Source organism: Nuphar pumila, chromosome 3, assembly GCF_984573655.1.
Source record: "Nuphar pumila chromosome 3, dmNupPumi1.hap1.1, whole genome shotgun sequence".
Lineage (NCBI taxonomy): Eukaryota > Viridiplantae > Streptophyta > Magnoliopsida > Nymphaeales > Nymphaeaceae > Nuphar > Nuphar pumila.
The window spans coordinates 116191982-116480339 of NC_143251.1; the positions used below are offsets into that span (position 1 = coordinate 116191982).

The 288358-nt window shown below is 38.9% G+C and overlaps 6 protein-coding genes, 1 long non-coding RNA gene and 1 pseudogene across 11 annotated transcripts; 4 read left to right on the top strand and 4 right to left on the bottom strand.

Moving 5' to 3' along the window:
• Positions 1-2478: 2478 nt before the first annotated feature.
• LOC149843396 (phospholipase A1-Igamma3, chloroplastic pseudogene) lies at positions 2479-3966 on the top strand (annotated as a pseudogene).
• Positions 3967-6216: 2250 nt separating this feature from the next.
• LOC149843397 (tRNA-uridine aminocarboxypropyltransferase A-like) lies at positions 6217-26073 on the bottom strand. 4 transcript variants are annotated; one of them, XM_090001814.1, is made up of 3 exons: positions 25974-26073; positions 25124-25876; positions 6217-6738 (listed from the first exon to the last, which is right to left on the bottom strand). In XM_090001814.1, the coding sequence occupies exons 2-3, from the start codon at positions 25470-25472 to the stop codon at positions 6293-6295; spliced, it is 795 nt and encodes a 264-aa protein (XP_089857940.1). In that variant the 5' UTR covers positions 25473-25876; positions 25974-26073; the 3' UTR covers positions 6217-6292. The 4 variants fall into 4 exon arrangements, with proteins under 4 accessions (XP_089857940.1, XP_089857941.1, XP_089857942.1 ...); XM_090001815.1 differs by having other exon boundaries at positions 25124-25814; positions 25974-26066; XM_090001816.1 differs by having other exon boundaries at positions 6217-6483; positions 6566-6738; positions 25124-26055.
• A 38754-nt stretch (positions 26074-64827) lies between these two features.
• AGL15 (AGAMOUS-like 15) lies at positions 64828-162439 on the top strand. Its single transcript, XM_090000904.1, has 8 exons — positions 64828-65210; positions 74878-74950; positions 76974-76976; positions 102098-102156; positions 102246-102345; positions 102481-102522; positions 162106-162147; positions 162266-162439. Exons 1-8 carry the CDS (start codon positions 65029-65031, stop codon positions 162437-162439), a joined length of 675 nt encoding a protein of 224 aa, XP_089857030.1. The 5' UTR covers positions 64828-65028.
• Positions 162440-166953: 4514 nt separating this feature from the next.
• On the bottom strand, positions 166954-167655 carry LOC149843399 (uncharacterized). The gene has a single exon (XM_090000905.1). It carries the CDS (start codon positions 167653-167655, stop codon positions 166954-166956), a length of 702 nt encoding a protein of 233 aa, XP_089857031.1.
• A 38476-nt stretch (positions 167656-206131) lies between these two features.
• Positions 206132-207662, top strand: LOC149843400 (uncharacterized). The gene is made up of 2 exons (XM_090001818.1): positions 206132-206393; positions 207471-207662. Exons 1-2 carry the CDS (start codon positions 206172-206174, stop codon positions 207555-207557), a joined length of 309 nt encoding a protein of 102 aa, XP_089857944.1. The 5' UTR covers positions 206132-206171; the 3' UTR covers positions 207558-207662.
• A 19004-nt stretch (positions 207663-226666) lies between these two features.
• Positions 226667-249136, top strand: LOC149843401 (E3 ubiquitin-protein ligase KEG-like). 2 transcript variants are annotated; one of them, XM_089999765.1, is made up of 16 exons: positions 226667-227790; positions 231016-231384; positions 231464-231694; positions 232425-232550; positions 232653-232989; positions 233108-233265; positions 233939-234096; positions 234363-234484; positions 234634-234768; positions 238711-238835; positions 239929-240033; positions 240158-240391; positions 246325-246658; positions 246763-246951; positions 247100-247405; positions 247481-249136. In XM_089999765.1, exons 1-16 carry the CDS (start codon positions 227096-227098, stop codon positions 248720-248722), a joined length of 4866 nt encoding a protein of 1621 aa, XP_089855891.1. In that variant the 5' UTR covers positions 226667-227095; the 3' UTR covers positions 248723-249136. The 2 variants fall into 2 exon arrangements, with proteins under 2 accessions (XP_089855891.1, XP_089855892.1); XM_089999766.1 differs by having other exon boundaries at positions 233111-233265.
• Positions 249137-249978: 842 nt separating this feature from the next.
• LOC149843402 (uncharacterized) lies at positions 249979-252419 on the bottom strand. The gene is made up of 2 exons (XR_016430870.1): positions 250568-252419; positions 249979-250442 (listed from the first exon to the last, which is right to left on the bottom strand). It is a non-coding gene; the product is annotated as an uncharacterized LOC149843402 (long non-coding RNA).
• Positions 252420-264839: 12420 nt separating this feature from the next.
• On the bottom strand, positions 264840-285681 carry LOC149843403 (nuclear cap-binding protein subunit 2-like). Its single transcript, XM_089999764.1, has 9 exons — positions 285554-285681; positions 284438-284502; positions 276786-277009; positions 275044-275182; positions 274931-274964; positions 269616-269726; positions 269185-269238; positions 265567-265649; positions 264840-265121 (listed from the first exon to the last, which is right to left on the bottom strand). Exons 2-9 carry the CDS (start codon positions 284453-284455, stop codon positions 265053-265055), a joined length of 732 nt encoding a protein of 243 aa, XP_089855890.1. The 5' UTR covers positions 284456-284502; positions 285554-285681; the 3' UTR covers positions 264840-265052.
• Between the last annotated feature and the right edge of the window lie 2677 nt (positions 285682-288358).

A 288358-nucleotide genomic window follows, 5' to 3' on the forward strand; every position in this document is an offset into this window, starting at 1 on the left:
CATTCAACTTGATGAGTTGTGGAGCCTGATTTAGAGTTTTTTTCCTTACAGGAGGGGGGTTCAGGGGCTCTCCCCCGACGCGGGTCCCGCTGCACCGTCAGCGAGCAGGGATCCAGGGGGGGCGCCCTTGGCGGGGGGCAGCGCCCCCCGGACCAATTTTTTTTGAGGCCTTGTATAATTTTTTTATTTTCTTTTCCTCTTTTAACTATCGAAAAAGAGCAATAAAGTGTTTTGTTTAATCATGGGGCTCATGTTTCTTTCGATTGTTTCTTGCTCGAGGTTTTCGTAACACCCCTTCCCACGATTTTTCTATTTTTCTTTTTCTGTTTCTTTCCCACGATTTTTTCAATGACTCTCTTACAACAATTTTTAGTGTTATCGGGTCTCCAACGAGCCCCACAACGATTTATAGTGTTGTCTGGTCTTCCAACAATAATTTGTAGTATTGTCGGGCCTTCCTAGAGCGATTTGTAGTGTTTTCTGGTCTCCAACGAGACCCACAACGATTTATAGTGTTATTCGGTCTTCCAACAACGATTTATAGTATTGTCGGGCCTTTCTACAGCGATTTGTAGTGTTTTCGGGTCTCCAACAAACCCCACAATGATTTATAGTGTTATCCAGTCTTTCAGCAGTGATTTGTAGTATTGTCGAGCTTTTCTACAGCGATTTGTAGTGTTTTTGGGTCTCCAACGAGCCCCACAGCGATTTATACCCCTTCCCATGATTTTTCTATTTTTCTTTTTCTGTTTCTTTCCCACGATTTTTTCAATGACTCCTCTACAACGATTTTTAGTAGAGGAGTCATTAAAAATTGTTGTATAAATCACTGTGGGGCTCGATGGAGACCCAAAAATACTACAAATTCTTATAGGAAAGTCTGACAATACTACAAATCGATGTTAAAAGACCGGATAACACTATAAATCGTTGTGGGGCTTGTTGGAGACTTGAAAACACTACAAATCGTTGTAGGAAGGCTCGACAATACTACAAATTGTTGTTGGAAGGCCGGATAACACTATAAATCGTTGTGGGGCTCATTGGAGACCCGAAAATACTACAAATCGTTGTAGAAAGGCCCGACAATACTACAAATCGTTGTTGGAAGACCGAACAACACTATAAATTGTTGTGGGGCTCGTTGGAGACTAGACAACACTAAAAATTATTGTAGGAGAGTCATTGAAAAAAAGCGTGGGAAAGAAATAGAAAAATTGTGGGACCCACGTCGGGGGAGAGCCCCCGGACCCCCTCCTGTAAGGGCAAAAACTATGAATCAGGCTCCACAACTTATCAAGTTGAATGATGCTATAGTCACTGTGCAAGTCAGTCGATGCTTGATGGAGCAATGTAGGATCATCTGCTGGATGTGCACAGAAGTAGAAAGAGAAGGGAGAGAGAGTGAGAGGGTTGATGTTTATGGCCTTCTCTAAGGAGAACTTTTTGCCTCCCTTGATTTCTTCTCTAGAGAGAGAGAGGGTTTTACAGTGTTTTACGGAGAAGGAAGAAGAAGATGATGATGATGAAAAGTTCAAACATACATTTTTTATGGCTCAGGCTCGTTTCGCCGGATGACCATCAGATCGCCGGCTCACCATCATTTCGTCGGATCACCATTGGATCGTCAGCTAAGGTTCATTTCGCTGTGTAGACTTTGAAGAGTCAACATCATCCTCGACTTTCTGGATGAAGGACATGTTTGTCCTTTTTTTGAACCATTTGTTTTTTTTTTTGAATGAAGGACATTTTTGTTATTTTCTCAAACCATCATTTTATGGCAAGAAAGGGTACTTAAGTCTTTGCAACCGCACTAGACTCCAATGTTGAGTGATGTCAACATACACGGGAATACGAGCCCCATTTGCTTATATACGTGGTGCTTTTTTGGGACCACCGAACACAAGACGTTGGATTCAGTTAGTCATCGGGGGCGAACATACACCACCCTCTTACAAATGACAAACCCATATCATACTCTCTTTTACTTTTTAGCTTGTTTTCTATTATTTTCTTTTCTGTGTAATTTACTAAAAACCATCCAACTTATGAGCCATTCACAAGGAGCTGCCAACAATTTTCAAATGTCTGATTTACCTCAATGTCATTTCAAATACCTACCTAAAAAGCAAAATGGGGTTCTTGTCTTTTTATAAGAAAATACTCAATTAACGCAATTTCATTAAACAGAGCAACTTGTGCTTCTTTGACATGTGATGGAAAAGTAGGCACCTGAATATAATAACAAAAATATTTGGCCTTCTCTATAAATAACGGATGATGTATAGGTCGTAGCTCTCTTGTGAATTATTATTTTCCGGGTAGATTACATATAGCTAGGTGACTAATATATGACAAATATTAAAAAATAAACGCTTCATGAGTGGTAATGTTGAATTACTTTCGGCTCTCTCTCTCTCTCTCTCTCTCTCTCTCTCTCTCTCTTCTTCCAGTGTTAAGTATCCACAAGGTGGCACCATGGCTTGTATTTTGAGCTTCTCACCATACCACATCAATCCCTCCATGAATCCCACATCCCACCTCAATCTCAGGTCCTCAAGTTCCTACTGCCGCAACCAACTCCCTGGAACCTCAAAATTAACATCCTTTTCACGGATTCATGCAACACTGTTGCCGCAGAAAGAGTGGGGGCAGCTCATAGCTGAAGCTGAACACCAACATGTCAGCAAGGAACCACAGACGACAACCGACACACAAAGACTATCAGATACATGGAGACAAGTCCATGGCCAGAAAAACTGGGAAGGACTCTTAGACCCACTGCACCCTCACCTCCGGGCCGAGATCATCCGCTATGGTGAGTTTGCTCAGGCCTGCTATGACGCCTTTGATTACGACACCTACTCCAAACACTGTGGTACCTGCAAATATGATGCACAGAGTTTCTTCCAAAGGCTAGAAATGCACCACAGAGGCTATGAGGTGAGCAGGTACCTCTATGCCACCTACAACAAGAACCTTGAGGCACTCTTCAGGATGTCAAACATCCAAAAGGCATGGAGTGCACACTCAAACTGGATAGGCTACATTGCCACATGCACAGATGAAGAAGAAGTAAGAAGGCTGGGCAGAAGGGACATCCTTATTGCATGGAGAGGCACTGTAACACAACTAGAATGGATGGAAGACCTCATGAACATGCAAACACCAACAGGGTTCACCAGAGACCATAACATCAAGACCCACTCCGGGTTTCTTGATGTCTATGTGCAGAAAGCCACTCATCTCTGCAACTTCTGCGAGTTCTCGGCGCGGGAACAGGTTCTAGCAGAGGTTAAGCGTCTGCTAGAGCAGTATGGCAGTGAGGAGATTGAGAACAGCATAACAATCACTGGACACAGTCTTGGTGCAGCTCTGGCTGTGATAAGTGCATATGACATAGCTGAGATGAAGGCCAACGTTATGGGAGATGGAAGAAGAATACCGATCACTGTTTTTTCATTCTCCGGGCCTAAAGTAGGGAACTCGAGATTCAAGGAGAGGTGTCAAGAGCTAGGATTGAAGGTGTTGAGGGTCATCAATGTGCATGATAAGGTCCCCACGGTGCCATGGAGTTTCAACCATGTAGGGGTTGAGCTTTCTCTGGACCACAAGGTATCCCCATTCCTCAAGGCCACCAATGACTTGGGGTGCCACCATAACTTGGAAGCACTGCTGCACCTTGTTGATGGGCACCAGGGGAAGGACAACAAGAGGTTTCATTTGGTGAACAGGAGAGACATTGCGCTTGTTAACAAGTGCTGTGACTTCTTGAAGGAAGAGTACTCCATTCCTCCTTGCTGGAGACAGGAGCAGAACAAAGGGTTGGTGAGGAATGTTGAGGGAAGGTTGGTCATGCCTGATAAGCAAAGGTTCCATGCTGCTTTCACTGAGGACACCGCTCTCTACCTGCAGCAGGTTCTGGAGATGGCTAAATTGTCTGTTGAAGATCCACAAACTGCTTGAATCAGAATGCTTGTTAGAAGTATTGCTTGTGCAAGTGTTTACCTTCTTAATGAAAAAAACTATGTTTCTTGCATTATTGTCTAGTATTCGGCTATCATCAAGTGCTTGATGGCACACCCTTCACACGCACACTACATAAATTCGGTTCCACTCATCCCCTATGTCATCCCCCATCGTCATATCCCTCAAATCTTATTGATGCATGTAGTTTCGGTCAAATACGACCTTATAGATGGCTCCAGCATGGTCGATTTATTAGGGATCAACCTTGGATTGCATTTATTTGACTATATATATATATATATATATATATATATATATATATATATATATATATATATATATATATGTGTGTGTGTGTGTGTGTGTGTGTGTGTGATTTTCACAAGTTGGACACCGGCATGGTGTTGATTGGAGTTCGATTTTATCAAAAACAACCTGTACCGATGAAATCCCAAGGAAGGGTATGATGATAGGTATGACTTTGAGGATGAGTAGAACCCAATTGTGTGTGCACACACATCGATTAATCCAATTATAAGCCCTTGAAATTAATGGCAGCAGCATTCAATTGACTGCAATAACCAAAACACCCTTGAAAGCAACAGCATCTTTGGAAATATATAATTATCTTTTAAGTAAAAAGTTACTTTTGTTTTAAATTAAAATTACTAAAATAGTATTTGGGTCTTTTCCAAGCTTTTTATTCCTTCAAAGGAAAAGACAAACATAACTCAAATAAGCATATGTTTTTATAAGTTCGAGTGTTTTGTACATTTCAACTAATTGAAAATTGTTAATATTTTATACGTATGATTTAAAGTAAGACTCTCTCTCTCTCTCAATATATATATATATATATATGTGTGTGTGTGTGTGTGCGCGCGCGAGAGAGAGAGAGAGAGAGAGCCGATGGAGAGCTCCTAATGATCGAATAAACAATGATCTTATTATGACTCCAATTTTTGAGAGATACGAAAGTACAAGCTTCTCGGGTGGCTTGTGCAACAGGATAACTAGCACAAAAAATCATCTACGCATTAAATGATGTGTTTTGATGATCCCTACTGTATTTCTCACTATTTTAATATTTATTATCAATTTGATCGTGGCTCCCCCAATAGATATTGTTGTATTCTTGTTCTCCATTTTATGAAAATAATATTAATATTTGTGGTAATTAATGGCATCAAAGGCTATGATAAAAGAAAATAAGCAACAGTTTTTTACTCTCCTTACCCAAGTGATTGTCAAGTTATCTCAGTTCAGTTCGTGATGTCGTTTCAGTAATTAACTAAGATAAAACAATTGATTGAAGAACTTTTCGCGACTATGATTGCTTAACGACTAATGAGTTTAACCCACCCGAGCAAGGCACTCTCGGGTGAGGGGACCGAGCGACGGAGTGCTATGCAAGCCTCACTCAGAGACAGTCGAGCGTAGGCAGTGGAGTGGCATAGGATACCACGTCTGTGTCAAGCATTTTTTTGTGTGACGTGCTTTTGTTGCCTAGCTTGCCTGCCTTCCTCGATCGATTGACTCACTCCCATCCATAACATCTTAGCTTAATCTTGGCTCGTTGATCTTGATTCCTTGATAATACAGAGTAGTCACACAAAAAGGAGGCCTCGATCAGGCTAGCAGTCGAGGGAAAAGAGTGAACGAAGCAACAGGACAACTTCGTCTTTTTCTAATGGCCTCCACAAGATCAAGGACTCATGTAAGTGTTGCTAAATCATAAAATGTGGAAAAAATGTATATCGGTATTAATGTGTAAATGTAGAAAATGCATGAAGGTCAATTACAATTAAACTGATGCTCATTAAAATGCAAACTTGCATTGTTTTAGTGTTCCCTTCAAGTGAACTATGATATAACTTGAACATACATTATCAAAGTTGTCAGAGTAAATCATTACATGCCTAAAATGACCATGTAACACAGTGAACAGAATTGGTAAAGCCCCACAATACCACTGTTACATTAGTAAGTTAGAGCAAACCATTTCATGTTTAAAAAATCATGTCACATGAATATTTCATTTGTACAATGATTAACAAAATCTTAGCACCCAAAAACGTCGGATGCTACTCTGTTACATTCAATTGCAGCATTTTGTTCCCTTCAACTCTACCAATATACAATTGCAGAGAAAATGAGCTATTTTCAATCATGGCCATACAGTTCAAAACCGTTCATCATTCAATCACAAACAAAGTTGGAAAGGGAAAGAAAAGAAAAATAGAATGCAACAGAATCATAAGAAGGTTTTATAAAGCACATGATGTTGATAAGAATGGAGCAACAAGGATAGTTCAGTAGACCATTAATCTGACAACAAGCACGAGTTCTTGCCCTTCTTTAGCAACCGCAGCCGAGGCTTCATTGGCTTCAAATTGCAAGCCTGGAAAGCAACCATTGCTCGGAGAATGGACAAGAGCCTCTGCTCAATCTCAACCCCATCAGGTTCGAGAACTCTCAATGATCGAGCTACTGCTTCCATCGTGGTCATACAGCCTGAGAAAGGCTCCTTCCTTAGGATCAGATCAGAGTCATAGATACTACTACCCTCCAATTTTGTATTGAATCGAAGGGATACCTGATGCGAGAATTTCGATAGAAATGGCAGGCTTGCTCTTACCATCTCCTTGGCATGCTTCCATGTTGCATCGAAGACTATCAGATACAGAGGTTCACGGTAGCGCAAATCAACAGCTGTGTTGGAGGAGAATTCAGCAGAAGCCCAATCCCCTAAATTGCATGAATTCTCACCTGGGGATGGCAAAGAGGTTACAAAAATGCATCATAAGTAGCAATCCAAGCACAAATTTCATCATCATCAGGGTCTAAAGGTGAAATGGGTGCATGACAGTTCTCCCAAATTATGAATCCCTACCTGCAGGGAGGAAAAGGGCTCATAGGAAATCATCAGATAGAATTCAAAGCAAAAAACAAAAGGTTAAAGGAAAACCAAAGAATTTCAAAGAAACTCACTTCTCCCAAAGTAAGAGTTCGTATCTAAAATCGAGAATAAATGGGGTTATTTGAAATCCCCAGAAAATGAGAAATTGATCCCTTAACAGCGTCTATGGACAGAATCTAGAACATGTAATGAAATATGCGGAAAAGAAATGTATGTCCTACAATGGACATTCACACATAGAAATCAAAGAACAAGTCCAAAAGAGGACATACACAAAAGCCAAAAATGGCTAGAAAGCATAAAATCTTATAAATGCACTAAAGGGCTTGTAGAAACCACACTTTACAAAAGGGGAGACCCCACTTATTTATAGGCAAGAGAGGAGTGAGGGAGAGTTAGAGAAAAGCAAGAGAGAGGGACCATTGGGAGTCCCAACAAGGAGTCGTTGGGCTCCCAACAGTCACAATTGTGACCGTTGGGGGCCCAACGACTCCTTGTTGGGTCCCCCAATGGCTGTGCATTAAATGCACAAAAAGAAAAATAAAAAAGACAAAAAAGAAATGGAAAAAATAGAAAAGGAAAAAGGAAAAAAGTAGGAAAAGAAAAAGACTAAAATGCCCCTATTGGACGAGTTACAGAATTACCCCTTATCGGGCAGAATATATTTATATATATATATTACATATATATTTTAACACCCTCCCTCAAGCTTTACGGGGATACAACGAAAAGCTTGTTGAGAAGAAACATGAAACAAGGAGCAGCAAGAGCTTTGGTGAAGAAGTCCGCCAACTGGTACTCGGATGTAACGTAGGGCAGTGTAATGGTTCCTTTTAGGTATTCATCTCGAACATAGTGGCAATCCATCTCAATATGTTTAGTACGCTCATGGAAGGTGTGGTTGCTTGCAATATAGATAGCACTCTTGTTATCGCAACACATCTTCGAAGGAATTGAGATGATGATGCCCATATCACAGAGGAGACTTCTAAGCCACACAAGCTCCATGGTTGTAGTGGCCATTGCACGATATTCCGCTTCAGTTGAGGACAATGATACTTTATGCTGCTTCTTGCATCTCCAAGAAATCATAGAGTCACCTAAGAAAACACAAAAACCAGTGGTTGAGACTCTATCATTGGGATTTCCTCCCCAATCAACATCTGTATAAGCAATTAAATCAAGTGATGATGAAGAGGAAAGAAAAACTCCCTTAGTTATGGTGTTTTTAATATATCTGACAATCCTTAAGACTGCACTCATGTGCACAGTTGTAGGTGCATGTTGAAATTGACTGACAGAATGAACTGTATGAGCTATGTCTGGCCGAGTGATGGATAAGTATGTCAGAGACCCAACGAGTTGACGGTAGGGAGTAGGATTCTCGAGAAGTGTCCCATCTTCCAGCCTTAGCTTTGCATTGATAACCTCAGGGGTTTCTGTCTTTTTATCATCCGAAATTCCAGACTTGGCACAAATGTCAGCAGCAAGTTTCATCTGAGAGAGAATATACCCTCGGGGTGAATATGCAACTTCAATACCTAGAAAATATCTTAAGAAACCAATGTCAGACATGTCAAAATTTTCTTTTAAAATTTTCTTAATATCATGGATTCCTTGCTCATCATTTCCAGTGATGATCATATCATCAACATATAGTAGTAAAATAACTACAGAGGACCCTGCATTTTTCACAAATAACGCAGTGTCAGTATAACATGAACGAAAATTTAAGTTAGTCATTACATTGCTAAATCTGTCATGCCAAGCTTTTGGAGCTTGTTTTAACCCATATAGTGCCTTTTTTAGTTTAAGAACTTTGTTTTCACCAATAGATACTCTTGGTGGAGGATCCATATAGACCTCTTCACTTAGTTCGCCATTAAGAAATGCGTTCTTAACATCCAATTGATAGATAGGCCATTTTTTAATGGATGCAACCGCAATAAGAGTCCTAACACTAGTCATTCTAGCTACGGGAGCAAAGGTTTCCTCATAGTCTATTCCGTACTCTTGAGCATATCCTTTAGCTACCAACCTAGCTTTATACTGTTCTAATGACCCATCACTTTTAGTTTTAATTTTGAAGACCCATCTACATCTGATAGACTTCTTTCCAGTGGGTAATGAAGTTATTTCCCAAGTTTTAGCCTTTTCAAGGGCACTAAGTTCTAGTTTCATGGCTTCAACCCATTGAGGAATGTTTTTGGCTTCATTATAGTGTGATGGTTCATGATAAGAGTGTAATGCAATTAGACATGCCCTATACTTAGGTGTTAGGGATTCATAGGAAACAAACCTATTAGGAGGATTGGAGATTCGACTAGATCTCCTTAAAGAGGTTTCTTCTATGTTGGAACTTTGAGAATATTTTTCTAAAGCACTTATGGGAATTTCTTGACCACGCCTAGTATAAGTTTGAATTGACCTATTTTCAACATCATTACTTCCATTTTCATCATTACTAAGAGGAGTATCCTCTAAATCATTAAGAACATCCTCTACGTGAGGAGTCACATCTTCTTGAGAGAGAAGATCAAATAAGAAAGCATATTCGCTTTCATCAATATCTTTATTTTTCTCAAAACCATTCTCATTTTCTAAAAAGTAACATCTTTGGATACATATAGTTTGTTGCTTTTGGGATCGAAGCACCTAAAACCTTTTTGATTTTCTCCGTATCCTAAGAACACACATTCGATAGCTTTGGGAGATAATTTATCTCTTTTATGTGTAAGGACAAAACACTTACACCCAAAAATTCTTAATCTATTAAAATCGGGTGTTCTTTCAAAAAGTTTTTCATATGGAGATATATTTTGAAGGGATGAGGATATCATTCTATTTATCAAATAAGTGGAGGTTAAGGCGGCTTCGGCCAAATAGCATTTTGGAATTTCTTTGGAAATGAGAAGAGTCCTAGTGGTTTCCAAAATGTGTCTATGCTTTCTTTCGGCTAGACCGTTTTGTTGGGGAGTCCTAGGACATGACCTTTGATGACAAATTCCATTGGTTTCCAAATATTCTTGAAATTCATTTGATAGATATTCTCCACCGAAATCGGATCGAAGAATGGAGATATTAGTTGAAAATTGATTTTTGAGAATCATATGAAATTTTTTAAAAAAAGTTAAAAACTTCGGATTTTAAATTGAGAAAATAGATCCACACATATCGAGTGAAATCATCAATGAAAGTAACATAATATGAGTATCCTCCTTTTGATATGACCGGAGAAGGACCCCAAACATCCGAATGAATTAATTCAAAGGGTCTTTTTGACACAAATGTTCTTTTTGGAAAGGGGGTGGATTTCATTTTTCCAAAAATACAACTCTTGCAAACAAAATGTTTCTCATTACAAAATTTCTTTCCAAAAGGAAAGGAGTACATTTTTGAGAAGCTTGGATGTCCAAGTCTTTGATGCCAAGTTTCTATATTTTTATCTTGGACATGATTACAAAAAGAGTTTGTGGGAAGTTTCAAATTAGTCATGTAGTAGAGATCTCCCCTCCTATGGCCTTGCCCAATCCGCTTCCCGGACTGGAGATCCTGTATAAAGCAATCCTTGGTTGAGAAGGAGATTTCACATCCATGATCACATATTTGAGAGACAGATAAAAGATTTAAATTAAGTTGAGGTACTACTCTTACATTTGGCACAAAAAAATCTTTTGAAAAATCTAAGGTTCCAAAGCTTTTAACTTGTAAAGAGGTACCATCGGCGGTGGAGACAAAAGAATTTTTGGAGTTGCTATATACATTGGATAGTCCATTTTCAATAGGGGTCATATGAAAAGATGCTCCAGAGTCAAGAATCCAAGAAGGCGTACCTGGAGAAGAAGAAGAGGCAATGGTGGCTCCCGAAGTTGACGGCGATTTGAGTAGAATTTGAAGTGCTTCGGATAGTTGAGCAAGGGAGAAGGACTCTTTCCCTTTCATTGGCTCCTCCTTCTTTTGGGGAATTTCTTCAATAGTAGCAACTTTACTTTTTGGAGGCTCATTTATCTTTGGACAATTAGGTCTTATATGGCCCGGTTCTTGACAATGATGGCAAATAGCTTTCCTATAATTGCCATTATAGTTATTTTGCCTCCCAAAGTGTGGAGGCTTATATGCTTTCATATGATTGTCGGGTCTAGACACGGCAAGAACTTCATCTCCTCCCTTAATCATGCCAAGACGAGTTTCTTCTTGGCATATTTCGGCTATAGCATCTTCCAATGGAAGCGGTTTTGATCTATGGAGAAGGGAGGACCTTACTTGTTCATATTCGGGCCTAAGCCCATGTAAAAATTGGAAAAAGTGTTCTTTCTCCATTTGTTCTCTTCTCATTTCAACATCTTCACTTGATACCCATTTGGGTTCAAGAAGGGATAGCTCATCCCATAAAGGTCCAAGAGTGCTATAGTAATCTCTTATACTCATTTCACCTTGCTTAATGGTACGAATTTTTTCTTGGATAAAGAATTGACGAGCAAGGTCTTTTTGGGTATACATACCTTTCATAAAGAACCATGCTTCATTTGCTAAGCGGAATTTGGCAATGTTGGCGCAAATCTTTAGCTTCACGTTGTTCATGAACCATGCAAGAATTTTTGCATGCTTACTGTCCCAATCTTCTACCTTGGATTGGTGATCTTCAATAGCCTTTATGCGAGCACTTCCTTCTAGAGCCTTTTCTTGATCACCATCTATTTTTGTAAGTTGAAGTTGAGGTTCCTTAATGGTGCCCATCACATATCCCCAAAGCTTTTTACCTTTGAGGTTGTTTTCCATGGCGGCGGCCCACATCATGTAGTTCGTACCGTTAAGCTTGAAGAAGAGATCAATCTTTTGTTCTCCTTCCATTATATAATCAAGAATGGAGGACAAACAAAGAGAGAGAGAAAACTAGACAACTAGCTATATGAAACAAGAGTACAACCAAGGCTTTGATACCATGTAATGAAATATGCGGAAAAGAAATGAATGTCCTACAATGGACATTCACACATAGAAATCAAAGAACAAGTCCAAAAGAGGACATACACAAAAGCCAAAAATGGCTAGAAAGCATAAAATCTTATAAATGCACTAAAGGGCTTGTAGAAGCCACACTTTACAAAGGGAGAGACCCCACTTATTTATAGGCAAGAGAGGAGTGAGGGAGAGTTAGAGAAAAGCAAGAGAGAGGGACCATTGGGAGTCCCAACAAGGAGTCGTTGGGCTCCCAACGGTCACAATTGTGACCATTGGGGGCCCAACGACTCTTTGTTGGGCCCCCAATGGCTGTGCATTAAATGCACAAAAAGAAAAAGAAAAAAGACAAAAAAGAAATGGAAAAAATAGAAAAGGAAAAAAGTAGGAAAAGAAAAAGACTAAAATGCCCCTATTGGGCGAGTTACAGAATTACCCCTTATCGGGCAGAATATATTTATATATATATAGATATATATATATATAAATATATATTACATATATATTTTAACAGAACAAACCCGATTCCCAAAATTCACTCCAATTCCCTCGAAGTCAAGAACCCACACTGTGCATGAAGAGAAACAGGATGTCATAACTCATGAAAAAATGAAGGCAAAAATCGAATTAAACGAAAAACATTGTGAAGAAAAAGAGAACCCAAGTTGAAAATAAATCAATGATGATCTAACATGTTTGCAACACCCTGTGAAACCCGGATTTTCTCAGCTTCTTGTGATTGAAAATCATAATAAAAGCACTCGCTCAAGCTTAGTGAAACATGAGAAAGTGCAAGTGGTGATTGTGATTCTCACTTGAGACTGCTTCACCCTTGAATCCTGTGAAAGCTGGTCACTATTAGGAAAGGTACAAGGAGGCAGTAAAACAGAAAAGTGGTATAGTAACTATAAAATGTAAATGCAAATTTCTGTATATTAGGATTGTGTAATCCGTTATGGATTGGAATCCCTTCCTTAGAATTAGCTGAAATCAAGGGACGGTAACTGTAAACCTTTTTGTATTTGTATTCTTTTCTATTTAGAGTGAAGGTAACAAAGAATTCAACTCTTCTTTATATCTATTGTTCTCTCTACTGTGATTTCTTATGGTATCAGAGCACCATACCTGAGAAGAAATTCATGGCTATTGATCCTCCTCATTCCCCGACATACAACTCGCATTCGTCTTCACTCAATAGAACCAATGAGGCAAATGAAACCTCTACAAACCCATATTATATTCACCATTCAGACAGTCCGAGAATCTCTCTTGTCGCAGACACTCACTGGCGACAACTTTTCGACGTCAAAACGAGCAATGATAATGGCCTTAAACTCCAAGAACAAGCTGGTGTTCATTGATGGTTCCATTCTGAAACCTACTAAGCTGCCAAAACTTGTAGTTGTGTGCTAAAGATGCAATAGCATAGCATTATCATGGATCTTAAATTCCATCCAAAGATTTGGCCAATAGTGTTATGTACGCAAGTTCAGCAATAGAAGTCTAGAACAAGTTCAGCGACAGATTCTCACAATCTAACACTTATCGTATCTTACCAAATTCAGCAAGAAATCATAAACCTCAAGCAAATGCAATCATCCGTGACGACCTACTTTACGAAGCTAAAGAGACTTTGGGACTAGCTGGCCTCATGTCACCTTGCCTACGTGCACTTTGTTAAGAATTGTGTAAAATACTGTATTACTAGTTGTGTGTTGCCCCTTTACCTTTAGTATTCTTTTGTACATTATATTATAACCAGGGGTAGTTTTGTCCTATACAATTTTCTTTTCTTTTGTCTTTGGATCTTTTGAATGATAATAAGTCAATTCTAAAGCAAGCTCATCCTTTTTTAGCTTCCTTATCAAGTATCAACCATATTTTTCATCATTTTTTCAATCCTTTCATGATTTCACTTTTCATTTTCACAAGACCATTATAAAAAAGTTGTGGATTTAAATACTCATTGACGACATATAAGTCACTTATCAAGTTGACCTCTTATCTACCATCAATGATGTCCCATATTCGTAGATACTTATCTAATCGACATTTATAAAAACTTTTTATTTCTTCTTTAACACGATTTATGCCTTCATACAAGTAACCCATGGTAGAATCATCCCCATCTACTATCCTCAAAAGTTTTATAATTGGTTTTGTTGTTGTTACAATTTTTCTTCTGTTTTCCCAAAACTCCTCTCCACATCTTTGACTTCTCTTCCTTAACCTTTTCTAAATTTCTCCATTAAGAAGAAGCAACCAAAAACCTCAGTTTATCTTTCATTTTCAATATAGATCACAAACATAAAAAATTAGTAGCAAAATGAGTAGCCCCAGGCCTTTGTATCTCTCTATCATTTGTAGAATTTCTTATAAGTTGCAAAATTGATTATGATTTGTATATGAAACTTGTAATCCTTTTTGCATCTAATAATGTATGAGAGAAATTAGGAAAAGCATTAAATCAATACAGTGTGCAGTACAAGATGATATAAAAATATGAGGGTATCTTACCTCAACTTTGGCTCTTGCTTTCAAGTAATTTGAGCCATTATCTATCACAAATTCAACTACTTTATCTTATCCAATTTCTTCAATAGTAATTGATATATACTCCTCAATATATTCACCAGTTTTTTGCCTTTTAACACATTTAGATTTCAAAAATATTGTGCCTTTAGGGCATAAAGCCAAAATATTTGTGTGAACGATTTTTCTTATATGTCCATATATCATACATTAAAGTGCATCATGATATCGACCATGACTTTGTAAATGTTACAACTTGTTCTTTTAGGTTTTGAAGTCATTGCGTTATAATTGTTTCACTACTTTGAGAAGTATAACCAAGTCCATAATATGCAATGACATTAACCATCTCCTTAAATGCATCATCTCTAACTAACTTAAAAAGCAAATTGTTCATGACAATACATTTCGCTACACACATATCTGCATGTTCTTTCTTCCTTCCTTATAAAAGCATTTATAGTGTTTCGTTGATCCATACCTATAGTTGGAGAAGTAGAAGAAATTACTATAGAAGTAGAATCTGAGCCGCTTTCAGTAGGAGACAAATAACTTATGAGATTTGATTTTTTCCCTGATAGCTTGGACTCTAATTCATGAATTGAAGCTAGTGCTAGATGTTTCACATCTGATGTTACGCGCCCAGATGCAACAATAGCCTTATTTGGTATGCCCACAAGATAATACTTAAATCATATTATTCTCACATTAAAGTAGCATGGTTCCATAATGCATCTTTAGGTCTTCCCATCTTTTTTCCTACATAGAATGGCAAAAGTAAAATAAATGATATGAATAAATATAAAACTGACCATAGGCTGAATTAAGGAGGGGCACCCAAATGGCTCAAAATTAAGTGTCTAATGATGGATTCAATAATATTAAATTAAAATAACAATGTTGCAGAAAATTCACAATGGGGCATGCTCTGTTTCTGAACTAATTTCTTTTTTACAAACTGATGATGGTGATGGTTGTTGTAAATGGGTTTCGTCAGTGCACGTCTCCTAGTGCTCAAAATCCTCTAATGAAACCACTATCTGCAATTGAGTAAGTTTAGTGACACATTGCCACTTCTTGTTAGTGTTTTGTTGTTATCATTACTTGATTCTATTCCTTTGATATGATTTCAATCCTTGCCCCTTTAAATTTGTAGCATTGTACTGAACAGAGGCCAGTTTTATGTAACCTATTCTACCTATCTTTAGAACACTATCTTAGTCAAATTTGATGAATTAATATAGATCTGATCGTATTACACTTACTAAACCTTTTTTATAAATTCCATATGGTTCTATCTTGTCAACCTTTTGAGTTATTTCATTAGCTTGATCAAAATGCATTTGTATAATCATTTTAAGCATTATGTTTTCATGTGGTGTTTTACCTACTTGTTAGTGAAAGTGTCACATGGAGAAGGTTGTTCTGCTTAATTCTTTTTTGGTTGAACTGTAACGAGCCCTAAACCGATGCCAGGTTGTAAAAACAATCTAAGCAAAAAGTTGTCCCATTTTTTCGACTAATTGAGTAAACAATAAAGGATTAAAGAGATCTTTTGAAGAATGAAGATTGAGTAAATAATTTTTTTATTTTTTTCCCCAACAAGATGTTGGAGATTAAGGCTTCCTCTGTATTCCTCTACTTGAATCCATCATTAAAACACATCAAAACACAACAAATATTTAGCAGAATGCATCAAAACAGAACATTTTGCATGCACTAATTAGTGAAAATTTGCTAAATGCATCGGCGGAAACCCGAAATCATTGAAGTTGGTGGTCGAAATCCTGCTCTCTGGAAAACCCCCTTTTGCAGGACTCTGCGGCAAACAAAAAAAAACATGGATGAGTCCCCTTTTGCAGGACTGAAACCCCTCTCCCTCAGTCTCTCACTCACCGTCGTTGAGTCACCCGTCGTCGGAACAGGTGACTGACTGAATCAGGGAAGAGTATATAATGTGCGAACAAAACAGTAGAGAATCCCACGGAATAGCATTTTTATAGATAACCAAAGAGAAAGTTTGGATACACCAGTAGAATTATGTGACAAAAGCATAAGTCCATATCTATAACTTCGGCTGCCACTTTTGTTCGAAACAAAGAGACCTGCACCAGTGTCATGATTTTCTTAGAGAGAAAGCTTACAAGTTTAATATGCATATGACAAGGTAAGGCATTAGAGGCCCCAAGTTGTAAGCCTTATAAACAAATAATTAAATAATTAGGAAACCATAAAACCCTAGAAATAATAGGTACAAACAAGACAGCTTTGAGAGGCAAGAATTTAGAATTGCAATAAGATTGATACTTTAAGAAGAAGACACAACTAACTACTGGGGGTCTGGACGCAACATCATGATAGAGTAACAAAATATAATTCAAGGGATCTTGTTTCCTGTTATTAAGATAATAATGGGGCTTCTGTAAGAAATTGAAAAATACGCTACAACAAATGTCTCTCAACAAGTTCTCACAAATACACCATAAGAACCACAAAGGTTCACAAAGAGAACTTAAGAATACACACAACCCGAAACGGGTATAAAAATGAAAAATAAATAATTTTATTGATTTGAGATAAAAACCCAAAACAAGAGTAAGTCTTTACAAGGGGAATAGCCCCATATTTATAGAGAGGTAAAGAGAAGCCTTAAGAGAGTTGTTGGACTCTCCAACGGCTCTAATAGAGCTGTTGGGGAGTCCAACAGCTCTTTTTGGATTTACCTTTTTGACTTGGTCAAAAAGGTACCTTTTTTACTAGTCAAAAAGGTAAAGGCCAAATCAGTCCAATGATGGACTGGTTTGGCTAATTCTAGTTGTATTTTAACTAGAATTAATTAAACGAAAAATCCTAACTAGAAAAGAGATAAAACATTACATGTCTATGAGATTACATATGAGATATTATATGAAAATACATATTTTAACACTCCCCCTCAAACTTACGGTTGGATAACCGAAAGTTTGCCTAAGAGAAAGTGAAACCTAGGAGCAGCGAGAGGCTTGGTGAAGAAATCGGCTAGCTGATATTCTGAAGCAACATAGGGAAGATTGATGGTGTCACGCAAAAATTCCTCTCGAACATAATGGCAATCCATTTCTATATGCTTGGTGCGTTCATGAAATGTCTGATTGCTTGCAATATAGATAGAGCTCTTGTTGTCACAACACAGATTTGATGCTTTTGGACTTTCAACTCCCATATCGGAAAGTAGACGTCGAAGCCAGACTAATTCCATAGTAGTTGTAGCCATTGCCCTATATTTAGCTTCAGTTGAGAGAGAGACCTTTTGTTGCTTCTTACATCGCCAAGACACCAAGGATTCTCCCAAAAAGACACAAAAACTTGTAGTTGAGTGGTGGTCATTTGGATCACCACCCCAATCTGCATCAGTATAAGCAAGCAATTCTAAGTTAGAGGAAGCGGATAAAAATAATCCTCGAGAAATAGAATTTTTGATATATCTAATAATACGCAAAACTGTTCCCATATGAACAGAAGTTGGAGCATGTTGAAATTGACTGGCTGTATGGACCGCATGTGTAATGTCAGGTCTTATGATAGATAGATACGATAGAGCCCCAACAAGTTGCCTATACAGAGTCGGATTCTCGAGTGGCTCTCTATCATCAATCTTCATTTTGACATTCACAATCTCAGGAGTATCAACATGTCTTTCATCTGAAATACCTGACCTGACAACAATATCTAATGCAAACTTAGATTGAGTTAGCAAGTAACCTCTAGGTGAGTAGGCAACTTCTATACCAAGAAAATATTTCAAAAAACCCAAATCACTCATTTCAAAATGTGTTTTGAGAAAATTGTTAATATCATAAACTTCATGTTTATCACTTCCAGTGATGATCATGTCGTCAACATAGAGTAGAAGGATGATAATACCTGCATCAGAATTCTTAACAAACAAAGTTGTGTCAGTAAGACAAAATCGAAAACCGAAATCAAGCATAACCTTACTAAACTTATCATACCAAGCTTTTGTAGCTTGCTTGAGACCATATAAAGCCTTGTTTAGGCGAAGTGTTTTCCCTTTAGGTATATTCATTCCTGGTGGTGGGTCCATGTATACTTCTTCAGCTAAAGTTCCATTTAGAAAAGCATTTTTAACATCCATTTGAAAGATATGTCATCCCTTTATTGATGCAAGAGCTATTAGGATTCTAACAGTGGTCATTCTAGCTACTGGGGCAAAGGTCTCTTCAGAGTCTATTCCATATTCTTGGGAATAGCCTTTTGCCACCAACCGGGCCTTGAATCTTTCAAGAGTGTCATCACTCTTGGTTTTCAACTTGTACACCCAGCGACAACCAATAGATTTCTTGTTGTTTGGAAGATGGTCTTGAATGGTCCAAGTATTTGCTTTTTCTAAGGCTTCTAATTCGACTTTCATAGCCTTGACCCATTTTGGTTGATCCTTGGTTATATCGTAACTGGGAGGTTCTTCATAGGAATGAATTAGAGCAATAAAGGCTTGATGTTTTGGTGAAAAAGACTGATATGACACAAACTTTGCAGGAACCCTCGAGATCCTAGTGGACTTTCTAGATGAAGAGGCAGATTCATGTTCCCTTGTGTATTTATCCAGGGCACACTGTCTTTCTAAATTTCCTCGTCTAGAGTATTGAATACAATCTTGACTATTTCTATGAGGATCAGGATCAATCACATCCAACTGATCATCTAGATCAATTTCTATTTCACTATCCTTTGGAACTAGATCCAACAAGAAGAAATACTCATCTATTTCAGTAGAATTTTTGTTTTCAAAAAAACTTTCATTTTCTAGAAAGGATACATTCCTTGAAACGTATAACTTGTTGTTTTTAGGGTCAAAACATCTATATCTTTTTTTATTATTTGCATATCCTAAAAAAGTACAGGGTATAGCACGGGGAGAGAATTTATCATTCTTATCTGTAAAAACAAAGCACTTGCACCCAAACACCCTCAGTCTAGAATAATCAGGTTTTTGTTTATAAAGCTTTTCAGTAGGAGAAATATTCTTTATTGAGGATGAGGGCATCCTATTAATAAGATACACAGCAGTCAAAATAGCTTCGGCCTAAAAAACTTTAGGAACTTGATGTGTGATAAGTAATGTTCTAGTTGTTTCTATAATGTGTCTGTGTTTTCTCTCAGCTAACCCATTTTGTTGAGGGGTATAGGGACAAGATTTTTTATGTGAAATTCCATGTGAGTTCAAATATTCTTTAAATTCAGTTGATAAAAATTCTTCCCCTGAATCAGTGCAAAATATTGAAATATCATTCTTAAATTGATTTTTGATCATATTATGAAATATTTGAAAAAAAGAGAACACTTCAAATTTGTGTTTGAGAAAGTAAATCCAGGTATATCGTGTAAAGTCATCCACGAAAATTACACAGTATAAAAACCCACCTTTTGACGTAACTGGTGCAGGACCCCAAACATCAGAATGAATTAATTCAAGTAGTCGAGTGGAGACAAAAGTTCTTTCTTGAAATGCTAGTCGTTTCATTTTTCCAAGAATACATTTTTCACAAGTGAAAGTTTCAAAATTACAAATTTTTTCCATGTTTGGAAAGTACTGAAGCTTGGATATACAAGGGTGACCAAATCTTTGGTGTAAAAGATCCAAGTCTACTTTTTGAACATTGCAGCATAATGTTTTCTTGGGTAATTCCAAAAAATCCATGTAATATAAGCCTCCTTCTCTATGGCCTTCCCCAATCAGCTTCCCTGACTGGTGATCCTGTACTTGACAATCATGAGAAGAGAATGAAACATTACACCCATGATCAGTTAATTGAGAAACATATAAGAGATTTAGATTAAGTTTGGGGATATATCTAATCTTTGGAACACAAAATCCTTTTGAGTTTTGAGAGTTATTTTCGAAATTTCCTATTCCTTTTATCTCAAGGGATGTTCCATTCGCAGTAAAAACACTCGATCCACTTGAGTCATAACAATGCGACAATAATTTTAAATTTGGTGTCATGTGAAAAGAAGCACCAGAGTCAAGAAGCCATAGGGGCTTACCTGGATCGGAGGTGCCAACAGAAGAGATCGCAACTCCAGTTGAAGGAGAAGTTCCTTTAATAAGAGGTTGTAGAGCCTCCACCAGCTGAGACAGGGACATGTTTCCAATGGATGTCTCATTTGATTCTTTTGATTCAACAACAGCTACCTTCTTCTCATAAGATTTTTTCAACTTTGGACAGTAAGTTTTAACATGTCCGGGTTCATGACAGTAATAACAAATAACTTTTCTCCTTTCAAAATCGCCTCATTGCCTTTCATTGTTTATTCTCCCAATATGTGGAGGTTTGTATGTGCGAATGTGATTACGTGGTCTAGATACAGCTAAAATTGTATCATCATCGCTTTTGTCGACTCGTTTCTTGAGTCTATTTTCTTCCATACTTAGCTCTTCAATGGTATCTTCAATAGAGGGAACATTTCCCCAATGTAGAAGAGCGGACTTGGTTGATTCAAATTCGGGTCTCAACCCATTTATAAATTGAAAAAAATGTTTTGCATTTACTTGATTTTGGCGAAGCTCAATATCTTGTGGACAATGCCACTTTGGTTTAAGAAGAGCCAACTCTTCCCATAGTTCGGATAAGCTATTGTAGTATTCTCTAATACTTCTCTCCTCTTGAACCATATTCTGAACCTTTTCTTGTAAGTTACATATATGAGCAATATCTTTAAGAGAATACATTCTCTTAAGATATTCCCACGCATCATTAGCATGTTCAAATTTTGCGAGACTTGAACACTTCTTTATGTCTACACTAGAAATTAGCCAAGACATGATCTTGGTGTGACCCATTCTCCATTCTTTCCATTCCTTTTTATATGTGGAGATGGCCTTAGTTTTTTCCACCTCCGAAAGAGGTATTTCTCTTCCACCTTCTTCTTTAGTGAGCGTTAGTTTAGGTTCCTTATCGGTTCCATCAACTAAGCCCCATAGACCCTTTCCCCAAATAAGATGCTTCATGATTGAAGCCCATGTTACATAGTTTGAATCGTTGAGTTTTATGGACTTAATGGTGACATTATCATTGTCATCCATTTTACAAGCTTGGGAATGAGAGGGGAAGAAGAAAAGCAAGTGGGAAGAGGAATATTTTAACCACAAAGATTGAAAATAAGTAGCCTTCCACGCCCTTCAAGGCTACACACGAGCACTCCTTCAAAGAGACTTCACTTTCTTAAAGAGTAGTTGCATGGCACGCTTCCCAATACACATCCACCAACCTTGCTCTGATACCATGTAAGAAAGTGAAAAATACGCTACAACAAATGTCTCTCAACAAGTTCTCACAAATACACCATAAGAACCATAAAGGTTCACAAAGAGAACTTAAGAATACACACAACCCGAAACGGGTATAAAAATGAAAAATAAACAATTTTATTGATTTGAGATAAAAACCCAAAACAAAAGTAAGTCTTTACAAGGGGAATAGCCCCATATTTATAGAGAGGTAGAGAGAAGCCTTAAGAGAGTTGTTGGACTCTCCAACGGCTCTAATAGAGCTATTGGGGAGTCCAACAGCTCTTTTTGGATTTACCTTTTTGACTTGGTCAAAAAGGTACCTTTTGACTAGTCAAAAAGGTAAAGGCCAAATCAGTCCAATGATGGACTGGTTTGGCTAATTCTAGTTGTATTTTAACTAGAATTAATTAAACGAAAAATCCTAACTAGAAAGGAGATAAAACATTACATGTCTATGAGATTACATATTTTAACAGCTTCACCACACTGTACACATTATACAGGGAAGAACAAACAATAGGGTCGATATATGTACAACTGTAGTGACTGAGGAATCCATTGTAGAAGCAAAAGAGGAAGGTCTCACATGGGACCAACCACCAGCCATCCTAATATGACACCAACATGACAAACAGTTACCAATTTACAAATTTTACAACCATTGATTTCAGAGTTCTGAACAATGGAGTCAAGAAAAGCAAGTCCGTTTGATCCCAAAAGAATATAAACCAATTAAACTAGCATTGACAGGTTCCAGTTTTCACTCAGGCTTCTGCATAATCCAACAAAATAGAAGATTCCCTACCTGCCTCCTTCCCCCACCCAAAACTCGGTAACAAAACTGCCACGAACGAATTCGTTGTTGAGTCACTGTCATCGGAACCAGTGACTGAGGGAAGAGGTTGAGAGAGACGAAAATGAGGAGGAGAAGGGAAGAGGGAGAGAGAGAGATGCACCGATTTTCGGCTGTCCGCTAGCAGTCGCTGGTTGCAGTCGCCCCTCACAGAGAACTCAGAGACGGTAAGTTGGTAACTAGGGTTTCAAACATTCAAGCGTTTTTTGTGTTTTGAAAGAACCATGAAAAAAAAAAACATAAAAAGTGTGACAAAAATATCAACGATATATCACGAGATTTAGTAAATCTCCCGATATTATCGCGAGAAATTGTAAAAAAAAATCCCGCGAGATTTAGTTGTTTAAGGCTTTTACAATTTTTCTAGCATTTTTTTCGCGAGATTTTCGTAAATATCGCTATATTTGACACCATGATGTTACCTTCTCTCCCTTTAGTTGTGCAAGATCAGTTATCAGGGAAGAAGATTGGGATTGGTCATAGAAATGGAGACTTACTACTTGGATTGGCTTGATACAAGCAAGCAGAAGAGGTCTGAGTTCGGATTGGGAGCTTCAATTATAGATGAGCATGTTTTGTGGCACTAGAGATCGGGTCATATTTTCATCTCTAGGTTGCAAAAGTTGGTGTCTTCAAGAAACATTGGTGGGTCTCAGTTAGTGGTGTCCAATCATGTTAGAGATTGTGAGAGTTGTAGGCTAGAAAAGGGTCATGCATTGCCATTTGGGTCTAGTGATAAGGAATCTAAAAGTCTATTTGATCTTGTATATTCTGATGTATGGGGTCCTTCGTCGGTCTTGTCAAAAGGAAGATCATCATATTTTATTACTTTCATAGATGATTGTACAAGATTTACTTGATTATATTTTTATAAAAAATAGAAGTGAACTTTTTGAAATCTTTAAGAGTTTTTGTGTTATGATTGAGAATCAATTTGCAACTAAATTAAGTCACTTATAACTAACTCTAGTGGTAGATATGTCAGTTGTGTATTTGAGTTCTTTTATGAGACAGATATAGATCATCAAAAATCTTGTCCCTACACTATTGTGCAAAATGGAGTGGTTGAAATAAAGAATACACACATCTTAGATACAGCAACAGCTCTTCTCTTTGGAGGTAAAGTGCCCAAAGTGTCTTAGTATATGCTTAAAGGTATATCTCCATTTCAAAAATTGTACGAAGATCCCCAAATTATGACATGATGAAAATATTTGGATGTATATGTTTTATTGATCTACCTGATAGATATAGAGATAAATTGTCTCCTCAAATTGTTAAGTGTTGCTTTATTGGTTTTGCTAATGGTCAAAATGGCTAAAAATATTATGAACTTATTGGAAAGACGGTGTGGGTATCTCGCTATGTCTTTCGTAAGGGTATGCTATATTACAGCCAAAGTGGAGAAAAGACAAGAGATGAGTCCTATTTGTACTTCTTGGGGTTGTTTGGTGAAAGAGAGGGTGTAAATGAAATGGTAGAGATTCAAGTGGAACACGTTCAGCCAAGAGATAGTCGGTTTGAACAAACCTATGACCCCCCAACAACTAGTTGGGCTGCCCCCACTCTCTCTCTCTCTTTGTGGTTATAAATAGGGGTTTTCCCCTTTGCATTCACATATGCTTTCTAAGCATTTTATGAAGTGAATAACATATATTTTTATATTCTCTTGTTTGGCTCTTTGTATCAGTTGTATGCACTTTGGTGCTTGTGTATTGGCTTTGCCTTTTGTATTCCCTTAGTGGACTTGTATTTGTGCTTAAGCACATTGTTTTTGTATTTCAGCTTGTTTCATTTCAGGGACCTGCTAAGGTACACAACCGGATCCTATGAAGCCAGCCGAACAGGATCAGACTAAGGTTGCTCCATATCCAAGCGAATCTTCTAGAGAAGATGACAAGGTCATAACCATAGCACATTGACAGGAACCAAGTCAAGGAGAATTGCCTAGTGTAGCTAATCTTCCTCCTAAAGTTAAGGATGTAGATAAAGAAAGAAGAGGTGTTGAGATCCTTCAAAAATGTTAAACAGTTATCTAATTGTAACGTCTTTGATATAAAGGAACCTTCTCCTCTCATATGCATGTGAGAGAGAAGAGAAAGACTGGGAACCGTGGATGTAGGTCAAGAAGACCGGTTAATTTTTGTGTCTTGCTTTTCTTTCTTGTGAGATCTTGTTTATATAGTAACTGTAAAATGTAAATGTAAATTTCTGTACAACATGATTGTGCAATCCCTTATGGATTGGAATCCCTTCCTTAGAATTATCTGAAATCAATGGAATGTAACTGTAAACCTTTTTGTATTTGTATTCTTTTCTATCCACGGTGAAGGTAACAGATAATTCAATTCTTCTTCACAAATGCTATTGTTCTCTCCACCGTGATTTATTTATCAGTCACAAGACTGAACTCTGCGACCAACAATCACAGGTTCTGGGTTCCCACCTGTGATAGTTCATCTCACTTGTGACCAAAGCAAACGCCAAGTGAGAATTTGAACGAAACACATCACGATAAGACAAAAAGGCAAACTCGATTAAGATCATAATGAGAGGATTCAAAAGAAACCCAATTCCCCAAATGGGTAGAATGGCTTACCTGGGAAGAGGAGGAGGGCGGGAGGCTTACGACCAGGCAGGGAGCTATAGAGGGAGTCGAGAAGGGGGGAGGAGCCGGGGCGTAGGAGGCGGCCCACGAGTGAGTGGGAATTTCGGAGGCACCTGATGAGGACAGGAACGGTGGAGAGCCTGTGCCGCGCCTCGTGGGGGTGCTGGAGGATGAAGACGGTGGTCGATGTGTCGATGGGCGCCGCCGGCAGGTGCCCGCAGAGGCAGACACTCGCCGGCCTCCCACAGCCGGCGCAGCTCTCTCTGCGCCTCGTCTTATCCTCCTCGTCCGCCGCCTCTTCTTCTTCTTCCTCCTTCCTGTCGTTCTCTCTCTCCTCCATTCGGTCTGGTTTAGAGGAGAGACGATGTGGAGGGAGAGCCGCGTTTATTACCTCGGTGGCTTGTAAACGGGTCGGATTAGGGTGAAAAAATATCAGTACCGAATCGTCGAAATACAGAATCGACCATCATTGGCTGCCTTCATCCCAGAGATCCAGGTTGCACCTGTTAGCTAATGGGATGCCGAACTTATGAATTCGATCTCGAGTTAAAAGTCTGTTTTAGAACCCCAAATTCAATATCCAAGAAGCTCCAGGAAGGTGGTTCTTCGGCTATATATGTTGCCTCCAATCTTGCATAGTAAATTTGGAAAGCATATCTTCTCATAGTTGCTTGCGAGAAACCTGAGTAGAGTCTATGTTATGCCAACTGAGGACATCAACTGGTCTGAAGATAGAAGGAGGCTCTAGGGGAACCCAATGCGAGAGCAAGTTGCGAATATCATTTTGGGAGCGATATAAAGAAGTCGCTTCAAATACTGAGAGGTGTAAATCGAAAAATACCTGCCAATATTGTTCGGGAGAGATGGTTTCAACACACATGCTCTTCTTCCGAAGGTATTTGCTGCTCACAAAACATGCCCATCCCAACTTAGCTGAAATGCATTGGATCCCCAATAAAGCCAGGTTCGCTCGATTAATGTCCTTGATTCTACGAAGTCCTATTCCTCCTTCCGGAAGATTTGGCTCCACTTGATGAGGAGCATATTTGGAATAGGGCCCACTCCAGACCATAGGAAATGGCTACATATCTTTTGCTGGCCTTTGATGATAGAATTGGAAATCTTGAAGGACAAGAGCCAATGAAGTGGTACACTATAAAGGACGTGTTTGATGAGGCAGAACGGGCTAGAGAATAATGGCAAGCCAAGGTATTTGAAAGGTAGGGAGCCATAACTCCATCCCAACAATGCTTGGAGTTGCTCTTTCTCTCTTTGGGCCGCATTGAGAGAAATGAAAAGGGACTTGGATGGGTTAATTTTCATCCCTGCATGACGCTCAAACTCCAGCAAAATCTCTTTGAAATGGCTAAGAGAGCATCAGTTAGCCTTAAAAAAATAAAAATAAAGCATCATCAGCAAACATGAGACAAGATAGGTTCCCAGCATTAAGGGATTTGCACTACTTAGTACGTGGATATTGTTCAAGGCATTCCATCACCACAAGGAAGAGGTAAGGAGAGATAAGGCCTCCCTGCCGAATCCCACAAGAGCTAACAAAATTGTCTCCCGGAGTGTAACATCTCGATCTGGGACCTCAGGAGTTTGAGTTTGATTGACATTACTTTCCAAAGGAAAGAGTTCAAAGTTTACACAGAAAAAACTTAGCTAAAAAAAATATCTTTTTCTTTTATTACCATCATCACATTTTTTCTTACAAAGTTCATCATTCATGATAAAGGCAAATACATTTTATTCAATGACAAAGAAATGAAATATATCAAATGCTCTGCTTTAAAAGAAAAAGTTGCTCACGTCCTGATTGATCCCAGATCGAGATCTGTAGTGGGATCTAAGCCAATAGTCCTAGTTTAGTTTTCGACAAACCACACAAGTTGGTATATTTCAATTTCTCTCATTAACTTTCTCAAACACTCTCTCACATAATTATTACTAAGTCGGTTATACCAGTCATAGCCGTCTATGGGCGTAGCAACCTCATAGAACACCCAATTCTACATGTTGGTCAGAAATGAACCATATACTCTCAGTGGTCTCCGGATCACTAGGCATTGCAGTGAACTACCACGGGAACCCCACCGGTAGCTAGCCGGGGGTCAAGCTCTCAATCTCGGTATGATTCATGTTACATCCTAACCATGATGGTTGTCAATCATCCCTAGTCCTCGAGAGTCTCAACCCGGTGTGAATGAAACTGTAATTCATAACTATGTTCAACCCATTGAACCATATTCTCAAACTCGTCATGCACTCCTTCTCTCACGAGTGATATTGTGAAATCTTCATAATGAATCGCATTCTTAAACTCATGAAGACTTTAGGACTCACACATCTCTCACTAAGCACGCAAAGATGTAGGGTCTCTACATCGTTAAATCACCGGCGGCCCACTCTTCATGGTAACTGCACTCTGGCCGCGAACCAGGTAGCCCTTGCCACAGGCTGCCACTTTCGAGATTTAAGGAGTTATGCATGTTGATCTCAACATATTTATTCATACAACATGAATAGACTATATGGGACACTAATCTAACATACTCTCATTACCATGCATAATATTAATGAACATTTAGACATGCAATCACAAATACAATATCTTTCAGTCATGCAGAACACGCCACAACTAACATGGATATCACAACCACATGTATAAAATTAACTCATAATGTTAAGCATGGTCATTTTTTTATGCATGTCATGGTATTACTCGAAAGTTATCATGTTACTCAAATTAATACACAAAATCACAATAACATGCAACGTAAAATGTTTATTCACTTCTAAAATTACTTATAATATCTCTTACCTTGAAGGTGATTCATGTGTTTTCCCTCAAATTGAGCCTCACAAAGCTCTAATAGTATGATCTGGTTACACAATATTCTCATATTAATGCACAAAACTTTACATATTATTACTAAATTATCAAAATACTCTTTCTTGAATTTATTCATGAATCCTCAATTTTTTTGTTGCCAATTTGACTGAATTTCATAGACTAGTAGATTCCTTTCTAAGATACGAGTCCAACGCATCAAACCTCACTCGATTCCAAGTTTACGGTGCAAAGATATGCTCATTTTACCAAAATGGATCTTAGGTATCCAAAGAATATTTAGGTCATTTTGGATTTGGACCGTTCTAGAATTTCCTGATTCAGATCCATCTATGATCTGGATCCAGGACCGATCATCTAGGTTCAGATCCGCTACTCACCCGGATTCAAGACTGTCAGTATAGATCCAGACTTGTCTGACTGGATCCAGACTTGTCTGACTGGATCCAGACTTGCCTGACTCGATCCAGGACAGTCTGACTGGATCCAGAACAGTCTGACTGGATCTAGACCTGGGACTGATCCAATCTGATCCACAAGGGGACAGGTTCAGATCAAGTTGGATCTGAACCAAGAACCCTGATCCAGTCAGACCAAACTGATTCAGTCAGACCGAATTTGGTTCGAACTGGTTCAGCTCAGACCTGGTTTGGTTCAAACCGATTCGGCTCAGTCCCGGTTCGGTCTCAGACATGGTTCGGCTCAGACCTGGTTTGGTATGAATTGACCTTCAAAAATTGGTTCGACCAGAACCGGTTCCTATTTATTTTATTTTTTTTCTTCATGACCCGAACTCGGGTTCTGGTCTGCTCAGACCCAACTCGACTCGGTCGGGTCTGGGTCGGACCCAGATCAAACCCAATCCCACCTTTTTTTTTAACCTTCCTCGGTCTAGGCGTGACCCAGACCGACCCGGTTCAGTCTGGGTCACACCCAGACTGGTCTTAATAAATGGGTCAAAAGGGGCAAAGCCCCTTTCATTCACAGAGAGGGGCAGCGGCCACCGGCCGGCCCCTGCTCTGTACCCACCGTGTCCGGGCTAGCTGCCGGCGCCGACCGACTCACCCTGCTACAGGGTATCGGCATCGGTCTGTCGATCGACCCTCTCTCTCTCTCTCTCTCTCTCTCTCTCTCTCTCTCTCTCTCTCTCTCTCTCTCTCTCATATATCTTTTTATTTTTATTTTCTGACAGATGCTCGTCGGCAGCCATGGCTGCCGATTTGCGTTGCTCAGCGGGAAAGGAAACGAAGAAGAAGGGAATGGGGAGGACTCACCTGTTGTCGGCGTCGGATTCTGATACCCACCCCTATGCCCCTTTTCTCATCTTGCACAATCTCTCTCCCACTCTCTTTCTCTCTACGCTCTCCCCCTGCTCAAATATGGGGCAGGGGGGGGGCACAGTGAGGGCTATTTATAGCCTTAATGGTGGGGAGAGGGTAACCCTCCCCCCCCCCCCCCTTATCGCAGATCGGGGAAAGGGGGTTTCCCGATTCCCCCCTCCCCCCCCCCCCCCCCCTTTTATGTTTATCCCCTCCGGTGACTTCGTCGGAGGGGGTTTACTTGGAAAAATTTATGAAAATTGCTCACAAATGTTAGATTCACGCTCGCAAGTAGCCCCCTTATTAATGTGATGACTTCATCTAACCAATACCAGAGATAGCTTTTTATTTCTTAGTTTTTGTACCTTTATATCCAAAATCTCTATGGGCTTTTCTCTCATGCTTAAGTCATCTTGTATATCCAATACAGACTCAACTGTATCCAATAAGTGGGAGGGATCCGGCACATACTTTCGCAACATGGAAACATGAAACGCGTAGTGAATTCGAGATAAAGAGGGAGGGAGGGCTAAACGGTATGCCGTCTAACCAATTCTCGCGAGTAACTCGAAGGGTTTAATATATCTTGAATTCAATTTTTCCCTTTGGCCAAAATGCATCACTCCCTTAAATGGAGGTATCTTCAAAAATACATGTTCACCTTGCTCAAATTTTAACTCATGTCGTCTTTGATCTGCACAACTCTTTTGTCGACTTTGCACTATGAGAAGATGCTCTCGAAGGAATCTCACCTGGTCTGCCATCCGTTGCACCATCTTGGGCCCTAACAATCTTCTTTCTCCAACTTCATCTTAACACAAGGGAGTTCGATATCGTCGACCATACAGTGCCTCAAATGGAGTCATGTTTATACTTGCTTGAAAGTTGTTGTAGACAAACTCCACTAATGGTAAAATATTATTCCACGAGTCGCTATACTCCAAACTACATGCCCGGAGCATGTCCTCCAGGGTATGAATGGTTCGCTCTGACTACCCATCTGACTGAGGGTGAAAGGTTGTGCTCATTTTTAACTGTGTCCCCATTGCTTCTTGAAAACTTTACGAGAATCGCGATGTGAATTTGGAGACTCTATCTGAAACGATTGAATCAAGTACTCCATGGAGTCTGGCGATCTCTCTGATAAATAATTGAGCCAATTGGTCACAAGATTGAGTTGTCTTACAGACCAAAAAGTGAGCTAACTTAGTTAGCCTATCAATAATCACTCGCACTGAATTCATCCTCTTTTTCGTCATTGAAAGCCCTAAAACGAATTCCATCGAGATATTCATCCATTTTCACTCAGGTATGGGGAGTGGTTGCAGAAGACTACCTTGTCGTTGTTGCTCAATCTTCACCAACTGACATACTAGACACTTGATAACAAACTGAGCAATGTCTCTCTTCGTACCACTCCACAAAAATGTATCTTTCAGATCTCGATACATTTTAGTGTTGCCAGGATGGATGGCATATCTAGAGTGGTGTGCATCCTCCAACAATTGATTTCTAAGCTGGTCGTTCTTAGAAATGCACACTCTCTGACGAAGTCTAAGGAGTCCTTAACCATCAACTTTGAATTCTGACTCCTCATTTCCGAAATCTTCTTTCTTATTTGGGCCAATTCTGGGTCTAAGGGTTGCTTTTCTCTAATTTGCTCCCACAATTCTGATCTCATGGTGGTTTGCACGAATAGCAATCAACCTGGTAAGCATTGAGTTTTTGCCTTTTGATAAGTCATCAAGGAAAACAACTCTCAATCTGCGAGTCTGGTCAGTGCTCCTGTCTTTCGGCTAATGGCGTCATCGACTACATTCGCCTTTCTTAGATGATATTTTAGCTCGAAATCATAATCTTTTAGAAATTTCAACCATCTTATTTGCCCCAAGTTCAAATCTCTCTGCGAAAATAAATACTTAAGGCGTTGATGGTCGGTAAAGACCTCAACTTGCTCGTCATAGAAGTAGTGCCTCAAAATCTTAAGGGTGAATATCACCGCTGCTAGCTCCAAATCATGCGTTGCATAATTGATTTCATGTGTTTTGAGTTGGCGAGATGCATATGCTATCACCTTACCATGTTGTATCAGAACGCAACTTAATCTCTTGTGAGAGGCATCGCTATAAATAGTGAAACCTCCGAATCTAGAAAGTAAGACCAACACTAGAGCAGTGGTCAAACGTTTTTTTATCTCCTGAAAACACTGCTCACATTTATCGTTTCATTCAAACTTTACATCCTTGTTCGTGAGTTTTGTCATAGGAGCCGCCAACAAAGAAAATCCTTCCACAAAACGTCGGTAGTACCCAGCCAATCTCAAGAAACTACGAATCTCGATAGGATTCTTGGGTCTAGACCAATTGGTGATTGCTTTAATCTTCGTCCGGTCTACCATAATTCCATCTTTAAAAATAATATGTCCAAGAAAGGACACTTGTTCTAACCAAAAAGTACACTTAGAGAATTTGGCATAAAATTGGTGTTCTCTTAATGTCTGGAGAACTATTCTTAGATGTTTTTCATATTGCTTCCTTGTGGTGAAATATATGAGGATGTCATCGACAAATACCACCACGAACTTATCTAAATAGGGTCTGAAAATCCTATTCATCATATCCATGAAGGTTGTTTGTGTATTAGTCAGACAAAAAGGCATGACCAAAAATTCATAATGGCCATATCTTGATCTGAATGTCATCTTAGTCACATCTTCTTTCTTGATCCTCAGTTGATGATAACCCGATCTCAAATCCAACTTCGAGAAGCACGCAACTCCTTGCAGTTGATCGAATAAATCATCAATTCTCAATAATGAATATTTATTATTGATGGTTATTGCATTCAGTTGTCGATAGTCTATACACATGCGCAGTGATTCGTCTTTCTTCTTAACAAACAGGATTGGAGCACCCCAAGAAAATACTGACGGTCGAATAAAACCTTTCTCTAATAATTCATGTAGTTGCTCCTTGAGCTCCTTAAGTTCTGCAGGTCATATCCGATAGGGAGTCTTCGAAATGGGCATTGTTTCCGAAACTAAATCATTTTGGAATTCAATCTCACGATCAGGAGGGAGGCCTGGTAGATCTTCCGAAAAAATATCAGCATACTCACGAACTATGTCTACATCTGATATTATGAGATCTTTTCTCTCTTCAGTTTTCATGTAGGCCAGAAATCCCATGCATCCCTTTTTAATATATTTATTGGCCTTTAGACAAGATATGATAGCTGACTTGGGTAACTTCCTAATACCCTAATATGTGAAAGTGAAGGCATGGGGTATTTGAAAGCTGACACACTTTCTTTTGCAATAGATAGTGGCATGATGGTCCGACAACTAATCCATGCCCAGAACAACGTTTATATCTTTGAAGTCGAGTTGCAACAAGTTCACAGGCAACTCACAATTTTCTATTTTCACGATACAATTATCATATACTATGTCCACAACAGTGGACTCACCTATAGGTATTTTTATTAAGTAAGAAACACTCAATCGGGAAGGTGCAATGGGTAACCGCTTCCTAAGAGTTAAAATAGTGAAACCGTGTAGCTATAGAGTCAAATAATTCATATGCTACATTGAATTAATCACGTGATAAGCTCATTATTTGATTCATTTATACTTGTATAAAATTCTATCACATGTTAGTGATTACGACACTCATTTACTCAAAATGTCTTATTTTATTTCATTAATCATCCAAGTACACATAAATAAAATATTACTAAGCAAACAAGAAGAACACAAAGCAAAACAATGGATAATCGAACTAGACTAAATAAAGCTAAGTATTCCTAAATTCGTCGTCATGTTACTCTTTGATCTATCCGAAGCTTGGATCTCTCCTTGAACTCCTTTGCGTTGGTTGAAGATGGGTCAAAGGAGGAGCATTCAAGTCGTATTGGGGTAAAGCAAAAGTGTAGGTAGGTTAAGTAGGATCAACCATGGGATCTTCAAGCATAGAAAGGATACTCATATTATATAAGAGTGAATTGGGAGTGTAGGTAGGTGAGACTGGATCAACAGTGGGATCTTCATTCTCGCCTCTCTCTCACAAATTTCTTGAGGTTGCTCATCCCTTAACTAGTCTTGGGATACTTTCATTCGCTTATGTAGCAAGTCATACTATATCTACAACCTAAATTATTGCTCTCTCGGTTTCTTCAGCAAGAAATTTCTCGGTCGGATTTAAAACTCTTTGATTGGTTGTACTCATGGCAGCCGCCTAGATGGCTCAAAACATATATTGTTCATTTGCACTAGTCATATGAGACCCTCTTCGAAACGCAAAGTTTGCGCTACGGAATGCTCTCCTTATAACTCTTCCTCGAGCTGCCATCCAATCTCTCATCATTTGGCCACATACTAATCGAGATCTTTGACGGTGGCACTGGTGAGTCCTACGTTTGTAGGGATGTGACTATTTTTTCTTACAAAGTCCATCATTCATGACAAAGAATGGCAAATACATTTTATTCAATGACAAGGAAATGAAATATATCAAATGCTCTGTTGTAGAAGAAAAAGTTGCTCACGTCTTGATTGGTCTAATGCTTGCAACCTACAGTTGTAATTAAACATGTGATGACCCAGTAAGAAATAATTATAAGCAAATAAACTATTAACTTATAACTATAGTTGTCTCTAAGCCCCTAGTCTTAGTTTAGTTTTTGACACACCACACAAGTTTGTATATTTTAATTTCTCTCATTAACTTTCTCAAACACTCTCTTACACAACTATCACTAAGTTGGTTATACCGGTCATAGACGTCCATGGGCATAGCAACTCCGTAGAACACTCAAATTTTACATGTTGGCTAGACAAAGAACCATACACTCCTAGTGGTCCTCGGATCACCAGATACTGCAGTGAACCACCACGGGGACCCCATCGGTAGCTAGCTGAGGCGTCAAGCTCTTAATCTCGGTATAATTCATGCTACATCCTAACCATGATGGTTGTCAATCATCCCTGATCCTCCAAAGTCCCAACCCGGTGTGAGTGAAACCCTAAGTCATAACTATGTTCAACCCATTGAACCATATTCTCAAACTTGTCATACACTCATTCTCTCACGAGTGATGTTGTGAACTCTTCACAACGAATCTCATTCTTAAATCTCATGATGACTTTAGGACTCACACCTCTCTCACTAAGCACGCAAAGATGTAGGGTCTCTACATCGCTAAATCACCGACAGCCCACTCTTCGTGGAGGTTGCACTCTGGTCGTGAACCAGGTAGCCCTTGTCACAGGTCGTCACTTCCTGGATTTAAGGGGTTATGCATGCTGATCTCAACATATCTATTCATACAACATGAATAGACTATATGAGACTCCAATCTAACATACTCTCATCGCCATGCATAATATTAATGAACATTTAGACATGCAATCACAAATACAAACTCTTTCAGTTATGCAGGGCACGCCACAACTAACATGGATATCACAATCACATGTATAAAATCAACTCATAATGTCAAGCATGGTCATTTTTTTATGCATGTCATGGTATTACTCGAAAGCTATCATCCTACTTATATTAATACACAAAATCACAATAACATGCAACCTAAAATGTTTATTCACTTCTAAAATTACATATAGTATCCCTTACCTTGAAGGCGAATATTGTGTTTTTCCTCAAATTGAGCCTCACGAAGCTCTAATAGCATGATCTGGTTACACAATATTCTCATATTAATGCACAAAACTTCACACATTATTACTAAATTATCAAAATACCCTTTCTTGAATTTATTCATGAACCCCAATTTTTGTGTCACCAATTTAACTGAATTTCATGAACTAGTAGATTCTTTTCTATAATACGAGTCCAACGCACCAACACTACAAGAAAAATGTCAAGTAGCGACGGACGCTATCTGTCGCTAATCCGTCGCCAATTCCATCACTAACGTGTTTAACTACAGATTAGCAACGGATAGCGTTTGTCGTATAATTGTAGTCGCTAAATCCCGACGAACTTTATCTGTCGTGAGGTCGTCGCTAATTAGCGACGGATTTGCGATGGCTTATTTTCGTCACAAATCCGTTGCTAAGTAGCGACGGACTTGCAACAGAGTATATCCAGATAAATTTTGTCGCTAACTTTTCATCAAGAAGTTAGAGACGGAGTTGCGACGGAATATAATCCATCGCAAAACATATCATCGCTGAAAATTAGCGACGGATAATATCCGTCGCTAATCCATCGCAAAATTAAAAAAAAAATTAAAAGCGCCTCGAGGCATGCGCCTCATATGCCTTAAGGCGCGCGCCTCGTGCGCCGCAGCTGCATGATCGTTGAACTTGTTTGACATTCACCAATGTTCTTTTTGAGTCATTCCATATGCAGATATAGATGTGGCTTTACAACTGAAAATGTATTTGGTCAAACCAAGAGTATTTACTGAAAAGTTCCAGTACTAAAGCTTTTTCCTTTCTACAGGATTTGAATCAAGTGTAAATTTTTGGGAATAAAAAGTCCAGTCCATGGAACCACTCACAGATTCAACAAGATAACCAAAGGTTATATGCATAAGAACCAAATCTGGAGAACTCTAACAATATAACAACAAACAGACAAGAAAAGAATGAGAAACATGTAGTTGCAAGTTACAAAACCATTTAAGGTGAACAAAAGAGGAACTACGAACATAACTTTCTGAAGCACATAAAGTACAAAAATAAAAAAATATTAACCCAGTGACAGTGAATAATGCTACTCCATGATGGTAAGACAACATACCAAGAATCATGACCGTACTTGAAACCAAGACCCAGAAAAAATAAAAAATAAAATATAACATTATTAAAAGATAAGATATTAATAGAAAAATGAAACAATGAACTATCAACTAACTTTATATTGAACAAACTATTGTTTATCAGATGCAAGTGGAAAAATACCATACCGTTGACAGCTCCAACTCAAATGTGAAACCAAAAACATCATAGACATACTTTATAAAATCCAAGACAAACCTGACTTCATCTTTTATCTGAAAAAGATCAATACATGACAACACATAATAAAAACATTAGCAAAGAGTCCAGAGAATATCTCATTTGGGATTAAAAATGAATGCCACTACAATCATTTTGCAGAGGTAAAACAGTAACATCGCTCAAAAATATAAAAGTACAATAAGCTCATGATTAAACAAGTTATCAGGGATTTTTTCATGGCATGTTAACAAAATATTCTAATAGTATACATGATACTGACAACTATTTCTGAACATTTTGTGACAAGGTCTAGTAACAACCAATATAAGGGTAAACCATTGCCTCTCAGGCCTCCCCGACTGATTCTACTATGGAGTCCAACACAATCAGTTCCACAAGAAGAAAGGTCACACTTAGCTTTCTCATCCTAGAAGACTTGTGTATGAGATGAAGCATGAAACCTGCACTCACCTAGCAAATAGTTCAGTTACTACTAAATGCATTCAACAGTCTAACATAACCAATTTCAGTTCAAAACCAAACCAACTATTTGAAGCTATGGAATTTCAGGATAAGATTCATCCAAACAACTGGAAGTTTGTTGATGACAAGTGATCAGGTCATGACATGCTAGTCGGTTCTTAATCAACTAAAAGCATAAAAAGAATTGTTCTACATATATTGAGCTTGTACAAAATGAGGTTCCCATAATAACACAATGGTTATTATAAAGAACCAAAATTTTCATGCATCCTGATCCATGCAAGGTAAAATTTTGTCGGTTATCTAGGAACAAGAGTAGATAATATTCCAGTTTGTGAGTTCCAAGAATAAAAGAAGTTAGAAAACAGAACATTATTTCTAACCTCCAACTTGTCATCCCTTAAGGACTTCTTAGGCTATAAATCAGAATATTGTAGGTTCTAATTACTTTGGCTATTTATGTTTCACATAATCTTGTAGATGGAATCGTGAAGAAATTACAAACAACAGAAATAGACAGTGAATACAAAATTTATTAACCGTCCATATGCTAAATATTATGATACAACAAATGCATAGAAAAAGATGGATACAGTAAGCCAAAAAAGTTTTCAGAATCAAATACACAATAAGTAATATACTAATAGTATGACCGAAATTTTGTGCACCTCATGATCTTTTGCTTGCCCTTCTATTTAAAAAACCCGCCACTGTGATGATTGTCTCTGTATTCAGAAAACAGTTGTCGGCGACTGCCCGCCGACTGTAACAGATTATCTCTGTATTCAGAAAACAGTCGTCAGCGACTGCCACCATAGAGCGACAGCGTTTTCTGGCATCACATCCATGAAAAACCTCTGTCGTTGGGCTATGGGGTTCTTCGTCGGCGGAGTCGCCTTGGGGCGACAATCACCAGTACGCGGCGATGGTCGTCATGGGGCGACAAACATCCCCAGCGGCAGATTAGATCTATAAAAAAATAGAGGATTGATGTATTACATGTGGTCGTCGGGCTGCAGGGAGGTTCTGCCAGCACCAGGATCACCGCAGGATGAGTCGTTGGTGGGAGGTGTGACTGTCGGATTGCCAGCGACAGAAAATTGGGAAAGGGTTTTGAAAACCCCCTTTTTCCCTTTTCTGGTTCCCATGGTCGTCGGGTTGTGGTTCCGACCGGTGGTTTCTCGTCGGGAAGACAAAAATGTCGTGGATGACGGTGGCCTTGCCAGCGCCACTGGCTGCCCTGCGGCATTGTCGTTTTACCGACAGCTCTGGCGACAGACATTAAAAAGAAAGAAAGAAGTAAAACGAGCCCCTTACCTGTCGTCGGGGTGTTGTCGAAGATGCATCGCCGGGGGGAAAGTGACCGTCGTCGGCTGGTCCCGACGTCGGTCGCCGTACGATGACGTGGGTCGACCTGGAGGAGGAGGGAGGCGAAGCGCCTTAAGGAGGAGGCGTGAGTAACGAGAGAGAGAGAAAGAGAGACAGAGGGAGGGAGAATTTAGTGCCCTAATTTGGTAACTTTAATCGAAAATTAGCGAGAGAAATATTCCATCTCAAATCCGTCGCTAATTAGCGATAGTTTTAGTGAGAGAAATATTCTGTCGCTAAATCTGTCGCTAAGTTGCTACAGTTTTTGCGACGAAAATTTTTTATCGCCAATCTGTCGATAATTAGCGACGAAATTTGTATTGTCGCTAATTTCAAAAATATTTCAAAGATTGGCGACGGATAAAGTTCTCTTTCTAATTTCGTCGCTAATTTGCGACGAAAAAAATCCATCGCAAATGTCTGTCGCTAATCAGGGTTTTTCTTGTAGTGCAAATCTCATTCGATTCCGAGTTCGGTGTGCAAAGATATGCCTATTTTACCAAAATGGATCTCGGGTATCCAAAGGATATTTAGGTCATTTCGAATTTAGACCATTCTAGAATTTCTTGATCCAGATCCATCTATGATCTGGATCCATGACCAATCATCTGGGTCCAGATCCGCTACTCACCCGGATCCAAAACTGTTAGTCTAGATCTAGACCTGCCTGCCTGGATTCGGACCTGTCTAACTGGATTTGGACTTGCCTAACTGGATCCAGACTTGCCTGACTGGATCCAGACCTGTTTGACTGGATCCAGGACAGTCTGACTCAATCCAGGACAATCTGACTGGATCCAGGTCAGTTTGACTGGATCTAGACCCGAGACTGATCTAGAATGGGTCAGGTTTAGATCATGTTGGATCTGAACCAAGAACCCTGATCCAGTCAGATCGAACTGATTCAGTCAGACCCAGTTTGATTCAAACTGGTTTGGCTCAGACCCGGTTTGGTTCAAACCAATTCAGCTCATACCCGATTCAGTTTTAGACACGGTTCGGCTCAAACCTGGTTTGGTCTGAACTGACCTTCATAAACCAGTTCGACCAGAACCAGTTCCTATTTATTTTTTTCTTCATGACCCAGACTCGGGTTCTGGTCTGGTCAGACCCAATCCGACTCGGTTGGGTCTGGTTCGGACCCAGACCGAACCCATTCCCCCTTTTTTTTGTTTTTTTGAACCTTCCTCAGTCTGGGCGTGACCCACACCGAGCCCGGTCTCAATAAATGGGTCGAAAGGGGCAAAGGCCCTTTCATTCACAGAGAGGGGCAGCGGCCACCAGCCGGCCCCTGCTCTGTACCCACCGGGTCCGGGCCGGCTGCCGCGACCGACCCACCCTGCTACAGGTGATCGGCACCTGCGTCAGTCTGTCGGCCGACCCCCCCCCCCCTCTCTCTGTAATATCTTTTTATTTTTTTCTGACAGATGCTCGTCGGCCGCCAGGGCTACCGGTTTGCGTTCCTAAGCCGAAAAGGAAACGAGGAAGAAGGGAATGGAGAGGACTCACATGCTGCCGGATTCCAGTACGCACCCCTGCACCCCTTCTCTCCTCTTGCTCAATCTCTCTCTCACTCTCTTTCTCTCTGTGCTCTCCTCCTGCCCGAATGTGGGGGAGGGCGCACCGTGAGGGCTATTTATAGCCCTCACAGTGGGGTGAGGATAACCCTCCCCCCTGCCGATCGTGGGGGATAAGGTTTATCCTCTCCCCCCTCGTCGCAGATCGGGGAAAGGGGGTTCCCCGATTTTTGGGGAACTGCCTCCCCCCCCCCCCTCCCCCTTTTTTTTTATGTTTATCCCCTTCGGTGACTTCGCCGAAGGGGGTTTACACGGAGAGTCATTAACGAGGACCACAAAGCTTGCCAAAGATACGCACAACATGATTTTTTGATCCCAGTGTGTATGAAACCAATGATGGAGGCCATTTTCTAAGAACCCCCAATCAACCCGGTCATAAGTTCTTATCATGTCAAGTTTCAGACATACCGAAGGAACATTATGGGTGGCAATAGAATCAAGCATTTCATGGGCAAGTAAAATGCTGTCTTGAATGGTGCGGCCTTGTAGGAAGGCACCCTGGTTGTGAGAGACAATTCGGGTAAGGATAGAGTGCATTCGGTTAACCAAGACCTTCAAGATGATTTTATAAATGACATTGCAAAGGGTTATAAGTCGAAATTTGGTAAAAGAAGCTGCATGCGAGGTTGAATAACCTTGCAGCACCCAAAATGAATGATAGAAACATGCTGGCAACCCATCAGGTCCCGAAGTTTTATCACTATCCTTTTGATACAGAGCCACCCTAACCTCCTCTTCAGACACAGGTTGGCGTAGTGCACGATTCTCAGAGTCAATGACCTTAGATCCAGGTGCAAGATTAAAGACCGTACCTCTTGAGAGCAAGTTACGAAAGAGTTCTTTCTCAACATGTTGCATATGTTCAAGGCTCAAGCGAACGAAGAGTCTCTCCTTCGTAAATCGATGGAGTGAATAGTATTGTGGACCCTCTTACCACGAAGACACACATGAAAAAAGGCTGAGATAACCAGAAAATCCGAGACTTTTGCCTCCAGTAAGAATCCTCTTCCTTTAAAGCCATCGTGAGCTCACGCCGCATATCATTGATATCAATGCATTCTCTGATGATGTGCACCTTTTGTTCAACGTTCCCAACAAAAAATCTGTTCCAGATTCTAAGTTGGTATTGAATCTCATGCAATTTATGCAACACACATTCCATGGGACAGCTCCTTTGAGTGAATCTGCTAGCATCTGTTGATAATCGCCCAACATTGGGGTGGAGAAGCCACATCTTGAAAAAACGATAAGGTTTGACACCGGAGGGATAGGAATGGAGGATGGAGTAGAGGATTGGGGAGTGATCAGAATTGGCACGCAGAAGAACTTTGAAGAAGTGATTTGTACCCATCTGTTCAATCCAAGCTTGGTTAATAAAACCCCAAACTAGTTTAAAAAAATGAGTTCCAATCCCTTTTCTATGGTTAGACCATGTGAATTTTTTATGTGGGTCTGCAATCTCAATGAACCCCCTTACTAAATGAATTCATTAAAGTGAACACACGAGTTGTACCAGTTTTGTACAGACTGCAATTCTCTAGGATCAATGAGGGTTGTGGCTGTTGTAAGTAGAGGTTGCAATCGGGTCGGGTTGGCAGGTTGGGTCGGCGGGTCAGCATACTTCAACACGAACCCAACCCGTTTATTAAATGGGTCGGCTGTGGCAAACACGAACCCGACCCATTTATTAAATGGGTAACCCGACACGACACGGTTAACCTGTTTAATAAACGGGTCAGGTCGGGTAAACAGGTTGGCGGGTTAGCGGGTGGGTCATCTCCCATATTTCTTCATGAATCCTGTTCGTGATGAGGCAAACAACACAACCAACTAAAATCAAAACCCAAAAAACCCTTTTTCACACGAACCAAAGATCTCCCAAGAACCCTAATTTTCCCGCACACGAATTGAATGCTAACAAGTAACAACACAAAAATCCCAACACTCTGCCACCAAAGCGCCCTCACAAGAAGAAGAAAAATAAAACAACAACAAATAAAATTCACCGTTCTCAGCTGGTGTGAAAGGCCAAGACCTCAAAAACACCAAAGAATCATGAAGAATAAAGAGGGAAAGAATCATGAATCGACAACGAAGACTCACCGCTACTATCCGAAGGGCTGTAGTCCATTGTCGTCGCCTTCGTCTAGCTCCTCTGAAACATGAAAACCCTAGAAATCAATCCAAACGCCTTGGGAGTTGGGACGAGCTTCTCAGAGATCAAGAACTCCTCATACTCTCACTTTCTCCTTCCAATCAAAGGAATTTCACGACTCGGGCTGAAGAGAGAGGTCCTCAAAATGTGAAATACTGTAGCAGTGGAGAAGCGAATGACAGGATCTTGGACGCGCTTTAGGGCAACGAAAGAGATTTGAGCGGTGGAATGGAGAAGCAAATTTGAGGCGAAAAAGAGAAGAGGAGAAGGGTAAACGAGTTGGCGGGTCGGGTAAACGGTTTGGCGGGATGGGTAAACGGGTTGACCTGCTCGCCTAACCCGTTTATTAAATGGATCAGCCGGGTTGGCATACCCCTAACACGAACCCGACCCGTTTAATAAACGGGTTAGGCGGGTTGACCCATTTACGACACGAACCCGTTTAAGCCAAACTCGAACCCGGCTAAGACGCGGGTTGGCGGGTCGTGTCAGATTTTGCCACCCCTAGATGTAAGTAAGAGTTGCATCAGAAGGAAGGAAAGGGCCTCTCGGCGCTTCTGAGGTTTAGGAGGCACTTAGACACCAAAAGCTAATTTTTCTTTGTTTTTAGATGAAAAAGTTTCTTGAATATAATTGATGACTTTTCTGACCAAAATGCTATTGGCACATGAAAAAGGATTACAACTGGTAGCTTATTTATAATGTATATTAGTTCATATGATTGTTGCTTAACTTTAGTTTACCATTGAAACATTGATTTACTCACTTAAATATTATTTTTGATAAATTTAGCAAGTTTTTATAATAAATTAATTATCATTAGTTGTATTTTCATATAGCTTATTGGTGGCAAAAGTATAGAATGGGTTGCAAAGCGCTAAAACATATAGCAAATTGCATTTTTTAGTCATGACCCTTGATTTTTTCATAATAAATACCAATTTGTTGTTTTTTGACATTTTTCTTATTTTGTTTGGTTAAAATCATGACCCTTGATTTTTTTTAGACGACTTACATGGTGCCTGATTTTTCTAGGAAACAGCCTACACGACACCTGATTTTTTTAGGTGACAACTTAGACATGTGGTTTAACCAAGATACCTATTTTTTCAGGGTTTAACCAAAAAGGTAAAATTGTCTAAGAAAAAAATAAACTGCCTAGATTTGTCATATTTTGAGTTGTGGATTGGACATGGTTGTCATATTTTTTTTTTCTCTCAGTCAAAAAACAAAATGTTACCAAAACTCAATGGCATCTACGCCTTTGTCTGCTTTGCTCTTTTTCCCATAAGAACCATGCCTTTGGTTTTCTACCTTGATGTATTTGTAACGCCTACAAATATTACAGTATTTTCATTATTTACTTTATTAGACCATAAATACATTGACAAGATGTTGCTATTTTGGACTTAAATAGCAATTAAAAGAAAATATTTCAAAAAGTATTCTTACCAAAAAAAACCTATTTTCATAGAGGCCCACAACTCTCATGTGAGGCTTAGGTCTCATATGGAGGCTTGATTCTTTGGGAAAGAGGCAGGGGGCTAGTCCACTTCCCATTGAGAGACCTAAGCGATAAAGGCATAGGGGTTTTAACACCCCATGAAATGGCCTTTATAACAAAGATGAGACAATAACAAGACACTTTGTCACATTATATCATGTTAACAAAAAGTTACTTGCTATTTTCATTACAACTTAAAGAATAATTACACAGGACTTGGCTCAACATAGTCCATGATAAGAGTAAGTTGACTCAACCAAGTTTTGATAGATTAGGTCGGGCCAATGTCAAGACATAGCCGAATTTGGTTCTAAACTGTGTCATATTAATTTCTTGACTCGGTTAGGGGTTGATAAGAGACAACTCAATCGAGTCATGAGTTGACTCACTGAGTTTGCCAACTACATTTACAACTTTAGATCAAACAAAAAATATGAAAAATTATCATACTGTACAATAAATATGACGTGTTTTTAGAAATGCCCTATAATTTTTGTTATTCTTCCGATGTCCAAAAATCACAAATATCTGACATCGTTAGGACCCTTTTACCTTTTCATACTGTGAATTTATGCCTTATTGTGATATGATTATACCGCCCATTGCCTAGTTCTAACTCTCACTTATATCCAAAATCACAGGTTTTTTATGCAGAACTTCAAACATCACGAACTCGCATAAATTTATTTATGATTTTTTTTGTGAAACTGAAACCACCAAAATCACAAATATCCTACTATTTTGCATATATTTTACTTTGCATAAAAATATTTGCAAAACTCTACTTACTATGAATACACTAAATTCACAAATATCATATTTTTTGCATATAATTCATGAAATCACAAATATATATATATATATATATATATATATATATATATATATATATATATATATATATATATATATATATGAAACTCCACTTATCATTTACTACTGAATTCACAAATATCCTATTTTTTCGCATATGCTTCTCAAAATCGCATAAATTTATGTGTGAAACTGCACTTACCACCAAATTCACAAATATCTTACTTATTTGCATATACGACACAATCTCGCATAACATATTTTGTGAATCATCTTATATCGCAAATATCAAGCTTAACTATTTGTGAAAGTAAGGCACATATGCGATATTGCTTATTTGTTGCAAAATACTTTCTCGAATCATATATAAATCAGCCATAGTCCCCAACCTATATTTTCACATAATTTAGGGTTTTTTTGTCTTTTGGCCCCAATGGCTTCCTTTCTGGCAACTATTTTTTGTCAAATATTTATGACAACTATTCAGTGGAGGCATTTCATTGATATTGAACCATCAACAATGTATTTTTTTGATAAATACAGTGTGCCCTTTTGTTTAACGATTGAATCAAACATTGTTCTATTTTGTTTAACAGTTGAATAAAACAGTGTTCACTTCTTTTTTTTTACTGGAAATGTAACGACCCCAACTCATACCTTTGAAAAATGCGGATTTTTTTTCTAAGAGTTGCGGAAAACTTCCCAGAGACCTGGGGTCCCTACAATTCCAATTTCAGTTGGATAACCACACACCACAAACCAACTTACATTTTATCATTCATAACCAATCAACTGAACTCTTTTATTAATGAATCAATAAGAGTCATATTTAATGTCAAAAGTGAAATATCAAATTGCAGGAAATAAGAAGAACTAAAAGAAAACACAAGCATAGTCACTCTGTCCGTAAGTGAAGCCGTCTGAAGTAAACGTGACCCTCGTATCCCCTCAGAAGCGAGTCGATTTCACTGATCGTCTGTGTCTGAGAAAAACCAATAAAATGAGAGGGCCAGAAATCCGAAGAATTCTGTATACAGGTTTCCCTAATGAATCAAATAAGAAAAAGAACATAAATAAGATCCATGTAATAATTTGAGGAATACAGTTATAATCAATTTATAAGACAATTAATCATTCATACAGAATTAAACTAAACATTGAGTATGAGGGAACACGCAATAAGTAACATTGATCATAATTTACTCAATAGGGCAATTAAATGCAAAAAGATCAACATTATGCAATGATCAACATAAAACAACCAAGTGAATAGGTAAACATGCATGAACTAATGCATAGCAAGAATATGCATGATTTATGTGTGATGCATGAACCCTTATTATCTTTCATTTAAGCTCCCCCTCTTTCCATATGCATGTCCTATTAAATGCACATAATCTTTAAATTCCTCTTTTTAATTTATCATTGCCCGCGGATACACCAAACGGGTACAGTCCCCGAGGTCAAGTAGGGTTCCCGGGGTAGCTTAACACACAATTTGTATTTTATTATCGGGTTCCACACTTAGCCCTCGACCGATATCAGGAAACATCACCATCCATTGGAACCTTGGAAAACAACATCCAAAGTCGGGGACACCAGGGAAAACAGCATCCACTGGCGCCTCTTTCTTGGTATACCAAAACAAACTCACAGTTGTGACTAACACACCACACCCGGGTAAAGTGGCGCATTCTCCCTAAAACCGTGGCCAGGAGAAGAACCTCAATATCGGGTTCAGGGGCAACAAAACGCACACGGAGTTTTTGTATCCTCACGGTTTCCCCTAAACCGCAATATCCAAGATTCCCACGCTAAAGCAGGGACATCAAGAAGAAAGTGAATTGCATTATTCTTTATTTTCTTTTATATGGTTATTAATTCATTCCTTTTACCTTTGCAAATTTACATGCGAAATTAATAACATAAGCTTGCACATCAGCATGCTAAGCTTTTCACGGGACCACAGCCCGTGACAACATAGAACAATGCGGTAAAACAACAATATCACATTTGATTTGTTGCAATGCATCAAAATAATTAAAACGGAGAACAACTAGTTCTCGAGGCTCACCCAGCCCCTGATGATCCAATTTGATCATCACTGCATTCATAAGCAAAGAATCATAAAGAGTATGCCACTTATGCATTCTTTTCACATGTTTTTCAATGCGCATTCATGTATGCAAGTTGTGCATGAAACAATAATTTCATAGGCATAAGCATAAATTCACACACCCACATTAAATGCATGTTTTCATGACATGCACATACACGTGTCCAATGCAAGAGTTCATTCATGAATCAATCCAATTAAAACATACGAACAACCATGCCATTTTGACCCTGCAAAAGCATCTAAATTCCATATGTGTATATGCACAAGTACACTCACTTACAACAATAATTTCGAACAAGGATTATTTATCAAGTTTAAGCACATAAGGAAACATCACCCTGAATAAGCATAACACAACCAATAGGCATGTGGAACATACATAACACCAGTAGAGGTATACATAGTCAAAACATGAGACTTTCCATTCGTAAGATATATTGAAAGACAACTTACCTGCCCACAACTAGGGTCTGGAAATTTAGAACACAGACTATGAGTCAAATTATGGAATTAAAATAACATCAAGTTTATATAAGATTTTTCTTGAAATTGGCTATTCAAGCTTTGCCGATTTAATTGACTAGGGTTCAACCCAGTTTCATTATCCAGAGACATGTGGTCAACCCAGCATAATGGTCCGTGAAAAAGTCAATCCAACTAAATAATGAATAGCATCTTAGTTTGCACGAGTACCAATCAGACTAAATGCATGACATGATTTATAACAATCTGCAGCTTAACTGCCAATAGATAATAAACGCTCAACAATATTACTATGATGTTGGCTGAACCCAGCATTATATGATGTTGTAGCTTAGAAAACCTTTTAAACTAATAATTCTACAGACAGCTAAAAGAAATAAAAAGACCTCAAGATGCAAACCTGCAGCTATAACACCAGGCCAACCAACTAATCAGAATCATCAGATGCACATGCAGTTCATAGTTGTAATTCAGCAGAAAACAATTTTTTTACCAAGTAAAATTTTGTTTTGAAAGGTTTACCTGATTTTCTACATGTAATAGTATCAGTCACGTATATTTACTTAAACAAAATTCACACCAGTCCATCTACATATATCTTACAGAAATGGGTTTCACGATCACATGAAGAATCGGTAGACGCTGCCAGATTAAACATACTAACTCTGACTTTTTCATTGATAAACTTCTAATGACAATAGGGTGTAAATATGTGTATATTCTTTCCACTCACCGGACTGTGAGACATCACCAAAACTGGTAATGAATGGGTCCAATTCATACTAATGGATTATGATATATGTATAAGTACACCCCCCCCCACACACACACACACACACACACACACACACACACACACACATATATATATATATATGTTCCAAACAGACCAATGTATTTCGTACATGGTCTGTTCCAGGTGTGTTGTACAAGACCAGATTTATACCGGTACATACACTTATGGTAAATCATATCTATGCATACATAAGGCTCTTATGCATCTACGTGTGTTGTGAACATAGGCCAGAACAGAATGTGTGTTTCAAAACAACAAAAATGTGCACATAAATTTTTCTCTATCTACATGCATAAAAGGTCATTTAACTCGAGTTTATATGCATCCCTACTATCCATAGCAAGGATCCTCCACAGAAGGACGTGAATATCATGGTGTAAGCATACAATAACTTTTTTTCTTTTTTTTCCATGACATGTATTTTGTTTAGCACAAAAGAGAAATATATACCCGATTTTATTCCCTTTTTCATAGACCTCCATGGAGGTGCTACATGGAATTCAATCTACATTCCATTTCTCATTTGAATTCAAGAGAGAGCTCGTACCTTTTTAAGTTTTTCCGGCGATCGGAGGGTGGGAACGCAAAGCAGGGCCGGCTGGTGATGCTCCTCTCACTGCCTGTACAAAGGAAGCTCGCTGGAGGTCGGCGATGGTGGATGTGGGTTGCCGCAGCTCGCCGACGACCTCCTCTCACCCAACTCGACAGAGAGAGAGATAGAGGGAGAGAGAGATCGAGGGAGGGAGATGGGGGACTGAGTGGAGAGAGAGAGAAACGAGGGAAGAGGGTGAGACCCCCTCTTCCACCTCCCTTTTATCGCTGAACCCCCCCCCCCCTTCTTGCCGAGATGGGTGGGGATCGGTTACGCCAGCCGACCCCCCCCCTTCCTTCCTTTCCCCCTTTAGAAACCGCAGGAATCGTGCCCTATGCACGATTCTTGCTCTTTCCCTCTTTTAAAACAACTGCAGCCCGATATAGAGTTTTAAACACCCTATCGGGTTACGGATCTGGGTCGGGTCCGACCCGGGTCCAAGAGCTTCTTGCTTTAAATTAAATTTAAATTATTTTTTCTTTTAACGAGAGGGTCGGGTCTGCGACCTGCGGCTCAGGATCCAACCCGACCGGACCCTTGCCTCCCACTTGGTATGGATCCACGGATTGGATCCAAATGGATCCAATCGTGGATCCCCTAAAAATACTCATATAATATATATTTTTATATATATTTAATCAGATATACGAATATATAGGGTATTTTACCTATATCCATATGGATCCTATCTGGGTATTGGATCCGAAATGTGGATCCCAAGCCCATTTATACATTATATACGTAGTTATCTCTTGAATAATTCGCCTAATTAAAAATTTTGCACTTATGTAAGTACATATAGGTTTTACGAAATAAATATATATATAAAGACCCCTTTATGGGTCCCGGATCCGCGACTTGGATCCCAGGCCCAAATCACTTAAGTTTTTAAAAAATTATGGTTATTACATCCCTACCCCCTTAAAAGAATTTTGTCCGCGAAATTAGAACGGCTACAAGAGTGTGGGTAGTACGGAAATCAAGTGTATCATAAGTCTAATGATAACCAAGATGATACCTTCGATCAAAACAGTCCCATCCTTCTGCGTAGAGGTCGTAACAGCATAAACTCTCCCGTTGGTCTTTCGTTGGCCTTGTTGTTGCTTAGGTCTCTGTTGTTGGTGTTGTAGTTGTTGGTGCTGCTGTCCTCCCTGAGCTGCTGGCGGGTTTGGACAGTAGGGAGCGATGTGCCCAGGTTGTTGGCACCGGCAGCAAACTCCCTTGAACATCAGACAAAAACCCTGAGGATGACTTTCATTACACCTACGACACATTGATTGGGCTTTCCCCTGCTGTTGCCTCTGCTGAGGTTGTCCCTGATGCGCACCCTGCTAACGTCCCTTCTGGTTTCGCTGCCTCTTGCCGACCTGAGTCTTTTCGCCTATCGTCGGGTCCTTCCTCTTTCCGCCCGAAGCATTCCCTCCATTCGTGCCTCCCTTTTGTGATACATTCCTAGACCTCTCCCAGTCCTTGGTCAGAACCGTGGCTGACTCGATCGCATCGGCCAAGGTAGGAGGCCGACCTGACAGTACGCGAGCTCGTAATCCATCCTTTAGTCCGTGCACGAACTTTGACGCCCTTGCCTTCTCATTTTTGAAGAGGTTCGGACAGTACCTCTCCAGGTTCCGAAACTTGGTAGTGTAATCTACCAGTATCATGGTTCCCTGAGTCAAATAAAGGAACTTTTGTTGCATCTGTTCCTCAGCGTATGTGGGGAAATACGTGTCTGGAAACTCTTCCCTGAACGTCTCCCAGAGGATCTCGTCCCAATCAGCGAACTTCACCCTTCGCAGGGTGTCCCACCACTTCTTGACATCGCCCTTCAGACGGTACGTGCCAAAAGATGTCTTTCTGTCGTCAGGAACAGACAAGATGTCGAACGCCCGTTCCAACTCCTCAACCCAGTTCTCCGCTGCTTCTGGGTTTGCCTCTCCTGAAAAGGAAGGCGGGTCCAACTTCAGGAACCTTTCGAAAGAAATTCCACCCGCGTTTGGAATAATATTGACAGGAGGGTCACGAGTTGCTGCCTGCGTGACTGCTTGTACAGCTGCCTGTGCAGCCTGTGCCGCTTGGGCCGTTTGTGCAGCCTATGCCGCCTGAAGGTTCTGGGCCGCTTGCAGCGCCTGCGCTGTTTGTGTCGCCTGAGCCGTCATGGTCTCTGTCAAGGTATGAATGACTTTTATCATGAAATCTCTTTGCTCCTGCCAGTTCGTGGGAGTAGCAGTAGAAGACGAAGCACCTCTGCGGGTATAATGCGACATCTACATCGTACATCCCTTCTACAAATTAGACTCCTACTGATCCTACCCCCTTAGGGTTGACCACGAATAATAGTTGTTCATGAAATCACACCAAGACTTATTAAATTCATACCAATAGAATATTAAACTATAATTGCAATCAATCATACAAAGTTCACATACTTTAAGTAAAAGTATTAAATAACCTTACCAGTGAAGAGGACTGCTCTGGAGGGCGAGGCACTACTTGCAGACGCTTCTGGACAGGGCTCACATACCAAAATTAAAAATTTAACACACAAAAAATGATAAAAGTGTAAGTCTTTGTGGTGGCTCTGATACCAGACCTGTAACGACCCCAACTCATACCTTTGAAAAATGCGGAATTTTTTTTTTCTAAGAGTTGCTGAAAACTTCCCAGAAACCAGGGGTCCCTACAGTTCCAATTTCAGTTGGATAACCACACACCACAAACCAACTTACATTTATCATTCATAACCAATCAACTAAACTCTTTTATTAATGAATCAATAAGAGTCATATTCAATGTCAAAAGTGAAATATCAAATTGCAGGAAATAAGAAGAACTAAAAGAAAACACAAGTAGAGTCACTCTGTCCGTAAGTGAAGCCGTCTGAAGTAAACGTGACCCTCGTATCCCCTCAGAAGCGAGTCGATTTCACTGATCGTCTGTGTCTGGGAAAAACCAATAAAATGAGAGGGTCAGAAATCCGAAGAATTCTGCATACAGGTTTCCCTAATGAATCAAATAAGAAAAAGAACATAAATAAGAAAAGGAACAGAAGGACGTGAATATCATGGTGTAAGCATACAATAACTTTTTTTTTCTCTTTTTTTTTCCATGAAATGTATTTTGTTTAGCACAAAAGAGAAATATATACCCGTATTTATTCCCTTTTTCATAGACCTCCATAGAAGTGCTATATGGAATTCAATCTACATTCCATTTCTCATTTGATTTCAAGAGAGAGCCTGTACCTTTTTAAGTTTTTTCGGCGATCGGAGGCTGGGAACGCAAAGCAGGGCCGACTGGTGATGCTCCTCTCACTGCCGTGACAAAGGAAGCTCGCTGGAGGTCGGCGATGGTGGATGTGGGCTGCCGCAGCTCGCCGGCGACCTCTTCTCACCCAACTTGACAGAGAGAGAGAGATAGAGGGAGAGAGAGATCAAGGGAGAGAGATGGGGGACTGAGTGGAGAGAGAGAAATGAGGGAGACGAGGGAAGAGGGTGAGACCCCCTCTTCCACCTCCCTTTTATCGTCGACCCCCCCCCCCCCCCCTTCTTGCCGAGATGGGTGGGGATCGGTTACGCCAGCCGACCCCCCCCCTCCTTCCTTCCTTTCCCCCTTTAGAAACCGCAGGAATCGTGCCCTAGGCACGATTCTTACTTTTTCCTTCTTTTAAAACAACTGCAGCTCGATATAGGGTTTTAAAAACCCTATCGGGTTACGGATCCGGGTCGGGTCCGACCCGGGTCCAAGAGCTTCTTGCTTTAAATTAAATTTAATTTTTTTTTCTTTTAACGAGAGGGCCGGGTCTGCGACCTGCGGCTCAGGATCCAACCCGACCAGACCCTTGCCTCCCACTTGGTATGGATCCACGGATTGGATCCAAATGGATCCAATCATGGATTTCCTAAAAATACTCATATAATATATATTTATATATATATATAATCAGGTATACGAATATATAGGGTATTTTACCTATATCCATATGGATCCTATCTGGGTATTGGATCCGAAATGTGGATCCCAAGCCCATTTATACATTATATACATAGTTATCTCTTGAATAATTCGCCTAATTAAAAATTTTGCACTTATGTAAGTACATATAGGTTTTACGAAATAAATATATATATAAAGACCCCTTTATGGGTCCCGGATCCGCGACTTGAATCCCAGGCCCAAATCACTTAAGTTTTTAAAAAATCGTGGTTATTACAGGAAATGAAATAATTTTGTTATTATTTATGGTAAGCACAATGTTCCTTTCTTTTTTAAATGTTTTTTGAAACGCAAATAGTTTGTTTGTAAGTGTGCAATGCTTGTTCAATATTCCCTCTATTTTTATTGTAGAAAATTTTGAATCTATTTATTAATACAATATGACCAATAAGAAGAAGAGTGTGTCGAAGGGAACCACACACACAACATCTGAAATTTTGCAAGCTTAAAAACAAAAGTCAACGAAGAACTATGAACTGAGTTGTCCTGGTAATTTGGAAGCACGACTTAGTATACATAAGTGGATAGAAAAGGAGCCACATCCATTGCCAAAAAAGTGGTTGTCCGACATTTTTCACAAAAAATGCACATTCAATAATCACATACAGCTGGGTTTAAGCAATGAGCTGGAAAAAAAAACTTAAATTATTGTACAGTGAACATCTGCGAATTTCAAAGTGGCACATATCTAAGGCAGAATGTGTAGAAAAAGTTGAGTAGTTTTTAGGCATAATCTTTTCTCCCATCTTAAAAGCATTTAAGAAGGGGGAAGGTGACCCATTGGATGACTATGAAGTTGTTGCTAACCTAAATGTCTGGATAAATAAAGCTAGAGATCCGGCCACCTGTAGTGGCAATGATGAGAGGGCAAAAGGGGTACCTAACCAATGGGTTGAGGTTAATGTGGACCCTCCTTAGGAAGTAGATGTAAGTGAGGGTCATGCGAATAGGTTGGATGCAAACATTGTTTAGAGGTCCGATGCTGCTCTCTATGCGTAGGAGAAAGTGCATACTCCGACAAAGAGGCTGCAGTAAGGAAGAAGGCCTAGTGCTCGTGGACATGTATCTTCTTCATTTGTTATTTTGTAATAATCATTGATTAAATTGAAATTGCTATTATATATGAATGCAATTGATTAGATTGCTATGTATGTGTAAAACATGTAAAAATTCATTGCAATTGACTGATTTCATTGATTAAATTGAGATATATATTAGTGCTATACATTAATGCAATTGATTAGCTTGTCATGTAAGTGTACAACATGTAAAAATCCATTGTAATTGATTAATTATATATATATATATATATATATATATATATATATATATATATATATATATATATATATATATATATATATATTGCTACTATATATGAATGCAATGCATTTGATTAGTTTGTCATGTATGTGTGCAACATATAGAAATTCATTGCAATTGAATGATTTTATTGATTATATATATATATATATATATATATATATATATATATATATATATTGCTACTATATATGAATGCAATACATTTGATTAGTTTGTCATGTATGTGTGCAACATATAGAAATTCATTGCAATTGAATGATTTTATTGATTATATATATATATATTGCTACTATACATGAATGCAATTGATTAGTTTGTCATGTATGCGTGAAACATATAGAAATTCATTGCAATTAACTTATTTCATTGGTTATATATATATATATATATATATATATATATATATTCATGAATGCAATGAAATTGATTAATTTGTGATGTATGTGTGCAATATATAGAAATTTATTGCAATTGATTGATTTCATTGATTAAATTGATATATATATATATATCGGAATCAAAAGAAATGTTGGATCAAATGCATTTTCACAAATTCTTGAATATCGCACCATGAAACATCAATCACCCCCTCTTAGAGGCCATTATGCAATTTTAGGATCTAACAACTAATATATTTCAGATTGAAGATCTTGAGATGACCATTACGTTGGAGGATGTGGCATGACTCACCCGACTGAAGTTCCATGGGGAGCTAGTTAGTGGACAACAGTGAGAAAATTTTAAGCACTTGTATGATAATTATTTGCAAGCAAATGATAATGCGTTCGAAGCCGATAAGATCAAGTTTTCATGGCTTAGGTGCTACTATGACCCTAATAAGGTGAGGGGGACAGAGGCGAAACTACCGTGTGTTGGAGGGAAGGACGGTAGTAGGGTGGACAAGATGGTCAGATCATCCTTGTTATACTTTTTTGCCTTATGCTTATTCATTGAGATTGGTGGAAAGTCAGTTCATGCATCGTGCATTGAACTATTGGACCTGTATCGCGTCAATTAGTACGCATGAAGAGCAGCGGCACTTGCACACCTGGATGCAAGTTTGAGTAGCATAAGGAGTGAAAGAAAAAACTTTATCAGAATATTGGTGTTGTTGGAGATATTTAATCCTTCATTGTACCTAAACGTTTGATTTATAGTTATTTCTATAATTACATACTGTGTTTTGATACATATTATGTTATTGATCCTTGTTATTCATTGTTATGCAAGTTTGGATATGGGAGTATATATCCATTGAAATGACCCAAATGTGTGGTGTTTCCCATGAATTTTCACGTACCGCAATGTAGAGAGTCATGCAACAAAGAGGTCTATGATCAAAGATTGGTGGGTCCTCGCATGTTACGTGTCGACTGTGCTACATCGCTTTGCTGGATGATTAAGGCAAACATAAGTACTGTTGTTGATATTTCATATATTTTTTTAATAAATACATGTTTGTAGAACTAACCATAAAGGAAATATAGGTAAATTGGTGCCCATATTAAGGCTCATTGGAGGAGAAGGAGAATGCTGATATCGTTGTGGGGGCAAAGGACATCGTCAGGAAGGACATTTGGATGCACAACATAAATAAAGTTGAACGTCAAATGGCCAGCCGAGTCATTCGGCAATTTGAGTTTATTCATCAACCAACCAGTCACCCTCTCGCAGTTAGCAAATTTCTATCTCATGCCACGAAAGATCGGATGAAGGATTACCCTATGGTCTTCCTCTCCGAACTTCAAGATTTGTGCGAGAGTAGCAAAGGAATCGACTTGTCGTCCATGGAACATGCCAACAATGATGATTTTGTAGCCACTGCCTTTTAGGGGGATAAAAAAGTTAGAGAGAAACACAAAAAGATTGTAAGTGGATTAGAGAAAGAGTTGGCTATTACACTTGAAGAAATCTGCATGATGAAGAATATGGTACGTACTTAACATGATATGATACGTACTCAAGCTAGCCTTTTGGATAACACAAATAAGGTGATCGAGGAGCTATGATTGTGGCAATCACAACATCCTCAACCATAATAATTTGGTTTATTATTTTTTAGTATATATTCAAAGATCAATATTTTAACTTATTGATTTGTATATAATGTCATTTGAATGTTTTTATGAATGAATGTTTATATAAAGTTGTTTGTTTTGTCATTCATTTATATATAAGGTCATTGATTGAATGTTTAAATGATTTGAATATAAAACTGAAATCATTGTTGAATGTTTAAATGATTTGAATATAAAACTAAAACCATTATTGAATGTTTAAATGATTTCAATGTTTAAACAGAAAGCATTGTTGAATGTTTAAATGATTTGAATGTTCAAATTGTAAGCACTATTAAATGATTTGTATATAACATCATTGTTTATATTTTATATGTTTTTCAATCCATTTGAATGTTTAAATGATTTGAATGTCTATTTGCTTATATTCATTGCTATTTGGGAAAATCTACTTTAAAAACTAGAACCACTAAAATTGTAAATATTGTATAAATTCACTTAAACATATGTCCACTTAAATTGAAACCACTAAAATTGCATATATCAGACTTTTTCACATATTAATTTATAAATTTGCAAAAAAATATTTGCAAAAATCCTATTGATTCGCACAAATCCGACAATTTTGCAACAATCCTATTATTTTGCATAACGGCTAGCACAACTAAAATCACAAATAACCAATTCATTTGCGAAACAGAAGAAAATTCACAAAGCAGTAAGATTTTTGCAAATATGTTTATTCACAATTGTGAATTATATGCAAAACTATGAGATTTAAGTGGTTTTAGTTTAAGTGGAGTTTCACAAATATTTTTATGCGAAATGTTGAAATATATGCAAAATAGTAGGATATTTGTGATTTTGGTGGTTTCACTTTCACCAAAAATTTGCAAATAAATTTATGTGAGTTCGTGAGGTTTGAGTTTTCACATAAAAAAACCTACGATTCTGGATTTAAGTGAAAATTAGAACTAGTTGAGAGGCGGTACAATTTTATCGCAATAAGGCTTCAATTCACAGTTGTGAAGGGTAAAAGGGTCCTCACAGTGTCAAATATTTGCAATTTTGGACATCGGGAGAAATATAAAAAATTGTAGGGTGTTCAGAGAATCAGGTCAAATTATTTGTACAGTACGATCAATCTTCGTAAAAAATACTTGTAACTATTTTTTTAAGTGCTAATGATGCTTATAAAATAAAATTTCCTATGATCTACTAATTTCTCAATGAGCTTAATGGACTATGGTTTTGACCAAGACTATCAAAGCATTGAACAATTTATATGAGAATTGAGCTAACAAAGGTTGCTAGAATTGGTATTTGAATCAAATGGATTTTAAAAAAAAAGCATGAATCAACCTACATTGAACTGGTCTTTTAAAAAACAAATTTTTTTTCTAAATGTCAAGAAAAAATATATAGGCCAGTTCATACTCAATTCTGGTTGACTAATTTTGGCCTGATTCAGATGAATTAGCCCAAATCGGCCAATTTTACAAGGAGTTTGGATTGACCCTTGCATCGAGAAAAAGGGGACAATCTGATTCGAACCAGCCTAAATGATTTTGATAACATTGGGCTAATTGACATGTTAAACTTTGTTTATGCAAAAGACTACATTAGGTTCAACATAGTTTTCCAACGAGGGCATGTCACCATGTGTAGGGACGTTGCAAGTTCGAATCCCAATTGTATGGTTTTATAACTGGTAGGGGTTTGCCTAACTTGGACAACTTTTTCTATCAAAAAAAAAAACTCAAGTGTTGTTCAAGTCCTACTCGCTGCAACAAAAGTCATTTGTCCAACGTGTTTTAGCCTACTCTGTCCGATCACCCAACTCTCTCTCATAAAAAACTGCAACCCGCATCCACTTTCTCTCTTTTTTTTTTTGAAAAGAATGCTAGGGTTACCCCAAATTTATACTAAAGAATAAAAAAAGTTACAAAAGATCTCCTGCATATGATAGCCAATCTGGTGGCTTATCTTTCCATAATAAATTATTACACGACCTAACAAAATAAAGAACACAGCTCATGGCCAGCAACAACCCCTTAACCAAAACACCATCACAAACGAGAGCATTTGCCAAAACCTGCGCAGGGGCTGATGTATGAGGACCTTCTGCTGAATGAATTGCCCCCAACGTTTATTATTTGAAATGACACACACATGCACTCCTTGTTGAATGAACATTAACAAAGGCAAACATTCTCCTTCAACGAAAACAGAAATTTGAGGGTCTCTTCCTCCCTTCAAGAATAAAACTTTGTATCTAGAGTAAACAACATATGAGAGAAGATCATAGCCTCTAAAGGAGCACGAAGCAAATCTGACCGCCAAAGAGTTGAAATCGTCTAACAAAAAAATATCAGCTATACATATAGCTCCTCTGTTATGTGCAAGACACCCAAACGAGATCAACAATTGCCGAATTACCTGACAACACTCTCTCATGATAGGATGTGTTCCTCAATCTCCATATATTCCAATGGACTATGTGGAATGCAATATCCCAACACGGTTTGAGCCACGAAGGATGATGTGAAGACGTCAGCTACCATTTCAAATCCAGAAAAAATGAGTGTGAGAGACTTTTTTTCTCAAATATTTTGCACAAAAAATTCTAAATCAATTAGACAATGGGACATGAAAACAACATATGAGATTAAGTCGCTTCATTCTTAAAACAGAGGGGACATCTATTAGGCAACTAAACACCAAAACCCTTCAATCTTTCTTGAATAAGAAGTCTACCATGACCAACCAAATATGCAACCTAGGCATCCCTGAGAGGGATTTTCTTGGGCCACACAAACCCATACCAATCATGTGTAGAGGCATCCTCTCAAACTGCATCCCAAATTTCTTTACGATTAACTTCTGCAACACATTTAGAATCATTCCACCAAAGGTTGTTTGAACCATGAGAGAGTTAGAACCTAGTCAGATTGGGCCACATGCTTTCAAGACCTGAGAAAGGAACATGATGCTCTACACAAAGATCCAGGTCTTTCTTGATGCTAATATTTTTTATGTTCCTGTGTCTTTCACTCAGAGGGAGGAAAGGTAGAAGCAGTGGCCCCATCCAAGGATCGGTCTAAATCTGTGTGTAACAGTCCCATCAGCCACCACACATGACATCAATGGTTCAATGTTTTTCCATCCCCAGAATATTCTCTTCCATGCTTCAGAACTAGAATTCATTAGCTCCCCAAAAACTTGTATTGTGGAGATATTTGCAACGCATAAATTCAACCCATACAGAGTCTCCAAAGAACACATCAATAGCAAGCTTAGCCAAATACGCAAAGTTCAACTCCAGCCACCAAATGAGGCGTTCTCCCAGAGTATGAATCTTGCCATAAAAAAATCTGAACAAAGTCTCCAACTCTTTCTTTGGAACCTTTAAAGACAAAATCCAAAATACAGGGATATAGGTGAGTGTATTTTGAATGAGAAGCAATCTGCATGCATACGACAACAATTTTGCTTTTCAAGCTTCCAACTTTTGTAGATTTTTCATAATAAGAGGCTGAACACAAAAAGGTAACCCCAAATATTTTAACAATAAACTGCTCACCTTCCAACTGGTCAGCTGAGAAACCCGAGCAATCACACTTTGGTGTTCACATTAAAGGGCATAATAACAATTTTCTCATTACTTATTTTCATGCATGTAGCATATTTGAACTCAAAAAAATATTCATAACCTTTTGCACCTAGTCCTTCATTGGATTGCAGAAAAGCAACACATCAACTACAAAAAAGAGATGAGAGATATTCTGATCAAGATAGGAAACTTAAGCCGCCTCTAACATATTATTAGATTTAACAAATTTCAACATCTTAGAGAGTTTTTCCATCATAAATTGAAATATATAAGGAGGCAACAGATCCCCTTGCCTCAGCCTGTGATAGCCCAAAAAAAATTCCACTAGAGCGCCATTCACCAAAACCTGAAATGATGTTGTGGAAGAACAAAGCATAACTCTTGCAATCTAAGTTGGGTGGAACCCCAATCGAACAAGAGAACTCTCCAAGATTTTTCATGACACTCTGTCATAAGCCTTAACAAGATTCAACTTTAGACAAAATGCAAGAATGTTCTTCTTATCGTAAGAATCAATTAACTCATGCACAAACAATATATTGTCACACCCATCACATTTATTTGAAGAGGAGGGGGCTGCATCATTCAAACATCGGTTTTGGTGGTCCTGTGTTCATGACGAGAATCCATGAATTTCTGTTGAAAATTGTTGTTTTAAAACATGAATTTTTTGTTCGGCCCTGTTTGGGGTCGACTCTTGAAGATCACTAATTGACTCCCTCATGAATGTGCATTTTGTTTTATCTAGGGTTGACACCTCATTTTATTAATTTTGACCTATGTTTTGGGGACATAAGGTCGACTCTTGAATTCAGAGAGGACTCCTACAGTGCCAAGGTCAACCTTTGTTTCTTAAGGGTTGACCCCTACAAATGGGGAGTCAACTCTTAAACATAAAGAGTCGACTCCTGACTTACCCAAATGTGGTTTCTTGGTGTATGGAGTTTGTATGGGTTGTTAAGACTGGGATTCGATGAAACTAGTCCAAAACAGTTGTGTATGGATTTGTGGTACTAGTATTCTTTGATTTTGAGCAATTTTTATGCAGTGGAGCACTAACTTGATTTCGGTTGGTCCAAGAGGGACCCAATTCATGCATAGATACATATTTTTATTGTATGTTATGTATTGTATTGGGATGTGAAGTCCCATTATTTTTAGTTGTGAGTATTATAAGGATGGTAATACCAATGAGAAGAAAGAGATATGTATACCTAAAGTTGGAATTTTGAGGTGATGACCCTAGATGTATCTTGTTTGGGTGTTGATCTAAGGTATCAAGAAGGTGCATAAAAAGGTTATGTGATTTATAAGAAACTTTAATTAAAAACATCTACACTATATGTTATCACGAAGGATGACATGAGCTCGCCGATGTTTGTGGCTTGAGCCAGCTTGTAAGATGTGAATAAGCACACACTAACCTTGTTAGAGATTTTTTGGGACAATTGAGTGAGCTCCTGTTATTTGGATATAAGAGATCTGTCCCTCATCACGAGGCATAGGGGTCATTGGACTCCGATACTCGAGGCGAAAGTGAAACTGCTGTAGTATGCCTAGTGATGCCTAGACTCTGGGTCTCAAGGAGTTCGATGCCTTAAGGAAGGGTCTCCAACTCTGGTGCAAGTATCACGCTGACTATCTAGGGTTTTATAAATGAAATGGATGAATAAACACCCCTTACATGGCCCATTGATGCTCATAGTATTGAGGAAGTGATGCTTTCTTTGTTGTAAACAAGAACGCGACAAAAATTGTATATGAGCATGGCATGTAATACAAAAGCAACTAAATAAAGAGATTAATAAAATACTCATGCAATTTAGGTAAGCATAGTGATCCATGCCTAAGGGTCGACCCTTGAGTTGGGTAGGTTGATTCATCTTTGTTTCTGTTTGGTGGTCTTGTTGGGCCGAGATTCGACTCCTGAGTTGAGAGAGTCCACTCTTCTTCTAGTTTTGTGTTAAGTTCTATTATGAGGGTCGACCTCTGGTTCAACAGAGTCGACTCCTCTAATGTTTTTTTCCCAGTGTGAGTTTATCTGAAGGTCGACACTTGATGAGTTAAGGGTTTACTCTTATTGTTTAAGAAATAAATTTTTGGCCTAGTAGTGTTTCAACTCATTTGATCTCATGCTACTATCTTGTGATGCTCGTGTTGAGTCACTATGAAACGTGTGTTGTCTCACCCTTCAATTGATATTATTTTCAGGTACCCAGCAGTAGGCGAATGTGGCAGCGAAGGATGCATGGACATTCATGACAGTGGACCTGAGATTGCTTCTATAGTTTTTGGGAACTTTGTACATAGATGTATATAACGATAAATATTTTGTATAAGATAAACTTTGTGAAATGAATGGCTCTTATGTTTTGCAAAAGTGTTCAAATTGTTATGTGATTTTGGATCCCGGTTTCAAAACTTGCATTTAAAAAGTGATTTTAAAATAAGAACAATCTTCCGTTGTGTTTTTGAAAAAGAGAAATTAACAAAAATTTCATGTTAAATATTCGATAATCGGTACCGGTGTCACACTCAAAATACTCACTTTCAGTGCATGAGTGTTTTGAAACATGGGAGTCGTCAATGAGTAAATGGTTTATGGTATTATGCTTCTTCCTACCCTTGGCACAAGCCATGAAAAAGTTTGTGTTCCTGTCGCCCTCTCGAAGTCAAAGGATACTAGATTTCTGCCTCCATTGTGATTCTTTTAGCACAAGATCTCTCTCAAGCTCTCTCTTGAGATTAATTTTTTGTCTCGATGTCCTCATGAGAAGGAGATGCACAATTCATGAAGCAATGCACATTAAGGAGCTGGTTCCGCAAAGCTTGAATTTTATCTTCTAGAACCCTAGACTTCTTCTAGACCAGTAACTTTGATCTTACATCATCCATCTTTTTGAAGATACTAATCATCGGACAACCAAATTGCCTTGTCCTCAAATAATCAGAGATAATTTTTCAAGACTCCAGTTATGACAACCACGACTCAAAATTTTTGGAAGGGCACTTCACACTCTTACAATTGACATAGAGTCAAATATAAGCAATGAGTGATCAACAACCCATCTCGGAAAAACCTTCAACCAGCTACCCATGCCAACATCATCAAACCACTAATAGTTTACGAAGCATCTATCTAATCTGTCACTGCCTTTTTTATTATTCGTCCGCATGTATCTTGCCCAAGGACCGCCTATTTCGAACAGGCCTCCAACTGAAAGGAAGTCATGAAAGTTTGAAGCACAATAAAATAATTTAAGGGAGCTCTGTCTTTTCCAAATCATTGAGCACACAATTAAAATCTCCGCCAAACATTCACAAATTTGGCTATGGTTCCATCATAGCAAGCAAAGCTCTGAAGTGCATAGCATGGTTCCCAAAATGGTACCAACACTAGTGTGATCTTGAACCACTTGTAATTGCAACGATCAAGAATTGAACAACTGATTATTCCATCATTGATATGAAAATTCGAGCAATCCACCAGTCCTTGATCCCAAAAATACATGATATACATTCTGTTTAACTCACATAAAGCATCATGAATGACTTTAAACTCCTCATACTTATATTTCAAATATGCAAAACACTTAAAAAAAGGCATTGGCTCGATAATGAAAAATATTTCATGATGGTAATTTTGAATAAATGATTGAAGTTCCCTGTGCGGTTGGGGTTTGACAAAACTCCTGATGTTCCATGAAAAGATCTTCATGGAGCACCTGTAGACTTACCACTGGTGCCTCCACGAGGCCGAAGAGTGATGTGACTCACTTCAATAGACTTACCTGACATGCCTTAGAATCAAAAGACACCTCACCATGGGATATGAAATTGTCTCCTCGGGTATCCTCTTGGGCACCCGCTCCAACAAAATCAGTCCCTACCTGTCGGGTGGGACACCTTGAGCAGCCAACTCAATTTCTCACTAGGGGTTGACAATGAAGTCTAAATTCAATACATCAGTACCATCCTTCGGTACATCAGACTGCACCTCCTCATGGTGGACATTAATTATCCACAGTATCATCCTCAGATAAAATTTCAAACCGGTTAGGGGAACCAGTCCTGTGACATTATCCACTTTCTCCTGGATTTGAAAAAAAAGTTGCAAGGCTTGTGACACAAAACCTAGTCACCCCCAACCACAAAAATCATGAGTGTACACCCTCTTGATTCTATCCATCATTCCTAAGGTCAACTTCTATCAAGTCATCAACTTTACCAAGCAATGTTATCTTGGTGCTAGTCTTTGTTCATGTCCATGAGTCATTGAGCCCACATAACCAACTCAGCTCAAGTCTAGTATTTGACCATTGGCTAAGCCTAAAAAACCTTTTTATTTATTACATAGAAAAACTGCACTAGAGATCAGAGACCTTGACACGATGGTTGCCGGTCGAGTGACGTACAACTCTGTGGGTGACTCCCTCGACCTCCAAGAAGCCTTTTGCTTAGCCTGTCAAAAGTGGGTGCCATGGTGACTCCGACTTTGGGTAGGGGAGACCTCCCTATCTAGGAGCTAGAGACCATGTGGACCACCTAGGGATGTCAATGGGTTGGGTGTAATTCAAAACCTGACTGAATCCAATTAGTTGGGTTTATAAGCCAAATTTGGATCCGATTAATAATTAGATTTGGGTCCGTTATTGTGTTTTGCATTTTAATATGACTAAAACCCGATCAGATTAAGTGCATCGAGTTTTAAACATGGTTTTAAAACCCGGTGACTCGTACTTGGCTGGTCCTTGAGTGACTCGGTGACTCTGCCGGGTCATGTTAAGTTTATATTTTATATAATATATATATACCATATATATTTTATAGTATGTTAATATATTATATATAATATGCATTATATGATATTTTTTATAATATTATTAATGCAAGTATAGATATATATATACCCATGACTCGGCCAAGTTTTGTACATGGACGAGTTGTATTGGTTTTTGACCCAGTACTTGAACGATCGGGGCTGAGTCAACCGAGTCACCGGGTTGACTCGATGAGTTTTCAAACTATGGCTTTAAGCTAGTCGAATCTGGATTCAATTTTATCTAATTTCATCTGACATCAAATCTGAATCCAAACCCGGTTAAGCCATATCCGATTAAGTGAGACTCAATAATTCCCATACCCGATCCGTTTACATCCATAGGACCACCTCTTGGCTCTTGCGGTCTACTAAGGCCTCAAGAACGATGGGATCAGGTGACATGATGGTGATTTTCAATATCCACCGCCCATCTTGGTGGATCAAGGGCTGGCTATCAAATCTCTTATTTAAAAGAATTTTAAGGGATTTGGCGTCCAGTGCAAAACAATTGAATAATGGTGATTTTCAATATCATTTGATCGAAAACCTCAAAGACTACGCAAGAAGGACACAAAAAAAAAGAATAGTGGGGAGAGTCAAACTGCTATATTTGGGGGGTTCCCTCTAAAATCGGTTCAAAAATTCGATAGCGGAATTGCCCTCTGCCGCGGGTCTCGTGGGGAGTGTAGCAGAGAGGTAGCTAATCGACCACCTCTCTCGCTCCAAATATAGTGAAGAAAATCCACCTCCCCACCTGCCGCCTTCCAAATTTGGAGGTGCAGCCCCAAATCCCACCTTGCGTTTCCCAGCGCCCCACCCTCCAAAAGTGACATCCCACTCTCCCCTCTTCACCGATACGTCGAAATGACGCATACCCACATTGCCATATTCAGAGATTTGCCTGTTTTGGGGGTACCCACCTGCCAATGCCTCCTCCTTGTTACCCCAATGTGGCATAGTGCAATAAATATGCGACGTTATTGGAACCAATGCTCCTTTTTCTCCTTTTGATATAGCCTTTTCTCTTTAAGAATTGTGTGGGTTTATGGTTTTCTGGTGGGTCTGTGAAGAAGGGTTGGGGAGAAGGAGAGGGAGAGATGGGGAGGGGGAAGATTGAGATCAAGAAGATTGAGAACGTCGCTGCCAGGCAGGTCACTTTCTCGAAGCGCAGGGTGGGGATGCTGAAGAAGGCCAGGGAGCTGTCCATCTTGTGTGATGCGGAGATCGCTGTCATCGTCTTCTCGACCACCGGGAAACTATTTGAGTTCGCTAGCCATTGGTACCGTATAATCATCTATCCCTTTTAGTATTTGTGCATGTCCGACTTGCTTTGATCTGCCCATGTGGTTTTGTTGATGAGAAAGTGATGAAGACGGTGACTCCGTCTAGAAATGTTTGTTCATTTATCATGGTGATGTCCAATTGAACGAAGCTGTATGGAAATCGGGTGGACAAATTTTATATTCAGCATAGCACTGTAAATATGAATTTGATTTCTAGTAATTCATGATTAAGTGGCATATGATTTTAGTATTGGTGATGCTGATGCATGGAAATTCTTGAAGGCTATATTTACAAGTTTAATGATGCGTGTGTCTGCATTGTACTGTGCTTTTCTAGTTTGAGATTCTTACTAGCTGTGATTTGTTGATGATATGCGCTTGTTGTCAATGTACACCATGTTAATAGTTACTAATTTCCCGTCTTTTTTTTTGCAAACAGAAAGGGGTTTATGATCTGGTTATAGTTTAAAACTTGATTCTATTTAAGTGTTTGCGGGTCCTGAATTTCTGGCGGTGGCATATTTGTGTGTCTCTTTGTTTATAAGAATGCACACATTGATTGTAAACATTTATTTCATGAAATTTCCAATCTGAAAGCATCTTTCAGCCACAAATATATCACCACTTTTTTTCCCCACCTATCTTTGATTTTGTTTTGTTTTTCCTAATCTAATGCCTATATCTTAAATAGTGATATGTATTATTCTATAGATATACAGCTCTGTTCTTCATTTTGTTTAACTTTTGATGAAACCAGCAGAAATAAAAAAGTTCAAATTGAAAAAGGTAAAAAACTCTGAACAATTAAGTTTTTTGGTTGCCAAAAGCTTCTATCTATGTTGGGAATTTTGCTTCTTTAGGAAGCCACTTCCAAAGTTGGAGACTAAGCACTTCTGAAACTCAATTCCCTTATCATAGGAAGCACACGTCCAAGGCCATCAGATTTTGAATATGAAAATTGAGTTTTCACAAAAAAAAAATATATTCACATGATTGGTGGGTTGTGATTCTTGTAATAACACTACCATAGTTGACCTATTTTAGTTAGGTTAAAAAGTAAACCTTAAATAACTATATATTCACTTTTGTTTCTTACATCACTTTTTGATTAAGGGTGGACACAGGGCGGCCCAACATGGAGCCCCTAAAGGCCTGACTGACCTAAATTCATTTTCAGCCTGTTGAAAACCCGACCCAAGAATTATCAGGTCAGCCATTAGGCTCGGGTTATTTTGGTCGGCCTGCGACTCGCTAATAATTATCATGTCATCTGGAAGGAATTCATATTTATCATACCAATGGATTGAACAAAAACGCCTTCACATGCATTAAAAAGTTGGTTTTCATCCTTTATTATCTGACAGCCACCAGCCAACTGTCACTTATCACCTTCTAAAAAGTTGAAACCGTTTCATGAAGAATTGAAACATTGTATTTAAAATCTGGAGCTCATGCAACTTTATTTTTTTGAAAATTGTAGTGAACATTGAGTTTAAATTTGGCAGCGCATAAAACTTAGCCATGTTTTTTTTAGCATATTTTGTTTAAACATGGAGTGTATGAAGCCTCGACTCAGGCCGACACTGGTAGCCGAGCCCGACCTGGTAGTTTATTGGGTTGGGCTTGTCCTGACTGTTATTGGCCTGTGTCTATAGATGATGACCCGAGCCCAGACCATAATGGCCTGGATACCTGCAACCCGATAGGTACCAGGCCTGACGCCCACTCCTATTCTTGATTCTGCTTCCCTCTTTGGCAATTTTGCATAGGACTATCCACTAATTAATGATAATTAATGTAATAAGTATGCCAAATTGATAAAACAACTATGTGTCAAAAAATGAACTTGTGTTGCCAGTATAAGATCTCCATTGTTCATCTATGTCACACGGACTCTTCTAACAGGGCACCACACCCGCGTCGCACCCGCACTTAGGCGGGTGCGACACTTGGACACAACTTCCTTTGTGTTAGGTGAAGTCAACCACACTGAGGTCCATTTATCCAAAAGTAGATTCAGTTAACCCTAATAAAGATTCAAGTCCATTTTTTATCTATAATATATATATATATATATATATATATATATATATATATATATATATATATATACATAAATGCACACAAATACACATAGTGTTAACTTAAAACTGTTAAAAATTATATATATATATATCCCCACACCCCCACACCCAAGTTTTTTTAATGTGTTGCATCCGTACCCGCACTTGCATCCGCATCCGCACCCGCACCTATGTGACATAGTTGTTCATCTATATTGCCATCAAATACCCTGCAAAAACTGAACTTGGCAAACCTGATAAGGAAAAGGGTAGCTTCAATGATATCTTCATTTACCATGGACTAACTTAACTAATGATATCTAGCATCAACTAGGGATGGCAGTGGATCGGGGCGGAGGCGGGGGACAAGGTCTCCACCCCCGCCCGTCTCAAAATTCTACCCTCCATCCCCGCACGGGTTTTGATTTTAACCTCCATCCCCGTTTCATGTCCTCCATCCCTGGTCCAAATGGGGCAAGGCGGGGCGGGGCCCTGTTTCTCCTCGGTCCACTGCCATCGCTAAAGGTATTTTAGTTATTTTACTAATGGTAATGGGGGATGGGGCGGGGGAAAGCGTAAGTCCATCCCCGCTTCTATCCCTGCACGGGTTTTGATTTTAACCTCCACCCAACCTCATGTCCTCTATCTCCGGTCCAAATGGGGCGAGGCGGGGCCCCATTTTCAACCCGGTCCACTGCCATCCCTAGCAACAACTCAAAGAGCAATGAATTCTAGTAAGTGTATGCATTGCCTTAACGTTTTAGGTCCCATTTAGATGTCACTGAAAACCAGCTGTTTAACCTAGTTTTCAGTGCAAACCAAGTTTAGCAGCTCAAACCATGTTTTGTATCCATTTTGGATTTAACTGAACATGGTTTCCATTACCAGATTTTAATGAGAACTTAGTTTGTGAAAAGCCAGCCTCACCCAACTTTTTCACTTTCAAAAAACTGGTTTATCGGGGCTGGCCTCTCACCCCCATACATTGCACATTCTCCCTCTCTACCCCTTTCCCACACACCACTCGTCATTTCAAGAAAACTCATGTCTGTCATACTGCCTCATTCCCTGGTTCAAAGTTCAGACTATGGAACCTGTTGTTGTTTGGGCTGCATTATACTTTTGGGTTGAAAAAGATTCATCTGCTGCTACCAAATTGAAAAACCATCACGTCGGAAGATGTAACTCTCCTTGGATACACACCTTCTTCTTTCTTTCCCAGAGTTCACCTTCTTTAATGCACTTTCTGTTACCAATACCAGGCCTCCAGGAACCTAGTGAGTAATGACCTGCAACCATGGCCTAGTGAGTCCTACAAAAAATGATGAATAGCTTCATAGTCTTATAGATCCTAAACATCCTTTCCTGTTACTGACCAGCTTTCACCAGTCTTCAAATCTTTCAGTCGAACCTAAGAACTTCCCAGTAACAACTCTTTAAGATTCCAAAGGTGCAAGTTTAACATTTTTGCATCATCGTAAGACTGGTGCATTCTTTAATCTTATAATGTCCATCTGTGAAGCATGGACTTTGTCTAAATCACTCGAGTCAGATTGAAACAACTCTTTTCTGTGACCTGAGCTTGATGTATCTTATTATGTGATTGGCTGATGATCAGGTTGGTGTTGCCACATGCTATTTGTTGTTCCACGTTTTGAGTTTTTGACATCAGTTTAAGTTTGACTCAGAGACACTTTTACTGAGTAATATTTCCTTTCTGGTTTTCAGGCATGTATATTTCTTCATAGTTCATATACAATGCATACTGCCTTCAGTGGTGTCCAGTTTAATTTTATTTGATGCAGTCTATAATCTAAAGTACTACTTTATGTGAAGTTCATATCTAAAGGGCATCCAGGTCTTGTTGTTTTGAAAAATAAAGGTATAGAACTTCATTACTGTTTCATTAAATCAAACAATAACTAGTTACTGTGCTTTAGCAGTCAATAAGCCTCCAGATCTAAGTGAGCTAGATTTTACATGGAAGAAGCTGCAATAGGTGATACCTTCTCTATTTTCATTCAAATTTTCTGTCATTCTGAGGTTTTAAAACTAATATAATATATTTCTAAGAACAGTGTTAGACACCTATTTACAAGCTGTGTTATATGTAATGAGATATTGCAGAAATATAAAGAGTGCATACAAGCACTTACAACAATGAATAAAAGAGACAATATCACAAGTCCACAAAGGGACAATACAAGCACAAGCCTTTAAGAAGGCAACAATATAAAAAACCTCTTATTGAGAAGAGAGAAAGCTCTTAAGAATGAAAATACACAAGGGGTTCACCCCTATTTATACAAGAGGGAGAGGAGGAAAAAGGAGGGCCAAAAGGCCTCAAAAGAAGAGCCAAAAGGGGGCTCCAATGGAGTCGTTGGGAGCCCCCCAACGGTCACATTTGTGACCGTTGGGGGCTCCAACGACTCTATGGTTGGAACCCCTCTTTGGTTCTAAAAAATACAAAAATAAAAGCTAAAAAATAAATAAAGAAATTTACATTTAAACAAAATAGTTGTTTTCTAAAACAACTATGTAAAATTACAAAAATACCCCTATCGGGTATTGATGTAATATATATGAGGTACATTTTAACACCCCCCTCAAACTTTACGGGGAAAAGACAGAAAGTTTGCCAAGAAGAAACATGAAGCGGGGAGCCGGAAGAGCTTTAGTGAAGAAGTCCGCCAACTGATATTCTGAAGTGACATATGGTAGAGCAATAGTTCCTCGTAAGAATTCGTCACGAACATAGTGGAAGTCCATTTCGATATGCTTTGTACGCTCATGGAAGGTGTGATTGCTCGCAATGTAGATGACACTCTTGTTGTCGCAACATAATTTTGAGGCTTTAGTAATATCAACCCCCATGTCTTTAAGCAGACTGTGAAGCCATACAAGTTCCATTGTCGTGGTTGCCATAGCCCGATACTCAGCTTCAGTGGATGATAGTGAAACTTTCTGCTGCTTCTTGCATCGCCAGACAATCAAAGAGTCTCCTAAAAAGACACAAAAACCAGTAGTTGAGACTCGATCATTGGGATTACCTCTCCAATCGACATCAGTATAAGCAAGAAGATTCAAGGAAGAAAAGGAGGATAGAAAAAGCCCTTTATTGATGGTATTCTGAATGTAGCGGATGATTCGGAGAACAACACTCATATGCACAGTTGTAGGAGCATGCTGAAATTGGCTAACAGAGTGAACCACATGGGTGATATCTGGCCTGGTGATGGTTAAATAGGTAAGAGACCCAATGAGTTGTCTGTAAGGCGTGGGGTCTTTCAGAAGGACCCCATCCTCCAATCGTAATTTGGCATTAATAACCTCGGGAGTCTCTACTTTCTTGTCATCAGAAATCCCAGACTTAGAACAGATATCTGCAGCAAGCTTCATCTGTGACAAAATATATCCTCGAGAAGAATATGCAACTTCAATTCCAAGAAAATATCTAAGAAAACCTAAATCAGACATATCAAAATTATTTTTTAACATATTTTTAACATCAATAATACTATTTTGATCATTCCCATTGATAATCATGTCATCAACATAAAGTAACAATATTACGATACTAGCGCCTGCATTTTTAACAAAAAAAGCAATGTCAGTATAACAAGAATGAAATCCTAACTTTACCATGATATCACTGAAACGATCATACCAAGCCTTAGGAGCTTGTTTAAGACCATACAGTGCCTTTAAAAGCCGAAGTGTTTGACCTTGCTTAATATTAATTCCGGGTGGCGGATCCATGTAAACTTCTTCACTTAAACTTCCATTTAAAAAAGCATTTTTTACGTCAAGTTGATAAATAGGCCATTTTTTGGTTGATGCGACAACTATTAAGGTCCTGACACTGGTCATTCTAGCTACGGGAGCGAATGTTTCTTCATAATCAATGCCATATTCTTGGGAGTATCCTTTAGCGACTAATCTAGCTTTATATCGTTCTAAAGAGCCATCGCTTTTAGTTTTAACTTTGAAGACCCAGCAACAACCAATAGGTTTTTTGTGTGAGGGTAAATTAACTATTTCCCAAGTATTGACCTTTTTTAAAGCATTTAGTTCAACTTGCATTGCTTCAACCCAATGTGGTATATATTTAGCTTGATTATAGTGAGCCAGTTCAAAATAAGAATGTAGGAATATTAAACACGCCCGATAGTTGGGGGTTAAGGAATCATAGGATACAAACCTATTTGGGGGTATTGATATTCTAGAAGAATGTCTAACTTGTGGTTCCTCAATGGATTCAGAAATTTGAGAGTATTTTTCGAGGGCACTAATAGGATTTTCTTGATTTCTTCTTGAGTAAACATTTATATTGGTATCACTATCATGAACATTTATATTTGAATCACTATCATTTGAGGGTGTTATGTCAAGAGGGGATACCTCACGTGTATCGTCTATGTTTTCAAGAAAATCTTCTTGTATGTCATCAATAAGATCATATAAAAATATATAATCAATTTCATTTGTTTCTTCTATTTTATCAAAACCGTTCTCTTCTTCTAGAAATGTTACATCTTTTGAAACATATAGTTTATCATTCTTAAAATCATAACATCTATACCCTTTTTTATTTTCACCATATCCTAGAAAAACACATTCAATTGCTTTTGGAGATAACTTATGTCTTTTATGTAATAGGATAAAACATTTGCAACCAAAAATACGAAGATGATTGAAATCGGGTGAAAATTTAAAGAGTTTTTCATAGGGAGAAGCATTTTTTAGCTTAAAAGAGGGCATTCTATTGATTAGATAAGTTGAGGTTAGAACGGCTTCGGCCCAAAACTTCTTTGGAATATTCCTAGAAACAAGTAATGTTCTAGCGGTTTCTATAATGTGCCTATGTTTTCTTTCCGCTAGGCCATTTTGTTGGGGAGTCCTAGGACATGACTTTTGATGGCAAATGCCATTTTGGGTTAAATAGTTTTGGAATTCGTGAGATAAGTATTCACCACCGGAATCGGATCTTAAAATAGATATGTTATTTTGAAATTGATTTTGAACCTTTTTATGAAAATCTTTAAAGAAAGTAAATACTTTCGATTTATGACTAAGAAAATAAATCTAAACATACCAAGTAAAGTCATCAATAAACGTAACATAATATGAATAGCCCCCTTTAGACATAACCGGAGAAGGCCCCCAAACATCCGAATGCACCAATTCAAAAGGTCTTGATGAAAGAAAAGTTTTAGTTGGAAATGGAATAGACTTCATTTTTCCAAAAATGCAATCTTTGCAATTAATTTCTTTTTCCTTACAAAATTTGTTTCCAAAAGGAAAGAGATACATTTTGGAATAACTTGGATGACCAAGTCTTTTATGCCAAGTTTCCATGGTTTTTTCTTGGACATAAGAAAAAAAATAATTTGTAGGGAGATCGAGATGGTCCATATAATAGAGGTCTTCTTTTCTATGGCCTTGCCCAATCCGCTTCCCGGACCGGAGATCCTGCACAAAGCAACCATTAGATGAGAAAGATATTTCACATCCATGGTCGGCAATTTGAGAAACCGAAAATAGGTTTAAATTTAGTTTGGGAGCAACTCTTACTTTTGGAACACAAAAATTTTGAGAATCTTTAAAAGAGCCAATACTTGAAATTTTTAAAAAGGTTCCATCGGCCGTAGAGACACAAGAGTCATTTGAATTGGTGCAAACATCAATAAGTGCATTTTCATGAGGGGTCATATGAAAAGAAGCTCCGGAGTCAAGGATCCAAGAATACGTACCGGGTGATGATGTGGAGGCAATAGCCGCACCCGATGTGGAGGAAGAAACTTTTAGTATTTGTTGGAGAGCCATAGATATTTGTCCAAGAGTTTCTTTGATGTCATTGTTCTTGCCTTCATCTTCTTTGGTGGTGGTTTCTTTAAGAGAGGCCACCTTAGGCTTGAAGGTTCCAATAAGCTTTGGACAAGCGGGTTTAATGTGACCCGACTCATTGCAATAATGACAAACAATCATTTTTCTTCCTCCATTGTAGTTTCCTTGTTTCCCAAAATGAGGAGGCTTATAGGTTCTAACATTGTTACCCAGTTTTGATACGGCAAGGACTTCATCAACATGCTTACTCATGCCAAGCCTTGTCTCCTCTTGAGTGATTTCGGCAATAGCATCCTCAATAGGAGGAAAAATAGATCTATGGAGAAGTGAGGATCTCACTTGCTCAAATTCGGGATGTAGCCCAAAAAAGGAATTGAAACAATCGCTCTTGTTCCATTTGTTTTTGCCTTAAATCAATATCTTCCATAGAAACCCATTTTGGCTCCAAAAGAGCCAATTCATCCCATAGTGGGTTTAGGGCACTATAATAGTCTTGAATGCTAGAATCACCTTGCTTGGTGGTTTTAATCTTTTCTTGCAAGAAGTATGCTCTCGCAAGATCCTTTTGGGTATACATACCCTTCATAAAGGACCAAGCCTCATTGGCTCTACGAAATTTAGCTATATTAGCACATACCTTAAGCTCAACATTGTTCATAAACCACTCAAGGATTTTTGCGTGATTGCTTTCCCAATCTTTCACTTTTTTTTTGATGATTTTCAATGGCCTTGAGGCGAGCATCTCCTTCAAGATCCTTTTCTTGACCTTCTTCGTCCTTTGTGAGCATAAGCTTAGGTTCCGGAACGGTACCCATTACAAAACCCCAAAGCTTCTTTCCTTTGAGATTATTTTCCATTGCCGATGCCCACATCATATAATTCTTTCCATTGAGCTTGAAAGATAGGTCAATCTTTGCCTCCATGATGTTGCCACAAAGTGAGAAGATATCCACTAAATATGAGATACACGAACCACACCTTTCCTTCAAGAATCGAGTGGCTCTGATACCATGTAATGAGATATTGCGGAAATATAAAGAGTGCATACAAACACTTACAACAATGAATAAAAGAGACAATATCACAAGTCCACAAAGGGACAATACAAGCACAAGCCTTTAAGAAGACAACAATATAAAAAACCTCTTATTGAGAAGAGAGAAAGCTCTTAAGAATGAAAATACACAAGGGGTTCACCCCTATTTATACAAGAGGGAGAGGAGGAAAAAGGAGGGCCAAAAGGCCTCAAAAGAAGAGCCAAAAGGGGGCTCCCATGGAGTTGTTGGGAGCCCCCAACGGTCACATTTGTGACCGTTGGGGGCTCCAACGACTCTATGGTTGGAGCCCCTCTTTGGTTCTAAAAAATACAAAAATAAAAGCTAAAAAATAAATAAAGAAATTTACATTTAAACAAAATAGTTGTTTTCTAAAACAACTATGTAAAATTACAAAAATACCCCTATCGGGTATTGATGTAATATATATATATATATATATATATATATATATATATATATATATATATGAGGTACATTTTAACATTATATGCACTGGTTTAATGGAAAGCTTTTAGTGGGTGAGCAGTTTGCAATTCAATAATCTGAAAGGTCAGATATTTAATGTTGTAGTGGAGCCACAACTTGTGCTATTAAGTTGCACGCTAGTTATGCTTATGAAATGTGAAGCAATGAGAATCAACTGGAAAGTTTTTGAACTTGTTAAGCCTAAATTTTTCTTTTCCTTTCTTTTGAAGCATGAAAAGGACTATTGCCAGATACAACGAAGCTGTTCAACATTTGGGCCCTTTCCCTGATATTGAAACCGAGGTAATTGCTGCATATTAATTTCCTTTTGATAATTTTCAGTTAGCAATATGGAATCATGGGCTATATTGGTGATGGTTATTGACTTATTTGTAGTCATATTTTCATTAACTGAATACAACATTTGATATCTGCATACCGTACTTTCATTGGATTTTGCATTATTTTGTTTATTTAAAAATATGTTCTGAAGGGTGAATTCTCAGATTCTTTCCTCATCTATGACATTTTGTTCTTCTAAGTGCTGTAAATTTGTTAGTTGCTATGTCACATAGGTGCAGGTTCGGATGTAGGTGTGGGTACAGGTGCGGATGCGACAATGCGGCACTTTAAAAAAACTTGGGTGCGGGGAGTGTATATATATATATATGTATATAATTTTTTTTAACAGTTTTAAGTTAACACTACGTGTATTTGTGTGCATTTATGTATTTATATATATAATATAGATAAAAATGAACTTGATTAGGGTTAACTGAATATACTTTTGGATAGAAATGGACCTTAGTGTGGTTGACTTCAGCTAACACAAAGGAAGTTGTGTTCAAGTGTCGCACCCGCTTGGGTGCGGGTGCGGTGCCCTGTTAGAAGAGTTCGTGTGACATAGGTTAGGTGGAAAAGATTTATAGCACTTATAGCAATTTTTTAGAATGATCCTCTTAAATGTGAAATATACAAGCCATCAATACTGTGGAAAACACATCTTTTCTTTCGCTGCAACAAGAATCACTATGTTGACACTGTTGCAGCGTAGTTTGCTGATATTTTTGGTATGAATGACAAAAAGATGTCGACTATAAAGAACATGTTGGAGGTCTGATATCCCTTCTAGGTTATAATGAAATCAAGGAACCTCCACACACCTCAAGCAAGAGGCATAATCACACACAAGTAGTTCCAAGAACAAGCGCCACTTATGGGCCAATAAAGGACACACAAAAAGGTAAAAAATATAATCTTTGTTGAGGATCAAATGCACACAAAATGCATACCTACTGCGAAAATGTCTTCAAAGATACTATGTGCACAAAAGCTCTAAGTTCTCAACGTGTGATGTGTGCACAAAGACACAAGAAGAACACTTGGAACAAATGTGCACAAAGGCACAACACATACAAGAGATTACAAATGCACAAAGGCATAAAATAATATAGAATCTTGATTGTAATGGAGAGAGCTTTTACCAAAAAAGCTTAAGAAATACAAAGGGGATGAACCCCTATTTATACAAGTAGGAGGCCTTGGAGGGGCTCCACTCATAGACGTTGGAGGGACAATTGTGACTTTTGGAGGGAATGAAAAAAATCAAAAGCAAAAAAAAAATTACAATCATATTAAAAAAGTGAATATGCGTAAAAAGTGAAATAACAGTTTTACCCTTATCGGGTATTACAAATATATATATATCTATATTTATATGTATATATATATATATATATTCTATATATATATATGTATCTCTCTCTATATAGTTAACATTTTACATCGCCCCTCAAACTTACGATGTGATGACCGAAAGTTTGCCCAAAAGAAAATTAAATCTATGAAAACATAGTGCTTAAGAAGTCAGCTGATGTGACATAAGGGAGTTCAATTACTTTCTTTGGGTATTCTTCTCTAATATAGTGGCAGTTCATCTTGCTATGCTTCATGCGCTCATGAAATGTGTGATTTTTGGCAATATATATTGCACTTTTATTGTCACAGCACAACTTTGTTGGTGTAACGACCACAACTCATACCCCTGAAAAGTGCAATTTTTTTAAATCAATTACAGAAAGTTTCCCAGAAACCCATGGCCTTTACAGTTCTATTTCACATCCACAAAACCATAAGGGATCTTACACCCTATATTTCAAACCAAACCCAAACTGAATCAACTTTATTAATTCAAAAATCCAATAGTCTGAGACAAGTGCAAAATAAAAGAATCAGAGTAAGCAAATGAGTAAGTGAAGGAGTAGAGCCACGTTGTTCTTAAGTGATCTATTCAGCAGTCGCAATGCACTCGTAGCTCTCCCAGAAGCGAGTCCCATCACTGTGTTAAAACATATGTAATAATACCATAATACCCGATAGGGGTATTATGGTCATTTCACAAAGTACCCCATAGGGGTACTTATTTTGTTTCTCTTATTTTACTGTTTTTTATTTTTCTTTTTATTTTTTAATATGTATTTTTTGGATACCGAAAAGGGCCCCCACAATGGAGTCGTTGGGGCCCCCAACGGTCACATATGTGACCGTTGGGGGCTCCCAACGACTCTATTGGGAGCCCCTTTGGTCTCTTTTTCTTATAAATAGGGAGAACCCCCCATGTATGTTGTATTGCTCTTGAGAGCTCCTCTTCAATAATAGTGATATTAGTTTTCATGTGTGTAGCCTTTTTATAAGGCCCTTTGTATATCCCTTAGTGGATTTCCTCTCTTGTGCTTGTTGCACTTGTCCGTGTGGGACATAGTGAATGCTTTAGCATTCTTGGCTTCTTCCGCTTATTTTATTACATGGTATCAGAGCCATACGATCTTCTAAAGGTAAAATCTTGTCTCTCTCTACTTCTTTTCTTTCTCACATCTTCATTGTGTAGCAATGGAAGTCAAGATCGATCTATCATTCAAACTCAATGGAAAAAATTACATGATGTGGGCATCCGCAATGGAGAATAATTTCAAAGGCAAGAAGCTTTGGGGTTATGTAATGGGAACCGTTCCGGAACCCCAACTTAAGCTCACAAAGATGGAAGGAGATCAAGAGAAAGCACTTGAAGGCGATGCTCGTCTCAAGGCCATTGAAGATTATAATCATCAAATGGAAGATTGGGAGAGCAACCATGCAAAAATCCTAGCATGGTTTATGAATAATGTCGAACTCAAGGTATGTGCAAATATTGCAAAATTCCGCCGGGAAATGAAGCTTGGTTTTTTATGAAGGGTATGTTTACCCAAAAGGATCTTGCAAGAGCTTATTTCTTGCAAGAAAAAGTAAGAACCACAAAACAAGGTGACATGAGCATACAAGATTACTATAGTGCTCTAAATCCTTTGTGGGATGAATTGGCTCTTTTAGAGCCTAAATGGGTATCTATGGAGGATGTGGTTCTAAGACAAAAACAAATGGAACAAGATAGATTGTTTCAATTTTTATTTGGGCTTCGTCCCGAATTTGAACAAGTGAGATCCTCACTTCTCCATAGATCCACGTTTCCTCCCTTAGAAGAGGCTATTGCCGAGATTACTCAAGAAGAGACTAGGCATAGCATGGGTAAAAGCATAAAGGAAGTTCTTGCCGTATCTAAACCCGGCAATCATATTAAAACATACAAACCACCTCATTTTGGTAAGCAAGGGAGTGGTGGAAGAAAAATGATTATATGTCACCATTGTTATGAGCCGGGACATATTAAACCCGTTTGCCCAAAGCTAAATGGGGCATTCAAGCCAAAGGTGGCTTCCGTTGAAGAATCCACCACCAAAGAAGATGACGGCAAGAACGGGGATCTCAAAGATACTCTTGGACAAATCTCCTTGGCTCTTCAACAAATTCTAAAGGTCACTTCTTCCACCTCCGGTGCCGCCATTGCCTCATCATCACCTCCCGGTACGTACTCTTGGATTTTAGATTCTGGAGCCTCTTTTCACATGACTCATGAAAATGCATTAACCAATGTGCACGCCAATTCTAAATTATCTTGTGTCTCTACCGCCGATGGAACTTTTCTCAAAATAAATGGTATTGGAACTCTTGATTCTAAAAATATTCAAAATTTTCTTGTTCCAAAAGTTAGAATAATTCCTAAATTAAATCTTAACCTCTTTTCCGTTTCTCAAATAGCCGACCATGGATGTGAAATATCTTTCTCATCCCAAGGATGCTTTGTGCAGGATCTCCGGTCCGGGAAGCGGATTGGGCAAGGCCATAGGAAGGGAGACCCTTATTTTATGGATAACTTAACACTTCCAAATACCTCATTTTGTACTTATGTCCAAGACAAAAATATTGAAACTTGGCATAAAAGACTTGGACATCCAAGTTACTCTAAAATGTATCTTTTTCCTTTTGGAAACAAGTTTTGTAAAGAAAAAGATATCAATTGCAAAGATTGCATTTTTGGAAAAATGAAATCTACTCCTTTTCCTATTAGAACTTTTGTGACAACAAGACCTTTTGAATTGGTGCATTCCGATGTATGGGGGCCATCTCCGGTTTTATCCAAAGGTGGTTATTCGTATTATGTTACGTTTATTGATGATTATACTAGATACGTATGGATTTATTTTCTTAATGCTAAATCAGAAGTTTTTAACTTCTTCAAAGAATTTCATGCAAAAGTTCAAAATCAATTTCAAAGTCAAATATCCATTCTTAGATCCGATTCGGGTGGAGAGTACTTATCAAATGATTTTCAATCATATCTAAAACAACATGGCATTTGTCATCAAAAATCTTGCCCAAGGACTCCTCAACAAAACGGTCTAGCGGAGAGAAAACATAGACATATTTTAGAAACCACTAGATCCTTACTCATTTCTAAAAATATTCCTAAAAATTTTTGGGCCGAAGCCGTGTTGACCTCCACCTATTTAATCAATAGGATGCCATCTTCAAAATTGAATAATATCTCTCCTTATAAAAAACTTTTCAATATGACTCCCGACTACAATCGTCTTCGTATTTTCGGGTGTAAATGCTTTGTTCTTTTGCATAAAAGAGATAAATTGTCACCTAAAGCAATAGAATGCGTATTTTTAGGATATGGCGAAAATCAAAAGGGCTATAGATGCTTTGACTATAAGAACAATAAATTATTTGTTTCCAAAGATGTGACGTTTTTAGAAGATGAAAATGGATTTGAAATTTTGGAAAAACCAAATGAAATTGATTATATGTTTATCAATGATCTTTTAGAAGACTCAAATGATGATCTTTTGAGTCATCCGGAATCTTTAGAAAATACTCATGATAATGATGTATCACCAACTAATGGTGACAATCTCCAAGTATACACTCGGCGTGAGGAAGCACAATCTATTAGTGCTTTAGAAAAATTCTTGCGGCTTAATGAACCCCTAGAAGAAACCTCTCTTAGGCGTTCTTCTAGAGAATCCATTCCACCAAATAGGTTTGTCTCATATGAAACTCTCTCACCTAAATATAGAGCTTGTCTAATTGCCTTGCATTCTTACTATGAACCTTCCCACTATAATCAAGCAAAAAATATTCCTCATTGGGTTGAAGCAATGAAAGTTGAACTAGATGCTTTAAATAAGGCTAAAAGTTGGGAAATAGTTCATTTTCCTCCAAATAAAAAAGCTATAGGATGTCGATGGGTCTACAAAGTCAAAACAAAAAGTGATGGTTCCCTAGAACGTTATAAAGCTAGATTAGTTGCTAAGGGATATTCACAAGAATATGGCATCGATTATGAGGAGACTTTTGCCCCCGTGGCTCGCATGACAAGTGTTAGAACTCTAATAGCAGTAGCATCATCTAAGAAATGGCCTATATTTCAATTAGATGTTAAAAATGCCTTTCTTAATGGTCAGTTGAATGAAGAAGTATATATGGACCCTCCGCCGGGAATTAATGTTAACCAAGGTCAAACTCTTCGGTTATTAAAAGCTTTATATGGTCTTAAACAAGCCCCTAAGGCTTGGTATGATAGATTTAGTGCTATCATGTTAAAATTGGGATTTCGTTCATGTTATACTGACACTGCTCTCTTTGTTAAACGTGCAGGTAATAGTATCATCATCCTTCTGCTTTATGTTGATGATATGATCATCACTAGCAATGATGAAAGTGGTATTCTTAATGTTAAAAATATGTTAAAACATAATTTTGATATGTCTGATCTGGGTTTTTTCAGCTACTTTCTTGGTATAGAAGTAGCATACTCTCCTCGAGGGTATATACTGTCACAGATGAAGCTTGCTGCAGACATATGTTCCAAATCTGGGATTTCAGATGACAAAAAGGTGGAGACTCCCGAGGTTATCAATGCTAAACTACGACTGGAGGATGGAGTTCTGCTGGATGATCCTACGCCCTACAGGCAACTCATAGGCTCCCTCACCTATCTGACTATCACCAGGCCGGATATTGCTCATGCTGTGCACTCTGCAAGTCAATTTCAGCATGCTCCTACATCTGTGCATATAAGTGCTGTGCTCCGGATCATTCGATACATAAAAAATACTTTGACTAAAGGGCTATTCCTATCCTCAATCTCTTCCTTAGACTTACTGGCTTATACTGATGCTGACTGGGGAGGAAACCCAAATGATCGAATCTCAACTACTGGCTTTTGTGTTTTTCTAGGAGATTCGCTAATTGCTTGGAGGTGCAAGAAACAACAGAAAGTCTCGTTGTCTTCTACTGAAGCAGAATACAGGGCTATGACAACCACTACAATGGAGCTTGTGTGGCTTCGAAGTCTTCTTCAAGATATGGGAGTCGAAATTACCGGTGCTTCGAAGCTTTGTTGCGACAACAAAAGTGCCATCTATATTGCCAGCAACCACACCTTTCATGAAAGGACTAAACATATTGAGATGGACTGTCATTATGTACGTGATGAATATCTTCGTGGGACAGTTACACTGCCATATGTCACTTCAGAATATCAACTTGCAGATTTCTTTACCAAAGCCCTGCCTGCTCCTCGCTTCTTGTTCCTTCTTGGCAAACTTTCGGTCATTCCCCCGTAAAGTTTGAGGGGGGTGTTAAAACATATGTAATAATACCATAATACCCGATAGGGGTATTATGGTCATTTCACAAAGTACCCCATAGGGGTACTTATTTTGTTTCTCTTATTTTACTGTTTTTTATTTTTCTTTTTATTTTTTAATATGTATTTTTTGGATACCAAAAAGGGGCCCCACAGTGGAGTCGTTGGGGCCCCCAACAGTCACATATGTGACCGTTGGGGGCTCCCAACGACTCTATTGGGAGCCCTTTTGGTCTCCTTTTCTTATAAATAGGGGGAACCCCCCATGTATGTTGTATTGCTCTTGAGAGCTCCTCTTCAATAATAGTGATATTATTTTTCATGTGTGTAGCCTTTTTATAAGGCCCTTTGTATATCCCTTAGTGGATTTCCTCTCTTGTGCTTGTTGCACTTGTCCGTGTGGGACATAGTGAATGCTTTAGCATTCTTGGCTTCTTCCGCTTATTTCATTACACACTGGGCGTCAGAGACTGTAAGATATAAAAATATGGGCGTCAGAACTAAAGTTTTTGCGTACTAATCCCTCTAATGAAACAAATAAGCATAAAGAATATAGATAAGATTCATACAATAATTTAAAGAGATATTACTAGAATAATTACATAATATCAAGTAAGCAGTAAGAATATTTATCATGCAACAAGTTGCAATATCATGCAATTAATCTTACAGGACAAATTAAAGAAACAAGTAAATATGCATGATCTAATGCATAACAAAAAAATGCATGAATTCAATGCCTATGCATGATCAATTCATTATCTTTAATCAAGTCTTCTTTCATATGCATGTCCCTATTAGGATGCACACACATTTAAGTTTTACTTTTTATTATTATCATGACTTGCAGATACTCAAGACGAGTAAGAATTTTCGAGGTCAAGTAGGGTTCCTAGGGTAACTTAGCACACAAGTAGTATTTTATTACTGGGTTTCAAACTTAGCCTTCGACCGAAATAGCCTTCGGAACATTAGACCACCCATCTAATGTCGGGACAAAAGTACAAATTTTCTTGGTATACCAAAATAACAACTGTATCTACACACCACTCCCAGGCAAAGTGGCAGAAACTCTCTAAAACCGTAGCTAGGAGAGAGAACTTTGATATCAGATTCGGGGGCAACAATAATGCACACAGAGTTTTTGTATCTTTTTGGTTTCCCCAAAACCACAACGTCAAGAGTCTCATACTCCCGACGAGACATTTTAGAATGTATATTACACTGTTATTTATCTTTAAGTTATTATTAATAGTTGTTTCATTAATTTGCAATTTAGCATGCAAAATTAATATCACAAATTCGCATTTCCAAATGTGAGGCTCATCACGAGACTCTAGCCCGTGGAAAAATGCAGAACAATGCAATATAGAGAAAAATGTTAAATGCGATTTTTGTGATGTATAAAAACAAGTAAAGGAGCAATCCAAGCTCAGGTCTCACCAGGCCCGCGATGATCCATTGAATGCAAAAAAATCGTAACAATCATGCTATAAATGCAATGATGTCGGCATGCTCTCAACATGCACACTCATATATGTCGAATGACAATGTGCATGCATTAAACATCCATATGCATATGTTCACAACCTTCATGTGCATGTTCTTATGTGTAGTCATTCACATATATGCTTCCATTCATGAGAGCTAAATTTTAAAAATGAAAACATGCATATATCCGCAAACCATACATCATCTCATGTACACATATGTACTTGAAGCAAGCTGCATATGACACAATGTTTAAGAGTGCCACGCCACTTAAAGCACATGAAACTCATTCATGCATAGAATGATTCAAAACCCTTAAACAAGCCATAACATGAACATAGTCTATATACATCTATTCTTGGAACTAGGCCAACACCATGGAAATAGAATACATTCATTTTTTTTGTAATATGAACAGGCCAGCTGTGGAAATAGAATACATTCACCTGGCAGTCAGCCACCCGCTCAACACTAACAAAAAAAAACTTCAGTATATATTTTTTTTGAATAAACCCCTGCCCACCAGGTCTGGCTCGGTTCTGCCAGCCTGGTAGACCCAGCTGGTGACACTAATAGTGAGTCACAGTCTGGCTCTAATTTGCTGGACTGTTGACTCGCTGACCCACTCATTTTTTTCCAGCTTGGCAGCATACAGACTGAGCAAACTCAAATGCCTGATTTAAAATTTGTGTTGAGCACCAAGTGTATGGCTCATATACACATGTATACATATAAACCCCTCTTTCATTTTCAGGGCTCAAGCATTTACTTACAGTGGTTCAGATTCATGTTTCCAATTAGGTGAGCATATGCAAACCAATCTAACCTACAATATAGGCATGCATATACGGATTTCAATAGATGAAATCTGTATACTTATGCATATACCGATTTCTTCATTGGAGAAGCATGAATAACAAACTCTTTTCAGATGTATAATATGCATACACATATTCATACCATGATCATGCAACTGTTTAAGAAAAATACATGTTGAAAACAGAAACACATTGCATGCATTCCACGATTCTATATGGATATTGACCTATCATAAACAAGCACCCTATGTGCTCTTTAGATCATGAATAAAAATCTGTTTCAACAAAGAAAAACATGTACAAAAATTTTTATGTGAGGGAAGATTGAAAGGATCATAAGTACATCCATGAAAATCGATATCCACCAAAAGGGACCTCTAAATAAGCTCATCTACTACCAATAACAATTCTATTTTAGTATGTACATAATTTTATTTCATGAAAGAATGAAAATAATCAAGAATACAACCATGGAGGAAGATCCATGCATCTTCCTTCATGTATTTTGCGAAAACATAGACAGAGACACTTTTTCATGGATTTCCATCAAATTATTGCATGAAAATCCAATCTATATCAATTTATCACTTATTTAAGAGAGAAAACCCATACCTTGAATAAACAATGAAAAAAAAATAAGGGTGGAGGTTGAAAAACGTGGGTGGAGGGCTGGAGCTAACCTCCTCCTCCTCTTTTTCCTCCTTCCTCTCTTTTCCTTCTCTCTTTGTTTCTTTCTGTTTTTTTTTTCCTTCCTTCTTTTTTTTTACTTTAAATAGCCAAGAGGGGGTGACGCCTCCCCCCCCCCCCCCTTCTCCAGCCCTCTTTAGATGGGTTGGGGAGGGAGAGTTTCCTCCTACGAGGACTCTCTCTCACCTTCCTTTTTTTCCAAAATTTCCAAAACTCTTATTTTTGACTTTTTCAAAGTTTCCAAATTTTTGTTTTTAGGAGTCTTTCTAAACTCTCTTTAGCCATCTAGGCATGTACAAGGACTCTTTTAAGAAGTCCAAAATCACTCATAATAAAAATTCAGAATTGGTAAAAATTAATTAATTAATTAATTATTTAATAATTAATTATTTAATAATTAATTAAATATTTTTGAAATTTCAAAGTTAGTTTAATTACTTTAGGAGTCTTCTTAACTCTAGCTAACTTTAATTTAAAGCTTTAAACTGAATTTAAAGCTAGATATTCATTGGACATGGATTTGGATTTGGATCTGTATCCAATCCAAAACAAAATTGGATTATGATCTGGATCAAATTCAGATTAATATGGGTCTTGGATAAGGCCAAATCCATATTAATTCGGATTATAAGCATTGGATCCAATCCGATCCAACTCCGGATCCAATTTGACAAATTGTTCTTTTTAAAAAAAATTCAATTTTCGGGCCAACCAGAATTCGAATTCATAAACGAAAAATACCATTGCGCTCAGAATTCCGAGACGCATTCAACGATATATAGCTTGAATATAAATTCCGAATTTCGCCCGAAAATAACCCGAATTTTGCTCGAATTTAAAAGTCAAAAATTAAACTTTTTCTCACATTTAAAGTGGCTCGTTTAGACCTAGTTGATGAGACTTGGTCCAAGCCTAGACTCAAAAGCATCGATCTAATATTGAGGTTCAAACGATTTTTCTCCCAGACTTAGCCAAATTTTCAAAAAATCTGAAAATGACTAAGTATGAAAATACACGATATTACGGTAGGTCCTTGAACACGAACACCCATATCTTTCAGCAACCGCCGAATCTAAACAATTTTCATGGTTGTAGTTGCCATAACTCGGTACTCAGCCTCAGTAGAAGACAAAGACACTTTCTGTTGTTTCTTATATCTCCAAGAAACCAATGATTCACCTAGAAAGACACAAAAACCAATGGTGGGGTGCCAATTATTTGGGTCACCTCCCTAATCAGAGTCAATATAAAAAATTAAATTTAATTCAAAAGATAAAGATAGAAATACTTTCTTATTTATGGTCCCCTCTACATATCTGATAATTCAAAGAATGACACTCATATGAACGGTCGTAAGGGTGTGCTGAAATTGACTTGCAACATGTACTGCATGAGCGATATATGGCTTGGTAATACTAAGATAAATCAATGATCCGCCGAGTTGCCTGTAAGGAGCAGGATCTTCTAGAGGAGTCCCATCATCAATCTTCATTTTTGTTCCTACTATTTCAGGAGTTTCATATATTTTATCATCTTTAATGCTTGACCAGTCAAAGACCTCACAAGCAAGTTTAGTTTGAGACAAAAAATAGCCCCTGTGAGAATAGGCAACTTCAATGCATAAAAAATATGTCAGAAAACCCAAGTTCGATATTTCAATTTTTTCTGTTAATGCAGACTTGATACTCTTGATTTCTTTGGCATCATCCTCTGCGATCAACATATCGTCAACATATAATAACAAAATCACAATTTCTGCATCAGATTTCTTGACAAACAGAGCAGTGTCAATATAACATGAAATAAATCCCTTTTTACCATTAAATTGTTAAATTGATCATACCAAGCCTTGGGAGTTTGTTTCAAACCATAAAGAGCTTTTCATAGGCGAAAAACTTTTCCCTTAGGCACATCTATACCCGCAAGAGCATCCATATAGAATTCTTTATTTAAATCTCCATTTAAGAATGCATTTTTAACATTCATTTGATATATGTTCTATTTTTTAATAAATGCAATTGTAATTAAGCACCTAACAATAACCATTCGCGCAACAGAGGCAAAGGTTTATGTTGAGAAGTAGTAACTATCTAATGGGTCGGGTCTCTGGTATTTAATTATTGTTCTTAAGGGTATTATTGTATATTCTTTGTTGCTGGCTAATCTCTCTATTTAAGTGAGATTAGCCGTAATGAGAATACACGATTTCTATTCTTCTCTCTCTCTCTCTCTTCCTCTCTCTCTTGTTTAATTGAAAACCCTAGCCGCCGACTTCAACATGGTATCAGAGCAGGTTGCAGATCTGGGCGTGTGATCTGATCAAGTTCCTCCTCAAATAGGCTGCAGCTACCTAGTTGCTCAACTCATCTGTAGCAACTAGGTTTACGTGTCAGAGTGGTTGCAGATCTGGGCGTCATCTTTGTTCTTGGTATGTCGTAGAGGATAGATTTGTTGTTGACATCAGAGTGGAGGCCAGTAGATGAATGCAAGCATGTGATCTCTGCGTCGTGGTCATCGGATCTGGGTATCGATCTGAGGGTGAATGACATAGTTTTTACGATTCAAGTTTGCGTTCAGTTTTGGGTGATTATAAACTTCTTGTCGTGGTTGTGGGTTTCATGCTGCGTGTCACAACCTTTCCCTTTGTGATCTAAATCAGATCTGTTAGGTCGATGGAAGTGTTTGTGGGTGGTGTTTTAAATAAGACAATGGAAGTTGTCGATCGTGTGGAAAATCAGATTTGACCAGCGTCTCTTAAATCTGATCAGACCTATTAGTGTTGAAGTTACCGATCGTGTGGAAAATCAGATTTGATCAGCGTCTCTTAAATCTGATCAGACCTATTAGTGTTGAAGTTGCCGATCGGTGTGGAAAACCGGATTTGATCAGCGTCTCTTAAATTTGATTAGATCTATTGGTGTTACAGTTGCATATCGGTGTTGGTCAGATATATAGTTGTTGCAGAAGACTGTGTGTGTGTGTGTGGGGAGTGTCTGTGAAGTGAGACACATCTACAACCCGATTCCATGGCTGAAACACAGAAAACTGAAGTGAAGAATGACTCAACGATTGATTATAAGGCTTTTGCTAATCCATTCTCCTATGGATCATTTGTAAAACTCGATGAGACTAACTATGCTAGATGGTCTCGTACGTTCCTGATGTCTGTCTCAGGGCATCGCAAAAAACATATTTTGTTAGAAAGTGAGCCTAAAGACAAAACTATAAAATATGCGACATGGGAAGAGGACAATGATATAGTCATGTCGTGGATTATGAACAGTGTGCAACCTTCTGTCGCTGATGGGCTAATTTATTACACAACTGCAAAACAAATGTGGGATAATTTGCGAGATACTTACTCACAAGAAACTAATGTAAGTCGTATTCTTCAAGTGGAACAAGAGATCTATCAATTGCAGCAAGGAGAGCAACTCTAGCCCAGTACTATGCCTCTGTGAAAGCAGCGTTTGAGAGACTAAATGCACATAGACCATTATGTTGTGATAACCAGAGGTTACACCAGGAGCACCCCATGGTCGCGCGGTTTCTTACTGGCCTGTCAGCAGAATTCTCAGTTGCCAAAGTTCAGATGTTGACGGGATCCGATGTTCCCACTCTTGCTGAGGCATATAATCGACCGAGCAGGCTTTCCATGTCTCTTCCCTCATCCCAGTCAGACTCACTGACCTCTGCTATGTCTGTCTCCTATGGTCGAGGCCGAGGTTTTATTCCTAATACACGAGGCCGTGGTCGAGGCACAGGAGGACGTGGCAAACTTCAGTGTACCTACTGCGGAAGATTTGGACATTTAGAAGATAGATGCTTTGACAAGAATGGGCGACCTCCTGCACATTCAGCTAAAGTTGTTCCTACAACTCAAGTTGCCAAACCCGAGTCCCCTGCTGTTCCTCCTTGTGATTCGGTTACACTCACTCGTGCTGAGTATGATGATTTGTTGGCACATCATCTGTCTAGTCCTCCCGTGGTTGATGTTGCATGTTCTGCAGGTGATGATTTATCTTGCCAAGGTAGTAGGTGGATTATTGATTCAGGGCATCTCAACATTTAAGTGGAAATGCTTTTGATTTTTAAATTTGGATAGTGTTGCTAACCATAAAAAGGTGGTTCTTGCCGATGGAAGTTCCTCTCCCATTGTTGGCCAGGGAAATATCTCTATTTCCCCTACTTTTCAGTTATCAAATGTTCTCCATGCTCCTTCATTCCCTCAAAATCTGTTATCTATTAGTCGTGTTGCGAAAGAGTTGAATTGTCGAGTAATATTTGATCTTGCTTGTTGCACTTTTCAAGACTTGCTGACGGGGAAGACGATTGGTGGAGGCTATGAGGAAGGTGGAGTCTACTATCTACATTGACCCGTTGGCTCTGCTCATTCCGCAGTTGAGTCCTCTTCTAGTCCGCTGCTTTGGCATCATCGTCTTGGTCATCTTTCGTTGCTTAAATTGCGTAGAGTTATTCCTCACATCTCGCCATCCACAACTCTGCTGTGTGAAGCGTGTCAGCTTGGGAAGCATCATAAGAGTTTATTTCCGTCTAGTCAGAGTCCCTTGAGTCAAAATTTGTTTGATCTTCTTCATGTTGATGTTTGGGGTCCAAGTAGAATTCTTAGTCGTTCTAAGTGTCATTATTATTTAGTCATTGTAGATGATTTTTCCAGATTATCTTGGGTATTCTTGTTAAAAGATAGGGCTGAAGCTCCCATTATTCTTAAATCCTTGATTATTGAAATAAAAACTCAGTTTAATTCTTGCGTCAAAGTTGTTTGCACTGACAATGCTCTTGAATTCAAATCCTCTGACCTATTACAATTTTACAAAAACCTTGGGATCCAACCTCAGACCTCTTGTCCTCATACCTCGCAACAGAATGGAGTAGCGGAGCGCAAGCATAGACACATTCTAAATATTGCCCGTTGCCTTATGATTCAGTCTAATATGCCCCCATCTTACTGGGGAAATGCGGTTCTAACTGCGGGATACCTAATAAACTGTATGCCCTAAACCTCAGTGGGGGATTGTATTCCCATTCAAATTCTCAGACCTGAAGCTCCTCTTTTCCCTGTCTCACCAAAGGTGTTTGGTTGTGTCTGCTTTGTTCATAAGCTTGGTCCCAACTGAGATAAATTGTCTTCCCAATCTATAAAATGTGTTTTTGTTGGGTATCCTAAGCATAAAAAAGGATATCGTTGTTATGATCCCATATCACAGAGAGAGTATGTCAGTGCAGATGTGTCATTTTTTGAGTCTATTCCATATTTTTCTAGTACTTCTCCGAGAATACATGCTAGTCAAGGTGATTCATTTCCTCTTCCTGTTCCTTCTTTTCCATTAGAGTCAGTTTGTCTTAAGCCTCTTGTTCCCAGTCCGACTCCGTCTCATTACAAACATCCTCCTATGGTGTACACACATCGAGCTCCACCCAACTCTATGCCCGTGCCATCAGCTTCTCCAGAGGTGAGTGTTCCTGAACCTACTGACGATTCTCTTGTTGATGATGATTTACCTATTGCTCTTCGGAACGGAAAAAGACAATGTACACTTCATCCTATTTCTCAGTTTGTTTCCTAGGCAAGACTTGGTGAAAATATGAAGAATTTTGTATTAGCATTATCTGCTGCATCAGTTCCTCTCAATCATCATCAAGCTCTTCTGGACCCCGAATGGGCGAAGGCCATGCAGGATGAAATGAATGCACTGCTTTCACGGCAAACCTGGGACTTAGTTGATCCTCCACCTGAGGCTGATATTGTTGGTTGTAAATGGGTCTATACTATTAAGTATAACTCAGATGGATCGATTGAAAGGTTTAAAGCTCGCCTGTTTGCGAAAGACTATACTCAAACTTATGGGGTGGACTTCTTTGAAACATTCTCTCCTGTTGCTCGTCTTGCGACTGTTCACCTTGTTTTGTCAGTCGCAGTGCACCATGGTTGGCCTCTATGTCAGCTTGATGTGAAAAATGCCTTTCTGTATGGAGACTTGGAGGAGACAGTTTACATGCAACAACCTCTAGGGTTTGAAGTTCAGGGGGAGTGTCAGAAGGTATGCAAGTTGAACAAGGCAATCTATGGTCTAAAACAGAGTCCCTGTGCGTGGTTCTCCAAGCTGGCTGAGGTCATGTCAGCATTTGGGTTTGTCCGATTTGCCTCTGACCACTCTTTTTTCATTAAAAAGACTTGCACAGGGATTGTGGTCATTGTTGTATATGTTGATGACATTATAGTCGCAGGAAGCAGTGAAAAAGACATTTCTGACACAAAGTCTCATCTTCAGAAACACTTTGTGACTAAGGACTTGGGACCACTTAGGTATAGAGGTCACAAGGAGTAAAGAAAGATTTGTTTTGTCACAACGGAAATATGTCTTGGATCTGTTAAAGGAGACAAGGATGTTAGGTGCCAAACCTGCAAGGATTCCTGTGGATCCTAAGGTTCATCTATTTGATGAAAAATCAGAGTATGTGTACAATAGTCGTTATCGCTCGTTAGTTGGCAAGCTATTATATGTGACTGTAACCAGACCCGACATATCTTTATTCGTGAACAAGATAAGTCAGTTTATGGACAAACCTACAAAGGCTCACTGGGAGGCTTCAATGATGATTCTATATCTAAAGTTATCTCCTGGTAAAAGACTATGGTTTAGACAAAATCCTTCTCTCGATGTTACTGCCTATTCAGATGCAAATTATGTAGGGTCGGTTGTTGATAGAAAGTCGAAAACTGGATTCTGTGTGTTTGTTGGAGGAAATCTGGTTACTTGGAGAAGTAAGAAACAAACTGTTGTTGCTGGGTCAAGTGCTGAGTCAGAGTATCGGCTATGACTCAGACTGTTGCTGAGATGATGTGGGTTAAATCTGTGTTGACTGATCTCCAAGTGAAAGTCTCATTACCCATGGAGATGATATCTGATAATAGGTCTACTACTTATATTGCTAATAACCCAGCGTTTCATGAAAGGACAAAGCATATTGAGGTGGATTGCCGCTATGTACGTGACCTGGTACAAACTGGGTACATTTGTACCAAGCGCATATCTTCAGAGAACCAAATTGCAGATGTCTTCACTAAACCCCTAGCTAGTTCAATTTTTTCAAAATGTTGTGACAAGCTGAACATTATTGATATATATGCTCCAGCTTGAGGGGGAGTGTTGAGAAGCAATAACTATATAATGGGTCGGGTCTCTGGTATTTAATTATTCTTCTTAAGGGTATTATTGTACATTCTTTGTTGCTGGCTAATCTCTCTATTTAAGTGAGATTAGCCCTAATGAGAATACACAATTTCTATTCTTCTGTCTCTCTCTTCCTCTCTCTCTCTTGTTTACTTGAAAACCCTAGCCGCCGACTTCAACAATTTCATCGTAATCTATACCATATTCTTGACTATACCCCCAGGCGACTAGACGAGCTTTATATCTTTCAAGTGACCCGTCACTCTTAGTTTTGACTTTGAAAACCCATCTATATCCTATTGTTTTTTTTTCCTTTAGTTAAATTTTGAAAATCTCAAGTTTTAGCTTTCCTAAGTGCTCTAAAGATCATTATCCATTGCATCCCTCTATTCTATCATTTTCTTGGCTTCTTCAAAATTCTTGCGTTCCACATATGAATGAATAACACTAACACATACTCTATATTTAGGCGAGAAGGATTCATAGGATATAAATCTAGAAGGGTTTCTCCTAGTTCTCTTGGTTCTACGAGGATTGTTTATTGAGGAAGGCTCACTAGATTCACTATATGTAACGCCCCAAAATTTTAAACCCAAATTTTTGAGGATTTTTTTTTTAAGCGGAAACAACAAATGATTCCAGGGTTAAGTATTTCAGAACGATACAGGAAGGTAAAAGCAAACCACACCATTTATTTTTATTTCAATAATAATAGAATCCAAACAGAGTTTATCACATCATCAGTCTTAAAACAAAAATTTCAATCAAAAAGCAATTAGGACCGTCAGGGAACAAATAAATCTAGTCATGGTCAGCGCCTCACCCTGCTTCGCTCATGGACTACTCTGTGCCTGAAAATGATAAAAATTATAGGAATTAGACTACCACGTCTAAGTAGGAAAATTATAATTATTCTTGCAAGTAGATCATGTGTCAGGTGTGTGATGTGGGTGTCGTGTTTGATTTTCAGTCTATACCTAACACATAAAGAATTTGATACAACAGCAATAACAGACATATATCTAAATAGAAAGGTAGATTATGTAACAGTTATACTTAAGCACAAAACATTTTATGCAACTACAACCATTAAGCAAGGTATTAAGCAATTAAAGCAGAACTTACACTAACATGAATAACATCTATATAACATCCATAATATGAATTCAAATAACTAATATATACACAGTTTAGGATTGTCGTTTCATCATAAGCACCGAATATAAAGCATGATGAAAGAGTATGCAATTGTCTCTTTAATGACTCTAACACAGTGATACCTAACTGTTCTAGTTGATGTTTATCTTTTCTTATCCCGTGGGTACACACGGGCCAAGGCAACCATCACAGAAGAGAACGTTCGGGAGTATATTATTCAAGGTTGTTTTATTAACCCGAACATTCTAACTGTGACTGAAAATCCCAAGGGAGCAGCCAGTGACCGAGAGAAACTCCCAAAGGCCAAAACCAAAACATGATGCATCCCTAGCTTCTGCAGAAGAACATGGAACTACCACCTAGGACACAATTGGTAGTCCGGGTCCCCCGACTCTGAGGACTGGGACCAACGAGTCGCTTTACGCTCGAAACTAAACACGTCCCCAGAGTTTTGTACCACCTACCCTCTCCAAGGTAAGCCTGAAACTGAGTGGGTTACTCTTTTTATTTAAATTTATTTTCCGAAGCACATGGCATTTCCCCAACTTCCTTCTACTACCATGGCAGTAGAATTCCCATCCTTAGTTTATTTACCCAGGTATAAAACCATCACAATCCTTTGTTATATTTATTGCATAACCCACCCAAAGTGCTCTGGTGCCTCTAAACCAGTCAAGCACGGATGTTAAAATTTATGTGGTTGTTAACCCTTTTTAACTTGAGTACCAAGGTAAAGCCTTCAAGTACCCGGCTTGGTGATTCACATGCCAACCTTAAACCATAACAACCACACATAAATGAAAATTTATTCTTATTTATCAATCACTAACATGGTTTTCTTAAACTAAAAGAGTGGTTACAACTCTCTTTGACTGGAATCGTCATTAACTTAGCTCGGGGATCAATGGTGATAAAATTTACTAAAATAATAATTGGCACATTCACAAACCCACTATTGATAGTTCCTTTATAGGAACGTGAGATTTCTATGCATACTATTTACAACATGTAAAAGGGGAAATAGGCATCTCCTAAAGATCTCGAACTAATTGCAATGGTCGAAACTAACATATGCAGTGTCTATAGCCAATATACCAAAACAAATCCTTTCGATGTACATCACAAGACATGCCGCAAATAATAGAGTCTGTAACTTATTCTACCTATTTCAGTTATACAACACAGGAATTCAAAAATAAAAATCCAATATGAATCACTCAGCCATTCTACTATATCCCACAGATTAACTAAGTGAAGTACAGTACGGTGTGTTACACCGAAAATAAAGGAAAGAACCAAAAATTTATTTAGCCGCATGAACTAAACACCCCTATTTTTTTTTAGTTCAGCCCTCATACAACATATACATCAAACAGTGGTTTCAGCCATTCTACTGCATTTTACAGGATTATTAAGTATTAAACATGTTGTATTATGCAGAACCAACAAAACAAAAGAACAACTACTGGACATATACAAGACTCAAACATGGGCAGCACCTGGTTTTATCATAAGTAATTCAAACTAAAAACACAGGCTTTAAACATGCATTTACATTGATTAATCATATGAAAACAAATGTCCAGACCCTTATGGTATTCAAGCATGGTCATACGTGTACAGACTGTGTGCCAGTCTACCCGAATGCATCATTTCTGTTACCGAAATTTTTCCAGAACATAGTACACCAACCCTCATGATCCCCATTCCTCTAACATAGACAGCTCAGAGAGGCTGCATATTACAGGTCATATACTGATGTAAAAACCTAAAACTTCCTACCTGTTAATCCAGTTACACATAACCAAAAGAACTTGTAACAATTTAATAGAATACAAATGAACATTCAAAATTATCATACCAAGGGCGTGGCTAACCTCTTTATGTATATTTCCTTTTGTGAGAAAAAAAAACAAAACTTAATTTCTCTTACCCAACTACAAACTGAATCATACTAGGGGAATAATTTACAACTTTTCCCTATTATAACCCATTCTGCCCCATTTCGACAGGTTACACATATGCAGACCATAATTTAGTTCAAAGAATAATCATGTAACAAGGATTTCCAGAATTTTTCTTTTTACTTTTCAGCATAATCGAAATTACATCATACAAATAAAAAAAACTATTTGCATAACACTGAATACAGGTTTCATAACAATGTAAAGATCTGGGAAGATAAACCCCAGATTCCCAGTTTAGATTTGGGCTTTTATTTTTTTATTTATTTATATATTTTTTTTTCAACAATCGAGATCCCCCAATTTAGTTGATTTGGGGTTAATCGGACCACCCTTCATACTTGACCCCAAACTCCCAAGAAACAATCAGGGAGATCTACTCACGGACATTGCGTTTGTAGAAATCCCCAACTGTCCCCACGCCACTCGTGATTTGGGGGTGTTCTTTTCCCCACTCACTCACACCCCGAGCACGCGAGCTACCTACACAGAAAAAAAACAGTAACCTACTATTATCCGGCGAGGTTGTTGCGACATCCACGAGAGGGGTCGGTCGGCCTGGACAGCACCACCACCGGCGAGGTCGGCTCTTCACTGCAAGGCCTCGAGCTGCAGCCCGAGATCGGAGGGTGATTCGAGGTTTAGAGAGGTAGAAGAGAGTGAGAGAGAGAATGGGACAACGAGAGGGAGAGAAGGAAGGGTTAGGGGTCCTCCCTTTGTAGGTGGGTGGCCTCCCGAAAAGGAAGGGAGGCATACCCTCCCGGCGGCTGCGGGGTGTTTTCCCCCAACTCCCCATCTCTTTGCGTGTTAGGGTTCAGCTGAACCCTAACACCCGATATATCGGGGGAGGGGTTCTCCCCCCTCTCATGTTATGTTTATCGGGCGGCCCTCCTATCGCCCCCCCCCCCCCCCCCCCCCTCTTTATCCCTCCCTGTAATAAAAGTTTATTACAGGGAGTGGGTCGGGTCCGGGTCCGACCCCCGACCCGCGATGCTGGACCCAATTTGATTTGGGTCCGGGTCGCATGAACATTAGTGGACCCAGGGGTTGGATCCACTTGGGTCCGAACCGTGGATTTGAAAAATCTAAATTCTTAGATATTTATTTCTATAATATTACTAAAATACTCTAATATGCGCATTTTTCTTTTGGATCCAATAACGGATCCTAGGCCCAAATCCACATAATTCTTAAGTTTTAGTATAAAATTTGTGGTTGTTACACTATATTTTTCAATTGCACTGTTAAAAGTGTTTCTATCTCAATGTGTATACGTAATTGGTTCACTAGATCTTCCTTCTTCGTTAGTTTGCTCAAGAAGTGGAGAATGCTCACTCTCTTGTGTATCATTTTTAGAAACATCAAATATCATTTCATCATCACTAGAAATTTCATCATTTCTAGATAATAATTCAAATAAGAAGGAATAATCGACATTATCATCGTGGGGTTTATATTCCTCAAAACCACTTAAATTTTCTAAAAAGGTTACATTTCTAGAAACATATAGTTTATCAATTTTGACATCATAACACCTAAATCCTTTTTGTGTTTCCGAGTATCCAAGAAAAGCACAAAGAATGGTTTTGGGTGAAAGTTTATCATTTTTGTCGATAAGAACAAAACATTTGCATCTAAAAATTCTTAGTCTATTATAATCGGATTTTTTTTATACATGATTTCAAAAGGTGATATTTTATTCAAGTTCTTTGAAGGAAGGTGATTTATAAGATATACGGATGCAAGAGCCGCCTCTGCTCAAAATCTTGTAGGGATTTTTTGATAGATAAGCAAAGTCCTAATGGTTTCATCTATATGTCTATGTTTTCTTTCGGCTAAGCCATTTTGTTGGGGTGTTTTGGAAAATGATTTTTGATGAATAATTTCATTGGTTTAAAGATAATCTTTAAAATCATTTGAGAGATATTCTCCTCCGAAATCGGTCCTAAGAATTTTTAATTTGCCATTGAATTGATTTTTTATCATCATGCAATATGTCTTAAAAGTAAAAAAATTCATGTTTATGCTTGAGAAAGTATATCCAACAAAATCTAGAATAATCAACAAAAATGACATAGTAAGAAAATCCTCCTTTAGATATAATGGGTGTCGGTCCCATACATCCGAATGCTCAATTTCAAAAGGTTTGGCTGTAAATATAGTTCTTTGTCCAAAAGGTAAGCTTCACATTTTTCCAAGAATGCAATCATTACAAGTAAAATTGTCTTTACATAGATCTTTAACAAAATGCAAATAAGAAAGCTTGATAATATTAGGATACCCAAGACGTTTATGTCAAACATTTATATCTTTATGTTGGGCAATGTTACAAAAAGAGTGTTTTGGAATTTGGAGAAATTTCATGTAATATAGATCTCCTTTCCTAGAGCCTTCCCCAATCAACTTCTCGGACCGACGATCCTGTATCCAACATTTATTTGATGAAAATTTGATATCACAGCTATGCTTCGATAGTTGAGAGACCGAAAGCAAATTTAAGTTTAACTGAAGAATAAATCTAAGTTTAAGAATAAAAAATCCTTGATCTTCAAAAATTTCAATTCCTTTAATTTTAAGAGAAGCACCATCCACAATTGAGACAAAAGAAGGAGATATATTTTTTGTGTATTCGAAAAGAGCAAAAATATTTGGAGTCATGTGAAAGGAAGCACCCGAATCTAAAAGCCAAGAAGTCTTACCGGGAGGAGAGAAGATTGACATGACGGCCCCGGAAATGGATCCCTTGAGAAGCAGTTGAAGCGCTTCCATGATTTGACTTAGAGACAATGCTCCATTGTTTGAAGTAGATGAACCTTCCTCCTTATGTGGTTGAAATGTTATAGATATGACCACCATCTTTTTCCATTTTGGACACACCGGTTTAATATGTCCTGGTTCTTTGCAAAAATGACATAATTTTACTATAATGTCTTCCTTGGTACCTTCCATTTTGGCCACCATTTTCTCGTGCTCCTTAATTTTGATTTTGAAATTTATTAAAATGAGGGGGGTTGTATGTTTTCACATTATTCCTCGGTCTAGAGACGACATAGGCTCCTTCATTTTCATCTTTAGAAAGAACGCCCAACACACTTTGATTGGTTTTGTTCATTCCCAATCTAGTTTCTTCTCCACTTAATTTAGTAAGTATATATTCTAGAGGTGAAGATGTAAAAGAAGATAAAAGTGAAGATTTAGTTTGCTCAATTTTGGGTCCAAGCCCATTCAAAAAGTTGAAAAAGTGATAATCTTTCAATTGCTTATGCCTTAGTTCAATAGCTTCTCCACTCCATTTGGGTTCAGGGAGTGCAAGTTCATCCCAAATGGATGATAATTCGGCAAATTACTCTCTAATGGACATTTTTTGTTGTTGAAGGGTCAATGTTTTTTTTTGAAGATAGTATTTGTGGGATAAATCTCTTGAGGCATACATTCTCTCAAGATAATCCCAAACTTGAAATACCTTTTTAAATTTCAAAATATTGACATTTATCCTTGTTTCCACTGTGGAAAAAATCTATGAAATGATTTTGTAATTTTTCTTTTCTCACTTTTCATGCTTCTTATTATATTCTTCAAATGCCTTCTCTCTTTCTTTCCCATCAAGAACCTTAACTTCACCTTTTACAATAATGGTGATTTTTTGTTCGGGTTCGGGAATAGTGCCTTTGACATAGTCCCAAAGGCCTTTTTCCTTAATATGGGCTTTCATATTGCCGACCTAAACATGATAGTTGAACCCATTGAATTTAAAACCGAGGGAAAAATGAGAATCCTTTTTCCCTATAGAAATGCCTTTATGGGAAAGAAAGAGTCTTCAAAAATTGAAATCTTACCACAACGGATCTTTTTTGAGCTGACTTGATGTATTGCGCTTCACTCGAAATGATTTGCAAGAGCTTTTTATGTTAAAAGAATGAGAATGATGAATGTGCATGTTCTTCGAGACGACCACCATGATGACGCAATACCGGAGCTCTTTTTCTAGAGACCAAGCTCTGATACCGTGTGTAATTGTCTTTAAAAAGACTATGTGCACAAAAGTACTAAGTTCTCAACGTGTGATGTGTGCACAAAGGCACCAGAAGAACACTTAGAAGAGATGTGCACAATGGCACAACTAATACAAGTGATTACAAATGCACAAAGGCATAAAATAATATAGAATCTTTATTGTAATGTAAAGAGCTTTTACCAAAAAAGCTTCAGAAATACAAAGGGGATGAACCCCTATTTATACAAGTAGGAGGCCTTGGGGGCTCCACTCATAGACTTTGGAGCCCCTTCAACGGTCACAATTGTGACCGTTGGAGGGGCCCAACGTCTATGATGTGGCCCCCAAAGGCTGGAAAAAAATAAAAATAAAAATAAAAATAAAAAATAAAAATGGGAAAAATAAAAAGCCAAAAAAAATTACAATCATATTCAAAAAATGAATATGCATAAAAAATGAAATGACAGTTTTACCCTTATTGGGTATTACAATATATATATATATATAGAGAGAGAGTTAACATTTTAACACCTACCAAGGGGCTCAAAGGCCCATATTTATACACAAAGGAGGGAGTGAGGAGCTCCCAAAATATAGCTGTTGGGAGCTCCCAACGGCTAGAATTCTAGCCGTTGGGGATCCCCCAACAGTTTGATTGTCAAGAACAATAATGCCGTTGACAATATAACAAATGTCAAACCTAAAAATAAAGAGAAAATAAAAGTAGAAAAAAACTGTTCAGCCCCTAATGGATCCTTCCTATTACAAGTTTCAAAAGACAAAATATCCCTGAAGGGTAAAACATATTACAGTCACAAAAAAAAAATTATATATATATATATATATATATATATATATATATAAAGTGATTGGTAGCTGCGCAACCCTTAGGTGCAATGAAATGATTGTGGCCATCCATCACGCATCACGGGGCGTGATGGATGACCACTGTCCAAAAAACACAAAATGACGCTAAAACACGTTGTTTGCGCGTTTTAGCGCCTTTAGTGGCATTTTAAAGCATAGCTAAAGGTCCCAGTTCTGCTGGGACCTTCAGCGGCGCTATAAAGCATGACTAAACATCTTTTTACAAAGGACATGCACATCCGCCTGGGAAATGCTGTTTTTGTGAGTTTTTTTGGGTGCGATGGCCTTGCTCGTTCCACTGTAGCTGCTTACCTAAGGGTTCCTCAGGTACACATTTTTCTCTATATATATAACACTTATATTCTAACACAGGTAACAATCTACATGATTCACAATCGCATCTTGCATGTACATGTTAATGAGGATGATCTAGATCTTTATGATACTTGGGAAGAACCTAAAGCCATCTCAACAAGGTTCAAGGTTTCCATATTCTGGTCTTTATCTTAGTGCATCCAGGGCTTTCTCCATCCATAGCATTTCTTTTTGTCCTAACTACTGTAAAATATGTGGTAAGGATTTAGCACATTGCTTATAGCAATTTGGAGTGATCCACTAAATTAATAGTGCACATGAAGAATGTAAACAAATCAGCACTGGTGTACAGCACATATCTTTCTTCTCTCTGCAAAAGAACATGGCTACATCAACTTCACTTTCATTGTAGCCTAGCATGTGTTGGTTTTTGGGAAGATCCCGCATTGATCTCAACATGGTTCGAGATTCCATGGTCTACTTTTACCTTAACCTTTCAAAAACAGTGAGTCAGTTTTATGCAATATCCATAATATAGACAACATTGCTGAATTAGGGGATCCATGCTAATCGTCCCTTGAGAACTGGTATTTGCAAAAAATTGTGGTAATATGTATGCAAAAAGGGCGGTTAAGCAAATTTAGTTAAGATACTTATCTAAAGTCACAGTGGTTCCAATTCCCTTCTTAATGATGTAAGATTCAAATATTCAATTGTCAAGGCTTTATTATCCAACTTCCAGAAAATGTACTGCTAACCGGTTTCACCTGCAGTAGTTTGGAACCATGATATAAGATCTAGTATTAGGCAAAGAGAAGGCTGATGGAGCGTGGAAGTGGAAGGGGAAAAAATTGACTGCTGATTATTCTTCAGTATCCATCACATAGTGTGGTTCTATTCCAAAGTGCTTGTGATAAAAAAGACCCTACTTGGTAGAGAATGTTGAATTCTAGTATTTCTGTTGGGCATTCCCAAATATGTGATGTTATTTATTATTTTTGCAAGAGAAGATTCCAAGAATCATCAAAATCCTGAATTCCTAGTTTAAGTTGAACGATACACTAGATTATTACAGGTACAGAAATAGGGTATGTTCATTTGCTTTTGTACACCTAATCACTGATGAGAGACACAAAATGAGTTTAGATTTACATGGACAAAACACCATCATATGTCAAGGTAAAAATTACATAATGGCCTCTGTAAACTAATTTTCCTCCATTATCATGCATAGTTTTTGTTTGATGTTCAAGTTGATTTAGGACTTCATAAGGGATCAGCCATTTGATGCCTGGTACCAAAGTCACCAATTTTTTTTGAAAAAGCTTAACTATCGATCATCTTTAGATGCAAGGTTATCCATAAAGCGGGTGTTGCTGTATTATTTTTTGCAATACTGAAGGAATATCAATCACTAACAAATAGGATCAGGAACATCTAACAATTTTGGTGTTGCTGTACTATTTTGTATTATTTTTGTCAGAATTGAAGGAATATAACTTGGCAACAGTTATTGAAAATAAACTAACAATTATGCATGATAAAAAATAAGAATGTTTTATCTTGTATCAAATGCCCGTTTGCTTTGCAAAGTTATTGGATAAATTTGTCTCAGATATGATATTTTCTCCCACAAAAATTTCTCCTTCCAATCAAATGGCCCTTATTTTGAACAAGATCTTAATTTTGACAACAATTTTATGTGGATTTCAACCGCAATCATTTTGGTGTCATCTAGGACAAAAATTTCATGTTCTTTTTATGTGTTTAAAGTTCTATTTTTGATAGATGATGCTACAAATTTCTCATTTCTCTGGGCTAATAGTTGATGCTACAAAATTCTGATCTATATGGCCATAGTGTTCGTTACTTTTGAGTGGCAAACAATAATATGATCTTGATGTTCTTCCATAAAATTTGCTGGCAAAAGCTTGCAGCTGAGGTACGTGGTTTGAAAGAAGAGATCAGGAGACTTCAGTTGGCTAACATGTATGTGTGTTATCACTTGTTCTTAAGGAGATGTTAACATGTCCATCTTTGTATAATTAATTGTGTTATTTGTGTATCTGTTCCTTTAGGCAGATGATGGGTAAAGAACTCACAAGCTTGAGTTTGACCGAACTTCAAAACCTTGAATATCAACTAAATGAGGGTATACTGCGTGTGCAACATAGAAAGGTGCCTAGAGTGTTTTATGTTTCTAACGACTTGTTAGGCTGGAAAGTTACACATTTGCTGTAATTTATTCCTTAGGTGTCCCTTTCATTTACAAACTTGCAGTTCTATAGTCTTAATTAGGAAATAATTTTTCAGGAGCAATTGCAATTGGAGCAGCTTGAGCATTCTCAATTAAAGGTAAGCAAGATTATGCATAAAGACAAGCATATATGACAACATATGGTGCATGACTTTGTTTCAGGAAACTGTGATTGTAATGTTAAGATGGATGTATTCTTTGTGTATGTATACCTATATGTATATACGTTAATATAATATATAATATAATATAATATAATATATTATATTATATATATCTTAGTCAACCTAGTTGACTAAGGTTGACTACTTCTAGCTGTTGGAAGCTAGTCCAACGGCTAGAAGTGGTCCCCTCTTTACTCTCTCTTTCCTCTATCTCTCCCTCTTCTTTCCCCTATAAATAGGGATGGGTGTGTGCCTTGTGTAGTGAGAGAGTGATGGGTAGTTTATAGGATTTTGGTGTGTTTGAGTGTTTGTAGTGAGGTTGTTTGTAATTTTGTATTATTTGAATTTCATTCTTAATGAAATTGTTTATTTTTAAGTCTTGTGTTCCATTGTTATTTCTATGGAGAATGTGTATTCAAATACATTGTATTTTTGGTTCTTGGTATCCATTCCGGGGTACATTGAGATTCATGCCATTTTCATGACATGTAATTCTTTGTTTATCTTGTAAACTATCAAGCTTTATTTTGGGATATGTATAAAATTATGAATGAGTGAACAAACAACACAATTACAATCTCAGAAGTGTTTCTTGAGTTCAATTTTCAAGGGTAAATTTAAGAATACATTTCAAACTGAAAAGACTTTTTGTTGTGCAAATTAAATACTACCGTACCAATTCTAGCATATTGAATTCTTGAGTGTGTTGCCATATGTTTTTTATTGCTCTTCCATGTCCACTGGTTACTTCAACTTGCATCATATATCTCTTTGTGCATGTGCTGTTTCAGGTCTTCATTGCACACGTTAAAACCATTTTCAACACTATTCTTTAATTTTATTGATTGCATCAATGCCCATGCTTATTCCTTCTTGTGTCATATTCATAATACTCCAGATCTCTATATTAGCATAATATTTTAAGCAAAATTACTTGGTTTTGTTGTTGATTATTTACAAAACCCATCTTCTATAAGAGTGTGGGTTGCATTGATGTCTTCTGAAAATACCCTTTGATAAGAGAAGCCTCATTCACCACATAAAAGCTTGACCCTACTGTCCACCTGATCCCCACATTCATTCTGTACCAACTCATAAAATGCCATTGACAGGGCCATGTCTCAACATTTGTTCTGAGTGACTAATGCTTCTGTTCTTTGATTATTTGATGGGCAAGAAGTAACATGTGAAGTTATGTCTTCCTTTTATCTCAAAATGATGCATTTTTCTTGTCTTTATTCAGTTTCTCATGTTCATGTTTATCATTCTCTCTGGTTTTCCTTTGAAATGAAAAAATTGCTTTCAATAAAAAAAGAGATGATATTGGTGTTGCGTGAAAGTGGAAAGAGTTAATGAGAGAAAGAAAAACAATAAGATAAAAAACAGCATAGAATATTAATCAGATGCTAGAGCAATCCGAACAAGGCTGACTTCCCAATCTGCTGTTGTCAATCCATGATAAATCTGACCATTGCCATTTGGCTTTTGAAAGGGAAAAATCTGAGTTTGGATCTTCTCATGGATAGATATTGATTCCTCTTTTGCACCTCTAAAAGTTCTTTTGTTTCTCTCATACCAGACATATCACCTGGCAAGGAAAGCCCACCATCTCTATGCTATCTCTATCTCTTACCTTTTTGCAGTCCATGGGGCCACGAAAATCTGCGTAAATGAAAGTGCTTCGCATTCATGAGGGAATTAGTCTGACCACACTAGGTGGAGGAATTCAGTAAAGTGCAGGACCAAAAAAGATACCAAGAAGTCTCCTCACTTCACTTGCATGTGGCAAAAACTTGCTACATAGAAACATCACATTTTGAGGTTATCTTACGGTTAGATGTCAAAGGCGGCCTAGGCGCAGCCCCACCACTTGGGCTTTTGGGTGGTGGGGCCTTATTTTACTGCATAGGCGTTGCTTAAAGCCTAGCATTGTCTTCTTTTTGTTTTACTTGGTTGGTCAAGTGGTCAACCAATACAAGGTATAAAAAAGGGAAGGGCGTGTAAAATTGTCTATGAAGAGACAATACTCATACAATCACAAATATTCAAAAAAGAAGTGCACGAAAGCACTCTCACAACACTTGAACAAAATATGCAAAAAGCATATAAATAATAAACATGCAATAATGCATGTATTTCATAAATAAAAGCAAATGCTTGAGACTCTCAAGCTTGGAGAATCACAAGGGGGAACACCCCTATTTATACAAGAAATGAGAGGTGCAAGGGGGCTCCCCAAAGGAGTCGTTGGGGAGCTCCCAATGGTCACAATTGTGACCGTTGGGGGCTCCCCAACGACTCTATTGTGGAGACCCCCAAGGCACCTTTTTGTAATTACAAAAAGGAAAAAATATAAAAATAAAAGAAATTAAAAAATAAAGAAAAAGGTACAACATATTCCAAATGGAATATGCGCAAAAGTGTAAAAAGACTAAAATACCCTTTTCGGGTAAAAAGGGAAAAAATGTATAAATATATATACTTATATATAGAGATACGTATACATATAACATATGTATACGTATCTCTATGTATATAAGTATATATATTTATACTTACAATAATGTTTTTGAGTGTACATTTTAACACCCCCCTCAAACTTACGGTGTGATAACCGCAAGTTTGTCAAGAAGGAAATGAAATCTAGGCGAACAAAGTGCTTTTGTGAAGAAGTCCGCAAGTTGATACTCAGACGTCATGTATGGTAGATCAATGACCTTCTTCAAGTATTCTTCCCTGACATAATGGCAGTCCATCTCTATATGCTTTGTTCGCTCGTGAAATGTGTGGTTCTTGGCAATGTAGATTGCACTTTTATTGTCACAACAAAGCTTTGTTGGTTCTTTGACAACTACTCCCATATCTTCCAAAAGTCGTCTAATCCATACTATTTCCATGGTGGTAGATGCCATGGCTCTGTATTCGGCTTCAGTGGATGATAAGGAGACCTTCTGTTGCTTTTTACATCGCCATGAGATTAAAGATTCTCCTAAGAAAATACAAAAACCAGTGGTGGAGTGACGGTTACTAGGGTCACCTCCGCAATCTGAGTCAGTATAAGCAAGCAATTTTAATTCAGAAGAAGAGGATAGGAATACTCCCTTATTTACCGTTCCCTTCAAATATCTGATGATGCGAAGCACAACACCCATATGAACGGTTGTAGGAGCATGCTGAAACTGGCTGGCTATGTGTATAGCATGTGACAAATCGGGCCGAGTAATGCTGAGATACATTAAAGAACCTACCAACTGTCTGTAAGGAGTAGGATCGATTAGAGGAACACCGTCGTCAATCTTCATTTTTGCTCCCACGACTTCAGGGGTTTCGCATACTTTGTCATCAGAGATTCCTGATCTGTCAATAATCTCACAAGCAAGCTTAGACTGAGATAAAAAATAACCACATTGCGAATAGGCAACCTCAATTCCAAGAAAATATGTCAGAAAACCCAAGTCTGACATCTCAAATTTTGAAGTCAAGACGGACTTAATACCCTTGACTCCTTGAACATCATCACCTGTAATTAACATGTCATCAACATATAGTAATAATATCACAATTCCTGCCTTAGATTTTCTAGTAAATAGAGCAGTGTCAGTATAACAGGAGGAGAAACCATTTTCCAGCATTATACTGGTAAATCTGTCATACCAGGCTTTGGGGGCTTGTTTCAAACCATAAAGGGCCTTTCGAAGATCAAGGACTTTATCTTTAAGGATCTCCATGCCAGGTGGAGCATCCATATACACTTCTTCATTAAGATCACCATTTAAAAAAGCATTTTTCACATCCATTTGAAAGATATTCCAATTTTTAATAGATGCAATAGTGATAAGACATCTAATTGTAACCATTCGGGCTACAGGAGCAAAAGTTTCTTCATAATCAATCCCATACTGTTGCCCATACCCTTTTGCAACTAAGCGAGCCTTATACCTTTCAAGGGATCCGTCACTCTTAGTTTTAACCTTAAAAACCCATCGACAACCTATAGTTTTCTTTCCTATAGGTAGAGTTTGAAAATCCCAAGTTTCAGCCCTTTTAAGAGCATTAAGTTCATTTTGCATAGCTTCTTGCCATTCTATACATTTCTTTGCTTCTTCAAAGTTTCTTGGTTCAAAATAAGAATGAATGGCACTAAGACAAGCCCTATATCAGGGTGAAAAGGAATCAAAGGAGACAAAACGAGTGGGAGGTCTCCTATTCCTTTTAGACCTTCGGTGTTCGAGAACAGGAACAAGTTCACTATATTGGTCAATAGCACTTCTAAAGGTGTCTTGGTTTCTACGAGAGTAAGTTATAGGATCATTTGAAATCCTGCCTTCTTGTTGGTTATGCTCTTCAACATTATTCTCAATGTTCTCATCAAAAACCTTTGAAATTGTTCATTCCGATGTTTGGGGACCGGCACCTGTTGTCTCAAAAGGAGGCTTCTCTTATTATGTTATTCCATGGTTCTTTGCTCAAAAGGTAAACTTTGCATTTTTCCGAGAATACAGTCATTACAAGAAAAAGAACTTTTACATAGGTCCTTTGCAAAATGTAAGTAAGATAACTTGGTGATATTAGGATGACCAAGTCTTTTGTGCCGCATGTTTATATCTTTGTTTCGGGCAACATTACAAAAAGATTTTGGAACTTGAAGAGATTCCATGTAGTATAAATCGCCTTTTCTAAAGCCTTCCCCAATCAATTTTCCGGACAGGCGATCCTGTATTAAACATTTATCACATGAAAATTTAATATCACAACCATGATCCGAGAGTTGAGAAACAGAGAGAAGATTTAGGTTAAGTTTAGGTATAAATCTAATTTTAGGAATAAAAAAATCTTGAGTTTCAAAATTGCCTATTCCTTTAATTTCAAGAGAGGTTCCATCCGCAGTGGAAACAAAGGATGGAGAAGCATTTTTTGAATAATCGGAAAGTGAAAACATGTTTGGGGACATATGAAAAGATGCACCTGAGTCCAAAAGCCAAGAGACTTTACCTGGAATGGAAGAAGTAGATACGGCAGCACCGGATGTAGCTCCCTTGAGAAGAGGTTGAAGGGCTTCCATTATTTGGTTCAACGAGAGTGACCCACTTGATGATGCCTCTTCCTTTTGTGGTGCACCGGTGGTGGCCATAGCGAGAAGCTTCTTCCATTTGGGACATACGGGCTTGATATGTCCCGGTTCTTTACAAAAATGACATATAGTCTTGCTATAGTCTCTCTTTCCTCTTTGTCCACTATTTCCTCCTTGATTTTGGAATTTAAAATGAGGGGGACGATAGGTCTTTACATTATTTCCGGGTCTTGATACGGCATTAACCTCATTGTTTTCTTCATGATTACAAGGAACCATAAGAACACTTGGTCCTTGTTTGCATAAACTCATACGAGTCTCCTCACCACTTAATTTGGTGAGAACATCTTTAGGAGAGGGAGGAGAAAATGAGGATAGAAGTGATGACCTTATTTGCTCAAATTCCGGTCTCAACCCATTCAAAAATTGAAGAAACGATCTTCTTCAAGTTGCTTGTGGCGAAGTTCAATTGCCTCTCCACTCCATTTTGGTTCGAGCATAGAGAGCTCATCCCAAATAGAGGAAAGGTCGGCAAAATATTCCCTAATCGACATTTCACCTTGAGTAAGGGAGAGGGCCTTCTTTTGAAGGTAATACTTATGGGATAGATCTCTTGATGTATACATCTTCTCGAGATAATGCCAAGCTTCCGATGCTCTTTTGAATTTGATAATGTTGGCATTTATCTTTGTTTCGACGGATGCGAAGAACCAAGAAAGAATCTTGAAGTTCTTTATTTCCCATTCGTCGTGTTTCTTGGAGTATTCCTCAAGAGCTTTGATTCTTTCCTCTCCCTCAAGAACCTTGATTTCGCTTCCGTTCATTACGGTTATCTTGGGTTCCGGTTCCGGAATCGTTCCTTGCACATAACCCCACAATCCTTTTCCTTTTATGTGGGCCTCCATATTCCCGGCCCAAATATGATAGTTGGACCCATTCAACTTGAAGCCAAGGGCAAAGTGAGACTCTTTCTCACCCATTAAGGCGTAAATTGGAGGAGAAAAAGAACGTACCAATATAATGTTTCAACTTCTACTTTGCACAAGATCCTTCTAAAATATTTGAGAAGCAAGATCCACCACTTCAATCTCTAAAGATCCGAAGGCACGGTTTTCGAGGCACTCGAACAAAAGAGGATCCCACGATCTTCAATCACCAACCGAGTTCTGATACCATGTAAAATTGTCTATGAAGAGATAATACTCATACAATCACAAATATTCAAAAAAGAAGTGCACGAAAGCACTCTCACAACACTTGAACAAAATATGCAAAAAGCATATAAATAATAAACATGCAATAATGCATGTATTTCATAAATAAAAGCAAATGCTTGAGACTCTCAAGCTTGGAGAATTACAAGGGGGAACACCTCTATTTATACAAGAAATGAGAGGTGCAAGGGGGCTCCCCAAAGGAGTCGTTGGGGAGCTCCCAACGGTCACAATTGTGACCGTTGGGGGCTCCCCAATGACTCTATTGTGGAGACCCCCAAGGCACCTTTTTGTAATTACAAAAAGGAAAAAATATAAAAATAAAAGAAATTAAAAAATAAAGAAAAAGGTACAACATATTCCAAATGGAATATGCGCAAAAGTGTAAAAAGACTAAAATACCCTTTTCGGGTAAAAAGGGAAAAATGTATAAATATATATACTTATATATAGAGATACATATACATATAACATATGTATACGTATCTCTATGTATATAAGTATATATATTTATACTTACAATAATGTTTTTGAGTGTACATTTTAACAGGGCGGTGCCCTTCCCCTTTTCAATCTCTATCTCTCTCCCCTTTCGTTCTCTCCCTCTCGGTCTGTTGCAGCAACAATAAGAAGAAGAAGAACAAGGTGTGCTCCTCTCTCTCTTTCTATCTCTCGGTTTCTCACTCTCTCTTTATTTTTCACTCTCTCTTACTCGGTTTCTCGGGTTCTCACTCTCTCTCTCTCTCTCGGTTTTCTTCTATTTGACTGTTTTCTATATAATCTGTTTGTGTGTGTGTGTAATTTTTTTATATATAATCTGTTTGACTGTTGCTAATGCATATATATATATATGTTTTCTGTATGTAAATATATTTGCACGGTTTGTTTATCCGCATGTTCATTTCTTCTTCTTATTTTTCTATTGCTTATTTTATGTCTATTGTTGATAATTTGTTTGGATACATGATTTTATTTTTCGTATATTGTTCTTTCACATTGTTGGTTGTATGATTTGTTTATTCAATTCGTAATTTATTCTTAGTTTTTATGAGCAAGTTATTTAATATAATTGCCTTATAGTATTCGACGACATATTGTGTTTTGTAAATTGCTTATTGTTGATTGATTTTATGTTGTATACATGTTTGTTATTAATTTTGCAGTTTGTTTACATATTTTGTTTTTTTTGAATTTTATTTAATTGGGCTACCGACTAGTCTGCTTAGTCTCGCTTAGGCCCCGCCTAGTCTTTTTAGGGGCTCACCGCCTAGGCTCCACCTAGTGCTTTTGACAACTAAGATCTTATGTGATTACTTTATCTATTGAAACCAAGGTTGTCCGTATCATGCCATATCGTACAATATAGTATGGTACATATCGTTATTTTTGGGGTTTATGATATGATACACACTTGTATCACGATACGATTGTGTATCATACTCATATCGGGTGTATCGTACGATATAGGGCGTATCGTACGATACACCTTTGACGAACTTTAAAAAGTCCAAAAATTATTTTTTTCATTTTGGGTTTTGAATACCTTTTGAGGGCCAACTTCTCCATTTGTCTAGAGGCTATTAGAAGTGCATTTCCACTGTTTTTTACCCAAAGAAGTAGGTTAAGATACAAAAAAATGCGTTTTCACCATTTTTTCACTCAAGAAAATGGGTTAAGGTAAATAAATCTTTATTATGAGTAAAATTACAAAGCTACTCTCCAAAATCTTTTTGCCTAAGAGGGTGCTGCCCCCGTGAAAATTAAAGGTTTATATCAAGGTAGAAATCAGGCTTCACACTCCTCTGACAAAGATGACATCAAATGATCCGACATAGCAATGGGGCACTCAAGTAATGAGTGAAAACCGATTGAAAATCGAGTGCAACTATTGTCATAATATTTTTGTTTATGTAGTATGAAAGTATGAGCCTTGTTGTATATTTTTAATTGCAAGATATTTAATATTTTGCATTGTTCTTGTCGGATAATTGATGTTTGATGATGTCTTATGCAGCTCTTAGAGACATAAATGCTTTATGTGTGATTTTATGGTTATATTTTGTGCAATTCATCATTATTTGATGTGATATGATTTTTTTAGAATTTTTACTATTTTTCTGTTTTTCTTGATTTTTTGGTTTTTTTTTAATTTTTTATTAAAAATTTATGATACGTTTACGATACAATACTGTACGGTGTTACTATTGGCCCGATTGATATGGGGTTTTGTATACTTTTTATTAAAAAATTATGATACGTTTACGATACGATACTGTACGGTGTTACTATTGGCCTGATCGATACGGGTAACGATACACTACTTACAACCTTGATTGAAACAACCCACATGAAGGAAACTGCTTTAGGATTAGTATGTGATCCCCCTGTAGTCTTTTTGGTGAAGGTGTTATTTAAGCTCTGTTTGGAAGCTTTGAATCAGAGGTGTGTTTTTGCACTTTCCCCCAGTGCTCTCATGTTCCCTGTTGTTTGGGTGCAAGGATGTTGCCAAAACACTGCAGTGAGAATGGAGTTGGCAGCTCCCGCACCACATTTCAACACCATTCACAAGAGGATGCTTTTGGCAACCCCATCCTCAACACCACATTTTGGAAAATCCATGTTTGGAAATTGTGTTACCATCTCAATTCAAGGCTTTCAAACAGAGCCTTAATGATTCTGGCAGAGATAGATAAGATTTAAGACTGAATGGACCTTTAAGTCTGTTGCAAACTATTGACTCCTTGTAGTTTGAAGGGCTTATCTGGGCCAAGATCCGACTAAGTGAGATCCAGTCATTTATGTGTGATTATGGATAAGTTCTAAAAATTGACGTCCCAAAAACCACCTCCAAACCAGCAGCTCCCTATTGAAGTTTCTTTATTGGCAAGATGAAATAGGTTAGCAAAACCTTTCCTTTAGGCCCACTTCCAAAGCTCATGAATCCAACCAGAAACTAATCTTGCTTCCATTGTCCTGTCTAAGAGAGATCCTGTCCTTGAATTCTCTCAAAACATGACACCACCCCTTCCATAATCCTGAAAATTTGTTTCACCTAATTCTCCATTCTCATCTAAAAGGCATGCTCTCTACACTATACTATAATAAGGCATGACCTCTGTCTGTCATCATAGTAGAGTTTGCATCACCATTTGATGGAAAAAGCTTTATCTAGCACTTCTAACTTTCTGATGCCAAGACCTCCATGATCTATTAGAAATGTAATTGTACTCCATTCTACTAAGTGCAGATTCTTTTCAACGCCCAATCCTCTCAACAAGAATTTTGCAAATTTCTTAGAAAGTAGGCTCTCTATCTTCCCCAGGAGCTGGAATATGGTGAGAAGGTAGGAAGGTATGTTTCCTAACACATGTCTAATCATGGTTATCCTCTCTGCAAATGACAGTACAAGAGTGAAGCTTGTTATTCACCCTCGCTTTCATTCCCTCCCAATGATTCAACTTAGATACCCCCTTGAAAATGCCCATGCCTAGGTATTTCACCTGTAGGCTGTATACAACACAATAAAAAATGGCAGCCAACTTGTTCTTTAACTCCTTATCTGCATTGAGGACAATCATTTTGCTCTTAGATTCATCAATTCACAAACCTGACACTAGAGAAAAACACTTGAGCAACAACCTAGTTCTCGAAACCTGCTGTGCATCCACATCCTTAAAAATATGAACGGGTCATCTCCAAAGAGAGGTGGAATAAGTGGAGGCAGACCCAGAATGTGTGTTTCCTCCAAGAAGCCATTCCTGGTTGCTCTCTTCAGTAGTGTGCTCAGACCTTCATAGGAAATATCAAAGTGTATTGAAGAGATTGGATCTCCCTACCCAAGTCCTCGATTGCTCTTATTGTGTCTTACAGAAAAAGTGGCTGCTGAAGGGATATTCATGATCTAATTTATCTGTGCACTTCTCAGCTCCATTGATTCCATACAACATTTGGGCTATGTCACAGGGACTCGGCTAGCAGGGTGCCGCACCCGCGTCGACGCGACTCGACGCGGGTGCGGTCAACCCGACCCTGAGTGTGTTGACCGCACCCAGGGTCATTTTGATCCATTTTTTTGTTTTTTGTTTTTTAAATTTTGCCCTATGAAATGGGCTGCGGAATTTAAAAAAAAAAATCGGGGGGGGGGGGGGGGGGCGCTGCCCCCCTACAACCCCCCGCCAGGGGCGGCCCCCCCTGGACCCCCCTATATATATATTTTACATTTTTGCCCCTGCCGCACCCCCGCACCCAGGTTTTTTGGAAGTGCCGAATCCCCGCACCCATGTGACATAGCATTTGGGGTATCTCCATTCAGAGGAATCAAATGCCTTGCGCTGGTTCACCTTTAAAGTAAATGCATTCTACCCTTGCTAGATATGGTCTGGACTGTTTCATTGGGATCCCACGTTCATGAATTAGCCTTCCTGGAATAATGGCATGTTGATTCATCAAGATCAATTTTCATTTCAGTCTTTCGGCCAAAGTTTTTTGTTAAAATCTTAACATGAAATTCAGCAACGAGATGGGTCTAAATTTGTCTGTCATTGTTCTGTCTTGTTTCGTTATAAGAATAGTTACTGGTTGACATATCTCTTTCGACATTCTTCCACTAGAATGAAATTCCCTAAAGATATCAAGTAGGTCTTCTTCACAATCTTCGCAGATTATCCTAAAAAAATCAGATGAGAAGTCGTATGGACCTGGGGCGTTATCCCTAGGGCCTAGGCATATTCCAGACAGTCTCCTTATTCTTGTCTTCATTGAATGGGGCATGAGCTCAGAGTTGTCTTCAATCTGATGCTGTTGAAAGGTGAATCTGCCAGGGCGCACTCACTGAATCAGCCTTTATTTCTTCTTGAAATAGACAGTGACAGCCTGGACTAAATTTTGTTCATCAACCCTACTACCATCAAGGAAGGTATGAAATTTGTCGTCACTCTAGACATGGCTAAATAATGGAAAATTTTCATATTTGGATCTGCTTTATGCCAAGTAATTTTGAATCTTTGTTTCCAATATATCTCCTCATGAATCCTCCATTTGCAAATCATCATTCTGAGGCCTGGCATTTCTTCTAAAAGCTTCACCATCTCTGTGTCACGAGCTGATGTTATGCTTTGGAGAGCCACTTATGGGCTAGAGTACACTTTGAGAGAATGACCACTTATGAGTCAACACAAGAAAAATACAAGCACAAGCCTCTTAAAGGCTGACAACACATAAAAATATGAATCTTTATTAGGGAACGACCCTTGAATCATACATGAAATGAGAGAGGGGGCAGACCCCTTTATATACACAATCATGGCCCATAGAGAGCCGTTGGGACCTACCCAACGGCTAGAAATCTAGCCGTTGGGTATGGTCCAACAGCTTCTACTTAGTCCTCAAAATGCCCATGATGGCTGGGAACATTTACAAAACAAGGAATAACTAAAATAAAAAATAAAATTATAAATATACACTTATTTTTATATATATGTGAAAAGATAATACCTATAAACTACAGATGTACAAAAATGTAGAGATATACATATGTAAACATATACATATATGTTTACATTAACCGTAATGACCCCAACCGACCCTCGTAAAAATGGTAGATTTTTTTTAAACAATTGCGAAAACTCACCCAAGGATCCGGGGCATTACAAATTTAATATACCAAACCACAAACCATACTGTGCATTGAATCAACTAAATGAATAAATCAAACTTTATTAATTTAAATCAAATTGTCAAATAGTTTAGAACATCAAAATCGTCTATATCAAAATGACCTACCTTGTCAGAAACCGGAACAACAGTCACAAGGCTCGCAGTCTCCAGTCAGTTAGTCAGGACATCATTGAGCATCCGTGCCTATAAAACTATTTTAAGAAAATAGGTAAGAACCGAAGTCCTTTATACGAATTCTTCTAAAAATCCAAACAGTAAAGAAAATAGCATAAACAAATTCATGCATAAATTTCAGAGGAATCACAAGCAATAACTCACTATGATTATTCTATTGTTCAAGCATTCAACAAAATATCATGCGAAACTAAATAAGCATGAATGCATGAACTAATACTGAACAATAAAATATGCATGATTCAATGCACATGCATGAATAACTTATTAAGTTATTTATCAATATGTCACATGGGTGCGGGTGCGGGTGTAGGGATTTGGCAGGGGCAAAAATATAAATAAATAAATAAATAAATAAATAAATATATATATATATATATATATATATATATATATATATATATATATATATATATATATATATATATATATATATATATATATATATATATAAGGGGTTCCTCCAGCGCGGGTTGTGCAACCCATCGGGTTCTTGAGATCTGTATTCCACCGACCCTAAGCCGATTCATGTTTCAGATCCACCCCGCTCCGCCCGAATTTAGTAAATAACCGAATCTCCCGAGTCTTTGAGTCAATTCATCCTAGTGCTCCGGGTCTGGGACCTCCGACCGGGTTGAGTCGGGGGCGGTGCGCGTGGTCACATCTCGGTCCCATCGCCACTTTAAGCATTAATAATTATGTGCCGAGCCCACCACACACATGGTCATGTCTGACAAAAAAGAGATGAGAACGAAGACGTGTCCCTTCACCATTCGTACCCTTAAAGCATTGCATCACCTGGCTTACAAACCGCGGTTAATAAAAGCACAAAAACTCAACCGACCAACGTTATTGACTAAAATAACCCTTATCAAAACCATAAATGACACCGGTTTTTTGGTCATATAATGAAAGCAGGCCGAGGGGCAGTTGTGCCTGAAAGGATTGTGGGTGAAGGTGAACTGGAGCCCAGAAACGTAATTTCCTCAATATAAAAGGTTCATTCCCTAGAATAAAAAAAGAAAGCCACTTTCCATTTTGATCTATAAATATCTGCTCTCTAAAGCATGCAACGGGTTCGTCTCTGTTGGGTTGGGTTTGAGAGTGGTGATGGAGGTGATATCGAGGTTGGCGACGTCTTTGCTAAACTCCGAACGCGCCGTTGTTCGTGCTGTGGGCGTATAGGGCGATGGAGGACTTCTCTAAGGAGTGGTGGGACCTCATCCAGTCCTCCGTCTGCTTCTGCAACTACTGGCTCGAAGAGGGGTTCTACCAACAGGAGGAAGAGGATGTTGTCTTCGATCTGGAGAAAGATTTCGGTGTTGATGATGGAGTTGCTTTCCTGGTCGAGATCGGAACTGAATTTGACGCTCTTAAAAGTAAGGCCTTTTTTTTTCTTTCTTTCTTTTCTTGGATCCCTACCCCCACCCCCTTCATTTTTCAAAAAAATGGACCGAAATGACCCTGGGTGCGGACAACACACCCATGGTTGGGTCGCGGGTGCGGCACCCTGCTAGCCGAATCCCTGTGACTTAGTTTTGCATGCATGTTCTTATTAAATGTACACAAGTTTAATTTTCACTTTTCTTTAAACCCGCGGATACTCAAAACAAACATAAATTCCCGAAGTTCAAGTTAAGTTTCCAGTTGTAGCTTAACACAATTTGTATTTTATTACTGGATTCCACACTTGTTCCTCGATCAATACTGTAACGACCCCAACTCATACCCTTTAAAAATGCGGATTTTTTTTTTAACATGAAATAGACTTAAAAGATTCGGCTAACAGAAATTCCACCATTCAAATTATATTCTGCTAACCTACTACCATCAAGGTTACGGAAAATTCCAGAACCCCGTTATGCCTATCAATATATGCACAACAATAGTGACAGGTAAACTTAGGTAACTCTGTATAGCATTACTTGGTACAACCAAGATTTGAATTCCACTTCTTGATAAACTTGGGTTTATCGCTCCCCTCAGAAGGGTAAGAAGGAGTCGGTTACGCTCTGCGTAACCCTCTCCCTTTCTCTCTTGATCTTGCCTGCAGAATCATTGGTTTCTGCTTTCTTTTAAAAACACTTACACGGGTCCGGGTCCGAGCCCCTCGACCCGCGATACTGAGTCCATTTTAAAATGGATCCGGATCGCCCCTGGATAATGTTAGTTTTGGATCATGGATCCGACCCGCACCACATTCCAAGGATCCATCTTGGGATGCATGGGCGGTGGCATGTTTGTAATTAGTTTTTACTTCTTGTGTAATGTCATACTATGTACAACACTTATAAATATTAAGTAAAAGAGGGAAAACCCTATTGCCGCCAACCCCTCTCTTCTCTCTTTACCTCATCTTTAACCCTTGCAGGTGGATATTTCTGACATGGTATCAAAGCACAGGCGTGGAAATCAATCATCTAGAAGGCCTCTAAAGACCAACACGTGCTGCTAAGGAACGTAGGTTTATTTCTGTCCCTTCTTCCTTAATCAGTTTTGCTTCTTTCCTCCTTTTTCTTATAAATCTTTCACGTCATTCCAGTTTTTCTTTTTTGGTTCTTCTCATTCTCAATATTTCTGGTACACACATCTTAACATCTTGTTTCAGTCTGCCGAGTTTTTGTTTTCTCCCCAAAATATTTATGATTCTTTCCCTTTTTTTCTGGTTCGCACGTTACTATTCTCTGTGTAACGTGTGTGATGATATCTTTTTCAGCACACAACAACATTGCTGTTTCTTTTTCTCTGTGTAACGTGTGTGCTGGTATCATTTTCAGCACACAGCAGCATTGTTGTTTCTTTTTCTCTGTGTAACGTGTGTGCTGGTATCTTTTTCAGCACATAGCAGCATTGCTGTTTTCCTCTTTCTCTGAATAACGTGTGTGTTGATACTATTTTCAGCACACAGCAGCATTGCTTTTTCTTTTTCTCTGTGTAACGTGTGCTGGTATCATTTTCAACACACAACAACATTGCTGTTTTCCTCTTTCTCTGAATAACGTGTGTGCTGATATTATTTTCAGCACACAACATTGCTGTCTCCTCTTCAATACACTGTTAGAACAATTTTGGCTTCTCATTCTTCATATAATCCATGGATTCCAAGTTGAACCCTAGTTTTCTTACTCACCTCATGACCCACAAGTTATCTCATGATAACTACTTACTTTGGAAATGTCAGATTGTGCCCTTTATTCGCAGTCATGGTCTTTATGGGCATCTGGATGGGCGATCACCCGCCCCACCTACACATACCATGCAAGAAATAACAGGTGAAGATGGGAAGGTGAGTCAACTTCGAACCACCAATCCTGCTTATGACATATGGGTACAACGGGATCAAACATTAGTTGCTTACATAACTTCCACACTTTCTGATCGTGTTTTACAAACTATTTCTGATGATCAATCTGCTGTCGAATTGTGGAATGGACTAGCTCATTCCTTTTCTCAGGTTTCTGAATCTCGGGCTTTGCAACTCAAGTGGCAATTCCAATCCATGCGAAAAGGAAACAAATCTATTACAGAGTTCATGGGGGATGTCAGGGTTATTACAGATCAGTTAGTTGCCATTGGAAGTCCTGTATCAGATAAGGACATGGTACAACAGGTATTAGGTAGCCTTGGACCTGAATATCGCATGTTTTGCACAACACTCCAGGTTGTCTCAGTTCTTCCATGTTTTGATGATCTTCAATCTAAGCTTTTGCAATATGAGGTCAGTTTAAATCAGGAAGACACGTCAGATGATACTCATCCTGTGATGATGGCACATACGCCTATTCAAACAAGAGCCTTATTTACTCCTCCTCGTCCAAATGGAACAACTATAAACAAAGGAGGATTACTACCTACACCAGCTGGAGGAGGCCTTGGCTCAGGCAGTGTACCACGAGGGGGACGTGTTCCTACTTGTTTTCTATGCAACAAGCGGGGACATGTTAAAGCAAATTGCTGGTACAATCCTTAGAACCGAAACAAAACAGGGAGGCCAGGGCAGAGGGCAACTCAGACGTTTGCACACACTCCTCAGGGACAGGTTCTTCCATAGGACGTACAAAATATCCTTATGACTACTTTCAATCAGATGAACTTGCGTCAAAATGATGATGGTATATGGTATATTGATTCAGGGGCAGCAACACATGTTACTTCTGATGCGGGTAAATTTTCTCACTTGACTCCTTACACTGGAAATGGCACTATAGTCATAGGAGATGGATCTCACCACCCCATGTCTCACACTGGAAATGTCTCCCTTTCTTTGCCTGAATCTCAATTACCCTTGTCAAATGTCTTACTCACACCTGCTATTCAAAAGAATATTCTATATGTATCTAAATTAGTTGATGAAACAAATTCTTCCGTTGAATTTACTCCTTCTGTTTATCTTAAGGATCTTCACACCAAGAAGACGCTCGCTAAAGGTGAACGGCGCGGGAACATGTACGTCTTTGAAGAATCTAATGTGCCTTTGAAGACGTCGTCTTCCGTAGCCATGGCTTCTTCAGCTCCTTCCTTTCCAACATTTTTGAGTCGATCCACAGATCATAGTTCTTCATCTAGAGTCTTGAAACTTAATAAGCCAGATTTATGGCATCTTCGTTTGGGTCATTGTAGTCAAGTTTTTCTTGACAAGTTGTCTGCTAAAGGTCTAATACCCGCAGTCAGTTTAGAATCAAAATGTCCAAGTTGTCATTTATGCAAAAGTCATGTACTTCCTTTTCATAGTATCAATAAAAGAGCAACAAAGCCTTTTGAGATTATATGCTCAGATGTTTGGGGTCCTGCGCCCACTGCCTCCCTTTTTGGATCTCGATACTATGTACTCTTTCTTGATTCTTACACTCGTTTTAGTTGGATTTACTTCATGAAAAACACACACGAAGTTTTCAAGTTGTTCAAACAGTTTCATGCACTAGTCCAAAACCAATTCAATACCAATGTTGTATATTTCCAGTGTGATGGGGGGAGAATACATATCCCATGATTTTAGTGAATATTTGAAGGAGCATGACATTATACGTAACATTTCTTTCCCTCACACCCCTCAACAAAATGGAGTAGCTGAGAGAAAACACAGGCATATTATTGAGACAACCTTGAGCATGATGCACACTGTGGGTATTCCCTTATCTCTTTGGACCGAGGCTTTCCATACAGCTGTTTATGTTATCAACAGGTTGCCCATGACCATCCTTGAAGATAATTCTCCATACTTTGTTCTTTATAATTGTCATCCATCATATGAAGAACTACATCCTTTTGGTTGTGTATGTTATGTTCACATTGATCATTCATTGAGAAATAAGTTTCAAGACAGAGCTGTACAGTGCAAGTTTCTTGGGTATGCAGATGAATATAAGGGATACAGGTGTTATGATACTCATAGAGGCAAAATTCGGGTATCTAGAAATGTTGTTTTTGATGATGAAAATTTTGACACTCTGGGTTCGTCTTCCACAGATACACAGGACAATTATGATCCTTGGCTTAGTGACTCACTTTTATATGACTCGTTGCCTTATGAGGATTCATCTTTATTGACAGACAATGAACCCTATGCTTTCGATGTGGAACCGCATATGGAAGACATTCCTCCTACAACAACATCCTCACGTTTTTCGGGTCTTGTTTATTCTTGTAGAGCCCATCCAGTCAACGATGAGACTCCTCTACTACGTTCCACTCGGATTAGACATCCTATAGATTGCTGGGTAAGTTATAACAATTTCTCTTTGGATTTTCAAACATTTCTAACCAGAGTGTCCAAAGAAACAGAACCTTCATCTTTTCATGATGCTGTACATTCCCGTGCCTAGGTAGAGGCGATGAATGAGGAAATGGAAGCATTGTATGAATGCAATACATGGGAAATTGTACCAAGGCCAAATAACAAGAATGTTGTAGGGTCCAAATGGGTGTACAAGATCAAGCACAAACCGGATGGCAGTGTTGAGCGCTATAAAGCTTGTCTGGTCGCACGAGGCTTCACACAGCAGTATGGGCAGGACTACGATGAAACATTCAGCCCAGTCGTAAAATTGGGCACCGTCAGGATTATCATTGCATTGACATTACAACATGGATGGTCACTCAGTCAACTTGATGTTAAAAATGCCTTTTTGCATGGTGAACTAAAGGAAGAAGTTTACATGGAGCATCCACCTGGTTATAGTATGCATGATTCATCCAATTGGGTATGTAAACTTCGACGCTCTCTTTATGGCTTGAAACAAGCTTCTCGATCTTGGTTTGAGAGTTTTTCCACGGAGATCCAGCATCATGGGTTCACTAAAAGTGTCCTAGATCATTCATTGTTCATATTCAAAAGTGATTCAGCTATTGTTTGGGTGCTTATATATGTTGATGACATCATTATTACCGGAAGTGATGAGGTTCACATATCTTGGGTTAAGTCTATGCTGATGGCTAAATTCAAGATGAAAGACTTGGGTCCCTTGCGATATTTTTTGGGTGTGGAAGTTGATAGTCGACATGAGACTATTACATTGAGCCAACATAAGTACACCATTGATATTTTACTTGCTACAGGGATGGAGAATTGTAAACCAATTAGCACACATTGCCTTCTAAATCATAAGCTAAGTGCAAAAGAAGGCACTACTTATCATGATCCTACTTTGTATCGTCGAGTTGTAGGGATGTTACAATACTTAACATTCACTAGGCCTGACATAGCATACTCTGTCAATTAGGCTTTACAGTTTATGCATGCTCCTACAAATGTACATATGGAAGGAGTAAAAAGGATCCTTCAGTATTTAAAGGGTACGATTGGAGATGGCTTGATGTACACCAAGGACACAATTTATATGTCAGGGCATCGACTATTCACCTACACAGACGCGGACTGGGCGGGTGATCCTGACGAGCGAAGATCAGTTTCGGGGTATTGCATTCTTATCGGCAATAGTATTGTAACATGGAGTAGCAAGAAGCAAAAGGCAGTGGCGCGATCTAGTACTGAAGCAGAATATCGTGCAATGGCAGCAGGAACAACCGATGTTACATGGGTGAGACATCTACTGCAAGAATTACAAGAACCAATCTCGTCGTCTATGCTTCTTTGCGATAATCAGAGTGCTATTAATATTGCCTTCAATCCCATCCTTCATTGTCGCACGAAGCATATCGAGATTGATCAACATTTTGTTAGGCAAAAGGTGGAAGAAAAAGAAATTGAACCTGCATATGTTCGGTCAGATATGCAAGTTGCTGACATCTTTACCAAGGGATTATCCACTCATCAGTTTTGGGCACTCAAAGCCAAGTTGAGCATGATCAAAGACCATACTCAACTTGAGGGAGGCTGTTAGTTTTGGATCATGGATCCGACCCACACCACATTCCAAGGATCCATCTTGGGATGCGTGGGCGGTGGCATGTTTGTAATTAGTTTTTACTTCTTGTGTAATGTCATACTATGTACAACACTTATAAATATTAAGTAAAAGAGGGAAAACCCTATTGCCGCCAACCCCTCTCTTCTCTCTCTTCTCTCTTTACCTCATTTCTAACCCTTGCAGGTGGATATTTCTGACAGATAATGGGTCCTCAGTTGGATCCTTGTTGGTCCAACTGTGGGTCCGACCCTTTGTACCCGATTTTTTTTCATCTTATAAATAATAATAATTATTTATTCAATTTAAAATTAATATTATACGTATAATTTAACACCCATTTTGTGGGTTATTTACGGATTCGGGTATCAGATCTTAGACCCAAATCCTGTAATCCTATCTATTCCTTCCGGTTATTACAAATACCATCCATCGGAACATTAGAAATCAACATTTAATACTGGGACATTAGGGAAATCAACATCCACTAACACCACTTGGTATACTAATAACTACAGCTGAGTCAACAACATCACCCCAAGGCAATGTGATTGAATCTCCCTAAAACTGTGGCCGGGAGGTAAACCACCATATCGGGTTCAGGGGCACAATCACATACAAAGTTTTAATATTCTCACGGTCTCCCATAACTGCCATCCAAGATTTTCACACTGCAGAAGGGACATCAAGGAAGAAATTAATTACACAGTTAGGTCTCTTTTACCATCTCAAACAAATTTTCAAGTTCTTTACACAAGAAGCGTTTTGCAAATCAACATGCAAAACCAACAAATTTCGAACCTTGACCCTCACAATTTAACTTTGTAATTAACTTTACAAAATCAATAATTTTCAGAAATAAATTTTACAATGCATAAATAAAATTAACAACAATTAGAGTAACACATGCTTCTTGTCTACACGGCCTTCTGTAGTTCACATCTAACCACCAACACATCTCAAAAGTAATTTATGAATTTTTGCAAAATTTCATTGAACATGCTAACACACACGGTTTTCAAACATGTTCACAATGCTAGCATTGTAACGCCCCAAAATTTCGACTTGTGATTTCGAAAACCTTATCGAAAAACCTTTCAAAGATTTAAAGTTTAATATTTAAAAACAACAGCGGAAGACATTTAGAAAAGAACACAAGTCAACAATCCTGGGTACGTTAGCTGAAAAACCATCATTCACATGTACAACATCTTAAAGGAATTTAAGAAATAAGGCAATCGATTAAAATCTGCAGTTTATTACAAAATGAGCATTTTATTCCAAAGTTCAATAAATCTAAGAAAAACTCCAAAAAGTCCCAGAGCCAAGCCGTCAGCAGAAAGAAGATAAATCTTGATCCATGTTGCACCACGCCATCGGCTGCCAGTGACGTCCTATTCCTCACCTGCCCATGAAATGGGTCAGTTTTATAACAAACCAGTAGGTGCACGAACAAATAAGTAGAATGAAAATAAAACAGGACATTCATGAGATAAGCAGTTATGATATTTAAGCAATTAAAGCAACTGTAGTCTATTCTAACAGATGTAATAAGTGCAAAGAGTTGTTAGTTGACGCAGTGTAAGTCTCAGTCATCTACAACTATTCATGAATATATTCTTTAAGTTCTGATATTAACTGGCCTGTGGGTACGCACAGACGCGAAACGTAGAAACAACCGAGACCGATCCGGGGGTTTATTATGTCAGGTGTTTTCATTAACCCGGATGGCTGACTGAGTCCGCTCCTAAGGGGACGGTCAGTGACCAAGAGAGTAAATCCCCAAAGGCATTCGTGGCCCATGGATGCATCCAACTTCTGCAGAAGTGCCTGGGAATTACCACCTAGGATAATTTATGGTAATCCCAATTCCACTAACTCCGATGACTGGAGAAAACCGAGTCTTTTGCTCATGGGGTGGTTGTTAACAACCTGTCCATCGGAGTCTTTGTACCATCCATCCTCTCCCTTGATGAACCGTGAAGATCGGATGGGTACGACGGGGGTTTCTTAACCGTCGCCCCATCCTACATGCTCTGGTCCATTAGACCCACTCGAGCATCTTGCCTGTGAAGGCGAAATGGTCACTATTTATGTGATCTCAGCAATGTGCTAATTGCACTCATCGAGGTTGCTACAACCTCATCAACCCACCATCGTAACCCACATGGGACGCACTTGTCCAAAAGTACGATCATACCCTCCTAGAGGTACAACTACGATAATGTTTTATGATTTCTTTGGTTACTACATGACATGTTTTGCTTTTCTGAGCAATTGGCCTGTGGAGGCCGATATTATCACATTTAAAATCAATAAAGTGTAAATTTCACACTTCAATACACTCCATGATCTTACATAAAATTCATACCTTACCTGCCTTAAGGTTCGATTACAATAGCAATTGTAGTGCATTCTGAGTCTATTCACAAAGTCTACCTTAAGTATGCAGTTTCAAAGGAATAAGCATGCAAAATAGACAATTATCAGTTAAGTAATCTTACACGTAAACAGGCATGCCAATTAAACTACTTGATGAGTCTACCCAAAGAATTTACATTATGCAATTTCAAAAGAATCACAAAGAGTAAACTTTGACCAGTCATTATTTCTTCAGATACGCAAGTATGCAAAATAACTATTCTATCTCAGAAGTCTTATTTTATTTTGTTCATAATTACTATTCGTGCGACTTTCCCCTACCTCGGGATGTCGTGTAGCTGCGTGCGTCTACGCGTGTAGATGATACGAGGCTCGGGCCGCGGAGCCAGAGCGGGGGTCCGATGCGAGGTCTGCAACAGTGCTATGTTAATTATAATGCGGAGAAATAGAAAAACAAACCTGCCTATAGGAAAAAGAGAGGCAGCAGGGGTGTGCCCCTGCTGGCCGAAAACAGACAAGCGACGGGGGGACTACCCCCTGCCTCCGACAATAGTGGGGCGACAGGGGATGAGCCCCAGCCAAAACATAGCGTGGCGGCAGGGGGCCAACCCCTGTCGACAGCCACCAAGTGGCAGGGGCTGAGCCCCTGCCAACAGCATGAAATGGCAGGTGCTGAGCCCCTGCCGACAGCACACAGTGGCAGGGGCTGAGCCCCTGCCGACTGCAAGAAGATGGCAGGGGCTGAGCCCCTGCCGACAGCAAGAAGATGGCAGAGGGCCAACCCCTGCCAAAAGCACAGGTCGGCAGGGGCCAACCCCTGCTGACAGCAAGAAGATGGCAGGGGGCCAACCCCTGCCAAAAGCACAGGTCGGCAGGGGCCAACCCTTGCCAACAGCAAGAAGATGGCAGGGGGGCCAGCTTCTGCCAAAAGCACAGGTCGGCAGGGGCCAACCCCTGCCGACAGCAATAAGATGGCATGGGGGGCCAGCCCCTGCCAAAAGCACAGGTCGGCAGGGGCCAACCCATGCCGACAGCAAGAAGATGGCAGGGGGGCCAGCCCCTGCCAAAAGCACAGGTCGGCAGGGGCCAACCCATGCCGACAACAAGAAGATGGCAGGGGGGCCAGTCCCTGCCAAATGCCACAAGGTGGCAGCAAAGGAAAAGGGGGGGGGGTCGCAGGGGCCTCAGGTCCCCTGCCGGCACTCCGACGATCCCCAGCGAGAGAAAGGGACGACAGGGGCTGCGTAGGCCACCTATCGGGGCTCCGATGGCACAGGGAGGCGGTGGGAGGCCGCGGCAGCGGCTGTGAGCCGCCTGCCGTCCTCCCGACGAGGTGACAGGGAGGGGGGTGAGGAAGAGAAGAGGGGGTACTAACCTGGGAGGCGGTGGCCGGCATCGGCGACCTGCGCAGCAGGGAGGAGACCGGCGTGGAGGGGGGGCGAGGGCTGCGAGAGGGAGGAGAAGAGAAGAGGGAGGCGTGACCCCCCCTCGCCCTCCATCCTCTCTCTTAAAGGCGCAGGGGGCACTCGAATGGGGAAACCCTCGATGGGTTTCCCTATTCCGCCCAGAAACGAAGGGGGAGAAGGGGGGTTGCGGCGCCCGACTGCTCGGGTTTTTTGAAAACCCTAAAATAAAAGGGGGCCCGGGTCGGGTTCGGACCCGACCCGGCCCGTGTCCAAACCGATTTTTTTTTTATTTGGGGTTTTTACATCCTACCCCTCTTAAAAGAATTTCGTCCGCGAAATATTTATTAGCTTGAAGAATAAAAAATACAGGTGAGGATATTTTTCCTTAATATCGTTCTAAGGTCCCAAGTACATTCGTCAATTCCATGATGTTGCCCCCGAACCTTTACAAAGGAAATGGTTTTTGATCTTAGCACTTGGTCACGACGGTCGACGATCTCCACTGGTCTTTCTTCGAATGTCAAGTCCCTTCTAATGTCCACATCATCATAATGAATGATATGCGATGGATCGTGAACATACTTCCTCAACATGGATACGTGAAAAACATTATGGATCTGAGCATACTGCGGAGGTAACGCCACGCGATAAGCTGCTTCTCCAATTCGCTCCAGGATTTCGAACGGTCCGACGTATCTAGGACTTAGCTTTCCCTTCTTCCCGAACCGAAATACGTTCTTCGTCGGAGATACCTTAACAAAAACCATCTCACCAATATCGAAGGTAAGCTCTCGTCAACGTCTATCTGCATAGCTCTTCTGCTGACTCTGAGCGGTACGGAGTCGTTCCCGAATCATCTGCACTTGTTGAGTATAGTGTTGCAAGACTATAGGTGCCTCCAATTTTCGCTCGCCAACCTCGTCCCAGTAAACAGGTGATCGACATGGCCTCCCATACAAAGCTTCGTATGGGGCCATCCCGATGCTCGTATGATAGCTGTTGTTATACGCGAACTCCGCCAAACTGATGTGGGAATCCCACTCTCCCTTCCAGTCCATCATACAGGCTCGAAGCATGTCTTCCAAGGTTTGAATCGTACGCTCCGACTGCCCGTCCGTCTGAGGGTGAAACGCAGTACTAAACTTTAACTTTGTGCCCAACGCCAACTAAAGTTGTCCCCAAAACCTTGAAGTGAATCTAGGATCACGATCGGAGATAATCGAGACTGGGACACCGTGCAATCTCACAATCTCTCTAACATAGAGATCAACGAGACTATCCAATGATTGGTTGAGACGGATAGGTAGGAAGTGAGCCGACTTGGTGAGTCTATCGACGATCACCCAAATCGCGTCATGCTTCCTCCGCGTCCTCGGAAGACCGACTATAAAGTCCATGGTAACATCTTCCCACTTCCATAGAGGGATCTCTATCTGCTGCATGACCCCACCGGGTCTCTGGTGCTCGATCTTGATCTGTTGACATGTTAAACACTTCGAGACATACTCAGCCACGTCTCGCTTCATACCGTTCCACCAATAACTGCGTTGTAGGTCCTTGAACATCTTCGTGCTGCCCGGGTGAATGGTGTATCTAGACTTGTGGGCCTCCACCAAAATTTCATCTCGAAGAATCGGGTCGTCAGGGACCCAAAGGCGCTCCTTCAACCATATACTTCCATCCTCCTTCAGACGAAAATGTGTATCTGCCAAAATCGCTTGAGCCTTCAACTTCTCCTAGCGCGCATCAGTTTTCTGCCCATTGATGATTTTCGCTAGTAGCTCAGGTTGAGCAACAAGGTGGGATAAACCGATAGAACCATGAGTGATCGCGAAAGGTTCCCATGAGGCTAGGTCTTCGACCAACCTCCATCCAGCAAATAAAGCATTAATCGAAACTTCCGGTGCTTTGCGGCTGAGGGCGTCAGCCACGACGTTCGCCTTTCCTGGGTGGTAGGAGAGGGTGAAGTCGTAATCCTTGAGGAATTCAAGCCAACGCCGTTGTCTCATATTCAATTGCTTCTGCGAAAATAGGTACTTAAGGCTCTTATGATCGGTGAATGCTTCAAACTGCTCCCCATACAAGTAATGTCGCCATATCTTCAGTGCGAACACCACCGCAGCTAACTCTAAATCGTGAGTTGGGTAGTTCTTCTTGTGAATTTTAAGTTGTCGAGAAGCGTAAGCGATCACCTTCCCATTCTGCATCAGCACGGCCCCTAGGCCTGACCCAGAGGCATCAGTATAAATCACGAATCCGCCCTTACCAGAAGGTAAGGTCAAAATAGGAGCACTGGTAAGTCGCTCCTTCAACAACTGAAAACTCGCATCGCACTTCTAGTCCCATAAGAATTTAGTCTCTTTCTTCAGCAACTTCGTCAAGGGTAACACAATTTTAGAAAAATCCTGAATGAATCTTCTGTAGTAACCCGCTAGTCCAAGGAAACTTCTGATATCACGTGCGTTCTTTGGTTGCTGCCAACTAAGTACAGCCTCCACCTTAGCAGGGTCTACGGACACTCCTTCTTTAGAAATAACGTGTCCCAGAAACGTAACTTCCTCGAGCCAGAATTCACATTTAGAGAACTTGGCATACAAACGTTCCTTTCGCAAGGTCTCCAACACAATTGCTAGGTGCTCCCGATGTTGCTCTCGACTTTCTGAGTACACCAAGATATCGTCGATGAACACGATCACGAAGGTGTCCAAAAATGGCTTGAACACCCTATTCATTAAGTCCATAAAAGTTGCGGGGGCATTGGTTAGTCCGAACGGCATGACTGTGAACTCGTAATGTCCGTATCTCGTCCGAAAGGCCGTCTTAGGAATATCCTCATTCCTAATTCTGAGCTGATGGTATCCAGACCTAAGATCGATTTTCGAGAAAACCTTGGCCTTCTGCAACTGATCGAACAAGTCTTCGATACGCGACAATGGGTACTTGTTTTTTATTGTGGCCTGGTTGAGCATTCGATAGTCGATGCACAAACGCAAAGTCCCGTCCTTCTTCTTTACGAAGAGCACAGGAGCTCCCCAAGGAGAAACGCTGGGGCGAATGAATCCCTGATCCAACAACTCCTGCAACTGCTTCTTCAGCTCCTCAAGCTCAGCTGACGCCATTCTGTAGGGTGCTTTGGAGATTGGTGCCGTACCTGGTAGTAATTCAATATTGAATTCTACCTCACGAGACGGGGGAAGTCCCGACAGCTCTTTAGGAAAAACGTCGGGATAATCGCGAACAACATCTAGCTTACCGATGGGAATAGGCATTGGATCTGACTGGATAACACTAACCAAAAAGGCAGTGGATCCCTTCCGCAAAAAGTTCTGCGCCTTAAGCGCCGAGATCATCCGGCTTGCTCGAACAGGTCTGGGGATTCTGAATTCTACTCTCGAAGAGCCTGGAGGTGATAAAACGATCTTGCCATCACGGCAAAATATCTTGGCATGATACTTGTGCAACCAATCCATGCCTAGGATGACGTCAAATTCGATCATTTCCAGCAGGATAGCACAAGCAGGCAAGTGCCGCTCTGCCACCACTACATCCAATTCAGGCATGTAAGTGGTGCAAACTGTGTTCTTCCCAACGGGGTTATACACGTCTAAAGCATTATCAAGTGCTTTTACAGTTATATGCAATTGTTTTACGAATTTTTCTGACACAAACAAGTGTGTAGCACCACAATCAAAGAGTGCAAAAGCTGCTTGATCGGCAACAAGAATGGTACCTTGAACGAGCTCGCCTTTGGTCAATTGATCGACCGCGACTGCATAAACTCGACCCGACTTCCTGCCACTGCTTGGTTGTGCTCGCTGTTGCTGCTGATGAGGTGGTCGAGGAGGCTGAGATACGTTGCCGGTTCGCTTGAGGTCATCTGCTGCTTTCTTCCGGCAGTCGCGTATGAAATGACCCATCTTGCCACAGTACAGGCATCCGCCAGTGTCCCGCGGACAAGTTTGTCCTACATGAGGCCTCTTGCACCTGGGGCAGTTATCACTCGACGGTTGCCTGGGCGGTGGAGGGCCCTGTTGTCGCTGGCGTTTTGCTGGAGGAAACTGTTTCTTGCCTGCTTCAGTCTTCACTGGAAAAGGTGGTCGTTGCCTTGGGCCGCCGGAAAATGTCTTCTTCTTCTCACCACCTGACGCGGTTGACTTCTTAGCTTGCACACTTTTTGAACGCTCCCAATCCTCGTTCAGTAGGGTGGCTGCTGCTACTGCCGCAGAAAAAGTCGCGGGCATGCTGGTGAGAACCCTATGCCTGAGTCCTTCCTTCAGTCCGCGAATAAACTTCCCGGCCCGCTCATGATCATCCTCGAATAGGTGAGGACAATAGCGCTCCAACCGTTGAAATTTGGCGATATATTCGTTCAAACTTAAGGTGCCTTGGCACAGCTCCAGAAATTCCACCTTCTTTTCCCTCGCATGAGGAGGGAAATAGTTTCCGAGAAAAACCCTTCGGAAGGCCTCCCACGGAATCACCTCAGCACCCGGAAACTGCACCTTCCGCGTAGTGTCCCACCATTCGCGAGCGTCGTCCTTCAAACGAAAGGACCCGAACATCATCTTTTTATCATCAGGAACGGACAACACTTGGAATACCCGTTCCACCTCTTTAACCCAACTCTTCGCCAAGTCAGGATCAACCTTGCCAGAGAAAGTAGGAGGGTCCAACTTCAGAAATTTTTCATAGGTGGCAGTTGGTACATTCCCAACAAGGGAACCTGGATCCTGATGGGGGCGACCCTGGTTACGAATCGCCTCAGCTAAGGAGTTGAGGGTATCTATCATGAATCCCCTCTGTTCACGCAACTCATCGGCCATGCTGTGGCTTGAGTTTCCCGTCATCCTTAAAAAGCAACCAAGATTAAAGTCAAAAATACTGAAGACGTACAAGTAGACATAAGTATAGAAGCAAAGGCAAAAACATAGATCTTTATTACGAAAGTCAAATATTTAGAATCCAGCTGTGCTGGTACATAAGCAAAAGTTCTACTCCGTAATTATAAATGAGTTCACAGACTCTAACAAAATTGGGTAACTGCTACCTCCCCTTAGGGACGGCTAGAGTACTTCCTAATATATTCCCTTCTATTGCCTGTGCGCCTGAATCTGCGCTTAGGGGTGAAGGGAAGTGGCTCCTCGTAGGAGGGCTCCTGCCCGTAAAGGGGCGTCGCCGGAGTATATTCCGGTGAGCCAAGACTATAATCTGAAGAATCTGTCGCAGGTGTGTATGTGGGTGATACACCGCCAACTGGGTCCGCTGGAGGTGGTGGTTGCTCGCCTGCAGTCGAAAATGCGATCTTGTCGTCATGCTTGGCCTTGTGGAGGCAAGCATCCACGGTGTGCCTAGTTTCTCCGCAGAAACCGCACTCCTCTGCTAACTCAGGGGGAACAAAATCTCCCGATGACTCCTGTGGTGTCTGATGGTGCACCCGAATGTGTGAAGGCGCAAAACCACCTTCTCGAGCATGCACTTCAGCCCACGCTGCTGCCAAGGGTATCTAGTAGGCGATCGGTAGTGAGAAGCCTTGCTCATCCGTAAAAATGGGTAGAGGAGGGCGGTTAGCCCAGTAACCAGCCCCGAACATCTCACGTCCGCCCCTCTCCCTTACGGAACGGCCACGTACACTACGCGTGCTCCTACCGCGACTACCATTAGAACCAGTAACCGGATCCATATATCCAACGGTACTATGAATAAAACAAGAATATAATTTAGTCTAAACATGCTATGAAATATCAAAGACTTACTTACAGCGCGATGGGATGCTCAATAGTCAAGATTCACTTCTTTCTGATCTGGCTCTGATACCAAGTTGTAACGCCCCAAAATTTCGACTTGTGATTTCGAAAACCTTATCGAAAAACCTTTCAAAGATTTAAAGTTTAATATTTAAAAACAACAGCGGAAGACATTTAGAAAAGAACACAAGTCAACAATCCTGGGTACGTTAGCTGAAAAACCATCATTCACATGTACAACATCTTAAAGGAATTTAAGAAATAAGGCAATCGATTAAAATCTGCAGTTTATTACAAAATGAGCATTTTATTCCAAAGTTCAATAAATCTAAGAAAAACTCCAAAAAGTCCCAGAGCCAAGCCGTCATCAGAAAGAAGATAAATCTTGATCCATGTTGCACCACGCCATCGACTGCCAGTGACGTCCTACTCCTCACCTGCCCATGAAATGGGTCAGTTTTATAACAAACCAGTAGGTGCACGAACAAATAAGTAGAATGAAAATAAAACAGGACATTCATGAGATAAGCAGTTATGATATTTAAGCAATTAAAGCAACTGTAGTCTATTCTAACAGATGTAATAAGTGCAAAGAGTTGTTAGTTGACGCAGTGTAAGTCTCAGTCATCTACAACTATTCATGAATATATTCTTTAAGTTCTGATATTAACTGGCCTGTGGGTACGCACAGACGCGAAACGTAGAAACAACCGAGACCGATCCGGGGGTTTATTATGTCAGGTGTTTTCATTAACCCGGATGGCTGACTGAGTCCGCTCCTAAGGGGACGGTCAGTGACCAAGAGAGTAAATCCCCAAAGGCATTCGTGGCCCATGGATGCATCCAACTTCTGCAGAAGTGCCTGGGAATTACCACCTAGGATAATTTATGGTAATCCCAATTCCCCTAACTCCGATGACTGGGGAAAACCGAGTCTTTTGCTCGTGGGGTGGTTGTTAACAACCTGTCCATCGGAGTCTTTGTACCATCCATCCTCTCCCTTGATGAACCGTGAAGATCGGATGGGTACGACGGGGGTTTCTTAACCGCCGCCCCATCCTACATGCTCTGGTCCATTAGACCCACTCGAGCATCTTGCCTGTGAAGGCGAAATGGTCACTATTTATGTGATCTCAGCAATGTGCTAATTGCACTCATCGAGGTTGCTACAACCTCATCAACCCACCATCGTAACCCACATGGGACGCACTTGTCCAAAAGTACGATCATACCCTCCTAGAGGTACAACTACGATAATGTTTTATGATTTCTTTGGTTCCTACATGACATGTTTTGCTTTTCTGAGCAATTGGCCTGTGGAGGCCGATATTATCACATTTAAAATCAATAAAGTGTAAATTTCACACTTCAATACACTCCATGATCTTACATAAAATTCATACCTTACCTGCCTTAAGGTTCGATTACAATAGCAATTGTAGTGCATTCTGAGTCTATTCACAAAGTCTACCTTAAGTATGCAGTTTCAAAGGAATAAGCATGCAAAATAGACAATTATCAGTTAAGTAATCTTACACGTAAACAGGCATGCCAAATAAACTACTTGATGAGTGTAACGCCCCAAAATCGTAGACTTGAAACCTTTTATGAAAAAGGTTGAAAGCTTTGAAATCAATCATTTATCAGAGTTTAAAACAGAAGTTCAGCGGAAGATCAGGTTCAAAACAACAAGTCCCTAGACCTTGGTCACATTACAACCAAAAAGCAGTTTCCCTCTTACAAACCGATTTGCAGTTCAAATAGATATTTTATTGAAATTAAAGAAGAACCACATTTTGGTAATACAGTTTTAGAAATGCAGAGTTATAATCAAAAGAGATGCTTTCAAAAAAACCTTATACCGCATCTATCAAAAGTATCCCCAGGAGCGCAACGTCAGTAAAGGGCATTGCCTTGAGTGCATCGCGTGATCATGCCATCGCAAGCTGTCTCAACCTGTTCACCACCTGCCCATGAAAATGGGTCAGTCACACAACAGACTAGTAGGGGTGCAAAGGACAAGAAAGAGCAGAAGCTGCAATAAGTAAGATAAACGCTAGCTCAAGCAGAAACAAGCAAGACTAGCAGATCTAACCAAATGTGTCGTGGAGTAAGCAAAGCTCTAGTAAAACAGACAGCTACGTAAAAGAGCAGGAAGGATCAGAGTGCTGAAGAGACAACTATAGCAATCTCATAAATATAATAGGTGAAGAGTAACTAACTCTATCCACCAGCCAAGCAAAGCAATTTCATCAGACAGGTATTCATAACAACACTCGTAATACATCCAAGTACCATAGGATGGCTCAGTCCATCGACAAGTGATTACATTAATTGTGAGGCACACGCTATTGCATCACAAGCAATTCCTAAGCAATATAAGATAAGCAATCAACTAGTATGAGAAGCTTGTTATTACCAAGCAAGGAACTGCGTAAGCAGTTTAACCAACAAGGGTAGCGCCTCGACGGGCGTACCTAGCTCAACGAATAGCATACCGAACTACCGAGCTAACAAGCAAGCAAGCAAAGCACGTTACAATATGCATATCTCAAGATCATGTGCATAAGTTATATCTTGTCTCATTACTGAGCAGGCCGTTGTGGGTACGCACAAGGCAAAACGTAGAAACAACCGAGTTCGATTCGGGGGTCCATTATGCTATGTATTTTATTATACCCCGAATGACTGACTGAGTCCGCTTCCTAAGGGGATGGTCTGTGACCAAGAGAGTAAATCCCCAAAGGCAAACAAAGGCCCAATAGATGCGCATCCGTACTTCTGCAGAAGTGGCCCAAAGGATTTCCCCTAACCTCCGATGACTGGGGAAGGTCGGATCTTTGCCCGAGATTGCCATATATGACTGTCCATCGGAGTTTTGTACCATCCATCCTCTCTCTTGATGAACCGTTCCGAATGAGCACGACGGAGGGTTTCTTAACCGCCGTCCCATTCTCATGCTCTGGTCTTTCAACCCAATCGAGGATCTTGCCTGTGAAGGCGCATGATTATTATTTAGGTGAGTTATACGCGCCATTGCGCGTTCGAGACAAGCACACAATTCACATCTTACTCACAGCAGTACGCATCGTAACTATTCACATATACAATCACGATGAAAAGGGGGTCAATCCTCAGTGAGGGTAGAAACATCACTCTTGTGATCTCAAACACATGCCATTGCATGTTCGAGGCAGACATAGGCCTCTCATCCTACTCATCGTAGTACGCAACGTACCTGTTCAAAAGTACAACCACGATAAGAGGGGTATGGATCTCTCGCAGGAAATCCCAAAGCTTCTACTTTATAGAAACCCGCAGTGAACTCATTCTAGTTCCAACTGATCGTGCTCGGGTCCTTTAGACAATTGCGAGCAACCTGCCTATTAGGCGAAAGCAACATAACAGGATTAGCTTAATGTGTCAATACACGCTTAGAGGTTACTGTAGACCTCTCGTTCTGCTCTCGTAGCCCAAACATATCGTATGTGACTAAGGGTACAACTACAAGAGGAGGGACATGGATCATTCGCAAGAGATCCAACAATACCTTCACGAAGGAAAGCACCACAATCATGGTTGAACCAGAAAGCCTAGAAACTAGGTCTCGCATCAAAGGTGAGGTAGCGCCGATCTAGCGATGGCGCAAGTACCTCGCCAGGATTCCCGCCCCTACTCGTGCACAGGCTTTTAAACCCGGATCCCCCTGCCAAGAAGGGTCAACGACAGGGGGCTCAACCCCCTGTCGACCATCAGCAAACAGGGAGGCAGGGGGGGTTTTAACCCCCTGCCAACAAGTGGTGACGACAGGGGGCTCAGCCCCCCTGTCGATCCACCCAGCACAAAGGAGAACAAAGGGGAGGGTTATACCTCCGAAAAATCGCAGCAAACGGGGCCGTCGGAGGCTGGCGTCGACTGAGGTCACCGAACGGAGGGTGGTGGTGTTGCCGAAGTCGGAAAGGCTGTCGCCGGCACACGGGGTCCCTGGCACCACCGATGGCCAGACAAGGAGGGGACGAGCGGCGAGTCGCCGGCACTCGGCGACTGCAGGGAGGAATAGCAGAGGGGTGACCGATGGTGACGAACCCTCGCTCGAAGGGTGAGAGGCAAAGAGGTGGTGGCCGTGCTTGCAGGATACCGGCGCTCGGGGGGGTCGTCGGCGGCTCCCACGACACAGGGAACGAAAAGGGGAGTTCTGCCGGAGCTAAAAGGCCGTCGGTGGCCGGCGCAGGGAGCAAAACAAGGGGGATGCTGAGGCTGCCGACTGTCGAAGGTCGCCGTCGCTCGAAGGCCACTGGGTCGCCGGAACTCAAAGGGGAGGCGAAGAGGGGAGTGCTTGCACCGTCGGGAGGCCGCAGGGACGATCGTCGGTCGGAAACGCTCACCGGCGTCTCCGATCGCCGGCGGGAGCGTGATGGGGCGACGCAGAAGAGAGAGAAGGGTCGAGGGTTTTGTCCCTCGCCCGAGACACCTGCGTCTTTTTAAAAGATGCAGGTTCTCGAGAGTTCGAGAACCCGGGGCGCGGGTCGGCTCGAGCTCGTGTCCAGCCCGGATCCGGGCCCGACACAGGGGTCAGACCCTGACTCGCGTCCGACACGTGCCGGGCACGTGTCTGACGCGAGTCGGACACGATTTTTTTTTCACGGGCTTTACATCCTACCTCCCTTAAAAGAATTTCGCCCTCGAAATTTCATAGGAAGGTGATCTGCCTAGATCGCAGCCAAAGGGAACTAGGTAGATTAGGATGCACGCACGCACACGAACCCCCAGACACATAAGCTTCTGAAGGGATCAGTACAACACATAATGCGTCCCAAAGAGAGGTTCGAAGTCAACCATCTTGGTCGAACCAAACGTATGTGTGAATTCATTATAAATTTGTCTTCGCCAGAGTTCATAGAGAGCCATAAAAGGAGGAGTTTAGCAGAAGGCTTATAAGAATGCTTATTCGCTATCCTCAAGGATGAAGAGACACAACGAGTCATCAAAGAAAATGGGTCTAGTAGAAGACCAAAAGGAAAGGTTAAACATTAACTTCTACTAGACGTGATAAGGGATAAAGAGACAAAACGAGACACTGCTCTAACTTGCGTTCCTTGGACGGGGTCTCTAAATCGTCATCAAGACGTCGTGTGTCACACTCGCAAACTCTAACAAACTCTGCGTCTTGAATATCCACAATCTATACCCTCTCAAGGCCTTATGCGGCCAACTGCCACCTATCAAGACTCACTTAAGGCGACATACTTTCTCATAAAAGCTCACCCTTCCAATAGAACGTCGAAAACATGATCTAGACCTAAAAATCAATACAGATCTGATTCACACATCTGAGCTGGGCATAAAAATCATGCTAAAACAGGAAGCCAAATCTATAGATTCACAACTGGCTATACTCATAAATATCAGAAGATCAATACAGCTCACCATAGCCTTTCATGGCAATCAAAGTCACACAGGTTCCTTGTCGGACCTCCTGATCCGGGAAACGTACAACCTCACAAGGGATTACCGATCTAGATGGTATACCTGGTCTTGGACAATACACTTCCTCACAGTTCACCGTCTCCGCGGCTACCCGCTCTTGGACAGTGTATATCCTCACAGAGATTCTGCCATTCTAGCCGGGTTACCAGATCTTGGTCATACGAACCCTCACAAAAAATCTTTGAGAACCCAATCCTCAACAAATGCCATAATCAAAGAAAATCACTATGATACCCGCATCAACACAAATGACCGCTCACTGGGTCGACAACCACTAATAATCGACAAGATCCACGCCGAATCACCTGGTATGGGGAAAATGTACGACCTCACAAGGAATTACCGTCCTAGATGGTATACTTGGTCTTGGACCATACACTTCCTCACAGTTCACCATCTTCGCGGCTACCCGGTCTTGGATACTGCACGTCCTCACAGAATTCTACCACTCTAGTGGGTCACCTGATCTTGGTCATACACCCCCTTGCAGATAATCCATTGGAGATCAGATCCTCAACAGGCGCCATACACAGTGATACATGCACCAAAACAATCGACTGATCAAAATAATTGACCGCACACAAGGTCAGAAGCCACCAAGATGGGCATAAGCATAAATACCAGCAATATGCATCGTATCACTTCTCATGGCAGAACAAAACACAGAATCACACATTCTTCCAACAATTCTTATCACGTGACATATCAATCACATCACATAGAAGATTTAAACTACGCAATTCATCAATGCCACAAGAAACATAATATCCTCAAATAAGACATCAAAGCATGCGCAATCAAAGCATGAATTCTATACACAGAAATACGCAGATAATATACTATGAATCAACTAAACTTCAACTTACATAACTCCTACGCAGTTCAATAAATTCACAGGATTCAAGTTGTATGTGCAAATAAGACAATTCAAATCTTTGCACCATCATATGCATCCACAATTCTTACCTCGAAGCACACTGCATTCAACCACTTCAACGTGAAACACACGCACATATCTGCAAGACATCCCTAGTCCAATACCCATGATATTCATAAATCATGCTATACAAGGATGATATAATCACACAATCCATCATAATGCGAAACCCTGCAACACAGTTAGGTAGGCGTGATGTATCATCAAACTACTAATCATTTGTAGTCGTGAGGTGTCATATATCTAAGGGATCTAAACTAATGATTTGTAGGCGTACAAGTCAACCACCTAAAAGTTAATCAGTTGTAGGCGTGACACGTCATTCACCTAATAAGCATCATAATCATTAAGATCACAAAGACACCAAAGTCACACGAAATTTCATCGATAAGCTTTTACTTAACAAAAATACGCAACAATACACACAAAAAGCCTTAAACTAAGACTAACAAAAGTGTCTACTCGACGTTTTCTATGTGTTCTGATGCTACTACTGAGAAGGTTGGGGCGTACTGCCCACTCGCCGAAGGTCATCGACTTTCTCTATGCGACAATCACGGATAAAGTGGCCCACTTTTCCACAATAAAAGCAACCACCAGAGGCTCGAGGACATGCCTGTCCACGGTGAATACGATCACATCTCAGACATTTTGGGTTTAACGGTCGTTGAGGCTCATTTCCTTCACTTAGTTTCTGTCTTTTAGCAGGTCGACGCTTGTTGTCAGCACTCTCCTCGGTAGACTTTTTATCGCGACGCTGGTTAAAGTGGCATTCTTTAGCAGAATGCCCCATCTTTCTGCAAAAGTGACAATCAACAGGGTTCCGAAGGCACATTGGATCGGGCAAAACATGAGGGCTGACACCTCGCTCTAGATTGGTGCTCGTGCAAACCAACCTATCAACCTTATGATCCAGGTTTTGGACCATCGCTTGGAGCTGCTCAACTGCTCCGGTTAATGCGTTTATAGATTTGATCAGTTTATTGAACAACATTTAAGCAAAAACACATTCTTTAATTAAAATAACTACAAAACAATTTAAGAGAAATAAATACTCACAGCGCGATGTAGATGGCGGATGATCAAGGATTACCACTTTCCCAGTTGCTCTGATACCAAAAGTTGTAACGCCCCAAAATCGTAGACTTGAAACCTTTTATGAAAAAGGTTGAAAGCTTTGAAATCAATCATTTATCAGAGTTTAAAACAGAAGTTCAGCGGAAGATCAGGTTCAAAACAACAAGTCCCTAGACCTTGGTCACATTACAACCAAAAAGCAGTTTCCCTCTTACAAACCGATTTGCAGTTCAAATAGATATTTTATTGAAATTAAAGAAGAACCACATTTTGGTAATACAGTTTTAGAAATGCAGAGTTATAATCAAAAGAGATGCTTTCAAAAAAACCTTATACCGTATCTATCAAAAGTATCCCCAGGAGCGCAACGTCAGTAAAGGGCATTGCCTTGAGTGCATCGCGTGATCATGCCATCGCAAGCTGTCTCAACCTGTTCACCACCTGCCCATGAAAATGGGTCAGTCACACAACAGACTAGTAGGGGTGCAAAGGACAAGAAAGAGCAGAAGCTGCAATAAGTAAGATAAACGCTAGCTCAAGCAGAAACAAGCAAGACTAGCAGATCTAACCAAATGTGTCGTGGAGTAAGCAAAGCTCTAGTAAAACAGACAGCTACGTAAAAGAGCAGGAAGGATCAGAGTGCTGAAGAGACAACTATAGCAATCTCATAAATATAATAGGTGAAGAGTAACTAACTCTATCCACCAGCCAAGCAAAGCAATTTCATCAGACAGGTATTCATAACAACACTCGTAATACATCCAAGTACCATAGGATGGCTCAGTCCATCGACAAGTGATTACATTAATTGTGAGGCACACGCTATTGCATCACAAGCAATTCCTAAGCAATATAAGATAAGCAATCAACTAGTATGAGAAGCTTGTTATTACCAAGCAAGGAACTGCGTAAGCAGTTTAACCAACAAGGGTAACGCCTCGACGGGCGTACCTAGCTCAACGAATAGCATACCGAACTACCGAGCTAACAAGCAAGCAAGCAAAGCACGTTACAATATGCATATCTCAAGATCATGTGCATAAGTTATATCTTGTCTCATTACTGAGCAGGCCGTTGTGGGTACGCACAAGGCAAAACGTAGAAACAACCGAGTTCGATTCGGGGGTCCATTATGCTATATATTTTATTATACCCCGAATGACTGACTGAGTCCGCTTCCTAAGGGGATGGTCTGTGACCAAGAGAGTAAATCCCCAAAGGCAAACAAAGGCCCAATAGATGCGCATCCGTACTTCTGCAGAAGTGGCCCAAAGGATTTCCCCTAACCTCCGATGACTGGGGAAGGTCGGATCTTTGCCCGAGATTGCCATATATGACTGTCCATCGGAGTTTTGTACCATCCATCCTCTCTCTTGATGAACCGTTCCGAATAAGCACGACGGAGGGTTTCTTAACCGCCGTCCCATTCTCATGCTCTGGTCTTTCAACCCAATCGAGGATCTTGCCTGTGAAGGCGCATGATTATTATTTAGGTGAGTTATACGCGCCATTGCGCGTTCGAGACAAGCACACAATTCACATCTTACTCACAGCAGTACGCATCGTAACTATTCACATATACAATCACGATGAAAAGGGGGTCAATCCTCAGTGAGGGTAGAAACATCACTCTTGTGATCTCAAACACATGCCATTGCATGTTCGAGGCAGACATAGGCCTCTCATCCTACTCATCGTAGTACGCAACGTACCTGTTCAAAAGTACAACCACGATAAGAGGGGTATGGATCTCTCGCAGGAAATCCCAAAGCTTCTACTTTATAGAAACCCGCAGTGAACTCATTCTAGTTCCAACTGATCGTGCTCGGGTCCTTTAGACAATTGCGAGCAACCTGCCTATTAGGCGAAAGCAACATAACAGGATTAGCTTAATGTGTCAATACACGCTTAGAGGTTACTGTAGACCTCTCGTTCTGCTCTCGTAGCCATAACATATCGTATGTGACTAAGGGTACAACTACAAGAGGAGGGACATGGATCCTTCGCAAGAGATCCAACAATACCTTCACGAAGGAAGGCACCACAATCATGGTTGAACCAAAAAGCCTAGAAACTAGGTCTCGCATCAAAGGTGAGGTAGCGCCGATCTAGCGATGGCGCAAGTACCTCGCCAGGATTCCCACCCCTACTCGTGCACAGGCTTTTAAACCAGACTATCTGAGTCAAATCGAATAGGTGAACTATGGTTGTAACACACCTATCCCGAATGCACCGATTTGGGAGATCTGGCCGCTATCACTTTACAAGCTATACATTCCTGAAAATAGGATCGCGCCTAAGACGATCTCTTTTGAGAACTGAAGTGCATAAGTGCGTGCCGTGGCTTGTAAGCCAAGTGAAACGATATACACTATACATTCGAAGCTGCACGCAGGGAGCGTAAGCTGACAAGAGGCAAACTCATGTACATACTAATACAAAGGCAAAACGGGGGACAAGACTCAGTGGGCGAAGCCGCACCGCGAGGGTAGAACGCTAAAGCTCCACACGAGGTATGAGATCATACCTCGATCATCGTAACGTACAAGCAGGCAAACCCGTAAGCAACCCGTGAGGTAAGAGATCCTATACTGACCACGCGAGTGTAAGGGACGACTCACGAGGCATGGGGTTGCACCTCGATAGATCAATAAACGCAAGTAGGAAAAGGAGCGTGCGACAAAGATAGGATACATGCACGAACAAGGCATATGCACGAAACGCAACAACAAGGTAAAGACGAATACATACAAAAGGTAAGTGCAAGAGCAAGCACGACAGCACAGGAAAGTAAAATACGAAGAGTAAAGTAGAAGCAAAGCCATGGCGCATAAAGCGCAGAGCAACAAGTAAATACAAGAAGTAAAGTGCAAGAACGTAAAGAAGGACCAGGCATCCTAGAGAACAAGGCAAACATAAGCAAGTAAATGCCAAGGCGCAAAGCGCGGGGCAGCAGGAAAGTAAAGTGCGAGAAAGTAGGGAGGACAAGGATCGCGAAACCGCGTCTTTGAGTTAAAAGACATGGAATAAAAAGCCTAGGCACATATAGCGCGGCGGCGACAGAAAGGAAAGTGCAAGAAAGTAAAGAGGACAAGGATCGCGAAACCGCGTCCTTGAAGGTAAAGACATACGTATATATATTATACGTATACATATATCATCCTCTTTTAGTTATCTTTCTTATTTTAGCATTTATCAGTTCATTGTCCTTTCACGCAAGAATCCCCTACCTTAAGGGGTTGCGGGTCCTTGTACGCATGCAGCGTAGGCAAAGAAGAGCTCGAGCCACAGAGGGCGAGCTGGATCCACCGTTCAACCTGGAGATCTTAGAACATTAGTATATGCCTAAATAAACAAGCAACACAAGGCAGCAAGGCCTCCTTGCCTGCAGGAGGCAGATGCAGAAACTCTGCATCCTGCAGACAAGGGTGCCAGAGGCAGGGGCATCAGCCCTGCTTGGCAAAAGCTGCAGAGGCAGGGAGCAGGAGCTCCCTGTCTGCTAGCACAAAGAAAGGCAGGGGAGGGAGCAGAAGCTCCTTGCCACACCTGCCACAACAAGGCAGGGGGGGGACACCCCCTGTCAGAACACGAGACAGGGGCGCAGCCCCCCTGCCGGCAGCAAGAACAAGGCAAGGGGGCAAAGCCCCTTGCCAGAGAACAAAGATGCACACAGGGAAGCAGGGGGGCTTCAGCCCCTGCTGGCATGATGCAGGAGGCAGGGGGACAGAACCCCCTGCCGAAGAGCAACAGAGGGTGCAGGGGGGACTCTGCCCCCTGCAGGGGAAACAACAGGAGAGCAGGGGGCTTCAACCCCTGCTGAGGAAAAACAGAAGGCAGGGGAGGAGCCTCTCCCCCTACAAGAAACAACAAGGGAGCAGGGGGGCTCGCCCCCTGCCAGAAAACAAATGCAGGGGGCCTCGCCCCCTGCAGGCAAACACAAAAAGGAACAGGGGGAGAGGGACCCCCTGTCAACAAAACAAATGGCAGGGGGACAGAACCCCCTACCAGCACAACAAGGATGGCAGGGGGAAGCGGAGCCCCCTGCCGACAAGCAACGGAGGGCAGGGGGAGCTCCCCCCCCCCCTACCAGAAAACGATAGGAGTGCAGGGGGGGCTCGCCCCCTACCGAGAACAAAGAAAGAGTGACAGGGGGCGGAACCCCCTGCCAAGAAGGGTCAACGACAGGGGGCTCAACCCCCTGTCGACCATCAGCAAACAGGGAGGCAGGGGGGGGTTTAACCCCCTGCCAACAAGTGGTGACGACAGGGGGCTCAGCCCCCCTGTCGATCCACCCAGCACAAAGGAGAACAAAGGGGAGGGTTATACCTCCGAAAAATCGCAGCAAACGGGGCCGTCGGAGGCTGGCGTCGACTGAGGTCACCGAACGGAGGGTGGTGGTGTTGCCGAAGTCGGAAAGGCTGTCGCCGGCACAAGGAGGGGACGAGCGGCGACCGGCGGCTAGTCGCCGGCACTCGGCGACTGCAGGGAGGAATAGCAGAGGGGTGACCGATGGCGACGAACCCTCGCTCGAAGGGTGAGAGGCAAAGAGGTGGTGGCCGTGCTTGCAGGATACCGGCGCTTGGGGGGGTCGTCGGCGGCTCCCACGACACAGGGAACGAAAAGGGGAGTTCTGCCGGAGCTAAAAGGCCGTCGGTGGCCGGCGCAGGGAGCAAAACAAGGGGGATGCTGAGGCTGCCGACTGTCGAAGGTCGCCGGCGCTCGAAGGCCACTGGGTCGCCGGAACTCAAAGGGGAGGCGAAGAGGGGAGTGCTCGCACCGTCGGGAGGCCGCAGGGACGATCGCTGGTCGGAAACGCTCGCCGGCGTCTCCGATCGCCGGCGGGAGCGTGATGGGGGCGACGCAGAAGAGAGAGAAGGGTCGAGGGTTTTGTCCCTCGCCCGAGACACCTGCGTCTTTTTAAAAGACGCAGGTTCTCGAGAGTTCGAGAACCCGGGGCGCGGGTCGGCTCGAGCTCGGGTCCAGCCCGGATCCGGGCCCGACACAGGGGTCAGACCCTGACTCGCGTCCGACACGTGCCGGGCACGTGTCTGACGCGAGTCGGACACGATTTTTTTTTTCACGGGCTTTACAATGAGTCTACCCAAAGAATTTACATTATGCAATTTCAAAAGAATCACAAAGAGTAAACTTTGACCAGTCAATATTTCTTCAGATACGCAAGTATGCAAAATAACTATTCTATCTCAGAAGTCTTATTTTATTTTGTTCATAATTACTATTCGTGCGACTTTCCCCTACCTCGGGATGTCGTGCAGCTGCGTGCGTCTACGCGTGTAGATGATACGAGGCTCGGGCCGCGGAGCCAGAGCGGGGGTCCGATGCGAGGTCTGCAACAGTGCTATGTTAATTATAATGCGGAGAAATAGAAAAACAAACCTGCCTATAGGAAAAAGAGAGGCAGCAGGGGTGTGCCCCTGCTGGCCGAAAACAGACAAGCGACGGGGGGACAAGCCCCTGCCTCCGACAATAGCGGGGCGACAGGGGATGAGCCCTAGCCAAAACATAGCGTGGCGGCAGGGGGCCAACCCCTGTCGACAGCCACCAAGTGGCAGGGGCTGAGCCCCTGCCAACAGCATGAAATGGCAGGGGCTGAGCCCCTGCCGACAGCACACAGTGGCAGGGGCTGAGCCCCTGCCGACTGCAAGAAGATGGCAGGGGGGGCAACCCCTGCCGACAGCAAGAAGTGGCAGGGGCTGAACCCCTGCCAACAGCACACAGTGGTAGGGGCTGAGCCCCTGCCGACAGCAAGAAGATGGCAGGGGGCCAGCCCCTGCCAAAAGCACAGGTCGGCAGGGGCCAACCTCTGCTGACAGCAAGAAGATGGCAAGGGGGCCAGCCCCTGCCAAAAGCACAGGTCGGCAGGGGCCAACCCCTGCCGACAGCAAGAAGATGGCATGGGGCCAGCCCCTGCCAAAAGCACAGGTCGGCAGGGGCCAACCCCTGCCGACAGCAAGAAGATGGCAGGGGGGCCAGCCCCTGCCAAAAGCACAGGTCGGCTGGGGCCAACCCCTGCCGACAGCAAGAAGATGGCAGGGGGGCCAGCCCCTGCCAAAAGCACATTTCGGCAGGGGCCAACCCCTGCCGACAGCAAGAAGATGGCAGGGGGGCCAGCCCCTGCCAAAAGCACAGGTCGGCAGGGGCCAACCCCTGCCGACAGCAAGAAGATGGCAGGGGGGCCAGCCCCTGCCAAAAGCACAGGTCGGCAGGGGCCAACCCCTGCCGACAACAAGAAGATGGCAGGGGGGCTAGTCCCTGCCAAATGCCACAAGGTGGCAGCAAAGGAAAAAGGGGGGGGGGGGGGGGGGGTCGCAGGGGCCTCAGGTCCCCTGCCGGCACTCCGGCGATCCCCAGCGAGAGAAAGGGACGACAGGGGCTGCGTAGGCCACCTATCGGGGCCCCGATGGCACAGGGAGGCGGTGGGAGGCCGCGGCAGCGGCTGTGAGCCGCCTGCCGGCCTCCCGGCGAGGTGACAGGGAGGGGGGTGAGGAAGAGAAGAGGGAGGAGAAGACGGGGTACTAACCTGGGAGGCGGTGGCCGGCGACGTGGGCAGCAGGGAGGAGACCGGCGTGGAGGGGGGGCGAGGGCTGCGAGAGGGAGGAGAAGAGAAGATGTAATAACCGCAAACTTTATGCAGCATAAAGAAATTATATTTATATATATATATATAAATATATATATATATTTAGTTAATTAACGCGAATTGGGCCTGGGATCCGTTAGCGGATCCAGAAGGAAAATGTGCATATTTGAGTATTTTAGTAATATGATATAAATAAATAAATAATAATAATATTTTTTTCTTCAAACCCACTGTTGGACCCAAGTGGATCCAACCCTTGGATCCACTGCTAGCCATACAACCCGGATCCAAACCGCAATCGGATCCAGCATCGCGGGTCGTGGTTCGGACCCGGATCCGACCCACACCCTGTTAAGAAAAAAAAGAGGGGGGGGGGCAACCCGATATGGGTTTCCCGATAAAAGTTTGGAGAGGGGAAACCCTCTCCCCTGAGATTACGGGTGTTAGGGTTCAGCCGAACCCTAACACATAAAGAGATGGGAGGTGGGGGGGGAGCACACCGCAGCCGCCGTGGGGAGAAGGAGCTCCTTCCTTTTCGGGAGGCTGCGCACCTACAAAGGAGGGACCCCGAACCCTCTTTCTTCTCTCTCCCTCTCTCACTCTCTTCTACCTCTCTTCCTCCGATCGCAGGCCTGCAACTCGAGAACTTGAAGAGAAGAGCCGACCCCTTTCGGTGGTGGTGCTGTCCGGACCGACTGCCCCTCTCGTGGATGCCGCAACACCCTCGCCGGATAATGGTAGGGTTTCTCTAATTTTTTTCTTCAGGTCGATTATGGATTGGGTGGGGGTGGGTTGTCCAAAACCAGTTGGGTCGACTAGCAAAGAGAGGGGGGGGGATCCTCCAATGTTGGGTTGTCTGTCACCCCAAACCGAAAACCCCAAATTAAAAGTTTGGGGGTTTCGGATTTTTGTCTTTAGGGATCGAGCATGTGTGTGTGTGTGTGTGTGGGGTCCAGATTATAAAAAAAATAAATAAATAACATACAATAAAATAATAATAATCATGATAAAATAGATAAAGATAAAGAGGGGACTGTTCGTGTTTCACAGTTTTTGTAAAGAGATGATTTTTGAAGTAGCAGGGGATAAAACTAAATTTAGAGGGGTTGTTTCCAGATTTGTGATGATGCAGGCTGAATTTTTTTTTTTGTAATGCTGTATTACAAATTGGGCTTAGAAAGATCTTGTTTAACATATCATATTTTCTTATTCTGAAACCTATATCATGCTTGTACTGATGTATGCTGGCCGATTAGCACAGCTATTGCTTTGTGATTACAAGTTGTCCATATTAAATTCTGACCATCCACTTGATATTCTGGTTATTGCTCAATGTTGATGGTTTAGTCGGTAAAGCTATGCTGAAATATCATAGTTTATGATTTTCTGATGTTGATTATTGTATTCTGTAAAGTTATGTTGAACTTAGCATAGTTTATAATCAGCCCATGTTGATTAAATTATTATGAAAACCTAAGCTAAACATAATATAATTTAGGTGAACAGATGCTATGGTTTCATCCTGTGAAATACAGCATACTTATGCTGGCCGATTAGCGCAGCTATTGCTTGATGATTATCAGTTGTCCATGTTAATTTTGACCAGCCACTTGATATTTTTGTTATTGCTCAATGTTGATGGTTTAGTCTGTAAAGCTATGTTGAATTATCATAGTATGATTAGCTGAGGTTGAATGTGTTATCCTGTAAAGCTATGCTGAACCATCATAGTTTATGATTGACTGATATTGATTACTTTATTCTTTAAAAGTTATGCTGAATGTAGCATAGTTTACAATCAGCCTATGTTGACTAAATCATTATTTAAACCTATGTTAAACATAACATAATTTATGTGGAGAGATGTTAAGGGTTTCATCCTGTAAAATTACAGCATGTTTGTGCTGGCCGATTGACACTCTCATTAGGTAAACCCGAATTTGTCTAGGTAAATTCCTGTTAACCTATTTTGTCTATGTATTATGTTGGGATATATGGCATGTTTATGATAAATCATGTTAACTATTGAAGATATGGGTAGTTACCATGGTTGTGGGGAATTTTCATATTGAGACCCTACATGATAATAAATTATGCTGAACATACATAGAAGTTGTTACACATTAAATGTTGATTCAACACATAACTTGATGAACACTGAAATCTTTAGACCTGTACCTTGCCTAATGGGCAAGACAGATTGGACCACCCGATACGGGCTGAGTACCTAATGAAGGTGGGTGGTCTGATTCTAGTATATTGGTAAGGAAATTAAATAATAAATTGTGTGCTTGATTGGTTTAAAGGCACCGGAGCACTGTGGGTGGGTTATGCAATTAAAATGACAAATGACTAAGACTGGTATATACACCTGGGTAGAATGACTAAGGTTGAGAATCCTACTACTATGATAGTAGAAAGAAGTTGGGGGAAAGGCCCCATACTTCGGGAGATTAACTAGATGAAAAGATTAACCCACCCAGTTCTTGGGCTTACCTTAGAGAGGGTAAGTGGTACAAAACTCTGGGGACACTTGTTTTGGTTTCGAGCGTAAAGCGACTCGTTGGTCCCAGTCCTCAGAGTTGGGGGACCCAGACTACCAATTTATCCTAGGTGGTAGTTCTTTTGTTCTTCTGCAGAAGTGAGGGATGCATCCTGTTTTGGTTTTGGCCTTTGGGAGTCTCTCTCGGTCACTGGCCGCTCCCTTGGGATTTCAGTCACAGTTAGAATGTTCGGGTAAATAAACCCACCCTGAATAATATACCCCCGGACATTCTCTTCTGTGATGGTTGCCTTGGCCCGTGTGTACCCGCGGGATAAGAAAAGATAAACACTAACTAGAACAGTTAGGTATCACTGTGTGGGAGTCATTAAAGAGACCATTGCTTACTTTTTCATCATGTTTTATATTTAGTGCTTATGATGAAACGACATCCTAATTTGTGTATCTATTAGTTAATTGACTTCATATTATGGATGTTGTTCATGTTAATGTAAGTTCTGCTTTAATTGCTTAATACCTTACTTGCTCCATTGGCGAAGATGCCTAAAATGCTTTTTGGTGCTTAAGTATAGCTGTTACATAATTTACCTCTTTATATAGGTCTGTTATTGCTGTTACATCGAATTACTTATGTGTTTATATTTAGACTGAAATTCAACCACGACACCCACATCACACACCTGACACATGATCTACTTGCAAGAATAATTACAGTTTTCCTACTTAGACGTGGTAGTCTAATTCCTATAATTTCTATTATTTTCAGGAGAAGAATAGTTCTATGAGCGATGCGGGATGAGGCGCTGACCGAGACTTGATCCATTTGTTCCCTGGCGATTCTGCTTACCTTCAGATTGAGATTTTTGTTTTGAGACTAAATGTGAAAACTCTGCTGTTGGACTTTATTATTATTAAAGTGAAAATAAATGGTGTGGTTTGCTTTTACCTTCCTGTATCGTTCTGAAATGCTTAACCCGAGAATTTTTAGTGGTTTCCGCTTGAAAAAAAAAAAAAAAAAAATTCCTACAAATTTGGGTTAAATTTCGGGGCGTTACAGAAGAGGGATGCATAACCCCCCCCTCGCCCTCCATCCTCTCTCTTAAAGGCGCAGGGGGCACCCGAATGGGGAAACCCTCGATGGGTTTCCCTATCCAGCCCAGAAACGAAGGGGGAGAAGGGGGGTTGCGGCGCCCGACTACTCGGGTTTTTTGAAAACCCTAAAATAAAAGGGGGCCCGGGTCGGGTCCGGACCCGGCCCGGCCCGGGTCCAAACCGATTTTTTTTTTACAAGCATTGTATTCGCATGCATACAATGCTTGTAAAAAAACTGCCGGTCCCAAGCCCGGATAAAGGAGGAGGGTTGCGGTAGGCCTGTGACAGTCAGCATAAAAACTTTGTCATATCCTATGAAAATGAACCAATATGAGAATTTCGTTGGGGCGTTCCCTACTGAGCGACGCGTTGTACTCTCTAGGCCCGGAGGCAGTGATAAATGTGCAAGGGTTGCTAGGTCGTCGCCCAGAAGCGACGCGTCACACCGGCGCCCGGGTGTGGTGTCAAATAGGCAAGGGTTCCCTCACTTTGTTGGACGGGTGGGGGTAAAGAAGTTAGTCCAAGACCATAAAATTAGGTTAGCCACTTGGAACATAGGGTCTTTAACTGGTAAGTTGGTAGAGTTAGTAGATGTTATGTGTAGGAGAAAGATTGATATTTTATGTCTTCAAGAGACCAAATGGGTAGGTGAGAAAGCTAAAGTGATAGAACCTTGGGGATATAAGATTTGGTATACAGGAATAAATAGGAATAGGAATGGAGTAGGGATTGTTATGAGTCGTCAGTTTATAGATAATGTAGTTGAGGTCCGTAGGAAGGGTGATAGAATTTTACTTATTAAATTAGTATTAGGTACGGATATTATTAATATTATTAGTGTTTATGCACCTCAAGTAGGTTTAGATGATTCCATTAAGCATCAATTTTGGGAAGATTTAGATGGAGTAGTACAAGAGACATCTTATGGAGAAAAGCTTTTCATCGGCGGTGACCTTAATGGACATGTAGGCATTAGTAGGGATGGATTTGAGAATATCCATGGAGGCTATGGTATAGGAGAAAGAAATGAAAGTGGAGAAAGGATTTTAGATTTTTGTTTGTCCTATGATATGATCTTAGCAAACACTTGGTTTAGGAAGAGGGAGTCTCACCTAGTAACATTTAAAAGTGGGGTTAATACGAGTCAGATAGATTTTTTCCTACTTAGAAAGAGAGATAGGGGTTGTTGCATCGATTGTAAGGTTATACCAGGAGAAAGTGTAGCTACACAACATAGAGTCTTAATTTTAGATCTTAGAATTAGACAATGCCGCAAAAGGGATAGACATAGGATAGATCCTAGAATTAAGTGGTGGGCACTGAAAGGAGCTAAACAAGGAATGTTTGTAGAGCAGGTAGTTAAGGAAGTTGATTGGTGTCTCGAGGAGGATTCAGAATCAATGTGGAATAAGATAGCGGGTGGTATGAGAAAAGTAGCTAAGGAGGTATTGGGTGAGTCTAAAGGCGGTGCACCACTAGGTAAGGATACATCATGGTGGAACGAGGATGTCAAATTAGCTATTAAGGTTAAAAGAGAGTGTTATAGAAATCTAAGTAAGAGTCGTGATAATGAGAATTTGGAGAAGTATATGATAGCAAAGAAGGAAGCTAAAAAAGTTGTTCGAAACGCGAGGGCTAAGGTATATAAGGAGGTTTATGACAAGTTGGATACCAAAGAAGGCGAGAAGGATATTTATAGGCTTGCAAAGATGAGAGATAGGAAATCGAAGGATTTGGGTATGGTTAGATGTATCAAAGATGAAACGCAAAGGGTTTTAGTCAAAGATGAAACGCAAAGGGTTTTAGTCAAAGATGAGGAGATTAAGGAGAGATGGAAAGATTATTTTGATAAACTATTTAATGATAGTCATGCTCAAGATCTTGGAGACTTCTCCATTCCTTTTCATGAGATAAATCGTGACTTCATGCGCAAGATTCAAAAGAAAGAAATTGCAGAGGCTTTGAAGAAAATGAAATCAAGAAGGGCAGTTGGCCCAGATGGTATACCTATCGAGGCTTGGAAATGCTTGGGAGAGAAAGGTTTAGAATGGTTGACAAATCTTTTTAACTTGATTTGGCGAACAAATAAGATGCCTAATGAGTGGAGGAAGAGTACTTTGGTGCCTTTATATAAGAATAAGGGTGATATACAAGATTGCACAAACTATCGTGGTATAAAACTCATGAGTCATACTATGAAACTTTGGGAGAGGGTGATTGAGTCTAGGTTGAGGAAGGTTGTCATGATATCGGAGAATCAATTTGGTTTTATGCCTGGAAGATCAACTATGGAAGCTATACATCTTCTTAGACAACTTATTGAAAGATATAGAGAGAGGAACAAAGATTTGCATATGGTTTTTATTGATTTAGAGAAGGCATACGATAGAGTACCTAGGGACGTTCTCTGGTGGACAATGATGAAGAAAGGTGTTTCTCTCAAGTACATTAGTATAATTAAAGATATGTATGAAGGAGTAGTAACCAATGTCCGCACTTGTGGAGGGGTGACAACCAATTTCCCGATAACGGTTGGGTTACATCAAGGATCTGCTTTAAGCCCTTTCCTATTTGCAATAGTGATGGATGAACTTACGAGATCAATTCAAGAAAATGTACCGTGGTGTATGTTGTTTGCTGATGATATTGTTTTGATTGATGAGTCTAGAGCTGGGGTTAATGCTAAGTTAGAATTATGGAGACAGACATTGGAAGCTAGAGGTTTTAAGTTGAGTAAGAGTAAGACTGAATATATGGAATGTCGGTTTAGTAAGCAACGAAGTAGTGATGGGAGTGTAGTGAAGCTTGGTGAGCAAGATATACCGGTGAATGATTATTTCAAATATTTGGGATCCATCATTCAAAAGTATGGAGAAATTGATGGAGATGTAAATCATAGGATAAAGGTTGGGTGGATGAAATGGAAAAGTGCTACTGGAGTGCTGTGCGATCGTAGAATGCCATTGCGGTTGAAGGGAAAGTTTTATAGGACGACTATTAGACCCGCTTTACTATATGGTACGGAATGTTGGGCTGCCAAGAGACATCATATTCAAAAAATGAGTGTAGCTGAGATGCGGATGCTTAGATGGATGTGTGGAAATACAATAAAAGATAAGATTCGGAACGAAGAGATACGTAAGAAGGTAGGTGTTGCACCCATTGAAAATAAGATGCGAGAGAATCGTTTACGGTGGTTTGGACATATTCGGCGAAGGCCTAATGATGCTCCAGTTAGAAGGTTGGAGAAATGGGAAAATATATTAGTTAAAAGAGGTCGGGGTAGGCCTAGGAAGACTTGGATGGAGATGATAGGAAAGGATATGAATGCTTTGAACCTCACCGAGGACATGGCGTTGGATAGAAATGATTGGAGGAAAATGATTCATGTGGAAGACCCAAAATGAATTTCTTTTTTGGTTCATATCGCTGACCCCAATTGTTTTGGGATGAAGGCGTAGTTGTTGTTGTTGTTGTTGTTGTATTGTATTCGCATGCATATGTGCTTGGCTTCAATTCTATGCATAATGAACCAAACATACATATGATCACAATCATGCAAATATCAAATAAATTTCAGATTCATGTGTATGATATGCACAATTGCAACTAATCAAATCAAGATTAGGTTTATGTATCGTCTCAAAAAGAATACATATATCAACCTTAAACATGTACATGACCAATTTCATGTACTCAAATCAACTATGCAAATTTTTTTACCTCTACTGGTCCGATTAACAAGCTAACAGTTGTGGTTGATCCATGTACATGATTGAAATTATGTACATGGACTGGCCAATGCTGAAAAATACATATTTCTAGCATGCTGGCTGATCCATCTACATGATCATAGTCATGTACATGAGTTAGCCAGACCTCAAACAAACATGTACAAGCCCTGTTGGTTGATCCATGTAGATGTTCACAAACATGTGCATGGGTTGGCCTGACCAAAAGCACACATAGATCAGCCAGCTGGTTGATCCATGTATATGTTTACAAACATGTACATGGGTTGACCAAACCTATGTACACTCATGGACAACATGCTGGCTGATCTATGCACATGGTTGTAATCATGTACATGGGTTGGCCAGACCTGTACCGATGTATGCAACATGCTGATTGATCCATGTACATGAATGGGTCGACCAGACTTGTACCAATGTTTACAACATGCTGGCTGATCTATGTACACAATTAAAGTTGTCAGCCAAACCCAAAATTATGACCATAACAGCTTGTACCATATGTTGGCTGATCCATGTATATGATTAAGATCATGTACATGGGTCGGCTAGACAAAAAAGTATGCATATATCAGCCTGCACAATTTGCTGACTGCATATATACATGAGTACAAAACTTGATAATATGAAACTCATAAGTATTCCAATGCATGAGTACTAACATAACAAAATTTGAATCAAAACAACTATTTAGATGCATGAGCATATACTCGACTAATCTGAATCATGACAAAAATATTCAAATGCATAGCATACAACTCGACAGATCTGAACCAAAGAAATAAATATTCCAATGCATGTATAAGTAACTCGGCTGATCTGAACCAAAACAATATATTTAGATCCATGCATATGTCACGCGGCAAATCTAAATCAAACCATAGATGTTCAGATGCATGAACAAAATACAAATCTGAACTAGATATGTTTATGTATATGCATGAATTGGAAAATAAACATATCTGAAAATATTTATATGAATAGATAATCCGATTGCATAATCATGAAGCCCGACAACCTGAAATTTATCTATATATCTATATACATATATATTCAGACTGCGTGAGCAAGAAAGCTCTACAAACCTGAATATGTATGTATGTATATATTCATTATGGCGAAACAGAAAATAAAATCGCCAAAACTGAATATATATATATATATATATATATACTCGGTATGCATAAGCAGGGAAAATCGTTAACCTGTACTATATGCATATTCAGATGCAAAGACAAGAAAATCGACAATCAACAAACTATATATATATATATATATATATATATATATATATATATATATATATTAAATCCGATTTCCCCTTTTCCCCCACTAAAATCATGCTTAAATTGTTTTCTACGATTCCCTTTTCTAAGCGAATTAAGAAAGAAACCCGTACCTTGAATCGAAGATTGGAAAAACTCGAAAAAATTGATGGATGTATGAAAAAGAATATTTTCTTCTTCTTCTCCTTTTCTTTCTTTCTTTTCTCTCTTTCTTTCTTTTTTTTCTTCTCTCTCTACACGATTTTTCCTTCTCTCCCTATCTCTCTCTCTATTCCACACTCTCTCTACCTCTCTCTAGAATACGAATTCTAGAGAGAGGGTGATCCTAACCCTTTTTATATTTTGTTTTATCATATTATTATTTTTTAATTGTTTCTAGATAAGGGTGACATGCCCTCTAGAGTTCCTTAGTTGGGTAGAGTTCTACTTCATGTAGAACTCTACTCTTATCTTCTAGATTTTATTTTTTTAATTAATTAAATTTTTTATTATTTATTTTATTTAATATTATAAAGAATATTCCAGAGGGTGTCGCCTCTCCCACTAGAAGGCTCTATCAGGTAGAACTCTACCTCATCCTATCTTTAATTTAAAGTTAATTTTAAAGTTTGAAAATAGCCATGGATGGATTTCGGATCCAAGATCAAAATCCATATTCAAATTCGCATGGATCCTACATGGACCATATCCTAGTCAATATGGATCCTGAACTGGGTCCAGATCCATATTAACTTAGATCAAATGGAGCGGATCCACTTCAGAAAATGTCAAAAATAGAGGTCGGTCATTTTTGAAAAATGCATTTTTTGGGCCAACCTTAATCTGATTTTAGAAAAGCAGGCCACCAACGCGATCTGCATTTTGAGGCGGATCTAACGATGGTCATACTTGATTTTTGCTCGAATTGAAAGGTCAAAAACGATTTTTTTTTGAAATGATAAATAACTTAAATAGTTCATGTCAGAGGGCTCTGGGCCATGCGCTGACCCTGTTGACGTCACCTATATTTTACGTATTTTCCCACGATTTTATCATTTTTAAATAATGTATAATTTAAAAATTATATATTTTTTATATTAAAAAATCATGAAAAAATACATGATATTACATTAACACTCAAACTTACGATGGGATCACCGAAAATTTGTCCAACAAGAAATGAAACCTTGGGAAAGGCAAGACTTTTGTGAAGAAGTTTGCAAGCTGATATTTTGAAGTCACATATGGCAGTGAAACAGTCTTCTTAAAAGATTCTTCTATAATATAATGGCAGCACATCTCAATATGTTTAGTGCGCTAATGAAAAGTATGATTTCCAACAATGTAGATAGCACTCGTATTGTCACAATATAGTCTTGATGGTTCTGTCACGATTACTTTCATACCCTTGAGAAGACGCCTCAACCATATAATTTTAGTTGTAGTAATTGTCATGGCTCGATATTCGACTTCTGTGGAGGATAGAGATATCTTCTGTTGCTTATTATAATTTCAAGATACCAACAAATCTCCTACAAAAACACAAAAACCAGTAGTTGAACATCTGTCATTAGGGTTTCCTCTCAATCAGAGTCCGAGTAAGCAATTAAATTAAGAGGAGGAGATAACAATATCCTTTATAAGCAGATTTTTTCAAATATCTGATAATGCACATCACAACACTCATGTGCACAGTGGTAGAAGAGTGCTGAAATTGATTGGCCGTGTGAACTGCATGCGCTATATCTGGTCTGGTAATTGTCAAGTATGTCAATAATCCACCCTCCAGTTGGAGGTACAAGTTTGACTTTATATTTTCTCTTATGCTCTATTTGGGAACTAGGAGAATTCCCTAACCTCTATGATGTTTGGGAGCCTGGGATTTAACCGATAGGAATGGAGATGGCCTCCCATCTCCCCATTTCAAATACATCATCACAAGGATGTAGCTGACAACTCCACTCCCATCACCCATTTTCATCTTCACTTCCTTCACCCCTCTCATCTCTCTTCCAACACTGGCTCCCAAAGAGAGCCTTATTGGTGATCATTTTCTCATATTCATGTTTCTACTGCTTGATGTTACTGTGCTTAAGGTTCTTTTAGTCTTTTATGTGAACATTGTAAAAGTATCTTCAACAAGATACTAATATCAAGACCTTAATATTCTTGATATTGAACCCACCACGAAAGCACAATAAGAACACTTTAGAACACTTGTGCACAAAAAGCACAACTCACAAATAACTCACAAATGCACAAAGGCATAAAAACAATGGAATCAATTTATTGAGAACTTGGGCTTTGACTCAAAGCCATGAGAGAATACAAGGGGAGAGCCCTTATTTATAACAATCCAAAAGGGAGCCTTGGAGGGGGCTCCACTCATAGACGTTGGAGCCCCTCCAACGGTCACAAATGTGACCGTTGGAGGGGCCCAACGTCTATTTGAGTGGCCCCCCAAGGTTCCTTTAAGTAAAAAATAAAAAGAAATAAAAATAAAGAAAAAGAAAAAGTAAAAAGAAATTACAAACACATTCAAAAGATGAATGTGCGTAAAATGGAAGAAAAGACGAAACTACCCCTATGACTAAGAAATAAGAAATATATATATTTTATATATATAAAAAGTAGATACATATACATATATATTAATATATGTATATGTATTACCTTATATATATAAAATATATATATATTACATTAGGTGATAAGGTACATAATTTAACACCCCCCTCAAACTTAGGACAGGATGACCGAGAGTTTGCCAAGAAGAAAGTTGAAACGCGGAGCACACAAGGCTTTGGTGAAGAAATCCGCCAATTGATATTCGGACGTGACATATGGAAGGTCAATGATTCCCTTGAGGTACGCCTCTTGAACATAATGACAATCCATCTCTATGTGTTTGGTCCGCTCATGAAAGGTGTGATTTTTGGCGATATAAATCGCACTTTTGTTGTCACAGCAAAGCTTGGTAGGTCCTTCAATAGTGATTCCCATGTCTTTCAGCAATTGGTGAATCCAAACAATTTCCATGGTAGTAGTTGCCATGGCACGATATTCGGCTTCAGTTGATGATAGAGACACCTTTTGCTGCTTCTTGCATTTCCATGAGATTAATGAGTCTCCTAAGAAAACACAAAAACCAGTGGTGGAGTGACGGTTATTTGGGTCACCTCCCCAATCAGAGTCAGTATAAGCAATTAACCTTAATTCAGAAGAAGAAGACAGAAAAACTCCCTTATTAATAGTGTGCTTTAGGTATCTTACGACACGTAAGATAGCACCCATGTGAACAGAAGTTGGTGCATGCTGAAATTGACTTGCCGTATGCACCGCATGTGAGATATCTGGTCTGGTGATACTTAGATACATCAACGATCCTACGAGTTGCTTGTAGGGAGTAGGATCGGAGAGAGGAACACCATCATCAATCTTCATTTTTGCTCCTACTATAACAGGACTTTCACAAACTTTATCATCTGTAATACCTGACCTGTCAATAATCTCAGATGCAAGCTTAGTTTGAGACAAAAAATACCCTCTATGAGAGTATGCAACCTCAATACCCAAAAAATAAGTTAAGAAACCCAAGTCAGACATTTCAAACTTATCCTTTAAAATGGACTTTATGCTTTTAATCCCTTTAGAATCACTCCCAGTAATAAGCATGTCGTCCACATATAGCAACAGAATAACAATCCCTGCATTAGACTTTCTAACAAACAAAGCAGTATCAGTAAAGCATGATGAAAAACCATTATCTAACATCACGGAGTTAAACCTATCATACCAAGCTTTGGGAGCTTGTTTTAAACCATACAGTGCTTTCCGAAGACGAAGCACTTTCCCTTTAGGATACTCCATTCCAGGAGGAGCATCCATATATACTTCTTCGTTTAGATCTCCGTTTAAAAACGCATTCTTAACATCCATCTGATAGATGTTCCATTTATTTATTGAAGCAACGGTTATAAGACATCGGACGGTGACCATCCGAGCAACGGGGGCAAAAGTCTCCTCATAATCAATCCCATATTTTTGACCATATCCTTTTGCTACTAAGCGGGCCTTATATCTCTCAAGAGACCCATCACACTTAGTTTTGACTTTAAATACCCATCTACATCCTAATGCTTTCTTATCTTTAGGAAGGTCTTGAAACTCCCAGGTTTTCGCTTTCTTTAGGGCTTCAAGTTCATTATTCATAGCAACTATCCATTCTGGGTATTTTCATGCTTCCTCAAAATCCCTAGGTTCTATGTACGAGTGAATGGCGCTTAGACAGGCTCTATATTTTGGTGAAAAGGACTCATATGAGATGAACCTAGAAGGGGGTTTTCTTGATCTTTCGGTCCTACGAAGATTTCCTTCACTTGAAGGGGTAGACTCATTATCATATCTTTCGAGGGCACTTCTAAAAGTACTCCTATCTCTATGAGAATAGGTTATAGGATCTCTATGTGGTTCTTCATTAATGGGTTGATCAGTATGAGTTTCATCATTTTGATTTGTTTCATCATCGCTAGTATCATCATCTTCAGTTAATAAATCAAACAGAAAAGAATAATCTATATTCTCGTCATTAGTTTCAAGTTTTTCGAAACCACTAACATTTTCCAAAAAACTTACATTTCTGGAAACATAAAGTTTATCACTCTTAACATCATAACAGCGAAAACCTTTATGAGTTTCAGAGTAACCAAGAAAGGCACAAGGAATGGCCTTAGGGGAGAGTTTGTCATTTTTATCAGTAAGGACAAAACATTTACATCCAAAAACCCTTAACCTGCTATAATCGGGTTCTTTTTCGTATAATTTTTCAAACGGGGAAATCTTGTTCAAGTTTTTAGATGGAAGTCTATTTATGAGATAGACAGAAGTAAGAGCGGCCTCCGCCCAAAGTTTTTTCGGTATATTTTGAGAAATGAGCAAGGTTCGTGTGGTTTCAATAATATGCCTATGTTTCCGTTCAGCCAACCCATTTTGTTGGGGGGTTTTGGGACAATACTTTTGATGAAGAATTCCATAATTTTCAAGATAGCTTTTAAATTCATTGGAAAGGTATTCGCCACCCGAATCGGTTCTAAAAATTTTAAAATTTCCATTGAATTGATTTAAAACCATCATATGAAATGTTTTAAAGGTTGAAAAAACTTCATATTTATGTTTAAGAAAATATATCCAACTAAACCTAGTGAAATCATCTACAAAGATAACATAGTAAGAAAAGCCTCCATTGGATATCACCGGAGCTGGACCCCATACATCGGAGTGAACGATTTCAAAAGGTTTTGTTGTAAACATGGATCTTTGAGGAAAAGGAAGACTTCTCATTTTTCCAAGAATACATTCATTACAAACAAAATTTTCATTACAAAGATGCTTAATAAAAGGCAAATAAGAGATTTTAACAATGTTGGGATGACCCAATCTCTTATGCCATACATGAATATCTTTGTTTTGAGCAACATTACAAAATTGATTCTTGGGAATTTTAAGAAAATCAACATAGTAGAGGTCTCCTCTCCTAGAGCCTTCCCCAATCAATTTCCCGGACTGGCGATCCTGTATCCAACATTTATTAGAAGAGAACTTTATATCGCAACCATAGTCCGAGAGTTGAGAAACGGAAAGTAAATTTAAGTTTAGCTTTGGAATAAGACGAATTTTTGGGATAAAAGAATCTTGCTTTTCAAAATTTCCCATTCCTTTAATTTCAAGAGGGGTTCCATCCGCGTTTGTGACAAAAGATGGAAGACGATTTTCAGAATAATTAGAAAGAAAACAATGACTTGGAGTCATATGGAACGAAGCACCAGAATCAAGTAGCCAAGATGTCTTACCAAGAGAGGAAGAAGATGACATGGCGGCTCCAGAAGTGCCTCCTTTGAGAAGAGGTTGAAGAGCATCCATAATTTGATGAAGCGAAAGATGTTCATTTGATGTTGAAGGCCGTTCCTCCGATTGGGATGCTAAAGCCGCGGCGAGGAACTTCTTCCATTTGGGACAATTTGGTTTGATATGTCCCGGTTCTTTACAAAAATGGCAAGTTAATTTGCTATAATCTCTCTTGCCATATCGATCATTTTGCCCTTGATTTTTGAAATGGGGCGGTTTGTAGGTCTTTAAATTATTACCGGGTCTTGACACGGCATTGACCACTTCATAGTCATTTTGAGAAGGTGTAGCAAGAATACTTGGGTTATTTTTACTAATCCCCATACGTGTTTCCTCACCACTTAGCTTGGTGATGACATCTTCAATAGATGGGGAGGTAAAAGCCGATAGAAGGGAGGACCGAATTTGCTCAAATTCGGGTCTAAGACCATTTAAGAAGTTGAAGAAACGATCTTCCTCTAGTTGTTTGTGCCTTAATTCAATAGCTTCTCCGCTCCATTTTGGTTCGAGCATGGCAAGCTCGTCCCAAATAGATGATAATTCGGCAAAATATTCCCGAATAGATAAATCATTTTGTTGAAGAGTCAAGGCTTTCTTTTGGAGGTAGTATTTGTGAGACAAGTCCCTTGTCGTATACATTTTTTCAAGGTATAACCAAGCTTCGGAGGCCCTTTTAAATTTGATGATGTTGGCATTGATCTTGGTTTCTACGGACGAAAAAATCCAAGACAATATTTTGAAGTTCTTCATTTCCCACTCATCATGCCTTTTGGAATATTCTTCTAAGGCCTTTTGTCTATCTTCTCCTTCAAGAATCTTGATTTCCCCTTTCTCTATAATAGAAAGCTTGGGTTCGGGATCCGATATGGAACCTTGGACAAAACCCCAAAGACCTTTCCCTTTGATATGGGCTTCCATGTTGCCGGCCCAAACATGGTAGTTTGAACCACTAAGTTTAAAACCGAGGGAGAAGTGGGAGTCTTTTTCACCCATTATGGAGAGGAGAAGATGGAAAATAAAGCGTACCTTAATGGATTTTCAACCTTTTCTTGACGAAAGTTGCTTCTAAAATATTGCCCGGAGCAAATGCTTTACTCAAAAACTTCACTAGCTTGAGGGCACGATTTTTGAGGTGCTTCACAAGAGGCGAGATATACGATCTTCTTTCTTCCAACGAGGCTCTGATACCATGTAAAAGTATCTTCAACAAGATACTAATATCAAGACCTTAATATTCTTGATATTGAACCCACCACGAAAGCACAATAAGAACACTTTAGAACACTTGTGCACAAAAAGCACAACTCACAAATAACTCACAAATGCACAAAGGCATAAAAACAATGGAATCAATTTATTGAGAACTTGGGCTTTGACTCAAAGCCATGAGAGAATACAAGGGGAGAGCCCCTATTTATAACAATCCAAAAGGGAGCCTTGGAGGGGCTCCACTCATAGACGTTGGAGCCCCTCCAACGGTCACAAATGTGACCGTTGGAGGGGCCCAACGTCTATTTGAGTGGGCCCCCCAAGGTTCCTTTAAGTAAAAAATAAAAAGAAATAAAAATAAAGAAAAAGAAAAAGTAAAAAGAAATTACAAACACATTCAAAAGATGAATGTGCGTAAAATGGAAGAAAAGACGAAACTACCCCTATGACTAAGAAATAAGAAATATATATATTATATATATATAAAAAGTAGATACATATACATATATATTAATATATGTATTACCTTATATATATATATTACATTAGGTGATAAGGTACATAATTTAACAAACATATCATAAATCATGCTACTTTATGAGATAAACCTGTTTCAACCAATTTCAAGTTTCAATATGATGTTGCTCTGCTTTTTGAAGGAACAACACACTAGAAGGGAAAACGAGACATTGAAGAAGCAGGCAATCCCTAACTTCAATTTGATTTTATGCATGTTCACACACATGCACATACATGAACATGTGGAAGAATGCATAAATTGTGCTTACACTTGGATTTTTATACTGTGTTTATTAACAGGTTGAGGGCCTTCAAGTTTTGTTGCCTGCACCTATGGGACTGAAACCATATCTTGAATGTCATTCATTTGATGGCATTTGTCACAAAAAGCATGACTTAACAAGCACACGTTTGTTGTACAACTGTAAATACGTGAAACATGAAGATTCAGATACTTCCTTACAATTGGGGTAATTTATCCTTCAGAGAAGTTTATGCGTTTCTTGGAAAAATATATCTTTCAGCTTGCCATCATATTGCTCATTCTAATTCAACCTTTTCCTATGACTTCTGTGCATTTTTAGGCATCTTCAATGCAAATTTATTTAATCTTGTGCTCCCTATGCTCAGGGTAGTTTATATTGTGATCTTTTCAAAAAGACTATAGCTGATAATTATATAGATTCTTTATTACTAATAACAAGTTGCTATTTTAAGTATCATTAATATGTTACCTTGTTGATGTTGATATTCTCTAGCCATGGAGAATTTGGACATGCACACAGTGGGGATGCAACACTCATGTTCAGAAGACTTCAAATAGGCTACTCGTTCTCTAATATAAGGCTTGTCATTACGAGGTGTTGAAACAGTTTTATGATCTGGCAACTTACACAGTTCCATACAGGCATAGTTGGCAAACTCGTGACTCGGGCTCGGATCGCCCAATCCTTGACTCACGAGTCAGCGGGTTGACTCGGTGACTCGGACGAGTCAGGGCTCTATATTTTATAGTGTAAGCACATGAATAAGACATGAAAATAACTAAACTTCAAGCTAATATGTCAACAGTTAAGTTATGAAAACATGTAATTATACATGATTATTAACTTTTTTTCATTGAACAATATTAGATTCTTCATAACAAGTGACTTTATATAAGAATTGTGCATTAAAATCATAAAATACATGATAAAAAATTTATAATCGGCATTAGGATGGTAACCTGAATCGGTGACCCATTAGGTGTCCGATCCGAGTCGACTCGGGCGATTACCGAGTCGACTCGTCGGGTTTGCCAACTATGCATACAGGTGCTGCTACCCAGCCACCTTATCATATTTAAATGGGTTTGCCACTAAGCTGTTGTCATTTCAATTAAGACTCTAAGGAATATTTAGAAATGGACAAACTTAGTTAATTCTTGAAAGACCTAGTTTGGTTTCAGCCTGATGTCAGGGATGGCCTCTTATATTTCCTTGTTGATTGGGAATGGTTGAACTTGACTTGAAGACAGTAGAAATCAAGCTACAAACCAAAAGGGAAGGACTCTTTCTTGGGTTATGGGCTTCCTTCCCATCCATGGGACTGAGACTGATTGTCTCTGCTTTCTGTGATGCCGCTTATGATTATGGTCTATTCATATATAGTGCATCTATCCACCAAAGTATTCTTCAACATTATGCAAATCCTGAACAGTTCCAACCTATGTCACATAGGTGCGGGTGCGGATCCGGCGATGCGGCTATGTATTTATATATATAATATAGATAAAAATGGACTTGATTAGGGTGTTACATAGGTTCCAACTGTCTTCCAAGGCTATTTGAGCTAGGTTCTGTTTTGCCCACAGAAAGAGATGAGACACTGCCCTGGAGGTTGATCTTTTGGACTGGATTCCTTCTTCTTGCAGAAATAAATGGATTATAGAAAAGTATCACTTGCATGACTAGGATTCTCTTATCAATACCCACACCAACTAAATATTAATCTATCCAACCTAAATACTTGATGCAGCCTTCAACGGGCTGCTATAAAGGTAGCGAAGACACAGTTGCTGGAGGCGACCTCTACCCTCCCGTGAGCTTGATGGAGGCTGGAAAGGCACGACTGGATACAGTCGTAAGCTGAACATGCTTTAAAAACAATGGAAACTCACCCAGATGGTGATGCTGAACTTATTTATTAAATACCCAATGTCAATGATAGGTTGCTAATAAACACATTGAAAAAAAATGGTAAACAACTAACAATAATGAAAGAAAGGGGGAAAACGACAGGGCAAGAAAAGTAAGGCTGCTGAGCAAAGAAAACAAGTTGTAATTAATTCTCCAAAAACCGCCTTCACGCAACCCTAAGCCATGTTTTTAAAGATGGCCATTGGATCCGGGTCTCGGGTCCGGACCCGGACCCGGACCCAGACCGGGCCGTTGCTGAGCTGGGTCTTCCTTTTTCTGGAATAAGTGCGCGTTATCTCCCTGCATCGAGTCGACTCACCGGTGGTCGGATCCTGCTGCTGGGTCCACTCGTGCCTTCCAAATGGTGGGTCGGGTTCCCTGGCCGTGCCAGGGTCACAGGGTACTGGTACCACCTGCTGTGCATCATTCTCCCCTGGTTGGGAAGAAGTCGGCTCCGACGACTTGTTGTCTCCACAGTAAGCATATAGATCAGACACATTGAAAATCGGGGAAATGTTTCAATCGTGAGGCAGTTCTATGAGGTAGGCATTCGAACCTAAACGTCGTAGGACCTGGAAGGGACCATATTTCTTAAGACTCAGTTTATTATAAGTGCCCACAGGAAAACGCTCAGGACGCAGGTAAACCCAAACAAACTGACCAACTTGAAACTGAATGTCGCAACGACCTTGGTCAACGAAGGCTTTGTACGCTTCGTAACTCTCAATGAGTTTGGCCCGGACTTGCCTATGTATATCACGCATATATTCAACGGCATCAAAGGCATCTGGGGCGGGGTCAGGGAGAGTGGACACTGGAGCTAGATTGACGACATGAGTGGGCGATCAACCATAAACCACTTGAAAAGGAGACTTGCCCGTGGACCTATTGATGGAACTATTATACGCAAACTCGGCTTGAGGCAAGACTAGATCCCAGGTTTTAACATTTTCCCCTACTAGGCTTCGTAACAAGTTTCCTAAGGTGCGGTTCACAACTTCGGTTTGGTCATCGGTCTGGGGGTGGTACGCACTACTGAATTGAAGCTTGGTCAATAAAGCCCATAACGATTTCCAAAAGTGGCTCATAAAACTCGTGTCACGATCAGAAGTGATTGTGTGGGGTAGACCATGGAAGCGAGCGACGTCCTTGAAATAATAGGACGCTACTAAAGAGGCATCGGTGGTTCGCTTACACGGGACAAAAATAGCCATTTTGGAGAACCGATCAACAACGACTAAAATTGAATCAAAACGACGTGGCGTTCTTGGGAGGCCCACGATAAAATCCATGGATACATGCTCCCACGGCCGTTCAGGAATGGGTAACGGAGTATACAGACCACTGATCTGACGATGACCCTTGGACACTTGACACACATGACACCCTTTGATGAACTTGACAACATCTTTGCACATTTTGGGCCAAAAGTATCGTTCATCTAACAGAGCGAACGTCTTATCATGCTCGAAATGCCCTGCTAACCCTCCTTCATGTAATTCAGAAATCAACTGAAGCTTAAGGGAGAAATCAGGCACACATAATTTGTTCCCACGAAAGAGGTAACCATTATGAATACTAAAACGGGGGTCGAGGGTGTGATCTGAAGAGATGCACCCCTCCCAGACTTGTTGAAAATCCGGGTCCGTGGGATATAATTCTTTGCACCGTTCGAACCCAACAACCTGCACTGACATGGTCATCAGGAGGTTGTTCTTCCTGCTAAGAGCGTCAGCCACCTTGTTCAGGGTACCAGATTGATGGCGAATTAAAAAGGTGTACTCTTGCAAGAAACTGACCCACTTAGCATGACGAGCACTCAACTTCTTTTGACTATTCAGATACTTCAATGCCTCATGGTCCGTGTACAAGACAAATTCCTTATAAATGAGATAATGTCTCCAATAACGAAGGCCTTGTACAACGGCATAAAACTCAACATCATAAGTGGAATACTGACACCTGGCATGCATCAGCTTCTCACTAAAGAAGGCAACAGGTCTGCGATTCTGACTCAAGACTGCGCCGATTCCCACCTTGGAGGCATCACACTCAACCTCAAAGACTGCAATAAAATCAGGAAGGGCTAAGACAGGGGCACTGGTCATTTTCTCTTTGATGATAGTAAAGGCTTTTCCCGCAGCAGGCGTCCATTGAAAACTAGTACCCTTGAGGCACTCCGTGATGGGGGCCATGAGGGTGCTGAAGTTTCTCACGAAACGTCGGTAAAAAGTGGCTAATCCATGAAAACTATGGATCTCTCCAATAGTCTTTGGGATAGGCCAATCGACAATCGCACGAACTTTCGCGGGGTCTGCCTTAACTCCATCAGATGACACAATAAAGCCTAGGAATACGACACTGGACGTCATAAACTCACACTTTTTCGCATTGACATACAATTTTTCTCTCCTTAAAATTTCTAAGACCTGACGTAGGTGACTCAAATGGTCAGACAAAGATGAACTATAAATCAAAATATCATCAAAATATACTACGACAAACTTCCCTATACAAGGGCGTAGCACTTGGGTCATCATATTCATGAAAGTACTTGGGGCATTGGATAGCCCAAATGGCATGACTAACCACTCATACAACCCATCACGTGTCTTGAATGCCGTCTTCCACTCATCCCCCTCTCGGATACGAATCTGGTGATACCCGCTTTTTAAATCGATTTTGGAGAAAATGGAAGCACCAGCCAACATATCAAACATATCATCCAAATGAAGGATGGGAAAACGGTATTTGACAGTGATGCGGTTTATGGCTCGACTATCCACACACATGCGCATGGACCCATCTTTCTTAGGAGTGAGCAAGGCGAGTACCGCGCAAGGGCTCACTTTCACGAATAAAACCCTTTTGCAGCAACTCCTGGACCTGCCTCAACAACTCGGCATGCTCGGAGGGGTTCATATGATACGCGGGGAGATTGAGGAGACTCGACCCTGGCACAAAATCAATAGCATGCTGCACGACACGCATGGCAGGGAGACCATCTGGAAGGTCATCTGGCATAATGTCGCTAAACTCTTCAATAAGGGGTTTGATGTCTGTAGGAACTGGTAACGACGTACTCACTGACGGTTTAGCCACCACAGCATAACAATAACCATCCTCCTGACATTGGTTCAAGAAAGACCGGTAGGATAGTCCAGCCAGCCGGGGGACTCGCTCAGGCTTATCTACTGTGGGAAACCCCGTCTCCTTGATGGGGAGAAGGATTATCTTATGACCCTTAAATATGAACGAGTACGTGTTCCTACGGCCATCATGAATGGTCTTGCGATCAAACTGCCAAGGACGCCCCAACAGGATGTGACAAGCACTCATAGGGGCTACATCACACCACACCTCGTCGTGGTAGTGCTCCCCCATGGAGAATTGGACTAAACAATGCTGGGTGATGGGAACCTCGTTTCTTTTCTTGAACCATGCCATCTTGTAGGGGTGAGACAGTTTCTCGGTTCTCAGATTCAAGATAGACACAACACTCTCGGACACCATGTTCTCACAAGCACCGGTGTCGATAATAACATCACATGCATGACCCTCACAGTTGCATCGGGTTCTAAAGATGTTGTTCCGTAGCCATTCGGCAGAGGTCGACTCACGGGGTGCAGTCAAGACATGACGGATGGATAATAGATTTTCGACATTGCCGTCGAACTCTACGACTTCCCGCTCATCCTCATCTTCGACCAAAGACTCACTCTCACTTTCGGATGCTGACTCCACAATACCTTCGACGAGATGGGTGCTCTTGCCCACAGTGGGGCACCTAGACGCGACATGCCCTAGCTCTTGACACCTAAAACAACGGATGGTAGACTCACTAGGTTTGGTTTTAGACCGGGTATTGAATGCGGGTCCGGACGGATCAGGTTTGCTAAATTCTGCTCTAGGGGTAGACTTCAAATCCTCCTTCCTAGGGGAGCTCGCTCCCCTGGTTGGAAAACTCGACTTGGGTCGACTGGACTGTTCACTACGGGAGGTCCTATATTCCTGCCTTCGTTTCAAATTTTCCTCGACGTTCATGGCATAACTGCTGGCCTGATCTAATGTCTCAACCGTGATACAACTAAAGTCGTCAGAAATAACAGGACGGAGACCAGAAATGTACCTCGTGACCTGTTGGCGGGCAGTTTCCTCAATTTGCACCCGTAGAGAAAGACGATGAAACTCGGCAGTGTACTTCGCCACAGTACGAGTGCCTTGACGCAGGGCTAGATACTCCTTATAGGCTCTCTCAGCGTGATCTGAAGGCACGAATTTTGATTGCATCAATCTCTGCATTTCCTCCCATGACTGTACACGCTCTAGCCCTTGCCGCTCCCTCGATCGCTGCAGCTCCACCCACCATGTCTGTGCTAATCCTCTCAACCGAGTAGACGCTAGAGAGACACGACGGTGTTCGGCTACGGTGTGGTAGTCAAAGAAAAACTGCACGGCATAAGACCAGTCGAAGAACTGTTCCGCGTCGAACCGCCCTGCAAACTCTCGAAGGTCTAGTTTCACCCCATAAGTGGAGGGATGCTCCGCTGCTCTCGGTTGACGAGCTTCCACCATTCCTGCAGGATACTCGTGCCAGAACGCGTCATCGTCCCACGCTGCTTCATTGTCCTCTACGCGGTACTGCTCGCCTGGATGCCGGTGCTGACGAACTCCACCGAGGGGTGGTCGACGCTCAGGTCGCGCCGCTGCCTGCTGACACTGTCACGGCCTGGTTTGCCCGCGGGTGGGGGCTGTCTGTGGCTGTCGCTGTTGCACTGGTATGTAAGGGGGTCCTACTAAAGGTGGGGAGTTGTGTTGGGTCTCTGCCTCTAAGTGGGTAGGAAAGGGGTAGTAAGGGTTTGGGTTATGATAATGGTGTAGGGTCGGGCGAGGTACTGGGTTTTGGATCGGGAATGGGTTATTGGGTTGGTTAGGGTTCGGGTATTTAGTTGGGTTGGGGTAGGACTGGGATGGTTCGCCCGACTGGATATGGATCGGGCCTAATCCTAAACTACTCGTCGGACCCAGATTGGGATAGGTCGGATCGAGGATCGAGTTGTGGGGATAAAAGGTTTTGTTTGAACTCGATCCACGGTCCATATGAAAATGAGTCTGGTTGTGACCCGGCTCAAGATCAAGCTGGAGTTCCGTCCGGGTCCGATACAGGTTCGGGTCGGCATGGGATCCATTTTGGGATTCAAAATTCACGGGTTGGGTCAGATTCGGAACGAACTGCGAACCCAACCCAACTGGGTAGGCTGGGTATGGGGCTGCCAGACCCGGACCCGCTCCTGAGAACCCAAAGGGTGGTCCTCGGTAATCGGGTCCAGGTCCACTTACCATTGGTTCTTGACTAGACCCTGAGGGATCCGAATTCATCCACAGGGGATCAATCCCCTTAGCCCGTGAAGGGGCTGCAATCATGTTTCCGAGCGCAGGCGCTGGGAGGGTCGACAAACCCATCCCAGTCCGAACTGACGTTGGCGTGCCCCCAAGAGGATCCAGTAGCAAACTTGGGCCACGCAGGTCGGGTCTGGCCTGCAACCCCTGTGGTGGGGGTCGGTGCCTACCCTGCGTATGCACGACACTGATGGGAGGCTCTCCAATGGGCTCCAGGGTCGGAGGCGCTACGGTCGTACCAGGGTTCATTGTTGGCGTACCTTGCTGGAGCACTTCTCGGTTGGTGGTTCCACGCACACCTTCACCAATGCCCCCCAGCAGTATCGCAGGCTGCAACACTTCTCGGTTGGGTGCGATCATGGCAGCCGTGCTCACTGCACCATCACCCACGGTGGTACCCATGGGTTGTGCTGTTGCCGAGGTCGACCCTACCGTCGATTCCATGGCAACGAGTCGACACTCCATACCATCCATCCTCTTGGTGATCCCGGCCATTTCTTTGTTCATGCGCAGCATATTCTCTTGCATTTTTGTCATCATTTCCATCATGCGCATCATAGGGTCCTCGGTACTTACCTCTTCCCGTTCCTTGCCGTGTGCCAGATCGTTCCTCGCCTCTTGAGCCATACGGCTATCGATGGAGGATGTCTGGGCTCTGATACCACGTTGATGCAGCCTTCAGCGGGCTGCTATAAAGGTAGCGAAGACACAGTTGCTGGAGGCGAGCTCTACCCTCGCGTGAGCTTGATGGAGGCTGGAAAGGCACGACTGGATACAGTCGTAAGCTGAACAGGCTTTAAAAACAATGGAAACTCACCCAGATGGTGATGCTGAACTTATTTATTAAATACCCAATGTCAATGATAGGTTGCTAATAAACACATTGAAAAGAAATGGTAAACAACGAACAGTAATGAAAGAAAGGGGGAAAACGACAGGGCAAGAAAAGTAAGGCTGCTGAGCAAAGAAAACAAGTTGTAATTAATTCTCCAAAAACCGCCTTCACGCAACCCTAAGCCATGTTTTTAAAGATGGCCATTGGATCCGGGTCTCGGGTCCAGATCCGGACCCGGACCCGGACCCGGGCCGTTGCTGAGCTGGGTCTTCCTTTTTCTGGAATAAGTGCGCGTTATCTCCCTGCATCGAGTCGACTCACCGGTGGTCGGATCCTTCTGCTGGGTCCACTCGTGCCTTCCAAATGGTGGGTCGGGTTCCCTGGCCGTGCCAGGGTCACAGGGTACTGGTACCACCTGCTGTGCATCAATACTACTTGGCTGCCCCCTTTTCTCTCACTAGGTCATCTTGGATGCATTCAGTGCATGTGAGACAAATTATAGATTGGTTAACTCTAATTACCTAGAAATGTAACTTATTGAACCATTTTATTCTAGGTCTCGTGTCTGTTGTCAAGGGTTTCCACTTCCAGGAATAAACTTCGAATTGGGAGGGCGATCCTCCCGGTGAACTGACCGTACCACAGGTGAACAAGTAGAGTATACTAGGGCGCTTGAGAGAATCATGTCGAAGGAACTCAGCAAAATGACGCGTAACTTCGGGAGAAGGGGTGCTCTCCTATCGAAGGATTAGGAAAGCGGCACAACCCAGGGGGTAGCGACTGTTTATTAAAAACACAGGACTGAGTTCAATTTTTTGATTACTTCATCGAAGAGGATGAAGATATGATGAATCGTTCAGCTTTTCCTGCTAGTTTCTCTATCATCTGAGACAAGTTCTGCTTGAAACCTTCAGTGTTAATCAACTTCTAGATATGATTATCTGTACTACTTTTTCATGTTCGGAGTGAGGTAGACTGAGGTGAATATAAAATTATTATTATTATTTTAGCAATTCTCAAGTTTGACTTCTTTCAGGGCACTACACCGACCTTAAGCTATCACTGGATTTTGACGATGGGTGGAGGAGTTCAAAATCTTTTGCACCCTATCCAAATGTTGAATTTGAAATGCATTGATTGTCTGCTCAGTTGACTTGCTACCTTGATGGGGATCACATGTTTGGAAGCAAATTTGTTCATCTGCTGAACTTATTTCTAATGAATCTAAAGACAGCCTTAGGGTATTAATATAGCTTTATATTGAGATGGAAATGCTTTTTGATCTTCTAAATCAAATTTTTTGAATTAGATAGGTTATATGTTTCTTATTTATCATATTAGTTGAATTCTCCAAGATTGGAACTGATGGCAACTGCAATTGCGTGAGCACATGCATGTCTGATTCTTTACTAGTGTATCACATGAAACTCCATCTATTTTGCAGTTTGCCTGATGCCTATTCCAGAAAGAACACCTTTGGGAGGGCACGTTCTGATGCAGACAAGGGACTGTAAGTGCTATCTGTGATCTTGCTCTTAGATGGTTGTTGCACTTAGACATCCATGTTTCTGAGTTTTAACATTTTTTTGGCAGATGACGAGGAGGCTACTTGATTTCATTTTACCATTGCGGTGCACACATTCAATTTAAGTTCCAGCAGTTTTTCTCAAGTGGATCTCAGTTTTTGCTTCATACAGTCTATATTTCCATCTGTCTATACATCCAGAGAAGTCCAATGAGGATGTTGAGCTGCTTGGCTTCTGCTTAGATGGGCGAGATTCTCCATAAATATAAAATTAGGAAAATTCTAATCAAATTTTGCAGTATGCAAGTTGCTAAAAGATTTTCCCCATAGCAACTTCAATTTTGATATACACTTTGTATTTGAGACAAATTACAAAGATTTTATCTTGCTTTTTTTTTCATCTTGGAAGGATATGGTGCTATGCCCATTGGACTATTATGACTATATGAGAAAGAAGCCCATTATCTTCGCTACATGGTGTGTCGTAGCATCACACGTCACAGGATATGAAGCTTTTTCTGAAGACATTCACAAGTTGGATATGTGGAGTATTGGATAGGGCTGGGTGGCTGAGGCCAATGATTTGCCCATTGTGCTAACCTGGGCCAGTCCAATCTAAAATGGCGTTGGGTCAGGCCTGTGGCCCTGGTAGCTTTGACTGCGGTTTTGAGCGGCAGTCGGTGCCATACTTTGACAAGACTGCAGCCCATTGACAGGCTGGCCCTACCTACTCAAAAAATGGCCAGTCCGAACTGGCCTATTGCCCACCTCTAATATTCTGAGTGTCAATGCAAGGAAACTTAGAAGCAGTTACCAAAGGTACGGCTGAATTGCTTGTAAGAATAGTGTCAGCTCCTTCTGAAGAGTAAAATTGGATTGATTCTAAGTTTGAACACTCACTCAAGTAGTAGAATGGTCATTCAATGCTTGAAAAGTGGATATATTTTGAACATATATTATTGGTAGGTTGGAAATGATCATAAACTTGGGGATACCTTTGAGTAGTTTTCTTCCTCTTATTTTTTATTCATTTTGAACTGAAAAATGTGATTTGATTACTAGCCTGCCAACACCATTCCATCTTGATCATTTTCTTTTCAAAATGACTGGAAATAGAACACTCAAAACCAGTAAATCTACATTTATTTGTATTTTTCATGCAGAATCTAAGAAAAGAAAAATGCATTATCCTTCATTAATAATTTTGATCGTTACTATTGCTTTATCATAATTTTAAGGTTTTACCTAAATTTTTCTTGGTTTTACAGATTTTTCTATTCTTTTAATTTATAAAAACTATGTATTTGTGTGTTACACACAAAGTATTGGCTACTCTTGTTAATATCATAGTCTAATAGAAACTATAACTTTTTAACCTTTTCTCCAATGTTCTAGGGATTATGCTATACAGTCGTGATCTACAACATCCATTTAGGGCCTCTCTCTCTCTCTGGAAACTGAAATTCTTGCCAGAGAATGATGTTTGCAATATCAATAATGTGCCGAGATAATTGTGGTGGATGAGCTTCGATACTTCCTCTTTCAAAGCTAGTTTTAGGATTCTTCACCTCCATCTCAGTTTGCAACAAGTTTAGAATTGCAAAAAAATGGAGTTATCTAGTAGTTGGATGAAATGAAGAGTAGGCTCAAGGAGATTGAAGGTGGAGCTGGTGCTCTTTGCAAGATGCAAGCCAGAGTGGAGACAACATTGGATAAACTAAATTTAACAGAACACTTATTTCTTTGAATGCTACAATAAGTTATTTGTAGAATGGGGAGTTGTCTATTAAATAATTGATGTTATGCATGATCATAGGATTGCTATAGAGGATGTTGAATCATGTGAGCAAACCGGTACTAGTAATCTTGATCAGAGTAATATGGATGGCCTCCACCCTTCCAAGGAGGATGACAAAGCTAGTTTTAAGTTGTTGAACTTTGTAATTTATACTTGAGATGTAAGTGTAATAATGAATGTTATATTTTTATGGCCAATTTTGAAAGTTAAAAATGTAAGAATGTTTCATGCATAGAAGCAAAGAAAACAATAGACATGGTGAATTTTGATTTAGTTTGTGCAACAAAATAATCAATTAGTGGTAGCAACAATGACGTAGTTATTTTAGAATCATATGATATCAATGATGACTATATCGTGTCTGTTGAAGCAGACTTAAAAACGATAAGAGAGGACTAAGACACTGATGATATTTGACAAATAATGGTGGTTGAAAGCATTGCACAAATGACAATTGAGAAGTCAAGCCCTTGGTATGTTGTATAAGTTATATGATCATTTGTTGGGCAGTAGAACTATTTTATGTTTTTACACTAATAAGACATGTTTGAATATATTTTTATTTAATGGATTCTCATATAATGAAGAACAATTGAAAATCATTAAAGCAAAGGCATTTTAGTTATATAACAAGTTGTGTAATTAAAAATTAATGTTTGTGAACATTTTCAATGTCTAACAACATGCTAAAATGATTGAGAATTTGTTTTTGATAAAAGGTTTAATGATCTTCAATAATGTCGTAAGTTTTTGAAAGATTATGTGATCATGAATAACTATAAAGCATAATTAGTAAAGAACAACAATAACAATCACTATCGTATACACGAAAAATAACCTAGAGACTATAGTTAATTGCGCCTGAAAGATCCATTGCAAAAAGGTGTACAAAACAACATTCTTTCAAATAAAGAAGTATAAAAATGAGCATATATGTTGTGGATCATTGAGAAACCTTGTAGTAGAAAAATGTATTTCATGCGAATTTTAGGTGTTATTTACAAACACATACACAATAACCCAAAGATGTTTACAAGAGAAATCATGAATGACATCAGTTGTGAGGAAGGTGTGGAGGTTACTTACAAACAAGTATGGTGTGGATGAGAACAGACGTGGGAGACACTATATGGTTCATTCAAAGAGTCCTTTAAGATGCTTCTTGCCTATTTGGATCACTTGATAAAGCCTAATAAAGGATCACTAGGGTGCATTCAGACTTATCAAAAAGATCGATTTAATTACTTATTCTTATCCTTCTGTCTATGCATCGATGCGTTTTTAAAAAGATGCCCTCAAGTTTTTATGATATATGATACATTTTTAAAAGAAAGATACATGGGTATATTGTTGTCAACCCATAATATTGATCTTTGTGGTGAGATGTTTTCAATAGTATTTACAATTATGAATAAGGAGTCAAAGGATTCATGAGCATGTTTTTTAGAGCATGTGAATGAAGAGTTCACTATCTTCATCGAATATAAAGAGATTACTATTTATAATTATCTCAGATAGGCATGAAGGGGTAAAGCATATTGTCCCCTATACATGACCTACATGTCATGTTAGATATTGCATGAAACAATATATAAAGAACTTTTCTAAGAACTTTAGTTCACCACTCAGTGCACTTTGGTGGATCGCAATCCAAGTATCCACGAAATGACAATGTAATTATTTTTTTTTTAAAGTTCAGGAGCAAGATAAGTTGCATACCATTACATTGTTACCGATGTGGATCTGAAACATTGAGTTAGCAATAATTTTTCAACAAGAATATATGAGTGCTTAACATTTAATATAGTAGAGTATTTCAATGTGTGGATTCTCACTATACATGACAAGCCTCTAATTTCTCTTATTGAGAGACTTTGTTTCATGCATGAAACTTTTCGAGAAAAGAAAGAAAACTGAAAAGGAATTGACAATCGTTGTGATGCTTAAGGTAAAAAAAGAGATAGAGAAAATGAAGATAAAGGCACAAGCATGTGTGCAAGTAGTGCATTATCATCGATGTCGGTACGAAGCTTGCAATTGATCTCACAATTACATTATTGATTTTGACAAGCAAGAATGCTCTTGTGAAGAGTGGTAGGTTAGTGGGATTCCATGCGAACATGCGATCACATGGATTTTGTATGAGGACAAGCTACAAGAGGATTTTGTATGTGTGTGAACATGCAATATGTTCTTCATAGTTGAATCGTATCAAGGTGCATATAATGTATATCTATTTCTTTCAATGGCAGATAATGTCCCATACATCTTTCTATCAATTGTTATTCCTATTTATCGACCAAAAGTGGTTCCTAAAGCAGAATAACATAAGATGAAAAGAAAAAAATATAATACAAGGATGTTGTGCCATACAAGTACAGTGTATGTGGTGAAGTTGGTCATAATTGACATAAGCACAAATAATAGTTTGTATGAGTACCTTTGTTTTGCAAAATATGTATTTGTTAATAGTTGTTTAATGAATTGCTTCTTTATATTTATTTATTATTTTTTATTGAACTACTCAATGTCTTATGTAATCTATTTGTTAAGAGTTGTTTAATGAATTATAATTTTTTGTATTTATCTATTATTTTTTAATAATTTGCTCAAATATCTTATGTAATCTATTTATTAATAGTTGTTTAATGAATACGTGTTGTATTTATCTATTATTTTTCAATAATATATTTAAATGTCTTATATCTTCTATTTATATCTTAAGTATTTCATGATGAATACTTATACACATAAAGAAAAATGTGGCAATAGAAAAGAAACCAAACCCCACCCCACCCCAAGCAAGGGCCCAATTATGGTACTTACAACTAGAGTCATGTGTGTAGACAACAAGTGATATTGACATGTATGTATTTATATTCAATTTCTACTGGCGATGAGACCACGCTACTGAGAAAGAAAAATAGGTGTATAAGACAAAAGAGCCAAAAAAGCATGGATTTTTTGAAGAAACTATGTTGGCAAGTGATGAAAGTGTTAAGTTTGCACACTAGTTTTTGTGTTCATTTCTTACATTAGTATGTAGACTTATTTGAATCTAACATGAATGTATCATATATCTAATGTCTTATATAATATCTAGCAATATTTATAAAAAGATTTCAAGTGTCCTACATATCAACATGAGTGAAACTTCTCAAAACTATTTACCTCATCTCGTATTTATCTGAGTCTAGCGATTATTTATGTTATTTTTTTATCGACTAATAAAAACTAATTGGTAAACATTAACTATTCATAATAAATGTTCAAAACTAAATGTATGGCAAATGTGGCTCATGGATGCTTAGAGTATCCTTTCTTTGAATTTGACAAGGTATCTGTTGAACTACTTTGCATACTTACAAAACATAAATTTTTATATGGACAATGACCTTAAACTTGATTTATGTTGCAGATTTTAATTCTTGTCATTTAGAGCAACAAACATTAGGTTCATTAAGAAATAGTTATGAATGCGAGGCAGTTTAGATTGTATAATTCGATAGGGTCCACAATTAATGCAGATACGAACATAAGAGCACTAGTACAATAACACTACTTATTCAATAATATACTTATTGCTCTCTTGTACTTGATAGGTTAAATATTGCATTGTAGATTTTCTTTTACAAAGTGGTTTGACTTCAACTGTTACACCCATTGGATGGTCTGGTCTATGATGGGAATTCTTTAACAAGAAAACAAATAATTACTTTGCATATATTTGTTAATTCAATTTGTATATTTACATGTTCTTGACTTGGTATATGATTGTTATAGGTATGATTATAGTATATTTGTCCTACTATACATGCAGTACTTGGGCATAAACAAAGAATTAAACTGTATGCAAGTACATGTTTATATGTCAGGTTTTGTTGTATTTTTTTGGATGTAAGCTATAATTAGTTGTTAGATAAATTTCTTTTTTTTAAGATGATATAATAGTCTACAAGAAGCATATGATCAAATTCTATAAATGCATGATGAAGAAGATGACTTTGAAGGGTACCAAATAGATGACTAATGAGGAAACAAAGGCCAAATAAAATGGCAAAGATGAAGACACATCAGATAATTTGGTGCCATATGGCAAGTTAATGAAGCTAAGCTGTGGACAATTCTGGAGAATATAAGTTGATTACTATTGTAAAACATTGACCATAAATTTGACTGAATTGTCAAAGATCATATGTAAATTTGATGAAATTGTTCTGTAAATATACTTTAAATATTCATTTCGTATTTAATATTTTGTATATTTAATTTTATTTTTTGAAAGATGTGCATATTTTATATATCTAATTTCATTCGAAGTTTAATGTTCTGTAACAAAGACATTCTCAATGTTTGCGATATTTATGAAAATTCATAAATTTGTCAGAAAAATCTGAATATAAAGAGCATATTCACAATGACCTTATTTGTGTTAGTTGTTTCAGTGTGAGAACTTCATAAAATTTTGCGCATGTTATATTTACAGTTTGCCACTTTAAGGTGATCCACACTTCTATGCGAACTTCATACTATATATGCAAATTTAGTGAAATATTTGCAAAGTTTCGACAAGTTTCAATTATAAGAGGTTCACATAGTATCTCATAATTTTTTTATTATATATGCGAATTTAGTTTGGTATTTGTGAAGTTATGATGTCTTAGTAATGGAAGATTCACGTGGTATCTCATAAATTTTGTACTATATACGAATTTAGTTGAATATTTATGAAGTTATGATAGGTTTCCGTTACTAAAAGTTCATAAATTTGGTTATACCAACTTTGTACTATATATGCGAATTTAGTGAAATATTTGTGAAGTTTCAACAGGTTTCAATTACAGAAAATTCACAAATTTGGTCATGCAAACTTTGTATTGCAACATACAATGTAAATTTAGTGAATATTTTTGAAGTTTTAATATGTTTCAATTACAGAAAGTTCACAAATTTGGTCATGCGAACATCGTGAGGTCCACAAAAAATGTGTGAATCTACCTTTTAGTAAGAGTGTATGATATAGGAGAGTGTGCCGATATATCATGCAAACTTAAGGAGATTCATTCATGCGAAGGGTAAAATGGTTCTAAAGAAGTCATACATTTGCAAATTTGGAATAAGGCCAATTAAAAAATTTGTGGGGCATTTTGGAAAACATATCATTTTTTCCTATAATACTATCATTTTTCATGTAATTTATTGGCGGTAGTGGTGGCAGGTGAAGGACGATGTGTCGTCAGAGTACCAACACACAAATAAGGCCAACAAAAAGTGTTTTGTGCACTAAGCGGGCTATGTGGCCAGAAGCGATAATCACACAACAAGGTTGGAGGGGGAATAATTAGGAGGGGTACAAAAAGGTGGCAGGTGATTTGGTTGACCAGAAAGAAGGTGATGGCCATGGTGAGAGGGTCTATCAGGTGGGGAACAAGGTTTGGTAGAATGTTTAGGTCACAATCATACAATTGTCAAGATGGGGTTGTCTAAAGCATAGTTGAAGTGGCACCAAAAGCATATTGAGATGCACTCAAAGTTTAGCCAGCCACACTGTTGACAAAGCCAATCTCCTGACCAAGCCTAGATGGAAGCATCTCGACGATGTAAAGCTTTAATCTTGTTGTCTCCTCTCGAAAGAACCAGAGCCAATCCACCTCTTTGAGTGCCGGATCCATAAAGAACAAAGGAAACTTAGACGATCCCCTGAGCTTGAGGCCATGAAGAACCACACAAGGCACATACTGAATGAAGTTTTGGGTGTCGACTGCATCAAGTGAATGTGCTTCTAAACATTCTTTAAGGACCCATGATAGCTTGAAGAAAAAATCTCATTGAATACTCAGAGGATGCCTCCAAGAAGATTTAAAGCCCCATTTGTACAAGGTGCCTGCCAAGAGGTGGGAACTATCAAGATATATGACCTAGATCTACACAATGCCCCAGATCTATCCATCAGGGTCCAACGTCCCAATTGAGCAAGCACTTCTCCCATGGTGGGACGTTCAAGAAGGAAACCTCCCAAGATAGCAAATCCTGCAAGGAGTTTTCACATCCTAAGACTCCTACTGAAAACGAGTTTGTAAAGAGAGACTCCTTATGTAAACCTATTGATCAAAATCCTTCTCAAGAAGGAAACAAGTTAATCACCATTTATATATAAACTCTATAAATAGAGGACCTTGTCTTACATTGAAGTGTGTGAGAGATAGGAGGATCATGGAGGTAGGTCATTCAGACCGAACCACATTATGTGTGTGCTCAGGATTGTTTCAATGTGTATGAGTGTTCCCTCTTCTTCTCCATGCATAAACCAACCTCTTAACCATGCTTCCTGTACACGATGTTGGTTCATTTATGGTATCAGAGTTACATTCTGGGTAACCAGATTGATAAGTTTTCATCGGTCCCATCACACATTATCATTCCATATGGAGTCACCATCCTCTGAGATAAGTTCCTCGTCTTCATCAAACCTTGTTTTACCGTCTTCGAGTTCCTTGCAGTACTTGCTTTCAACCAAGTTGACTATAGAAAATTACATGCTTTGGGAGTCTCAATTTACTCCTCTTCTCATTTCTATTGATATGGAAGGGTTCATTGATGGATCAACACCTCTAGATCAATTTGTCACCCAAAACAAAAAATGTGTTTTAAATCTTAAATATGTTGCATGGGAAAGATGAGACAAAGCCTTTCTTAACTGGATTATCTTGTCTCTCACCGAATTTGTCCATACACAGGTTATCAGATTGAGAGCGTCTTTTGACGTATCAAAAGTATTAAAAGAAGGGCATGTTGCCCACTCTCAATTCAAGATTATGCAGTTGAAAAGACAATTGCAGACTATGAAAAAAGGGTGACAAATCAATTGAAGAATATGTTCAAAAGGCTAAGGCAATCGACCATCAATTGGCTATGGCTGCCAAGCTAGTCAATGATGATGACATGGTGATGTACATCGTCAGAGGGCTGCCACATGATTATTCTTACTTTCACATATTTGCATCCACTTGGATTGAGACCATCACCAAGAGTGAATTGTACCACTTGTTACTTGCCTACGAGGTTCAACTTCTCAATGGTAAAGAGAAGTCAAGCCCTATCAAGGCCAATGTTACTTAGCGTAACAATAACTATTGCAACAATCATGAAAAATAGAGGTGGTTTTTCGAATAATCATTCAACAGGAAGAAGCAGAGGCCGTTTCAGTGAGAGACGTTTTCAGCATAACTAAACCGTTGGGCATGGTTAAGAATACCTCTGGTTGTGGTTTCCAACAAAATTCTGACCAGTCTTATGACCAGCAAGTGTGCCAACTCTGTGACAAAAATGGTGATACTGCTAAGTCTTGCAATCTCTGTATGCCAAATCTGATTAAATGAGAACCACCTCATGTCTAAGCAACCAACTTTGATTCAAGAAGTAATAGTTATGTCTGGTATCCTGATTCAAGAGCTTCACATCATGTGGCTCTAGATCTGACTCCCCCAAGTATTCATAATAAATATCATGACAATAATTTAGTAAAAATCAATTATGGTAAAGGTCTGCATATTCTTGATACTAAAAAGTAGTTCATTTTTCTCGAATTCCTCTAACTTTGTGTTGAAAGATATTCTTCATGTTCTTGAGATTACTAAGAGATTACTTTCTTATCATAGATTCACATAAGACAATGGAGTAGTTTTTTAGTTTCACCCTATTTTTTGCTGCATCAAGGATGATACGATCGGATGCGAGCTGCACTGGGGTGTGTGTTAAAGAGGATTATATTCCATTAATTTTAATGAATGCAATAAGGAAGCCAACATTGGTGAGCATGCCTCTTTGATCAATGTCACCATCGACTTGGTCATCCATCTTTTAGAATTGTTAGAACAATTATTAATTATTTTTTGTTTGCCATTTATTAATAAAAAACTTGTTGCATGTTTGTCTGACATGTCAAATGGGCAAATATCATAAACTGCCTTTTGAAAAATCGGTTAATGTTATTTCACAACACCTTGAACTCATTTATTATGATGTATGAGGGCCATCTCCTACTCTAGAGAATAATGAATTAAGATATTATGTCATTTTTGTTGATGGTTTCTCTAAGTATACATGGATTTATCTGTTGTCCCATAAATTTGATGTTTTTGTTGCCTTCTAGAAGTTCAAAATCTTAGCAAAAATCACTACCAGTAAGAAAATTAAATTCTTTAAATATGACGATGGTGGAGAATTCATGGCCTTTGGTACCCTATTTGACCTAGTGTGGAATCCAACATATGTCATGCTCTCTCACACAATAGCAAAACGACAATGCTAAATAAAAACATGGACACATTGTTGAAATAAGCCTGTGTCTTATGGCACATGCATGGGTGTCTCTTCGTTATTGGTCATATGCCTTCTCTACAACTGTTTACCTAATTAATCGCTTACCCATACTACTTTATGCAACAAAACCCCTCTTTAAGTCCTCTTTAAAAAGAAACCCAACTATACTGTTCTAAGAACTTTTGGGTGCACTTGTTATCCCAATCTTTGACTTTATTGTTCCCATAAATTAGACTTCAGGTCCAAACTTTATGTATTTTTTGGCTATAGTTCTATTCATCATGGGTACATTTCCTTAAATTTAACCACCGACAAAACTCTTATTTTCCACCATGTTGTCTTCGATAAAGACTGATTTTTCCTTCAGGTGTCATCAATATCTGTTCAAAGTCCTTCAGAACCTCTTGACATCCACCCAGCAGCCCTAGCTGCTCCACCGCTCCTTGTAGACAAGTTTCTGCTGCCCACACCCCTATTGTTTCTCTCATTCACCCAACCTCCCCACTGCTTGCTGCCTCTACATCAGGCTCTTCATCTCTGTCGTCTCTAGCAGATTCATCCCTACTTGTTGAGTCTGCTTCACCTGCACATCCCCACCCATCCCTTCCCAGTACACCCATCACATGATTACCCATGCTCAGGATGGAACCCTCAAATCCTAGACCTTCTGTGTGTAATGTCGCGGATTTTTCATACTTAGTCATTTCTTGTTTTTTGCTAAAAATTTGGCTAAGTTTGGGAGAAAGAAAGAGTTGTATTTTTTACCTTTAAATTCAAGCAAAATTATTTTCAGCCAAAATTCAGAGTTTGATATTCGTGTAATATGTCGTTGGATGCATCTCAAAATTCTGAGTGCAACGATATTTTACCTTTCTGAATTCGAGTTCCAGGTGGCTCGAAAATCGCATCTTTTAAAAAATTGAGCAGTTTGTCGAACTAGATCCAAAGTTAGATCGGATTGGATCCAATGGTTTTGATCCAAATTAATATGAATCTGAACTCTATCCATGATCCATATTAATCTGGATTTTGTCTAACCCAAAATCTATTTGGATTTCTGAAGATGGTTTTGGATCTTGGATCCAGATGCAAATCCAAGCCCAATGTTTTTCTAACCTTAAAGTCAATAAAAAACTTTAATTTGGAGTTTAATAGGGTTAAAAAGCCTTCTGGGTTAATTTGGCTATTTTTGGAAGTTTTTAGATAATTTTTAATTAATTAATATCTAATAAGTAATTATATTATATTATATTAATTCCCAATTTTATTTTAAGGCTGAGTAGGACTTCTTAAAAGAGTCCTTATTCTTACCTAAGAGAGGTTAAGTGAGACTTTTAAAAGAATTGGAAAGTTAAAAAAAAAGTTAACGAAGAGGAGTTGGAAAAAAATTGGAAAGAAGAGAGAGAGTTCCATTTTTTTCTGAAAACTCTCCTTCTCCACCCCTTTTAGAAAGGGCTGAAGAAGGGAGGCGTCACCCCCCTCTCACTCTCTTTATAAAATAAAATAAAAAGAGGGAAAAGGAAAGAAAGAAAAGAGAAGGAGAGAGAAAGAGAAAAAGAAAGGAAGGAGGACCTTCTTCTCCAGCCGTCTGATATTTTCTACAATTGATTTTGGTTATTCTTCTCGATTCATGCAAATGTATGGGTCTCCTCTTTTGAATCAATGTGAGAAATCGAATGCTGATTCGATTCTATGCAATAATTTGGTTGGAAAATCCATGGGAAAAATGTGTAGAGTATGTGTTTCTTAAAATCACATGGAGGATGATCCATGGATCGTCCTCCATGACTGTATTTTGTGTAATTTACCCTTTTCATGGAATAAAAATTATGTACTTGTATAACAAATTTTTTATTCGTGGTGGGAGTTGTTACGACAATGAAGCCATACATGATACTTCAAGTACAAGGTTTTGATGATGAGCAAGTGGAATCAATTGCAATTTCAGCCAAGGCTATGAAGAAATTGAAGAATTCGATAAAGAATCTTTAAAGACTAGTGTGCAAATGTTTAATTCATTAAAAGTCTTAGATTCTTGTAAGAGCCTTACTTAGAGTGCATATTTAGGTTGCATTTCACCTTAAAAGTCTTTAGAAAAACTTTTCTAAAAAGAACCCTCATGAAAATCTTTTTAGAAAACTCTTTTCTTAAATTTTCATGTTTATTAGTCGACCAATAGACTTACCAGTCGACTAATCCTTTCGCGCCATATTTTCTAAAAAGTCATTTTTGTCAAATTAGTCGACTGAAGGTTTTATCAGTCGACTGGACAGAATGTCTGTTTTCTGGAAAATTAGCAACAGTCGACTAATGGTTTTATCAGTCGACTGAACAGAACATGTGTTTTCTGAAAATTTAGCAGCAGTCGACTAATGCTTTTTATCAATCGACCGAACAGAATATTTGTTTTTCTAGAAGTTTTTAGCAGCATTCGACTAAAAGGTTTTTCAGTCTACTGATGATATTATTAGTCGACTAACTTTTCTCAAGTCGACTAAGTTTTAAAAGTTCAGATTTTCAAACGGCTTGCTTAACAGATCAGTCGACCGACGATAACTGTCAGTCTACTAATAACTAACTATTAGTCGACTAACTGATGTTTCAGTCGACTAATTTTGTTGTTTTCCTGAAACTTCAAAAAGGCGTGTCTTTTCATTTTTCAAGCGTTTTGATCATTCAAAATGGACTGTTTTGACACTCTTTCATACTCTCAACGTATGGAATCTTTGAACTATAAATATGAGTACATTTTACACTCAAAAAACAGAAAAAGAACAAGAATTCAATCGTTTTGAATCATTTACTTGTTGCTTTTCACTCCTATTCATTCAAGTATTTGTTTTCTCACTCACGTGATATTTTCACTTCAGTTTTTCACTCAAATCACTTTGAGAGATAGTGAATTCGTGAGTAGAGTATTTCAACAACCTCAAAAAGCCAATTGCATCTCATTTGCATTCAAAAGGAAGGCTCATAGGTTGTTTTGTAAGTTGTTACTTATTTTCTGTAAAAAGAAGGACTCCTTGGTGTAAAGGAGTTGTTTTCTTTCAGTAGGGTTGTTACTGAAAGTGTGACCAGTTATGGTCTGTGTGATCTTGTAGTTTACAAGGTTGATAGTGAAAATCTCAAGCGGGTTTTGCTTGGGGATTGGATGTAGGTCGGGTTAGACTGAACCAGGATAAAATCTTGTGTTCTTTGTGTGTTTGCTTTTTAAATTACAAAATCCTTTAATATTCCGCAGATAATTTTTAAAAGCACTATTCACCCCCCTCTAGTGCTCGTTGCCTCGATCCTAGTGCACTTTCATTTGGTATCAGAGCACAGGTTTGCTATTACTTTGATTTGACCATCATCTAGCATGACAACTACAACATCTCAGCACAAAGAAGAAAGCTCCTATGTTCGTCCTCCTCTCTTCGACGGAACAAACTATGGATACTGGAAAGTAAGAATGACAATATTCTTGCAATCCATGGATCTCGATATCTGGAGAGTTGTTTCAGAAAAGTACCAAACTCCATCAACTGATTTCAGCCGATGGACCGATGATGAAAAGAAGACTGATTCACTGAATGCCAAAGCCATGAATGCATTATATTGTGGCGTTGACAAGGTAGAATTCAATCACATCTACGTCAAAGGTAAAGGAATCTAAAATTGCTTCTTTAGTTCATAAATTTGAATTGTTCAAAATGAAGCAAAATGAATCTATATCGGACATGGTAACTAGAATGACCGATATAACTAACACTTTGAAATCCCTTGGAAAAGAATATTCACAAGTGGATTTAGTCAGAAAGATTCTAAGGTGTTTAACTCCTGAATGGGAGAGAAAAACCACTGCTATTGAAGAAGCAAATGATCTCAATACTCTCACTCTTGAAGACTTAGTTGGTAACCTAATGGCATATGAGGTCCAACTTCAAGACAAACAAGAAGAAGAGCCTAAAAAGAAATCTCTTGCTTTTAAGGCTACTTCTGACTCAGAAAATTCAGAAGAAGATGAAGATGAAGATATTGCTCTCATCACAAGGCAATTTAGAAGATTCATCAAAAAGGGAAGATTTCAAAGAAAGGTAAAGAAAGCAGATTCTTCCATTTCCAATGAAGTCAAGTGCTTTAACTGCAAAAAGGCAGGACATATCAAGAAAGATTGTCCTCTTCTCAAATTCAAGCCCAAGGACCAATTCAAGAAGAAAAAGGCATTTCAAGCATGTTGGGATGATAGTGACTCCTCTTCTGATGAAGAATCAAATGAAGAAGTCGCCAACATGTGTTTTGTAGCACAAGAAGATTCGGTAAGTCAAATTGACTATGATGAGTTATTTGAAGCATTTAATGATTTATATGTAAATTTAAGAGTCTTAGTTCTAAAAATAAAGAGTTAAAAACTGAAAATTTAACTCTTGACTCTCAAAATAAAGTGTTACTTCAAGAAATAGAAGATCTCAAGAAGGAGAATTCTTGCCAAGCTCTTGAGATAAAAAAAATTGGAGTTATAACCAATCTCTTACAAAAAGAAATATCTAGTCTTAAAGAAAAGTCAAATGATCTTCTTTCTATAGTGACCAAATTCACAAATGGTCAAGAGAATCTAGAAAAACTTCTTGGTTCTCAAAGATGCTCGGTTAATAAAACCGGATTGGGATATAGCTTCTTTGATACTCAAAATAAACCAAACTATGTGGTGAAAAATCAAAGACATTATTCTCAACCTTTTGTTCATAAAACTAAACTTTCTAGTTCTAATAGAAATGCATCTAGATATGATTATTCTAGACATGTTTATTCTAAATCCTTTTATAGAAAGAATATTTATTATCAAATGAAACCAAAATCCAAATGGATATGGGTTCCTAAGACTAACTCTCATGGACCCGAAAATAGAAAGCGGTCAAATGCTCTGTTTTCTGATTTTGTTGTAGGTACACAACATAAGGAGCAAATGGATTTTGGACAGCGGTTGTTCCAAACATATGACTGGAAGGCCGGAGTTATTTTCCACCCTCCAAAATAAGGATGGAGGAACCGTCACATTTGGTGACAATAACAAGGGAAAAGTGATAGGTATTGGTAATATTGGTAATCCAAAATTTTCTTTGATAAAAAATGTTCTTTTAGTAGATGGTTTAATGCATAATTTAATATATATCAGTCAATTATGTGATAAAGGTTTTCATGTTTCTTTTGAAAATGATTTATGCTTAGTTTCTGATTTTTAATCTAAAAAGATCATTTTTAAAGGTAAAAGAAGAAACAATGTGTATGAACTATATCTTGATGAATTACCCTCTTATAATGAAAAATGTCTTATTGTTTCAAATGAAATTCAATGGTTATGGCACAAGAGACTTGGACATGTTAACTTTAAAATTATTTCAAAGTTATCCAAGAATGATCTTGTAAGAGGCCTACCTAGAATACCATATAAAAAGGATCACTTATGTGATGCTTGTCAAAGGGGTAAACAAATCAAGAGTTCTTTTAAAGCAAAAGATATAGTTTCAACAAAACATCCTCTTGAACTTTTACATTTAGATCTATTTGGACCATCTAGAATTCAAAGTTTGAATGGTAGCAAGTATGCTTTTGTTATAGTAGATGATTATTCTCGGTTTACATGGGTGATTTTTCTAAAAAGCAAAAATGATGCTTTTTCAAAATTTTCTAAACTTTGTAGAAGAATTACAAATGAAAAATCTACATCTATTATTAAAATTCGTAGTGATCATGGTGGTGAATTTGAAAATGAATCTTTTCTAAAGTTTTGTGATTTACATGGTATATCTCACAACTTTGCTTTTCCTAGAGCGGCTCCATAAAATGGAGTTGTTGAAAGAAAGAATAGAACTTTGCAAGAATGTGCTAGAACCATGCTTCAAGATAAAAATTTACCAAAATATTTTTGGGCTAAAGCAATTAATACAGCATGTTATGTCTTAAATTGCGTTCTTATTCGACCAATTTTACATAAAACATGTTTTGAATTGTATTATGATCGTATACCAAAGATCTCATATTTCAAAATTTTTGGTAGTAAATGTTTCTTGTTAAATACCAAAGATAATCTTGATAATTTGATTCAAAATCAGATGAATCAATATTTCTTGGATATTCTTCTAGAAGTAAAGCATATCGTATTTTCAATAAAAGAACATCTTGTATTGAAGAATCTTTACATGTTGCATTTGATAAGAATTGTGAGCAGGTTATACCTCTAAGCGAAGGAGAAGAAGTAATACTTTAAGAAGAACCCTTGATAGAGAGTACTTCTCAAGAAAATATTTCTCTTCAACTGGTTTGGAAAGAAGTTCCTAATCATCCACATGAACAAGTTATTGGTGAAATAAAGAGTGGTGTCCAAACTAGAAGGCAGTTAGAAAAATATATTGCAAATGTTGCTTTCATATCTAAATTAGAACCAAAGAATATCAATGAGGCTTGTGTTGATGAATTTTGGCTTTTGGCCATGTCTGAAGAACTTAACCAATTTACTAGGAATGATGTTTGGGATCTAGTTGATAGACCAAATGATCATCCGGTAATTGGAACAAGATGAGTCTTCCGAAATAAGCTGGATGAAAATGGTGAAGTATTCGTAACAAAGCAAGGCTAGTGGCACAAGGCTATAATCAAGATGAAGGCATAGATTTTGATGAAACCGATGCACCAGTGGCTCGATTAGAGTCAATTCGAATGATGCTTGCTTTTGCTAGTTACATGAACTTCAAGTTATATCAAATTGATGTTAAGAGTGCATTCTTAAATGGACACATCAATGAAGAAGTTTATGTAGAGCAACCTCCAGGCTTTGAAAATGAGAAATATCCAGAAAAAATCTACAAATTGAAAAGAGCTTTGTATGGACTCAAACAAGCACCAAGAGCGTGGTATGAAAGACTACGAAATTTTCTAGAACAATCTGGTTTTTCCATTGGTCGGGTAGACTCCACTTTATTTATTAAAAATCTTAATTCAGATATTTTTATTGTACAAATTTATGTTGATGACATAATATTTGGTTCTACTAATGATTCTCTTTGTAAAGAATTTGCTAAGGCTATGCAGGAAGAGTTTGAAATGAGCTTGATGGGTGAATTAAACTACTTTCTTGGACTTCAAATAAAGCAAACTGAAGAAGGAATCTTCATCAATCAGGCTAAGTATACAAAATAACTTCTCAAGAGATTTGGGATGGACTCATCGAAATCAAGAAGGAATCCTATGAGTACAACTACTTCTCTTGATAAAGATGAAAATGGTAAAAGTGTAGATACTAAGCTCTACAGAGGTATGACCGGATCTCTATTATACTTAACTGCTAGTCGACCTGATATTATGTTTAGTGTTTGTATGTGTGCAAGATTTCAAGCTAATCCAAAGGAATCTCATTTAACTGCAGTAAAACAAATTTTTTGTTATTTGAAAGATACTTCAGATTTCGGTTTGTTTTACCCAAAATCATCTTCCTTTGATTTAGTTTCATATAGTGATGCAAATTTTGCAGGAAGTAAATCTGATCGCAAGAGTACTAGTGGAACTTGTCATTTCTTAGGAAATTCCTTAGTCTCTTGGTTTAGTAAAAAGCAAAATTCAGTATCACTTTCAACAACTGAAGCAGAATATATAGCGGCTAGTTTAGCATGTTCACAAGTACTTTGGATGAAACAGATCTTAAAATATTTTGGTTTGAATTACTCCACAACAACTATTTATTGTGATAACACTAGTGCTATAAATCTTTCGAAAAATCCTATTCAGCACTCAAGAACTAAGCATATTGAAGTTAGACATCATTTTTTAAGAGATCATGTGTTAAAATGAGATATTTCGTTAAATTTTATTTCCACTAAAGAACAACATGTCGATATCTTCACTAAACCTCTTAAAAATGAAGATTTTATGAGAATTAGGAGAGAACTAGGTATTTGCTCGTTTTTGGATTTATAAAAATACTGATTTTTGAACAAAATCTCAAAATCGCACTATATTAGTCGACCGATAAAATTCTAGTCGACTGGTGTTTTAAATTTTGGAATGTATTGCACCATATTAGTCGACCGATATATTTCTAGTCGACTGATGTTTTTAGAATGAGTCGCACATTTTTTAGTCGACCGATAAAGTTTTAGTCGACTAAAAATTTTTAAATTTTTTAATGAAGGGACCCGATACCCCTTGGATTATTTTCCATTTTTTTTAAAATAGGCATCGTTTCACTTCGTTTTCGTATCTTTTCCTTTTTCTTAAAAACGAAACCCTTAAAAACGAAAACCCTCTTTCTCTTTTGCCTCTCTTTCTTCCGAAAAACCCTCGGAGTGCCGTTCGATCCCATTTTCGCTGGGATTTTCTTACCATAACAAGGAGACGCTGGAGTCTTCTGGTTGTGATCTTGAAACGCCGGAATCCTCTTGCAGTAACTGGCGTATCTTCAAAACACGCCGGAACCCTCTTGTGTGACAGTGCTTTGCCGGAATCCCCTTGTGGCCGACTTCTCACTCGCCGTCAGCCATTGTATCCTCCTTTGGTTCTGTTTCACATCGCCGGACAGCGTTCTACTTCTGCCGGAAATCATTTGGAAGCCGTCATTGTTTTTGGTAACTCTATTTTTTTTACCATGCCTCGTACGAAGTCTGCATCTGCAAAAGGTTTAGGTTCTTCTCCTCCTATACCTTCTTCAAGACATGGTTTTTCACTAAGATTACTTCGCAATCCTCTTCTTTATGATACTTTTGGATCAATTTCTGCACTACCTATTTTACCAGGCCGAAATGTTCTATTTCACTTGTTTTCTCGTTACAATATAAGAAAATTATTTCCTGAAATTTCACATCTTTTTGATGCTTGTGTAGATACCCTTCACTATCCGTTTCTTATTCACTTGTTTTACACGAATTTACAAATGGATCATGAAACTGGAGTTTTGTCCTCTCTTGTTCGTGATGTTGAAATCGAGTTTGATTCGAAATTACTTGGAGAAATTCTTGAAATTCCACCTTCAGACACTCTTTTCAACACTATTGAATTAAATGATGAAAGGGTTTTTGAACAAATTCTTCTTCCAGGAGCACCTCACTGCCCTCCTTTCAAAAATACTAATCTTCAAACTCGTGCACGCATTGCTGGACGAATCCTTGCCCACAATGTTCTACCCAAAACTGGTTCTTTTGATTATTATTCCACAGATCTATCTACAACTCTTTATGTTTTATTTGGAAATATTTCTGTCAACTGGGCCAATGTGTATTTTACAAACTTGTGGAAACAAAAACCATTTCTTCCTTATGGTTGTCTTTTAACCCGTATTTTTAGACATTTCAAAGTTCCTTTAACAAATGAAAAATATATTGAGCAAAAAGAGTTCTTTGATCAAACAATTTTTAAAAGAATGAAAATTAAATATCTGCCTCCTTTAAATGTTGATCAAACTGAACCATCTGATCCTAATGAACCATCAATTTCTGAACCTTCACTTTCTGCGACACCTTCATCTCATGCAAAAAGAAAGAAATTTTTGACAAGTCAAGACCATGATGAAGTTATGCAGAGACTGGAAGCTTTAGAGCTGCATCAACATACTTTTCGTGAAGATGTGACTCAACAACTATCTTCGATTCAGAAAGAGATTACTTCAATCAAGGATTTGCTTAACTCACTTTTCTAATCTTTGTTGTCTGAACTTTCATACTTTATGGGTTGTAATATTTTAAACTTGTATCTCTATTTTGCTTATGCTATTTCTGCCCTTACTCTTTTTGATTCTGACAAAGGGGGAGAAAAAGATGATAGAATTACATTGCAGGAGATGAGATCTTGCATGAGAAATGCAACATTAAGAGAAAAAGAAAGCTTTGAATGAATGTATTTCTAAATGCATGAAGAAATGATGAATGGAAATGCAAACCAATCAATATTGATATATGTGCTTTAAATGTGCTAACTTTTAATGTGTTGCAGCATATTGATAGGGGGAGTAAAATCTCCATCTATGCATCTAAATGCTTCATCTTTGATTAAGTTTGTCATCATCAAAAAGGGGGAGATTGTTACGACAATGAAGCCATACATGATACTTCAAGTACAAGGTTTTGATGATGAGCAAGTGGAATCAACTGCAATTTCAGCCAAGGCTATGAAGAAATTGAAGAATTCGATGAAGAATCTTTGAAGACTAGTGTGCAAATGTTTAATTCATTAAAAGTCTTAGATTCTTGTAAGAGCCTTACTTAGAGTGCATATTTAGGTTGCATTTCACCTTAAAAGTCTTTAGAAAAACTTTTCTAAAAAGAACCCTCATGAAAATCTTTTTAGAAAACTTTTTTCTTAAATTTTCATGTTTATTAGTCGACCAATAGACTTACCAGTCGACTAATCCTTTTGCGTCATATTTTCTAAAAAGTCATTTTTGTCAAATTAGTCGACCGAAGGTTTTATCAGTCGACTGGACAGAATGTCTGTTTTCTGGAAAATTAGCAGCAGTCGACTAATGGTTTGATCAATCGACTGAACAGAACATGTGTTTTCTGAAAATTTAGCAGCAGTCGACTAATGCTTTTTATCAGTCGACCGAACAAAATGTTTGCTTTTTTAGAAGTTTTTAGCAACAGTCGACTAAAAGGTTTTTCAGTCTACTGATGATATTATCAGTCGACTAACTTTTCTCAAGTGGACTAAGTTTCAAAAGTTTAGATTTTCAAACAGCTCGATTAACAGATCAGTCGACCGACGATAACTGTCAGTCTACTAATAACTAACTATTAGTCGACTAACTGATGTTTCAGTCGACTAATTTTGCCGTTTTTATGAAACTTCAAAAAGGCGTGTCTTTTCATTTTTCAAGCGTTTTGATCGTTCAAAATGGACTGTTTTGACACTCTTTCATACTCTCAACGTATGGAATCTTTGAACTATAAATATGAGTGCATTTTATACTCAAAAAACAGAAAAAGAACAAGAATTCAATCGTTTTGAATCATTTACTTGTTGCTTTTCACTCCTATTCATTCAAGTATTTGTTTTCTCACTCACGTGATATTTTCACTTCAGTTTTTCACTCAAATCACTTTGAGAGATAGTGAATTCGTGAGTAGAGTATTTCAACAACCTCAAAAAGCCAATTGCATCTCATTTGCATTCAAAAGGAAGGCTCATAGGTTGTTTTGTAAGTTGTTACTTATTTTCTGTAAAAAGGACTCCTTGGTGTAAAGGAGTTGTTTGCTTTCAGTAGGGTTGTTACTGAAAGTGGGACCAGTTATGGTTTGTGTGATCTTGTAGTTTACAAGGTTGATAGTGAAAATCTCAAGCGGGTTTTGCTTGGGGACTGGATGTAGGTCGGGTTAGACCGAACCAGGATAAAATCTTGTGTTCTTTGTGTGTTTGCTTTTCAAATTGTAAAATCCTTTAATATTCCGCAGATAATTTTTAAAAGCACTATTCACCCCCCCCCCTCTAGTGCTCGTTGCCTCGATCCTAGTGCACTTTCAAGAGTGGTTCTTTTAGGAACCCCTTTACTAGTTATCGATTTCCAATGGTGGAGTTTGATATGGGTTGTGTATACGCATGCAAATATGCATTGAAATCATGTTGTATGCATATATTTTACAGAAAACATATGGGTAATGGTGTGTTTATGGAAGACATCGAATAAATATGTATTGTTGAATAAGTGTTCATAAATGAGCTTAATATTCATGTTATATATATTTCTGAATATGCCTGTGTTCTGATCTGTTGATATGCATATATGAAGGAGATCATGTTTAAACATGCACATCTGAGCCATGGATCTGTTAATGCATGCAAGTACAAATTTTATAATGTATAATACATGTTTTTCATTCATAAAACTATGCTTAGTTCATGTACTGTTTTAAAGAAAAAGAAATATAGTCATTTTGGACCCAGTATTTTTTTCTGGGGACCTCACGGTTTGGCCGAACGGATCAAACAAGCATGGCTCGGTTGATCAGGTCTGGCCAGATCTGTCAAGGCATTGACAGATCTGCCAGGCTCGGCTGGATTGAGCCCAACGGGCTTGACATGGTCTGCTGAGCCACCAGGCCCAGTCGAGTGGTTCGGCGAGCTGACTCAGGTTCAGAAAAAAAAACCTTTAAGAATGTTTTAGGCGGTTAGTCCGGCCCTGACAGCACGCACACATGTCTAGTTGGGCATTGTATGGGCTGTTAGGCCCAATCAATGGGCTCAGTTGGGCTGGTTGGGTTTGGCAGCAAAAAAAAGGCAAAGTTTTTGTTCGCTGACAGCGCGGTCTGGGTGATGCCGACCCAGCTGAACCAGGTTCAACTGGGTGACAACATGTTTTGTCAAGCCCAGCCAAACCAGGTTCGGTTGGGCAGGTGATGGGCATGTCCGGTCCAGCCGATGAGTCGGTTGGGTCACGTGTTCTAAAAAAAAGAACACCTTATGTATATCTATGTTAATCCAGAATTTTGCATAGGTTGATGCTAATTTTATACACATATAACTACTCAGGTGTAGGTGCATAATCGATTTATATATGTTGATCGATTAGCAACATATTGGATTATTGTTTATGTATCCTGTCATGCTCATTTACATTGTGATCAAAATACATAGGTTGTGAAAAGTTGTTGGTTATGTATTTGTGAAATCAATGTAAAAGTATATCCTATGCTGAGCTAAAAGTGTTAACACCTGGTTGTTTTATTATGCGTGAGTCTACATGGAATTGGAATGTGTCTACATGTGAATTGTTGCATGAGTGTGCACATAGTTGATGTCAGAGCATGTTGCATGAAAGCATGCATATAAATACTAAATAAAATTATGCATTGAACATGAACACTTGTAGTGAATGAAAGCATGAAATGAATATGGAGTTATGAACTCATGCACATGCAAGTGAACATTATGAATTCATGCACATCTTTAAATTTATGTGTGCGGGTGTGCATTGTAAAGTATTCACAAGTAATGCATTGGGGTATGTCATCCATGGTTTTTGCATATGGTGCATCAGTGATCAATATGAATCATTATAGACTTGGTGAGCCTTGAGTTTTGGTTTGCTCTTTATTTGAAATGCATCGCAAAAATCACATTAATAGCTTGCATTATTTCATACTTTTTTGCTAATGGTGGTCCCGTGATGGTTCTCGCAGAAAAATATGCAAGTTATTGTCTTTGTTTGCATGTTGAATTGCAAATTAAAGAAATGACATAATAATAATCAATTAAAAATAAAAGAATAGTGTAATATACCTTCTGATATCTCCTATCGAAAGAATGAGAATCCTAGAGTTTCGGTTTTGAAGACCATGAGGATACAAAAATTCTATGTGCATTATTAATTACCCCTGAACTCGATATTGAGGTTCTTTTTTCTGGCTACGGTTTTAGGGAGAGTCTGTCACTTTACCTAGGGGTGGTGTGTAGATACAACTGTTATTTTGGTATACCAAAAAAGTGACACTATTGGATGTGGAGGTCCTTAGTATCCCGACATTAGATGTAGAGGTCTAATATTTCGAAGGTGATTCGGTCGAGGGATAAGTTTGAAACTCAGTTATAAAATACAACTTGTATGCTAAGTTGCCCTAGGAACCCTACTTGACCACAAAAAATTTTACTCGTTTTATGTATCCACAGGCAACGGTAATTAAAAAGAGGAACTTAATTATGTGCATTTAATAGGGACATGCATATAAAAAAAACTCTAATAAAAGATAATAATTTACTCATGCATTGCATTGAAGTCATGCATATTCTTGTTATGCATTAGGTCATGCATATTTACTTATGATATATGGATAAATGCATGATATGTATTTTCTTTCGCATAATAACATATCTTTAATACTTGATTAATGTTCCCTGTTGATAGAAGATGTTTCCTTTTGTTTAGCAATTGTTCCACGTTAATTATATGCTTGCCTAAATTTTTGGATCTGTCATAAATGCATTTCCTCTAAATTATTGCATGAATTTTTATCTATATTCTTTATACTTACTTGTTTCATTAGAGGGATTCATAAACAGAATTTCTCAATTTTTTGATACCTCTACTTTTGTGGTTTTTGCAGCCGCAAGAGATCAGTGAAGCGACTCGCTTCTGGGAGAGCTACGAGTGTTATACATTTGCTAGACAGCTTCACAGATGGACAACGTGACTTTGCTTTTCTTTATTTTTCTTTAAAATAAATTGTTCATTCACTCTAATGTTCTTATGCAATTGTCTCGAAACTATATTTACTTATTTAATAAAATTTTGTTTGTTATGGTGTGGATGATAAATGTAAGATCACTGGTGGTTTGTTTGATTATCCAAATGTGAGTGAAACTGTAAAGGCCCCGGGTCTTTGGAAGGATTTCGGCAATGGTTTAAAAAAAATTTGTATTTTTAAGGGGTATGAGTTGGGGTCGTTACACTGTGTCTCTACCCACTCTCTTCCTATTGCTCTTGTCGTGCAGTTGTTTGCTAACCCTAAACCCACTACCTTTAAACATGCCTCCTTTTATCCACAGTACGCAACGAATACTAGGCTCTTCTTCATAATAACACATGGACTTTGGTTTCTTCTTGTCCTAGTCAGGATGTGGTTGGTTGCAAATGGTTCTACTATGTCAAACGGTGGGCAAATGGCTCCCTTGAACGTTATAAGGCTTGCCTAGTTGAAAAAGGCTTCCATCAAGAAAAGAAACATTGACTTTTTTGAGACCTTCAGTTTGGTTGTCAAACCCTCAACTATTCACACTGTGCTTGCTATAGTTGTTAGTCATCATTGGCCAATCTGGCAACTTGATGTTAACAATACTTTCTTGAATGAAGATTTAGAGGATTCAATTTACATGGCTCAACTGCCTGGCTTTCGTGATGCCAATCGTCCTGATTATGTTTGTCGTTTGAATAAGGCTCACTATGGTCTACATTAGGGCCCCCATGCATGGTTTCAAAAGTTAAGTCAGATTCTCATTGCTCATGAGTTTTGAAGTTCAAGGACAAATTCATCCTTATTTATTCTTATTCGTGGCAACCTTCTCTTATATGTATTGGTCTATGTTGATGATATTATCATCACATGCAGCTCCTCCTTATTCGTTTTCACTTTCATCCATTTTCTTGGCAACAAATTTGCTCTCAAAGATATGGGTGATCATTGTTTCTTGGGCATTCAAGCCATTCGTTATGCCCGTGGTCTTTATCTCTCTTAGCAGAAGTATATCTTTGACCTACTGGTGCCAAATAATATGCTTAGATGCCAAGCTTATTTCGACACCTATGACATCTTCTACTTGGCTTTCTGTGGACACCCCTTAACAACCCTTCGCTGTACTGCAACATTGTTGGTGCTCTTCAGTATTTTTTTCTCACGTGTCCAGACCTATCCTTTCCTGTGAACCGTGCCAGTTTATGCATGTACCTGTATCGGAACATTGGTCTGCAATTAAGCTCATTCTTCAATAGTTCAGGTTCATAATCCAACATGGACTGCATGCAGTTCTCTCCTCACTACTCCTGCTGGCTTTCTATCTATGCTAATGTTGATTGGGCTGGTTTCTCTAATGATCGAAAGTCTACCTCTGCCTATGTTGCGTATCTTGACTTTAATCTCATCTCCTGAAGCTCTATGAAGTAATATGTTGTTTCCAGATCCAATACAAAAGTAGAATATTGCTCTGTCGCTGATGCCACAACTGAATGTATGTGGCTTCAGTTTTTACTTAGTAAACTCGAACATGTACCCTCTTCGCCTGTTATATATTGTGACAATGTTTCTGCCATATATCTTGCTACTCATCCTACCTTTCATAGCTGCAGTAAACACATCGAACTCGATGTCCACTTTTTTCGGGGCAAGGTCGCTACCAAAGATCTCACTGTTCAACATGTCTCCACCAATGATCAGCTAGCGGACATTCTTACCAAACCCTTTACAGTTTAGCAGTTCAATTACTTAAAATTCAAGCTCCAAATCACTCTTGGACCGTTCTGCTTGCAGGAGGGTGTCAAGACATATGACACAGATCCACACAGTACCCCAGATCCATTAGGGTCCAACGTATCCCAATTGAGCAAGGACTCCTCCCATGGTGGGACTTCCAAGAAGGAGACCTCTCAAGAGAGCAAATCCTACAATAAGTTTCCACATCCTAAGACTCCTATTGAAAACAAGTTCGCAGAGAGAGACTCCTTATGTAAATCTCAAGAAAGAAACAAGTTAATCACCATTTATTCATAAACTCTATAAATAGAGGACCTTGTCTCGCGTTGAAGTGTGAGAGAGATAGGAAGATCGTGGACGTAGGTCATTGCGACCGAACGACGTTAAAAACGTGTCTGTCTGTGTGTGTGCTCAGGATCATTCCAATGTGTGTGAGTGTTTCCTTTTCTTCTCCACGTAACAACCAACCTCGAGGAGTTCGGCAAGAATGACGTCGAAGACCTCCATGGGGAAGCATACTACAGAATCCTAAGCTGACCTCACATTGAGTTAGTTCCTTCCTTTCTCGTTGTTTGTAGAAAGTGGTTTTCTTGCTCCTCCTCCCACTATAAGAAAATTGTTAATTAGCGACGGAAATTAGCGACAGATTTTTTCCGTCGCTCCTTAGCAACAGATTAGCTAGAGATAGAATCTGTCGCTAATTAGCGACGGATTAGCGAGGAAACGACTTTTATCGCTAATCTGTCGCTACTTAGCGACGGATTAGCAACTGCATGTTTTTGTCGCTACTTTTTATTACAAGAACACCATTTTAGCGATGGATTTAGAGAGGGAACTCTGTCGTCGCTAATCCGTCGCTAATTAGCGACGGCGTAGCGACAGAATATATTCCGTCGCTTTTTTGGTATTTTGGTTTAGCGATGGCTTAGCGACGGCATGTTTCCGTCGCTAAATGTCGCGTAAATCCCTAATCCCATCCCTCTTTCTCTTTTCCCTGTTTCGCTGTATTGCTCCCTCCTGCCGCCCGTCGGCTCTCGCCACCGTTCGGCCGCCGCCACTCGCCAGCCGCCGCTCCCCGTCCACCGCTCGCCAGCCGCCGCTCGCCAGCTGCCGCTCCCCGTCAACCTCCCGCCACTGTCCGGCGACGCGCAGGTAATCTTCTTCTTCTTCTTCTTCTTCTTCTTCTTCTTCTTCTTCTTCTTCTTCTTCTTCTTCTTCTTCTTCTTCTTCTTCTTCTAAACGCAGGGGGTACGCCCCTTCCCTGCCGGAAACGCAGGGGGTTTAACCCCCTGCCGTGCTTTCCGGCAGGGGGGGTCGACCCCTTGCGTTTCCGGCAGGGGGGGTCGACCCCCTGCGTTTCCGGCAGGGGGGATCGACCCCCTGCCGGAAAGGCAGTTCCGGCATGGGGGGTCGACCCCCTGCCGGAAACGCAGGGGGTCGACCCCCCCTGCCGTAAAGGCACGGCAGGGGGTCAACCCCCCATGCCGGAACTGCCTTTCCGGCAGGGGGTTTAACCCCCTTCCCTGCCGGAAAGGCAGGGGGTTTAACCCCCTGCCGTGCTTTCCGGCAGGGGGGGTCGACCCCCTGCGTTTTCGGCAGGGGGGGTCGACCCCCTGCGTTTAGCTGCCTATGTGGCTTGTCAAAAAAAAAAAAGTTTTCTGTAATTCAGGCTATGCGGCCTATGTGACTTGTAAAAAAAAAAACTGTAATGAAGCTATGCTGCCTATGTGACTTGTCAAAAAAAATATATGCAATGAAGCTATGCTGCCTATGTGACTTGTCAAAAAAAAATCTGTAATGAAGTTATGCTGCCTAAGTGACTTGTCAAAAAAAAAAAGATTTCTGTTTTTGAATGCCTATGTTGCCTATATGAATCGTTTGAAAAATAAAATCTGTAGTAGGAATAACATGCTGCCGATGTGTATTGCTTTTGAAAAAAACAATCTGTTATGAGATATATTATGCTGTCTATGTGAATTGGTTTCAAAAAAATCTGTTTTTTAATGCATATGCTGCCTATGTAAATCAGTTTGAAAAAAAAAAATCTTTAGTAGGAATACTATGTTGCCTATGTGTTTGTTTGAAGAAAAAAAATTTGTTATGAGATACCTACGTTGCCTATGTGATCTGTTTTGAAAAGAATTTTTGTTATGGATACCTATGCTGCCCATGTGATCTCTTTTTAAAAAAAAAAAAGTTATTATGTGATCCCTATGTTGTCAATGTGATTAGCTTGAAAAAAAAATTGTAATATGTGTATATAAGATGTCCATATGGTTTTAAGTGTAGTTTGCATATATGTTGTCCATATGGATTTTAAGTTGAAATTTTTTTTGTAATGTATATATACAAGTTGTCCATGTTGTTCAATTTGTTAGTTTGTTAATGTCTACTGGTAGTTAGTTTTACTTCAATTTGTTTTCTTGAAATCTGGTTAGTTAGAGTATTTCAATCTATTAGTCTTTTATAATTATATTTTTCTTAGATAGATTGGTATTTAATATTCTCACAATCAGTTAGTTAGATTAGGGCTATTTGAATTCTTTATGATAGTGGTGGTTAAACGGAGTTCACATCTTTTCTAGTAAACTAATTGATTGATTTACTATTCCTTTGCTAAGTAGTTCAGATTAGAAATTGTCTATGACTTTATGTTAGTCGACTGGTTCAACATGTTATAGCTGGTTTGTTAAATTAGCATCTTCTAGTTAGATTTGGCTTAACATATATACTATTTTTCTTTTCTCTTCTTTCAATTAGTTAGAGTTGTTTTAATTTGTTTTAATTTTTTTAGTTAGTGTTTCATCTTGTTTCATGATTAGTTAGTTTGTTACTTAATTTGTTTTGTTTTTGTGCAGATTTTTCAACGGAACCAACTCGTGCTCGGCCACCTGTGGTAAGTAAATGACAAAACCAATGCAAATCGGGTAAATACCCGTGGTGAGTAAGTGATGCAAACGTATCACATGTTATTTAATTTATTGAATGCAGCACTTTATTGTTCACACACTCACTTAGTTGTTGATATCTAGGACTGCTTTGTTGGAGTTCGGAGATCATGCTGAGCATGATTTTAATGTAGAAATATGGAAGTGTTCTTATTTTTGGAGTACGGAGTCCATGCTAAGCATGGTAGTAGTTAGTGAGATATTGAAGTGTGTTTGCTGCAGGTACATGTTTGCCATTTATTTGATATGAATGATTATGATGTATTGCAATGTTTGATGTAATTGTATCCATGCTTGCATGTAGTTACTTTCAATTTGATTTTGACTTCCATGTGAAATTTTATAATAAAAGCATGCTTCAAATGATTGTATCGTGTCATTAATAGTTTGCACATGAAAATATTAAGTTATCAATGCATGCATCAAAATTCTTGTTATTGTTTGACATAGTATATTGCATGATAAATTTGATATTTTCTTCATCGTAGCATTCTGATTGTTTTTTTCTTAATTCGTTAGGATACTATTCGTAACATCATACGACAGAATGACTGCAAACCGTGAATGGATGTACCGTAGGATAGTGGACAATGAGTTATCGCATGAATATATGGATGGTGTCGATAGTTTTATTGAATTTGCAACGGCGAGTGTCAGTACGGTAGATCCCACAGGTCGGATTAGGTGTCCCTGCAAGATTTGTAAGAATAATCGATTTGTAGAACCTCATGGCGTTAGACATCACCTATACAGGAAGGGTTTTGTGAGTGATTATCAGAACTGGACGTTTCATGGAAAAGAATTTAGAAACGATTTTGATGCACGGGTGAATGTGGTGCACGATAATCCATATACGAATTTGATATTTGATGCTGCAGGAACAGAACTGGGTTCTGCTATGAGTTCTAGTGATGTAAAAACTGCCGTAGATGAAGAATCACCAAACGATGCAGCTAGTAGATTTTATGATTTACTTAAAGATGCTGATGAGCCACTTTGGAACGGTTGTGAGAGTCACACTATCTTGTCTGCAGTTCTTCAACTAATGAATTTGAAGTCCGAGTATAATTTGAGTCAATCATGTTTTGACCGTTTGTGCATGATTGTGAAGAGTATGTTGCCTAAAGATGAGAAATTGCCACAAAATTTCTATCGTGCGAAAGTTATGATCAACGCTCTAGGTATGGGTTACAAAAAGATTGATGCTTGTCCAAATCACTGCATGTTGTATTTCAAGGAGCAGGAAAACGACATATCATGCTCGTCATGTGGGCATCCTCGGTTCAAGCCAAAGACAAGAGGCAATGGTAGCACGAGATCAAAGGAAGTTTCATACAAATCGCTCCGCTACTTTCCTATCACTCCTAGATTGCAGCGATTGTATATGTCTTCAAAGACAGCTAAACACATGAGATGGCATGCAAATAAAGTTCGACACGATGAAAACAAGATCACGCATCCTGTTGACGCTGAAGCTTGGAAGCACTTTGATCGTACTCATCAGAACTTCGCAATGGAAGTGCGAAATGTTAGACTCGGTCTATGTACAGATGGATTTAATCCATTTGGGGGTAGATCAACTCCATACTCATGCTGGCCAGTATTTGTAACTCCATACAACCTTCCACCAAGCTTGTGTATGAAACGTCTGAATCTTTTCTTGTCTCTGTTGATCCCTGGTCCGACCTCACCTGGCCAAAATCTTGATGTATATCTAAGGCCATTGATTGATGAATTAAAATTACTGTGGGATGACGGTGTTACCACGTATGATGCCCACAAAAAACAAAATTTTAACATGAAGGCCGCTGTTCTATGGACAATCAGTGACTTCCCTGCATATGGTATGTTATCTGGTTAGAGCACACATGGGAGGTTGGCTTGTCCGTACTGCATGGAGGATTCCAAAGCTTTTAGATTGAGGCATGGAAGGAAGCCTTGCTGGTTTGATTGCCATCGTCGATTTCTACTTAGCGATCATCCGTTCCGACGTCAAAAGAATGCATTTACAGCAGGCACAACTGAAACGGAAGGTCCATCCTCAAGATTGTCTGGCATAGAGATTTTAAGAAGATTGCGATACTTTCCAGATGTATTAACAGATGCCCGCAGTCCTACACCCTTCCGTGGATTTGGGAAGGAACACAATTGGACGAAAAAATCTATTTTTTGGGAACTACCGTATTGGCCGACCCTATTGATACGACATAATTTGGATGTGATGCATGTAGAGAAAAATGTGTTTGATAATGTGTTCAATACAGTAATGAATATTAAAGGAAAAATGAAGGATAATCCGAAGGCCCGTATGGATTTAAAATTAATATGTAAAAGACCAGAATTGGAACTCAAAGAGTATAATGGCAAAGTACTGAAACCAAAGGCGAAGTACGTGCTCGGACCTGATCAAATAAAACATGTATGTCAATGGTTGAGACAACTGAGATTTCCAGATGGATATGTCTCTAACATTGCTCGGGCTGTGAAGATTGACGATGGACAGTTATATGGGTTGAAGAGCCATGATTGTCATATCTTTATGCAACGATTGATACCCCTAGCATTCCATGATATGTTAGACAAACCTATATGGGGGGTATTGTCTGAGTTGAGCGGATTTTTCAGAACATTGTGCGCATCGGAGGTCATTGTATCAGATGTAAAGAATCTCGAGGACTCTGTCATCACCACTGTTTGTCTGTTAGAAAAGATATTTCCGCCAGCATTTTTCGATGTTATGGAACATTTGATCATACATCTGCCATATGAACTAAGGGTTGGTGGCCCTGTGCAATATCGATGGATGTACCCATTTGAAAGGTATATGTTTTTTTATATTTGTCTCTTTAATGATAGATATTTAAAATTTGAAATGTATATTCTTGTCAGATGCATGTTCGACCTAAAAAAAAAGGTTCGTAATAAAGCAAGAGTAGAAGGCTCTATTTGTGAGGCGTACACTTTAGAAGAGATTTCAAATTTCTCATCTATGTACTTCGAACCTCATATTCCAACACGTTACACATGCCCGCCCCGTAACGATGATGGAGAACAAGTAACTGTAGCTGACAAGCTGTCGATATTTCAACTACTTGGGCATGCATTTGGTAGTTGCCGATCAAGGCTATTGACAGATCGAGAGCAAGATGCAGCACACATCTATATTCTTTTTAATTGCTCAGCGATCGACCCATACATCAAGTAAGTATATGTATATGCAACTCAATTATAAATCCTTTTATGTTCTATATGTGGATACATGACTCAGTAATATAAGTATTTGTGGTTTGCAGACGATTTGATCTAGAGTTGCGAAACGAAGTTTCACATCTCACTGATGCAGAAGTACAAAAAGAACGTGAAACTAAGTTTGTGGAGTGGTTGAAACAGTTGGTAAAGAAGCTAACATAAATTTTGTACTTATAAACAACACTAAGTTACTTAATTGATCGTGATCACAATCATTGTTTATGTTTGTGCGTAGGTTCGCAATGGTGATGTTAAAGATCAAGGAATATGTGATTTAGAAAATGGTCCGACCAAAGTTGTGCAATGCTACAACGGGTATATCGTAAATGGTTATCGATTCCATACAAAAGACTACGGTATAAACAAATCAACGATAAATAGTGGCGTGTGTGTCAAGGGTATTGCAATACTTGATGTGAGTTGTATTGCAATACTTGGTGTGAATGATTAAAAATTTTATTTGAATATATTGTAATACTTGATACGAATGATTCGAATGCATTGTAATACTTGATGTGAATGATTTCAATTATCTGAATATATTATAATTTATGCAATTAACGAATGATTTGAATTAGTGCAATACTTGATGTCAATGATTTGAATTATTTGAATGCATTGCAATGCTTGATGTGAATGACTTGAATGCATTGTAATACTTGATGTGAATTATTTGAATGTATTGTATGACATATGTTATTTGTTAGAATATGGTTCGTGGAGGTTATAGTGGTCGCTCATCCAGTAGTAGCCAGGCTCAACCTTCATCTTCACGGGCTCCTGTGATAGGTATATCATATAACTAATTAGATGCTTGATTAGTTCAAATGCACATTCTGAGAATTTTTAATGTATTTTTTTACAGATGATGTTGCGCCTGTACACGACCCACCTACACCAGTTGATCGCACAAGTCAACAGCCAACACAGGAAACAGGGTCTTCTCAGGCTGGCACAAGAAGACTCATTCGAATAGTGTATATCGATAATCGACCGTAAGTATTTTGTTTTCAATTATTGCATATCTTTTAAATATTTTATATTGATATTTATTGTGTAACAATTCATGTGCAGCACGAGGTTTGAGCCACAAGAAGTAGTACGGGAGATTAGGAATTCACTTCTTCAACATCTACCAGGACCAGTTGCTCAATGGAAAGAGTACCCAAAGGAGGTGTTAGACAGATTGTGGTCATCATTCATGGTATACAGTTGTTCCTCATAGTTAATGTGTTTCATATTTAATTTATTTAAGCAATGTCTACTAACTTTCTGAAAATATTTGTAGACTTCGAATCGCTTTGCAACTACGGTGGAAGAAAATGATGCAAGGAAGGTGTGGCAGAAGGTGGCTGCCAATCGATTTGCAGACATGCTGCACACTATAAAGACTGCAGCAAAAAAAGCATCTGGCGTAGTAGATGATCCATTACTGTGGAAGGGCCATGGTCCTATTACTATCAGGAGAGATTATTGGGATGAAATGTGCGATAAGTGGGCGGGAGATGCATTTAAAAATCGCTCTGCGAAGGCTTCACAAAATCGATCGAAGATGCCCGAAGCCCATCTACACACAGGTGGATCTAAGACATTTGGGAGCCACCTAAAGAAAATGGTAACTCATCAATATATAATATTAATTTTATAAGTATTGTTGCAAACTTGTGTACTAAATCTTTTGTCATTTAACTTCGCAGGAAGCAGAAAAAGGAGGCAGTGTACCATATAAGGATGTGTTTGTAGAAACACATAAACGGAAGACCACGGGAGTCTTCGTATCAGAGAAGGCGAGAACGACAACGGTATGTATTAATTCTATTAATAATCATTGCAATATATATGCAAGTTATCATAATGTTATCATTAATTATTAATGAATACTTTAAACATTATTTTGTAGGAGGCATATGAGCAACAGATGGTAGAGCGATATGGCGAAGACGCTACTCAGCATCCATCATTTGATCCTACAGCATAGGTGACTGCAGCAGGTGAACCCAAAAAAGGTCGCGTGTTCGGGTTTGGGAGTAATATGAACACTTCACCAGTTATTGGTTCTTCCAGTTACGGCTCACCGACTTCTTGCGCCGACATAAGCTCCAAGCAGCCGACTATTCTTTCCGGTGATGATGTACGCGAGATCATTAATGAATCACTGAATAACTACTTCCAATACACCGTCGCCCCCTTTCTCCGAAATGAGATCAAGGCCGCTGTTCAGGATAGGGGATCTTCGATTCCAGGTCCCTCTCAGGTATAATCACATATATAGTTTTTTTGACTGTCTTAAAGCACATCTGAGCATGGTAGAATCACATATAGAGTTTTTCTAGATGCCTTAGAACACATGAACATGCTATAATCACATATTCAATTTTTTTACTGTCTTAGCACACATATGAGCATGATAGAATCACATATAAAGTTGCTTTGCCTGCCTTAGAGCACATATGAGCATGCTATATTCACATATTCAATTTTTTTACTGCCTTAGCACACATACGAGCATGATCGAATCACATATATAGTTTTTTGCCTGCCTTAAAACACATCTGAGCATGGTAGAATCACATATAGAGTTTTTTTATATGCCTTAGAACACATATGAACATGCTATAATCACATATTCAATTTTTTGACTGCCTTAGCACACATATGAGCATGATAGAATCACATATATATATTTAACTTTTTGTCTGTCTTAGAGCACATATGAGCATGATAGAATCACATATAAAGTTTTTTTGATTGCATTAGAACACATATGAGCATGCTATAATCACATATTCAGTTTTTTAACTGCCTAAGAACACATATGAGCATATTATAATCACATATTCTGTTTTTTGATTGCCTTAGCACACATATGAGCATGCTATAATAACATATAGAGTTTTTTAACTGCCTTAGAACACATATGAACATGTTATATATCATTTATGATAGAATCACATATAAAATTTTTGGCTTTGCCTGCCTTAGAGCACATATGAGCATGCTATATTCACATATTTAATTTTTTTACTGCCTTAGCACACATACGAGCATGATCGAATCACATATATAGTTTTTTGCCTGCCTTAAAGCACATCTGAGCATGGTAGAATCACATATAGAGTTTTTTTATATGCCTTAGAACACATATGAACATGCTATAATCACATATTCAATTTTTTGACTGTCTTAGCACACATATGAGCATGATAGAATCACATATAGAGTTTTTTTATTGCCTTAGATCACACATGAGCACATGATAGAATCACATATAGTGTGCAATTTATTTCATTATATTTTGTTTATCAATACTGACTGTTCTTTTCTTGTGTAGGCTGCTAGCGATAATCAGGGTAGTGGAGCTAAAGGGACAGATAAAGACAATGAACAAGAAGACGCACAAAATCTTGGCGATGATTAGAGGACTGTGTTGAAGAAGTTCTATTTTTTTTATTTTTCCTAATTGTAATTGTTGAATTGTAAATAATTAAACTTCTTAATTTTAAGGTGGAACGATTAATTATTATAGATACTTGTTATATGAATTTTTTTGTGTGGTTTGTTTTTTATTTACAGGAAATATAAATTGTACAGGAAATAGAAATTGTACAGTTCTCGGTAATTAATTTTTAAATAATTTTTTTTTTATTTTTTTTCGTTTTTGCGATGGATTAGCGACGGATGATTCCGTCGCTATTCATATTAATCTAGCAACGGCTTAGCGACGGAACCATCCGTCGCTATTCATATTAATCTAGCGACGGCATAGCGACGGAATTAAATCCGTCGCCAAGCCGTGGTCGCCGTTTAGTACAGGCGGATTGGCGACGGAATATAGCGCTCGTTATTCTGTCGCAATTAGCGACAGAATTATTCCGTCGTCAGTTAGCGTCGAAATATTCGCGACGTAAGCATATTGTCGCCGCGTTGTTGCTAATCCGTCGCTAACATGGTTAGCGACGGAATGTGGTCGTCGCTAATCTACTGCTTTGTTGTAGTGTCCTCCTCCCGTGGACGTAGGCAAAGGCCAAATCACATGAAACAGATATTTTCTGAACACTAGATACTTCTATTTATGATTTTCAAACGAGTTTCAAAATGGGTATTTGGTACTGGTATGCATACGGCTGAGCAAATTGCCTCACTCAAGTCCGAGGTCCAAACTTTGTCTTAAAAATGGTTATTGCTGGATTCAAAAAAATTTGTTTAGGATGTTTGGATTTGGGTCATGGGCATAGAGAACTAGATTGATCCAACATGAATTATTTGGACATCCTGTCACCCAAACCCTGTTTGGATCACGTAATTAAATGTTTTGCAGTTCGAGAATCAAAATGACAAATGTACTTTATAGCAACATGCCCTCCCCACCATCCTAAATTCCCTTGTGTTGAGGGCATCAAGACCGCTGTGCAACAGCTTAGGGTATATGGTACCATATCTCTAGGGGATATGTCATTCAATCAGCATAACATCTACTTTAATTAGCATTTACAGCAACTTTGATGGTAGCTTATTTGATTTTAACAAATGATCATATGTTGAGATCACATTGGGAACATGTCTAGTTGTATGTAAACAGTTTATTTCATTTTCAAGAATCATATTTTTCTCTCCATTTATTGCAGGATATATACTTTGGTAATATGTAGAGATTGTAAGAAATTCATGATATGAGAGTAAGATTTATGTAAACCCATGTACAATTTTCCGACACTATATGGGAAATTACAAAAGCAAGATTTGTGCTCGGTAGTATATGCCCTTGGGGGGGGGGGGGGGGGGGGGGCAGGGGTCCTAGCCTCGGAGGACAACCATAGGTATGGCAGGCTGAACCAATGTGACCAGGTCTTCGTACCAGGTGCAGTTTCTTCGGGTTATAAATCCAAAAAAAAAGATTTATGCTAGGTTTGAATGAAAGTTGAAGCTTAGAATATCCATAAGAGGAATTCTAGAAAATTATTTAGCCACACAAGTTCATTGCATAAATAAAAATTACTATAATTTTCATGCGCTTGGATGCACCAAAAAAGTCAGCTGGGAAAGATACGGTGTGAAACACTTCATAATTTGACTCCATAGGTAGGGGTGGCAATTTCTGACACGACCCGCCAACCTGCTTCTTAGCCAGGTTCGGGTTTGGCTTAAACAGGTTCGTGTCGTAAACGGGTCGACCCGCCTAACCCGTTTATTAAACGGGTCGGGTTCGTGTTAGGGGTATGCCAACCCGCCAACCCGTTTAATAAACGGGTTAGGTAGGCGGGTGGGTCAACTCGTTTACCCGAACCCGACCCGTGCCAACCCACCCGTTTACCCGAACCAGACCCACCCGCTAACCCACCAACCCGTAAACTTTTCAATGTACAACCCTGAACCCGACCTGCCAACCCGCCCGCTAACCCGCCAACCCCTTTACCCGACCCGACCCATTTATTAAACGGGTTAACCGTGTCGTGTCGGGTTACCCGTTTAATAAATGGGTCGGGTTCGTGTTTGCCACAGCCGACCCGTTTAATAAACGGGTCGGGTTCGTGTTGAGGTATGTTGACCCGTCAACCTGCCGACACGACCTGCCAACCCGACCCGATTGCCACCCCCTATCCATAGGGAAAGACAGAAATGAAAAAAATAAGAGGGAGAGGTTATAACCCGTCTTCTTCTCTTGCCTCAATCTCTTTCTACTTGGTGCAGAGCTTGCAAACTCGCTCGCTTTGTCAAGCTCTTGCAGTGGAATAATTTAACTGAATCCAAACATTTATGTATTTTCCCAATAAAGAACCTTCCATGAAAAATGTTAAGGGCCTGTTCAAAAGTAACATAAAAAAGGAAAGAATATAATAAGAAATGTGGAAAATGGTTTTTTTATAGAGTGAAAAGTGGAAATTTGTTTCAAACTAGTAAAAAAAAACTTTTTCCAAGGCAGGACTTAAGGTAGAAAGCTTTCATCCTCTGGTTGAATCAATGGAATCCCTGCACTCTTTCTTCTGATCTGCTATCCAACTCATCAAGACCCACCTCCTTAGGTTCATTCTTTGATGGGAACTTGACACTAGTTCACCCCATGGGGGGGTTGGTATAGTGGGGGTAGAGCCTTGGGTGCTAGGCAGGCAGTGCAGTCAAGGTTCGATTCCCATGGGGGTCGCTCCTCTGCACATGCCAGCGTGTAGTATAGGCCCCGGGGCCAGGGGTCCTAGCCTTGGAGTTTTATGCTACGACACACCAATCATAGGTATGGCAGGCTGAGCCAGTGCGACCAGGTCTTTGTGCGGGGTGCGGTTTCTTCGGGTTATAAATCCAAAAAATTGACACTAGCTCAATGATCACCTGCACTTCTTTCAGTCCTAGTGATAAAAGCACAATGAAAGTGGTCCGGGTTGAAAAACTCCATCTTTCAAGCAAAATTTTGTCATTTGTTCACACTTTGCAGTCTTTTCAACATGTCCCATACTGAATTTTGTTATTAGGAAGATTTTCTTCATGTCGGGACGTGGAGAAATTTTTCTTTGGCATTTGTTCACACTTGTGCAATCTTTTCAACCATTTGACCCATACTTTTCATATGAAAATTCTGCTTTTTTATCAAAAAATTTTGCCACTTTCAAACTTGGCCTAAGTGAAGCAAGTTTGAATCACCAAATCCTAGTGGTAAGAGTGACTTTCACCTCTTCCCAAGCTTTTATAACCTGAGGGGATTCAAAGCCTTCACATTCACTTTCTTAAATCAGGTACAAACAACAGACTTGACTGCAAAGTAGTGCCTTTGAAAGACCCCAACTTTTTCTAAATTTAAGCAAATATGAGTCTTTAGTTGCAACCATAAGCATCCCTATGGTTTTTTTGTTTCCCAACAATGTATTTTATGCATGGAAAAAGTAACAAATAGTTATAAGAGATGGAAAGCTATGTTACATAGATACATATACAATACACAATGTTTTTTGAAAAACTAGGACGTGAGAGCCTAATTTTTTTAATTGATAAAATCTATATTTAACATATTAACATATTCAAATATATTTACTGTAAAACATGTTAAAAAATAGTGGTCGACTTGTCATGACATGTCACTTGGCTGTCCATGTGTCACATCATGATGCCTAGATATCCCTATGACATTGAAGGCATGACAAGAACAATAATCAAAACTTTGAAATATCAAAAAATATAAAAAAAAATCTTGAAAAAATGCACCTATAAAAAAATTATAATGTATGCATGTATGTATGTATGAGTTTGTGTGTGTGTTATGGGCTTGATCATATTCGAGTTGGAATCGAGCAAAGCAAATACAGTCATATATGGAGTTAGAAATGGGTTTATGTAGCCAATTTTACTTTTTGGCATGAAAATTAAATAAATTTTACCTATTTTCAGCATATCCAATACCACAAAGACTGAAATTATTACTGAATTTGGGACTCCTCTGTGAAGTTTGAGTTAGATCTTGACCTGAAACTGAACCCACTCTTCAAAAGTTGGATACAGTGTCAAGTCAAGAATGACACGACCCATACCCAACCTATTTTCATCTCTTTTAAAAGTCATAATTGGCATTACTTATTTTTATATATAATCCAATCTTTTAATCCTTCAAATACTCCCAAACCCTTGACAGCCTTCATGTAATTTTTTCAACTGTAGCCTGAACCAAAAAAAAAATTTGCTAACACAAGAAAGGAGAGGGGGGTCTCATGTTTAATCTCCTTTACATCTTAATAACAATATTATATTTTAATTTGCTTTTTAAAGTTCAAGTTATTTGGTTCTAATTGTGTAGTAAGAGTTGTGGAAGGCACTTGGTGGAATTGATAGGGAAGAATTTTGCAAAGCAAAAAATCATCCCTATGAAGAAAAAGTGATGAGAACAAGTGAAAAGATGTGTGAACAAGGAAGCCGAATTCTTGGCTTGATCGGACTTTGAGGTTATCCCATTGGGGACTTTTGGGGGAGCCAAAAGCATAGATTCTTATTCCTACTTATGTGTTTGATTTGATTAAATTGTTATATAGCTCAAATGTGATTCAGTGTGGGCCATATAACTTTGAAAAAGTAGCCCCATTGGCCCCAATACCTCTCTCTCTCTCTCTCAATGATTGAAATCTAATATGCCTTCTCTCTCTCTTTCTCAATGATTGAAATCTGATGTGCCTCAACCAACACCAACAGATTCTTATCCCTACAAAATCTCTCTCTCTCTCTCTCTCTCTCTCTCTCTCTCTCTCTCTCTGATTGAAGTCTAATTTGCCTCAAACAACATCTGGGTGCTTGGCTTGGGGCTTGATATGGGCCCACCAAATAGAATATAAAAACATATTTTCATCTCTGTCAAAACTCTAGGTCACAGGGGCATGCCACTTTGGCCCCGTGTCCCCTACTGATATCAAGTGGATGTTCTATGATACGCTGACACAATTTAATAGTTTTTAGTATTTTAATTATATTTTTACAAAATATGTTTTTATAAATTAAAATATCAAAAAATATTTTTATTAATTAAAAAATAAAATATGTGTCCTCGTGTTCCATTTTTTCAAAAAGTTTGGGGACTAGAAGCCGTGTCACTCATAAGGTTGTCCACATATCTTTGTGACATAGGACAAACTTTGGGTTGGATGACAATGCCAAATTAGGGTGCCGTGATGCTCAACATGGAGGCAAACCAAGGTGGAATTGGAGACTTCAGTCACCACTGTAGACACCTAAAAGGGAGTGTTAGGGTGCACTACTTATCTAGAAAAACAGGATAATCCCAGTTTGTGCCAGCATTTTAGATAAGTGGGTGCATCACTGCACCCCATAAGAACCATCAGAGGGTGCTTGACTCATATCGGAGGATTTGAGGTGGTGTGGTCCTCATACCAAAATCCAAGGCTATTCAAACAAGGAATCTAAAAAAAGAAAAAAGAAATCCTTGGTATAATTGGATAAAGGCCAAACCCTTGGATTTGAAATTGGATGGGGAAGGATCTGTTCTCTTTTTCTGTTGAAGAAGTTCCCTGCTGAATTGGATAATCTCCGGGTAGAAAGGATCTGTTTTCATATCTAAGGATCTCCCTCTAATTTGAGAAACACTTGTGGATTGAGGTAGATGCAGTGGCAGAGACACATACCCAAAAACTCCCTAATAAGGGGGTGGGGGTCGGCTGATCTTTTATGCGCCCCCTCCCCCCACCGGATCTCTCTCTCTCTCTCAACCCAACAATCCCCCTAATAAAGGGAAGCATATCAGGTCATGCTGAACATGAGCGTTTTTGCTCATGCCGACATCGTGGCCGTCTGTTTGCATTTTGGATGAATGACACGTGGTTTTGTTGACTTTTGAGCTTTTTAAAATGTAAATCAGATGGCCACGATGTCGGCATGAGCAAAAACGCTTATGTTCAGCATGACCTGATCTGCTTCCCCAACAAAGGGGTTTGCTAAGGGCCGGTAAACAAGCAGATTTTTGGACTGTTTGAGCTTGGCTCGTTAAGGCTACACTCCTGCTCTTTGCCCTCCAATCACGAGCTGACTCATCTTCTTAAAAAAAATTGTTTTTTAAGACTTGATAATATATAAAATATATGTATAATACATATAAATATATGTTTGATAGATGTACAAAACATATATAATATGCATTTTATGTATATAATATATGTATAAATATATAATATAAAAGTATATATAAATATATAATATGTCAAATGACTTATACAAGTCAAGCCAATCTAGCTTGCCATCTTCGTGCTCGGCTCATTTACCTAATTGAGCGAGATGATAGCTTGGCTGGCTGAGCTCAATTTCTCAGTCGAGCCCAGCCAAATGGCAAGCTGTTCATCTCGTTTGTGCCCACCCTAGTTCAGATTCCTGGCTCCGCCCCTGGGTAGATGGTGCACGTCTTATGTGTGTTGTGGTCAGGAGAAAGAACATTTGGGTGGGTGAGTTGGTTGTGGGACTGCCATCCCCATAACTACCAAACCTTGTGCCGAGTGTCTTTCATTTTTAAGCTACTGACACAGTAATTTAAAGCATAGTTGCTAGAGGCAGGTGCGGGTACAGGGTACTGGTACCGGTATGGGAAGCCCTCAAAAGTTTTTAGTACATTTTGATTGAAACCAGTTCTTAAAAAAATGTTGGTACGAGCTTCTAATAAGAATTGCTACGAGGTTCTGATACGTGATTTTCTTAGCATTGGCCTGAATTTCTCTAACGGTAACCTAACAAAAATGAGGGTATCATCCCTGCCCTACAAAATCCAAGTTGCTTTGGAATCAAAGGTGCTTACCAACTTGAGCAAATCTTAAGCCACCTTGGTAAGTTGAAGCCATGTTGCAGGGATCTTTCACATCTCTAGATTCTAACCAACTTAGGCTCATGATGGACCTTAACATGTTTGATTGGGATAAAGACCGGGTAAGCCCGTTTAGCCAGATCCAATTAGGGTGACATAAGATCCGATTAGGAAATTGGTTGGACCTGCTAAGTGATTTTTCAAATCTCAACCAGATAAAGCTCCAAAGAACATCCCACTGAGAGCAATCATCAATCACTTGGACCTTTAACAGATAAATCCACACCTGCTAAGTTTAGAGACCTAACGGGATCTTATTAGCTTAGTTCAGTTGCATCTAAAACCACATTTTCAGGTTTCTAGCCTAATTCTATCGTACCATTCTCCAAACTTCCGATCATAGTCATAAATGAAGCCGTTTTTTTGGAAAATCTGACGATTTTATTGGGAGATTTTCAAAAACTGATATAATCCAAAAACATGATATTTTCAAATGAAAATGACATGTTTTTATTCGTGGAATTTAAATTTCTATTTTTTTTTGTTTTTCGCATATTTTTATACATTCTCTAAATTTAAATATTCCATCATTTTTTTAAGTCTTTCTCAAATTTAAAGAAAAATAAAAAATTTACATTATTGCTAGAATATTTTTTTGCCAAAAAAATCCCGATCACAAGATCTATGACCATGCTTCCACTGCAGTATACCTACTGCAACCAAGCTAGGCCTAACAAAGGTAGAGATCAGGGATGGCAGTTGATCGGGTGAGGGACAAGGTCTCCACCCCCGTCTCGTCTCCAAATCCGAACATTCATCCCAGTCTCTATCCCAGCACGGGGATGGATTTTAACCTCCACTCCTGCCTCTATTCCTGTTTTATGTCCTCCATCCCCAGTCCAAACAGAGGCGGAGCACCGTTTCCCCTCGATCTCATTCCTTGAAGGATTAGGGACGTGACCGGGCAGGTTAAGGCCGGGATTGGGATGGGGATGGGGGCAGGGCAGGGGAAAGCGTAAGTCCATTCTCACACGGGAATAAATTTTAACCATCATTCCCGCCTCCATCCCCGTTTTATACCCGTTGTCCCCCGATCCACTGCCATACCTAGTAGAGATGCACACGAGCCAGGTTTGAGCCAAGCTTGGCTTGACATGGCTCGGCTCACAAAGAAAAATTGGTTGTTCAAGCTCGGCTCGAGCCAAACTTGAACAACCATGGATCAGGATCAGCTTGAGTCAAGCTCAAGCACGACTCAGCTCGAGCTGAAAACCTTTATTTTAAAAATATTTTAAATTTTTTAACAATTGTCTCAAATGCTTTTTTGAAAGAGAGAAAAATGGTCGAAATTAAACCCATGCCATTTTCAAAGATGACCAATGACTTATTCATTAAGTAAGATCCTTCTTTGTGTTAACATTATGAATAAAATACATACATATATAAAATCTAATTTTGTTTATAACTATGTGCGCCAAGTTTAATCGGGCTTTCCGAGCTTATTCGAGCTGGACCACCTGTTCAAACTTAGCTTGTTTACGTGTACCGAGCCTGAACCCTTTTTCAAGCTCAGCTCATTTATTTTTTTGAACAAGTACAAGCTGAGCTTAAACAAGTCGAGCCCGAGCTAGCTCAGCTCGGTATGCATCCCTAAGCAAAGGGTCCAGCACTTGTGACCTTCACACTAAGCTGAGCTCAAAAAACTGACACATCACCGTATGCCACTTCAAAGACTAATGAGCCACACTGCTTGACCCTTAGGCTGTGCTTGCACCATGTGGGCAGAACGCACGACGTTTGTCTTGAACTTGCCAGCTGCGACTGGTGCGTGCGTCCTGCGCAACGCCATATAATGGTTGGGCATAGAAATACATGTATATGTTTAAAACACACTATTTATATTTTAATTTAAAATATACAACTAAAAGAACTAAAGCAAAAGAATACGCTATTTATTGGACTTGCTATATATCTATTTTAAAATATGCAACTAAAAAAAGCAAAAAAAATATCATTGCAAAAAAAATTGTGTTATCTTGTTTACTTGTCCTTAAAAAGAAGAAGAAAGTATATATATTTACCAAATTAAAATGTAATAAAAAAGGTAAGAAAGTCAGCATACCATTCATAAAGAGAGACATGTATGGTGAAAGGAAGTTGCGTGCTTGTAATTAGAGAGATGTACGGTGAAAGGAAATGACAAACTATTTTTGTACAAAATTGGGCAAACGCAAGCAAATATATAGGAGGTGGAGGGTTTTGTTATAAGACAGTAATTAATTTGGTAAGCACTAATTGTTGTTAACTAAGTTAATTAATAAGGAGAGAGTGGGGAGTGGAGACACCCATGTTTTGGAGGGTAGATGTTATATTAAAAGAGAGAGAGAGAGAGAGAGAGAGAGGCAAGTTGTTTCACCCTTATTGTGGTTTGATTATAATAATTAAGAAAGAGACAAAGGTGCTTACATCATTCCTTTTAGAAAAGCTACAACATTGGTATAGTGGGATGTGGCACACGCCGCTAGGCAGGCGGTCTAGGTTCAAATCTCATGGGTGTCACTTATTACATATGCCAAAGCGTGGGGACTCCTTGAGAGCAAGGGGTAAGCCCACAAAGTTTTACATTGCCAGGACATCACCATAAGTATGGCAGGCAGAGCCAACACGGCTAGGTCTTTGATCATGAGAGCATTTTTTTCACGTAAATATACAACAAAAAAAAACTATAACATTGTTGTGCAAGTAACTCATTTTTTTTAATTGTTATAGAGATGAGCAAACAAATTTTAAATTACAATGTTATTGCTTCAACCAGCCAAGTTTTCATTTTGTTTCACTCGATGTAATACCTCTTTGCTCTCTCTAAGCGATGTAAATGGACTTTGTCCTAAGATCCCCCATATATGTTGTGATATGGGTCCCCACTTCTCTCTCTCTTTGCACATCCTTGTGTTTACTATAAGAAGTTTATGCTCTCTACCTTGTTGCTCTTTTCATGTGAATGTGCATGCACGTGCAAGAGAGATTGCGCTTGTGCGCCTCGTTGAGATCTTGCACTCATTGTTGTGTGTTTGTGTTAGTTTTTCTAGACTTGTCAGGCTTACCTGGTTGGGATCACCAGGTGTCACATGATGATCAAAGTAAGCCCATGACAACTGATACAAGAGTCTATTCGAGAACTGAGGAAGGAAAAGACGGGTCTATATCGAAACTCAACCTACATGTGTCATGCACACATCACAAATGTTCAGCTTGGTGATTGTTTCGATTCAATATGGATTCAAAGGTAATTGAACTTCTTGGAAAGTCTCATAAGGGAAAGAAGGCAAACAAGGAAAATGAAAAATGACGTGTTTCAAAAATTGCCCCATAATTTACCAAATTTGATAAATAGACAATTTTGTAGGTACCAAATTTTTTTTGGGCATTTTTACCCCTCGCAAATGTGAATTTTGGATTTTTGTGTGCCATGATGCTAAAATAATACACCCACAAAACTCGTCAACAAAATCATATCTAAGGTTGCAATAATTCAAAAAATATTATGAAATTCAAAAAAAAATTACAAAACTCATGACGAGTATTTTGCTACCACTTGCAAAAATCATAAAATTTGCAAAAGTTCGATAATCACAAAATTGCATATGAGTATCACAATACACATTGCAAAAATCCATTTAAGTGTTGCGGAAGTCCATACCTTGTGAAATTTCTCGTTTACATTGCACACATATTATGGAATTCTTTTTTTCTTGTGAATTTTTGTCCAATATTATTGTGTGGTTATATTTTTTTTTCTCGTTTGTATCTGTAAAGAGCGTTAACCCTAATCCTCTTCCCTTTAGAACCTCAACCCTTCCATCGATTCTCGTGAAAGTTGTTCACTCTATTTCGTGCAAGGTTGAGATATCCTTCTCCTCCACTTCTCTAATTAGCTATTAAGGTGAGTTTCATACAATGTATTTATTGTTTTGTTGCTTTTTTTTTACAATGTAGTTTCTCCTTGTTTTTTTTTTGTTGTTGTGGATTTATTATGTATGTTTGATTATTGTGGATGTTACTTTATATAAACATGTAATATTTGTCACTGAATTCACTGTTTAGGGTTTATAATCTTTAAGAATTTTCGTATATAGTTACTTATTTTTGTTTGTTACTTATCAATATTTTAGTGGTTTTGTCAATATTTATCTTCATTTGATTTGGGATAGGGTTGATTGCATAGAATCATTCAATTAGTTAGATGTGATTGAGGTTGACTGTGTACATACATTGAATAGGGAGTGTGGGGGTATTATGGTTTATTGTGGGTTGTTGGTTTTCAGAGTTGTTAACTGAGTGATATGTTGTGTGGTTGGTGTAGGGTTAAAATAGTATTTATAAATTACTATAGCACTGAGCATTCCCTTTGAAAATCTATAATAGTCTCTAAAAATAACTGCTACAAGGAATTTATAGTATTAATGTTCATAAAACAAGATATATGAAACAATTAATGGTCTGCCGATATAAGTGCACTTCAAAATTATATGGTGAAGATATACGAATACATCTCTTGAACGATAATGATGTATATAGTCAATGTTATATAGGGGTAACATTTACATAGTTGCTAGTAAAGCTGCATGAATTAACAATGTTTGCGAAGTTAAACAAGAAATTGAAGGATGCATAGTTAAACATCAAGTGACAATCCAAAGTGATGTACAAGACATTGTTAGAAGTGTACAAGAATAAAATGATGAAAATCTTATGGATAATATGCATCTATCTTAGCCACCAACTATTGAGCTCACTCATCTGGCAAACATCACATCATTCCCAACAGTTAATGATTAGAGGTTCACTGCAAATGATGTGGAACCACTTGGACCAACCAGTGTCGGTGATCTTCATTGCAAGATGTTGCATGATACCCAGTCTTCCAATGCAGATGACAAATTTAGGTAAAGGATGATAGTCTTTTTAATTTATGCTTGAACTGAATGTATTATTTTTTTGGTTAATCTTAAAAGTTAGGAATACACAAATGTTGCATTCTTTAAAGCAAAGAGAGTTATAGATACAAATATGTTGCAGATAAGGTAAAACTGATATATTAGGCTAACAATCATTTTTTCGCTAGAAGGTACGAATGCTTAACCTCTAATATAGCAGAGTGCTTTAATTTGTAGATTCTCTCCATACGTGACAAGCCCCTTAATCCCACTTATTGAGGAGTTTCATCTAATATTGATAAAACTTTATGAAAAAAGAAGGGCTGATGGAAAAAAAATGACTGACATTGTGATGTCTGAAGTAATTACAAAGATTGAAGAACATCAAATAGAAGCACAAAAGCTATGCATGCAAGTAGTGCATTGCCTCCACCATCGTTACGAAACCTGTGACCAGAAGTATGACTATTATGTTGATCTTGAAAGTATGAAATGCTCTTGTGAAGAGTGGTGGGTTAGTGGTATTCCTTGCGATCATGACATCACATGCATTTTGTATAAGAGCAATCTTTTAGATGATTATTGTGATAAGTTCTATACAGTTGAATCGTATTGAGTTGCATATGTCACTTATCCATTTCATCCGATGGCCGATAATGTCTCACATATTGCTCCTCTGACCTTTATTCTCGTCTTACTACCAACGCCAATTAAGAAAGCAGGACGACCTAAGGAGATGAGACAGAGAATGAGACACAAAGAGGTGGTATCATACAAGTACAACATATGTCACCATCTTCGCCACAATAGGCGGAAACATGATTATGAAATAATGTGTGAGTATTCGCAGCATTTTGAAAGTAGTCTATGGCATGCTTCTTTGTAGTTTACATAATATTTTTTCAATTATATACTCAATTTTCTATTGTCTTTAAAGTATAATGTATGTTATTTAAATCATAGATAGCTCATGATGTCTAAATGCAGTGCAAGCAAAGGAGTCAATGGCCAGTCACCCAATACAATTATGATGGTTGAGACTGAAGAATTTGTTCTGACGAAGCCAAAATATAATGAAGTACTATTATTTTCTGAAGAAGCTTTTTTTTAAAGTGAAGTACGTATATTACAAGTTTTTTTAAGTGTATTTGTTTATTTTGATTGCATGTAGATTATTTTAAAAATAACATGAGTGTATTTACCTATTTGATGCAACACCTAGAAAGATTTATATTGAGACTTGGTAGTTTTCACAACAAAAAAATGGCTGAACATGATCTGACAAAGACCATTTACATGACATTATACTTCTTTGTGAATCTATAAATTCAAAACATGTGCATAAATCTCTATTCTAACTTGTATGAAATGGAACCATATAAATACATGAGTTAGTGTATTTCTCCTACTTCAAAACCCGTTAAGTTTTACGAAGCAGAAAAATTCTAGAAATACCCTTGGGAATTTTTCTTTCAAACTATGCAATGTGGGTCGCACTTGCCAAAGGTTTGAATGCGGTTGAGGGCTTCTGGGTGCACTTTGGATTCCATGTCATAAGCAAAAAAATGTGTGTGGGTGCGATAATGCACTGATATGCGTGTCTGATGATGATAGTGGCTTAGGTGGAAGGGGAGGAGGCAGCTCCTCCGTTGAGCATGTGGTGATGTTGCTGGTGGAAAGAAGACAGGCGACAGGGATGGTGGCACTAGCGGGAGTCATCAGCGATGGCCTTTGAAAGAGAAGAGACGAGAGTGGTAGAGAGAGATGAGAGAGTGAGATATGAAAATGAGAGATGGTGAGAGCCATTTTATAGGCAAGAGAGGGAGAGAAAACAAGAGGTGAAAACCATGAGATAAAAAAACCATAGGGTGAAAAAAAGGGGTGAAAACCGTGTGGTGAAAAATAAGGGGTCAAAACCAAGGGGGATTATCATAATATTTCTCTTTATCTATTAAAAATTTTAAAAAATTTACGAGTATTACATTCTACCCCTCTTAAAAGAATTTCTTCATCAAAATTTTGATCACAGAGATTACTAGAACAAGTCAAGGTATTTTTTTTCATACTAGATTTAGGTTCCTAAGTACATTTCTTTATTCAAATACTTTTGAGCGTTCAATGTAGAAATAACCTGATCTTTTAAGGCAGGTCTAGAAAGCCCAAATTTTACCTTAGTAGGGTCTATGTATATTCATCCCTTTGAAATCACATGTCTTATGACTTACTATATAGTTGTTGGATACAATACCATAATCACACACATTTATTTGTCATGTTTCAATTTTGATTAACCTCAACTAATAGAAGATGGGTCATCACACTAATCATAATGTTAGAATTTTAAGTGCAGTGTATGTGATTTTGGATGCATGATTCAGGAGTACGTAAGCCATCACACACTTATGCCATAACATGGTACCACATCATTAGGTCAACACCCAAACACACACGGGTTAACACCTATAAACCAAACACGCATGGGTCAACAATTGTAGATGTGTTATTTTGTCCATGGATCCATCATAACCCATTACCATACTCAGCAAACTCTCAATATGAGTAGCGTAACAACATACCATGCCTGCATCTAGTGCACTCTAGCATAAAACTTCAAACCAAAACAAAATCGGGTAACAAATCCATTAATCTTAGTATATAAATCAGGATCACAGCCAAATTAAAAAATCTCAATAAAGTCAAATCATAATCCAAGATTTCACATCAAGATCAAGTTTCTTTAACACTTTAGGTGAAATCAAGTGTGATATACCTAGCAAAATTTGACCTAGGTTCAGGATTTTCTCTGAGTTCTTGTATATCGTTTATAGTGTTTCATAACTCACACTATGTTCTTATAACTAGCTTTTAGATCATCAAGTGACATCATATAACACAAAAAGTGATACTTACAGTACGATGCGAATCTCGGACGGGCCATGAACCACATACTCTATCCTCGCTTTAATACCAAATTTTAATGCCCCAAGCTTTTTAACTTAAAAATGTTAACAAAATTAAAACTTTTGTTATAATTGATCTTTTTAAAATCAAATCAATAGCACAACGGGAATCATTTAATTAATCTAAGTTAGTGAACCTTGGGTGGGTTACAGGCAAAATACAGCATAAGAAGGATTGAATCTCAATCTTAATAGATTTGGGTTTGAACCCATAAACATTGATTCAAACGAGGAATCCAAAATTCACAAATGATTTATTTCAACCAAAAATCAACTCATATATAATTGAATTGAAATTGTTTAACATTAAAGGTTGACATATCAAAACAAGTCCAAGAACGAAATGAGATAGAGTGTTATTTCATGACTCTGCCGTGCTATTCCACCATCGCATCCAACACTACTCAACACCTAAAAAAGTTAGAATAGTAATCTATCAGACTCACACAATCTCATAAATAACTAAGACATACATGCTAAATCAGGCATTCATGAACACATGTCATAATGCTTAACATTCTGAATCACAATATCACAAGCGGTTTACCAAAGATATTATAACGCTAATGCTATCATTCCAAACATGCAAATGAGCAAGGGTTTGTATTATCAGGGCATGTTTTATAAATCATTGTGTACATCGGGTCTTTATTTCAATATTTATAATCCTTGTAGAGCCACTAGTTGAATCAGTCTAAGATCACTCAAGGTTTTATCTATCAGGCTATACATGAGTACATAACATGATGATAATTCACAAGTGTTACAGAAATCCAAAATCCAAGGCACAACAATGCTTTTGCACAAGTGCTCCATCGTAGTATGTCTACTTTACCAAGTATTCGTACACGATCCACATCAACTTATCGGACCCTTACATATGTATAGTTTATGGATTTTCATAAGCATTTCAGTATTCGTGTTTGAAAACCAATATGGGCAAATCGAAAAGTCAATATGGTCAAATTTGAAATTTAATATAAACAACATCCAAATCTCAACATGGTCAAATCAGACAACTTAGATCTCTTGAATACATATTGAAATAACTTGATATTTGTGTAATCGAAGTTCACATATTTGAGGTTCCGTAATAGCAGGGTTAACATCTCCTAATTGCATATTTCAGAAATTACATATTCATCAACAGTCCAAAAGACTTGAAATATCTCAAAATGTCTATCACATTATTTAAACTTTAAAGCATGCATAAACAATAGTGAATATCAAAGTATTCATAATTTAAACATGAAGTATGCATATTTAATATCTTGAAGCATTTAATCTTTTAATATACATAATTTAAACATGATGCACATGCATATATATATATATATATATATATATATATATATATATATATATATATATATATATATATATATATATATATATATATATATATATATATATGCATGTGCATCATTTATGTCAAAATAATATTCGAAATCTGTACATAAATCTCTATTCTAATTTGCATGAAATAGAACTGTACAAATACATGAGTTAGTGTACTTCTTCTACCTTAAAATTTGTAAAGTTTTATGAAGCAGAAAAATCCTAGAAATACCCTTGGGAATTTTCCTTTTGAACTATGTGATGTGAGTCGCGCTTGCCAAAGGTCCAAACATGGGTGAGGGCTTGTGCATGTGCCTCGGGTTTCATGTCATAAGCACAAAAATGTGCGCAAGTGCGATAATGCACTAATATGTGCATCTAATAGCGACGATGATAGAGGAAACAATGATTCATGTGGAAGAGGATGAGGCAACTCCTACGTCGAGCAAGTGGTGATGTTCTCAGTGGAAGGAGAACAAGCGGCAGGGATGGTGGCACTGGTGGGGCTATGCTGACGATGACTTTTAGAAGAGTGGAAACGAGAGTGGTAGAGAGAGATGAAAGAACGAGATATGAAAAAGAGAGAGGGTGAGAGCCATTTTACAGGCAAGAGAGGGAGAGAAAACAAGGGGTGGAAACCCGTGGGATGAAAAAATCATGAGGTGAAAACCATAAGGTGAAAAACAAAGGGTGAAAATCATAGGGGCGTTGGGTTGGGTTGGGTCCATCAATTGGATCCATCCCCAACCCGTGTTAATTAATATTTGATAAATTAAATATTACCAACAATTAATTGACAATATAATTGATTAAAAATTGCTAATTACTGAAAAACAATAATTAAATATTATTTAATCTTAAATAATTGCCCAAATATTTTTCTTTTATCTATTAAAAATTTTCAAAAATTTTGTGAGTATTACACTTAGGGTAGGAGAAAACCTTGGCACTGATTAAGAGACTATACTATTGGCTGTAAATGCATGATGATGTAGATAGATATGTATGCACTCACTTGATCTGTCAATAGGATAAGGCTATCAATCAGAAGCCCGTAAGACTAATAAAGCCTCTTCCCATCCCGAGTTGGTTGTGAGAGAACATATCAGTAGACTTCATCGTGAGTTTGTTAAACATAGAGGGGTATAAGTTCATATTCATCATGGTTGATTGGTTATCTAAATATGCAACCTTTACAACTGCTTCCACCACTTATTCAGTTGAAGACACTGCCCAACTCTTTATGAAGCATGTAGTCAAGCATTGGCGCATCTCATAAAGCATCATTAGTGATTGTGATACTTGCTTCACCGACAAGTTTTTCAGTTGTTGGGGTATGAACTTCATTTCTCTATTGGCTTTCATCCACGTAGAGACGGCCAAACTAAGCACATCAATGGGATATTGGAAAAGTACTTATGGCACTTCCTCAGTGCCAACCAGAAGAATTGGATGGAGCTGCTTGACATCACTTAATTCTACTACAACTTCAGAAGAGTTAAGCATCGGGCCACAACCCCTTTGAGATTGCTAATGCCCCATTCCATAGCTGACTAAGGTTGAAGAAAGGCACCCTTTGCCTACTAAATTGTTAAGAATTGACACGATCAAACTTAATTGGCGAGAGCATTTTTAAACAAAGTCGCTAAACAAATAAAGAAGTTGGCAGATCTAAATCGTTGGGCAATTGAATTTTGAGTAGGGGACAAGGTACTAGTAAAGTTATACTCCGAAAGGATAACTATCTTTCATGGACACCATCGTGGGCTCATTCGAAAGTATGATGGGCCCTTTGTTATCACTCAACGGTTCAACAACTTGGCTTATTAGTTAGACCTCCCACCAGTTTTTTACGTGTGCAACTTAAAGCCCTTTAGTAAAGATGAAGAAAATCCCAATTGCAGTCTACCTTAGCGAGCTCACATCTCACAATGAGCGCTTTGGCCAGCCCCAGCCTTTCAAGAAGTTGAGTTTATAATAAACCATGTCAACAATTATCTTGGAGAAGTAAAGAAGTATCTCGTAAAAGAAAAATGATTACTGGAAAACTCCACACAACATTCGTCAATTTTCAGCAACAAATTTAAGACTTACCACCAATGAATAGCATTGAGGACACTACCAACTTAGGTGGAGGAGCGTGTTCTGAACCGTCAAGTTTTCACTATGTTTCACCTAATGTAATACCTCTTCGCTCTCTCCAAGCATTATAAATGAGCTTTGCCCTAAAGATCTCCGTGTAGAAAGTGATACAGGTCCTCCCTCTCTCTCTTTGTACATTCTCGTGTTGGTAATTTGGGTGCTTCACAAATCACAAGAGTCAGCAGATGGAAGAGAGAGTATTGATTGGATGAAAGTGCTTGGTCCTTTTTTTTTTTTTTTTGGGGGGGGGGGGGGGTATTTCTTTGGCCCTTCTTCTTGTTCTGCTATGGTGATGATGACATGGGTGTGACAAGATTAATGGACTATGTTGTTTAGCTTGAAACGGTGCTGATGGATGGCTGCACCGAGTGGTCTAATAATAACGGACACTGTTGGGGTGTGTGATATCCGGGACGCACCCATACTGGAACCTATCGGTCCCTGCCCAGACGTCGTCGTACCTGTGATACGCAGGGCGTGCGACATCCAGGACAGGACAAAGCGCATCCTATGCAGATCTTAAATCTTACAAAGAGAGAAGCATGGGTAACGGGTGCCAAAAATTAGATCCTTTGTGATTTTTTTTAAATGACATTCTTGCCATATGTCATAACTGTGACGGGTTTACTGGAGCACCGTAGTACCGTACAGCACATGGTGATATCGACCAGGCAGCACGAGTTTAGGAAAACCAACGCAAACACGCAACGAGTGCGAGATTGCAACGGGGTGCACGAGCACAGTCTCAAGTGAACACAAGAATGTACAAAGGGAGAGGGAGAGGACCTGTATCACTTCTCGTGCACTTGAGAGAGCGAAGAGGTATTACATAAGGTGAAACAGAGTGAAAACTTGACGGTCAGACAGCACAAACAATGCCTCCCCTTTGGCTCCCTTCCCCCTTTCTCTCTCTATAAATTCATCCTTTTCTAACTCACAATCTAGAGTGAGAGCACAGTAATATAATAGGGTTTTTCAGTTTGGCACACAATATATATATATATATAAAGAGAGAGAGACAAATACAGATAGCAGGGTTTTTCAGTTTGGCACATAAAGAGAGAGAGAGAGAGAGAGAGAGAGAGAGGTGTGAAGGTGGGTCTCTCTCTCCGGTGGGTTTCTGTATGTGGGTACGCGATGGAATTTAAGTATGTACGTACGCATACGAGTATGCGTACTGCCCACCCATGGATCATCCACCGCCTCGCCCCCACCTGGTCTTCTTTCCCAAGCGTGCTAGGGTTTTTCTGCAGAGGGTGAGTAGGTGGGTGCCTCGGATTCGGCCTCCGGAGGTGTGTGGTCGGCGGGGATGGGGAAGGTCCCGTGCTGCTCGGTGTGCCAGATTAGCTACGACGAGGGGCCGAGGGTTCCGATGCTGCTCCAGTGCGGCCATGGTTTCTGCAGGGACTGCCTCTCACAAATGTTCGCGGCGTCGGCCAACGACTCCCTCTCGTGTCCGCGGTGCCGCCACTCGTCGCGCGTGGGCAACAGCGTCGACGCCCTGCGCAAGAACTTTGCCCTTCTGTCGATCGTCAGCGGGTCGGGGTTCGATTGCAGCGACGACGAAGATAAAGAGGAGGAGGAGGGGATTCCGGGCCATGGATTCCAGGGGTTCGCGAACGGGTGCAGGGGCGACGGCCGCGCCACCTCGAGCTCGGGCTTGATAGATTTGGGGTCGCACAGCCTGAAGATGGTGAGGCAGCTCGCGGAGGGGCGGCGGGCGGGAACCGATATCTGGTCCGGGGTGCTGATCGGTCCAGGAGGGTGCCGGCACCGGGTGGCGGTGAAGAGGGTGAGGATCGCTCAGGAGACCGACGTTGTGTGGGTGCAAAGCAGGCTGGAGACGCTCAGGAGGGCGTCGATGTGGTGCAGGAACGTCTGCACCTTCCATGGTGCCGTGAGGATTGAGGACCGGCTCTGCCTTGTGATGGACCGGTACGATGGGTCGGTGCAGTCTGCGATGCAGAACAACGAGGGGCGGCTCACACTCGAGCAGATTCTGAGGTACTTGTTTGTATTGGTCGTCCTTTTTTCGTTTTTGATAATTTGAGTGAATTGATTGTAACTTCAAATTTATTCTGAATGTTGGCGTAATGGAAAGCTTGCAAGACCTCACACTGCAAGTTGTGGACTGATTTCTTTGTGGTAGAATGTGAATGTCATTTATTTGATGCACATTTTCTATTTGTCATTTGCAGTGTTGTTGAATTGGTGAGTTTATGTGTTACACGCTTGTTAGGATTCAAAGCAGGATTTGGGAGGAGTATTTCTGTTGTTTCACGTATTAGCAACTTGTAATTTAGGACTTTGTTGTATGTGCCCTTTGCCAAAGTATACTTGATGAAGTGTTAAATGAGTGGATTTGATGAAGCTAATTATGGATGCTTTATCGAGAAAAGGATTTATTAGACAGGGAGATGGAAAGGTATTTTCACAATTGTTGCTAATATGGTGTTCTCTGGGAGCCAGAGGTACAAAATCTCCCACTGAGGAAAAAATGGATGGAGTTAAGGGATGTGCCACATATTCTAAAATGAAGTTTTGAATGTTCAAACTTATAAAATCTGAAAGAAAAGTTCTATACTATGCCACTTTCCTTTAATGGTATTTTTTTACTTTGCTTAGCATTTCTGCTGCAACCTTTTATGGTTTTGATAGTTTGATTGTGTGCATCAATTGTATAGTTGGATGAAAAGGTTCAACAAAAAAAGTAGAGCATGAGGAGTGAAGAGCCGTGGCCTTAATTAGTTGAAAGTTTGGTATGGTGGCTAAAGGCTATATAGTGGTTTCTTTGAGCAACTCCTAATGACTTACGATTTTTCAGCTTGGCACCTGGGTCTTTCCACCTTCCCGCAAAAATTTACTTGAAAGCATGCTCTTTTATTACTTGGACAAGTGAAGACTATTCATGGATCTGTTCTGTTGGTTGACTTCTTATCATCACACTATTTTGTTTTCATATTTTTTCCCTATTTTCTAAACTATGCTTGCTTTAAAAAATCATTTTCTTATTCAATTTTTATGTGGATATTGATCTCAGTTTTCAAATGACTAATCCGAGTTCCTACAAATTGGTACACAATCAATAAATTCATTGGCAAGCTTTCTCTTCTGTCAAGATTTGTTTGTTCAAAGTATTCAGATTTATAACGTAGCACATTATGTGTATGTATGATGTCAGCTCAAGATGAATTGATCTGGAAGGTGTCTATTAAAACACGCCATGCTAGAGATGTGACATGCTGACATGCTTTCTTTCAAGATCAATCACAAGATTTCCCTGTGTAATGGAGTGTGTCACTGACCATGAAAAGGATAAGATGCCCAAAGTTCAAGGAGGGATTATTAGGCAAATAATTTCAAGGATTTGACAAAATACTTACCTTTTATTTATTTATTTTTCTTGGGTTTCGGCATGGCTTCTCTCCCATATATCAATTCCATGTTATGACAAGGTGGTTGCTCAGTTCTCTAGTTGGGAATCAGCGACCTTCTTTCTCTTTTTCTCTTGTTGCACCTCTTCCCCTTTATCTCTTGCCACACATTTTTTATTTCCCATTTTTCTCTTCTTGACTATAGAATGGGGATTGTGCTGCCCCTTTTTGTTAGGTCACCGTTAGGACCCTCCAAAAATCATAGCTTTAGATGTTTTATGCTAGATTTGAACTGTTAGATGTGTTTATCATTGCTTATTTATTAATAAGCAAGCTTTGTTTGAAATTGATTTGATGTAAAAATGTGAATATTTTATCTTCACATTTCAATACAATATCAACCATTGATTTTTTTTACCTCTTTAAAATGCACATCTAAGCACAAAGATGCTTAATAAAAAACATGTTTTCTATTGAATAAGCAATGATAAATACATCTAACTGTTCAGATCTAACATAAAAGACCTAAAACTATGGTTTTTGAAGGGTCCTAACAGTGACCTAATGACAAAAGGGGGCAGCACAATCCCCATTCTCATATATATATATATATATATATATATATATATATATATATATATATATATATATATATATATATATATATATATATATATAGTCACTAGAATATGAGAACCACGATTTTCATGATTTTTTGTTCTTTTCTCTTGAATCTAACCCTACGAATGTGATCTACATGCTTGATTTTAAAGAACCCGCTCTTGAATCATCCGATTTTGATGCATAATTGAGATTTTTTAAGGCTTTAAAATCAATGGCTCATGATCTTCATAAATATTTAAGCATTCAAAATTCACATTTTTTCATCGAAAATACACGATCCGATGGTTGATTCCTAGCAAATTCACCATGCCAAGCAACATCCACGTCGTTGGATTTTCAAAAAAAGTGTTGGAAATGCCCATATTTCTAGTACTCATATTTCAGTTCTCATATTCTAGTGACTTTCTCTCTATATATATAGCTGTGTCATGTATCTAATTCTAATTCTTCAAGATTCAATGTTTCTAACACTTCACACTCATATTCAATCCTGACACTCATATCACCATTCAGGTGACATAGAAATATTACTTTTTCTTCTGTGACTAATCGACTAATGATTCATTTCAAGGTCATTTGAGGCTTCTGAAGTCTAAATTGTATGTGTTAAAATCTCGCTTGCTGTAATTCTTCTTGTTCTATTGTTGGGTGTGTTGCATTCGATCACAATCCTTTTGTTTTTGTTCTTAATTATGATCCTATAGCATAGTAATGCTTCTTAAGCCCTTCACATTACAGATCTTAACGGAAAAATGGAGTCCAGTTGATCTTTCCTTTTTTCCCCCTTTTTTTAACTTTTCCATGATCATTGTGTGAATCTTTCCATGTTTTAATGCTTAATTTTGTTGATTATTGGACCCTTATCAGTCTTATCAAACAACTGCAATTTTGAGAAATAGAAATACTAGGAAATATGAACACACTTATGTGTCTATAGTCTATATACATGTGCATATGCACAAGAGATAGTAGCATATCTCATTTGGTTGTTTGCTCATAGTCATAGTTGTTAATGATCTTCTCTCTTTTCCTCTTTCTTTTCATAAGAAAGTGAAATTATTAGATTAATAACCCTTCTTTTCCTCTTTAAGATCAGCTATCTTAGCTTTTGGATTTTTACTATGTTTGCATGTAAAAGTTTGACTTGTTTATCCCCACATTCCTTTCCGTTTCTCAAATGCATATATGCATTTTTATGCTGTTAATGGTTTGAAATCATTTGCTTTCTTAGGTACGGAGCTGATATTGCACGTGGTGTTGCTGAACTTCATGCAGCTGGTATTTCTTGCATGAATTTAATGCCATCTAATCTTCTTTTAGATGTAAGCGGGCGTGCAGTAGTCTCTGATTATGGGCTACTTGAGATTTTGAAGAAGCCAGATTGCCGTAAAGCTCGTTCAGTCCCTGAAGTATATTCATCAAGAATGCACTCATGTATGGATTGCACCATGCTTTGTCCAAATTATACAGCTCCTGAAGCATGGGAACCAGGGAGGAAGTCACTAAATATATTCTGGGACGATGCGCTTGGCATGTCTGTGGAGTCTGATGCCTGGAGTTTTGGGTGTACCTTGGTGGAGATGTGTACAGGCTCTATTCCGTGGGTGTTGTTTGAGTTTTTTGTAGTTCATGTTCTTTCATAATAACATATCCGTTAATTGAATATTATTTTGCTGCAGGTGGGCTGGTTTAAGTTCAGAGGAAATATATCGTGCAGTTGTCAAGGCTCGTAAGCTACCTCCTCAATATGCAAGTGTAGTAGGTGTTGGAATACCTAGAGAACTGTGGAAGATGGTTGGGGAATGCTTACAGTTTAAAGCTTCAAAAAGGCCGACTTTTCATTCAATGCTGTCAACCTTTCTTCATCACCTACAAGAAGTACCTCGGAGTCCACCTGCAAGCCCTGATAAGTAAGGCTTTTAAATCTCCATTATGGTTGTTTTATCTTGGATTTTTTCATATTTTACTTTGTAGGCGCGGTTTTAACTGTTTTCTCAAAATCAAACCTCTTAAGGTATATTAAAAGTTATGAAGAAAATAAAAATGAATTGCCTTGTAAGTTGACTAAATTCTAAGCTGGAAATGCTCAAGAACTTCTAGGAGCTGGAGAAATTAAGCATATTCCATATGCATGGTGCTTGTGCCATTTTTTATTGTTTTATGCACTTCACTTTTTGGAACAATAATGGTTTCGCCAAAACTGCGTGGATGAATAGGGACAGCCTGGTGGGCAATGACTGCCTGTACTGGCTTGTCAAGCTGGCCCATTCATTTGGACAGCCTGGACCATGCCGAGGCTCAAAAACCCATTGAGGCCTGACCAAGACAGCCGGGCCATGGGTGGCCCACCCTTTTTTGAGGCTCTGACCAGGCCTAGCAACCTGTTGGCGATCAATGTGCCAAGCCTAAGCGGCTAAGCCTGGTCCGGGCTGGGTCCCAGCAAACCATCCCAGGCCTGGCCCAAAAGAGCTGGACCATAGGTGGCCTGTGGGCAATTCGGGTCTGTGCCCAGCCTTATGGATTGATGAGGGTGTGAACATTGAAAGGGCCAATTTTAGTTATTCTTACATGTAATGTAATTTTTCTCTTTCCTCCAATAGAAAAGTTATTCTTACATGAATAAAGTGACTGATATTTCAGTGATCTGGCCAAGGACTCTGGGATAAACTCCACGGAGCCTTCCCCGTCATCAGTTTTGGAGTTTTTCCAGGATGACCGGACTTGCCTTCACCGATTTGTATCCCAAGGAGATCTGGATGGTGTTAGGTAAGCCTGTGCATGTAGATTTTTCTTGGGAGCTATTTGTCTGGTGCTTGAGGAGCTTGATCTGCAAATAGCTGTTCTGATCTATTTTATTCTGATCTGCAGAGATCTTCTTGCAAGGGCTGCATCCGAAGACAACGGAAGGTCACTTGGTTCCCTTCTAGATGGACAAAATGCTGATGGCCAGACAGCTTTACATTTGGCATGTAGACGAGGTTCTGTTGAACTTGTTGAAGCTATTCTAGAATATAAAGAGGCAGATGTTGATGTAGTGGATAGAGATGGAGACCCCCCAATTGTGTTTGCATTAGCAGCTGGGTCACCAGAATGTGTTTCCGCTCTCATCAGAAGATCTGCTAATGTCAGTGCAAGGCTGAAAGATGGCTTAGGTCCATCTATTGCACATGTTTGTGCTTTTCATGGTCAGCCAGATTGTATGCGTGTAAGAGTCCTTTTATTGATGCAGTCATTTCAGTCGTGGTTTTGTGGTTATGATCTTGTTTTACCATTCAGAGGTATGTTTATGTTCATTAAGGGACTTAATCTGGTGTTGATCATAGGAGTTGCTTTTAGCTGGGGCAGATCCCAATGCGGTTGATGATGAGGGTGAAACTGTACTGCATAGAGCCATTGCAAAAAAATACACTGAATGCGCAATTGTCATTTTGGAGCATGGAGGCTGTAGATCAATGGGAATTTTGAATTCAAAGAATTTGTCGTAAGAACTTACTCTTAAATTGATTTGAACATCTGAAATTAATTTGAACATCAATATCTGTCTGAGACTAACCAGCGTTTTTGTCTTGCCTGTTTTATTTCTGTGGAAATTTTATGGGAGTTGACTTGTAAAGGTAGCATGCTTGTTCTAGACCAATATTGTCTAGATGAAATGAATATTATTCAAGGACTGTCACAAGAGTTGATTAAAAAACCCTAAGGTAGAATATGTATTGTAATGTATAAAAAAAGAGATCATGGTATCGAAAATTTTGCAAGGGATAAAAGTTCATATCTGTGTTGGGGACTTCCACATGTCCAGTTCATGTTATTAGTAATTTCACCTTCCAAATTCTTGTTACTTATACTTCTGGTGATCGGCTGTCCTGGCTGAGCCAAGTAATTAATAATTCTTTTGTTGCTTTTGGAAACTTCTTTGTTTTGCTATTTTAATTGGGGAAAAAGTTTGTCATGAAGATACTAGAGCATATTAACTGAAGGCATCATTGTTCTATTTCTTTTTCTAATTGTGTTAAACAGAGTTCTTTCCATCTCCACCCAAGCTGCAAGCAACTCCTCCTCTTGTTTATTGGCTGGGTCGGAAAAACCCTTTTCTCATGAGTCATGATGCTTAGCCTGTTAAAAAGGTTGATGGTTTTCATTTGATGATGCAGTCCATTGCACTTGTGCATAGCAACATGGAATGTTTCAGTTGTGAGAAGATGGGTGGAGGTTGCATCTCCAGAAGAAATAGAGGCAGCAATTGAAGTTCCTAGTCCAATTGGAACGGCATTGTGTATGGCAGCTAATCCAAAGAAAGATCATGAAAATGGTAACTTTTTTTCTCTTTCGTTGGAACTTCTCTTTATCTTTCTGTTATGTGATTGTCCCAGCCTTTTTTTTCTTCACTAGTTCTGGAAAATGAATTAGAATTTTATTTTAAGCCATATCTTGAGCAGCTTGCTAGCTAACACTTGGTAATTTCCTTGGGCGTTTATGTGTTCATGAGGAATTGCAATGAAGATGGGAACAAATTGAAGCATTTCTTCTTCTCCAAGGGATTTAATATGGTGTGTTATCATTTATTCCACCTTGCAGATTGTAGAGAGATGGTCAAAATTTTGCTTGCTGTGGGCATTGATCCAACAGCCCAAGAGACACAGCATGGGCGGACAGCCTTGCATATGGCAGCCATGGCCAATGATGTTGAGATGGTTAAGGTATGTTACAGGCATGTTATTTCCTGCCTGACCTGTATCTTTTCTAGAAGAAGCTTTTATTAAAATACTAATTCAACATGCCCACAATGTATAGTCTTGACCTTTCTTTTTTGTCCTTAATGTGATCAGTCTGCTTTTTTCTTGATTAGATAATTCTGGATGCTGGAGTTGATGTAAATATTAGGGATGCTCACAATACGATACCCCTTCACGTTGCACTGGCAAGGGGTGCAAAGTCTTGCGTTGGTTTGCTGTTATCTAGTGGGGCGAATTGTAATTTGCAGGTACTTTTTTTTGGGAAGTTCTTTATTCTATCCTGCTGTTCTAGTCATTTAGGTTGTTGCATTTTCATTACTTCTTTAGGATAACTCAGAAGTTAGGCCAAGTAATGGCTACTTCTTTGCTAATAATTGGATTGTTATGTAGTATCAGAGAAGCTCTTAACTCTGCCTATCTTATGTATTTATCAATCTGAAATTATCTTGCTCATTGATCCGGTTTTCTTCGATGGAGACCTTAAACTAATTTACAATCTGTATTAACGCAATAACTTGAGTTGGAGGTCAGGGTAATTCAACTTGAGTTGCACAATGCGAAGATTGCCAAGTCATTGGAGAAAAAAAGAACTTTATGACTTGGTGAGGATTTTTGGATTAGTTGAACTTGTCGAAATCGTAAAAGTTGCCAGTCAATTGTTTGACGTTCAATTCCAATTTCCAATTAAAGTCTTTTTCCCTTAATAAATTGCTATTATCTGTAATGGAAAATCATCAACGCTGATGATTTCAAAGGTTTCACTCCAGGGGCTTGGCTGAATTGTTTTCCATGTTTTACAAATGTCATAATCAGAATGAATATTCAAAAGTTGTAGTGAAGTCCACCAAGTCTTAAAAGGCTCAAAAACACGTCTGGCTTTTCTGAAATAATTCTCCATGATTCTTGACTCATCTGGCCAAGTCTTGAGTCAGCAGACTGCTTCTTGGTATATCTTCAGCCTTAGCCTGTCCCGAAAGTGTGTAAGCATCTTATAATTGAAGCAGATCTCGAAGGTTTCCGTTAGACTAAGCTCCCTTGTGCAAAACTTCATCTGTAGTTCTTCTCAATCTATTGGTCAGTGCCTAAGAACTAGTAATTTGAATTCCATGTACTAAAATAGGTATTTGGTAATTTTAATCTTTCATCTGTTTCAAAGTTTTTTGACATGTTTCATACAAATACTGATCATAGTTGTAATAGGAGTCAGACTTCAGATGTATGAAAATTTGGTCGATATATTAGAGTTGAACATTCTGGATATTGCTAGTGCCTTTGTTGGTCATTGTTTAAATGTTACTTGTCATATTAGAGTTTTATATGTTTCATGTGCAAATTAATTGAAGGATTGCATGGTAAAATTTTAGATACGTTTTCAAGTAACCTTTGCTTAGAGTTCATGGTACAATGTTAATGCTGGCTGATTGAATGTATTGTGCATCCACTTTCGTCTCTTGGCTGTAGTTCATTTTAAGTGTCTTGTACATAATGTTGCATCCTTTTTTTTCGTAAAAAAAAATCCCGTGTGTCGTTCTTCTTATTGGCTATATTAGCACCTTTGACAGTGTGAAGCATAAGCAATAATTAATGTGGAGGCAGAAATGGGATTCAAAAGCCTTAAATTTTAAGAAAAAACTAAAATAAGAAAATGCAAAGTTTGAAGAAAGTATCAAGGCAGCAAATAAAGTTGTTTGGATAATGCTTTTTCACAGTGGATACATAAGGAGTGTTTAGATAGTGATGCCATTTTAGGTTTCTAGATGAGTGAATTATATATTTTGTTAATATAGATATACTAATTAATTCTTGATACATGCCGCGTACTACTAAACTGAAGTGCTAAAACATGGTGGGCACTGGGCATAACCCTAAAAGGAATCGTTTGAGAAGTTGAAGAGTGCACCTAAAGCAGAAGGAAGCGGGATGAAAAAAAAATCACACTGAAAATTAACCTCTTCCTTGAAACTAGTTGGCTTTGTGGAGGCAGGGAATTATAAGACACGTCCTTCCTATCAATTGCTCTTTCCTTCAAACAAAATGTCCATCCTTTCATGCCATCACTTCTACTTGAATCCTTTTTGTGTTTCTTCCTCCATGCATTAGAAACTATTTTATGCTTTATGTTTTTATGAAGAAAAAAATATTATTAATAAATAAACGAGTAAAGCAAACATGGTGCATATTATCCCAGAGCATAGGTTTCCAAGTCACCCAACAAAGCCTGGAAAAGTGACAAGTGAGCGTTGAAAATCAGCTCCGACCAGGAAACACTGGATCTGTGATCTTTTAGATCGGCCATGACAAAAAGATCAACCATAATGTGCTTATGAACTAAGCTGGCTTTTAATGAGCTATTCCTAAAAGCATGATTTCCGTGCTTTTTCCACACTGCCCACCAAGCTGTAATGAGCTGACACTGCCAAATATATGTCCATTGTTTGCTTCTCTTCAAAGCTTGAGGTCCCAATAAAAGATTCCTAGTGCTGGCTCTTTCAAACTCAATATTCAGGTTAGTCCAAGTCAAGCAAAAGATTTACTGAAAGAACTCATAGTACCAGGAGAAGTGGGGGACAGGTTCCTCCTTTATGCAGCATATAATACATCTGCTTGCTCCTATGAAATCTCTCATCGTTAGCTGTCAGCAGGATTTCCCTAAACTTGAAAAGTGGTGGCATGGAGACAAGGGAGTAGCCACCAAAGGCATTGTGCCACAGTTATTTTGTGTGAGGACCTTATCCCAAGAGACTAACCACACAAAGGATTGCGCCCTAGGTGAATAACCAGACACCCAAATACAGTTCTTGGGGACAATAAACACAGGCTGTGTAATATGATGAGACCAAGAAGATGATAGCACCATAAAAACTTTATCCTGATTCCCTTCTATTAATATCTTCCAGAAGCTCTAATAGGTCTAGCCAGTCCTGAAGCACAATGTCCATGAAATCTCTTCTGAATTGCATAACCCAGCCTTCATGAAGATTCTGGTAGTCCCTTACTAAACATTAAGATGTGGAGGCCAAGGGGTATAGCGTGGGGAACTTGTCAGCCAGCTGCAAGTCACTAAACCATCTATCCCTCTAGAAGTGGAGTTTCTCCATCCCCTAGCTCTGGTTTGATATGGCTTTTGAAGTGCAGCCGTACTCCAGTCCAATACTGCCACATCCCCGACCCTCTCCTCGACCTGCTGTTAGGTTCTCAACTCTACAGCCTGTGGTGCAAACAATATTTATTCTTGATGAGATTTATCCTAGGTTTAACCTCGTTACCTAAACACCACCACCACTTAGCTAAAGAATGCCTTGGTCCATGTTCTTTAGTTTTCAAATGCCCGGACCACTCAAATCGCAAATCGGTATCAACATACATGCTTCCAAGTGACCAAGGATGGCGTCTGACCATAGGGCACTCCCTTCCACAAGGTCTTCAAACTCTTAGAGACCCTTTTCAACTTTATCAGGAATCACATATATATTGACATGAATAGTATGGTATGGTGAGCAGCACATATTCGATCATAGTTGCATAGCTCACTAGTGATAAATAGTGAGATTTCCATGGTTGAAGTTTCCAGGAAATCTTCTCCTCCACTGGCACCCGTTGGGCAGCCTTATGTGCTCCTTGGTAATTAGCATTCTCAAGTATTTCGAGGGGAAATTCCCCATCTTGCACACACATTGAATACCAACGGAATGAGAAAGCATGTGTTCAACTATACCATGTCCTGATGTCTGGTTGGCTCTCATTTTTTCCAAATCCTCTTTATGTTTTTTTTTCTTTAGTAATGAGGTTTCATTAACAAGAAACATGCTAATAGAGCAGTAGTTGGGGTAATAATAATTTCTGTTCTGTTTGTCGAGTCTTTTGTATAACCTTTGGGCAACTTATCAAAATTCATAGTTCTCAATTTCATTATTTATTTTTGCAACATTTTTCTGTTTAATTTGACCTTATATATGTGTATCACGTTGGGGTTTTTTCTCAGCTATTTTGTTGCATGCTTATACAGCGAAATCATTTTTGCTTCCCTGTGCGTGGGGATATCCTATTTGAAATGGTTGTTCATATTTGGTTTGTTCATTTAAAGATTTTTATGTTTTGTGTTCTATTACTTCTGTTATGCATGGGCTTTTTTTTGCAATACACCTATACATTTTCCTTTTTTCCTAAGATAATTCATACTCTATGATTAGGATGATGAAGGTGATAATGCTTTCCACATAGCAGCTGATACAGCCAAAATGGTGCGTGAGAACCTCCAATGGGTTGCTGTTATGCTTCAATATCCAGATGCTGCTATTGATGTCAGAAATCACAGGTGAAACCCTCTCTTATATAGCTTTTTTTTTTCTTAATTACTTAGATGGCCTCTATTATCTCTTACAGTCAGTTAATGTACTCTTGGTGAAAAGGCTCAAAACCTATTTGTTAAGGATTCGATTATGATGATTTTGTGCCAGTTGGAATAGCTGAATGAGAAAACTTAAAACAGTAGGCCTCCTAGTTTCCTAGTTATAACAGTTTGCCACATTGTAGCATTTGGCTGAAGTATACTAGTTTCTTATATGCCAATGATAAGACGCTACTATGTCACAAGGAAACCAACATGGAAACATGAATACACAAATTTTTGAAAACTAGGACACATGTTTTTTGGTTTCTAATTCATGAAATAATACCTTTTTTATATTTTAATATATAAAAATCTATTTATTATTAAACTAATTTAAAACATATTAAAATGATATCAAAATAATGTTGGACGTGTTAGTGGTGGATAGGTCTTGTGCCTTGTCACGTCCCCTAGACACATAGGCCCCAAATGGCGTCCCCCTATGACATAGTACAACAAGTAAGCTTGTAAATATAGAGATGCACTCTGCGATCCCCTTGGCAGACCCTGAGGAACTGCAGAAGTTATAGCTTTATGTTTTAATAATTTCAATATTAGCTTTTTATTGAAAATTAGGGAGCATAATTCGTTTGGAAGGGGCTGAGTGGTATGACCTTCATGAAACTATCTTATACTGTAACCAATGAATGACGCCATGGTGTTGCTGCATGCCTTTTATAACCAAGATTTGGGAGTATTTTTGCAACCTTTAGTCCCTTTATCACCATATTATTTGGGGCAATTTTGGAGTCCTTGTCCATTAAAAAGAACATAGATAATGTTTTGTAGTGTGTCGCCTAAAAGATAAAAAATTTCAAACTCGATTTTTTCAACCAATCAGAAGAGTGGGATTCTTTTTAAATCTAAACTACATTTGTGTTATCTGTATGTCATAAACTCAATTTTTGAGTTCAATGTATTGCACCGACATTTAATTTTCATTTGTCATCTGTTTTCCTTTAAAATATGCTGTACTAATATGTGCAACCCTTGCTGATTCATCTTGTGCTGTGGTTAGCGGGAAGACTTTACGTGACTTTTTGGAGGCTCTTCCTCGTGAATGGATCTCAGAAGATCTCATGGATGCTCTCATAAGCAAGGGAATTCATCTTTCCCCAACAATGTAAGTGAAGCGGGAATCTTCTTTTTGCTTGGTGTATTGAGTTGAAAACTGTTAAATGTGTGTGTGCTCTTTGACTGGGATTCTTTTTTACATTATTGATAATGGCTTTGCTTTGGATGTTTAGTTATGAGGTAGGGGACTGGGTAAAGTTCAAAAGAAGTATCAAGACACCTTCTTTTGGATGGCAAGGCGCAAAGCATAAAAGTGTTGGCTTTGTTCAGAGTGTCCTAGATAAAGATGTCCTCATTGTGTCATTTTGCACTGGTGAAGCTCGTATCTTGGCTAATGAGGTAGTGAAGGTGATTCCTTTAGACAGAGGACAACATGTGCAACTCAAACCAGATGTCGAAGAACCAAAGTAATGGAGCTTTCATCATTTTTTCCAATCATTTGAAGCTTGAATTATGTGTCAGATATGCAAATTTGTTCATCTAATGCATTTTCATATAGCAGCTATGTCATATGGTGGTTAACTCTTGCATGGTAACTGCTTGTGTACAATACAGTTCATTAACGGCCTGTGCTTGTTTTCATTAGCTCTAACTGTAATTAAGTGTACGAGAGCCTCAAAAGAGAATGATCCAACAAGAACACACGATCACCAAACAAGAAAATAATGCACTATGGCACAACACAAGCACATGAGTGCTAAATAGTCTCAAAAGAGACAAGAACACATAAAAAATGATTTTATTAATGAATAGCTTTTTTGAAAAGCTTTAGAATACAAAGGCCTTGAGCTTTATTTATATATAAATGAGAGACCAAGGGGGCTCCCATTATAGACGTTGGGGAGCTCCCAACGGTCATATTTATGACTGTGACTAAATTTCCAAAATAGCCCTGTATGAAATGACCAAAATACTCCTGTATGAAATGATGAAAATGCCCCTGGTGGGAAGACTAAAAATTACATCAAGATATATCAAGAACTATAGTTATATATATAACTGTATATTTTAACACTCCCCCTCAAACTTACGATGAGTTACCGTAAGTTTGTAATTACAAAAGAAAGAACCCATTACATAAAAAATCTTCATTGACTCCATCAAGTTCTTCCATCTGCCCTTTTCTTAAAGGGTGTTCTTGATCTTCAATCATACTCTCTATTATACAAAGAGTCCTTAGGGTCTTTAATATCATCAATACTTGAGAACATGTAAATAGAGCTAACAAAACATCCCAACTACACACACATATATATATAGAAAATATAAAAAAAGACGAGCGTTAAGACAAAATGTTTTCAATAATTTTAAGCACAGAATTTTAAACATAATAAAAAAGGTTTAAAAACAATTTTGACAACATATATAAGACGATCATACTTCAAGGGAATCTAATTTAGAAGAATGTAATCACAAAATCAACACGTTTCGTAGATACCGATCTGAGAATTTTGAGCACAAAAACACATGTTATTAAATAATCATGCATGCATAATATCCCAATACTTCAAAATGAGAAAGTAAAACATACTAAGCAAATTTCACAATCATGCATAAGATGTGAAAACTCAAAAACAGCCAACAACAAAGGGGAGTTAACTTCATGCATTTAAGATAATCAACACATATATATTTAACATGTAGTCATATTTAACACATAAAAATATGAACCTTTAAATATTACGAATAAGATCAAAAGCGAACAATTAAACAAGATAACTCACCAAGGAGTTAAATCCACACAATGAGAGAATAAAATATTCATGAAAATGGTTTTTCATACAAATGCCCAGCAAAAACAATGAGGAAATTCAGAATCCCACATACAACAAGGTTTAATATCCCGGATAAACATAATTACAAACAATGAGTTAATTCAAAATCCCAATAATAAAATATTTAAATACCATGTAATTAAATGGTGATATTCAAATATCACCACAAAGGTCCACCAAATGGATATACAAGTGGACAATAAAATAACTAATAATGGAGTCCATTCACAAAAGAAGAGTTAACTAAATTCATTCATACAACAATGTGTGCAAGATAACTAACATGAGACACATACATATCCAGCATGCAATTAAAGCATATTTAATGCACATAATGTATGAAAATTGTTTCCAAAGAATAACGATTTTCCATATAAAAGCACATGCAAGAAAATATTTCAATGAATAAACATTTTCCATACAGGGGCAAACAAGAAGTAAAGTTTAGAAATTTTATGGAGAGAAATTTTAAAAAATCCCACAAAACAAATGGAATGATATTTGCAAATCTCACCATTAATTTGCTCACCACAAGCAACCACCTCTTTGACTTTCAACCCAAAAAACCTCACAATTCAAGTGTATCGGCGCATATGACTAGAGATCAAATATAAATGTTAGAAATAACCATATCAGTGACCATGCACCAACAATACTGGCTATCTGACAATACAAACCGACTACAACCACAAGAGGTGCACATAACTCACCTCACAAATTATTGTAAAATTGCAAGCAATAACATCAGCTACAATGGGTGCACATAACTCACCACAATCATGGTTGTAAAATTGATAAACAAAAATCTCTTATCCAACAAAAAAATAACACCCAAATAAGAAATATGAGTGGAGAAATCAAGGTAAAGAAAGCTTGTTAATGAAATCAAATTAAATTCATAAAAAATGATTTATAAATCAAGGCAAGGATATTAAATTTTACAAACTTTCAAAACACCATGGTTTCAAAAATAGGTAGACATCACAAATGAACATAATTATAAGCATCCATCATAATAACCATGGCCAAATATACAAATGAGTGATACAGCATACTCACAAAACCAGAGATCAAACAACCATTAATTAGAGACAAACTATAAGCCGACAATCTAAACTGACAAAAACTGAGGTGCACACAACTCACCCCAACAAACATCTCTGGTTCAACAAAAGCAACATGGATCGAGAGGCCAATCAACTATAAATCAGACCCAAGACAAGTGTCAACACGACACTCATAAACTTGATAATTTAGACTGATAAGATGACTTGAGATATACACATAATTCACCTCAATGGTTAACTCTGACCCAACAACAACAAGGCCAAAAATGAAATGATGCATCATACAAAATTCTGTGATGGAAACAAATGCCATAAGAAGGTGATATAAGCACATGAAAACCAATTTCCAAATAAGAGAGTTCATACATAAGAATCAATTTGAAAAAATAAAGTTCTCAATCAAACCCAATATAAATAGATCAATCATGTGCAAAACAAGATATCAATTAATATTTTATGCAAGCAAAGGCAATTAAGATTATATCAATAACAATGGTGAATTATCATGACCAATATAAGCAAGCTATATAGAAAGATAGCTCAATTTAGATCATAAGTCTATTATGGGTCAATAATTACATGTAATATTAAGGAAAAAACCAAAGTTACCAGAAGCTTCTTAGATAGGTGGGAAGCCCGCATTCCGGAAACTCGCTTCGGAAGCACGATACTCCTCACGTCCGAAACTTGATGAGAACCTCGATTCTCCCACACTTCTCCTATGCTTTCTACACACTATCTATTTTTCTTATATGTTCACTCACTCAACTTTTCATGTTTTTTTATGTATTTCTCTCACGCATCTCACTCACTTCAATGTGCTTTCTCTAAATTGGAAGTCATCATTTTTAGATTTTGTTAAAAATTTAATTCTTACACTAAAAAATCATGAAATTTAAGAATAGTCACTTTTATTTTTGTTTGTTTTGTGTTTCATTTCGATTCCCATTCAATTTTTATATTTCTTTTTTTTATTCGCTTCCCGCTTCTTATACATTTTAAACTGCATCGCTTTTGGCTTCCGCTTCTCATATCGTTTCCCGCTTCCGCTTCTTAGTTTGGCAACCTTAGAAATCCAAGAGCATACATAATTACCACAAATCATGAATACTCAAAGCAATAAGATAATCTAATAACTTGTAGCCACATATGCTATACAAAAGCTATGAAAATTAAAGTCTACCATTGAAGCCACATAATCATAAAAATATGGGACATGAGCATGTCAATACGAGAGCATACAAAATATTCATGGTTTACAAAAGAATTTAAAATCATGATGACTCAAGGCATACAGCATACAAGAATCTAAAGTTCTTAAGGAACACAATTTTGACATGAAATTCACATAATATAGCTAAAAATCATGCTTTGACACATGCTTAAAGTCACCAATGAACATTAAGATAATACATACAACAACAAAAAATAGTATTTTACAAACAACATGAATAAGCATAGTATTTAAGATTTTTAAGAAACCACATACTCTTGCAAAATATTATTTCCATGACAATGTTTTTCAAAAAATATACATATTCGTAATCAAGACATATATTTCATGTAAACATGCTTACGCAAAAACATGTATCAAAAGACAATAATTTTCACAAATTTTAATTGTAATTATTTTGAAAACATATTTAATGAATAGCCACAAAATTTCAAATACATTTTTAAATATATACCATAAATATTTAAAGTAAAGAGTCCAAAAAAACACATACCAGAATACGAGTCTCGAGTCCAAGCCATACATCAATTCAAATCTTTCTTTCAAAGCACAAACACAAACAAGATACCAAGACCAAGATGCCTTGCTGTCATATAATGTAATTAAGTGTATGAGAGCCTCAAAAGAGAATGACCCACTGAGAACACACGATCACCAAACAGAAAAATAATGCACTATGGCCTAGGTCACAAGGACTCGGCAAAGCAGGTGCCGCAATCGCGTCGACGCGACGCGGGTGTGCGTGCGGGTGCGGTCAACACGACCTTGGGTGCGGTCAACGCACTCAGGGTCATTTTCATCCAATTTTTTAACGTAAAAAAAAAATCCGACGCCCGATCAAAAGGGGTTGCGAAAGAGGATTAGGGCAAAAAAAATTTGCCCTAATCCTCTCTTCTCCTCTCCTGCGCAGCTCCGCTCTCTCGCTCGCCTCCTCCTCTCGACGTCTCGCAGGGGAGCCCGACGCCACCTCCTCCTCTCCCTCGTCGCAGGTACCCTCTCGCTCTCTTGTTGGGTCGGCAGGGGAGGGGCCGAGCCCCCCTCCCTGTTTTTGGCAGTGGAGGGGCCGAGCCCCTCCCAAGAAAAAATTTCTTCCGAGGGGGCGCTGCCCCCCTACGACCCCCCGCCGAGCCCCGAACCCCCCAATAAGGGCAATTTTTTTTTTACACACACACACACACACACACACATATATATATATATATATATATATATCTTTTTTTTTACATTTTCGCCCTGCCGCACCCGCACCCATGTGACATAGACTATGGCACAACACATAAGTGCTAAATAGTCTCAAAAGAGACAAGAACACATAAAAAAATGATTTGAAAGGCTTTAGAATACAAAGGCCTTGAGCCTTATTTATATATAAATGAGAGACCAAGGGGGCTCCCATTATAGACGTTGGGAGATGCCCCAACGTCTATAATGGGTGCAATGACAACAATACCCATGTATGAAATGACCAAAATGCCCTGGTGGGCAGACTAAAATACATCAAGATATATCAAGAAATATAGTTATATATATATAACACTAGTTCTTCAATCATTATTGCTTATATTATTTCAGCTAGGAATCTAAACACGAACTGTTTTGTTTTGCAATATGTTCCTTGGGGTACGTATTAAAGCAGTTCTGTTGGAGGTCACTGGAAGGGCTACCTATGCTTGGGAAGTGCACTTCCCAGGGGCGGTGCTTTTGAAGCATGAACCATCACACTTCTGAAGCATAGAGGAAAGAGACCTCATACACCATGGGAAGCACAGGTCTTTGCTACTTTCCCATAAAATGTACAAGAAAAATCATTGTGGAATTATGCATTATTATCTATTTTTGTGCTCCTTTTTAACAGTTGAAATTAGAAAAGAAAAAATGTTCTTTCCAACACAGTACTTCCCATCACTTCCTGCTTTTCACTTCCATATTGGGCCTAAAAGTGCTTGGTAGTTGCTTCTCACTGCTACTCATGCTGCCATCCTCATTTCTTTCTAGCAATTTGGTTGAATCTGTTGCATCTACTTGTAACTGATTGGATTATTAGAATAACCGGCATGCTTATCCTAGCAAGATTCCAATCACTGTTGTCTACTGGATTAGGCTGGCAAGATTGTCTTGTGCTGTCTGTTCATGGTGTGTATATTCATTAATGTTTTGGACCATATGCATATGTTCTTGCAGTCTTGTTCTTTGACATGATTGAATTATCTTGTCTTTACTTTATGGAAGCAACTGAACTGCAGTTACCATGTTTCTGCAATCAGGTTTGGATGGCGTGGTCAATCTCGTGATAGCATTGGAACTGTACTATGTGTTGATGATGATGGGATTCTTCGTGTTGGATTTCCTGGAGCATCAAGGGGGTGGAAAGCTGATCCTGCGGAGATGGAAAGAGTGGAAGAATTCAAGGTTGGTGATTGGGTCAGGATCCGCCCTGCTCTTACGACAGCCAAGCATGGCCTGGGACCTGTAACACCAGGAAGTATTGGGATAGTATATTGCATCAGGCCAGACAGTAGCTTGTTGTTGGAACTCAGCTATTTGTCAGGTCCGTGGCATTGTGAACCAGAAGAGGTTGAACCTGTTGAACCATTCAGGGTAAAAGCTATGAACAACCATAGTTGCCATTTGCATTGGTTTTGCCAGTTTTTTTTTTTTTTTTGCATATCATCATTAAAAGGTGTAATATCTAACTATTATAGATTGGTGACCAAGTCTGTGTGAAGAGATCTGTAGCAGAACCAAGATATGCCTGGGGAGGTGAGACACATCACAGTGTAGGCAGAATAAGTGAGATCGGAAGTGCTGGATTGCTCATAATTGACATACCTGGTCGACCTATTCCGTGGCAAGCTGATCCTTCTGACATGGAGAAGGTGGAAGATTTCAAAGTAAGACTATTCAAGTATTTATCACTAATTTGGTTGACTTTGTCATTATCAACATTGTACCTGTTGATTAGTATGGTTCTGGTTGTTGTTATCTTTATTTTTTCTTTGGGCAAATTTTATTTTGTTTATACAAGCATCTGTTGAGCAGGTTGGTGATTGGGTGAAAGTGAAAGCTGCTGTCTCATCTCCAAAATATGGATGGGAAGATATCACGAAGAATAGTGTTGGCATAATCCATAGCCTAGAGGAGGATGGGGACATGAGCGTTGCATTTTGTTTCAGGAGCAAGCCCTTCTGCTGCTCTGTGACAGACATGGAGAAGGTGCCACCCTTTGAAGTCGGGCAAGAGATTCATATGATGCCATCCATCACACATCCACGACTTGGATGGTCACAGGAAACTCCAGCCACAACTGGGAAAATTGCGAGAATTAACATGGATGGGACACTCAATGTGAGATAGGAATCTTAATTCTGCCATTCTCTTTAACTTATGAATTATTCTGAATTTAGTGCTTCTTTCATGCAGGTGAAAGTGGCTGGCAGAGCAAGCTTATGGAAGGTCGCTCCTGGAGATGCAGAACGGCTATCAGGATTTGAAGTTGGTGACTGGGTCAGGTTGAAGCCTAGTCTTGGAACAAGACCTAGTTATGATTGGCACAGTGTCAGCAAAGAAAGTTATGCAGTAGTGCACAGCGTCCCTGATAATGGTTATTTGGAGCTGGCTGGTTGTTTTAGAAAAGGGAGATGGATGACACACTACATGGATGTTGAAAAGGTTCCTTCGTTGAAAATAGGACAGCATGTAAAATTTCGTGATGGCCTCTCTGAGCCGAGATGGGGATGGAGGGATGCTCGCTCTGACTCTAGAGGTATCATACTTGGCATACATGCTGATGGAGAACTGAAAGTTTCTTTCCCTGGTGTGGCAGGACCATGGAGAGCAGACCCAGCTGATGTTGAGAAGGTGGAGATTTTTGAAGTTGGCGAATGGGTGAAGATAAAAGAAGGCGTCTTAGAGCCAAAGAATGGATGGAAGTCTCTAAGGCCAGGGAGTATTGGTACAGTGCAAGGAATCAGCTATGAAAATGGGGATCTCACAAGTGTCAATGTGCTTGTCGGGTTTTGTGGGGAGCAAGAGAGGTGGGTAGGGCTTCCATGCGAGCTCGAGAGGGTTGATGCACTCAAAGTGGGGCAGCGTGTGAGGGTGAAACCATGTGTAAAACACCCAAGGTTTGGATGGTCTGGGTGTAGCCATTCTACTCTTGGAACTATATCTGCAATAGATGCTGATGGTAAGCTGAGAATTTATACAGCTGCAGGTTCAAAATCATGGATGCTCGACCCTGCGGAAGTGGAGAGGGTGGAAGAAGAGGAGCTGTGCATTGGGGACTGGGTGAGGGTGAAGGCTTTGATCAGCAGCCCAACATACCAGTGGGGTGAAGTGACTCATGAAAGCATCGGTGTAATTCATAGGATGGAAGACGATGGAGACCTGTGGGTGGCATTCTGTTTCTTGGAGCGGCTATGGATTTGTAAATCTTGGGAAATGGAGAAGGTGAGAGCATTTAAGGTGGGAGACAAGGTGAAAGTGAAAACCAGTGTGGTAATGCCACGGTGGGGTTGGGGGATGGAAACATATGCAAGCAGAGGACAGGTTGTGGGTGTGGATGCAAATGGGAAGCTCCGCATAAGATTCCAGTGGAGAGAAGGCAGACTTTGGGTGGGCGATCCAGCGGACATTGATCTAGACCAAGACACTGGACCTTAGTGTAAGAAGTCTCGTGCCTTTGTGATACGAAGTTTAGCATCATTGCTGATCTAATTTCATGCATCTCTGGTGTCACTGATGATAAAGCAGAGGGTTTTTTTATCAAGCATGTCATTGAGCCTCTCAAATGTGTAGGTATTTGCAATCCATCCTTTCATCACTAACCAGAGTGCCTTACAGAGGCTTTTACCTCCTTACGCCTGGGGGGGGGGGAGCAGTTTAGAAGGATTGCATGTTTTTGTATCAGTAGGTAGGGAGTAGGGTCATTTATTGTGTATGTAATATTCTATTTATTTGCTCTCTCTCTCATATGTAACATCATAGTGCTGTGTATAAATGGGGGTTTGTTGATTGATGGACATACAAATGATCCTATAGAAAGAAGCAAATTTTTTTTGAGCAGCAGTTTAATCATTGTCCTGGTAAAATACTTCTTTTTCTACAGTTTTTGGAATATGCTAGTTCATTTGTAAGGTCCAAATTTATAAGCATGTTTAATGGAAGTATGTTCATCCTAGGTATGATAAAAGTTGATCCTGGTCTGGATTCAGGTTGTTGAACTTGTCTGGAGATGGGTGAATCGATATCTTTTTATTGGTTCAATTGTGTTTGTATATGCTGTAGTCGTGTATTCTATTTCTACATCTTAATCTAACAAAAGGTCTGTCTGGGCTTAAGATTCCGTCAGTTGCTACCCCTCATCTGTATTCAATTGTTTTGGTGCAGCTAATTGAGGAGGGCATTACAAATTGTAAGGATTAGGAAGAAAACGTGGTAGTGGAATAACCTTAATCATGTTCAATGCAAAGCATGTTTTTTTGTCAATCAATGCAGTTGTAGTTTTTCTTTGTGGCTGATGTGTTTGCATGCGTGCGTGTGTATAGAACACTGCTTCAAAAGACAGTTTCAGGTGTTTTCTTAATCCAAACTTACAGATGTATTCTCTTCCGCTTGGTAAAAACATGTATTAAAATAGACATTTTCATGCTTGTATGTAATTTTAAAGTTGGAAATCCATGGCTCATATTGCATCAAAACTTGTTGAAATAAAAAGTAACACGTTCTTGTTAAATTGATTCAAATCTAAAACATGGTTTTTAATGAATAAGATGATCAACACATCTACATGCTAGGATTAAACAAAAAAACATGTAATATAATATGTTTTTTAGAAGCGCTTAGGATGATTGTGGGACTTTACCATCCAGATATCTCATTGGATACAGTCAATTGTACCACAAGGAGAGAATTATACTAAACAAGACATCAAATATATATATATATATATATATTAAGAGGTGTCGCATTATATCTTACAGAGATGCGTACGGGAAGTAGATAGTATCTGACCAAAGTGGAAAGCATCATTTACTTTGTAGTAGGTGAATTTGAAACTTGAAACATTTAATACAACTCAAATGGATGGTTTGGGCCAACAAAGATCAATCCACATCATGAGGGCCTACCTCAGTTGCCCGAGTCTCAAGTTGACCCAATGGCTCTTCTAAATTCAGCACGGATTCTCCACTCGTGAGTTCTTCCACCATTTGTAATGCAACTAATTCTTCATCCTCCCTCTCCTTGTTTAATTCCTTAGTTGATGTTGATGGTGGTAATGATGCAGTGCGTTGCTCTGAAATGTCCCGAGTTCCATTCTGACAACCCAGTTTGAGTCTGAACTGCTGCAAGCACCCTTTCTCCAGAGCCCAATGTGCAAGGCCTGCGGATCGAGACGGAGGCATGTAAGCGACGGCAATGTTTTCCGGCAAAACTTAGCGAGCTTTAAAACCAGGCTGTTGGTGTTATGAAGACACTCCTTAGGTAACGGTATCGAAGAGTTATTACCAAAAATCATCTCTTGAGCTTTGAGAGTTGTTGATGGGAATGATGGTCTTAGCATTTGGTCCCTTGATTAGCAATGCAGCTTCATCATAAGCCTTGGCAGCTTTCTCAGTACTTTCAAAAGTCCCCAGCCACACTCTCCTCTTTCTATGGTCTTTAACAAGCAACAAATTAAAAACAACATAAAATCCATTAACAAATCACATTGAATGCATATCATATTTTCCAACCCATAATTCCTCACTTCTATTAATCAAGTTTTTTTTGAGAGAAAATAGTAATGTCATTGGCATTAAAACAAAATAGAACAATACATTTTTAAGGGACGAAATGTCACCCAAATGCTGAGAAGAATGCAGAAAATTACAGAATCTGATACAACGTCATGTTCATAAACCTCCAAATCGTGGGAGGTCAATCCATTCAAGGTCCGAGTCTGGCCATTTGAATTTGCACTTCTACTGAAGCTCCCACTGGATCATGTCCAGAATGACACCCATACTCTTGTATTTTCCCATGAATGTTCTGTCGTTTCATTCAAGCCAAACGGTTCATGCAATTAGCAACTAACACCGCCTCACAAAGATCCATCGTGAACCCTTCCTTTGTAGATCGTATGCCAAAAGTAGATCCTTGAAGGTGAAACTGGAATCCAGCTGCTTGTTCGGTGCGTCCCATACATAGTGATTTAAGTCACTGAAAAAACTGCAGTCATTAAAAAGATGTGCAATGATCTCCTCTTCCAAACTGCACATCCGACATTTGCTTGCTAAATGAAAGCTTCTAGATTTCAAAAATACATCAGTTTTGACATTTTCCTACAAGGTAAGCCATGCAAAGGTAGAGCCCCGCACAGGAAAGCCCCCACCCCAGAGAGTACCTTGTGGAAAATAGCAAATTGCAGCTGAACATAAAGCTCCATAACAAGACCTCACCGAAAACCTCCCATCGAAAGAAAGCCGCTCCCGATCACTGAAAGGAGGGTTGAGAGAAAGATAAATGAAAGGATTGGTGTTCACAAATAGCCACTGCTGGGGTGATTTACGTAAATCAAAACACCAACCTTCTATATCCGATCACATGGTAGCCACAGAATGGTTAGTACCAGCCATAACATGAAATAAGTTCGAAAAACGATACCTTAATGGCTGGTTCTCTACCCAAATATCCTACCAAAAACTCTTAAAGCATCCATCACCCAACTCTATCTTGGTGAACTCTTGAAAAAACAAAAGAACTACAGAGATTCCCTTTCAAAATCCCAATCCATTCTTCCATTTTGAATCCTGGACCCATTGTCATGGCCATCCTTGTAGGCCATATTTCTCTTTGAGATACTTGCCCACCATACGATTCACCACCATTTGACCATGAACGTTGTATTAGCCCGATGGAGGTCTCTAATACCCAAACCCCCTTAATCTGTGGACAAAAAAACCGTTTGCCAACTTACTAAACTACAAAAGGTGTCTTCCTCCTTATCGACTAGTAGAAATGCTTGATTTTTTTTTTTTTTTTGAAATCTTTTTGTTGTTGTTTTTTTGCATGAAAGACCATCATGAGATGTGTAATTGTGGCCAATACCTGCTTCATCAAGGTAATTCTGCCTACAAGTAAAAAACGTTTTGCGGATCACATAACCAATCTACTGTTCACCTTGTCCTCCACCCACCCCAATAACCATCTCTTGATATGCCTCTATGCATGGGAGTACCCAAAGTGTTTAAGATGCCAACTCCCCTTTCCACACTCAAACACACAAGTAGCAAAATCTTCAAGTGCTCAAGTTGAATCACATGAATGTAATAAACTAGAGAGGAGGAGAAAGCATCAGTTCGTACTCTTCACTGTCAATTTCTAGACAGTTAGTGCACAATGCATTAGCACCATGCTTATGTGAAGCATGCATGTCTTAACTATTTTAAGTAGCAAACAATTTGGAGCTTTTTTCTATCACAAGATCAAGAATGAACACTAATGAAAAGCATCAAGACAGCTATCTTTGAAAGCCCACGTAGGCGATCAATAACATACTCATGACAAGTCCAACCATGTAGCTCAATTCAGCTAGAACTTACAGAAGCGGATGGTGAATCTCTGCTACCCAAGATCCCCAGCATCTCTGCCTTACACCTCAACTTGTTTCGTCAAGCCATGGTGAGAATATCAGCAGAGAACAGTATATTACCAGATAGATGAACAGACTTAGTCAGTGCACTAGAACACAGTGGAAAATGAGAACAAAAAGAGTCGCGATTTTGTTGGCATCTAAACAGTCACATTAACAATTTCTGCGATAAATATGTGCAACAACTGTAAGTGATCACTGAAAGTTTAGTTTGTGTAAATTGCTATATGAATATGGGAATTGTTTGTTGGGCGAACGGGAAATCGATTCCCTTTTATTAATGAGAAGAAAAAGTTTCACCACTCCCTTTCATTGCCGTATGTGGTCGTAACAATGTGGCTTGTGTGAAACAATATTCTAGTGCTTGTATGTGGAAAGCAGGGAAAGAGACATGACTCAACCTACCACAGTACAGTCTTCTTAATTTGATACATGCGTGGACCATACTTCATTTTCAATGGAACAGAAAAGATTTATGGGACTGTATCCCTTGAGGCATGCTTTGAAAAAGTCTGCATGAAACCTAGTGGTCATCACAGTTGCCATCATAAACACCATCAAAGGGATCCTCTAATGACTTGAATTTTCATTTTTATGTCTAGCATAGGGCACAATTGTATTGCTATTCTTGGGCCCATTTTGGGAAGAGCAGTTGATTCTATGGGTGGCTAATATTGGATGTATAACATAACAAAGGGTGCCTTTCACTTGAATGAATGCTTGTTGATACCAAGGACAGTTTTATTTGCTCTCTGGATAAACATGTGTTGACCTTAGTAATTGAAATATTTGATATAATGTGACCCTATTATGTGGTAAGTATAAGCACTTTTTTTTATATTTACATGGAAACCAGGATCAGAGACCTAGCAGCGTTGGCTCTGCCTCAGGATCACTGTCCCGACAACTAAAACTCCATGGGATTACTTACCCTTTGCCGCCAGGGAGTCGCCACACTTCGAATTGTGCAAGGGGTACCCATGGGATTTGAACCTAGACTGCCTGCCTAGTGGCCTAGGCCCCCATCCCACTGCGCCAAACCCCTTTGGGGCGGTAAGTATAAGAACTTGATGTATGCTTCTGAATAGAATTCTGAAGTTGGTAGGCCAACTTTAGATCCATTGCATGGGTCGAACGTCATTTTGTTGAGGTATGGAAATTTATAGCGTTATTTAATAATGAACTCCATATACAATGCAGCTTTGTGTTCTATTGATCAAAAGCCTGTGATCATTAGTCAATGGGGAGTCTTTCATTTCCAAGTGAGAATTGAGAGGGTTTTTGGATGCACCCCCTTATATCTAGAAAAGGGAGATATATCTGGGATATGAGATAGCCAGCCTATACCAACTTTCTGGATGGTGGGCCATCCCAACACCCCTTAAGGAAATTTTTTGTAAAAGCATTTACAAACTAAACAAAGGAAAACAAATAGAAATTCATGGATTTTTTTTGGTTCCTCAAGTGCTGAAAATCAGAAACCAAATGTTTTTTCATTCACATTTTTTTCGCATTTTTAGGACACTGGAAGTTTGGCATTTTCAGATTTTTGACTCTTGCTTTGAACCCAGTGCATAGAAAATCAACAAACTTTCCCTAAGATATATATGTTAATTTTGATGCGAAAAGTTTATGAAAATTAGGTGGCAACTTAATATATAGTTGGCTAGGAGGCATGCATCATAGGCATTATCTTAAAAGCGAAAGTTGCTCCATTTAAAATCGATTTTTTGGTGTAATATGTTTGGTGCAACTCACCTTAGAAAATACAACTGGGTTTCACTTACTCACAAAATTCGGTTCATGTCTTGCATTAAGTGAGACCGAATATCTAGACACAGATTACCTTGATTAGCCTCTTGACTCAAATTAAGAAGGCTCGGCACAAAGGAGAGAGAGAGAGAGAGAGAGAGAGAGAGAGAGAGAGAGAGAGAGAGAGATTGCTAAATGTTCTACTAGCCACCAATAAATAGTCAATAGGTAGTTTGGATGCCTAAAAGAGCTATTCAAAAATGGCTAAGAGGCTAGGTACAGTCAACAGGTCCAAAACGATCCTAAAAGCCTACAACTATCTAGGAGATGTACTAGTCAACAGTCAATCTGCATGGTCAACGAGCCCGGATCAGGTGTGTAAGGCATAAAAAATTGTGCCATCATATGGCACCTGATTCGCACGCTAGGACAGGTAGCCAGCAAAAACGTTGGACAGTTTCAGTCAAGGTCAAAGGGTGACTCAGCCAACCCCAAAATGTTCAAGTATGACCATTGAATGGATCAGCTAAAGATCCTAACATCAAAGCCTTAGTTAATAGGGTAAAAAAAAAATCCAAATAGTAAAAAAGTCGAAATCAAACTGAACCGTGTTGGGCTTAACTGAAACCAATTCCAAGTTCAATGCCAAAGGCCCAAGTCCAAATTCAAAGATCAATCGATAAGCTCCTTCATGGGGTGCCCAAGGGATTTGGCAGAGTGGACAGGGCCTTGACCACTAGGCGGGCGGTCAGGGTTCCATTCTCATGAGTGTCAGCTACTTGCAATAATGAGGGCAAGGGATAAGCCTTTGCTCAGCCGAAGCTTGGTGACTCCACGACAGAAAAGGGTGTGCCATGGGTTTACACAGTTAAGATAACGAAGAAAAATCCTCAAAAGCATTTTCCATAGGTGCCCAAATTTCTTCATCAGAAAAATTTAATGAAGAAAATTCCTGAAAAACAAACTTTCTTCGTTAGGCTTGTTATTATGCCTTCTCCTTGTTAGGAGCTACAATAACGAAATCCATTCTTGTTGTTGTCTTTTGGTGCTAGCAAGGCCAAAATTTGGCCAAGTCACTGGTCCAAAACCCTCATTTAGGCCAATGATGGTTTATCAGATAAAGTGCAGTTGGCCTTTGAGAATGCAACACACACAGCTTTCAGCATTAAAAACCTGTCCAAATATTTTGATTGGCTTCATGTACTGCTTAAAACTAAGAGAAGAGGTTTACTAGGATGATTCTAGATCAAAAGATCATGCACAATTGCCTTGTATGTTATGACCATGGGACATAGTTAAAAAGCTGTGATTCTTTCATCCAACTATGGTGTATCATTATTATAAAAAAACCAATGTTGAGTCACTCAAATAACAACAATTTTTCATTATCATTATATATATAAAGTCACTAGAATATGAGAACTAGAAATATGGTTATTTCCAACACTTTTTTTTGTAAATCCAACTGCGGATGTGCAGGCATAGTGAATTTGCAACCATTGGATTGTGTATTTTTTTATGAAAGAATGTGATTTTTGAATGCTTGAATATTTATAAAGATTATGAGCCATTGATTTTAAAGCCTAAAAAAAATCTTGTTTATGCATCAAAATTAGACGATTCTTATAAAACCAAGTACGTAGATCACAACCGTACAGTTAGATTCAACAGAAAAGAAACAAAAATCCCTGAAAATCGTGGCTCACACATTAGTTCTCATATTTTCAGATCTAAACCCTTAGAAGCATTTATCGTTATTTACTTGGAGACGAGGCCTGTGTAGGCAGCCCAATAGTGCTTATTACTCTATTGGAGCATTAAGGATAAATCATCTTTACACTTATATGTGTAATTTAAAAAGGTAAAAAATCAACGGTTGATATTGTACTAAAATTTGATGATTAAATATTCATATTTTTAAATCAAATCAATTAGAAACAAAGCTTGTTTCTTAATAAATAAGCAACGATAAACACATCTAATGGTTTAGATGACCATAAAACACCTAAAACTATGATTTTTAGATGATCCTAACAGTGAACTAACAAAAAAAGGCAGGATAATCCTCTCTCTCTCTCTCTCTCTCTCTCTCTCTCTATATATATATATATATATATATATATATATATATATATATATATAGAGAGAGAGAGAGAGAGAGAGAGAGAAGACCATAACTTCTGATGGCCTTAATGCTGGACGTGCATCAAACGTATGTCCAGGGATTTGTACCATTAGCCACGGTCATGACCGCCACTAATGTGCTGGGCAGGAAAACAGGAATTAGCAGCAGTAGCGATCATCGCTAATTCCTGTTTCACTTTAAAAAAGAGTGTCACCTCTAATCGAAGCTCTCTCTCTCTCTCTCTCTCTCTCTCTCTCTCTCTCTCTCTCTCTCTATATATATATATATATATATATATATATATATATATATATTCCAATAACCGTGGATGATTTGCTCGTCATCGTCCAGTGTTACAGGCTTCTCTAAATATATTCCAATTAGGTGTAAGATGAATCCTATGCATGAGCCATTAAATAGAATGACTTACAGATCTGATTGTGGGACAGGCAACCTAACATATTTAGACCAAAAACCTTACAGTTCAAATTGCACAAGAGTTAAATAAGCATCATTTCTGCCAACCCCACGTGCATGGATACCTGAACTGAAATGGTTTATCTTTCCATGGTGCAACAAGTAGGGGTGGCAAAATCTGACCCAACCCGCTTCTTAGCCGGGTTAACGGGTTCGTGTCGTAAACGGGTCGACCCGCCTAACCCGTTTATTAAACAGGTCATGTTCGTGTTAGGGGTATGCCAACCCACCAACCCGTTTACACGAACCCATCAACCCGCAACCCGTTTATATATATATATATATATATATATATATATATATATATATATATATATATATATATATATATATATATATATGTTATGGGTTGCGGGTTAGTAGCAACACCGTAAGACCTATTTTTTGCTAATAATTATTAATAAAGTATTTACGAGGCAACGTGGGTTGCTTTATGGGGCAATGTGAGAGTACGGGAGGATGTCTCATTTTATTAATTGATTTTAAATACCAAAAAAATAAATTAAATTCATTGGGATTGCTTCAATGCCAGAAGTAGCGTTAATAAATTTTAAAATGAAAAATGGTGATTTTATCACACAGTGGGTCAGGAACATTGAATCCAAACCCCACAGACCCATGTCTCAGCAAAAAGCAACACTACCCGACCCATTTATTAAACGGGTTAACCGTGTGGGTTATTCATTTAATAAACGGGTCGTGTTCGTGTTGAGGTATTTTGACCCGCCGACCCGACCCGATTGCCACCCCTAGCAACAAGATGAGATGTGGCCAAGCTACCATACCTTACTACTCAAGGTAGTATGTCAAGATTTAATTGAGAAAACATTAATATAATGGTTTTGTGGAGTTTCTTGGTTGTACTAGGAGCTGGAGACTTGTATCCAATAGATAGTTCATGTGATAAAGCATGCACATACATGTATTGCAAATTTATTTCTTTTTAATCTTTTGATCAGTTATCCACTTCCCCTTGAGCAATGTCAAATAGCCTCCTGTGTTACTTTCCCTTCAAAGGCTTGCTTGAGAAAGGATGCCTATGGTTTAACTTTATATATGTACTGTTTTACCCTCCAATGCACTTTTTTTACCTTACCACATAAGGTCTCGTATTATAGTGATTTCATTGTACGAGTAGGATTGATATATAAGTGACTTGAAGTTGAAGAGCCAAATGGGGGGCGCAGGAGAATTGTGATGGAGGGTTCTTCGGTATTAGTCAAAACTTGCGGTGGTTAGTGAATTTGAACAAAGAGGAAAGGTTAAATTTATGTTGCTCTTTCTTTTTTCTTTTTTAAGTGGTTGGATGGACGTTGTTCCGGACTGTCAAGTTTTTCACTTTGTTTACTTAATGTAATTACCTCTTTATCCCCAACGGGGTCTCCGCTTGTTTGGTAGGAGCAGTTAGTGCATGTCACCTTGTGTTGGGACGTTGCAAGTTCAAATCTCAATGGTATCATTGTATAACTGGTAGGGGTCTGCTTAACCCCAGCTTGCCTTTCAAAAAAAAACATTACCACTTTGCTCTTCCCAAATATTTGTAAATGGTCATTGCCTTAAGATCCCTTTGTACATGTTTTCTTTGTTATAAGAAGTCATGCATTCTTTGTCTTCTTACATCCTTGTTTTCTGTCTTCTCTCTATCTGATTGTATGCGTGCATGTTTATGTCTTTGTGCCAGCACGCCCTCTAAGTGATTGTTTGTGCGTTAAAAAGGCCTACTTTCGATGTTGGGGAGTATCGGGGCAAGTCACAAGGGTCTTCGCTTTTAAGCTCATGACAAAGTAGTATTAGAGCCTTGTCAAAGCTGAAAAAAGGATTTGACAATCAATGTCGAGTGAGCTGACGACAATAGTTGATCATGTCTTTGAAGACGACTGAACCGCCTTTCAATGAAACCGTATGACAATTTTCGTGAATGATGTTGCCAAGCTGACGGATATTCTGACCAATATAGAGCAATTGGTTAACAATGCAAGCATTGTTTTTTTAACGCTTGATCATAAGATCAAGTGTGCAGTGAAATGAGTGGAGGACTTTGTTGACAATCTTACCACTAAATTCGAAGATCTGCTAAAAAGATTTAAAGATTTAACACCATGCCTAAAGAAATGTTTTGGCATGTCCATGTAACATAAACTAAAATGGATTGAATCACCCTCGCAAGCATTCCAAAGCGAAAATAATTCTTAACATCACAAACAATCCCATACTTGCATAGATAAACAAAAAATATGTAGCTAAGGTCAGATTAAAACAAAGAATACCTCAACAGTGACAAATTATATGACCATCAAGGATATTTGCAATCAACTAGTGCATTTTCAAGTTTAACAAACCAAATACATAGATAAATAAATAAATTATTTAAAATCATATATGAGAAAAAATCTAGATTTAGCATGCATTTACTAAATAAATTTAAAAATAATTATTTAAAATGAAAAAACTCTACAATCTAACTCACATATAAAGAAAAAATAAATTTCGCATGCATTGACTAACTGAATTACAAAGTTAAGAATTATAAAATGTAAAGCCCTTAAAATCTAAATCATATATGAGAAAAAAATATATTTAGCATGCATTCAATAAATTAATTATAAAATTATGAATTAAAATATAAAACTCTTAAAATCTAAATCATATATGAGAAAAAATGCATTTAGCATGCATTCAATAAATAAATCATAAAAATAGGTAATTAAAATGTAAAACCCTTAACTCTAAATCATATATGAGAAAAAAATGCATTTAGCATGCATTCAATCAATAAAATATAAAATTATGAATTAAAATATAAAACTCTTAAAATATCAATCATACATGAGAAAAATACACATTTAGGATGCATTCAATAAATAAATCATAAAATAGGCAATTAAAATATAAAACCTCTAAAATCTAAATCATACATGAAAAAAATACATTTAACATATATTAACTAAATAAATTACATAATTAGAAATTAAAATATAAAACCCCTAAAATCTACATCATATATGAGAAAAAAATATATTTAGCATGCATTCAATAAATAAATCATAAAATAGGTAATTAAAATATAAAACTACTAAAATTTAAATCATATATGAGAAAAAATATATTTACAATGCATTCAATAAATAAATTATTTAATTAATAATTAAAACATAAAACCCTTAAAATCTATATCATATATAAGAAAAAACATATTTAATATGCATTCACTAAATAAATTATATTATAATAAAAAAGGCCCAAACTATAAATCATATATGAGAAAAAAATGCATTTAACATGGATTCACTAAATAAATTAAAAATTAAGTAATTAAAATACACAAACGCTAAAATTAATAAATAAAAAAATTTACCTTGTCAATGAACACAACATGAGAAAGACAAAGGAGGTTGTCAGTGAACACAACATGAGGGAGACAAAGAGAGGGCAAGAAAGAGAGAAGAGGGCACAAAGAGGGGGTAGAGGCAAGAGAGAGGGATGATAGAGAGGGCGAGAGAGAGGGGGTGAAAAAGGGAGGGTGTGAGAGAGAGAAGAGAGGGTTCAAAAGACGCAGGAAGGAGGTCGCGTCTTTTAAACCTTTTTTTCTATTTTTTAAAACATAACCCTTTACTGGTGCAAATTTTTTGTGCCAGTAAGGATGTTTATGTCACTAGCGCGATTTGTTTTCACGTCAGAAATAGTTTTATACTGATGCAATGTATGTCACACTAGTATAATGTGCCTCTTTATTAATGCGAGAATTTTTTGCACCAGTAAACATGCTTCATTATTGGTGTTGTGTGGGAGGTGAACCAATAAAAGAGTTATTTCTTGTAGTACAAGCCCGTTGGCAAGAGTTTCTAGCAGAATTTGACATGGTCTTGGAGTGCAAGCCAAGCAGAACCAATGTCGTTATTGATGCCTTAAGTCAAAAGACAAAACTTGCAGTGTTGCACAAAAGAGAAGACAACACTATTCAACTGATGAGCGATATCTTCAATAGGTTTGAGAAGGATTGAGGAATGATATGATAGTTCAATAGCTTATCATTCTTGTGAAGGAAAAACTCAAAGGGTGTTATTGAAGCATGCATACTCGCAGATGCGCAACAATGTTGATGGATACATGCACACTTGCTTGATTTGTCAGCAAGACAAGACTATGAACTAACGATTGATGAGATTGTTGGAGCCATTATATGTGTCAAGTCATCCATGTGAGTATATCACCATGAACTTCATTGTCATCTTGCCTATTGCACAGGGGTAAAACTCAATTGGGTGGATTTGCTTGATATCACTCAATCCTGCTACAATCTTTAAAAGAGTGAATCATCAGACCATAGTCTATTTGAAATTGTTACATGATAACAGTCACAGACTCTTCATTCTCTTGCTACTCGAGAATGTGAAAAAGTGTCTTATGCATACCAGTTTGTCAGAAACTAGCATGACTAGGTGGAGTTGGTGAAGGCATATCTAAACAAGGCACATGAAGAAATAAGTGGACGATAAATGTCGACCTACCGAATTTTGTGTTGGAGAGAAGGTGTTGGTGAATCTCTGTTTTGAACGCACAACTATCTTTCGAGGACACCACAAAGGCCTCATTCATAAATATGACAGCCCATTCACCATCACAAGGCATGTTGAGAACTTGGCGTACGAGTTGAAATTATCAACAAATTTTAAGTGCATCCAGTCTTTTACATGTTTAACCTGAAGTTGTTTCATGAAAATGAGGAATACCCACAGCGAAGTATACCTCAACGTGCTCTCATCTCACAGCGCACATTTTCAGCAACAAGCACAACAAGCAGAAGTAATCATCAAACAACTACATCAACAAAGTAAAGAAGTATTTGGTGCAGTGGAAATGACTACTGGAGAGTGAAGCAACTTGAGAGAAAGCATCCAGCATGAGGAAGCATCAGCAGTTTGTGGAGGAGTACCATGCCTGATTGATGTCAAGGACGGTGCCAACTTAGGTGGGAGAGCTACCACCAAGTTTTTTTTACTTGATGTAATTACCTCTTTGCTCTTTTCAAGTGTTTGTAAATGGGCTTTGCCCTAAGATCCTCTTTGTACATAGAAATACGGGGCCTCTTTGTACATGCTTTCTTTACTATGAGAAGTTATTGCATTCTTTCATTCTTGCTCTTTGTCTTCTGTCTTATGTGATTGTATGTGTGAGTGCTTGTGTCTCTACACTTGGGAGCCTTCTCTTTCAAACGCAATGATCAGGAGATAATAGGGCAGGTCTTAGTGAACACCACATGGCCCTATTAGCATGCATGATAGAAATTATCTTATCACATTCATTAAAGTACTCAATAGCAATAATGCTCCATTAACATTTAATCACCGAAGGTGGTATCTAAACTTTATTGTATTCCTTGAAGAAAGATTGCAATATGTTTTTTTTTAATATATTTAACATGTGAAAACCCCGGTTCATGTAGTGGGGCCTGTGAGAGAATGACATCATTGCCGTATAGCTTTTCCACAAGCAGGTAAAATTCCTTAGCCTCCTTCCTTGCTCACCAGGGAGCCTGCTGCTTTGGCTTTGGCTTTGGCTTTGGTCTCAACATCCTTCAACTTGAATGCCTTAAGCCGACCCACCTACCAAGATGCGCAAAGCCTGCCCTACTTATGGTCACTTTTCCGGTGGTGTAAACCCAAGGTGCACCCTTTGCCCCCAGGGAGTCGCCTTGCTTCAGCATGATCTAGAGACATTATGCCCTTGCCCTTTCTTATATGCAAGGGGCTGACAGCCCATGGGAATGGAACCCTGCCGTCTAGTAGTCATGGCCTCCTCCCAACCCCCTTGGGGCTAATAATTTTTACTTTCTTTAAAAAGATGACAACAGGTACACCAGTGCAGTAAATACACCATGTGCTAAGTGTCTCTATTAAACTTAATTGCACCAATTATTTGAGCCAGTGTCAAAAGTTCAGGATTTACCGAGTCTAACCAGGGCATGGAGGGAGGCCAAACTGACTCAGGAATCCACCTAAATCTAACTCTTGCGTAGATGAAAGTCTTTAAAAAGAGGAAAGTCCCAGTCAAAGGTACTTAGTCTTGACTTGGCTCACTTGGACAGTTAGCCACTGTCTCCTTTGGTTCTTGAGCACATGACATCCGCTGAGGGTAGACATCTAAGCCCACTAAGTCTTGAGAAAGGATACCTCCATGATTGTGCAACCAGCCTGCTTGATTCAAAAATGATGAAATATAGCTGTTGAGTTTGAAAAACAAGGCCGAAAATTGAATGCTGCCACTTGTAAGGTAGAAACCTAGACTGACTTAGGGTGCAAACGGGGATCGGATTCAGTTGAACCTTCAATCCAAATCCAAAAAGAAAATCTTTCTTCAAATAGATACAAATTGGAATTGGATTGGATTCAGAGTTATGCAGTCAGACATTTTCGATTTGGATCTGGGTCTGAATGGATATTTTCCATCGAATCATATATTCAGATCCAGATAATTTTTCAAAGTTTCTGATAATTCTTTACCAGATCCAGTATTATTGTATAAAATTTGGATCTGTCTTTCAACCCCACTCATCGGATATTGTTTTAATCCACATTCAGATTCAGATCTATTGCTTAATTTAGATTAAGGTTCTAGTCGCACATGATCCGGCCAGCATCCAATCGGGGTGCGCTACGAGACTGACCTAAACACATGCACATTACACCAGTAAAAACATGGTTCTAAACCAAATCCGGTATGGGTTGGCCAACAAAGATCCAGACAGCAAGGGAGATCTAGGTCAAGTTGAACCTGATTTGGACCTACTTCTCTTGAATCTTGACCTGCCTAGACCAACCCAATGCCAAATCCAGATCTCTTGTGACCAACAAAGGTCTGGTTTGGACCCACGTATGTCCACTTAGGTCCAACTCTATCCTAATAGGACAAGTCGTGGATCCCATTCCGGTACATCATGACCTAAATCCAACATGGGTGAATCTGGCCTTGACCAATATCATTTACCTAAACACGCTGATGTGGTGGTACTCGATCCGCAAGGACTCTGCTCATTTGATAGTGGCGACTCATGAAAGTCATCAAGTTGATAAGACATCACAAGTTCAAAACCCAAAAAGAGTGTCCCTTGCCGCAAGGTTGAAGCTGAGTGCACTCCTCAGTGAGCAGCGGGAGCTTAAAGGGTTTTACCAACTGGAGGACTGCCAACGTGCCATCGGTATTAATAGAGGGGTTTTCCTTGGCCTAACCAAAAATAAAGAGGGGGGGAAAAAGTGGTGGTACACTCTCCCCCTCTCTAGTCAAACCAATTCCAAGTCAGTGGGTCCAAGTTGGCTTTGGGTTTGGACTTTGGACAGTGGGTTTGAGTGATTCAGTCTTAGTAAAGCCTCCTCGGTTTATAAACTCAAAAAGAAACAGAAAACAAATACTTGTCAAATTCGGAAGATTTGGCTGACAACAAACAGCTTTTCGGCTGTAATTATGAGGTAAAAGGAGGTAAACAGAGATTTGACTGAGGGCACTACCATTTTCAGTTTTATGGTTGCAAGTCTTGATTTAATGTTTACATAATTTCCAGAGTCAATGCATCACTAAGATTTCGGATGCCAAATGCAAATGGATCACCATTTCTTCTGATCAACTTCAGTGGATTTGCAAAAAAGGAAAACAAGGAATCCATGGAGCCAAGTTAAAATCTTAGTTATGCAAGCAACCTTTTTCTAATATAACTATCAACTAAGGTGTTCTATTATTCCTATCATGTTCCTATTGAAGAGGAACAGTACCCGAGACTAGTGCAACAAAGAAGCACATGATAAAGCGCATGTTTAATCTCATACTGTAGTCATTGATACAAATGTAATGAACAAAATGTAAAACTCAAGTAAGCAATGCAGTGTTGCCAAGTTCAGAAAATACTAATAAGATAAACAAGCTTTTGCCAAAAGTAATGCCACATATTTTGGGGAGATGCTGATTTACAACAATTTGGTCTGATAAAGCATTTTTTCAGCAGAGACAGAGAACCTCTAACGCCTTCCTCGATCATCATCATCTTCATCAGAGTCACCACTTTCACGAAAACGTGGATTTTTCTCCTGCAATATTTGAGGCCAATGGACGTCACAAACAGTAAGACATAGAAAGCACTAAAGTATCTCAAAGAGGGAAAAAAAATCTAGGGCTTCTTGGAATCTTGGAAAGTTCACTGAATGCTTGGACGCAGTCTTCATTTGATTGTGAAATGGAAAGTAAAATCCATGTTTTTGATCCATGGAAAATTTACATTCCACAGAAAATGTGGGTAAGGCATTCTTAACAAAGTCCTAAGCATGTACGTCCCTAGATTTTATGTGGAATATGGATTCCACATTCCTTGTTCACAAAACAACAGTCTTCATCCAACCCTTTCAATTCCATGAACCAAACTCGCCATTTGAGATTATTAGATGCCTGACTTACAACACATCCATGTCCAGGCCAAGCCTGTGAGTCTCGCATTGAATTAAGGGAGTTCTATAATTGAGACAAATGGCAGCATACCGGTCTTGGTTCCTGATCAGAGTTTCTCCTTGACATTTCTGGAGCTGGTCTCTCATCGTCCCTGTGCCGCTTGCGGCCATAATCTGTTGGCATCAAAATAATAGCATCACTAGCAGATTTTTAGCATTCACAATGATTAACATAACTACAAAAACAAGCAGAATGATGAACAATTGTAACTACAAAAGCCACACCAGTGCATGGTCATGACAGACCTATCATGAAGCCATCAAGGAGTACACATTGACTCATGAACAAAGACATTTCACTGTTCATGCTTCTCATTAACCAGTTTAAAATCTAAGGTACCAGAGTGTGAATAGTGATACTCCTTTCTTTCAATTGTTTGGAAAGAAGCCTAAATATAGGCCAATGAATGACCTGTTTGGGTGAAAAGCTTCTCCAGTTGTAGGCTCCATAGAAGAAAGAGTGTGTTCAGATTTGGTACAAATGATGAAAAAGTACTTCCCCATGATCCCGATCCAGAGTTCTTTTGTATCAGCCATTTGATATGCTTGTTATTTCATGTTGTAAGACATTGAACAAATTCTCCAGAGAAATAATATTAAAATATTTGTCAGGCAGATGACAAAAAAGGGCATCAGAGTTTCACTCCAGGATTTAGATGCACATCAATACCTTGTCTTCTCTTTGATAAACATGATTTAGATATTTTGTGTATTCCAGCTGAATCTGAACTGGTATGACATTGTTTTCATATTTGTGATGGAACAGCGGTACTAATGATGGATTTCATACTTGTGATTCTAATTTTTCATGTTCACCTTCACAATGACTTCCATATTTGCTACATTAGCCATAATTTTACTTGTCCTTACACAGTACATGTATAGACAGTTGATGCACACATTACTCCATTATGCCAATTATAGAAATAAGCAACTATTAGATCAATCCAAACTCTATCCAATCACTGATAAGTCAGACTGACAGCATCTCAAGATGGGCCGCCAATAACATCTAAGCAAAAGCACTTAAATGTATCGACAACATAACTACACGCAATTTGCAATCAGCCTAGAATTGAAAAATCATGTTCTTAATGAAATTGTTATATAAGCAACTTCCATTTCACAGCACTAATGGACTCTAAGTAAATCATGACCCTTCTACGTTGAATTTCAGGTATTTATTGTCAACATGCATGATAGCGTTCAGCCAAATTCCAACAGCAGGCACTTAAAAACTGCATAGAGATAGAAGCAAAGAATATGGAAATGCAATCTCTTCACAAGTGTGAGGATTGCTGCCAGATCAGCCAAAGTGTCATAGATGCAAGTGAATATGTAGCATCACATTAAACTTCTTTCCAGTGTAACATTTTTGTCATTATCACATCATTTTGCTTTGGGTTTGACAGAGAATCCAATACACATTTGAGGATAGGCACAAAGCCACGGATGCTAATGAAGGCTATGTACAACCATGCAAACGATAAAAAAAATCTTTCCTAAAGATATAGTCTAATTTCAGAACCTTAATAAACCAAAAAACAAAAGCAATGTTGTTCAAGTAGGTCAAGCCTTTAGGGCTTTCTTGTCATTTGCAACAATGGCTTAGAGAAACAACAGTAAGATGCAAAATGACATAAGCAGTGTACATCTTTCATCTTAACCGCTGCCCCTAACAAACTCCAGCTTGGTAATTTTCCTTGCATGCCTAAAGTTGAGCCTTATGATTGATGAGGTGGACTTGAAATGCCACATAAAGATGCTTTACACCCAACCAATTTTGAGGTAGCATTTTTTGCCTTACAAAGGTTGTTGAAAAATAACCAACTTATGCTTATTCCTTAAATGTAATCATCCCTTCTGTAGGAAAAAAGTTTTGAACCTATGGGTAGGATGAGCAATGAACAAAGCTTCTCACAAGAAGCTCAAGCTTGGTTACTACAGCTTGGCTCAAGTTCTTTACTTTAACAAGCAAGTCAAACTTGAGCTTGCTTTTATATGACAAGCTTATTTATAAGCTCGTGCAAGTGTGATGGATTTTTACATATCCCTACAAAAATAGATGCCATAAGTTCAAATCCCATGGCCTCCTTTGCAAACTCTTTTTTCTTTTGAAACATATGGCTCGCCTCGCTGAGCTGAGACAAGCTCAAACTTGCTCAAGCAAAACCAAGTGAAGCTTGAATGCCTAGTTTAGTAGTTTAAGATCGACTCAAGATCTAGCAAGCTCAAACCTGAGACTTCATGTTTCAAGCCCAGATTGAACATCACATGCTAAGCTTGACTAGGCACATGTTAGCTTTGTTACTTGGACACTGATACAAGTACCAGTGCCAAACAGGTACAAAGTGTCGGACATGGCAGGCCTTGAAAACCTAGATATGTGAACACCAAGTCTTGCCATATCCGACACCTTGTACCTGTGTTTGGAACCGATACTTGTATCAGTGTCCAAGGAACAAATCTAGTTTAAGATCGATTCAAGATCTAGCAAGCTCAAGCCAGAGACTTCATGTTTCAAACCCGGATTGAACAGCCCATGCTAAGCTTGACTAGGCATGCGTGCATCCATATATATGGGCCCCTTGCATGCACATCAACAATCATGACCTTGAGAACTGGAATCCGAAAAAAATTTGACAACTAAGATGGTGGGACCTTCCAAATTCTCCATTAGAGAATCTAAAAAAACCTTGATCTCACCTTTGATGTCTTTCAATAAAGTTGAAGTTCGTATACATCTTGTGTATTTCTTGAATGGTTAATCCCTCATCTTCCATAATAAAGAGTCGTGGGAAAATATGAGATTGAGAATTCTTCAACACACTATCCCTATCCTCTAACTAAATGTAAAGCATGACATCTTGTGAACAAAGTTGACATTCACGAATCCATCTTTTTTCCCAGGTATCTGACAAAAGTTCAAGCATAGCAAATTGGGGAAGAATAAAGGCATGAATTACTGCTTATCTGCATGCAAGATGCACCTAATTATACTAGAATAAGCAGCTCGACTAGTGAAGATATCTCAAACAGAGGTGTGAAAGACAGATCTAGAATGATCTAATAGATTGTCTCACTAAATTTTGCCATTCAGCATTGAGGTTTTTTGCTCTTCTTCAGTAATGAGAACACTGCAGTTCCTTATTCCATCAAGTGGGAATTCCCTCTGATTGATAAGATCATTACTCATGAGACCCCACTAAATTCTTGCCACTTAGTTCACAAGTTTGAGGAAGGAAATCACATCTTTTACATAGTTAATACTTTTAGTCCTTCAAAATCCTATGTGATGCACATATTCAAGCTGAATACATGGTTCCAACAATGTGAGTTAATACTCTATTTTCTATTTTTGATTACCTAAAAAATTACATCCAGAAATTCTGCATAGCAAATGGCACATCTCCCACGTTTGTCTACATGAATAAATGTAAGCATGTGAATCTTAATTCCAAAAATTTGAACATATTATTCAATATAGAATAAATGTGCAATAATATGCATGCCAGGTTTGGAAATGCATGGGATCTCATAAAAAAAAAGCGAGAGGATAACAAGAATATTTTCGACATCACTGATCAAACAAAATTTATGGGAAGAATACAGCAACATAAGCAAATGAGCCACCCTTGAAAATATGTACCTCTGTCATGACGATAAGAACTTCCATGTCCATGAGCTCCACCCTGCCTACCATCTGCAACATTTACAATACACTAAGACACCGGAAAAGGAAAGCAAACAGAAAATTTTCATTTGTTAGTGGAAACTCAAAACTTTTGTTGTGTATAACGGAACAAGATGCACACACATGCACTCAAGCACGGACACACACAATCTCTCTCTCTCTCTCTCTCTCTCTCTCTCTCTCTCTCTCTCTCTCTCTCTCTCTCTCTCTCTCTTGGTACCATATATACATGTATACTTGTTTGTATTACCATGGCCAACTTCTCATAAATTCCCTTGTCCATGTTACTATACCATGAACCATCATTGTATTGCATCACAATCAGGCGACCAAGGCAGCCCGAAATCCAGATGAGCAGATTGAGAGGTATTGCATAAAACACTCACATGGCGCAGAAATAACAGGTTGGAAGGCCCCTAAAGATCCAACACCATAATCCACCAACTGCCTTTGTGCCTCCAGCTCCCTCTGAACTAATTTCCCATATCCCCCTCTGCGTTAAGTTTGTTAAGAAAAACATTTCCCCACAGAATTAAGCTTATAATTATTCTATGTAAATTTCATATAGTAACTAAAAGGTTTACAATGCAATTATAACAAGCAATTGATTCCAAAACCTACAGAACATTTATGTAACTAAGTGGAATTAGGCCTAGTAGACGAGCCAAATGAGCCAAGCTCGGGCTATTCGAGCTCTGCTCATTAAGGGTGAACCCCTAGTCATGAGAGCTTGTCACAAGCCGAGCCAAGCTGATCATGAACTGGCTTGTTTCATTAAAAAAAATGAAGTGTTCTTTAAAATTTGATAATATACATAGCCTACACAAACCGATCCGAACACCCCTTGTTCATGCTCGGCTCATAAATGCTTTACGAACTGCTCATGACTTGGCTAGGCGAGCTCACTTTACAAGTTCAAATGAGTTCTGAGTGAGCCGACAAGCATCTCGTCTCATTTGCCAGCCCTAACTAGAAGATATGATTCTATGAAGAAAAACTATTTTGATGTGGATGATGGTGAAAAAGAACGCCACATTAGATTAACATCCATAAGCTTATGAACAATCTTGAATGGATAAATGATGAAACTTCTGATAAAAGATTATTCAGTCTGAATCACCAGACAATAGGATAGAAGGCAACAACACCAAAACATACCCGCCAAAACATGTGGGATGTTTTCACAAACTCATGAAACTACAAGTGGGCAATAAATGCATTTACAACTTATATTATAAAGCAAATAGCAATGAAATGAACATACACCATACACCTGGACATAAAAAAATCAATCCATGCACTTGCCCTGATTATTGAAGCTGGCAAGGAAAGCACTAATTATTACTTTAGTCAAATCAGCAGTAGTAACATAAGAAAGAAAAATCACTAAGAAAAATTGCCCAACGAAACTATTAATGCACAACCACAAACAAAGAGCACAAGACAACAGAAATGTGGTTATTCATGTCCTATAAATTGTTACACAGCTATGTCACATGGGTGCGGGTGCGGCACTTTCAAAAAACTTGGGTGCTGGGGTGCGGCAAAAATACATATATATATATATATATATATATATATATATATATAATGTAATACCCGTAAAATTTGAGTGATTTTATTCATATTGGGTCCGAGATCCGTTACCTGGATCCAAAAGGGAATATATATATATATGGGTATTAAAGGTATATAACTATATACGTAATAATAATGTTTAATAAAAGAATAATTTAAAAAGTGTTATAATTAAAAAGTATTGGGTTAATTGGGTTTGAATCAACATTAGAGCCAAACGGATCCATGTTCATTATGGAACTAACACTAAAGGTCCAACCCGGATCTATGTTGAATGTGGATCCAGCGTCGCGGGTCGTATTTTGGACCCGGACCCGGCTGCAACTTTAAAGCACAAAATGAAAAGAATTGCAAAAGATCGTTATAGAGGGGAGCATAACTGCCGAGGGGTCGCCTCTTGTTAAAAGGGGGAGAGAACATCACCCTTCTTCATCCTTCTCGCAACCCTCTCGGTTGTGCCCTCGCTCCCACTACGGGTGACCTCCCTCTGCAAACTCCAGTGAGCCAGACGCTAGCCGCTCCCTCGCTTCCACCTGTTTGACGCACCTCGTCGACAGCCCGACACCGGCCGATGCCGCCGCCGACCTCGCACGACAGCCGAACATGCTCCCTCTTCAAGGTTGTGGTGCGGTTGAAGCCGACGACCCTCCACCCTCGATAGCAACCTCTGAGAGCCGGAACAGGTAGGATCAGTAACTTTTCTTGTGGGTTATTGACTGGGTTTGGGTGTGCTTGGGTTGGTCAAGGGAACACCTTAGAATGATTAAGGCCATTGCTAACCCAAAACCGAGAACCCCACTTTCTTGGATTTGGGGGTTTCGAGTTCTTAATTTAGGAAAGGCTTTTAGGAAACCCCAAATCGTTCGATTTGGGGATCTTGACTGTCAATGGGAGATCTTGACAGTCAAGAATGGGGGGTTTTATCAACCTTAATCCGAAAACCCCAAATCTATGATTTGGGGGTTTCGGATTTCCTTTGTGAAGGGGGAGTGTCTGATCGAATGTTTGTTCTCTATTGCTACTAAGGAGAATGTTTGATTTAATTTTCGATTTATATCACTGCAAAAAGGGGGATACCTGATTGAAATGTATGATCTCGACTGTTGCCAAATCAGTAAACAAAGGATTTTTCTTGCTAAACCAGAAATTTCCAAATCCAATCGGTTGGGGGTTTTTTTTATAAACCCTAACTCGGCAATAGCTACTCACCTCGTTTGGGGAGAGGGGTTTATCTTGTTAAATCCTTGTTTCTGATCTTGCATCCATTTCTTTTAAACCGTACATAAGCATGTTTAAGTTCTTTACTGTTAGCCGTATGTATCTAATTCCATTTGGTGAACACATCATATTATGTTAGAGCCCTATTTTTGGATCTTGCATCTATTTCTTTTAAACTGTACATAAGCATATTAAGTTCTTTACTGTTAGCCGAATGTGTCAGTTGCATTCTGACAAACAAGAGCATCCTTATGTTAATTCTTGACAGCCGATTGTGTCAGTTGATGTTAATTGTACGTAGAAATTGTTGCAGTTCATGGATGGAATGAGGATATGCACATGTCTGAGTAGTTATCAGATTCCATGTTATTTTCTGTATGAATGATTACGGATCGTGTATTGTCTGATACAGTGGTATTAGAATTTTTATCGATATTTCCTAAAATTTTCTGTACTTAACTGCACCTTATACTGGACAGTCAAATGCATGTGGTACTACATTTCTTTTGATTTCAAAATTCGGTTAAAGAGGGTATGATGTTTAATATGAATTTGCACATGGATCTGATGCTGCTGCCTATTGTGAGAATACTCGGTGATCATTAGAAACTGCATAGTAACTTGATGTCAGTATGGTTGGTCATTTTGTGGGCATTCAAACACATGATGGGCTGCATACCAACTTGATATTTAACACATTTCTAGAACGGATTAATGGCTATTCAAGTAGATATTAGTTGGGCACAAAGAAATGGATATATATAAACTGGTTATAACACCATTGCGAGTACATGATGAATTCCTAAATGAATCAATTGGGTCAGACATAACACATAAGTGCGGATAGGGGTATTTGAGTCTGATGATTTATAGACAATGGAAATTAGATATGTCAAGAAAATTTAAACTAAAGAGATGTGTGTTTAACTGTTTTTTGTCAGAAAATGCATGATTTGAAACTGCTTGTATGCAACATGTTAATTGTGTTAGAGAAATGAGATTGTTATATTGGCTTCAAACTTGTGATGGTGCACTGAGTGACATATAGATGCATGTTTTGCCTAAAGGGGCAATGTGAATGGATTACCCGATACGGGTACTTGGGCTATTAGTCTGTGTGCTATGGCAATAAAAGTGATGAAAACTTAATTGTAATTATTGCGTGTTTGACTGGTTTAAAGGCACCGGAGCACTCTGAGTGGGTTTAAGCAATCAATATAGAAAAAAAATGATTTGGATGGTTTATACACCTTAGTAAAATGACTAAGGTTGGGATCTACTGCTATGGCAGTAGAAGGAAGTTGGGAAATGGCCTGCATTTCGGGAAAATGATTAACTAATGAAATCAGTTTTTGAGGCTTACCTTGGAGAGGGTAGGTGGTACAAAACTTTGAGGACTTGTGTTGTGTTTCGAGCGTGAAGCGGCTCGTTGGTCCCCGTCCTCGGAGTTAGGGACCAGGACTACCTATGTGTCCTAGGTGGTAGTTTCATGTCTTCTGCAGAAGTTAGGGATGCATCCTGTCTTGAGTTGAGCCCTTGGGAGATTCTCTCGGCTATTGGTCGCTCCCTTGGGGATTCAGTCTCAGTTAGAATGTTCGCGTTAATAAAATACTCTTGAATAATATACCCCCGAACGTTCTCTTCTGAGATGGTCACCAGTGCCCGTGTGTACCCGCGGGGTAAGATAATTTAAATACAATTTAGTGCAGTTAGGTATCACAGTGAGTGGAAATACTGGAGAGATATGTTTATGTTTTTTAACATGCTTTATATTCTGAGCTTGTGATGATATAAAATTGTAAAATGTGTAGATATGAGGTAGTTGAAGAATTATCTGAGAGTTGTACAGGTTATTGTTATGACTGTCGCAATACACATTCACTTGCTTATTAATGTTGTACACGATGCTTTACCTGCTCAGTTATGGTTGTTGGATAACTATTTACATGCTCATGTATATGAATGTTGGTTTTTGTAGCATAAACTGCTTACTTGTTTTGACATATGTTAAGAATCACCTTTGACACCCACCTCACATGCTAGATTCATGGCATACCTGCATTAAAAGTTACAGATTTTCTACTTAGACGTGGTAGTCTAATTCCTATAATTTTCACCATTTTCAGGTAAACGAGTAGACTTATGAGCGGTTGCGGGATGAGGCATTGGATCGAGATTGTTGACTTACTGTTCCAGTGATTCCTTGGGTTTATGGTAATTTAAATGTTCATATCATAATGAAATGAAATACCTGTGTTGAGTTTCCTCTCAAATGTAATGTTCCGAAATGCTTAACCCTATATTGGTTATTCTTTCCGCTGTTATAAAAAAAATCCACATAATTCTGGGTTAAAATTTCGGGGTGTTACATATAAAGTCCAAAAGTTGGACATAAATGACCCTGTGTGCATTGACCGCACCGGGTGCCGCACCCGCGTCGCGTCGACCCTGGGTGCGGCACCCAGTTGGTCGAGTCTCTGTGACATAGTTACACAGATATTAGTGGCACCAGTTGAATCTTCTATGCAGCTTCAGGAAGATGAGGAAAATCAATTGTAACCAATTGGAAATGTGGTCTAAAACAGGTAATAACTAGTATCTGACTAATGTTTGATCCAGCTAAAACGGAAATGTAGTTTTATACAGGTAATAATATTTTAATAATACTTCATCGAGCTCAACACTTTGAAGCTTTCAATGAACATTGCATCTATCATTTTTCTCTACACCATAACCATTTAACTTCTAGGTGTGCCCAAAATACCAATTAGAACCTATTAAGACCTACGTAAGCAAATTCATTATTAAGAAATGCATGAGAGTTTATATAACTTCAGACAAAAGCCAAAATCTGCACTGTCAGTATGGAAAGAAATATGTAACATTACAAGTTCAAAAAGGATATCTGGATCATAGTCAGTGCGATATTCATCCCGAACCTGTAGAAAAAGAATTTGCAAATATAAGAATTGCTGACAAACTTCTAATCAATAAGAAACCAGAAGAAGCAATTACAACCTGACCGCCACTTCTTCCACGGCCCCACTGCCTTCCCTCTTGGAACCCCCAATCAAAATCAACACGTATAGAACGGTCATCAAGAATTGTCCCACTAGTATACTTGACAGAATCCTCAGTATCCTCTCTAGAGTAAAATCTGATCAATATATCAGTAACCCAACGTCAGAAATAAAATTTCAAGATGAAAGAGGCAACAATCAGTGGATCTGCAGCATGAAGAAATACAAATCCAGTTACATAAACTATTCATCATAGGCAGGAAGCTCAAATGCAAGAATTAGCCTTTTCTTTACCTCTCTCCTAAGGCCCTGTAATAACAGATGAGCTTTGTGCAAGAACATCAAAAACAGCATTGCAAATCTTGTACTCCCTCCAAAGTAATTTGCAAACAGAAAATACTACAGAGTTTTATTGTTTGTACAAAGTTGTTCCACCATGATATTCATTTTTCATTTCTTAAAACCTTGTTCAATTGGAACAGAGGAGACAATCCAACCCTAGCTCCAGTTACATAAACTATTCATCATAGGCAGGAAGCTCAAATGCAAGAATTAGCCTTTTCTTTACCTCTCTCCTAAGGCCCTGTAATAACAGATGAGCTTTGTGCAAGAACATCAAAAACAGCATTGCAAATCTTGTACTCCCTCCAAAGTAATTTGCAAACAGAAAATACTACAGAGTTTTATTGTTTGTACAAAGTTGTTCCACCATGATATTCATTTTTCATTTCTTAAAACCTTGTTCAATTGGAACAGAGGAGACAATCCAACCCTAGCTCCAGTTACATAAACTATTCATCATAGGCAGGAAGCTCAAATGCAAGAATTAGCCTTTTCTTTACCTCTCTCCTAAGGCCCTGTAATAACAGATGAGCTTTGTGCAAGAACATCAAAAACAGCATTGCAAATCTTGTACTCCCTCCAAAGTAATTTGCAAACAGAAAATACTACAGAGTTTTATTGTTTGTACAAAGTTGTTCCACCATGATATTCATTTTTCATTTCTTAAAACCTTGTTCAATTGGAACAGAGGAGACAATCCAACCCTAGCTCCAGGAGAGGGGCACGTTTTGTTGAATATAGGCCTGACTCCATCCAACAATTCAGACATGTGATGTAGAATAATAGCAATCAATTCAAGGTTGATTCCATGCCACATTTCAAAAGTTCTTTTTCCCTTTTAGAAGGAAAAAAAATGGTAGCAAAAAAAAGTTAACAAAGTTTAAATTCTCAATTCAGTTTAGAAAATATTAAAATAAATATCATGATTATAACACAACAAACTTGAAAACAGAAATGTCTCTTAGAATTAATGTTGTTTGGGGATTATTTAGTTTTGGAAATTCACATTGGGCTACTATAACAAAAATTTGCAAGCAAAATAAAACATTATGACTTCTGTCTAGTCCTAAAATCCATATCATATTACACAAGCTCCACAGATGGTAGAAACCAGATATAAGTTTCAATAATGTGTTAGATCAAACTAGAACAGAAACTCCAAAAAGGTGAGGGCCAGTGCTTCCAATGAATCTTGCCCATGAGAGCTTTTTCAGATGAGTCTTTCAAGGTATGTCTTATCATGCGCAAGTATATTAGTTTGAAGGATACACGGTGTATAGGTTGTCTTTGCTGAGAAAGTTTTAAAAAAAAATGCCGCATTGAGATTGATCACAATGCAAATGCAACGAAAAACTCCAAAGAACATAATTACTAAAGAACAAGTTGGTGTAAACTTACATGACAAAGCAAAATCCACAAGGGGTTTTGGTATTTTTATCCAAGCCCATAATTATCTTCTTAATCTCCCCAGCACGAGAAAAAAGCTCATAAACTTGTTCTTCAGTGGTGTAAAATGACATATTCCCAATATAAACAGTGTTTGAAGTTTGAAGTGCATGTTCAAATTCCTCTTGTGTCCCAGGAAATCTTCGATCTCTATATGCAGAAATCTTGCTTGGGTCCTATGGAAAAAGATTCCATACATCATTGGATCAAATAAAAATACAAGAATCAACATGTAAAAGACATTTCATATGAAGAACTATTAAAATTAGACATCAAATTGGTGAAAATAAATAGGCACCTTAAAGAGGCATATATCCTAAATGATGTTGTACACTTAGCAAATAAGAAAACAAAGTACAAGCCCAATGAAAGCTCAATAAGCAATGTAGCTAATAGAGCATTTCCAAAACCTATAGCTATAAGAACTCTGACACATGAACCTCATGGATGGCTAGTTGGGATCAGCTTGCTAAAAATGCACTGAAAAGGCCAAGCTTGAGAACTCTTGGCCATCGAATAAAGCAGATGGCACTGTTAGAGTCACACTTTCTTAACCAAGATCTCAACTTCAAATCACATTAGAGAAAACCGAAGTTTGATTATCAAAAAGAGGGAAGGAGATACATATACATACATACATAGGTATGAAGGCCCAGGTTCGAATCCCTCTGCCACATGGGCTTAAGAGATATCTGTGTTAAAATGTAACATATATATATAATAATAATAATATATTATTATTATTATATTATATATATTTTCTATTTTATTTTTTATTTTTCTGTTTATTTTTATGTATTTTATATTATCTAGTTCATATAGAACTAGATAATATAGTTTGGTTAAGTTCCAACCGGAACTTAACCAAACATCTAGTCGTTGGAACTAGTCCAACGGCTAGATTTCTAGCCGTTGGACTAGTCCAACGACTAGAAGGGAGAGCTCATATTGAGCTCTCCCTCTTGTGCTTGTATAAATAAGGGTGCAGCCCCTCTTATAAAATCACTTCTTTAAATGCTTTTTAAGCATTTGTCTACTTCAATAAAGTTGCATTATTTATTTGTGGTCTTCCGCTTTTACCCTTTTATGGGTCTTGCTTAAAGTGTCTTTTAGACACTTCCTTTTGAGTGATCCGAGTGCATTCGTGGAAGATCACCATTTCATTACATGGTATCAAAGCCGCGGGATTATTAGATCTTGGAGAAAGGATGCCTCGGTTTTTGTGCCCCTTGTGCAAAAGGTGTGTCATCAACTTGTTCTTGCAAAGTGTTTCGTCACTTAGAGAGAAGTGTTTTATCACTTCATTATCGACCTCAAATCGCATCATTTGAAGGGCTTCAACATCTTTGTATTGTAGCTTTTTCCCTTCCCACTTCTTTTTTTTTTTGTTTTTTTCTTCTATCTTTCTCTTTTTTTTCTCTTGTTAACGATGGATGACAATGCTAAAGTCACCATCATCACCATGAAATTAAGTGACACCAATTATGTAACGTGGGCTTCAATCATGAAGCACCACATATGGGGTAAAGGCTTATGGGAGATTGTTGATGGTTCCGATTCGAAACCTAAACTATCCCTTACCAAGAAAGAGGGAGATAAGGAGATCCCATTATCAGAAGAAGAGAAAATAAAAGTTTTAGCCTCCTATGAAAAAAAGTGGAAAGAGTGGAGAATGGGACATGCGAAAATAATGCCATGGCTTATCAATAGTGTTGACATTAAAAAGTGCTCTAGTCTTGCCAAATTTGATCATGCCGATAAGGTATGGGAATACCTTAAAAATATGTATTACCTTAAAGATATTGCACATGTGTGCAATCTTCAAGAGAAGGTTTGGATGATGACCCAAAGAGACAAATCAATTCGAGAACATTACAATGGGTTATCCGAACTTTGGGAAGAACTATCTCTTCTTGAGCCAAAATGGCATTGTGCTGAAGATATTGAGCTTCGCCAAAAATAACTCGATGCTGAACATATTTACCAGTTTATAACTGGGTTAAGGCCGGAATTTGAGTCCACCAAATCGGCCCTCTGTCACTGAAAAAAAGATCCTTCTATTGTAGAAACTATTGAAGAATGAACAATGGAGGAAAATCGTCTCTGAAAAAGTTTCTCTAAAACTGATGATGATTCCGTCCTAGCAGTATCTAGGCCTGGGAAATATACTCACACTTATAGGCCACCCCAATTTTAGAGGCAGAATGGCGAGTTTGACAAAAGAAAAGTGATTTGTCATCACTGTCATGAACCGAGGCACTATAGGCCCCAATGTCAAAAGTTAAAAAGCAGAGATGAAAGAAAGTTGCAGCAATTGAAGTTGAGCCAAAAGATCAAGATGCACCTGCTTCCATGACTCAATTAATGGAGATCCTTCAACCCCTTCTCCAAGAGGTATCCTCTTCCGCTGAAGCCTCAACTGGAGCAGCAGTTGCATCTGTATCCGATCTAGGTAACTTTCCTTGGCTCTTAGATGCTTGTGCCTCATTTCATATGACCCCAAATTACAAATGTTTATCCGAATGTCTTAAAAATAACTCAAATATTTCAAAAGTCTTTGTAGCAGATGGAACATCTCTCGATATAAAAGAAGTTGGATGTTTTGAAAAACCCAAAACTTTTTGTATTCCAAAAGTTAAATATATCCCAAAACTGAATTTAAACCTTTTATCTATTTCTCAAATTTCTGATTATGGATGTAATATATCATTCTCTTCTGATGGTTGCTGGATACAGGATCGTCAGTCAGGTAAGCTGATTGGAGAAGGCCATAGAGAAGGAGGGCTATATTACATGAACTTTTTGGAACTTCCAAAGAATGTATTTTGTTTAAATGTTCAGAAATTGGAAACAGACTTATGGCACAAAAGACTTGGCCATCCTCATAAGTCTAAAATTCAATACTTTTCAAGTTTGGAAAAAAATTGTAAATCTGAAAATTTTGCTTGTAAAGACTACATTCTTGGAAAAATGAAAAGATTACTGTTTTCTAGTCGAACCTTTGTTTCTACAAAACCTCTTGAGCTAATACATTTGGATGTTTGGGGACCTGCACCATTATTTCTAAAGGCGGTTATGCATATTATGTCATCTTTGTTGATGATTTTTCTAGACATACCTGGATTTATTTTCTTAAACATAAATCTGAAGTTTTTGCTCACTTTCAAATCTTTCATAAAATGGTCACAAACAAATTTCAAAATAATATTTTTATTTTTCGCACCGATTCAGAGGGAGAATTTATCTCTGAAGAATTTAAAAACTATCTTAATTCATATGGCATTATTGACCAACGATCTTGCCCAAACACCCCTCAACAAAATGGTCTTGCGGAACGCAAACATCGCCACATTATGGAAATTACTCGGACTTTGCTAATAGCAAGTTAAGTGCCAAAAGGGTTTTGGGTTGAAGCAGCTTTAACTGTCACTTATCTCATCAATAGAATATCATCTTTTTCTTTAGAAAATATATCTCCAATTCAAAAACTCTATGATTTAGCTCCAGACTACTCCAGATTAAGAGTGTTTGGTTGCAAATGTTTTGTATTTACAAACAAGAACGATAAATTCTCCCATCGGGCAATCACATGTGCCTTTTTAGGATATGCTGAAAATCAAAAAGGGTACAGATGCTATGATCTTCAAAATGGTAAATTGTATGTGTCAAGAAATATGACTTTTCTTGAAAAAAAAATCTTTGAAAGTGAAAAATCCAAAGATATTACCGAATGTTCTTTTTTAATTGATTTAACTTCAAAATCCAACGAAGAGGATTTTGAATATAACTTTGACAATGATCAAAGTCCTACTATCTCTGAAAATGATAGTGAAGACCAAACCAGTAGAGATGTTGGTTTACAGTATTCAAGACGAAGAATTGGAGAGCAACGCCCTCCATGTGCGTTAGAAAGATTTTCTGAAGCTCCTCCTCGTAGGACTTCTAGAATTTCTAGACCTCTCAAAAAATTCGTCTCTTATTAATCTTTTTCACCCTCTTATAGGGCAGCCCTTGCATTAATTCAATCATATGTTGAACCTTACTCATACTTTGAAGCCAAAAATCATGTAGAATGGATTGAAGCTATGAAAACTAAAATAGATGCATTAGAGAAGGCCAACACTTGGTCCATTCAATACTTGCCACTTGGAAATAAACCTATAGGCTGTAGATGGGTCTACAAAGTCAAAACCAAAAGTGATGGGACCCTAGAAAGATATAAAGCCAGACTCGTGGCCAAAGGCTATGCTCAAGAGTATGGCATTGACTACGAAGAAACCTTTGCTCATGTGGCCCGAATGATCATTGTTTGAACTTTAATTACTTTAGCTTCTATAAAAAAATTGCCTATATTTCAAATGGACGTCAAAAATGTCTTTTTAAATGGGAGTCTTATTGAAGAAGTATACATGGAAGCTCCGCCTGGTATCAGTCTTCCTAAGGGTAAAAATTCCCGTCTTGAAAAGGCCCTTTATGGCCTTAAGCAGGCACCAAAAGCCTGGTATGACAGATTTAGTCATGTTATCACTGATATTGAATTTCGTTCTTGTTTGACTGACACTGCCTTGTTTATTAAGCAATCTGATGCAGGTATCACCATTCTTCTTCTTTATGTGGATGATATGATCATCACTGTAGGTGACAAACAGGGAATAGCCAATATCAAAACTCTTCTTAAGACTCATTTTGAAATGTCTGACCTAGGACTTTTACGATATTTCCTAGAAATAGAAGTTGTGTATTCCCCTCGTGGGTACTTAATATCTCACTCTAAACTCGCTTTTGATATTGTTTGCAGGTCTGGCATTACCGATGATAAGAAAGTTGACACTCCAAAAGTAGTAAATGTTAAAATGAAAATTGATGATGGAGAACGGCTAGAGGATCCCACTCCGTTTAGACAACTTGTTGGAGCACTTTCCTACCTTTCTATCACTCGACCAGACATTGCACATGTTGTTCACACAGCTAGTCAGTTTCAACATGCTTCCACCTTCGTTCACATGAGAGCAATTTTACGCATTATTAGATATTTAAAGAATTCTCTCACGCAGACTCTTCTTGTCTGCATCATCATTCTTAGATTTAATTGCTTATATTGATCTTGACTGGAGAGGTGATCCTAATAATAGGCACTCAACAATTGTTTTATGTGTGTCTTTAGGTGAATCTCTAATATCGTGGAGGTGCAAGAAGCAGCAGAAGGTTTCCCTTTCCTCCACTGAAGCTGAATATAGAGTTATGGCAACCACCACAATAGAAGTTGTTTGGCTTAGGTGATTTCTCACTTATATGGGAACTGAAGCAACACAAGCCTCACGAATGTGTTGTGACAACAAGAGTGCAATCTACATCGCAAGCAACCGGACTTTTCATGAACGCACCAAACACATTGAGATGGATTGTCACTACGTCAGAGAGGAATACTTGCATGACACCATTGATCTGTCATATGTTACATCAGAATACCAATTAGCAAATTTCTTCACCAAACCTCTCGCAGCTCCCAGATTTCACTCCTTTTAGACAAGCTTTCGCTCATTGTACTCAAAGTTTGAGGGGGAGTGTTAAAATGTAACATATATATATAATATTATTATTATTATTATATTATATATATTTTCCTATTTTATTTTTTATTTTTCTGTTTATTTTTATGTATTTTATATTATCTAGTTCATATAGAACCAGATAATATAGTTTGGTTAAGTTCCAACTGGAACTTAACCAAACATCTAGTCATTGGAACTAGTCCAACGGCTAGAACTCTCCCTCTTGCTCTTGTATAAATAAGGGCGCAGCCCCTCTTGTAAAATCACTTCTTCAAATGCTTTTTAAGCATTTGTCTACTTCAATAAAGTTGCACTATTTATTAGTGGTTTTCCACTTTTACCCTTTTATGGGTCTTGCTTAAAGTGTCTTTTAGACACTTCCTTTTGAGTGATCCGAGTGCATTCGTGGAAGATCACCATTTCATTACAATCTGGTAGGGGTCTGCCTAACCCCAGCTTGCCTATCAAAAAAAAGAAAACATACATATCTATGAATGTATATATAAAAAAACAAATATATAGAGAGAGTATATACATACATATACGGATTTGCCAAACCTTTAAACTAGTTGTATTAATATTAGCAGTTTTCAAATATTGAAATGTCTAAATCACCCTAAAAAAGAATGGCACTTTTTAAACTACACAGTTACTTTTGAGTGTAGAGTGACTTTTGCGTTAGATACAAACAAAAAGTCAAGACATTTTTCAAAAAGTATCAAGGTTTACATTAATAATCAGAATTTGACAAGTGAAAAGAACTTTTTTAACCCCAAAAAAAGTAACTATATTTTCAAAATTTTCATTGCTTTAAAGTTGTCTCGGTCATTTGAATCAACTGAATTCTACTAGCATTTATACAACTAGTTTAATGTTATATATATATACATATAGATGGGTTAATATTTGGTGCTATTGAAGGCACCAAATTATATGGAACTATTGAGCTGGAAATCATAGGTTTAAGCTTTATATAGATGTGTTCAGGAAGGTTTGTTTGCTAAGGATCGAACCTTGGATCGTGTTATTTCGATCAAAAAAATTTGATTTTTTGAGTCATGAAATTTTAGTGCATTGTGAACCGTTAATTTTTTAAGCCCTTAAAAAAATCCGTTTATGTGTCACAATCATATGATTCAAAACTCATTTCCCACTAAACAAACATTGTAGATCACATCCATAAGATTTAATTTACAAAAAAAAAATCTAAAACTTATGATTTTCAGTTTAATAGTTCCAGATAATTTGGTGCCTTCAATAGCACGAAATATTAACCCAATATATATATGAACCACAATATAATACAGTGGAAAACACTCTTGTTTGTATGCTCTTAGACACCAAAAGCTAGATCTAGCTGCAGAGATGTGTAAAACATGGTTTATTTACTATGTTAGTAGGCCTAATTATATCTAGCATACCATAAGATTCAGTTTCCAAGACAGTGAAAAATCAATTTCTCACAATTCATGAAGAAAAGGATGGTTAGGAAATAACTGAAAACATCATGGAGTTCATTTTAACACATGAAAAAGCAAATAAAATATGATCCAAATGTTAGTTTCTGCTTTTATGTAAATCAAGAGTATACCACCACAGGTTATGGTGGTTCAGTACCATAGCAGACCCACCTATATGTATATATATACACATAGCAATACACAGGTCGGATTCCAGCTATTCAAAAGCCAGTTCCCACTAAACAGCATGTAGATCACATCCATGGGAACATTTGGACCAAGAAAAACCCAAAAAAAAAAAAAAAGTTTGCTAAGTCGTTTGCACATACGAACGATTATAGCAAACTTTAACCCTATATATATATATATATATATATATATATATATATATATATATACACAAACTACTAACAGCCAGTGTAGATTTTGCACTAACATAGTTGCAGCTAGAAATTGAGAACAAATCTAATATTAGAGATCAGATGCCAAGACACTCTCTTTACTTTCGTGAATCAAATTTGAGCCTCCACGATGTACATCACAGTTTCAAAACAACAAAAGTAAATAATAACCATGGCAAACAAGTTATTACCTTAAATAAGGAAGCCATTAACGTTCATATATAGGATACCATCCACCCAAAATGTGCCCCAATGCCTTCAAATAGTTAGAAAAGCAACTTATGTCAGTGCCACAACACCAATCAAAGTACTATATAAGCCAGACTAATAAACATTAAACAGCTCAAGGTGCTCTGTGTGTGTAACAACAAAACAGAAAAAGGGTGAAAACACGTACATTCTAAGGGTCTGTTTGGTTGAAAAGCTAGAAATTCAAATGTCTAGTTTTCTACTTTTCATATTTTTAGAATTTCAAGTTTCTTAAATTTTAGAAAAGTACAGTGTTTGGATGCACTTGAAATTGATTAAAACTTTTCACCTGTTTGGTCAGTTATTGATAATTTTAAGAAAAGGTGTTGTGTGACCAAACATTTTGTGCAATGTTATTGCACCTACTCCACCCTCGTTAACAAGTGCCTAAATTTTCCAAAATATACATGGACTTTTCCTCCTCCTGGAAATATATACTCATTGCTCACCAGAATTCATGGATACAGAGTCCTAAGTTCGCAGCCAACCAATGTAAATTATCCATCACAAACTTCAAAAGGAACTAAAAATGGATTAATCTACCTAAATGTGGAATAACAACACCAACAATGATTCAAACGTTAGAGAACTCGCCAAATGACCATACCCACACACAGAACACTGCACAAAGTTGATCATAATAAGATTGACTCGAACAAAGTATACTGCAAGAGATAACCAAGAAGACGCCAAACAAGAATCCACAGACGCAAATCAACAAACAGTTCGTGGGTCACATATAACACACAAGAAAACTCCTCATGCAACCCATTTCGATGCCACCAACTGCTACAAAAGCCACTCCGCTCGCTTCAACTCATCATCAAAATCCATGACATGATGGTTTTAGGTTTGCCTCAGAATTTGCCTTCACCTCACCAATAAGGCAGGTACAAAGCACACGAAAAGCCACTGTCTGTACGCAAAACACTACACCCATCAAATAGAAAACTCTTTGACGCTTTCTCTCATCACAATTACAGAATCTGCCGAGAGAAAGAGAGTACCTTGTGCAAGAGCTCTTTCAGAACCAGCCGCGAGAGAGAGAGAGAGAGTACCTTGTGCAAAAGCTCTTTTGAGCGAGAATGAGGAAGAGAACACCGCCAGAAGCCGACTGAGATCTTTCTAAAAGTAATTTATAAAAAAAAAAAAAAAACCGTCTGAGCGCGGGCTGGGGATAGCCCTGTGTGTGTGTATGAGAGAGAGAGAGAGAGAGTTGGGGTTTTGACGAATTGGGGGTGAAAACGGGTCGGATACGGCAAGTATCATAGTAGATCCTAAGCCGAATCCGAACATTGCAAACAATTTTAAATCCGGATCCACATCCAAATTAGATCTGATGTAACAGACTTGAATCCAAACCCGAGTTTTAAGTATGAAAAACTGGATCCAAGTCATTTTCAGATGCAATTGAAATCAAAGAGAAAAAAGCTTGAAAGCAATGGGTTTTCATGTATAATGTGAAAACTCTAAATCCAAATATAGAACAGTCAAAAAGCATTCATCATAATTCAAAATTGAAACCCATAAAAGGTCCAATTGTGTAAGTCCGAATCTGATCCAAGTTATGTATCGGGATTTTATTTCAAGATCCAATCCATTTTCAGCTCTACTTGTAAATTTTTCAGATTTGGTTCGGGTATGTCTTGTGATCTAATCAAGGAGATTAGACTGCTAGTGGGCCTTTTCTACCCGACCCAACCTGATGTCGGAAATAAATAGGAAAGACCCAATGTTGTCAGTATGGGTGCGTATTGTATCAGCAGAAAATTGATACGCTTCACAACTGAATCGGCTATTTTTAATAAATATAAAAAATACAAAAATTAATTTTTTAATATTACTTTATTTGTTTTAACACTTGTCATGTTATGACTGACATATAATATTTTTTTATTATTCTTTTGCCGAAGAACGATTTACTTTAGTATCGGTATTGGCCTAACGATTTAGGGCCGAACAACATTGGGAAAGACTCTCAACCCACGCAACATAAAAAGTAAGGGTGTCAAGGGGTCGGGTTTGGTTCGGACTCAGCTGGAACCAGACTTGGACCATATTTTTAGGTATAGTATTGGGTCTGGATCTGGGTCTCATCAGGTCTATTATAAGATAAACCATAGCTGGATCCGATAAGAACTACATGAACTAGACCCAAACCATACTCGATAAAATAATATTTTTTATCATTTTTACATTGAAAATTTGTGGTTTTTAATCGGAACTCGGGTCCAATCCAAGACCGGTATGAAATTTCACAAACTATACCTGGGTCCATGTATTAATCGGACCTTCGAGTTCAGACCCGGATCTTCTTATTTGTCACCATTCTCGAACCCTACAGGGTTTTGTCCGAGTCGGGTTTGGGTAAACCCGACCCCTTGACACCCCTAATAAAAAGAACGTCATTCAAGCTGGGTCCTTGTTATCAGTGCAAAATTTTACTTTTGTAAGTCAAACTAACCTTTGAAAAAGTTTTTGAAAATAACTCATCTCCGTTTTAAAATGCATGATAATTCCAAAGAATGAGACTCGTCTGTCGGTACGAGGTTCAACCGTTTCTGTCACCTTTAACAGGGGTAATTGAACTAAGGATCAATCTAGTGCATTGCTTTGCTCAACTTATTTAAATCGATGTTTTATTTCCTAAATGCACAAAGAATCTGGCAAGTGCTATGAATTTTCTGAAAATGCAGATTTGAAAACATGATGTATGCTTCAGAGATTTGAAATAGTTGAAAAATTCTTGGAAAAGATAACACTTTGAAAATCGTGAGCCTTGTTGAGAGAATATTTCTGAAGAAATAGAAAATCGATTTCTGAAGAAATATTGAAGTTTTGAGGAGAATCGATTTCTGATAAAACTCAGATAACTTTAGAAAAAAACTTGATTTATCTGAATTAAAACTTGGAAAATGAAAATATAACTTGAAAAATCATGATTTGAACTTGAGAAATACTTGAAATACCATCTCAAAGTTCAGAGTTTTGAGAAAATCATTTTCTGAGTAAGACTTATAAAATTTTGAGAAAATGGATTTCTCTGAATTGGAATTGGGATTTGCAAATTGAATGAAATGAATGAATATGGATTTGAAAGACATGGTTTTGAAGAATTGAGAAAACCTTTTGTATTTTTGAGATATGTAGTGCATTTTGAAGTTAGCCTAAGAGTGTAGGCTGAACGTGGTTAATACAAAGATCATAAATCAGGGTCTCATTCGTATTCTGACTATGGCCAAAAATACGAATTTCACCGAGTTTGTCAACTCCTTAAGAGCTTGTGCACGTGTCATTCGTGTCAACCATGGTGAAATTATGAAAATATGCATGAATTGACATACATCAAATATTGAAATTTGCAGAATTAAACTATATGCAATGCTCCATATTCTAAGCAGAAAATGTAAATCTTATTTCAATATTACATTTGATATTACATTTGAATTGAATAAAAGAAAAATAAAATGAAAAGCTAAGTCTTTCACTTGAATAATCCTGCAAAACTAGAAAACATGTTAGCACAAAAATGTAGGTTTATCTGGATTTATCCGAAAATATTGGGAAATTATCGGATATTATCCAAATGTAAACTCAATTCATACCTTCTTAATATAAACATAAATGATGAAATTGAATTGAAAATATGAAAATGAGATTGAAAATTTGAAATTGGGGTCAAAGTGACTAAAATGCCTCTGATAGCAAGATTATGGCCTTGAAATCAGGGCTTTTAGAAAGATATTTTGTAAAATGCAAATTTTGAAGTTCAAATGAGAATAAATCAAATACAAGATGATATGATATGATTAAAAATAAGAAAATCAAAGTTTGAAATTTTGAAGTTGATGTCAAATGACCAA

Coding starts and splice junctions, on each gene's coding strand:
- LOC149843397 (XM_090001814.1), bottom strand. CDS start 25,472: ATGGAGGAGAGAGAGAACGACAGGAAGGAGGAAGAAGAAGAAGAGGCG. Junction 6,739..25,123: donor CGCCCTCCTCCTCTTCCCAG/GTAAGCCATTCT, acceptor TGCCATCCCCAG/GTGAGAATTCATGCAATTTA.
- AGL15 (XM_090000904.1), top strand. CDS start 65,029: ATGGGGAGGGGGAAGATTGAGATCAAGAAGATTGAGAACGTCGCTGCC. Junction 102,157..102,245: donor AGACTTCAGTTGGCTAACAT/GTATGTGTGTTA, acceptor CTGTTCCTTTAG/GCAGATGATGGGTAAAGAAC. Junction 162,148..162,265: donor ACGAGACATTGAAGAAGCAG/GCAATCCCTAAC, acceptor GTTTATTAACAG/GTTGAGGGCCTTCAAGTTTT.
- LOC149843399 (XM_090000905.1), bottom strand. CDS start 167,655: ATGGTGTCCGAGAGTGTTGTGTCTATCTTGAATCTGAGAACCGAGAAA.
- LOC149843400 (XM_090001818.1), top strand. CDS start 206,172: ATGAACACTTCACCAGTTATTGGTTCTTCCAGTTACGGCTCACCGACT. Junction 206,394..207,470: donor CGATTCCAGGTCCCTCTCAG/GTATAATCACAT, acceptor TTTCTTGTGTAG/GCTGCTAGCGATAATCAGGG.
- LOC149843401 (XM_089999765.1), top strand. CDS start 227,096: ATGGGGAAGGTCCCGTGCTGCTCGGTGTGCCAGATTAGCTACGACGAG. Junction 227,791..231,015: donor ACACTCGAGCAGATTCTGAG/GTACTTGTTTGT, acceptor TTGCTTTCTTAG/GTACGGAGCTGATATTGCAC. Junction 231,385..231,463: donor ATGTGTACAGGCTCTATTCC/GTGGGTGTTGTT, acceptor ATTTTGCTGCAG/GTGGGCTGGTTTAAGTTCAG.
- LOC149843403 (XM_089999764.1), bottom strand. Junction 265,650..269,184: donor TTCTTATCGTCATGACAGAG/GTACATATTTTC, acceptor TGATGCCAACAG/ATTATGGCCGCAAGCGGCAC. Junction 265,122..265,566: donor CTGATCAGGAACCAAGACCG/GTATGCTGCCAT, acceptor CAAATATTGCAG/GAGAAAAATCCACGTTTTCG.